Source organism: Pseudonaja textilis, chromosome 10, assembly GCF_049901715.1.
Source record: "Pseudonaja textilis isolate UNSWEBS1 chromosome 10, rPseTex1.2, whole genome shotgun sequence".
Lineage (NCBI taxonomy): Eukaryota > Metazoa > Chordata > Lepidosauria > Squamata > Elapidae > Pseudonaja > Pseudonaja textilis.
This window is the reverse complement of record NC_141999.1, coordinates 25,538,857-25,782,357: the sequence shown is the minus strand read 5'-3', so window position 1 is coordinate 25,782,357 and position 243,501 is coordinate 25,538,857. Positions and strand designations below refer to the sequence as shown.

The window sequence follows — 243,501 nt, the reverse complement described above, 5'->3', positions numbered from 1 at the left end:
GCTTGGCAGAAGGCGGATGTAGGAGATGCCGAGTGTCTTCCCCATGGCTCTATTTGCATCTTTTTCGGGAAAGTCTTTACTCACAGGAAAGCCAGGGTTCCTGGCAGAAGTGGGGCAGGGCGGGGCGGGGCGGGGTGAGGCAATTACCTTGGGACCAGTGGGGTCCTTCCCTTCTCCTTTCTTGGCAGCACTCAAAGCTGTGCCATCTTCCCTCACCTTTGGTGGCTCAGTCTTCCCATTTGTTTGGCACCGGGTGTCAGGCAACACTCATCTTGTGCATATGGCTCCTAAATTGTGTAAATGCACAATCAAAACTTCAATCGTTCCATTTTCAATCATTTGAAGCCTGTTTGTCAGCCAGCCACTCAGAGACCCAAGGGCAAAGTTCACGCAGTGTTGGATGGTAAAGGTGGGGGGGCGGGGTGTTTGTGGTTTTTACTCAGAAATGGATGTTTTCTGTTTAAACCTTGTACTAACATTGGAAATGACTTTGGTCAAAACAAAGGAGCCCGGGTGGAGTTTGACCCCAGGCAGGGAGCCAACGTGCAAAATGCTGGCCAAAGGTGCCGACATCTCCCCCCCCGCCGCCACTTAGAGGAGGGAAGGGGTCCAGAGCAGAAGCCTCAGCCAAGCTGCCCCCCCCCCCACGGCTCACCTTTGGGGATCCCTTGCCTGTCTGTCCCAAAGCAATTAATTGTTGTTAGTCTGGAAGTTGTGACCCCTGGACAACGTTCCTCCAGGCCTTCCTGTCCTCACGCCAACTGTTTCAGGGACTCCCTCCAGCCCCCTCCTTCTCTGCCGTCCCCTTCTTCTCCTTCTCCTTCTCCTTCTTCTTCTTCTTCTATTGCCCTCCACCGTTCCGAGCCTTCAGCTCTTCTCCAGTGAGTCCTTCTTCCTTCTCATGAGGTGGCCAAAGTCTTTGAGTTTCCTCTTCAGGATCTGGCCTTCTCAAGAGCAGCCAGGGCTGATCTCCTCTAGGACTGACCGTTTGGATGGCCTTGCGGTCCAAGGACTCGCCGGTGTCTCCTCCTCCAGCCCCAGAGTTCAAAGGCCTCCATTCTTTGGCGCTCAGCCTTCCTTCTGGTCCAACCTTCACAGCCATACGTTGCCACTGGGAAAACCATCGCCTTGACTCTATGCCCTTTTGTTGGCAGGGGGGTGTCTCTGCTTTTTAGTGTGCTGTCTAGATTTGCCATAGTCTTCCTCCCCAGGAGCAAGCGTCCTCTAATTTCTTGGCTGCAGTCCCCATCTGCGGGGATCTTGGAGCCCAGGAAGATAAATGATGTCACTACCTCCATTTCTTCCCCGTCTGTTTGCCAGGAATTGGGAGGGCCAGACAGCAGGGTCTTAGTTTTCTCCATGTGGAGTTTCAAGCCAACCCTTGCACTCTCCTCCTTCACCCACATCAAGAGGCTCTTTAGTTCCTCTTCACTTTCTGCCATTAGTGGCATCATCTGCATAGCTGAGGTTGTTGATATATTCCAACTTTTAATTCATCCAAGGCACAATGTGCTTTTTCATGATGTGCTCCGCATATAAGTTAAACAGGCAGGGCGACAGGACACAGCCTTGCCGGACTCCTTTCCCAATTTTGAGCCAATCGGCGGTTCCGTGTCCAGCTCTCACTGTTGCTTCTTGACCCGCATATGGGTTTCTCGAGAGACACGTAACATGGTCTGGTACTCCCATCTCTTTAAGGACTTGCCACAATTTGTTGGGATCCACGCAATCAAAGGCTTTAGCATAGCCAATGAAGCAGAAAACAGATTTTTTTCTGGAAGTCCCTAGTTTCCCCCATGATCCAGCGTAGGTTCCTCTGCCTCTTCAAAACCCTGCCTGAACTTCGGGTAGCTCTCGATCCACATCCTGCTGGAGCCCAGCTTGTAGGATTTTGAAGCGTGTGAAATGAGCGCAAGGGTGCAAGAGTTTGAACATTCTCTGGAAGTGGAATGTAAACTGACCTTTTCCAATCCTGTGGCCACAGCTGAGTTTTCCAAATTTGCTGGCAAATTGAGTGTAGCATTTTTACCGAATCGTCTTTTTTGAATAGCTCAGCTGGGACACAGTCGCCTCCGCTAGCTTTGTTATTGCTCAGATTTCCTAAGGCCCATTGGACTTCACATTCTAGGATGTCTCTGCCGCCCTTCGCAGCTCAGCGCTGCCCAGGGAGAAGCGGGTGGCCAAAGGGACCTGCCTTATTTCCAGGGGCCACTGCTGCGGGGAGAGGGAGGCCAGCTGGAGGAGGCCGAGCTGGGCACCTGATCGGGGAAAAGGGTGAGCCGGGCTGCCTTGGGCAGCACCCTCCAGTGACGGGGTGGGAGTTGTGTTCCCCGCGACACTCCAGCCCCAGGCCTGAAAGCAAGGCGGGCGGTCTTCGTCCCCGTGTGGCACTGGGTGGAGAGTGGAGCCGGAGCGGCTGGGGAGCAGGTCTGCCCTCCCCATACCAGAACATGGGAGGGAGGGGGTGGGAGGAGCGCCCCAGTCTGGAGCAGTCCTCCCTTTGGGATGGGGGCTGGGCTGGGGCTGCTGCCCCTACACACGCACACACACCCCGCTGCTTGAGAGGGAGGGGAGTCCCCTGAAACTCTGAGCCCAACCACTAGGAGCCGCCTCCTCCTCCTCCCTCCAGGTGAGCCTGGAGCCCTTTGGGGCCCCGAGCATCTCCAAAGCGAAACTGTTCCCAGGAGGAAGTGTGACCAGCCTCAGGTTGTCTGTGTTGTGGCCACAGGCTGAAAGCTTTCCTCTCACAACGCCTGCCTGCCTGCCTGCCTGCCTGCCTGCCTGCCTGCCAGGTGTGGGCCAGGGGCGTAGGGACAGCCACCTCCTCCCCTCCCGGCTGAGGCCGGAGGATGCAGCCAACTTTCAACACCTGGGAGACCATTGAACCAGCCCACAGCTCCCAGCTCAAGACTTCAAATAAGTCACCAACTTTCTCGGGCACTTTCCAAAGCTCTGCCCTGCTCTAATGGCAGACGGGGCCTTTTTATACCATTCCACTTTTCCTTGCTTGCTTTAGTTCTCCGGAAACTTTTTAAAATGTAGATTTACTGTCGTTGAGCTGCATTTTCTCCTGAGAGTCCAGTAGCCTAAAATCCACGTCTGGACAAGCACAGAAGGTCCTAGTCACCCCCATCCCCTTCCCGAAGCAAGGATCCCCGCCTCCGAAATAACAGAGCTGGAAGGGACCTCAGAGGTCTTCTAGACCAACCCTCTGCTCAAGCAGGAAATCCTGTAGCATTTCAGACAAATGTCCAATCTCTCCTTGAAATCCTGTAGATGTCAAAGACTTTGAACCCCAGAAACTGGTCGGACGTAGCAGTAGAAAATAACCCAGAGGTTCTGCGGGGGGAAATCCAGATAGGCACAAAAGACATCTGGGGGACACAACACTTCTACACCCCTCTCTCTGCTCTTGCCCGTGGCTGAGGCCCCCCATGGCAGGCCCTGAACCTGAGCCTCCCCCCGCCCCCATGGCAGGCTGACCCCTACATCGCACACCCTTCCCTAAATGTGGTTCTCCAGGGGGGTTTCTAGCATCTCTGGCCAGGCTGAAGGGCTGATTCCGGGGTGCCCAAGACTTGCCCCACTCCGAGGTTTTGCTGCCCTGCGGTGGCTGCCCCAGCACCACTTCACCCCATGGCAGCCCCCTGGGACCCACACAGGGCGAAAGACAAAGGCTGAAACGCGTCCAGATTTTTGCTTTTTTTAATTAGCGCCTCTTCTGGCACCGGCAGAGCAGCCCCAGAGTTCATCAGCAGAGAACCAGCTCCTTCAGGGCACAGGTGCCCAGGTGAACAAGCCAGCGCAGTGGCTAGCCGATGGGGCGATGGGGGCGTCTAGACTGTCGCTCCTTTGGGTGGGTCCCCTGCTTCTGCCTGCCTGAACTCTGGAGACGGAGGCTCACGGCTGACGCAAGCAAGGCCCAACACGACGGGAGCTTCCCAAACGCCTTCCCTCCCCTCCGTCTCGCTCCTGGGGGCTCCGGAGAAGCCAGCCCGCCCTGAGACCAAGGACGGATGGCAGGGCAAGGCCAGGCAGGGCCTGGGAGCAGCTGGGAGTTCCTTTGGCGAGAGAGACGCTGGCCTTTGCCCAGGGCCCGATGTGAGCCCGGGGGGCAGCTAAGGCAGAGCCATGGGCAAAGGGGTGTCCAGGCCTGGGGGCTGAGGGGCTAAATTCTGCTGCTGCCCCAAGTGGGTCTCAATGCCGGCCCCCTTACTGGGCAGGCAGGGGGCTGCCGAGTGGCCGGTGGTGCCCTGGAGGCGAGCCCACACCTGCCAGTCGCTGTTCCGGACGGCCTGGCACAGCAGCTGGGCCTCTTCCCGCAGCTGGGCCAGCTCCCGCTGGACCCTGCTGTTCTGCCGGAGCAGCTCCTTTGTCCGGAGCGTGATGCCCAGCAGCCCCGACCTGCGCAGGATCTCCACCGTGTTGTGCAGGCGGCGCTGTCTCACCAGGCTGTGCTCCCCCGGTCTCCTGGCGCCTTTGACAGCCGCCCTGCGCCCAGCGCGGGGCAAGGGGGGGCGAGCGGGGGCCTGTGGGCACACAAGGGCAGCCGTCTGTAGGCTGGTGGGCAACCCTTCGGGCGACTTCTCGACCGAGCTGTCCTTTCCAGTGGGGGCTTCTGGAGGTGCCCAGGCCTCCCCCACGTAGAGCTGCTTGTGCCTGATGGGCTCTGCCGCTGGGCTGGGTGCTTCCTCGGGCTGCCGGCCCGGGTGAGGAGCAATTCTGGGGTAAGCGCCAAGAGTGGGGAAGCGGATCTCCTTGGCAGAGGGCTTCTGGCTGGGGACCATGGGCTTCAGAGAGGCTGTGGGCTCCTGGAAGAGGAGGAGGTGGGCTGCAGAGCTGTAGGCACTCTCCAGGGGGCGCTGGTTGCTCCAGGCCAGGAAGGGGGCCGTGGGGGACACTCCCAGGGTCTGCAAGAGAGCCAGAGGGTCAGAAGCGGGGGGGTCCCTGGGCCGATGCCCGCCTGGCCTCACCCCCCCTCGGCATCCGATTCCTACAGGCAAGGGGAGCCCACACCCTCCAACTGACCGACCAACTGACCGACCGGGCACTCCTTCGGACAGGCAGCCGGGTGCCCTGAAAGGCCGTGGGCAGGAGGCTGATGGTGGGGCCAGGCCAGGGCAGCCACACCGCCGGGGGGGTGAGGGGGGGGAACAGGCTACCTGCTCGAGGATCACATTCTGGATGAAATAGAGAGGCGTGAGACCCCCCTTGGCTTCCTGCCACTTGTCCGGCCCCGGAGGCAAGCGGGGGCTGCCCGGGTCCCCGGTGTCCGTCTGCTCAAGGGCACTCAGGCACTCCGAGCTCCTGTCTGGGCAAAGAGGGGGGGGGGAAGCGAGGGAAGCCAGCGAGAGGACAGGCGGGGCAGCGCCCGGCCAGAGGGGCCCTTCGTGGCCGCCACTCACTCCTGCGGCACAGCCCACACTGCCTGAGGTGGTGGGGAGCAACTGCACCGGGTGGGTCCCCCTCTGCCCCCTTCACCCCCACCCAGGACCCCCACCAATTAATTCCCCACCACTGGGACAGGCAGAGACCCCCCCAGCAAGGGGATTGTTATAGCAAGCCTCCCCCCGCCTGCACCTGAAAATCCAGAGTCCTTTTCTCCTTCACTCCCTGGGCAGCTGGGCTTGGGGGCGCCATGACGGGGGGGCCTTTCCATCTTCTCAGGCTGCCCCACGTGCCCCCCCCCATGTTGGACCTGGCCTGGCCAATGGTCTCCTCTTGTCCTCTGCAGGCCAGGAAGGGGGGGTCGAGGGGTCATTCGAAGGCATGCCCGCACCTCTTGCAGTCCTGTGAGGGGGCAAAAACGGGGGGGGCGAGAGTAAATAGTCAGGGACCCCCCCCCCCCAACATGGCAACCGGCAGCATCTGGAAGGCTCCAGTTCACCCTGTGCCCCTGCTGAACCTGATGCGCCCCACCGGCTGGCACATCAAGCACCCTGCTAAGGGCTGAGCAGAGACAGGCATGCCAACAGGAACGCCCCCCCAATGCCCCCCCCAAGCCGAAAGGGCAGGGCAGAGCAGCTTCAAGGGCACCCCAGTCTCCAGGCACTATGGGGGGGAGAGAAGGGGGAGGAGGGGCTGCGAGAAATGCATCCTACCCACCAAGCCGCGGAAGCGCTAGCCCTGCCGCACCACACCCAGAGGCCACCAGATGGCGCCAGCAGGACCCATGCCCCTCCCAAACTGGGGCGGGGGAGGGGCAGAGCAGGGGGAGCCTCGCCAATCCTGGGGAGGTTGGACCCAGAGCACACGTGCCCTTGGGAACCCACCCACTTCCCCGGGAAAGGCAGAGCCCGACAGAAGGCGCCCTCCCCTCCCCTGCCCTCTCCTCCTGCCTTGTGCTGGAGGCCAGGGAGCCGCCCGGCTGCTTCCTCTTCTCTGGCTGTGGGGGCTTCCAGGCCCCACGGAGGCTGGTGGGCAGCGCAACTAGGAGGCTGTGCAGCCCTCTCTCCCCCAGGCTGGGATGCCAGACACACACACGCCCCCTGGCATCCTTGGCAGTGGGAGAAGCTGCTTTGGGCGATGCAAGTCACCCCGGCCCTTCCTTCCTCCGCCTAACCATCCGGTCCAATGCACCGCCTTCACCAGGCAGGCCGTGCCATTTACAGGAGGCGCCTCTGCAGGCGTCACTCAGCCTCCCAGACTGATGGGTGGTGCAGAGGGCTTGACACGGCTGGGCAGCGCCCTCCTGCCCCAAACGCTGAGATGTGGCTGGTTGTGGGCCACTTTGTTTAAAGCATGCCAAGGGGCAAGCCCCCCCCCATCTGCTCAGCCCTCCTGGCCCCCAGGAATGTCCCCATATTTTATCTGCGCTCCGGACGGGGTCACAGAGAAGTGGCCAGTCCACCCCGCTCAGCCCTGGCTCCAGGGGGCTCAGCTAAGCCCCAACATTGTGAGCTCCCAAGTCCCCCCCCCCCAATCCGCTTGCGGGCCACGTGTCTGCTGAGCCTTTGGGGGGGACAGGAAGGGCCCCAAGCAGAGAGGCTGCACCGCCTTTCCTAGGTCAAGCCAGGTTACGTAACAGCACCACCTGTTCCCAGCATCTCAAGCCCCAGGCTCCCCTGCAGGCCCTGGAGGTGGTGGGCGGAGTGAGATTAGGGGGGGGGGGCAGGAGGAAAAGGCCGGAAACGGGGGGCTTCAGTGGCTGCTCCTGGAGTGGCCAAAGGACGGAGCAGCCACTGCCTGGCTCACATGCTGGGAGGCCTCTCGCATCCAATGAAAGGCAGTGGAGGGGACTGAAGAGATCCCCCTACACACACACACACACACACACACACACAGAGACTTGTTGGGGACCCCCAGAGGAGGGATTTCTAGCCCCTGCGGCTGATGGCTGAGCTGCAAACCACGGCTGATCCCCGGGCAAATAGAGCAGAAGGCCTGGAAGAGAGGCCTCCCTTCGGTCAGCCCTTCCCTTCCTGGGCCCACTCATCACCCCCACCCCGCTCTGAAGCCTCAAAAGCCAGATCCCCATTTGCAGCCGCCTTGCAGGAACCCCCGCCCCACGTATCCATCCACACCCCAGACCCTCCCACCAGCGCCTCCAAGAAACGATCAGTAGAGCTCCAGGCGCCCCTTCCAGGCCGGAGTGACAGGGACCCCCATCGGGCAGGGCTTTGGCTAACCCTACCCCCAGGAAACGAAGGAGAAGAGCAACTGGGAGAAGAGAGACCTGGGCGACTGAAGCGACCCCCCCTCCCCCACCAGCCGATCCCTCCTCCCACTAAACCACCATCAACTATGGGTCGCTTACAGGCCGACTTTGGCTGCCAGCATAAGGACAGGCAGGAAATGGGATTGGGGGGGGGGGGGGCAGTAGCTGCAGACAGAACCAGGGCCCTCCTCAGTTGGCTTCCGGGGTCAGCCTATCCCCCTGCCCTGGGTTAACCTGCCCATCCGCCAGCAGCCTCACCTACCTGCTCAATGGGGCAGAGACCCTCTCTCCCCTCAGCCATCTTTCTTCCCCTCTACCTGAGGAAAGGGGGGGCATTGGCAAGTGAAAGGGAAGCCCCCACCCTCTCATGAACACACCCACGGATCACACCCACCGCGGATTACTCCAGAGACTTCTGAACTCCTGTGTGGAGCGCACACTCCCCACGCTCACCTTGTGCAAGGCAGAGCCGAGGCAAGGGTTGCTACATGACACACACGCGCACACACACAGCTTTCTCTTTCCCTTTTTCCAAGGATCAAAACCTCATGAAGTATTAGTACCACTTATAAAAGCCTCCGTAAGGCCACACTTGGAATCCTGCATCCAGTTTTGGTCGCGGAGACTTTGATAAAAGTGCAAAGAAGAGCAACTAAGACGGTTAAAAGCCTGGAGAGGTGAAAAACGGCTGCAGGATTTGGGTCTGGCCAGTCTAGAGAAAAGAAGAGCCAGGGGTGACATGAGAGCAGTCTTCCATTCTTTGAGGGGGCTGCTGCCCCAAAGAAGCGGGGGGTCAAATTCTTTTCCAAAGCACGAAGGCAGGAGGAGGAGGAACGCGTGGAACCTCAGCAAGGAGAGAAGCAACCTGGATTCCAGGAGAAACTTCCGGACCGGCGGTCTCCTCTTCACGCGCTTCCCCGGGATGCAGCAACCAGGCGGCCACAAGCCCCCCCCCGCCCCACCCCCGTTCCTTTCCCGCGGGTGTCCGGGCTGCTCCCGGGAGGCTTTGGCGGGGGCGCAGGATGGAGGGCCGCCTCCCCCCGGCTCCTTTGCCCCTCCCGCTCCGCCGAGAGACCCCCGCCCCCTCTGCCCCCGAGAGACCCTTGCGGGGTGGGGGGCTGAGGACAGTCCGGGCAGAGCAGGCCCGCCTTGGAGCGCCCCGGGAAGGCGGGCGACGGGCCTGAGCCGGCCGCTCGGAGAAAGCGGGAGGCCGGGGGGGAGGGGATTCCCGCAGCCCGAGTGCGGCTCTAGTCCTCATGGAGGTCTTGGAGGTTCGGGGTCGCGCAGCCCCTACCTGCTCGTTTCGCTTCATGCGGGCACGCCCTCCACTTGATCGCCAGCCGCAGCGACCAATAGGCTACTGTCCCGTCCCGCAGGGGGCGGGCACGGCAGCCACGTGCGGAGTGAGGGGCCCGGTGCGCGGCCACGTGATGGGCGGGTCCAGCGCGGAACACGTGCGGGGAGGAGCCAAAGGCGCCCTCTTGTCGGGCTGCCTCACTTCCCATTGGCCGTTTCACGGGCTCTGGCTTCGTCTCCCGAGGCCGCTCCAGGCCAGGCGGGCTAGGAAGGGGGCGGCGGCGACTTTCGCGCAGCGGAAGCGCCACTTGAGGGTCAGCTCCGGATTCGTGTGAACCGCCAGAGGTGCCGCTTCCCCTCCCCCACGGGAAGGACTAGCGAGGCCCCGCGGCTAGAGCGGCGAAGCAGCAATCTAAGAAGTCCCGGGCCCGGAGTGCTTCCCTCCCATAGCGCAGGCGCCTTTCTGTCCCCATAGAGCTCGGATCGCCAGAGCGTCGCGGCGGAAACCAGGCGCTCCGAACCCGCCTCTCAGTGACCGGACCTAGGTGGCCCCCCACAGAGAGGGGGCGCGCCTGCGCCAGACAGGGCAGGGCCTGATTGGTCCACAGCGGACGCGGGTCGGCGTTGCCTGCGCAAAAGCAGCCGGAAATCTCGCGGGGGGAGCGCGGGGGATCCTGCCTGACCCCGGGACTCCCGTCGCCCCACCGGTGCAGCCCGGCGGCGCGGTTGCTATCCGGCCGGTGCAGAGGCTGCGAGATGGGCGGCAGATGAACGGGAAGAAGGAAGGAAGGAAGGAAAGAAAGACTCCCCGCTGTGCCCGATCCCGGCTCCGATCCCAGCAGGGCCCGCCGGGAAGGGGGGGAGGCGGCGGCGGCTGGGAGCGCCCGCTGACCGCCCGTGCTGAGCCCGGAGCAGCCCCCGACCCGCCATGGAGGCCCGGAAGGCTGCGAGGTTCGCCCTGCAGGCGCAGGAGGAGGAGGTGAGCGCCCGTCCGTCTCCCCCCCTCCCCGGCAGGTAGGCCCAGCCCCGGGAGGAGCCGCCCCTTTCCTGCTCAGCGCCTCTCACCCGGGAGCCCCACCGGGCCGACTGAGGGCGTTCTCGTCGGCCTAAAATCCGCTGCCAGGGAGAGGTGGGGGGAGCGCTCACCGCTGGGCGTCCATGTCCCTTCACGGAGAGCAACAGGCGAGCGTTGCCAGCTGAAGCCCCGGAGCGTCTCTTCCCATTCAAAAGGGACCACGGGGCTCCCCCCTTTTTCGGGGAAGGGGGGAGAAACAGTACCGGAAAGCGTCTGACTCCCGCGAAGCCTCCTGCCGCTTCTTCCTTGGGCCCACTGGGGGCCCATTCCTCGCCTGCCTCTGCCCCCCCCCCTTTGAGTGATCTGCCCCTTTGTGGATTCCCTTCCCTCCAGTCGGGTGATTTGGGTCCTTGTGCCCGGAAAGCCTCTCTGCGGGGCCGCCATCTCTCCGCACCTGAAACGGATTCTTTGCCGCCCCCATTTCCCTCATTCCCAGGTGGAGCCTCTCTTCAAACCGGTTTCAGCAGCCGGAGCCACAACCATCCCTGCGGCCTCAGCAGCGCCCAAGGGGGCATCCTATGCAGAGTACATCGTTGGTCAAGCCGTGGCCGCCACCTCCTCCGCTCAGCAGAAACCCACCTGTGCTGCTCCGGCTGTATCGGCCAGGAGCATCTCGGAAAAAGCCCCTCCTCAGAACCAGGAGAAGAGTGTGGTGCCCCCCAAAAGCACAGCGGAAGACAGAGGCTCCCCCTTGAACCCCACAGGCCCCAAAGCAGGGGCCAAGCACAACACTATTATTGTCAGTCCACGGCAGGTGAGTTGAAGCAGGCAGGCCAGCTGGGATCGTTCCTGGCCAGCCCCCCCATTTTGACAGCCTGGCGATTGTGAGGCCAGCCGTTCAAGGCCCGTGTGGGTCAGTGCTCGGGGAGAGCTGTCCAGGAAGTGGGAAGGGCTACTCTTCACATCCAGCGCAGACCACTTGGATCTCCCTGGGAACTGGTCAGGGGTGTCCTCTCCCAGGGTTCCTCAAACACCATAGGCGCTGCTAGAGTTCTGGCCTTTTTCTCTAGCTGGCCTGGCCTCTCCCCGGCTGCCGCCCCTCCCTGTTCCCTCAGCAGAAGGCCTTTCTCCACCCTGATAAAACACCTCCACGTTCCTCAGGAGTTTCCACGTACTGCTGATGCTTTTGGAGCCCAGTTAGTGTTTCTGTGGCTTCCTCCCCAGTGACAGAGGACTCTCTTCTTCTGCCTGCAGAGGGGGAACCCCATTCTGAAGTTCGTCCGCAACGTGCCTTGGGAATTCGGTGAAGTTCTCCCCGATTATGTACTGGGCCAGAGCACCTGTGCCCTTTTCCTGAGGTAAGGAGGAGGAGCCCAGACTCACTTCCGCCACCAGTGTTCAGGGGAAATTATAAAAACACTTTAAATGTACTTGCATATACAGCAATATCAGTTTTGAATACAATCTTTGCCAGTTGAAACACAGGAGCGCTTTTTGCCAGAAACAGAGGACTATGTCTGTTCACAATTCAAAAGGAATTGGGCTTATTTCTTTTCTAGTAAAAAAAAAATCTCACAGTACTGCAAAGGAAACCATTTGATATTAGTTAAGTCTCCTGCAAATTCTTTTTGTCAGGTCCAAATGCTATTTCCCCCCTCTGGCTCCATTCTCCATTCTTTTCTTTGGAGCTTTTAAGGTTGTTTCTAAACTTCCCACGATGGCAGCTGGTGAAATGCACAACCTGAAAGGCAACAGCCGATTTTAGCCACACAGATGAAGATTTAAGATGCCTGTTGCAGAATCCAATGCAGATCTGAATCTGCCCTTTTTTCAATCATCGTTGCAACATTATTGGGGTTTGGTAAAACCGAATCTTGATATCGGCTGCCCCTTTGAAAAAGACCAACTCCTTTCTGACCCCTTTGCCTTTGAAGCCTCCGGTACCATAACCTGAATCCAAATTACATCCACGAGCGGCTGCGTAACTTGGGGAAGACATACCAGCTGCAGGTGCTCCTGCTTCAGGTTGACGTGGTGAGATGCACCCCCTTCCCCCCCCCATACCATCCTTCCTGCCTCCTTGGGCAGCTGATTGTATGGATTTCCTTGGCCCCACATTCCTTTCCTTTCCCAGCCCAGCGTCCAGTAACCACACCAGGCCCACGCCGCTTCTGTTCATTATCTGTGGCTGCTGAGACTTTGGCAGCTGATGCAGGGCTGGGCCTGTTGCAGGGGGAGATGTTGGAGCTCAGGGCCCTTTGCTGCCTTCCAAGGCTGCCTTCCAAGCAGTTCCTCTCTTTGCCCTTTCAGAAAGACCCCCACCAGGCAGTCAAGGAGCTGGCCAAGATCTGCATCCTTGCCGATTGCACCCTCATCTTGGCTTGGAGGTGAGACCCCAGCACTGGGTGGGTGGCAGAGACCTGGCTAGGGAAGAGCCCTACAAGGGGGAGGCGCCGGAAAGCAAGTTTCTGCTTCACATTTTCCTTGAGGTGAGATGCCCCTGCTTGCGTAGGAAGTCCGTGCCTAGATTTTTTCAGAGACAGACCTGTCTCATAAGCTGCCTGAGACAGAGGGGCAGGTCTCCTGAACTTCCTGCAATGACTTTCTGATCCTGTCCCACCTGTAGTCCAGAAGAAGCCGGACGCTACCTGGAGACGTACAAGGCCTACGAGCAAAAGCCGGCTGATCTGCTGAAGGAGAAAGTAGAGCAGGACTATCTCTCACGGGTGAGACTGTTTTCCGTTGGCTGGGGAGGGAGGACAGCAGAGGCATCTCCCCCCCGGTCCCTCTGCCCCGGGCACAAGCTGCCACTTGCCTTGCACAGTAGCTAAACGTGGCCTGGTGCTGCCTTTGTTCTCCCCCAGGTCACTGACTGTCTGACCAGCGTGAAATCCGTGAACAAATCAGACACCCTGAGCCTGCTCTCCACGTTTGGAGTGAGTGAGCGAGCCAGTTCTCTGTGCTGGGGGTGGGTTGGGGCTTTGAGCACTCCCCGGCAGTGTACAAGCCAGAAGGGGCCGTCTGTGACCCCCTACCCCCCAGGTTGCTGAACTCCACTTCCCATCAGCCCTAGCCAAAGCAGCAAAAGTGGGAGGGATGGGACTTGCAGTTCAGCGATATTTGTGGAAGTGCCTCCTGTCCTTTGCTGCCAAGCCGCCTTCCCCTTGACTGCCAGGTGGGTGTTGGCACCTGGGCTTTCGCTTCTTTCTGGGCTTATGGTAGGCCTGGGATCGTCCCACTGAGTCCCTCTGCGGTTACCTTGCAGTCACTAGCCAACGTTGTGCAGGCGTCCAAGGAGGACCTTTCCCTGTGCCCTGGTGTTGGGCCTCAAAAGGTAAGTGGGGGCGGTTGCCCCAAGCCCTCGAACCCCTCGGCTGGCACAGTGGAAGGGAAGCTTCTCCCCCTTTCCCTAGTCGGGGGCTTCCCCTTTCTAAGGAGAGCCGAGTCAGCGCCTGGGCGAAGGGCAGCCCCTGGTTGCTGCCCTGGACCTCATTGCCGCTGGTCTGTGGAGCCAGAGCAACGCGGCCATTTCAGGGCGGGAAGCCAAACCTGGTAGCCCAGCTGTGATATTGCTGGACGTCCCGCACTTCGAGTCCCAACACATTTGGGAGAGGCCTGGCGGAAGAGGAGTTTGTAGCGTCTGGAAAGGCTTTTGGTGGGGAATACCTGGAATTCCCAAAGCACCTGGACACCTCCCAAGCCAGCTTGCCTTCACTTGCCCCTCCTCTTTCTCTCCAGGCCAAGAGGCTCTTTGACATCCTTCACGAACCGTTTCTGAAGGTGCCCAAGTGAGGAGGGGGCTCACGACCCAGGATGATGCAGTCTCCTTTGAAACTCCCAGAAGACCAACAACACAAACCCCCTCGGGGGAAGCCTTACTTTGCTGTGTGAACATTGCGCAACAGAGCAGACAATAAAACGCCCTCACTAGACGCTCATGGCGGAGCCTTCAGAGCTCCTGAATTTATTCGGAAGGGCAGACGGAGCATGAATAAAACAGGGACACTTGGCCGGAAGAGAGCTGTCCCTCCCCGGCTGTTAAGTTCCAGCTGCAAATAGTCCAGCCTGGTCCTCCCTCTCCCTCCTCCTGCCTTTCTTTTTGGGTCTGGGGGCCGCTCCGTTCCTTTGCCATGGCTCTTCCAGCCCCTCTGCCTCTTGCCAGAGGGGGGCAGCCCAGTCCAGCACGTTGGACTCCAGGCGCTGCTGCGTTTCTGTCCCCTGTTCCCATAGAGGCTCCTTGTCCAGCTTCTCCTTTTTGCAGGCCAGGAGTTCCCCAGCTGGGCCCAGATGCTCTTCCGGAAGGTGCCCCAGACAGAGGGCATCCCCGGCTCCTCCTTGATGGCAGCAGCCAGGCCCCACAGCCCCTCCGCCGCTCTCTCTCGGCTCCTCTTCTTCTTCTTCTTCTTCTTCTTCTTCTTGCAGCTGGGGGGTTCCCCAGCAGGGTCCTCTGGGGTGACCCCCAGACTCTCTTCCGCAAGGCTCCCCAGAGAGGGGACATCCCCCGGCTCCTCCTTAAGAGTCCCAACACCCCCAGCCCCCTTCCCCTTCCCTGGGCTCTGCTTTATGTAGCCAGCGAGTTCTCTACTGGGTTCTTCTCTGGGTGACCCCAGACCCTTTTCCGGGAGGTTCCCAGACAGAGGGCATCCCCGGCTCTTCCTTGATGGCAGCAGCCAGGCCCCACAGCCCCTCCGCCGCTCTCTCTCGGCTCCTCCTCTCCTTCTTCTTCTTCTTCTTGCCGCTGGGGACTTCCCCAGCAGGGTCCTCTCCAGTGCCCCTCGGATTCTCTTCCGGGAGGCTCCCCAGACAGGGGGCATCCCCCGGCTCCTCCTTGGTGGCAGCAGCGCCCCACAGCCCCTCTGCCCTGGCCTCTGGCATCTCCGCCTCCCTCCCTCCCTGCAAGCGGAGTTCCCATTCAGGCTGCCAGTACCTGGAACTGGGATTCGGCAACTCCTCCGTCTCCGGGCGGGTCTTCCGCTTCTTCGCTTTCTTCCTGGCTCTCCTGCCCGCCTCTCCCGACCAGGAAGCCTCCTCTAAGTGGCCACTTGGCCGGGCATCCTGCCACAGCAGCCGGCCCCCAAGCCCTGGGAGCGTGGCTGGCCCAGGTGCCGCTGCCGCCGCCGGCTCCTCCGCCTCCTCCTTCAGGGGGCGCTGCTCGGGACCCTCCGACGGCCAGAGCGCCTGCTTCCAAAGCAGCAGCGGCCGCTTCTTGCCCCTCGCCCGGGCAACCTTCCGGGGCGGCGCTCCCGAGGAAGGGAGCCGGGCCCCGAAGGGGAAGAAACGCTGCTTGAGGCCTGCGGGGACCTTCGGGGGCGGCCTCTCCGGCACGGGGAAGAGCGGCCGGGGGGCGTCGGGCGCGCTGTCTCTCTCCTGGATCTTCAGGGAGCCCCCGAAGGGCTGGGCGCAGACGAGCCGCTCCGGCCGGCCAGCGGCGATCAGCAGGCGGGCGACGCTCTCCTCCCGGGTCGCTCGGAGACCGTAGACTTTCTGGCTGCCGTCCGGCTGCGATGTCCTCAGAAGTGGGGAGCCCAGGAGCGGCAGGCGGTGGCCGGAGAGGCTGCGGGGACAAGAGCCAGCTGGTCAGCCCCGCCGAACCGCCCCCGCCTCCCCCCTCCGGCCCCCGGGCGTCCCCCGCCGGGCAGGGCAGGAGGCGAAGGGCCGGTCGACACCCCCCCCCGCCCGCCCACCCCGCCGCGCACCTCTCCGGGCGGAAGTCGGCCGGGGCGCGGATGAGCAGCAGGCGCTTGCCGGGCGCCCCCAGGCAGATGGCGGCGCCGGGGTCCAAGGGCCGCGCGCAGAAGTCCTCCGGGCAGCGGAAGCGGGCGGGCCCCGCGGGAAGCCCCGAGGCCGCCGCCCCGCCGGGCGCCCCCATCTGCGCCGGGCCACGTGCAGCGCCCGCCGCGCACCTTCCGGGAGGCTCCATCCCGCCGACGGCCGGGGGCGCGGCCTTCGCGCTGCGCCTGCTCGGGCGTGACGTTGCCGCCCTGGCCCCGCCCCCGCTCGTCCCTTAAAGGGACCGGAGACCGTCGGGGAAGTTCGCGCGGGAGGGCTGCTGGTCCCATCGTCCCCGAGCGCGGCTGATGGGCCTGGTAGTCCGGGCCTGGCCTCCCCGCGCAGGTGGGCTGCCTTCACAGCGCGAACCGAAGCAAACTCCGCTCCAATCGGGGGGCAGCTCCCCGTGCTGTGTGAACCCAGCAGTCCCGGCTTCCTGAGCCAAGCGCGGCTTTCCGCGGGAGAGAGCCGGGGTGCTGGATGGGCCACGAAGCAGGCGAAGCGCGTGCTTAGGGCAGCCCAGGCCCAAAGGGGGCACCGCAAAGTGGCCAATATGGCTTCGTTCGTGCAGTATGTCGACAGGTGCGCGGGGCACCCAGATTCGTCGGTGCTCTGGGCTCCAGGAAGCCTTAATCCGCCACTACTGTGGCCGGCTCGGTGGGCTGCGGGGGCGGGGGGGTCCCTGATGGTGGCCCCCAGACTCATAAGCGGTCAGGCTGGGCAGTGCCTGATGGGCCCGACGATCCCACCAGAAGCGAAGCCTGCTCGGCCTTGGCTGGCCCTGTGCAGCGCGCCCTCCTGCCGCTGGGTGTCGCCGTCGCAGCGGAGTTTGGTGCCCCGGGAACCTGGGAGACAGTTGGTGGCGGCCCGCGGGGACGAGCCTTGCAGGCGCTGCGCGGTCTCCGGGCGGGGATTGCCGCGCAGCGGGCCCCGTTCTCCCACCTCCATCGAGCAGCTCGGGGATCGCCTCGCAGCCACGGCCGGGCCCTGCTTTCGCGGGGGAGGAAGCCCTGCCTGGTGAGGGCAGCCCTGGGCGCTGCTTCCCCTGGTGCTGCCCAAGCGGCAGAAGGGCTGCTTCGCTCTACAGCTAATGTGGCACCCACGCAAGAAGAGGCGGTGCCAGCCTGAGTGGCCGGGATGGAGCCGGGAGAAAGGAGCCTGCCTGCCGCGGGGCAACGCTTAGCAAAGAGGACGGATTTAGGGGGCTCCATCAAGCGGGCTCTGGGGGAACTGAGGCAAAGACCAAGCAATGGGTCTCACCCCCTCCCCAAGCCCTTCTCTGCCCAGCCCCTACCAGAAGGCAGAGCCTGCGGAAGGCAGCCTCAGGAAAGGTGGCGCAGCTCCTTGGCTGCAGTGGGTCTGCAAGAGCCCCGCTGGCGGTCATGGCCTGGGGTGCAGAGAGGCCCCTGGCCTCCGGGCCCCACACCCGCCCAGCCGCCCCCATCTGACGTCAGCCGTGGGTTCCTCCGCCGCGTTTCCCTCCAACCCTTTCCCTCTTGGCCAGGAAGGGCTTATTCCTGTCCTCAAGGCCCTCTGCTTGTGCACGGGAAGCCTCTCGCGGCTCCTTCCCAAGAAGGACTCTCCAGCGGCCAGGATGAAAATAGCCTCCCTTCCTCCCTCAGCCCTTGGGGACTGCAGGCAGGGTGAGACCCGCTGGGCCTCCCTCCTCCCTTGTGGATGCTGCAGCTTCACTTCCAACCTCCCAGGAGCTGACCGGGATTATTTGGGGGGGGCAGGGGGGGCGGCTGGTCCAGCTTCCTGTTTTCTTCCCTGGCCAGAATGGATCCTAGGAGGACCCCACTCGAGTTCCCGGCTCGCACTGCTTGCTTGACCCCAGCAGTGTCCAAGGCAGCCGCCTCTCCCAGTCCAGCCGATATAACTCTTTTTCTGCCAAAGGGAGAGCAGGTGAGGGGCAGCCACCTTGAAAGGAAGCCACCAGGTGTGGCCCAGGCCTTCCCTGCATGCCGGAGCTCTGGGGTCCTCCTTGGGGTATTCACATGCGCACCACCTGCAGCCTCTGGTGGCTGAAGGGACCCACTGAAAAAAGACTTTGGGTCAGCTGCAGCCACGACTTGCCCGCTGTAGGTGAGATTTACTGGGAAGCTGCCTTCAGACCCCTGGGACACCCCCCACCCCCCCCAGAGTGGGCTGCATTTTCCAATCTAAAAGCTACCTCCGTCCTCTTAGGGCCCGGCCTGTCTTTGCAAACCCCCCTCATTTAGCATTTCCAGGCAGGGCGGCATTCTCGGAGCCAGAGGCCGTAAGGGAAATGCCAAAGGGGGCTTTACAGTTGGATGTGGTGTAAGGAGAGCAGCAGCTTATTACAAGTGGCCAAAGGCTGTGAGCTTCCCCCCAACCCCTCCCACTTCCCACTGGAGACCTGAGGGGCTTCCTAGAATCGCATCCTGCTCCTGCAAGGACGGGGGCGGGGGGGGGGGCAGGGGGGTTTAATTTGAGCGAGGGCTCTGTGCCAGAAGGCGATCAGGAAGCCAAACATGCCCATCGGCCCAGCCCCACCTCACCTTCAGGCTCCCAGCTCCCCCCCACCCCTCCTCTGGCAGGGCTAGTCATATTTCAGCACTCAGGCAGGCAGGGCTGTTTTGAAGGAAATGCGCTCCAAAGAAGTGGGGGCTTTTTCCTGAGCGTCCCTGAGTGTAAACATCCCCCTGACCCCTCACCCGCCTTCTGGCCCTGTCCTGGGGAAGCCTTCAGGAGGACAGGGAAAGGCGGGGGGCTTCCGCTCCCCAGGTGCCTGGGTCCTGCTCCCACCCCCGTTTCTCTTGCCCAGCGGGAGTTGTCCCCTCGGTCCCCAATGGAGGCGATTGGCGAGTGGGGCTCTTGGGCGGGGAGGCAAGAGGCTTGCAGGAGAAGGGCCAGGTGGGCTCGGGGCATCCCAAGAGCCTCTGCAGAAACCAGCCCCTGCCGGGTTCAGCCCAGGGACGGGCTGGGCCCCAAGAGCCGCCGCGGTGGCTGGATGAAGCAGGGCCCAGTGGGCCCTTTCCCCAACCGCTGCCCTCCCCCCCCCAGGCTGTATCAGTTCTGGGATGTTTCCGGTGTAGGATCCTGGGCTCCCGAAGGGCTCCTGACCTCTTGCACAGCCCATCCTCGGCCAAGGGGGAAGCGTCAGGAAGAAAAACTGTTTTTCTTGGTTCTTTTCTCCAAGGGGAGGGGAGGGGAAGGGAAGGGAGGGGAGGGTTCATTCTGGGAAGCCTTTCACGGCTGCTGCTGCTGCTGCTCTGCCTGCAGAGCCCCGTTGTGTTCCCGGGAGGCTGCCGGGCTGGCCCAGAGGCCGGCTATTCTTCAGCCATCAGGAAAGTTTACATCTTGCAGGATAAATGAGTGGCGTTTCCCGCTCTGTTTACAGCCAGGGGATCAGCCGGACACGTCAGGTCAGGAGCAGGATTGATGGGGACGCGGCGTGACTACACTTTGTCTCCCAGCACGGATCCGGATGGGGGGGGGGGGAGGCTGCCCGCCAGAGGCCAAGAGGCTGGGACAGAGCATGCCGTTCCAAGGTGGCCTGTCCGCCCGACCCTCTGGACGGCCACCAGGACTCCCTGGAGTGGAACACGCGCACCGCACGCCAACAAGCCCACCACACTCCCCAGAATTGGTTGTGTTCCTAAAACAACACCCGGCTGATAGGTAGCTATTTTAGCTCTTTATTTTTAAAATTTATAGGCCACTCATCTAAGCATCTTACAATATATTAGACATACCGGATTTAAAAATTCAAATAAAAATCCAAATACATAACAAAATAAGCACGTTAATACATGCGAGAAAATAACTGAACCAGGCGGCGAAGGAGTTAAGTGTCTTGATGCAGCATTTTACATTTCAAATCAGGATATATTAAAAGGCTTCAGAAAACAGACCAGCCTCTGCCCAAGGCCAAAAAGAAATTTGGAACGTTTCTTTGTCGAGTCCTGGCAGAAATAGAATTGGTGGCACCACAGCTATGCAGGAGAGGAAGGGGCTGGCTGCTCCCTTGGGGTCTCTTCCGAGGGCAGCCCAGGCCCAAACGTTAAAAGGGGGAAACATTGGGGTACCCCGTGCCCAGCATGGTGGCCCGGGATCCACTGAGCTGGTCCGAGGACGGTGGTGGTGGGGTCTCCTGCCTGCAAGCTGCTGGGGAAGGAAGCGGGTGAGGCTTTTGGGGGGCTGGGGGGCTGCTGGTTTCCCTCTCACCTGCCCCCCTTCACAGATAGGATGGAGAGAAATGTGGAGGGGGGAAGATGATGCAGAACCCCAACCAGGACGAGAGGCGACTGGACGGCTGCTGCTCACTCGGGGGGGGGTGTCGGGATCCCGGGATCCGTATGCGGATGTTCCTCTACGGTTTAGGATCTCTCGCTGTGGGCAGGGGGTCCCTTCCAACTCTATGTCGGGTCTCCAGGCTTGGCAACTTTAAGACTTGTGGGCTTCCATTCCCCAGGCAGTGTTGAAATCCACAAGCCTGAAGGCTGCCAAGTCGGCAGACGGCTGTGCTAGGCGCTCAGAGCCTCAGAGCGCCTTAGGAGGCGGCCATGCGCTCCTTTCTTCTGGGCATCCCAGCTCCCTCCCGCCAGCCGGTGCTCCAGCCCCAGACTGGACCAGGGTTGCCTTTGCTGGGTCTCTCTCTGCATTTTCCTCCTTCCCTCGCCCTCCCAGGCTCATGGAGAAGTCCTCCTTGAACCCAGAAAGAGCCCTGGGCTCGAACTGGGCCGAGAGGAGCACCAGCCGTTCAGAGCCACCCACTGGCTATAAGGGTGGGAGTCCCTTCGGGGGGTCTAGGAGTGGTTGGATTTGTCCTCCGGCCCCCTTTCTATCCCCCCAGCAATCGCCCCAAATCCAGCCCACGTGGAGCGGTGCTCTTTCGCCACGGCCACTCCAGGCGGTCAAAGGGGGCTGTCGGCCACTTGCAGGAGGCTGCAGCCCAAGAGCTGAGCCCTCGTGTCCAGCAGGCAGCCGCGCTGCTCCTCCGTAAGGCAGGGCTTCTTGGGAAAGGGCCAAAGGGTCAAGGCCGAGGATGCCCGGTTGGGGTCAAGCAGGGGTCCTCACTGCTCAGCCCCTGCCCCCTTCTCCCTCAGCCCCCTTCCCCTCTGTCGCTGCAGGCGGGGGGGCCTCCGGCGCATCCGGGAGATGCAGGCCAGCCCCAAGTGCGAGAGTCGGTGCAGCTGGACGCGGACACAGAAGACCTCGCGGGTGGCGATCTCGGAGAAGAAGGCCCGGTCCTGGCAGACGTCCAGCTCCAGGCTGTCCAGGGCCGCCAGGATGAGCTGCCGCTGGGCTTGGCTCTGCAGGCCTCGAACATCCAGGAGGGCCGCCAGGTGCTTCTTTCTGGGGAGGGAAGGAGAGGAGGAAGGTGAGGCAGGAGGGACGCCCACCCCCCGGGGCCCCCCGGGGCTGAGGTGCCTGCGGGATGGGGCTTGGGGGGGGCGGTTCCCATACAAAGAATGGAGAAGGAGTATGCGGAGTCCTCGGCTTACAACCACAATGGAGCCCAACGTTTCTGTCCTTGAGTGAGACCCTGTGTGAGCTTTGCACCACTTCATGGCTTTCCTTGCCACCGTTGTTAAGTGAGTCACTGCAGCTCTTAAGTTAGTCACATGGCTGTTAAGGGGACCTGGCTTCCCGAGAAATCCGAAGGCCGCCCAAGGGGATTACTTGGGACACGGCAACGGTCATCAACACCAGTCACGTCTGGAGTGTGGTCATGTGACCAAGGGGAGGCTGCAAAGGCCAGCCACTTTTTTCAGGGCCGTCGTAACTCTGAACAGTCCCTGAACAAGCTGTTGTAAGTCGAGGACTCCCTCCATGGGGCTGAGAACATTGGGCAGCCAAGGCAATGGAGGAAACGGGCCGCAATTGTGGTGAGGGGCTTTCTCCCACCAACCCACCTCAGGCTGAGGCAGCCTGGGCCTCCCCTGCTGGGGGTGCAGAGGAGGGGAGCCGCCCGGCCAGAGAGAGGCCCCTGGCTGTGGGCAGGGTGCTTGGCCGGGTGGAGGGGAATAGCAAACCTCCCTCCTGCCCTGGCACCCTCCCCCAGGGAGCCCCTCCTAGCAGCTGACCCCCAGGACCCCCAAGCGCTGGATGGGGGCCCTTCCTGGGTGTCCAGCCTCTGGGGGGGTGGAGTGGCAGTTTGCAAAGCTCTCGTCTCTGAGGACCAAGTTGGGGGGACACCCCCACCCTCCGCTGTCCTGCAAGAGAGTTGACTGAAAGCCCGGCTGCTTCGGATGCTCATTACCCTCAGGAGGTCGGCAGGGCCCCCCACCCTCAGCCAGGCCCCGAAGTCCGAGGATGGGGCGGCAGAGGGGCCAAGCAGCAGCTGCCTTGGGGCTCCTGGGGGGGGGCTCTTTCCCCGGCACAGGGGAGGGGGGGAGGGGGGCTTGGCCAGGAGGCTGGGGGGGCAGAAGAACATCCAAGCCAGCGCAGCCCTGGAGTGGGGCTGGTAGCATGGCTGCCCCACTGTTGGGAGGGCCCCTCTGCTCCTCCAAGCCACCCAGCTGGGGCAGCTTAAAAGGGTTGCTGCCCCCCCCGCTCCGGCTGGCAGGCACGCTCCCCCCCCTCCGCAGGCCGGGCACCGTTGTGGGATGAATCCCCACTCTCCCAAGGGGTGGCAAGTGGCACGTCTTGGGCACCGAGGAGGCTGGGGGGAGGCCCCGAGCCAGTGCCCTCTGCCAAAAGATTCCCTCCCGAAGATGTGCCCAGAGGCCCTTGGCGCCCCAGGGGAGCTTCCGGGCATCCTGGCAGAGCCAGTGTGGTTCTTGTCCCGCTGCCAGCCCCAAATGGCAGTCTGGCAGGAAATGGCCCCCAAGCTCTGCTTCCTGTCTGCAGCTCAGCCACTAGTTCTGCTCTGATGGACAGCTTCGTCCTCTCTCTCTCTCTCTCTTTCCTTTCAAGAAACAAGAAGTCCAGATAAAACAGGAAACGTCCTTCAGCCACCCTTAAGGGGCGATCTGTCGCCTCGAAACAATTCCTAAGGATGCAATCAGCAGGAAGATGGAAAGAAAAACAAGGGGGGAGGCATGATAAGGCCCGGCTTTGCCCCCTCCACCGTGACGCAGCCGGCTGGTAGCCAGCCGAGCCGTGTGGGCAGAGCGGGGAAGGGAAGGGTATTTATAACTCCCCAGCCGCCTGGTCCTGGGAACTGGAGGGACCGTCCTGCTTCCAAGAAGCGGCTCCTTTGGGGGACACAGACGGCTCCCTGCAGGAAACCTGGGAGCGTCATCTACCTGCCTCAGTTTCCCCTGCAGAGGTCCAAGGGGAGCAGGCAGAGGCTGCCAAGGGGCAAGGTGGCTGCGGCCCCCCAACCCCCTTGGAGCCGAGAGCCGATGGGCAGGGTCTCCTGGGCAGGGAGCTCCGGGTGGTCTCTGGAAGCCCACAGCTGAGGGAGGAGGTGCTGGCCCTGGACGCGTCCCCACGGCCGCCTTCCTTCCTCACAGAGACATGGCCACTCCCCTCTTGCGATGGGGGGCAGGTCTCCGGGGGTCCTAGCAGCAGCCCCCCCCCACACACACTCCTCCTTTGGGAGGGAGGGACACATACTCCCCCAAACACCAATTCCGAGTGGGGCAGCAGCAGCCGCCTCCTCCCCGCCACCAGACGGACGTATCTCGGGCCCGTTCTTTCATCCAGGTGAAGAGCCTGGCTCTCAACGGGACCCGGTGTGGAACGGGCCGGACTCTAGCCTGGGCCAGACCCAGGTCACTGTTGGCCCAAGGCTGGAGTGGAGTGGAGCCTGGGTTGTCCCCTTGGGAGACCGGCTGTTCGGAAGGGGCCAGAGGGCTGGGGCAGGTGGACCGAAGGGTGAAACGTGGAAGGTTTCCCGTGGCTCTGCTTGAATGCCGAGGGGAGAGAGGCCAAAGCGTTGCCTCTTCTGGTGCCAAACTTGGCAAAAGAGCCACGCCAAGAATGAGCAGCCCAACGGCCCCAAACCTAGAAGGGGAGAAGGGGGACGCCAGCCTGGCAGAAGCCGGGCTCAACGGCCCTTTTCTTTATCTCCCTCTTGGGGGTCTCCATGGATTGGCCCAAGCAGCTGCAAGGAACCCATGACTCCCAGGAGGAGGCTGGATTACAAGTCCCATCGTCCCCGTGCATTAGTTCCGTGACTGGGGGTGGTGGGTGTCTTGTTCCACCTCCAGAGGTCCAGCCTGCCAAGGGACCACTAACTGACCAAGCGGGAAAGAGGCTCAGAGTGACCAGAGGGACGAGTGGCCAGAGCTGAGATCCGGTACACTTTAGGATGGGAACCGGCCAGCCCCCGGGGGAGGAGGAGGAGGGGGAGCCTCACATGGCCGAGATACGCAATGGCCCTTCCCCTTCCCCAAAGGGCCTCCGCCCTGGCCAAGAGGGTCTGCTCCAGCCAGGCTCCTGCAGGCCTCTTGAGGTGACGGCCAGAACGCCTGCCCGTGCTCTGGGCGCCCCGGGCCGGTTCCCCTCCCAGCCCCGACTCACTGCACGTCAGGAAAGGCCCTGGCCAGGAAAGCCACTTCCATCTGGATGGCCGGCGTGTCTTCCAGCTCCAGGATTCCCGCCAGGTGGGGCACCACGGAGTCCAGCCAGGAGGAGGAGGATTCCTGCGGGAAGGGAGAGGAGGAGCCTCAAGGGGGAGACCCTCGCTGGCCTGGGGGGGGGGGGGGTGTCTGGCCTGCCACCCTTGCAGACCGAGCCCCTCAGGAAGGGGAGGGGAAAGAGGGGGGCCGGCTCTCTTGGGGGGCTGCCAAAGGAGGCGGCCCGGGTGCGCCCTCACGGAGCCAGAGGCTGAGCAAGGCGGAGGACGTTCCTCTGGCCCTTCCGAGGCCCCAGGAGAGCCCCCCACCCGCTTAGCCACCTTCTCCGGGGGGCCGGATCCCCCCCTTCTTCATTTCCAATCCGGTGGGGAGGCCTGGAGCCCCACTTCTTACCAGCTGAACGAAGAACTCCTGGAGCTGCCTGGCCTCGCCCCGGAGCCTGCTGGCCACCTTGGCCCTCATCTTGGCCGAAGTGCAGATGATCCGCACTCGCATCAGGGGCCGGACGTACTCGATCAGCACCCGCCGGTGCACCTCCCTCACCAGCATCTGGGGGGGGGGAGATCAGAGCTGGCAGAGGGCGGGGCTTCTGGGGCAGGAGAGGGCACTACGGGGGCAGCCCCAGGCCCTGGTCTCTCATTGGCAGGAGGCGGCCTTGGCTGGCCCTCCGCGGCAGTCTGGGGCACGGCCGCTCAGAGGGGAACCGGCCCCTGCAGGGCCCCAACTGCTGGCAGAGGTGGGCACACACACCCCTCCCCCATTTCTGGGGGGTCTCCAGCTCTCACCTGGTAGGGCCCCAACTTCATCCTGCTCAGCTTCTGCACGTGCTCCGCCAGGAGGGCCATGATGGTGGAAAAGGCCTCGTGGTTGCTGAGCCACTTCCGCTTCATCAGCTTGTAGAAGTAGGGCTGTTTGGGGGGGGGGAGTGAGGGGGGGGGCTTCCCTGGCTCCAAGCCAGGCCCACACCCCAAGGGAACCCACCACCCACTGAGCCCGGGGTGGGGTGGGGTTTGTGTCAGCCCACCCGATCGGCCTGTTCTCAAAATGTGGAGGGAACAAACCCTGGTTTATGGGAACCATGATCTAGCCACCTGGTTCGGCTCTCCCTCTGGGGCCTTGGGCAGAAGGGGGGGCAGGGGCACAAGCCTTCCCTATGGACCCCTCCTCCTTGCAGGCCCGGGGAGACCCCGGGGTTACCTTGAGGCTTTGGAAGAGCTGGTCAGCCAGCACTCGGTTGCCCAGCCGGGTCACCCGGTCAAGGGACAAAACTGCCAGCTGCTTTGCGGTCTCGCTGTCCGGGTGGCCAAAGCTGGCCAGGCTCTCCAGGTAGTCCCTAGAAGACCCCAGCCCCGTCAAGCAGCTGCGGGCAAAGCCAGCCGGGGGGAGGGGGCGAACCTCTTTTCCTCCCCATTTATTTGAGGCCCAGTGAGGAGGGCTCCCCGGTTGGCATCAGGCCAGGGCTGGCCACTCACCTGAAGGGCGGGCAGCAGTTGACCAGCATGATGGTCCGGCCCATGTAGCTCTCGGGGCTGAGGCTGCTGACCGCTTGGCCCTCGTGGAACTTTTCGACTTTCTTCTGGAAACTGAAGGGGGGAGGGGCAAAGGGGATGCCGGCATGGGAGCAAAGTAATGGAGCAGCCCCCGTTTTGCCTGGCCGTCCGTGCCCCCCGCCCTGAGGTTGGCCCCTCCAGCACAGGAAACCCCTCCCTCCATTTCTGCAGCAATCCTGGATCGGAACCTGCCAAGTTGAAGAAATGCCCCCGCGCTCACCCCAGAAGGGCCGGTTCACCAGAGACACCCCCTTTGGCCACTTTCGGGATGTGGGAAGATTGCCCCTCCCCACCTAGGGGCCCTGGAGACGAGCCCCCCGGGGAGCCAGGCTCTCAGAAAACCGGCACATCAGGAAGCCGACAGCTAAAAATAGTCCCCGGCCGGGCTCTGGCCGTCCACCCCAGAATCCCTGACCAACAGGCCCCTCGGCTCCACCTCGCTGGCGTTTCCTCCTTATAAATGGGCCGCGGCAGCTATTTGTACCCCAAGGTGAATCCATCCCTGGCGCCCAGTTTGAAGTTTCCCTTTCAGCCCATCGTGTGCCCGCCCAGCGCCCCCCCCCCGGGCTCCTTCTGCCCTGGGAAGCACAGGCAAGCCCGGGGCAGTTAGTCAGGTGCCGGGCACCCCTCAAGGAGAGAGGATGACTGGCAGGCCCCTTGTGGGCCCTTTGGGGGCAAAAGCCAGACGTGCCCTCCGTGGTGCCACCTCTTGGTTTCTCCCCTGCCTTGGACAGAGCTGCCCCAGATGTGATGCCCTGAAGCCAGGGTTGCCCCCCTGACGACTGGCTGCCCACGGAGGGCCTGGCTTCAGGTGCTGCCCATGCCCAGCTCCTCCCAGGGCAATAGTACCTCTGCAACAACTCCACCAGGCTGGCGAGGCAACAGTGGGCCACCCTCCTTCCAAAATCCTCTGTGATTTGCAGGGCTTTGTCGACATGCCCCTTCAGCACCTGCAGGGCGAGAGACGGGCTCAGCAAAACCCACAAGGCCCCCCGGGAGATTCGGGGGGGGGGGGAAGTGGGGCAGCTGCCCCCTTTGCGGCCAGGGTCAGCATGCCACCCTCAGAGGGACCCCTTTTAGGCCTGGCCTCTGATGCCACCTGTGTATTTGTGCTGGACTGTGCTGGCGGTCTCTAGTGCTCTGCCCTTCCCTTCATCCCAGCCAGCAGTGTCAGGCATGTTCCAATGGCCCAGCATGGCGGAGAAGGGACTGGGCCCAGCGGTGGGGACGGAGGGCAGCTCCCATCGCCCCGCGGGAGTCGCTGGGGGGAGGACGGACCTTCTAGGGCTGCCTTCCCACAGAAGGCCAAACCTGGTTGCTTTTAATCCTGGTTTGGGGCAGCAAGCGCTCAGGCCTGGGCTCAGCCCTGGCGGAGGGCAGATTCCCACCGCGGCAAGCAAGGATGCTGGGCCTTGGGTCCGAAGCCAGCCTGAACCTTGGTGCCCCGGCTGGGCTAAGCCCTTGCCCACGTCTCCAGCCAGGCCAATGGACGGAGCGGCTCCTGGCTGCCGCTCCCAAGGGTCAGTCCAGGGCTGGGAAGCGGGGTGGGGGGATCCTCCTTGGGGGCCTGGTGTGGGGCCAAGTGCCCTGGGAGGAAGCCTGCTGCCCAAAGCAGAAAGGGGGCGAGGGTCCAGGGCAGGGTGGGGACCCCGACGTACCAGGATGACCTTGCTGGACAGGCCGAACGGAAAGCTGTTCTCCTTGTCTTCCTGCGCCCACCGCGCTTCCTCCTCCTGCAGCGCTTGGCTCATCTCCCTGGTGATCGTCACCTGCCGATGCCCCGGAGAGTCCAAGGTGAGGGGGGCACCCACGGCTTGCAACTTTGGGGATATGGGGGAGGTGGGGAGACCTCTTGAGGTCACCTGGCTGGCCGTCACCTCCCCGAGGCTGCCCTGAAGGAGGGTTTTGGATGGCTCTGTGCTGTTCTCAGGACTGAGCAGGATTAGGGAGGGTGGGGTCTCTGGGGCCCCCTTGCAAGGAAGGCCACAACCACCTGTGTCCGGGGTCCCGGCCTTCTGCCCTGCAGGGAGTGGGGCCTACGTGCATCGTGGGGGGAAGTAAAGTCACACACAAAGTTGGCCCTGGATAAGCATCTCCTTGGCTGGAGCAGCCTGGCTGAAAACGGTCCCTTTCGGGGCTGGACAGGAGAGGAACTCCCCATGACCGCAAGGGTGTGTGTGTGTGTGTGGGGTTCTTCCCCACCCTGGATGCTATTTGGCCTGTCCAGGGCCTCAATGGCTCCCCCCACCTCACTCCTGGCCCAGCCATTACCTTCACGCCATCGATGCACTGCTCCTCCAGGCTCCGCTGCGTTTCTGGGGACAGGAGGGGGCCGAGCTCCTGTCCCTTGACCTGGGGGGACATTTCCAGCCGGCGGAGGACCTCCCTGGGGGAGAGGGGGGGGCAATTTTCGGCACAATCCAGGCTCCTGCATAGTGCCTGAATGGTGTCACCGGGCCAGCTCTGCGCCCAGGAGCAGCCGGGCATCGCCAGAGGGTTTTGCTGTGTGGGGGGGCTGAGCTCTGCCACTGAAAAGGGGCTTGTGGAGGCTCCGTTTCCCTCCCAGGGAGCCTGCAAGTCCTGCGCCCCGAGTGGGAAGAGGCCCCGGAGAGTCTGTCAGGCAGAAGCTTCTAGCTGGGCTTACTTGTAAGAGAACTCTGCGCCCTCCGGGGCTGCCCCCTCCCCCACCCCCTCCCCATTTGGGTCCCAGGAGGGGCCCCGGCCTCCCCCTCCCCGTACCTACCTTTGGTAGATGTTGCTGTTCCAGTCCAAGACAAAGTAGAGCTCGGAGAGGCTCAGCTGCTTCCGGAGCCCTTCGGCCAGGCAGCGGGCCAGGCCCCGGTGGTAGCTGCCCAGGTAGACACCAAAGGCCTGGTACTCCTTGGGGTAGGCCTGCAGCAGGTGGCCCCTGACGCTGCTCAGGTCCTCCACCGTGCACTTGGCCAGCCGGTCCATCTGGGTGGCCAGGGTGCCCGCCCGGCCCTCCATGCACTGGCCCAGCCTCTGGCCCACCAGCCGGTCCACCGCCTCGGCCCACTGCTGCCTCATCTTCCGGGGCCGGGCCCCTGGGGCCCCCACGGCATCTGCCTGGACCTGGCGCCACCTGCGGTCGGCCTCTTCCTCCTGCTCGATGACCTGCACCAGCTGCTCCAGAGGCGGGTAGGCGCTCTTGGCGGCCAGCGCCTCGGCCAGCACCGCCCAGAGCTCCTTCTGCAGCGCCTGGTAGAGCAGCGCCACGTCCTTGGCCTTCCGGCTGCCGTCCTTCCCGCCGCCCCCCTGGGCGCACTCGGCCTCCAGCTCCACGATGTGCCGGTCGGCCAGGCCGAGGTCCCGCTGATGGATGAGGTGGAAGATCTCCAGGACTGAGCGAGGGACACAGGGAGGAAAGGAGCCTGAGAAAGGGGGGCTCTGGGGCCTGAGACCCCCGACGAAGAAAGGCAGCCCTCAATATGCAGTGAAGGGCCGGAGGAGGCGGGGAGGAGAGCCGCCCAGAGAATCGCCAAGACTCGGACACGACTGGGCGGAGACCATTCTCCCTCCTCCTCCTCCTCCATCCTCCAAGGGATTGGCAGCCAGTGTGAACCTCTGGGCCCCTCCGTCGTTCTGGAGGAAGCAAAGGAAAGGGGTCCCCGGGGCCAACCCCCCCAGACCGCTGCTCTGGCCTCCTGGATCAGGGCACGGCAAGGGCAAGGGAGGGGTAGGCTGCCCGCCCAGGGACAAGGCAACCTGCCCCCCACCCAGCACCCACAGCTGGCATGCTTGAGGTGCCCCTCCTGAGAAGGGCGATCCAACTCACAAGCCCCACCCCCCCGACCTCTCCTATGTGCCAGGGCTGGAGGAAGTGGGGCCAATTGGAGGAGGCCCTGCAACCCGAAGGGGCCTGGCAGCCATGGGGGGTGGGGGGGAAGGGGGGCCTGGCAGCCATGGGGGGTGGGGGGGAAGGGGGGGCCTGGCCTTCGTGCATATCCTCCGCTTGCCAGAAGCCCAGGTCTGGCGTCCGGCCTTGCGAGGGTTTCAAGGCAGCCCCCCTCGTCATCGCAGGAAGGAGCCTTCCTTGCCCGCAGCCCTGGAGGGCCGAGGGTCTGGCTGGGCTGAACGCAGCCGCCTCTTCCGTTTCCCTGCCCTCCGGGGGGTGGGGGGGAAATGCCCCAGACGGGATGACGCAGCCGCCTCCGGCCACCACTATGACCTTATCAGCCGAAGGGCCAAGATCTGCTGGGGGAGGGGAGGGGTCTCGCAGGGGGCACTGGGGGTGGGCTGGCACGGCCCCCTTGGCTCTCGGGTAAGGAGAGCAGCCCCGCTAGCCGGCCCTGGGCCTTTGGGGAGGGGAGGGAGGGTCTTCCCAGCCTCTGGGGGCAGCGGGGTGGCTTCTGCACGGCTGGCCTCCCTGCGCCTCCTCCTTGGCGCCTTCTCTGGGAAGGTCACAGGCCGCTGCTCAGGAGGCCCTCCTGCAATCAGGCGCTGAATCACGGCCGGCCGGGGAACAATGAGCCCGAAATATGCGCACAAAGGGAAGAGACGCTCATTAGGCCTGATAAACAGCCTGGCCAAGGTCACCGACGCCCAGCGCTGGTCCTTCCCGGGGGGCCCTTGGATAGCCAGCCGATGGCCCTGGGAGGCAAGTGGGGCCCCGGGTTCTCCAGTGGCTGAGGGAGGCCCCCAGGATAGGGGGAGGTGACTGGCCAGTTTGGGGGCGTCGGGGGAGGGAGGGGGGTCACCAGGTGATCTTGGCTGGCACCGAAGTCTGCAGCAGCCCCTCCTGCTGGCAAAGCCCCGTCATAGCAAACCCCCCTTGGAAGGAGCGGGGGTGGTGGTGCTTTCTGGGGTATTTAAATTATACAGGCAGCCCTTGACCTATGACCACAAGGGAGCCCAAATTCTATGTTGTTAAACGAGACATTTGTTGAGTGAGTGTTGCCCATTTTACAACCTTTCTTGGCTCAGTTGTTAAGCGGATCACTGCAGTTGATGAGTTACTAGGCCAGTTGTTAAGCGAATCCGGCTTCTCCATTGACTTTGCTTGTTGGAAGTTTGCCAAAGGGGATCACCTGACACACACCCCTGGACACTGCGACTGTCATAAATGCGAGTCAGTGGCCAAGCACCTGAATGTTGACCACGTGGCCGCAGGGAGGCTGCAAAAGGGGCCCCTGGGAGAAATAGCCATCGGTCCCTTTTTTTCAGTGCCGTTGTAACTTTGAACGGTCACGAAATGAATTCTTGTAAGTCGAGGACTCCCTCGTGTACTTAGGAGATCTTATTAACCTGCAGTTGCTGTGAACTGCCCAGAATCTGGGAAGGGGCGACCAACAAGCAAAGAGAGATCCAACGCACCAGCTTGAAACCAATCGGGGCTCCGCATATTTGGGGGCCGTTTCCCCGACCAGCCTCTCTCCTCGGCGCCCAGCGCGCACGTGGGGGTGACATGGGGGGGATTGCTAGGGCCCCCTGGAATTCTCTATGGACACAGCCGGCACGGACAGTGGAAGAAATTCAATCCAAGCAGGTGGTTCATGCTACAGGCAGGCAGCGACTGGACCCCTGAGCCCCAGACGACGGCTGGAGAGGCCGCACTGGCTGGCCCACCTCCGGCTGCCTCCGGGCTGAGCTGCTCGCTTGGGGAAGGGACTCCTCCACTACACAAGCAGGGACAGGGGTGCGCTGGAAGGAAGGGGGAGGTCTTGAGGATCCCCAGACCTAAGCTAGCAATCAGGACCCCCCAGCTGGCCCCTGGGTTAGGCATTCTCTCCAGCCCCCCTCCGAGGGCTCCGCTTGCCAGGGGGCCAAGAGGGGTGCCGGGCTCCCCGTTGGGCCCAGCCAGGCCAGACTCACCCGAGAGCGGCTCCTTGGGCTTGGGGTCCCTCTTCTCGGCCGCCGGGGCCGCCTCGGAGCCCTCCGTCTGGTTGAGCTTCTCCACCAGGGACGCCCGGCGCACCTTCCCGCCCAGCCCGATCTTCAGGAAGGAGCCGCGCTTGGCAGCCTCCCCGCAGCCGTTCTCCTCCGCCAGGCCGCAGTCCGAGCTGTAGAGGCCTTCCTTGCGGCGCCCATTGAACCGCTGCAGCAGGCTGAAGTCCTCCGAGCAGCGGCGCGGCTTCTTCTTCTCGGGCACCCGCTGGCTCAGGCCGCCCTCCATCAGGGGCAGCATGATGCGCTCCAGGAAGGACCGCCGGTCGGAGGCCTGCTCTCCCCCGGGCGACCGCTTCTCCCCGCCCTTGCGGCCCTTGCCCAGGCGGAAGGGGCTCAGCCCCACCAGCTTCTCCAGGGTGGCCCGGCGCCTGAAGTGGTCCTCGGGGCTGCCACTGAAGAGGCCCCGCTCGAGGTCTGCCGTGTCGCTTGGGAGGGACCTCTCTCGGCGGGGGGAGATGCCCCCGAGGAAGGAGTCCTTCTCGCTCTCCTCCAGGTCCTCCTCGAAAGGGTTGGTGCCTGGACTTTCCCTGGCCAGGATCAGCGTCCCGCTGGGGCTGCCACCCTCGCCACTCTCCCTAGGGCCCCTGCCGGCCGCCTTGAGCTGATGGGGGTTCTTGAGCACCGGCATGGCAGCTACCTTCCCTGGGCCCTGCGGAGGAGAAGCGATGCTCAGCCATTGCCACTAGGAAGCGCATGGATGCCCTCAGGGGGCCCCACAAGAGATATGGGGAGGGACATCCCAGCAACCACCCCCCCCCGGCTGTCTTTACCCAACCCAGGGCCCACAGAACGGGCTCCCTCATTGGCAGCGGAGGGCTCCACCCAAAGCAAGGAGGCCTTTGCTTCTCCCCTCAAATCGGGGACTTTGCTGTTGGGTTAAAGGAGAGGGAGGTCTGTCCCCCCCCCATAGCAAAGCTTCTCGGAAACTCCCCATGCGGAGACCTGGCAGCATCGGGAGGAGAGGAGCGAGTGGAAGGCCCGAGGGTGGAGGGGAAACGCAGGGAGGTAGCAGGGGGCCACCCAGGACCCCACCGTGGCCCCCGCAGAGGGGAGACCCAGAAAAGCCATGTCAGAAGAGACGCCATCCCGTGACTCTGGAGCGTCCGTTGTCGGCTGGAATGGACCCACCCAAGTGCTGCTCCCCAGGAAGCCCACGGGGCTCTCCCCGAGCCCCCGCTTGGCTCAGGGGGTTGGCCACCCCCACTTTTTGGGGCAGGGCAGGTGGCAAAGGTGAAGCTCCACCCCCCTCCCGTGGACCCCTGACCCACAGAACCCGCGGTGGAGCCGGCGGCACGCAGAAGGCAGGGTGGCTCAGCAGCTCACTTCCATATTCTCCCATAAGGGAGAAGGGCTCCGCATTGCCGGAAGGAGCCTGGGGCCTCCCTTCCCTGGGCAGCCAGCTTCTCCCTCCCACCAGCAGCCGCCGGGGGGCTCTGAGAATCCGCAGAGCCCCGGCAGCCCCACTTGGGAAGGCGGGGCCCATGAGGGTTGGGTCACGCCTCAATCGCGGCAGTAGAGGAGACCTTGAGCCGGGCTAAGGGGACCCCCAGGAGCGCTGGTCAGCTCAGGCCCCCTCCTGGGCAAGGGTTGAAAAGCCCTTGGAAGGAAAGGTGGAAACAGCGGAGGAGAAGGCTGCCCACCTTGGGAACTTGGGCGGAAATGCCCAGGTGGCAGAACCTCTGCAAAGGGTTGATGGAGCCTCCCCAGTGAAGGGGCTCCAAGCCAGAGTGGGAGGGTCTGGACTCACCCCCTCCCCCAAATGACCACTCTTGAGCCAGGCTCTCCAGACCTGCTGGACTACAACTCCCATCCTTCTCCTCCAGCCCTTTTTGCACTGGGCCCGAGGGGAGGACTGGAGGGTGAGACTCTTGACTCTTGTCCTGCAAGCCAGGAGGAGGAAATGACTCCCGCAGGGAAGTCCCAGCCTTTGCTGTTGAGGTGGGCAGCCTCCAAGGAGCCTCCTCGCCCCACGTCCAGGCTGCCAAGGAGGAGGGTACGAGGGGTTCTGGTCTGGTCTGTCATAGCTTCGGTCACTGTGGCCGGTCATTAAGTGAGGACTACCTGTACGCATTTGTGTATGCAAGGATGCACATTTTGAGGAGGAGGAGGAGGAGGGGGATTACCTGGAGGATGATCCCCTCAATTAAGGCCCCGTCATACCCAGTGCAACTTTAGGCCGCGTAGAAGACAAATCCACATATTGCGCTCCCTCGCCAGTAAATTTCCAGCCGGTTCACCTGTGGTGGCCTTGGCAGGCGGGAGGAAGGGAGGCAGCAAGGGGGCGGTCAGAAAACAGCCAAGAGCAGGAACGAGGGCAGGGCGGGCGGCTCAGGAGAGACCCTCCCTGCTTTCCCCGGCTGCAAGAGAGGCGGGGGGGTGGGATGGGGAGAGATGCACCTCCGGGCTGCCCCGGCCTTCTCACTGGCACTTTCCAACAAAACAGGCTCACCGTCCAGCCCTGTTCCCTGCCTAGTCTACCTTGCAAGGCTGGCAGCAGCCAAAGCTAAGACCAGGAAGCTTTTGCACTTTGGGTCTGTCCCCGGGTCTGAGTTGGAGACCCCCAGTGCCAAAGACGGATGGGTGGGGGGCAGAGGAGGGGCTCCCCGGCCAAGCCTTGGGCTCCTCTCCAGAGAGGCTGGCCAGCTGCACCGGAGGGACGCGAGTGCCCGATTCTGCGCCCAGGTTCTGTCTCTAGACCCAAAAGCTGCTCTCCAGCCCCCCCCCCCCCCCCCGGAGCTCCCCATCACGGGCCACACGAAGCAGTTAAGCAACCCGGAACATGATGCGATAATCGGCAATAATCCCGAAGCGGACGAGGGTCCAAAGCCAAGCTGGGCCCACAGATATGCTGAACCGGTCCGTAGTCAGAGCTATTCTGGTGCCAGCAGCAGGGCACTAGGTGCCCCAGAGGGGGCCTGGGGGCCAAGCCCAAATCAAACCGGCCACTTTCAGGAGGGCCCAGCAGGTAAGACCCCCAATGCCTCTTCAAGGCCCCAGGTGTGGTTGTGAGCGGGTCGAGGGAAGAGACCCCTCGTCCAAGAGCGAGTCCCAAAGCCTGAGGGGTGTCAGAGATCGCCCGGCCCCAGAGACAGCAGGGGACGTTGAAGGAAAGTGATGGGCTTGCATGCAAAGGGGTGGAACTCATTGGGGTCCCTGGAACAGGGGGGGGGGCAGAAATTATCCTTCTGTATGGTCAGTCCTGGATCTGAAAGGACAGAAGACCTGTAAACCCCCCGAAAGGAGCACAAGTGACTCAGCATCCAGGTGAAGCCCCTCCCCAAGAGGAAAGGACTTAGCCCCCCCCACAACAAAAGAAAAAGCCAAGGGGGCAGGGAAGGAGAGAGGGAATGGGAAAGGGGGTCTCCCCTCCAAGAAGCTCTATGGATTTTCAGAGTCCCCCTCCCCACCCCAAGGAGGGGCCCCTAGCCAAGAGAAGTTATGGGTCTCTTGAGACCAGCCACTCGGGAGGGGCCACGGCCAGGCTCGCCCCTTGCCAAGCTTCCTTTCAGCGGAGCCCGGCCCCTGGCCCGGGGGTTCTCGGGGTCCTCTGCCCGCCAGCCCCTCCCGGGATTCATGGCGGGAGTCCAAAACCTTCCTGTCAGGAGGGAAACAGGGACCCCCAACTTCAGTCTGACACCCTCCCCATAATGGTTAGAGGAATCCGGGGGGCTTTCAGCCTGCCTTCCACTGCAGGTGAAGGAGCAACAGAGCAGCTGCCCCCTCCCCGTCCCTCCAGGAGCCCCAACTGAGTGGAGCCCAGCCAGCTGCAAGCCGGGCACAGACCGGGGCCGGGGACAAAGGTGACTTCTTCGGTTGGAACGGCTACCCACCTCACCCAACCAACCCTGGGCAGCTCACAAGGGCACAGGCAGAAGTTTTCCCCCACCCAAGGAGCCCCCCTCAAGACAAAGGGGGCACAAGAGGGCAGCTCCCTCTGGGGAAGGCTTGCCCAAATTACCCTCAAAGTCTGCAGTGGGTAGAAAAGGAGGCCGGGGCTTCCCAGGGTCCGGACTGTAGGATGGCCGAGCCCCCTCAGGGCCTGCTGGAGGGAAGCTGCAGCCCCCACCCCCGAAGGAGAGCGGGGAGAGGGCTGGAAGGCTCCTCTGAGGCCCCCCGTCCAGCAGAGCAGAGTCCCTACCTTGGTGCCTCCCCTGCAGGCTGCCCCTCCTCTCGGGCCCTCTGGCTGCTCTGGGCAGTCGGGCTGGATGGCCAAGGAGGCTTGGAAGGAAGCCCCTCCCAGGCCGGAGGTGATTCGGAGCAGGGCGGCTGTGTGTAGCCTGGGCGATCTTGTGACTCCTCTCCTGTGGGTCTGGGCAGGGAGGGCGGGGGTCAGCCCCAGGCGGAAACCACACCAGGAAGCCTCAGGGTCAACCGGGCGGGAGCCGGGGAAGTTCCAGCTCTGCCAGCCCGGAGGAGGGAGACCCTTGGCAGATGCCCTCCTCCCCCGGCCTCCCAAACAGGCGACTGCAGCCAGGTGCTGGGGGGGGGGGAGTGTCAGATAGAGCCCCCTCCCCCTTCTTCACCCTCCTCCAACCTACAGGCTGGGTTTGCATGCTTTCCTTGTCATGGTTTGGGTTTAGCTTGTTGGGGGGGGGCTCAGCCAGCATCATTTACAAACCAGGATTCAGACATTTCTCGACTTACGACCACAATGGAGCCCCACATTTCTGTTGCTAAGAGAAATTGGTTAAGTGAATTTTGCCCCATTTTATGACATTTCTTGCCGCAGTTGTTAAGTGAACCCAGCTTTCCCACTGCTTGCCAGAAGGTGGCCAAAGGGGATCATGTGACCCCAGGACATTGCAGTGGTCGTAAGTATGAGTCAGCTGCCAAGAATCTGAATGCTGACCTTGTGACCTCAGGGAGACTGCAACCGTCACGCAAAAAATGGAGCCCACATCACTTTTTTCAGCGCCCTTGTAACTCTTACTAAATGAACGGCTGTCCATCCAGGACTCCTTGCCAAGAACCACGTCGGTTCCATTTTGTGCAATAGGCCACGGTTGCCCAAAGCCACGATAGGCTGCATCCCAGAAGCAGGTCTGTGGCCTGGCACTACCAGGGCCTCTGCCAACCTCTGGCCCTCAATGCCTGGGGCGCCCAAACCTCTCCACTATTCATAGGGGGCAAGGAGGAACGGCCTTGCAGCCCCTCCCCCAGAACAATTCTGGGCAGGGGTCTCTCTCATCGGCCGCTTTCATTGCTTCTGCTGGAGAATCTTCCGCTGGCTGACCCCCACCTGGACCAGGGAGCGAAAGGGCCAGGCCGGGCCTGCTCCCAAGCTGTCCTTGGCCAGGCCCAACTTATCCAGGCCCAGGACTCCATGGAGACCGGAAGGCCCAACGGGGGGGTGGGGTGGGTGGGTGGGGGGGCTCCATCCAAGCTGGCTGCCTCCTCCATCTTTGTTTTGGCTGCCTGTCCTCGGCCCGATCCTGCCCCCTGGCGGCCATCGCCTTTTCTCAAAAGGCAGCATCACCTCCTTCAAAGAGTTGGAGCCCAAAGCAGCCTCTTCCCCTCCAAGGAGCTTCTTTGCGGATGGCAACGCTCTGGGCCTGCCCCACTGAGCGCCCCCCCCGCCCCGGGGAGCAGCTAGAGCCCGGCCTCCAGTGCCCGTTTATGCTGTCACAAGTGGCATCCGGGACCCACAGCTCTGTGGTACGGTGGGGCCTTTTTCTGGGTGCTGTGCTTGGAGCTCCCCTTGGAAAGTATTTGGAAGCTGCAACTGTGAGCCAGAGAGAGCCGTTGGAAGAGCCGGGCTCAGCTTTCTAATCAACTCAGTCCTGGTTTCTCCTGCGGCCTTTTGATAGGAATCCCAGGGAGACCAGCCCGTCATGGGGGGCGGGGGGGGGCAGAGATCCTCCTTCTGTGGGGCAGGGGATGCACTTCCTTCCTGGGGAGCTCTTTCCTTCGTCCTCCATCTGGACACTCCCCTGTTCGTTTTCCCTCGGCTTTATTGATTTATTTGGGGCTGCTAGCTGGGCAGGAGGAGGCCTGGCATCGCAGCAGCCGCACCTCTGCAGGTTACTAAAGCCAGCACAGCCCCCCCCCACTGCAAAGCAGCCCAGCCAATCCCGGCTTCTGACAGCAATAAGGGGGAGGGGAGGGGGCTGATAGCCCCCCACCTGCAGCCTTCTGAGCCCCGTTCTCAGCCGGGGCCCCAAGACTGCCCGGCTGCTGAGTTTCAAGGCAGAGCAAGCAGTGCCGAGCAAGAAGCGGGCGCGGGGGGAGGGCAAGCCACAGGGCAGATGCAGATGCGCTCCGGGCACCACGCTGCCCATCACCCCCGGCCAGCCAGCTCGGGGAGCCCCCCTTCTTTCTAGGAGCGGCTTCGTGATGCAGACCCCACTCCAAGGGCGGAGGGCTGCAGAGCCTTTCGGAGAAGCCCCCGTAGATTGCACCGGGTCACCGAGCAACCGGCTCAAGCCCGCGCGGGGAGCGACGGAGCACCGGGGGCCCCCGGGAGGGGGGGAGGGGGGGTTCTCCTCTGCAGAAGCATTCAGCTCTGACGCCGGATCGCGCCTGCGCAGAAGCGCTCCCTCGTACCTCCGGCAGGGCAGGCAAGAGTTAAGGGCGGTGCTCGGCAGACGGCGATTGGCTGCGCATCCTGCCAATAGAAAGCGCGGGTGAAAGCCACTCGCCCTCCTCGGGGGAAAGGGGCGGGCCGGCTGGCCTGGCCTGGCTCCATGCCGCCTTGCAGCCAATCAGCGCCGGCAGGGGCGGTGCCCGTGCTCTGCATGGGCACGGCGGGCAGCCTCCAGCGGAGGGGAGGCCTGGCGGCCCCGGAAACCCCTCCCGGGCCCCGGACTTTGCAGGGGACGCCTAGGGGGTCGTGAACCCGAGATCGGACGCCGCCGGTTCAGTAAAGCGCGCAGTCCGTGGGGATCCCTGCCGGGTTGCGCTTCGCATTGCCAGGGATCCTGCCAAGAAGTCGCTCCCGCCGACTTTCCCCGTGGCAACCGGTTCTCCTTGTGAGCCGCTCGGCTGCAGCCGAAGGGCCCCTTCGCCCTCTTTGCTGACCGGGGGCAAAGGAGAAATGCCAGCCTGGGCGTCCGCGGCCGCCGCTTGCGGGCTGCAGAGGGTCCCGCCTGTGCGAGATGCTCCCTCGGCCCAGCCCGGACAAGCCGGCCCGGTGAGGAGCCGCCCAGGAGCATGGATCCTCGCTGCCTCCGCACGTTTCCCCCGAGGGGGCTGCGGCTTGAGGCGGTGCTGGCCGGGCAGGAGGTCCCCACCTGGCGATGCTGGCTGGGGAATTCTGGGAGTCCGCAGGGAGTCTTGGGTTGCCAGGGAGGGTCCGCTGCTTGGAGGGGCACACCGTTGTTCCAGGGCCTCCTTCCCCTCCGAAGGCCTCCACCCACCGGCTGCCTCCAAGACCCATGAATGCATCCTTATCCCAGCCGAGCCCCAGACAAACAGGACGGGGAGATTGGCCCAAAGCCTGGGGGTGGGCGGAGGGGGGAGCCCGAGCCGGTTGCGCCGCGGCTTCTTAGTTTCCAGCCCGGCCGGAGAAGAGAGCGGGGCCCCCTCCCACGCGGGGCCTCCCACCCCCTCCTGCCATCCGCCCCGCCCGCCCCCCCGTCTCCTGAAGGAAGGAGCCCAGGCCCGGCGGACTTTCTCGGGGCTCCAGGGACACCGCCGGTTCCGCAGCCTTGGCGGGACTCAAGGGGCCTGGAGGATGTTCTCAGGGCAGGTGCCCGAGAAGGGAAGCGCCCCCTCCCCGTAAATCGTGGGTCCTCGGAGGGGTGAGGATTCCTCTTGCAGCCGAACCGGCCTCTTTGCCCGGCAGCCAAAGGGCGGCTCTTCCGCTCCCAGCCAGGCTTTTGTCCCAAAGCCTCTGCGCGCTCCGAGAGCCCTCCTCCTCCTGCGGCATTTCGGGCCAGAAGCCGGCCTGACTTCGGGGAAGACAACCGGGCCGGGGAGCGGCTCTTCCCGCCGCCTGAGCCCCCGGCGGCCCTCAAACCTCTTTCGGGCGGCGGCCCACCTCCCCGGCCCCTCCCGCGCCTGCTGGGGAGCGGAGGGAGCCGCTGCCCTCCGCCGGGTCGGCGGCGGCGGCGCCTTTAAGCAGCTCGGGGGCGCTTCCTGCGCCTGCCGGGTGTCGTCCGGCCCGGCCTCCTCCTCGCCGCCCTTCCTCCTCCCCCCGCGCTCCCCTCCTCCTCCTCCTCCTCCTGCGCGACGCCCGCCTCTCTGGCCGCCCGGAGCAGCCGCTGCCTCGCCCCCCGCCCTCGTCCCCAAGCGGCCGCTGCCGTCGCCCCCGGGCAGCAGCCCCAGCTGAACCGCGCCCCGCCTGGCCGGGAGGAGGGGGGCCTTGGCGGCCGCGACGGGAGGGGGCTTCCCGGGGCTCGGATTGCGTCCGCATCCCTCCTCCTCCCCCTCCCTCCCAGCGCGGGGACGCAGCCATATGGGGGGTGGCAGGAAGCGCCGCTACCCCTTCCTGCCTGCGGGGAGAGTGCGGCGGCCGGGCCGGGCACCGCGGCGGCAGTGAAGGCGAGCGCGAGGCGGCGGCCGAGAGCGGAGCTGACCCGGGCCTGCCTTCGCGCCCCCCCCGCCCCCCATGGCCCCCCGGCCCCACTAGCGCCGCTCCGGCCGCGTCTCCCCTCACAGGTGCCGCCCCGCCGCTCCAGCCGCCTCCCCCCGCCTCTCGCCCTCCGAGCGCGCCGGGGCGCATGAGTGGCCACTCGGGGGAGGCCAGCGGCCCTCGTCGCCCCCGCCGCGTCCGGCCTTGGGCCGCGGGAGAAGATGTCTTTGCGCATCGCGCTGGCGGCGGGCAACGAACGCAATTCCGAGCCGGTGAGTCTTCCCGCGGCGGCGGCGGCGGCGGCGGCGGCCCCTCTTGTTTACCGGGGCCGGACGAAGGCCGGGCTGGGGCGGCGGGCGGGCGTTGCGGGCAGGCCGGAGTTGGCGGCGGCGGTTCGCTGCGCCTCCGCGCCGACTCGGCTCCCCCACTGTGGGGCGATGGCGGGACGGGGCGTCGGCCCCGGGCCCCGCCGAGCGAAACGCGAGCCGGTCTCCGGCGGGACCCAGCCTCGAGGGTCGGGCCGAAGGTCACCCGCTGGGCCGCCCACCGGCGCCCCGCGGCTTCCCAGGCAGGCCCGCGAGGGGCCCGGGGCCCTGGCGGCGGCATTAGCGGCCCGGGCGGTGGGCCTCGCCGGGGGTTAAGCGGCAGAAGGCGAGGGGGAGCCCGCAGCCTCCGCCAGTGACTCTGCTGCTTTTGCCGCGCTGCGTCCGGCCTCGCCCGCTCCCGCCCGGGCGAAGGAAAGCGAGCCGTCCGAGGGGGTCCTTTCCGAGGGGCCGGGGAGCCGGTCTCCGGCTGGGAGATTCGGTCTCCGGCTGGGAGATTCGGACGGCCGCCCCAGCGCCCTCGGCGGCCCCAGGGAGTGTCCCGAAGGTGGGCAGTGGCCTGCAGGCCGAGCCCCCGCTTCTGTGACCCACCCCCCACGATCGCCCCCCTTAGATCCCCCCAGGAACTCCTTGCTGTCCGGGAATAGCCTCCTCCCAGGGGAGGGGACCTCCTGGTGCAGGCCTGCTTGCTGGTTATGTGGTGTCAGCCACCTGGGTCTCTGTGGGAATGAGGAGCATTTCCCCCACCCCAATACCGTTGAGTCTGAAGCAGGTGTCACAGGTGCCCTTCTGCTGTGGGGGAGCCTGCACAAAATGCCATTTTTAGGACTTACTGGAGGCCCTTATAAGTTGGCTCATCCTTGGCGTGTTTTTAACCAAATTGCCTGGGCAGGTTTTGCCAAGAGAGGCTAGAAGCCGCTGTGTCCTTGGCCAGGCAGAATGGCGGGTGGGCACTGGGTGCGAAGGCTTGTGCGTTGTGCTTTGGGTGCTTCCTGGGTCGGCCTACCCGCTTTGCCTCTGGGGAGGTTGAGCAGTTTCTGTCTGTTTAGCTGCACCTGGATTTGCGCCCCCGTCAAGTGGGGGAGACGGTCAGCAAATGGTTTCTGAGGTTTTAAGGGGAAGGTGGGTGCAGGCCCTGGTTTTGCCCCTGAAAATTCCCGAATGCAAAAAGGCCCCCTACCCCATGAATCTCTGGGGCCACCAAGCACAGACTTTCTCCGCTCTTGATTGACACCCCAGCAACACCAGCAGGATATTCTGAAGCCATGTGGGACTCCAGTTGCAGTGGGCGGGTGTATTTATGTCTGTGTCACAAAGGATGTCACCTCCTTTCGGGTTGAAATCCCAGCTTCCTGTCGCATCTCCTTTTGCACGCTGGTGGATGTGCTTGCCCGTAGGGGAGGGGGCCACTTCCAGCGCCCGCACCCCCCTCGTGCTGGGCCTGGCTTGCCCCCGGGCCCACTGCTGCTGTCTGCCAGGCCTTCTGTGGCTCAGGCCCCACCCTCTGCCGCTGACAACCACATCGCCAGGGCTTCCTGAAGAGTGCTGCACCACTGTGTTGCCATGGCAGCGAGGTCCTCACCATGGCAGCCAGCTAGGCATCGCCCTTAGCACCTGGGTCTGTGGCCAGTAGCTGTCAAGTGACCAGGGTGCCTCTGAGCATGTGCCGAGAGTGGCCTGCGAGTGAGTAAGGCAGCCTGCCCCTACCTGCCTGGGCGTTCCTGGGTGTGGTTCCCCAGCAGCTTCACTTGGATCAAGGCGTACAATATGTGCGGATGACGGAGTGAGACAGACGGTGCCATCTTGCTCGAGAGCTCTTTGCCAAACCAGTTCAGGGGCAGCCTGGCATGGGGGATTTCTGCCAACGGGGCCGGGCACCCGCAGCTCCCAGTGAACCCAGAGAAGAACAGCTGGAAGGCTGCAGGCCCCTCCCTGCCTCCTCTAAGCGTTGGAGACCCTGGCCCTTCCATTGCCCTTCCTCCAGCCAGAGCTCCCCAGGAGCCAAGGGAGAACCCAGGGGTTCCTGGGCACGAACGCCCACTCCCCCGAGCTTTGTACGAAGCTGCTGTCCATGGGCCCACCTTACACCCTTGAGCAGAGCTGCGGCACCAGGGCTCTGAGACTGCCGTCTCCTGCTTGGGCGTCCTTCAGATCCTGAGCTCTCTGCCTGGCGATGGCCTCGGCTGGCTGCTTCTGTGGCCAGCTGCTTCCCTGCGTGCTGCACCCTCCTTGTGGAGCTGGGCCTTGAGCAGGCTGGGCTGGAGACCATCCCCCTCCGGCCTGGGCCGAAGGGGGTGCTGCACCCTTGGCGTGTGGGCCTGGAGAGGGAGGGCGTGGATGCACACCTGTGCCAGCCTCTCCTGCCGAGCGGCTGCCTAGGTGTGGCCCAGCCTCCCACCCCGAGTGGGATGCTCACCCAGTTGGGGACTCATCCGCCATTCCGGTTTCCCTTGACTGAGCAGCCGCCGCTGGCTCTGTGGCTCTCGGAGGATGAGGTGTCAGGGCAGGGCTGCTTCCTGGTTCACCTGGGCTCTCCTCCTCCTCCTCCTCTGTTGTGGAGATGATCTTCCTGGATTAAAAGTGAATAAACATTTGGGGCTTCCGGGGAGTGAGCAGCGGAAGCAACTGCTGAGTGACGGTGCTGCCCCGCGTCCCACCTGGGTCCGGCCTCTTCAGAGAGTCTTGCCCGAGGGCCTGGCGCTTGCAGTTCTGCCCCCGGGTTTCTTGGCTTTTGAGCAGCGTGGAGCCCAGGAGAGCCCAGACCTGGCTGGAAATGAGGAGCCCCGCTGGATCTGGAGGGAGAGGCCAGGTGCGCTCCGGGGCCCAGCCTGGGGGTGGGGTGGGTGCTGTGGGTCGCCCTCCTTGGCCCAGCCCACCAGGCCCTGCCAGGGTTGGCGCCTGGAGAAGGAGATGGGCTGGGTGGAGGAGAACTTTCCCCCGCCTCCCATCGTAAGGAAAGGGACGGGACGGAGGGCCCAGAGAGGAGCCTCCAAGGAGGAGAGCGAGAGGGGAAAAGGAAAGACCTTTTCAGCTCTGAATAGGAAGGTTGGCAAGCAAAAGTTCTATAGAAACATAGTCCCGGTTTATTTGTTTGGAATTGGTTAGATTCCTATCCTCTCTTTCCCCCAAGAGCCTCAGGTGCCTTACAACGACCCTGTGAGGTAGGCCGGGAGAACAGGTGGGAGAATCACCCAGTGGTTTGTCACGGCTGAGGGTGGTCGTGGGCCCCAGTGGCAGCCCCCTCCCCTGGCCCCGCCTTCAGCTTCTGCCCCTGCTAAATCTTTGCCTTCCTTTCCCCCACCTGTACTGGGGGGCAAAGGACCCCGGCGAAGGCTTTCTCTTCTCCTTCACTGGGGGCCAAACCTTTGGGGGCTGGGGTGCCCGGGTAGCCGTGACCCACGGGCTGCGGCCTCCACTGGCCTTGGTTCAGGCGACGCCCTTCTGGCCTGCTTAGTGTCGGAAAGACGGCCCTGGCCCTGGAATTCCTTGAGTCGTGGTTGGTTTTACTGCCGCCTAGAAGGGGCCGTGTTCCGAGCCCCCTTTTTCTCTCGATGTGCCCAGGCTTTAGACTTGATCAAATGCGGGAAAGGGGGAGGGGGGGGCAAAGGATGGCAGCGTTCTGCGCACCACCAGCCGGCCTTCCAAAAGGTCTGCCCCTGGAGTGAGGCGCACCCCCGCCCGCCTCTTTGAAGCGTGCAGCGCTGTTTTCCAGTGCATTATTGATGAGTGCTGAAGAGGGGGGAGCTGTAGCCCCCTCCCTCCTCCCCCTGCCCTGCGTACTCACGAGAGGACAGGCATCCCACAATGCACCGAGGCATTCCTGCACGGTGGAAACGCAGGGAGCTTTCCAGAAAGGCCAGCCCAGGCAGCCGGCCTCGGTCCACCACCACCCCCCCCCCCCCACAGCTGCCCAGGCAAGGAGGGTCCTCTTGATTGCTTTTGGTGGGGCAGGTGGGAGCAGCCCTCCCTCCACATCCCCTGCCAAGGAGGCCTGCCAAAGTTTCTGACTTTTGCTCTCCCCCAGACCTCCTTGGCCCCCTTTCCTTGCCCAGCCAGAGGGAGGGAGGGAGGGAGGGAGGGAGGGAGGGAGGGATCAGAGCTGGAAGGGACCTTGAGGGCCTCTAGTCCAGCCTGCTGCTTGAGCAGGAGACCCTGTAGCAGGATGTCCGTCCTGGGGAGTCCCTGCCTTGTGCACTTCAACTCCCAGAATTCACAAGTTCTCAAGGTTGGATCCCCCCCGCCCGCCCCCCTTCCTACCCCATTCCAAACCAAAGTCTGTCCAGTCTCTTCTGGAAAACCTCCCACAACTTCTGGTAGCAACTGGTTCCCCTGGGGAATTGCTCCCTGATTCCATCGCCTGGGCTTCTGTTTCCTCCTCCTCCTTGCCCCCTTGGGGTTTCGGAAGGGGAGCGTGCCAAGATCCCCCCCCCCCGCCCCCGCTTGGCCTTCATGGGGCCGAGGGTCCCATCCTCCGTTGGTGCCCGCGGCTCTCTCAGCCCTCTGAAGTTGTTGGCCTTGGGGCCCCGAGCGGAGCACGAGGCCCATGCTGGCGCGCCTGCCCTGGTCGTGGCCTTTGGGGCAGCCCCTCCGCAAGAGCCTCTCGCAGGCAGTCCTTGACCTACAAGAGTTCAGTTAGCGACCGTTCAAAGTTACAGCATCACTGCAAGAAGAAGGGACATCCGGTATGGCCATTTTCCCCACGGACGGCCGTCGCGGCCTCCCCATGACGCATGTTTGGGGGCTCACCTGATCCCCCTTTTGCGACCTTCAGGCAAGCAAAGTCAACGGGGGAAGCCAGGTTCACTTAACCACTGCAGTCGCAAAATGGGGCAAATTCACCTCAGGAAGGTTTGGACTCCGTTATGGCCATAAGTCGAGGACTCCCTGTGTCCCTGGGGAACAGGCAGTCAGTTGCCCCTCAGGCTCTGGGAAACTGACAGGCGGCTCTGGGTCCCCGGGCTGCCCCCGTGTCCTTGCTGTGTTCCTAGGGCCGATCCGTGTGGGCCATGACCGGAAGCCCCTGGGCCAAAGAGAAGGTTCCCTGGCCGGGGATGGTGGGACTTGGGGTCCTGACCCGCCCCCGCAGGGACCCTTCAGCAGGCAGGATCTGCCTTCAGGTGGGAATCTCCCACCTCTAGAGGGAACCTCTTAGCCCCCCCACCCCCAAACAAGTAGCCACTGTGCTGGGGGCGCTTCCCCCGCCCAAAGCCCAGGGCCAGAGGCCACAAAGGGACGATTGTTCTGACTGGAAACAAGTACCAAGGTCAACCTCGCACCCGGCTCCTTCTGGCTGCCTCTGCCCAGCCTCCCTCCCTGCTGCAGGGAGGGCAGCCTGGCGAGTTCTCCGAGCACTCCCCACCAAGGAAACAAGGCCGCTTCCAAGGGTGGCTCCTGGGCCCCTAAGAGGTCAGCTGGTGGGGCAGGTTGAGTCTTGGGGCAGGCTGTTGCGAATCCAGCAGAAAGGAAAAGGGGCCAAGAGGTCAGGTTTCCCCCTCAAATGTGAATCCTGCAGCAGCAGCCCTGTCTGTAAAGCCCCAGGGGCAGAGTGCACGGAGAACACACACACACACACAGCTGGGCCATGGAGAAGGCCCTGTTCCGCCTTTGGCCTTTCTGTTCTCAGCCCTGGAAAATGCCCTCCGCTCTGAGGAAGTTGCCCAGCCAGACTTCTGGCCCTGGGCATGATACGGGCACATTGTGGCACAGCTGGAAAGCTGCAACTGGGCGCTTTCAGCTGGAGAGGCTGTGGCATCGTCTGAGCTCAGTCCCTGCTAAACGCCCTGCCTGCCAGGGTGAGCAGGGGAGCGGAAGGCGGACCGCCTGCCTGGCCCTCCCCTTCCAGCCCTGCGTGGCTGCGCTCCCCGTGCCCGGCCCACGCAGAAAGCTGTGCCCAGAACAGGGAGGGCAGTGGCCGCCCAGAAGGCACCGGCTGACTGCCTGGCACAGTAGGGCACTGCTGGGTACCCCAAAACCGGATCAACTGCGGCTCCCCTTCCCCTTGGATACCCTTCTGAGTGGGTTGCAGGAGGGGTGCCTCCCTGAACCCCAACTTGGCCCATCCTGGTTTGGGAGGGAGGGCCCGGGGGGGGGGAGTCTCCCCATCCAGGAGTGGTTGCTTTTCACCCACTTTAGAAAAAGTGCAATTTGGGAGAAGCAGAATTTGTGCCCCCAAAGCTTTGGGTTCAAAACTCTGGAAACTTTTTCATGCTTGATTCAGGAGAACTTTGCTGATTGGGGGGGGGGATCCCTTGCCGTCCCCCAAAACAACCCTGGGAGGGAGGACGGGGCCCGTTCAGGAGGCCCCGGGGAGCCCAGAGAGGCCGGGAGCCCCACCTTGAGCAGGTGGGCCAGGCAGAACGCAAGCATGTTCTCCGGGTGGCAAGTGGGGGGCACAGGTTGGCGAAGGCCTTGCCAGGAGATCTAGGGCTGCCAGCAGGCCCGGCTTGTGCCCCCACCCCTTAGTTTGAGCCCGGGTGGGGGACACAGACCCTGCTTTGGCCCAGGGCCCCTTGCCCTCTCCAGCAACCCTCCTTTTGCCCCACAGCACCAGCGCTGCCCGGTGGTGACCCTCGAGCCTGCCCCCCTGCCAGTGACGCCGCCGCTCTCCCCCCAGCCCTCCACCCTGGCCAGCAGCCGCTCCGAAAAGGGCTCGTCATGGTCCAGCCGCTCGCTGGGCGCCCGGTGCCGCAACTCCATCGCCTCCTGCCCTGACGAGCAGCCCCACATCGGCAACTACCGGCTGCTCAAGACCATCGGCAAGGGCAACTTTGCTAAGGTCAAGCTGGCCCGGCACATCCTGACCGGCAGGGAGGTGAGTCCGGAGGTCTGGGGGAGGGGGCCGTGGATTACGGGGGAGGTGGGGGGTGTCCCTCCCGGAAGAGCTGGGCAGAGGGAAGAGGCAGAGCTGGCAAGGGGAGCGGGAGGGTTGCCGGGCCCAGCACGGGCTGGGTGGCATCCGCTGCTCTCCAGTGCCATGTCCACAGGGGGGGCTCCTTCCCAGGGAGTCAGGGCCCCCGATGGGGGCTTCCTCTGGCTGCCCCTGGGGTTGTTCTGAATGGCCTCTGGTTTCCCCTCGCAAAGGCTGGGCCTGGCCGAGACAGGAAAGCTCTGGGCACAATCCCCAAGCCTGCCCCCCCTCCCCGCCCCGCCCTTTGCTCCATGGAGCCCCTGAGGCTTCAGTCACGCCTGGCCACGGTAAGCCCCCCCGCCAGCCCCACTGATTTCCTGCCTTGTATTTTCTCAAGGTGGCCATCAAAATAATCGACAAGACGCAGCTCAATCCAACCAGTCTCCAGAAGGTGAGTGGGTGTTGGGAGGGGCAAGGGGGGGTTTCCGAGCCGCTGCCGCCTGTCCCCCCTTCCAAGGGACTTTGGGGGCGCACGGAGGGAGGAGTGCCATGGCCTCACCTGCTCAGAAAGGTCCCTAAACGGCAGCCCCTTCGCCCCCTGACACCCCCCCTGGCTTGAGCCCTCGGCCTGGGCAGTGCAGGTTGGTGTGTGTGTGTCCCCCCCCCCCACTTCCTTCATGGCTCCCTCCATTTCCTGCCAGCAGTGGGGGAGGGGAGACATTGCTCCCCATTGCCCCCCTCCCTAATTACAGCTCAGAGTCTAAGCTGGTCGCTGTGGAAACCCCGGCTCCTGCCGGCATCCCGGTGGGGAGGGGGAGGGGAGGACCTGCTAATTAGTGGCTGGATTCTGCAGGACAAACGAGCTTCAGGGAAGGGGGCGCGAATTGTAAAGGCCGTCTGCCCCCCCTCGTGGTCTCCATCGGTTCAGCCACGGCCTATTTGGATGCCCCAGGTGTTTTGGGGGGAGGGAAGACCCCATATCAGTGGCCAAGGGTGGTCAGTGATGGCCCTGAAGGGAAAGTGGGGTCTATAAGAGGCTGACTGGGAGTGGGGGGAGGACGGGTCCTTCAGTCGCACAGACCCCCCACCCTTGGAAGTCTCCAAAGGGGCCTTCCCGAGGAGGGAACGGAGAGAAGGAAAGGGCAAGCGGACAGCCAGGCACCCAGTATGGTTTTCATTATAATTTAATTATGCAAAAGCTGCTTGGGGAGATCCTCTGGAAAGAGATGATTGTTAATCATGGTTAATCAATTAAAGGCCATTCAGCCCCCAGCACAGCAAGGCAAGGCAGCCGGGGCCAATTCGGACCTGACAATCCAACAACCCATTATCTGCAGATCAAAGCTAAGGGTCCTTCCCAAAGCTGGTTGCTGTGGACGCTCGGAGCGAAGAGCTCCAGCAAGTGAGCCAAACCGCACACACACCCCCCACACACACATTAAAGAAGCCTTAACGGGGTGCCTGATCCTGCACTTGCAGCAGCCCAGGGCAAGTCCCCAGAGTCTTTCTAATGTATTGTTATCATTTTATTGCTAACGCACACGGAAAAAGAAAGAGAAGAAAGGCCTCTATCAAACACAATGACTCTAGAAAAAAATCCCTCCTCTTAAACAAGGAATTAAATCTTGGCTCCCTGGAGGAATATCGATCGTTCTTCCCCTGCAGCTAAAAGGGGACATTTCAGAGGCTGAGAGTGAGCATTTGGCCCAGCCGCGATGTCCCTTTTGGCTCCTCCATCCTGAGCCTCTTTCTGCACTCGAGGCTCCCAGAGGGTTTGTCAGACTCCAAACTTTGGGTGCCTTTGGGGAAGACTTCCAGCCTCCTTCCAGGGCCAGATCACACCTGCAGCTAGTCCTTGATTTGCAACGTTCATTTAGTGGCAGTTTGAAATTGCAAAAACACGGGGGGGAAACGCGAAAGTCGTACAATAAAGATTTATGGACAGTGGGGGGAAATGAAGGGAAAAGTCCCTTTTGCCAGCAAAACCGAAGGGAAACTTCCTTGCTTGGGGGACTTTCAAACCGGTCTGCCTTTTGGAAGGGGGGCGGGTTGCTGGAGAGAAAAATGTTAGGCTGCCGCCTTTGTGGGGGGTCATCTAACTCCTGTTTGGGACATCTTTGCAGCTCTTCAGAGAAGTCAGGATCATGAAGGGACTGAATCACCCCAATATTGGTAAGAAACAGAAGTCTGGGAGACCCCATGCACGTGCCCCCAAGGAAGTCTCGCTCTTCAGCAGCTGGGGGCATCTTTCAATCCAGCAGGCAGCGGGCTCAGAGGGCAGAAGGTTGCAAAAGCTGGCTAGATACAGGGGGGGGGGGGGTCAGGAAAAGGACACCCCCCCCCATCAAAAAACCAGCAGAATCTGGGATGGAGGCATAGCTTTGGGCAGCAGGCACTGCTCTGGGATGTCCCCCCCACCGCAAGGCTCGGTGCTCCCCCAGGAAGGATCGCTGCAGCATTGCCAGTTGGGGGGGGCGGGGGGGGTGTCGCAGTGCCTGTTTGCCACCTTGCTGCCCAGAATTTTAACTCTCCCAGCTCCGCCCAGTTCGGCCTCCCCCACTGGTGCCCCAGGGGAGGCAGGTGGAGGTGGCGGCAGCATTGAAGCAGCCGCCACCTAAGGCGAAATCTGCCGCCCTTAGAAAGGGACCAGTGAGGATCGGGGGCGTGATGGGGGGCGGGGGGCAAAGGAGCCCCCCGGGAGGGAAGTTCCTTGAGGGGAGGCTGACTGGGCTTCTGGTTCTTTGTGCAGTGAAACTCTTTGAGGTGATTGAGACGGAGAAGACCCTCTACCTGGTGATGGAGTATGCCAGTGCCGGTACGCCTTGCCTGCCCTCCCCAGGTGCCAAGGGCCAGCCCGCTCTGGCTGCCTCCCTCTCCTGTGCTGCCCCCCCCCAGGGCCTTCGGAGCTCTGTCTCTCTGCAAAGCAGCTGCAGGAAGGCCGCGTCTGGGGGCTCGGGCAGCAGCCCCCCAAGGCAAAGGGCAGCACCGCAGTGAAGGACTCACAGGCTGGCATTGTCTGCTACTTAAAGCAAGTTTGATTTCCCTGTAGCTGCTAAAATTAACCCTCCACTCAGTTCAAGGTATCTGCAGCCCCCAGCCCCTCACAGGAGCTGCCTACCTGGCCCCCAGGCCGGTTCTGGGTGGAGCATTCGTTGAAGGGAACATTTGTAGCTCAGGGTTGAGGTGAGGGGTCTTTGGGGGTCTCAGAGCTGCGTTGTTTTCTTGCAGAATTTCATGACCCAACTGGGTAACATCGTCGGGGTCATTGGGGAGTGGGCTTTGCGGAGGAAAAGGGGAGGAAGAGGAGAAAGATTCTAGGGTCCCTGGTGGTTTTCTTGCAGACATTTCATGACCAAACTAGGGAACATCATCAGGGCACTCTGAGGTTGGCTGTTCCCTAGTTTGGTCATGAAATATCTGCAAGAAAGCCCCCAGGTTCAGAGAGCACCAAGGACCCCACAGACAGTGCAACCTGGGGGAGGGGTTCTCTCCCCTTGGGGGGTCAGCATGTCCCCCCCCGGACAGTCTCTCACCTGGACTGCTGTCTACGGGTGACCGAATTCTGCATTTGGAGGCGGCGTAAACACGCTCATCCGACGGGCATTTCCTCCCTGAGCTCCGGCTGTCCCTGCATGATCCCCGTTTGTGCTGACAAGCGGAGGAATTTCCGTGCTCTCTCGGGCCAACTGGCACCTGCCCACCCCCATTACCTGAGCCAGCTCTTCCCAGCAGAGCTCCAGGAACAGCTGCACGGGCACCCTGCCCGTCCCTGGCACCGATAGCCCCGGGTTCAAATGCCCATGCCCCCCACCCCTTCACGGTTTCTTCACTTCACTCTTTGCTGTTTCTAGCCCCGGCATCCAGGCTGGCCTCCCTCACCTGTCCTTCCTCTCTTCGTGCAGGAGAAGTTTTCGATTACCTGGTCTCCCATGGCCGCATGAAGGAGAAAGAAGCCCGGGCCAAGTTCAGACAGGTGGGGCCTCAGGACGTCCCCAAGAAGGCCCGCTCTTTGGGCTCCGGCCAGGGTGCCCGTAGGGCCTGGCTGGATGGGCCAACAAGGGGGGCGCATTTCTGGCTGCCTGGCAGAGTCCGCTTGGGTGCCTTCAACTTGCTGGGCAAATGGGCTCCTCTGGCATGAGGGCGGCGGGCAGGGGGTTAAGAGAGACTCCCTCCTCCACTGGGTCCTAAGCTGGCCGAGGAGTCCCGTCTGCAGGGCACAATAGGGACCGGCTCCTTGGCTTTGCTTGGAGGGGGGCTGGGGAGGGTCTTGCACATGAGCCAGGATCCCCCCTTTCCACCCCTAGATCGTCTCGGCTGTGCATTATTGTCACCAGAAGAACATCGTACACAGAGACCTGAAGGTGAGGCGCCCCCACCCCCAATTCCCGCCCTTGTATGGGAGGCAATGGTCCAGCCTCCCTGGGGCAGCCCCAAAGCTTACACCGGTGGCTGGATTTTGTGAGCCTCAGTGCTTCCACCTATCAAATGGGGAGAGTTGATGCGAGTTCACCAGAAGAGCCAGAAGAATCACAGAAGCTGGATGTTGGGCAGCTCCTCCGTCCGGCATTTCGTTGGTCGTTAGACTTTGGATGCAGATCCCTAAATGTTTGTTGGGCCTGAGGGCTCCCGCAAAACCTTAACCCCCCCTTTCTCTCCCTCAGGCAGAAAACCTGTTGCTGGACGCGGACGCCAACATTAAGATAGCCGACTTTGGCTTCAGCAACGAATTCACGCTGGGCTCCAAGCTGGACACCTTCTGCGGCAGCCCCCCCTATGCCGCCCCGGAGCTCTTCCAGGGCAAGAAGTACGACGGGCCCGAGGTGGACATCTGGAGCCTCGGGGTCATCCTGTACACCCTGGTCAGCGGCTCTCTGCCCTTCGATGGGCAGAACCTCAAGGTGAGGCTGTGGGGCAGAAGGTTTGGGGTGCAGAGGGTGGGCAGGGCGGGGGTCCCGGGTGCAAAGAGGGAAGTGGGAGGTCAGCCTCTGCTGTGGAATCCTCCTTGCAAAGGGGGGGGGTCTGGCTGGGGGGCTTGAGGGGGGGCTGTGCCAGATGGGTTCTTGGCTCTGGATCCACTTGGGATGGGCAGGAAAAGGGCATCCGGGCATTCGGGGTCTCTGCCTTTGCCTTTCTAGGCCTGCGGCCCTTGGCTCTTCATTGCTTTGTGTGATGAATTGACGAGTCTCCTGCCTTTCTGTGCCAAGTGGCTCCCCTCGCCCCCCCCCTCCCCTCCCCCCGTCTGCACAGTTGCCCAGGCCGGAAGGGGCAAAGGCCGGTTCCCACCAGGGGAACGAGTGGGTGGCATCTTCCGGGCACGGGGCCACTGGCACCCTTGGCCAGGCAGTGCTGCTACCAGCAGACCGGCTGCCTGGCAAGGCTGATGGGGGGAGCTGGGCTGCCCTCTGACTGACCGGCCTCTCCCCACCCCCCACCCCGCCCCAGGAGCTGCGGGAGCGTGTGCTGCGTGGCAAGTACCGTGTCCCCTTCTACATGTCCACGGACTGCGAAAACATCCTGCGGCGCTTCCTGGTGCTGAATCCGGCCAAGCGCTGCACCCTGGAGGTGAGGGGGCCCAGTGGCGTGGCAAGCCCCGCGTGGCAATTTGCCAGCCTTGGGCCGCTCCAGAGGCTCCTCCCTCCCTCGTGGTCCCTCTGGGGCTGAAGGAGCACAGCTGGCACTGCCCGTCCCCCATGCCAGTTTCCCGGGCACCCACCAGAAGCCGGGCCTTTAATTAGCAACCGTCTCCGGGGGATCTGGCCCTCCCCACTGCTGAGCCTTCCTGCCCCCCCACCAATGACTGTAATTAGCCTAATTGACTCAAGGATAATTGCATGTGTGTCAGGAGGAGGCAGCTTTGTGCAGCAGCCCACGCCTCCCCTCCTGGCACAGCTCTGGTCTTCCGGCTGAGCCTCTGCAGGCGCCCTGTAGATTATTGGGGGGCTGTTGGTGCCTCCCCTGAAAGGGAGACCGGTGCTGGGGAAAAATGGGGAGCCGCTTGGCCCGGCCTTTGCTCGCCTGGGGTGTCCAGATACCTCAGGTGGGAATGATGAGGGCTTGAGCTCAGGGCACCAGGTGGGGCCGGGGGGCTGCGTTGGCAGGAGGGGGCCCAGTAGTTTGGTCCCCCATTAATGCTTCTCCCTCCCTCCTCCCCCCAGCAAATAATGAAGGACAAGTGGATCAATATCGGCTACGAAGGGGACGAGCTGAAGCCTTACCGAGAACCCGAGGAGGATTTTGCGGATGCCAAGCGCATAGGTAGCCCCCCGTGGACCCCTCCCCTCTGGAGTGCGGCTGGTCTCCCACCTGCACAGGCGCCTGAGACTGGAGGGTCTCCGGCCAATGCCCGGCTGCTCTCCTGGGCTCCGAGGGGCCACCGGGCGGCAGTGGGGCATCTGGGCAGCCCCGTCCCCAAGAGCCCCGGGGTCCTGGAGCCCCTCCTGACTGCTGCCCCTCCCTCTCCAGAGGTCATGGTGGGCATGGGCTACAGCCGGGAGGAGATCGAGGAAGCCCTGGCCAACCAGAAGTACAATGAGGTCACGGCCACCTACCTGCTGCTGGGCCGGAAGAACGAGGTACGGACGCTGGCAAAGGGCCCCCGGGGAGGGGGTGCCCCCCCAGACGCTTCAGTCGTGCTCAGTTTGCCCGGAGGCTGCAAGGGGCGGGTTTTGGATTCCCCGAGGGCCCGCGTGGGGGAGGGTCCCTGGCCTCTGAGGAGCCGGGCTGCAGCTGGCCTAAGGAAGGAGCCATTCACACACACCCCGCCCCGCCCCGAGAGGCCCGCTTGGGCGTGTGAGCAGCCGCTCTGATGGGCCTGGCGTTCCGCTCTGTCCAGCAGGTGGAAGGGGGGGAGTCCCGCACCAGCAGCAGCCTCTCACTGGCCCGAGCACGGCCACCCAGCGAGGCCTCCAACGGCACCAGCAAGTCCTCCTCGCACGCCAAGGGCCAGCGGAGCTCCTCCACGTACCACCGGCAACGGCGGCACAGCGATTTCTGTAAGTGGCCCCGGGGCCCTGCCGTCTCTGGAGCCCTGAGGGCTGCTCCCGGGGTCTGGTGTGACCCCCCACCCCCACGTGCCGCCTGGATGGCCCCCTGCCTAGCAGACCCCAGCCCTCCTCTTAGCTCCGTCCCCCCCAAAGCATAAAACGGCCCAGGAATTCATGGGAGCCCAAAGTTGTGTGAAGCTGAGGCTGGAGGGAGCTTGGAGGCCCCTTGGGGGTTGGTTTGATAGCCTCAAGGAGCCCTCTAAACTCCCGCAGCTGTGGACCCCTCCGGAGGTTGGAGGTGCCTCCAAGATGGTCAGCGGGGGGGATGGGGAACATAATACGGGGAGTCCTTGATTTATGACCACAAGTTTCTTTTGCCGAATGAGGCAGGTACTGAGTTTTGTCCAATTTTATGACCTTTCTTGCCGCAGCTGTTAGGTGAATCCCTGCAGTTCTGAAGTTAGTCCCACGGTCGTTAAGTGAACCCGGCTTCCCTGTTGACTTTGCTTGTCAGATGGTCGCCAAAGGGGACCACGTGACCCCCAGGGGATGCTGCGACCGTCGTAAATATGAAGCAGTTGCCAGGCATTGGAATTTTGATCACATGACCATGAATGGATGCGGTGATGGTCATAAGTGTGAAAAACGGTCATATACCCCTTTTTTTCAGTGCCCTTGTAACTTCCAATGGTCACTAGAAGGACCGTTGTACATTGAAAACGGCCTGTGAAGCCCCTGCTTGGAAAATGCAGGATTTTCTTCCATTTTTTTTCCACCTCGGAGGAAGTTCAGAAGAAGGGAGACCCAGGGGGGTTTGGGTCCTGAGCCCCTTTGGCCCCTGGGGCTGCCCGGACGCTGCCCCCTCTGAAGGTGCCCCCTCCCCCTCCCCAGGTGGCCCTTCCCCCACCCCCCTGCACCCCAAGCGGAGCCCCACCAGCACCGGGGACGGGGAGCTGAAGGAGGAGCGGATGCCCTCGCGCAAGGCCAGCTGCAGCGTGGTGAGCAGCGGCCGGGCGGGCCTCCCGCCCTCCAGCCCCATGGTGAGCAGCGCAAACAACCCCAACAAATCGGAGATCCCCGACCGGCGCAAGGACAGTGCAGTCAACACGGTGAGGGGGGGGGGAGGGAGGGGGGGAGGGGGCCGACGGGCTCCTCTCTGGGCACAATCCCTCATTTGGTGGGGCAGGGGGCATGGCTGCTCCCCCGGGGCCGCGGAGGGGGGGGGAATATCCCTTCCCTGCTGGGACCACAGAGCTTCTCTTAGGCGGGGAACGCAGGGTGGGGTTTTCGGAGTGGTTTCCTCCGGGGCCCAGGCACAAAAGTGGCTCCCCCTTGGCCCCCCGCCCAGTCCAGGAGCTGAGGTTCTGGGGACGCTCCTGGTGTCAGAGCAGAAGCCGAACCTGCCCGGGGGGGGGCTGCATTGGAAGAGGGCCCTAGGGCCCTTCTGTACCCCGACCGGGGGTCCGACCGGGGGACAGAGGGACCGAGCTGGAGGGACCTCGGGGGTCCATCTCAAGCAGGAGCCCCTCTGCCGTTCCAGGCAAAGGGCGGTCCAGTCTCTTCTCCAAAGGCTCCCGTGACGGAGCCCCCACACCCGCTGGGGGCCGGCTGTTCCGCTGACGAATTGCTCTCCCGGTGAGGAAACGTCTCCTTGGGGAGCTTCCCTCCGTGGCTGCTTCTCCTGCCTGCAGGGCCTTCGCCTCTGGGGCAGCCCCTCAAGGACGGGATCCCTGCCGCCGTGTCACACCTGGTCCTTCTTTTCGGCAGACGGGCGATGCCCTCCTTGCGCCTTTTACCCTGCAGCCGCCTGCACTCCTGGCAGAGAGTCCCAACCCATTTTTTGTACATCCTTGTAGCAGCCAAAGCTGGAGGGTTTGTAGGCCCCCTGCGTCACAAAGGCTGCAGCGCCTGGTTCTGTGAAACGAAGGGCCGGGGGTGACAGTCGGCGGGGGCCCAACCTGCCCTGCAAAGCACCAGGAGGCAGGAGAGGGAGCAGCGGGTGGGGGCTCCGCAGGGAGGGGAGCCGCCTGGAACTGAGGAGCAGCAGAACAGCCTCCCCGGGAGCTGTGGGGGCTCCCTCACGGGGGGCTTTTAAGAGGAGGCTGGACAGGCGTTAGTCCAAAATGGGGGAGGGCCTCCTGCGGGAGCAGGTGGGGCTGGACTAGAAGACCCGCAGGGTCCCTTCCGACTCTGCCGTTCACGTCTTGAGCCGCCAAGGGCCTGGAGGCCGGGAATCTCGGGCAGCCGGCCTCTAATCCCCGGCTCTGAGCCGGCCGCCCTCCTTCCGTTGCAGAATAACATCCCGTCCAGTATGATGACCCGGCGGAACACCTACGTCTGCACGGAGAGGCCTGGGGGCGACCGCCCTCCCTGCTCCAGAACGGGAAGGAGAACAGGTGGGCCTTGGCTGGGTGGGGGGTGGGGCAGCCTGGCTGTGGCTCTGGGGCCCTGCTTGAAGCGGGCTGGACTTCCACTCCCAGAATTCCTCAGTGGGCCCTGCGGGGAGTTGAAGTCCACCGTCTTCCAGGAACTGGGAAAGACCCGACCGGCAGAGGAGCAACGGACGCTGTGGCCGGCTCCTCCTCCTCCTCCTCCTCCTCCTCCTCCTTGGGGCTGGCCCCTCCCAGGAGCCCCCTTTCCTTCTCCCCAGAGAGGAATGCGAGGGGGCTCCTGAGTCGTCCTGGGCATCCCACCGAGGGGCAGCAGGGCCGCCTGTCTGGTGTCCGGGGGCGGGAGGATGGGGGTCGCCTCAAGGGCTGCAGGGGACCAGCTGTGGCTCAGGGGTCAAAGGCCAAACCTTTGGGTGGGAGATCTCACATCCTTTGCTCCAAAGTTCTTCCCCCGTTGTTCTCGGGGTGGGGGAAGCACCTGCCTTGCCCTGAGTGGTGCCCTCTCCTTCCTCCCCTCCCTCCCTCCCTCCCTCCCGCAGCTCAGGCGCCAGTCGGTTGCCCCCGGCCTCCCCCTCCAGCCACAGCATCGCCGCTGCCGCCTCCTCCGACCGCACCCGGCTCTCTCGCGGCACCAACATCCGCAGCACCTTCCACGGGGGCCAAGTGCGCGACCGGCGTGGCACCAGCGTGCAGAATGGGCCGCCCCCCTCGCCCCCCCTCTCCCACGAAGCCCCCCCTCTGCCTCAGAGCCGCAGCCGGGCCTCTTCCAACCTGTTCAGCAAACTGACCTCGAAGCTCACGCGGAGGTAAGCGGGGGCCGCTCCTGGCCGGGGGGGGCAGCCGGGGGGGTGGGGGGGGCTGCAGCACCGAATCCTCACCCCTCCCAGATAGTTTGCAGAATTCAGGCCCTTCCTGGACGACAGGCAGCCCCTCCCGCCCCAGGTGACATACAGGCAGTCCACGGCTTACGGCCGCAGGTGAACCCCCCATGCAAGAGAGTTACTAAGTGAGTTTGCCTCCCCCATTGTACGACCTTTCTTGCCCCAGTTGTTAAGTGAATCACTGCGGTTGTTAAGTCACTAACATGGCCATGAAGTTGAATCGGGCTTCCGCATTGACTTGGCTTGTCAGAAAGTCGCTGGGACTTGAGTCCGTCGCCAAGCGACCGGATCCGGAGCACGGGACCAGGGGGATCCTGCAAACGGTGCCGGGTGCCTTTATTCTGTGCCGTCGTAGCTTTGAACGGTCCCTAAACAAATGGCTGTAAGCCGAGGATTGCCTGAAAGGAGGCACAGAGGGGGGTTTAAGGAGGTTCAGCCCCCCCGGCCCCTTCCCCTGGCACTGCCCCACGGGTGCCAGCCTCCCCCTGCAGCCCTTGGAGGGGCAAAGCCCCTTCAGGGCAGCTGTTCCAGGCCCAGCGAGGGAAGCTGCCTCTTGCCCCCCCCCAGGACCCTCCCCACCTGCCCTGTGTCTGCCATCCAGGGGAAACCAGGGGCTCCCCCCAAAGTCCTCGCCCAGCTGCGGCCGCCGTGCTGGCACAATAGGGAGGAAATGGCCTGCCTTTAAAGTGGACAGCGACACCCCCGGGGGTGGGGGGCGGGTACAGGCTTCATAAGGACGATCCGGATGACGCAGAGGCCTCCGTGTTGCCTGGGCACAGCCAGGAGGGGCCCCGGGGGCTGGCCAGAGAGAGGGCGCCTTCTGCAACCCCCCCCCCCCCAGAGTGGGGGCTTTGTCCCAGAGAGCCTGGCAGAGCCTTCGGAGCCCCCCGGGAGGTCAAGCAAGGGCGCATGACTTCTGGGGGGCCATGCATGGCTTCCTTCCTGGGTGGAGCTGCTTCCTCCCGGCGCGGCTTAGCTCTGGCCCAGCCCCTCCCCCCTCCCGGGAGAGGCGGGAGAGGAGGTGGGGGCTCAGATCGAGGCTGGGGGCAGGAAGGCTAGAACAGGAAGCCCCTCGCCCCAACCAGGGGGCATGGAAGCGAGCATGGGCCCCACAAGCCCCTTGGCAGGGCAGTGGGGCAGGAAGGGAGACGGGCGGGGCCTTTGGGGAGGAGCCTCCGGGGGGAGGGGGGGGCTCTAATGTGGCGGAAGGAAGGAGGGCAGCCGCCCAGGACAGGACATTTAGGTGCCAGTGGGCGGGGCAGGATTTGCACTCCTGGCAGCGGGCTTGGCTGCAAGAGGGGAAGGCAAGAGTTAGGGGTTGGATTTGGGGGGCTCAGCTGGAGGAGCCTCGGGGGGGGGGTCTCTGATGCAGTCCGAGCGGAAAGGGGCCCGGCCGGAAGGAGCTGCTCCCTGCACAACCTGGACTCTACCTCCCCCGCCCCCGCCCCCACCTGGAGCGTTTGCAGCCACAGAGGCAGGACTGGCGTCCCTCCCCACTAACCCCCCTTGCTGCCCCCCCGCCCCACCCTCCGCACCCCTTTCACTCTGGCTTCTCTCTGTTTTCAGGGTCACTCTTGACCCCTCTAAGCGGCAGAACTCTAACAGGTGCGTCTCGGGTGCTTCAGTGCCTCAAGGATCTAAAATCAGTAAGTGGCTGCTCCGCCCCCCCCCCCGCTCTGCTGCTGCTGCCTTTCTTGCTGCCTCCCTCCCCCAGCCCCTCTTGCTTGGCCAGGGCCCTTAGCGACCCCCAACGATGGGGATGCCTCTCTCGGCTGCGCCTGGCTGCCCGGAGCCCCCTCCCCGGCCGGCCTCCCCAGCTCCAGGAGCACAGAAAGGGGTTTTGCGCACTCAGGACCCTCTTCCTTGCGTTGCAGGTCGGAGCTAAGCCCGAGGTGCCCCCTGCCCGCCCAGGGCTCTAAGCAAGGCCGGATAAGAGCCGGGCCAGGGGTGTGAGCGCCCCCAGCCCCTCGCCCGGGCAGAGGCAGAGAGGCAGGCCGGCTTCTGCAGAAGGGGGTCCCGGGGGGATTGTGCCCAGGCTGCCCTTGTGGCTGGGGGAAACCCCGCAACAGCCCAGCCTGCTCCCTGTCCTCTGCCAGGCGGTCAGCTGGCGCCTCGGTTGCCCCGCCCTGGCTACAAGGCCCCCAGGCAGAGTCCAAGCCCTCCCCATAGAAAGGTGGCAGGTAAGGGAGGGGTCAGAGCCGTGGCCTGGCAGCCGACTGAGGCTTGGCCCCACAGGGAGCCCCGTGTGCCGTTCCCAGGGGCACGACCCACGCCTGAGCGGCCCCTGCGCTGGTCCCCCGCCTCCCTCGCCCCCCTGGCGGATCTGGAGGCTGACAGGGAGGGGAGGCTGCCCCAGACAACACTCAGGGCCGCTCCCCACCTGCGCTTCGCCTTCACGGCTGTTCCTGTCTTGCCTTTCAGGGTCGCAGACGAACCTGAGAGAATCAGGGGACCTGCGCTCACAAGGTGAGTCCCTGGGGGGCCAGCCCCATCGGTGGGGCAGGCCGGGTCGAAGGCTCGAAAGGCCAAAGGGGGCTGTTGAGAGCGGGGGGCGCACTTGACTTCGTCAGCAGCAGCAGCCGCAGGAAACCTCCGCTGTGCAAGAGCTGCACTGACTGTGCACCCTTCAGTTGCAGAATCCATGGGGGGTGGGGGCACGTGGGGGGTTGGGCGATGTAAAATGGGTGGAGCCCAATCGGGGGGGCTGCCTTTACCTCTGCGAACTAGTCCGCTTTCTCCGGGGTTTGTTTCCCGCACTGTTATCTGGGTTCCTCCACTATCTCGTCCGCTGGCGTTTATGTTTACTTATTAGGCCTTTGTTGTTTCTATGAGTTGCTCGTGGCGGCAAACCCCGAATCCTCCTCCCTCCTCTTCCTCCTCCACAACAACCCTGAGAGGTGGGATGGGTTGGGGGGTGGGGAACAGCATAGAATAATCGTCACCAACCTGGGTTCCCCAAGCCTTGAGCCGTGGTCAGAAACCCAACAAAGCTAAACATGCCCCTTGGCATCTGGGGGCCCCCCCTCGGGCCTTTGGGGCACCTGCTGCTGCTGCCCGCTGAGCAGGCGTTCATCCTCCTCGCCTGCAGTTGCAATCTACCTTGGCATCAAAAGGAAGCAGAACCCCGGCTGCTCCGATTTACCTGGAATGTGAAGCTGACCAGCACCCGCTCGGCCGAGGCCATCCTGGCCGCCCTCTGCCAGGCCACGGACTCTGCCAACTGCTGCCACCGCCAGACGGAGCCCTTCGTCCTCTCCTGCACCCACGGGAAGAGCGCCAGCGAGCACTTCTGCTGCTTCGAGGTGGAGGTCTGCCGGCTGCAGCGGCTGGGGGGGCTGCACGGGGTGCTTTTCCGGCGCCAGGCTGGCACCTCCCTGGCCTTCCGCAGCCTGGTGGCCAAAATCACAGACCAGCTGCAACTCTAGGGTGGCCCGGCCTGCTCCGTGCATTGACTGATCCCCAGGCTGGGGAGCCTGTGGCCCCGGGGCCCTCCAGTTTCCCTCCGGGGCCCAGGCCCACCCTGCTGCCGCGGGACCAGCCACTGCCACCCTGGAAGGTGCCTGCCAGCTTCTCACTGGTGCTAGGAGGGGCAGGGGGGAGGAAGGGGCGCTGGCAGGGCAGGGCGCTGGCCCCTCCCCAGCCTCTCATTGGGGGAAAGGCTGGCCGGCCTTCCCTTTCCCGAGTCACGTGTGGGGAACTGCAGGCGAGGCCCCGGGGCCCTCCTGCTCCACCCGATGTACAAAGGGGGCCACCGGCGGGGCCCTTTCACTCGCCACCTCTCTGCCATCTCACCTCCAGGAGCCAAAGTGCTTTCGTTTCCCCAAATGGGGGGGGGGACCTTGGGGCTCGCCCATTGAGTGTCCTGCCTCCCTTTCCTGGCACCCACAAAGGCTGACACCCCCCCCCATCCCGGCTCCACTCTGGCTGGAGAGCTGGTGGGAAGAGCTGCTACCCCCCTCCCCCCCAAGAATGCAAACATCCTGCAGGTGGTCCGGTCCGTCCAGCTTTCGGTGGCAGCGCCATTCGCACCTGACCAGGTGGGCAGCTGTGCCCTCGGGCACTTTGGGCATCGGAGGCCTTCCCGCCCAAAGGCCTGCAGGCCAGGAGGCCCCGGGGGACCCCCTCACCTCGTGGCCGGACTAAGAACCGAATGGGAAGCCCCCCCTCGGAAGGGGCTGGTCCTCCCGAGTGGGTGGGGGAGGGGCCCTGCTGGGCCTCTCACTGGGGTGGGCAGGTGTTGGCGCTGCTTTGGTGCAGCTGGAGGGCCGTGGTGGGTGGCGGGTCGGCAGCCCTCAACCCCGAGTTTGGGCCCAGCCGTGGGAGGGAGCTGCCGGGCAGCCGGGTCCGGGCTTGCGGGGGGGAGCTGTTTGGCTAGGCGGAGGCAGCCGCTGCTGGGAGAGTTGGCAGCTCCGGTGGGGGAAGCTGCAGGGCCCCCCTCCCTCCCTCCCTCCCCCCTCCGGCTTTCCTTTGTTTCCTGGGTGCCCCCGCTGTGACTGTGCCCCTCCCCTCCAATCTGGCCTCTTGGGTGCCCCCCACTTGTACAGACCCCCTGTAAATAGCGGTCCCTTGGTCCCGTGTCGCTGGGCAGATATATTAAGCGCCACCTTTTCACCTCTGGACGATGTAAGTTATTCCGGCCCCAAATGACGCCCGTGTCCAACCCCAAATAAACGTGGAAACTCTCGTGGCTCCGTTTGGTCCCTGCGTCCCCCGTGCGTCTGGGGGGGGGGGGGGCTGGTTGCTGGCAAGGTCCTGGGTGAGAGTCCTGCCACGGACAGCCTCTGGGTGGGCCTGGGGAAGAGGAGCCCTCAAGGGCAGCCTGCCTTAAGAGTCAGCCAGCCGGCCAGAGCAGCCCCTGCTCTGGGAGACCCCCGACTCGGGCAGAAGCACCCTCTGCTCGTGAAGGTAGACTGTCACTGCGGGCCTAGGCTCCATCGCCACGGCAGGGCCGCTCCAGGGCCCCTCCTAAGAAAGGCCCCTTGCCCAGCTAGGAGCCAGCGTTCCCCTCTGCCTGGCCTCGGGGGACCCTGCAGTAGCTGGCCAGCCGGGGTTCAAGGGCTGGAAGGCGAGACGGGAGGCCCCGCTGCTCTGCCCCCCCCCCCCCCCCGCGGCCACTTCAACCTCCCCTCCCGCGGAGCCGGCGCCAAGGAAAGAAAGGCGGGGCTGGGGAGACAAGGCCCTGGGGCCAATCGGTCGCTTTATTAACTCCGTCCACCGTGGCTCCCGCGAGGGGAGCTTCCCAGCTGGCAACGGGCGGCGGCAGCAGCCCCCGGCCCTGGGGGAGCCGAGCGCCGGGAGCCGCCGCGGCGAGTGGCAGGGTTGGGGTCACCCCGGAGTGGAGGCCCCAGGCCGCCCAGGGCCCGCGGGGCCCCTCACTTCTGGGCGGGGATCATGTCGTCGATGGGCTGGCCTTTCTCCAGGTGCTTCTCCATCTCGACCATCAGCTTCACACCGTCCACCACCAGCTGCACCTGCTCCACCTCGGAGGAGCCCAGCCGGTCTGCGTTGGAGATGTCGAACACGGCGCCCACAGCCTCGGTGTCCACGCCGCCTGCGGGAGGAGGGGCAGCACCGGCGGGCTCAGTCCGCTGAACCCCCGCAGAGGGGCAGACCCTCGGGGACCCCTAAGCGTGGGGCAGGACCACCCAGTGGGGCCGGCCGGCCGTGACAAGGGCCCCGGGAGGGCCCAGCGCCCGGTGCGCAAAGGCCAGCGGCTTCGGCCTTGGCTGGAAAGAGAGGAGGGGCCGGGAGGGGGGGCAGCGGGGCGAGAAGCGAATCCCCCCGAAGAAACGTTGCGGGAGGGGCATCGCAGAACCCCCACCCCCACCCCCTTTGGCGGAGCTCCGGACAGGGAGGGGCAGGCCTGGCGAGCCGGCCCTTTGCCCAAGCGGAACTGGCCCCCCGCCCTGCCCCTCCCCTCCCCCACCTGTGCCGCGTTTCTGCAGGCGGAGGCGGTGCAGGATCTCCTCGAACTTGGGGTGCTTGCTGAGATGGGGCAGCTTGACGTGGACGCCGCCCCGCAGGCCGGTGCCCAGGTTGGAGGGGCAGGTGAGGATGTAGCCCAGGTGCTCGTTCCAGCTGAAGGGGTGGCCGGCCTGCTTGAAGATCTCCTCGATCTTGGGTTGGGGGAAGGGGGCAGCAGAGGTTGGCAGGGGAGTGGCCGGGCAGGCCAGACCCTCGCCTCTTTCCTGGCCCGCCCCTCCCCCCCGCCAGGAGAGTCTTTATTCCAGTGCCAGGGGGCCTGTCCAGTATCCCGCGATGCCCTCCCCTGCCCCCTCCCTCCCCTTGGAGCCAGCCCGGGGCCCCGTTTCCCCCCCAGACCCCGGTCACCTTCTGCAGCCCCACGCAGAAGCGGCGGAAGACCTCCTTCATGTTGCCCCCCTTCTGCATGGAGATGACCCGCAGGTGGTCCTCCTCGTTCACCCACACCAGGAAGGTCTTGTTGTCGTTGTGCCTGGAGGGGAGCAGAGGCCTCAGTGCCCCCCGCCTGCTGCCCCTCAGGCTCCGTCGGCATTGGGCGGGGGGGGCGGCACCCAAGGGCATCGAGGCGGCCCCCTCGGCTGCCCTACCAGCCAGCGGGCCAGGGCGGCCCTCAGCGGCTCTTCCTGGGGGGCTGGGGTGGATTGGGGCGGCTGGGCAGGGGCTGCTCACCAGATGCCCCGGGCGTCGGGCCAGTCGCGGGCCATGCCGGAGGCGAGCAGCAGCGGGGAGACGGGCTTGTCGAAGAGGAAGTGGTCGTCGATCAGCTGCTGCTGCTCCGCCTCACTCATGCTCTTCAGGGGGTAGTACTTGCCCTTGAACTCCCCGGTCAAGCTGTTCAGGGCTGCGGGGGACACACGGGGGGGGGGGTGGCTCAGCAAAGGCGGCCGCCTCCTCCTTCCCCTCCCTCCTTAAGCCTCCCCCCAACAAGGCTCGAGCGGGGAGGGGGCTCCTCAAATCCTGCTTCCCTCCATCCTCAAAGGGAAAGATTCGCCCCTCTGAGCGAGACCCGGGAATCTGTTCCCGGGACCCCTTCCTGAGGGGGGACCTGAAATATTCGGGGCAGCCCCCCCCCCCAGGAGCAGTGGTGCTGGGCAAGGGCTCGGCGAGGCTAGCGCCACCTGGTGGAGCAGCGGAGACGGCCTGGCGCTGGGCGGGGCTCACTCTGGCTGGCGGGCTGCGAACCAGCCAAACGGGCAACTCAGCTCCTCCAAAGTTTGTGTGGAGACCCCCAATTTTGGGCCAAGCGGCTCCTGCCCCCCATTCCTGCCCTCTTACCTTTGATGGAGAGTTTCTCGACGGCCCGGCGCTCGGCCCGGCTGCAGTGGGGAGGCAGCGTGTAGCCCTTGATGCTGCGGCCGGTCCGCACGCGGGAGCTGAGCACGTAGTTGGGGTCCAGATCATCACCGCCCTGCAGGGAAGCAGAGCTGGGTGGGGTCGTCTCGCTGCCCAGGCTGACCCCCACCACCCCGTGCCCTCCCTGGGCCTCCCCACGTACCCGTGGGGGGCACCTGCAGGGACAGCCAGCGGGTCACTCTCTCTCTGTCTCTCTCTCTCCCTCTGGTCTTTGCACACTTAAGGGCTTCCCTGAAGTTCCTCCCCCCCCCCACCAGCAAAGCCCCCCGGCTGCCTCACCTTCAGGTTCTCGTAGTTCAGGTCGGTCTTGTGCTTGTCGGTGGGTTTGTAGCCTCCGTGGCGGTCATGGATGATGATGTCGAAAAGGTCCTTGAAGGTGCAGTAGCACTCTTCGTCACCAGCTACGGTGCCCACCGTCATGATGTAGGGGTGACCTGCAAGGACAGTGGGCTTCAGCAGGGGGGGGCAGGGGGGGCAGAGGACCCAAGTCCCCCTCTGAAAGGCCAGGGCTTGGCACACCTGGGGGTTCCCCCCTCTCACCCCTGCCTGGCACCAGTTCTCTCAGCTGCCCCAAACACGAGGGGAGGGGACGGGGGAGGGGCCTCTGGCAGGGGTCACTGGGAAGCCCAGCCACCTTTCACTCCCGGAGGCCACCAGGTCGAGGCATGCCGGCATTTGGCCCCCTCGGCCCCTGGGGGCCCCTCTCCAGCTAAACGTCCCTCTTAAGAACCTGTTCCCCTTATTTAGCAGCGCTTCTTTCCAGGCCGTGACCAGCCGGCGTCCCCCAAAGCCTTTTCCTTCACCTCCCATTTGTCCCACCCCAAAATGTTTACAAACGTTTCACGAAGTAAGTTAAAACAAAAACAAAAACTCCCAGAATTCCCCAGCCGGCAGAGCGATTCCTAGTTAACATCAAGAGGAAATCAGGCTTGTTTAGTCCACGTGAACAATAAGACGGAAAGAACGGATCGGATTTTTTCCACCTGCTCCCCCTTTAGCTCTTCTCTCCCCACCCACCCACCCCCCCCCCGGCCCAGAAGCCGGCTCTACGCACGATGGGCAGCACCCAAGTCGAACCGATTAGATCGGTGGATTAGATAGAGGATGGGTGGGTGGGTGATAGATGAGACCAATAGATACCGAGACAGAGAGACAGAGAGACAGGGAGGGAGGGAGGGAGGGAGGCAGAGGGAGGTAGTAGGTAGGCAGAGTGTCAGGGTTTCCACAGGTGGCTGAAGGAAGGAGGAGTGATGTTGCCCAAGCAACCAGACCGCCCCTTCGTTGGGCTGGCTATGGGGCCGATGTCTTGGGGAAGGGGGAATAGCTTTCACTTTGAATTAGGGGAAAACCGTGGAAGCCTCTAGGTCTAGGATCAGTTTTCACCAGCCTGTGCCAACGTGATAGATAGAATAAAACTATTCTTTGAGGTACCCGCCTGCCTCGGCCTTTGGTTTGCTATGGGCGCAAGACTCGGAACCCTGACATTAAACCGACTCTCCCTTGTGGCCTCCCTACAGCCTGAAAATGGCCTCAGTCAGCCCAGCTCCAGAGCTGACGGAGAGGGAGGGCGGGAGGGAGGGAGGGAAGCTGAGCTCTGCTTTCTGCCTTCACCCACAGGCAACCGGCTGCCAACTTGCTCAATGTGATGCCCGCCTGTGCCAGAAGGGGGAGTCAACCCCAGGAGAGGAGGGGGCACCAGAAGGCACAGCTTGTGCTTTGCCTGGGGGGCAAGGTCAGTGGCCACCCTCTCCAGGGTTGCTGCCAGTCAAATGCGGACGTCCGACTGCTTGAGCTGTGTCCTGACAGAAAACGGGCCAGGGGCACCGCCGGGTCTAGCCGGGGGAAGGGGGAGGGCCAGCTCACCTGGGTTGTCCACGCCGGTCTGGATGCAGTCGTCCAGGGTGCAGCCGCTGGCCGTCTCCTTGTCCCGCAGCCTCTTGTACATCTCCAGGGTGAGGGCCTTGGCCATGTGGTTGTTGTGCACGGACAGGTCGGGGTACTCGTCCTCCGCAGAGTAGTTCATCTTGAACTTGTTGTGGGTGTTTCCGAAAGGCATGGTGGCGGCTGAGCACGAGTCCTGCCGGGGCAGAGGAGGGTGAGGGGCCTGGAGCTGCCACAGCGCTGGGATTTCCCGGCAGCAGCGAGGCTTGAAGGGGGCTGGGCGCAACGTACCCAGAGATGGGGGAAGGGCGAAGGGGCCTTAGGGTCACTGCCTACCAGATGTAGCAAGTGGATCTTACAGGGGAAGCTTCACCTGGCAGGTGAAGAGCTCAGTGAGGCAGGGCAGACCCGGACTTCACACTGTGCCAAACTCCCCATTTCCACTGCACGACGGACCTGGGTTTGGGCTACTTCCTTGCGTTTGGGGTGTCAGGCGCTGAGTAACAGAAGCATTGGGGGGGCAGTCACTGTGTAAGACTGCGTAAGCCAGAATTGGCCCTCCCCCCAAGGGGGGCAGCAGACGGGACCCCCTCAGTCACTGGGTCCCAGCCCTTTGAAGACCCAAAGCGTTCTCCTTCCTGCCTTCTTCCAAGCAAACCAGCGCCCCCCCCCTTTTAGGATGGAGTCTGGCAGGGCCACCCTCCGAAGCCCCCCCCCCGCCTGCCCTCTTGCTTGAGGGGGGCCATCAACACCGGGGTCCCAGGACTGAGGCCCCCCAGGGACGCAGCGCCTGTGGGCCCAGCTCTGCAGGAGGAAGCGCTCGGCAGGCCAGGTGTTGGAGACCCTTCCCCCTTGCTTGCACCCCAAAAGCTTTCCCAGGGGGGAGAGCCTTAATCCCCAGCGGCACTCAAAGTGAAGGGGGGGGGCTTCCTGAGGGTCACCGTCAAGGTCAACCCCTGGAGATGTCAGCTGACCCAGAAGCAGCGGCTGCGCAGGCCATCTTGGGTCTGGGTGCCAAGAGCGTTGCGGGGGAGGGCACAGGCTCTGCCCCTCCCCTTCAGTTCCACCCACAGGAAGTCAGGATAATTTTAGCCTCTGGGAAGCAAGTTTATTTATAGTGGCAGCTTTTTGTCCACAAAAGGGCCCCGACCACCGCCTCCCGTGGCCTCTGCGCAGGCAGGCATCTTGGCCACAAGCACCGCAGCATTCCAGGGGCGGCTTTTGACCGGGCTCAGCACTTTGTGCAGCCAGCCAGCCAGCCTCTGGGCTGGGGGGAGCCCAGGAAGGGGGAGGGAGAGGAAGTGGGGGCTCTGTCAGGCACCCCCAGCCCCCAACCTCCCTTGGCCCCCACCCCGCAGGGAGAGCACAAGGTCATGGCCAGACCTGTGGTCACCCTCCCCATTCAGGACCCCCCAAATACTCGCCCTGCAAGCGAGTCCCAGCTTGGTTGTGTGGCCAGGGATTTGCCCAAAGGGCAGATTGTCTCCAAAAAAGCCTGTTTAAATCTGCCCCGAACTTGCTGGCAAAAGCACCTCACCTGCCTCTGCCAATCCTCTCCCTCCTTCCCACCCACCCCGCTGCAAACCCAGACCGGGGGTGGGGTGGGGTGGTGGTTACCTGACCAGGAGAAGCGGAGCCTGCAGAGTCCAGGGGCTGCCTTGTCTCACTCCTGCACAATAGGTGACCCGGGAGTCTGGGCTGGGGGCTTCAGCATATAAACCCTGGCCCTCCTCCCCATTGGCTGAGCCCCAACCAGCAGCCCGGCTGTGATTGGACGTAGCTCAACTTGAAATTGGGTGGGAGTCTTCGCTGTGGGCACCGGAAAAGGCATCGCCCGCCTGTCCTTTCTGGACGGGGCAGAGGAAAGAGAAAGGCAGCTCAAAAAAAGCCCCCATTTCTTTGCTGGAGGATTTTCCTTCCTTGGCGGTTCGATGGGATGAGAGCTTGAAGGGCGCCTGACTGACCTCTGCAATCGAGCCGCTCTTCTTCCAGAAAGACCCCCAAGCAATGCCCCCCTCCAAGACTGGCGCTTAGAGACTGACTGCCTGCAACCCAGCAGAATCCCCCAGGCTCTGGGGCTAGTGGGGCCCCTGCCAGGCCTGACCCTCTTCTGGGGGGGCCTCGGGGGGCCTTCCACGCACGTCCCGTGGCCGGAGGGATGCCAGCTAGTGCAGAGGGGCCCTGGCTTCTGCCTCCTTTGGCAAGGGGCTCCAACTGAGAATCCCCCCCCCCCATCCCACAGATGGAGCGGAATGAAGTGAAAGAAGGACCATGGCTTTCGGATTTGCAGGGAAAGCTTTGCTTCCCCAGGACCAACCCCCTTGCCCCCGACAGCTGCTCCAGATACCTCTTGCTCCCTGCAGGGCCTCCAGCAGCTGCCCAAACTGAGCCCCCCCCATCTCAGGGTGGTAACTGGAACCCTGATGCTGCTGGGAGGGAATGTCCCCCCCGACAGGCATTCCAGTTAGGTAAGAAGTATGAGGGCCAGAGCCTATCAGGCACTGCCCTTGCTCTGGCAATGGGGTTTGTAGTCCAACATAGGGGACACCCACAGTCCCTGCCAGCTGCCGGCAGAGACCCGGAGTAGTTTTGCAGCCTTCTGCACAAGCTCAGAGGAGGTTTTTCCTCTACACCTCCTGAAAAAACAGGGGACCCGAATTTAATCTCCCTGGGGACTTTCTCAGTTAGAAGCAGGCTCCCTTCCAGCGGGTCAGGTTGCCTCCTGCAAACTAGGCCTGCCTCACCGCTGCCGCCACGCCACCCACCCCCTCCCTCCGCCCTCCGGCAGCCGGAGTGGGATCAGGTTCCTCATCCCCGGCCCCCTTCGTCGAGGGAGAAGCGTCCGTCCTTCTGTCCTGCTGCCGCAGCAGCAGCAGCTGCCTCTTTGGAAGGATTTGTGGGAATTTGATCTCCCCCTCCCTTCCCTCGCCCTGCCCCCCCCCCTCCATGCCTGCCTCTGGCCCTCCGCCTGGCCAGGTGCAAAGAGCTGCCCCTCCCTCTGGACTGGGGGGCTGGGGAGAGGCAGGGCCTGCAATGTATTTGCAAAGGGGAGGAGAATGAGAAAGGCTGCAGGGAGCCCCCTGTGGGGGTCCCCCCCCCACCCCAGCCAGCAAGGCCCCACGGAGACCGAGGCACCTGGGGCCCGGGGGCCTTTCTGGAGAAGGGGAAGCCGTGTCCCCTTAGGGGATTCCGGAAGGAGCTGCCACCAAAATGCCTTGGCAGGCATGGCCCCCAAAGCCCCCCAAGAGGGCCCTGAGAGAGCCGACTTTCATCCAAGGGTGGGGGTTTGGAAGTTGCTTCTGGGAGCACAGCATCCAGCCCCCCCCCCCCCAAAGGAGACACAATCTTAGGAAGCCCTGCAGAGGGGAAGTTGCTCCACCGGTTCGTTGGCCTCCCTGTCAGAAAGTTCCTCAGTTCCAGTTTGCTTCTCTCCTTGATTAGTTTCCATCCATTGTTTCTTGTCCTCTGGAACTTTCACTCCCCCGCCCCCGCCGTGGCAGCGTCTCAAATACTGGAATACTGCTATCCCTCCCTCCCTCCTTCCTTCCTTCCTCCTTCCTTCCTTCCTTCCTTCCTTCCTTCCTTCCTTCCTTCCTTCCTTGCTTCCTTGCCAGATTTTTCCCTCTCTACCTTCTATTTAATCCTGCTTAGCTCCATCTATGGAGAGTTGCGATTCAGCCGAAGAGCCTGGGCGCCTCTGCGTGCCTCAGTGTCTCCTATCCTGCACATTCCTAACCGAAGTTTCTGGCCTTAATTGATCCCCAGCATTTCTTGTTCCCGCAGGACCTGGAGGCAGGGCGTGTGCGGATGAGTGGCTCAACATGGAGGGACCTGGGCTGACTGAACTAAAGAGGAGGAATTTGCTCTTTCCAAGGAAGCCGTTGCACGATGCCCCTGTCCGAGGGTCTGCGGCTCTTCAGGTTCTGAGGAATAAAGGTTGAGTGGGCAGACGGCTGCACAATTTCCACCCTTGGAGCCCAACACATCCCACGATCCCCAGCTCACGCGGATGGCACCCATAACGCCCACTGCCTGCCCCAGGCAAGTCCCCTCCTTGGCTGTGCTCGGCCTGGCAGAGATGCCTGGGTTTGGACACTCAGCCCATGCTCAGAGGCAGCCTGGGGTCCGTGCCTTCCTGCACTCAGGCTTTGGACCGGCTCAGTCTGGATGCCGGCCACAGGAACGCCTTCCTGGCAGAGGAGACGCCTCGTCTGCACAACCAAATTGGGCTGCTGAGACGGTGGAAATCTAGCCCTGGGGTGTGGGGGGGCGGAGAGACACGTTAGAAGGAAACTTGCCAGCCTGTTGAGCCGTTGGCCTGCAGGTGAAGAGGGGCCCCCACCCCCACCAAGACCATGTGATGCAGTTCCTCTCTGGAACAAGCCCTCCCTCCCTCCCCCCACTGGTGTCTCTCAAGCTTGGCCACTTTAAGCCATGTGGACTTCAAAGCTGGCTGGGGAATTCTGGGAGTTGAAGTCCACATGGCTTAAAGTGGCCCCGGGGTTTCAGAGATCGATGGAGACCAGCCCCAGACGCCAAATGCCGACTTCCACCCTACTCCGAACTCTATGGGGCCCCTCAATCCGCAGCCTGGAGGGCCCCATTCCACCCGCCTTCATCCAGGGCAGGGAACCGGCCCCCGATCTGACGTCAGCAACCCACGGGATCATCTCCCCCCTGGGAATTCTCTCCCAGGCGACGGGGGGGGGGCGCGTGGGGAGGGAGCAGAGCTATTTTTAGAGGCCTCCTCTCCAACCGCAGCAGCGACTGTCTCCGGTTTCACACCAAAGAGAGGAAGGAAAAAGAAGGGCTGCGCACCCCCCTCTCTGCCCCAAAGCTCTTGGGGAACCCCAACTTTGGGGGGCAGCTCCCCACAGCTCCTCCTTGCCTGGTTGTGAAGGAGAAGGGGGGCAGCTGGGGCTGATTTGGGGCTCAAGGCTGGGCATTGCAAGCCCCCTGCCAGTGAGAGGCCTCGATACCCCCCCAGAAAGGCAAAGCGTCGCGCCAGGCCAGCCCCTCCCCTGGCCACGGCAGACCCTGGACTGATCCCACGGATGGGAGGAAGACCAGACTAGGTGTGGCCCCATCTTCTCTTCCGGGGAGGCCAAGAGGCTTCTGGGAAAGCGGCAAGCTGGGCACTGAAGCCATGGACAGAGTCACCAACTGCCCCGCCCTCCTCCTCAGTTGAAGACCAGGTGCCAGCAGCCACGTGGCCTCTGACCATGACGCCATTCTTGTTTGTTTGCTTCACTGCCCATCTCCCATGGGTTGCTTGCTCCTTTCTCTGGGTGGGCTCCGCAGGAGGAGCACCGGCTCAGGAGCCCAAAGGCAGAAGGGGTCCGGCCACAAGGGACAAGTCCCCGGCAGAGGAGTTTCGGGAGTGGCCAGAGATGCCCAATGGGGCTGTGGGTAGGAGCGAAGCCCTCCCATTATGGGAGAGGATGCTTGTAAAAACTACCCACTCCCCCCTCCCTCCCTCCCTCCCTCCCTCCCTCCCTTCCTTCCTTCCTTCCTTCCTTCCTTCCTTCCTTCCTTCCTTCCTTCCTTCTTTCCCTTCAAGTGGGCAGGTTCTGGGGACAGGACCACCTTAGGCCAAGGGCCCCTGTGCCAGTTGCCCATGTGAAAATCCGGCCCTTTTGTACAGCCTGTAGAGCCTGCAAACCGAGGCCTCCTCTCAGCGACCTCTTGCCAAAGCTCTGACATGCCTGGGATCGCACCCAGAAGAGGGGAGGGGGCTGTAGAGGAGAATGGCCTAGCAGGCCGCATGCCCCCCATGCTAGCCAAGGGCACCGAGCAGGACAGCAATGCCTCCCAGGGCTTCTGCAGGCTCCCTTTCTCAAGCCTTTTGGGGGTCTGCAGCAGCTGCCTTGCCCCCCCACCCCCCCACTTCCATTTCTCAGGCTACTTCTCTGCTCCTGCCAGGGCACTCACTGGCTGCCCTCGCCCCGCTCCCTCTGGACCACGCTTGGCAGGTCCACCTGTTGAAGGAGTCTTGCAGGAGAGATCGAGCGTGCCAAGGGGTCCGTGTGGGAGGCTGACCCTCTGGGCAGAGAAGCCACAGCATTCTGGCCAGACTCTTTCCAGGGGTGGTTTTCCCCAAAGCTCAGACTCGCTAGTGGAAGATAGGCAGAGCAATGTCAAGGCACTTTGACCGTGCTCAGAGGCCTGGTCTCAAAGCTTTACCTGCTGAGCCCAGATGTGGAAAATGGATTCTAGAGCAGAGCTGTGTGGCCTTTAGAGAGGAGCCTGTGCTGTTGGAGTCACCCCTGCAATGAAATTCCCAGCTTCCAAGGACAGAAAAGCACTCGTCACGTGCTCTGAGCACACTTGGCAGGCTCTTCCCTTCTGCCAAATAACAGCAACACCACAACTCGCTGTTGTAGAAATGACAGGCAGACACACTGAAAGCACCAACCCCCATGTTGGACTTCCGGCTCATCCCTTGGGGTCTGGAGGTAGCCCACCTTGTGCCAGGCGGGAGAAGAAGGAAAGAGGGTGGACGCGGCCAGGCCCCCAAGAGACGGTTCGGTAACGAATGCCACCCTCTGGTTTAGCCACAGAGAGTCCTCTTTGCCAGCGAGGCTCTGCCCCACTTCCAGGAGGCCTTCTGAAAAGAGGGGCAGGGTGCTGCCAACCCCACCCCCCCGCCCCTTCCTTTGGCTGGAGGTCTCTCACTTCGCCCAAATTCGGTGATGCCTCCTTTAAAAAACAAAACAAAACGAACCCAGCAAACACTTGGCAACATCTGTCACTGGATTCTGTTGGAGGAACTTCTGGGCCTTTCTGCTGTTGAATCCCTTCCCAGGGAAGGGCAGGTGGAGAGCGGCGGCCTCTGCCCCTTATTTGCCACTCCTGGGCAGGTTGCTGAGAAGGGCAAAGCCCTCCTTGGCACACGAGGCACAAGATGGATGGAAACTCATCAGGGAGGAAGCAGGAATTCCCTGGCGGGGGAAGGAGGAATCGACGGAAGGGCCTTCAAACATTGGGGGGGCTCCAGCACTGCAGGGGTCGAAGAAGAAGAGGCTGGACAGCCGGGTGTCCAGAATGCGATGGGACAAGAGCGTCCAACCTTGCCAATATGCAGAAGTGGACAGGTTAACTCCCCAAATTCAAGGAAAAGAAGAACCGGACTACTTCATAACCCGGGAACTATTCTAGAAATGGTTAAATGGCAGATATCGAGGTTAGAGGAATTAGGGGAAATATGGTTGATAGGAGAAAGAAAAACAGATGAGTAAATATTTCTGATGGATAAAATCGATACTATAATGGAAGATAATATATGTTGTAATATGATCGGTGTTATCATATTTGTTTTTATGTATATGATCATTATGACAATGATGATGTTTGTATATTTACATCTTGGACACCACAAATCTTAAAGTTTCCAAATTGGACACCCCCGACGTAGGTTCTCCTGTTGAACAGGGGGTTAGACTAGAAGACCTCCAAGGTCCCTTCCAACTCAGGAGTTCAAAAGGAGGGGAGGCTGCAGGGTCCCGTGCCAGGAAGGCAGAGCAGCAGAGAGAAGCTACTGAACGCATCCAGAGACCCGATTGTCCTCTCTGTTTCTCTTCCCCACCCCCCACCCCCCACCCCCCACCCCCGCTCTCTCTATTCCAGAAGGGACCCTCTACCTGCTCTGCTTGTTTGTCAGGCAGAAGCCTCAAGGTCTAAAAATATATAAGGTATCAAGAGATCAAAATATCTCTGAGCGGCTGAGAACGGCCTTCTGGGCTCTGGGTGCAGGAGAAGGAAGAGCCCCCCCCCCCCCCAACCTATACCCATAATCTGTGCCCCTTCCATGATTGCTCATCCAGTCAGCTGGATTCAGGAATCCTGGCCTTGGTGGGATCCACAGATCACCTCCAGAACTGGGTTTGATGCAGGCAGCCAAGCCAGGTTGCCCCGCCTACTTTGGCCATCGGAGGCTAAGGAATGAACCAATCTGGTCTGCATATTGCCAACCGAGAAGTGGGGGGGGAGGAGGGGGGGCCTGGCTCTGGGCACAGCAGGCTCTGTCTGAAGCCGCTGAGGTCACACAAAGGGCACCTGCTGCCCCCCTGAGCAACGGCAGCCCAGCCCCTTGGCCCGGCAGAAGCAAACCAGACTCCAGACTGCAACTCCCATCATCCCCTAGATCATCAATACGTCTCCACCGGGACAGCTGGAAGCGATGAGGACTTCAACTCCCAGAACTCCAGAGCAGAGCAGGCTGGGGAATTCTGGGAGTTCACACCTCTTCCAGCTGTCAAGGTGGAGAAACATGGTCAAGTAGATGGGTTGGCAGGGGATGATGGGAACTGGGCCCACGCGAAGTTGGGGAGGCAGTGGGGAAATCGGAAGAGGCAAAGAGCGTCCCTGGGGCCAAATGGGTTTCAGCCTCCCGTCGCCTCCAGCCTCGGAACCGGCTCGCCTCTTGACCGAAGCAGCCGTGGGCTGGCAAAGCAACCGGTCGCCCCCTGCCCGCCCCCCCCCCCCGCACGTGGCGCGCCTCCTTGGGCGGCTCCGCACCGGGGGTCCTCCCGTCGACGGGGGGCGCATCTTGGAGGGGTCCCCGCCCTTCTGCTTCAATGGTCTCCAAGGCGGCGCCCCGCACAGGCTAAAGCCGCGCCCGGACCCCTTCCGCCGGGAGGCTTCCCGGGCCCGGATTGGGAGGGGCTGCGGGGGGGGTGCTCTCGTCCCGCAGGATCGCCGCTTGAAAGAACTGCCCAGCCCGTTTCGGCCGCTCGCGGGTCCGGCGTGGAAATGCAGCGCCCTCCGGTGGCTGCTTGCGGAGCCGCCGGGCTTGGCCACAGCGGACCCGGGTGCCAGCCTTCGCCCGGGGATGAAAGGCCACCAGGAAATCCCCGGGAGCGGGAGGGGGGCTCCAGACCTGCGAGGCGAGAGTCGGAGCCGCTGGGCGCGGGGGGGGAGAGGCTCTGCGCCAGGCAGAGGCCCCCCGGGGGACCAAGGGCCTGAGTGGGCCGGTATATCCGGGCGTCCTCCGGCCGGCTGCTTCGAGGAGGTTCCTCCCCGCGCCGATTTCTGAAGCCGGGCTGCTGTTCCTGGGCGAGGCAGCTGACCCGCCGAGAGGCCAGACGCGATGCGGAGAAGCCGAGGGGATTTGCCCAGAATTTACCGGGGGGCGGGGGGCGTTTGGCAGCGTCTCTGCAGCTTTCAGAGTTTGGCAAAGGAACCTCCGCCACTTGCCATCTCCCAACCTGCCGCCCCCCCCGCCCCCGAATAAATGCATGTATTACAAGCGCTGACTGGGCGGCTCTGGCTCCCTGCTTCATTCGGGCCCCGGCATCATCTAGGAACCGTCCTTGTTCGGCCCGCGAGCGGCTGGAGCGAAGGGAAGGCAGCGGGGAGGTCGGGGGTCTTTACGCGAGGGAGCCCTGTGGCGTCCCGCCCGTCCGGCCCGGCCCTCCTGCCCTGCTTCGAAGGACGAAGGCCTCGCTCCACAGGAAGCCGCGCCAGGCCCGCCTTTCCCGGGCTGAGGCTGAACTGGGGCGGGGGCCGCCAACGAACCCCGGATTTAACCAGAGGCCAGGAAACGACCCCAAGAGATTCTCCTTCTTGCAGTTGTGCGGGGCTTTTTTTTTTTTTTTTAAGAATTTTTATTTTTTAAACATACACAAACAAAACAAAACATAAAACCACCTTCCAGTTACATACAGTGTGTCAGTTGGTTACAAGTCTTTTGTGCTTCATCTCCATCGTCCTCACTTATAATTTGTATAAATTCTCATATTAGCCATATATATATATTATCATTGTTCATCATTTATTTGACTATGACTATTATTCCATCATTTTAGGTGAGATATTCAACATTTTAGATTAATTTATATTATATTCATTACCTCATCATAAATCCATCCAATAATCCATCCTTATGTTATATTCTCTATAATTCTATTATCCTTATATTGTAAAATTCTCTAAAATATTTCATTACCATATTTTATTTTCTAACCATTGATAAAATAAATCCCACATCTTATAATATTGTTTGTCTTCTTGTTCTCTAATTTCAAATGTCAATTTGCTCATTTCAGCACATTCCATAATTTTCTTATAACTTCTTCCTGCATTGGTATTTTCTCATTTTTCCAATTCTTAGCAAATACAATTCTAGCAGCTGCTAATAGATTTAAAAATCAAGTATTTCAATTCTCTACTGTATATTTCCGGTAAAATACCCAATAAAAATATCTCTAATTTAAAGTCTATATGTTTTTTTGGTCATTTTTTCCAACCACGTGAGGATTTTAGTCCAGTATCTTTTAGCCTCTGCAGTTGTGCGGGGCTTTGTTGGGCCTCCGATTTGCTGGGTGCTGGCACTTCGCTTTGGGGCCCGGCTCCTCCTTTGCCTTGCCCTCCCCTCCACCATCTCTACTGCCGGCCAGTCTCGAGACTGGCGTTGCCGGCCCTTCCCCCCTCCCCCCCCTCCCCCAGGAAGAGAGCAACTGGACTGGCTTTGGGCCAGCGCAGCTTTTTATGAGCTAAGCAGGGAAGCGAGGCGCATTCCGAGCGCTCTTCTTATACAATATTAAAGGAATTGGAAGAAGCTCCTCCGCTCCCGCCGCCTTCCTTTCCGGCCTCTCCCGACCACGAGCAGCCTGGCAGCACCTGCCTGCCTCCCCTCCACCTGGCTCTGCTGCGAGGCCTCCCCGACGTCCCCCGTCCCCCCGCAACCAGCAGCGTCGGTTTAGCTTAGCCTTGAAAGCAAAGGGCAGAGAGCGAAGGTGAGGGCCGGGAGGGGGTCCTTTATGGGTGGGTGGGTGGGTGGGTGGGGGAAATCTTCTCCTGGAGTCCCCAGGCACAACGAGTAGAGGAAGAAACTTGGCCGATGCTCAGAGGAGCTGCTGTTTCCCTCGGCGGTCAAAGGGAGTTCCCCGGATTTAATTTCTGCAGTTCGAACTTGAAGGGAGAGAAGCAGCCGAAGACACGGGATTGCGTTCACACAATCGCCTGATTGAACCGAGGCATTCCCGGGATCAACTGAACCCATTGACCCGCAAAGGGTCCAAAGGCTGCGTCAGATATCATGCCGAGCCACCTAGAACGAACAGAAGTTTTGCAGAAGTTTATTAAATGTGAGCAGACCCACAATCTTTGCCTTTAGACACGCGATTCCCCGGCCCGGCCTTCTCAGCCTCCGCGATTCTTGGCTTGCTTGCTCCCATCTCTTGGGGACGCCCTGCAAACTTGTTTCCTGAGCGCAGAGATCCAGTTTTGGCCAGAGACTGCGGAGGTTACAGAGCGCAACTCCGGGGGGCGGGGGGGGGGGGTCGCCAGTGCGCCCGACTTCTCCATCTCTTCCAGTCTCGCCCCTTCACTCCAGCCAAGGACCGGCAGGGAGAGACCTCGTGGGGCGGGTCCCAGCCTGCCGGTGGTGGCTTTTCCCTCCCTCGGCCAGAGAGCCGGAGGGCCGCTCGGCACCGCTTTCCCGACGGCACCGGGGCAGGGAGAGGCAACGGATCACGACTGGGGGCTCTGCGGTAACCTCAAGACCAGCAACACCCATCAGCCCATTTCTCCTGAGAAAGGCTGGAGGGGCTGACCGGGTGAGGGAGAAGCGCGGCTCTTTACGGAGTCCCCAGCTCCGACGTCGGGCGCAGGTGAGAGGGAGGCGGCGCAGGTCAGGGGCTAAGCGGGGCGCAAGGCTCCTGCGTATAAAGAAGGCTGCGGCGTGCTTTAAGAGAAAGGCGGGGGGGGCCCTTACGGAAATTGGGGCGAGCTGCTTTTGGGTTTCGATATAGCCTCCCCTTCCCCGCCACCCCCCCGCCCAGCGCGCAGGCGGAGGGGCGGGGCGCCTCTGGGCACGTGCAGAGCGCCTTCCAGTCGCGTCCCAGGTAAGCCGCGGCTCCGCTGGGCGGGGCAGGAGCGCCCCTCCTTCCCAGCGAGGCGCTGAGCGGAGGCTGCCGGGGTGCGGCTGGCGGATTGGGGCGCACGGCGCGGATTCCCTCCTCTGGATAGGCCGGGAGGGAGGCAGGTAAGGCAGCGGCGGGCCAGGCCTTGCCCGGGAGAATCGGGGCGCGTCTTCCTAGCTGCCGGAGCTGCAGCACGCAGACTCCCCGGCTCCGAAGCCTTCCGCGCCGGCTTACCTGGAGGAGCTCTCCGCTGCCCCTAGGCGAAGGTGATGTCCGGGGGGGGGGGGCGGGGCAGAATGCTGGCCGCATGCTTTGGAGAGAGGACGGATCCGCAAGACGGTCGTGCTTAGGGGGGTCCCTCGGGAGCGACCAGACTCCGTCGCGTCTCTTGGCTGAGCTGGTGCTCCGGCACGGCAAGATCGGGCCGGCCTACTTCTCCCCAGCGGCGGAGAGGCTCCACTCGGTGTCTCCCACGGGGAAGCGTGGCGGATCCTGCCGAGGAGAAGGCAGCCGCCGTGGAGAGCGGGAGGGGGGAGGCGCTTGTCTGTGAGGAACGTACAAGGGAGGGAAAGGAGCTTTTCACAGAATATCCAGCTTTGTGCAAAACACTCCCCCCGCCACAGAAGAGGGTTGCGATGACGGTTATCTTTGCACTGCCTCAACAGGGCCCGGGTTAGTGTGAAGGGAATCCACGGGTTGTGGCAGCGGCTAAAGAAGAGAATACGTGCGGCTCCGTGTTGAACTGGGGGTGCTGGGGACTCTCTGAGTTTGGCTGTTTTCTTGAACAAGTTTCCTGATCATATTAGCACTGAAAATGTTCCCTAGTTGGGTCAGGAAATGTCTACAAGAGAACAGCCAAGCTCAGAGAGCCCCCGAAAGAGCACTGCAGCTGTTTCCAGGGCAGGGGTGGCACGGAGGCCCTTCTGGAAAGCTTCCACAAACCAGCATCCTTGCCCTGGTGGCTGCAGACATAAGACTGGCGCCTCAGTTTGATGTAACAGATGTTCAGCTCGACAGATGTGGCACAAGAGAAATGCCCTCTGCCAGCCACAAGTGTTCTCATGGAGTATTATTGTGTAGCGCTCTGGTTGCCAGACCTCCAAATTATGTATACGTTTTTATTTCTAAAAACGTTGCAAGAAGGCAAAAGGAGGGCAAACTGGAAAGAAGATGATGGCAGGATCTAAAAGGACGCTGGGGCCAATTTTGCTTCCCTGTCGCTGGGATAGTGGCTCTGTGAACCGCTTCGAGAGTGCCGTGGAGCGGCATATCCCTCCTGGTGCTCCTCGGACCCAGGTTTTCTAGGGCAGCAGCTGGCGGGAGGGTGAGACGAGGGCAAAGCGGGGCCTTCTCCAAGCAGCAGGCTTGCCCGCTGAAGATGGGCAGCGTTTCTGCACCAGCTGCATTAAGCACAGAGGCGCCCAACGGGGGCCAGGCCCACCGAGAAAGGGAAAGCAGCCAGCAGGGCCAAACGGCGCACCAGCCACATCCCTGTCAGCTGAAGGGGCCGGGCAGCCAGCCTGCGCCCAGCACAGCCTCAGAAAGCCCTGCTGCCTGGTGGCCTGTTGTGGCCCTTCCCATGGGGAGGGCGGGGGAGCCTTGATCCGGGCCGAAGGAGACCCAGCCCAGCTTCTTCAAAGGCGGGGAAGCCGGGCGGGCGAGGAGTCTTCCTTCGTGAGGCAGGTGTGTGGCTGCAGACAGGCTTGGCCAAGAAGCGTGTTGCTGCCTGCTTTCTGGTGGTGACATCCAACTGGAGAGACTGGTTTGGAATCCAGCTGTGTGGATCCAGCAGGCAGCTTTCCCAAAGGGCCAGGGCCAGGGGGGGGGGGCACAGCCTCCCAGACCCACCCGGCCGCAGTCCAAGGGCTCCTGCATTCTGCGGCCGGAAGTTTCAGTTGCCCCCGACCCCATCAACTTCTCTCGCTGATGTTCCTTCTGATTAATAGAGCCTGGGTAAAAGAAGATCAGGTTTGGAGACCCCAAATGCCTCTGAGAATGTGCAGAGGGCTCGGATAACCTTCATGTCTAGGATTAAAACAGGGAACTCCGACTTGACATGGTTAAGACTTGGGGACTGCAACTCCCAGAATTCCTCAGCCAGCGCTGGCTGGGGAATTCTGGGAGTTGAAGTCCACCCGTCTTAAAGTCGCCCAGGTTGGAGGCCCCTGGAGTGGGGGACACGCTCCCAGCCACGAGAGACAACTGCCAGAGGGGCTCCTCCTTTGCCTTCTAGAAGGCGCCTCCCCGCCCCGAGACGCCAGGACCTCGGAGCCCTCCTTCCTTGGGCCAGCGTGGCCCGCCATGTCCATCATGGTGGGCCTGGACGACAGCCGATCGGAGAGGGTGACGGGCGATGACATCATCCTCCAGACGCGCCAGGTGATGAAGGGCCTGGAAGCCCTGCGCAGCGAGAACTGGAGCATCCGCCACCGGCTGCAGGAGGCTCTGCTGAAGGAGCAGCGGCTGATGGGCGAGAGGGAGGGCCCCCTGGCAGCCGCGGATGCCCAGGCCCTGGAGCTCCTGGAGGAGAAGCAGGACCTCGTCGGCCGGAGCCTGGAAGGCATCGAGCTGGGCATTGCTGAAGGCCAGGTACCCCGGGATCCCCGAGGGAGGCCGCCAGGGGCCGCTCGGCTGGCTGTGACCTCATGGAGCCCCGGGAAGCTCCAGGAGCCCTGGGGGAGGGATTTCCCGGGGGGGGAGGGGGCGCTTTGCAGGGGCCACCAGGAAAGGTCAAGGGTGCCCATTTGTCCTGACCGTCCCTGGGTCGTGTCGGGTGCCTTCAAGTGGTTTGTTCGGTTTTCAGCACTTTATTTGTTGAGGAGGGGATGGGGGTGGGCGCTTGGAGGTCTTCTAGTCACCCTCCCTGCTGAAGCAGGAGACCCCCCCCCATTTGGGACAAGCGGCTGTCCAGCGGAGAGCCCACAGCTGCGGGAGGGAAGCCGTTCCACGGGTTGATCGTCCTGGCTCGCTTCTCTCCTTGGTGCGTTTCCGTCCGTTGCTTCTCGTCCTGCCTTCGGGGGCTTTGGAGGAGAGCGCGAGCCAACTCCAATATGTGAGAACTGAATAGAACGCAAACACAAGCAAGAGAACAGTGAACATTTATCGAAATAAAGCTATAAAAATTAGTTGATCAAAACATAAAAATAACGTTACTCTCTTATTCTACTGCGCCCAAAGGAGGAGGAAGCCAAAGCCCTTTTCCTCTTTTCCCATTTTCCTCCTTTTCCCGTCGCTTTCTGAGAGCCGCGTGTTGCGGCTCTGCACCGCCCCCGTCCCCGCTTTGCTCCCCCACGGCCCCTCTGGCGGGTCTCCGGCGGGCCAAGGCCGCCGTGGCTGGAGCTGCCCCTTCCTCCCCGCAGATGTTGATCGCCCTCTCCTCGCACATGGGGGTGCTGGAGGCGGAGAAGCAGAAGCTGCGGGCCCAGGTGAGGCGCCTGGGCCAGGAGAACCTCTGGCTGCGGGAGGAGCTGGCCGGCACCCAGCTGAGGCTCCAGCACAGCGTGGAGGCCGTGGCTCAGCTGGAGGAGGAGAACAAACACCTGCACTTCCTCAACCAGCTCAAGCACTACGAGGCCCCCCGGGAGGAGCAGGTGCGGCCTGGGGCGGGGGGGCTTTCCTCGGGGGGGGGACGTTTGTGGACGAGGCGCCTCCTGAGTTCCTCCAGGTCAGGTGGCTGACGGCTGAAAGAATCCAAGTCAGAAAGAAATTTTGAAGGTTCCCAGGAACCTTTGACCCCGACTCCAATCTATGGTCCGAATTATTTGGGTGCTCAGAGACGGCGGAGGAGGAGGAGGTGGGGAGGGCGAGGGCTGGATCCTGCCTCCCTGGCTCCAAAGCCTACTATTGGGGGGAGCTTCCTATGTCCCCCCCGGCCCCCCCTGACTCTCCCAGGTTCTCCTTGCAGGTGGAGGTGGAGGAAACCTTCCTCAGCACGGAGGACGACCAGAGGCCAGGTGTGTTCCTAGGCAGGCCTTGGCTTTCTCAGCCGCTCCCAAGTGGAGCTCAGCCTGACAAACGGCTGCCTGCCCCGCGGAGGCCGAGGCCCAGCCGCGGGTTGCAAAGCGCCCCTGCCCAAGAGAAGCACATTAACTGCACAAAAGCCGGAGGTGTCCCCGGCCGGGGATGGGCTGGTTCCGGAGGGCCCCCCGCTTCTTCCCAGCCTGCCCACCCAGCGTCCCTCTTGACCACCCGGCTGGCCTTGTGTCCTGCAGAGGGGCAGAGCCCGGGTGCCGCCGCCTTGGCAGCCCAGCAGGGCGGGTACGAGATCCCGGCACGCCTGCGGACGCTGCACAACCTGGTGATCCAGTACGCGTCTCAAGGGCGCTACGAGGTGGCGGTGCCGCTTTGCAAGCAGGCCTTGGAGGACCTGGAGAAGAGCTCTGGGCACAGCCACCCGGACGTGGCCACCATGCTGAATATCCTGGCCCTGGTCTACCGGTAAGATAGGCGAGGGGCCTGGGCCCCCGTCCAGCAGGGAACACACAGAAAGATCGGGAGGCAGTGGGGCTCCGGGGGGCCCTTTTGTCCCGGGGCTGTGTTTCTCTGCCCCCCGTCTCTCCCCCCCCCCGCGGTCCTCGGAGCTGCAGCTGCGTCCTGGGCTGCCCTGGCACCGCCGGCCTCCCTGCTTCTCCGCTTGCAGGGACCAGAACAAGTACAAGGAGGCCACGGAGCTGCTCAACCAGGCCCTGGACATTCGGGAGCAGGCGCTGGGCACGGAGCACCCTTCGGTGAGGGCCCGTGCTGTGCGGGGGGGGGGGGGCACCCGGCTTGGCCCCGTGCCAAAGGCTACCGTTTTATGCTGCTTCTGAGGGTCTTTTGCTCTCGCGAAGCCTCCCTTTGTCCCTGCCAGGTGGCTGCCACCCTGAACAACTTGGCCGTGCTGTATGGCAAGCGAGGGAGGTACCAGGACGCTGAGCCTCTGTGCAAGAGGGCTCTGGAGATCCGAGAGAAGGTACCGACACCCGCACCCAGGCCACTCCCAGTCGGAACGGCTGCATCCTTGGCCTCCGGAGACGGGCTGTTTATTTGCTTATGCATTTTATTTATTTATAATAAAGACAGAAAATTCATTGCCTGCCCACCTTAGAATAACTCCGGGCTCCTTACAATAATACAGGATAAGCATTATCTATGCCAAACGCATAAATAAGTGAATGCAAACCACGGGCCCCGGTCCAATTGAAGAGGGAGAGGGACGGGGCTGCACCTGCAGGCAGAGGTGGAAAGGTTTAGATCTGGAGGGGGAGGAAGAACCAGCAATTGGACTCCCTCCCTCCCCCACAACCCCCCAGTTGGGCAGAAGCATCCTTGGCCCAGGCAGGAGCAGTGAGGGGGAGAAGCCCCGGAGGCCGGAAAGCGGGGAGGGCCCTGAGCTGGTCCTGGCACCTATGGAGGTGGCTGCTATAGACCACTTGTGGACTTCCAACTCCCAGAATTCCTCAGCCAGCTATGCTGAGGACTTCTGGGAGTTGAAGTCCACAAGTAGCCAAGGCGGGTGGAGACCCCTGCTATAAACCAGGGGGAGCCTTCTAGGGGAGCCGCCCTGTTTTCAGACCTCCTGCCATCGGAGGGGGGCAAGGAGCCCCCCCCCCCCGGGTGCTGCCCAGCTGCACCAGCAGCGCATCAGCTGAGCACCGCTGCCCTTCTCCCCACAGGTGCTGGGCAGCAACCATCCGGATGTGGCCAAGCAGCTCAACAACCTGGCCCTCTTGTGCCAAAACCAGGGGAAGTTCGAAGAGGTGGAGCAGTATTACCGGCGGGCCCTTCGCATCTATCAGGCCCAGCTGGGCCCCAGTGACTGCAACGTGGCCAAGACCAAGAATAACCTGGTAATCCGGGGGCGGAGGGTGGGGGGCGGGTTGGAGTTTCTCCCCAGGACTTTGGAGGGTTAGCGCTGCCTCTGCTGGTCTGCCTGGGTGAGTCTCTTCCAGTGAAACAGGTCGAAGGGAGGGCAACATCGGCCCATGGCGAGGCTTTAAAACCGGGCCGGGGTCTCCGGTTCTTCACCCCGGCCTGCAGGCAGAAACATCCCAGCCAAAGCAGCGGGGCGGGGGATTCCTCGCTCGCCCTTTGGGGGGGACTGCGTTTCCTCCTGGGTGGGACCAGCTGCTGCCCACCTGGGGGTCCATGGGGGTGTATTGGAGGGGAGGGGCTCACCACCCCTTCCTCCCTCCCGCCGGCCAGGCTGCCTGTTTCGTGAAGCAGGGCAAGTTCCCGCAGGCTGAGCAGCTGTACAAGGAGATCCTCTCCCTGCAGGACCAGGAGCCGAGCCCCCAGGGCGGTAAGAGCCAGCGCTGGGTGGCCCTTCCCGGGGGAGGCAGGGCGGTGCCCAGGGCCTCAGCATCTGGATGCACCCTTGAAACCCCCCCTCCCCTCCTTCAGATTACAGCTGGACAGGAGCCGGCAACACCTGGGAAGGGCAGGTGAGTCCTTTGGAGATCGACCATCTGCAGGGGGATGGGGTGGGTGGGGTGGGGGCACGGAGAGCAAATCCTTTAAGCTGCTCCTCCCCCCCCCCCAAGCCTTTTGTCAGCTGAGCCAAGCGAGAGGGAGGTGAAGAGGGCGGCGGGGGGGCCGGTGGCTACCTCCAGCTGCCATCTTGGACTGCAGGTGGTTGGGGGGGGTGAGGCCCCCAAGTTTTGATCTGCCCCCCCTTCTCTCCAGGAGGGGATGAGGCGCAGCAGCTCCTTCTCCCGCTTCCGGGACTCCCTCAGACGCAGCAGTGAGAGGCTGGTCACCAAGCTGCGGGGCCAAGCGGTGGGGCAGCCCAAGGTCGCCGCAGGCCGCAGGTGAGTTGGGGCTCCCCGGGCGCCTCCAGGGCAAGCCTGGCCTTGGGAAGAGCTGAAGTGGGCCTCTCTTCCCCAGGATGACGCGGGCCACGTCCCTCGGCACGCTGCATGTGAATGAGGCTGCAGCTGCCCCCGCCCCAAAGGTGAGTCCCCCCCGCTCGGCAGGCGTTGCACCCCAGGGCCGTGGCCCCAAGGATGGCTGGGCTCCCAAGGGAAGGAGCCGCTGGGCCCCTCTGGCCAGGGCCGGGTAACCCTGGGCCAGTCCCTTCCTCAGCCCTGCGGGGAGGCCACGGCCAGCCGCTTCTGGACAGGCAGCCTGGCTGCAAACGACTGGAAGGCCCCGCCAGGTGCTGAGCCCGGGACACCTGGTGAGCAGCTCAGCTCCGTAATCCGGTTCAGCCCAAGAGAAGGAGCCAGAATCGGCGCATTTCTCCAAGCATCCTAAAGAGGCCTGAAAGGGGCCCCTCCTCTCCCCTCCTGCAGCCCACCCGGAACCTGAGCACCAGCACCCAGGACCTGGCGCACCGCTCCACCCACTAGGCCCGCCGGGGTCACCGGTTGGTTCGAGCGCTTAGCCGAGCGCTGCATGCATGGAAAGTCCTGCCAATTCACGAAGGACCCTCTCTCAGGAATGGAGCTGCTGCTGCCGCCGCCGTCCCAAAGCATCACGGGGGACGGGGCGCCCGGAAGCTTCACCCCCCCCCCCGGCTATTGCCTTAAACTCCACGGGGCAGCAGCAGGAGCCTGCGCCCCGCCCCCCCCAACTCCCACGGTGGCTCTTGTGAAGCCAAGCCTTATTTGGTTTATTTATGCACCTTATTTTCCCTTAAATAAAGGCTGCTGGAAATGAAGAACGTCTCTTTATTTTGGAGAGGTCTCTGCAAGCTTTATAGCGCCCCCAGGTGACCTTGGATGAAAAGGGTCACACGCCTCCCCCAGTTCTCTCTCTCTTGCGCACACACACAGAGAAACTCCCTCGAGTAGCAACACACTACTCCCCTTTATTAAAACCTCAGCCCAGAAATCCAGGATTAGTGGGGGGAGGGGGAGGGCTGAGAGGATTGTCCGTCCGTCCCCCGCCCCCCCCGGCCGTTTCTCTTCTCTACCCGGCTCAGCTCCGCAGTCTGGGTGGAGGGATGGCCGGCCAGCCGGGGTCCCTGCCTGCAGAGCGTGACGGCTGGCGTGGCTGGCAGCCTCCACCGCCCCTCAGACCTGGTGGGCGATCTCGCGCACTCTGCGCAGGGTCTCCTCCGACTGCAGCTGCTCCAAGGTGAGCAGGGAAGGCCCAGCTGGTCTTCCTGGAGGGCAGCAAGACAGGGGGGAGAGGTCAAGATGCCCCCTGCCAGGACAACCAAGCCCACCTCGGCCCATTACAGAGTCGCTGCCCACAGCTGTTCCACACGGGGGGCAAATTTAAAATAAAAAACCAAAATAGGCTGCCTGGGGAATTCTGGGAGTCCATCAGCCTGAAAGCTGCCAACTTTGCAGGCCTCTGGGCGACGGATGCCCCTCTTGCCCCTCCCCGGCCCACCTGGCGGAAGGGCTGGGCCATCTGGCGCAGGAAGTGCTTGGCCACCTGCACGGCCTCATCCAGCGTCAGGTTGAGGTTGGCCTCCGTCAAGTGTTCCTGGATCCAGCGAGGCAGCTTCCCCCGCTTGTCTGCCCGGGCGAAGCGCTGCAGGAGAGGCGGGATCAGCCGCTGCCTGGCCCTCCAGCCAAGCGCCCCCCGCCCCCCCACGGGGCACACCTTGTCAGCAAAGATCAAGAGGCCGTGAGTCGGTCTTGCCGCGAATGGCCCGCCCGACGCACTGGGCCGCGTGGCGCATGGCATCAAACGTCAGGAAGTCGTTTTCGCGGATCTGGAACTGGTTCCTCAGGTACTCCAGCCGGGCCTGGGATGGGAGGAGGTGAGGGTCTTCTCCCCTCCACCCCTCCCCCCCAGGAATCAGCAGGGGTGGGCCAACGCTATGCCAGGTGCACCAGAAGCGTCGCCCCCCATCAGCCAAGCCAACAGCGGGTGGGAAAACGTGCCACTTCTGTCCCGAAGGAGCCCACCCCCAATTGAGGCACTGGGGGGGGGGTCCCAGACCCTCCCCCAGAGGAAACGAAGGCTCTGCTGCCCGAGTGAATCGGAGCAGGAATCGGCCGAGGAGCTGCAGACCTGGAGCTCACCTTCAGGATGCGGCTTTGGGTGTAGACATAGGGGACGCCAAACATGACCACGGCCCTCCCATAGTGGTGAACTGGGGAGGGGAGGAAGGGGGGGGGGAGGTCAGCGCTGCACCTAAAGAGGCCTTTTCCCTCCAACTTCAAGGCCTTCGTGAGTTTAAGGCAAGGCGCCCACTCCGCCCCAGGCCAGCTTCCGTGGCCCCGGATGCCCTTCAAAGCTTCTCCAGGGAGGGGGGGCACTCACCAAAGTCAATCCCTTCGGAGACCTTTCCCCTGGCCACCGACAGCAGGATGGCTCCCCGGCCGTTCTCGCAGGCCTGGGGTGCAAACCAACCGTCCTCTTGTCACCCAAAGTCAGAAATGCCGCCAGGGCAGCAAGTCCCGCCTCAGGACCAGACTTGGAGGGGGAAAGGTACGGGGTGGTGGTGGAGAACTTGCTCAACTGAGCCCCCCGCTCCTGCAACAAGGGCCCCCTCTCACCTCCTGGTACTTCTCCAGGGCCACGCTCGTCTCGGCTCCGTCCTGTGTCTCGATGAAGATGAGCTTGTTCCGCTGGATGTTCTCCAGGATCCCCTGGAGGAGCCCGAGAGGAGAGGGGGGGACCCCAGCTTCAGAGAGAGCCCACCCAGCCCGGCTCCTGGGCCTCCCCACAGCCCGGAGGGGCAGCTGGACGGTTGCTGTGAGACCTGCAGGATGCCTGGCTGGCTTTGCGCTCTGTTTCCACACACACACACACACACCCCGCAAAGCCTTTGATCTCCACCCTGCTTAAGGACCACAAAGGCAACCCCTGGATCAGCTGCTGAAAGGAGGTCGGAGGTGAAGGTGGCGCCAAGTGGATTATCGGTTTGGAATCCTTATGCAGCCCCCCAATGAATTCGGCTGACTTTTATCTAGGGCCACTTTGCCCCGACTGGAGGGCCAGGCTCTGGGGCACAGGGAGCGTGGCAGAAGCTCCTGCCAGGAGCACAGGAGGAGCTGGGAGGCCGGAGTCCACCAGGACAGCGGGAGAAGGGAAACCCTCCCCAAATCCAACAGTGGTCAGGCTGGCCTTCTGCAAGACCGGCCGAGCGTCTGACCGAGAGCCAGCCGGCCAGTTTGGTCTTGGATGCAACGCGGCCCCCATTTACAAGCCTTTGAGTGTTCTCCCCCTCGAAATTCTCAGGCCAGGAGCAGAAGGCCCCAAAGCACGCACACACACACACACACGCGCGCACACACACACGCGCACACACGGGGAAAGCAGCCCGGGCCAAGCCGGCCTGGCGTACCTGCTCATACCAGGAGGCCACGATGTTCTCCATGTACTGATAGCTGGTGAAGAAGGCCACGATGCCGTCCGGGACCACGGCCGACATCTCCAGGAGGAGGTTGCCATAGTTGCGGATCACGGCTGCCGGAGAAACACTCCCCCTTCAGGCTCCCAGGCCTTCCCGGCCCCACACCATCCCATGGGGCCCACCCCCTCCCTCCCACTGCCCTCCCCTCTTCCGCTGAGCAGCCTGAAGGGACCAGGGAAGGGCTCTGCTGCCCCCTCCCCATCCAAGACCCTCACCAATGTCCTCGCGGGTTTCGAACTTGGAGCTGATGGTCACCTGGTCATTCCCTCGGCCCACAATCTGGAAGGGAAGCCAACAAGAGGAGCCAGTGGAGTGAGGAGGGGCCTGCCTGGTCCCCCAGAAGGGGAGGGGAGGGGGGGCCTCGGGCACTCACCATGGGGCAGAGGCAGGTCCGGGCAAGGGTCATGGTGAAGGTGGCCATGGTCACCGGCCGGAAGTCCAGGATTTGGGGGTACATGTCAAGGGGGGAAAGGGTCTACATGCAGGGAGGAGAGCAGCCGGTCAGGGTGGCAGCTTCCCCCACCTCCAGCCCCACAGAGGGGGCTCCTGCCGCTGGCCAAGAAGCCCCCCCCCCCCCCCGCACTCACTCCCGAGGTGATGATGACCGTCTGGAACCGCTCAAAGACGGGCTTGATGGCGATGGAGGCGTCCATGCAGCTGGAAGAGAAGGCCCCGGTTTGCCTGGCGTGGGGCAGCTGGGGGCGAGGCAGGCAGCCCCCCCATTTCAGGGAGGGAGGGCAGAGCCAGGCCCTTCCCAGCCCCACCCGCCCAGCCAGAGCCTGCCCCCGGAGCCCCTCACCTGAAGTGCAGGATGGGGTTGAGGATGGTGGGCGTCCTGTCGTCAAAGGGCTCGATGAGGATGGTGAACCCTGGGGCCCAAACGAGAAGAGGCGCTGACGGGGGGGAGGGGCGTGGACCCCCCTCATGGCTTGGCTGGCTGCCCGGTGGGATCGGGAAGGCCGGCCTCGGCCAGCCTGGGGAGCTCAGAGCCTCGTCAAGGGCTTTCTGAAGATCCGAGCATGCCCCCGCCCCCCGCCTTTGAGCCTGTCTCGGGGGCCTCTGGCTGCCCCAAAGGCGCTTTCGCAAAAGGCCGCTGGCCTTTCTTGTCCTCTTCCTTTGAAAACGTTCCCCTTCTCGTCCACGGAGCTCCTTCAGTTCGTATCTCTTCATTTGGAAGCTGCTTCTTCCTCCCCCGGAACAGAACCGAGGCCGGCCCGATGCCCTTTGCGAAAGCGCCTCTGTTTGGGACGTAGCTGTGCTGACTCCCAAAGACTCCCAAAGCCCGTCCAAGCCGGCAGGCGCAGGAGCCGCGGAGGTTTTCCTTCGGCAAAGAGGGCTGCCGCCCTCGGCTGGCCTCCCGAGAGCAGAGCCTGCAAGGCTCTTGGGCGCCTTCCGGCCCCCCCCCCCAGGTCCCACCTGCCAACCCCGAGGGAGGGATGTGGGGGGGGAGGAACCGCAAGGGCTGGGAGGCCCCCGAGAGGCCGGCCGGCTGGCTGAAGAGCCTCCCTACCCTTGGAGTAAGTGCTGACCAAGGTGGCGAAGTTGGAGATGAGGGTGATGGGTGAGAAGTCGGAGATGTCCGCGATCTCCAGCGTGCGCAGGAGGCAGCGCAGCCGCTCGGCACAGAACCTGCCAAAACCCAGGAATCGGGGCTGACACGAGGCCGGCCTGGAACAGGCTCTTCCCCCCACCCTCCAAGCAAGGGAGCCAGGCTTAGCAGGATGGGCCTGGAGGAGGGGAGGGGGAAGGGAGGAGGGGAAGGGCCTCTCCTGCCCGCACTCACCGGAGGGGCTTCCGCTCAATGCAGACCTTCTCAAAGATGTCCTTCAGGAAGGACGGGGGGCTCTCCTGGACCACGTGGTGGATGCGCAGCCGGGACTTCAGGTACTCCAGGAGGCGCTTCAGGAAGGCCACAAAGTGCTCCGCTGTCCGGATGTTGCCCGGCACGGCCTCTGCGTGAGGGGAGGACCAGTCAGGGCAGCGGCTCCAAGGCCACACGGCCACCTCCCTCAGCAGGAGCAGCCGGTGCCGAAGGGCCGGGATGGCGCAGCAGCCACCGGCGTTCCCCCCCTGCCCCACCAGCACCTAAGCATCAGCTCCCCCCCCGCCCGCCCCCCCCTGCTGTCCACAGAGGGGCCGACCTACCCTGCAGGATCTCGTCCGGCAGCACCGGGTTGGCCAAATAGACGTCTGTTTCCCGGGCGACGTTGGCCTCCCGCAACCCCTGCAGCAGCTGCTGATATTCCTCCTTCAGCTTCTGGGCGTCGGTTTCCTTGATCCTGGAAAGGGGGCCGTGGGGACCGTGAGGGGTGGGAGCTCCGACCCTGGAGGCTTTTAAGAGAGCCCGGGCAGCCTCTTTCGGTCCAGGGGGTTGGACTAGAAGACCTCCAGGGTCCCTCCCAACCCCGGGCCCCGCACCCACAGATGCCGTGCGTGCAAGCGGCACAGGACTCCGTCCTCTGGGCAGAGCAGGAGGCCAGGAAGCGGAGGGGGCGGATCCTGCTCACCTGTGAATGGCGGCCTGGAGCGTGGCCACGTTCCCCTGGCAGCGATCCAGGACCTTCCGGGTGATGTTGACCCCCATGGAGTCGATGCAGACGTTGTCTGTGGGCCAAGGGGGGAAGGAAGGGGGGCAACAGGGCTGTCAAAGAGGCCCACGAAAGCGAACCTCCATCGCTTACCTGGAGGAGGCTCAGGGCGACACGCCGACAGGTGTAGGTTTTAACCCGGGGGACTCTACAGTACAGGCAGTCCTCGGCTTACAACAGTTCACTGAGTGACCATTCAAAGTTATAACGTCACTGCAAAGAGTAACTTATGACCGACCATTTTTCACACTTAGCACCGTTGCAGCCTCTCCCTGGCCAGAGGATCAAGATTTGGATGCCTAGCCGATTCATATTTATGACGGTCGTAGGCTCCCGGGGTCACTCGATCTCCTTTTGCATCCTTCTGACAAACAGTCAATGGGGAAGCCAGATTCACTTAATGACCAGGTGACTAAGTCAACGACTGCAGTGATTCACTTCACAATGGGGTGGGGGGAATCAAAAATGGGGCCAAATTCAACTGTCTCACTTAGCACAGAAATTTGGGCTCAATTGTGGTCATAAGTCGAGGACTACCTGTACTTAAAAGGAGAACAAAAATTATCATCAACTAAGGATAAAGTTGCAACTAAAAAAACCCCGAGTCTGGGTTCCTTCCAGGCCGCTTGGCTGAGTTCTCGTCCACCCAAATTAAGCCAAGTTAATCTCTCAAGCAGGGTTTCTGGCAGAGGATTCTGGGACTTGGAGTCCACAAGCCTCACAGTGGGAAAAGTCGAGCGACTCTTCTCTAGAGGGAGAAACTGGACCCCAGCGTAGTTTTCAGGCGGCCCAATTCGAGCCCTGCACCAGACCGCTCACCGGCCCTTCTCACACCTACCGATGTTATGAGCCTCATCGAAAACCACCACCGATTTCTTGGCCAGCTCCTTGGAGACCACGTCCGCAATTTTGGGATCGAGGAGATAGTGGTAACTGTAGACCACGATGTTGGCGTGGAGGATCTGGTGCAGACGGGGAGAGAAAGCGGAGCAGAGCTTGGCCTTGGGCCAGGAGGAACCCCGGAACCCGCAAGGCGAGTCGGAGGGCAGCCAACAGAAAGACTTCTGGGGCCGGTTTCTGTACTGAGGCGTCTCCACTCTCGAGGGAAGGACAAAAGGACCAGCCCCAGTTCTATTCATGAGCTAAGACAGGGGAGTCCTTGACTTGCAACCACAATTCGGCCCAACATTTCTGTTTGCTAAGCGACACAGTTGTGAGTTTTGCCCCATTTTTGCAACCTTTCTTGCCAGAGTTTTTAAGTGAATCACTGCGGTTGCTAAGTAACACAACTGTGAAGTGAATCTGACTTCCCCTTGCTTGTCAGAAAGTCACAAGAGTGGATGACGTGATCCCGGGACACTACAACCGTCCTAAATACGAGTCGCTTACCAATTCTGATCACGTGGCCAGGCGGATGCTGCTACGGTCGTTAAGTGTGAAAATGGGACATAAGTCACTTTTCAGTGCCATTGTAACTTTAGTGACCACTAAACAAATCGCTGTGAGTCAAGGACTACCTATACGCTTAACTACCAAATGGTTTAAAACGCACTTATTTCCCTTCACTGCAAAGCTACCCAGGCAGACTTTCTGATGACGGAGGGAAACTTCAGAATGAAACCGTCGCCTTGGGAGATTGACAGGCGATTTGGGTTCTGGGCTCAAACGCTCAGAGAAAAGCGGGATGAGAAACTGGCGTTCAGGGCGCTGAATCTCCTCCTGACAGAACTGCCGTGGGAGGCTCAAGGCCCCCGTAGGACCAACCTCACTCGGTCGCTGTGCAGCTCTTACCATGCACCCACTAGCTCCACTGCAATGTTTGCAGTAACAAGCAGCAGCCGCCGCAGCCGCCGCAGCCGCTTTCTCCTTTGGCACCTCAGGGTCCTTCCCCACCAGAGCTGATCTAACCAAGAGACCCCTACAAACACACGGAGAGCCAACCCTCCTCCTTACTAGCATGGATGGCGTTACCTGGTTTGTGTAATGAAACGCCTGCAAGGAAACAACCAAGCTCAGAGGGCGCCCAGGACCCTTCAAGGAGACCCCTTTTGCCTTGGAAAGAGGGGAGGGGGCTCGTGTCCTCAAGCCGGCCGGCCACCTCTCTTACCGAGTAGCGGGCAAGGAAGTAGGGGCACCAGCCCTTCTGCTGACCGTAGGCCTTCAGGTCATCCAAGTTATAGACGCCGTAAGGAAGAGGCACCTGGCGACCGTTGGCATCGAATTCCTGCAGGGAATCACAGCAGGACTGAACGGGTCTCCTGGCCCCGGCCTTACGGACAAGCCAAAATGGTTTTCGGCTGCTCAATTTCTCAAAAGGCATTTCTCCCACCAAACATACTTTGAGGGGGGAAATGCCTCTGGACATTTGTGTAACTTTCATGCAGAGTTTCCTGCAATTTCCCCCCCTGAATGACAGAGATCAATGGGGAAAAGAGAGGGGCAGCATTGGTCCACCTCACTTTTCAATCTGGCCTCTTGCGCCCCAGGGGAGAAGGTCCACGGCCCCACCCGGCCCTCCTCCCCGGGACCTTCCACTGCCTGCCCCCCCACCAGTGGGTGGATTCAATTTTTTTTTTTACTACCAGTTCTGTGGGCGTGGCAGGGGATGGATACTGCAAAAATCTCCAGTCAAAAGGTGGTATTTACCAGATCTCCGAACCACTCAAAATTTCTACTGCCGGTTCTCCAGAACAGGCCAGACCCTGCTGAATCCCGCCTTTGTCCCTGTGCCCTTCGGCCTTACCTCAAAGAAGCGGCAAGAGGGAAGACTGCCATCCTGCTGGTGCTGAGCCCGGATGTACGAGGCGGTCAGGCTGAAGCACTTGCTGTCCACCTCCTTCCCGAAGCGCAGGCTGCTCACCTAGGACAAGAAGGGAGGGGTCTGAGAAGGGGGGGCACGGGGCCCACATCGCCCGGCTTCCCTGCCTCCCAGGGAATTCAGGGGCCGGGGCCCCAAGTGGCCCGGGAACTCTTAGCAGGTAAGAGAGCGGGCCAGGCTTGCTCCTGCCGCACAGGGTGGCTGGCTGAAGGACGGGTGGCCGAGGGCCTCCCCCCCCGAACAGCCCTCCCCGCCCTTCCGCCAGCAGGGGCACCTCGGGGTGGATGCACAGGTTCTTCCTGGAGCTGAGGGCCAAGCCCAAGAAGGGCAGCTTCTGCCCCGTCTGCTTCTCGTGGAAGTGCACCAGCTTCCGCAGCTCCTCAATCACCTGGAGGGGGGAGAAGCCCAGCGGCTGGCAATGGAGGGGCTCCCAGACGCCCCTCCCCCGTCCAAGGGCCTCTCTCCGGGGCCGTCTCCCCCATGCCCCCCCCCCCCCGTACCTTCTCAATCTCCGGGACGGTCCTGGAGCAGTAGATGAGCTTGGTCACCTCCAGCGGGTAAGCCTGGGGGAGAGGGCGGGCTTAGAGGGCTACGCTTGGGGGGGGGGCGAGGGGCTCCTGGAGGAAAAGCAGGCAGAGTCGGGAAAGGGGCTGCGGGGGGTGGGGTGGGGGCTCGGCCCCCGGATACTCACGCGCTGGTAGGCCAGGATGAGCGCCAGGAGGGAGATGGTCTTCCCGGTGCCCGAGGGCATCTCCAGCACCCCGTGGCCCTGCGGGGGCGAGGGGGCCGTCAGGGGCCGGCGGGGGCCCGGGGCGCGGAGGCGGGACCTGAGTTCCAGTCCTGCCCCAACCCCCCGCCCTCCCCGGCCCACCTTGGCGTCCAGCGTCCGCTTCAGCTCCAGCATGTAGGAGAACTGCTCGGGGTAGATGTAGTCGTGCGGGAAGAGCACCAGCAGCCCGTCGATGTTCAGCCTGCGCAGAGGGAGCGAGTGGCCGAGCGTCCCCGGGCCCAGCGCCCCGGCGCCCCGGCCGGCCCCTCCCCGCCTCCCGTCCTCCCCGGCCCGCAGAGCGCAAACTCCCGGCAGACCCTCCGGCGACCCCCGCGCGAGTGGTGTCTCCCAGACGCCCTCCTCCTCCCCCACGCGCCGCTCACTTCATGGTTTCGTCCGCGGCGCGGGCCGCTGCTGCGAAGTTCTCACTCCGGTCCTCTCAAAGGAACACTGTTCCTTCGGTCGCCTCTCCGCTCTTTCTATCGCTCGATCCCATTGGCTCACCACACCCCCGGCGGCGGCCTCAGTGGCTGATCTGAAAAGAGCCCGCCTCCGCCCGCTATCAGACTTCCTGCCCCGCGTTCGGCTGCGCAGCGCGCGCAGGCATCACGAGCCGCTCAAGAGATGACCGTACGGCGTGCCTGGCATTTAGGCTGAAGAAGCCGAACTCAGAGGTCGTGGATTCATCAGCTTGCCCTACTAGGCTGGAATCTTGCTTTGCGCTCCTGGGACCGAGAGGCTGCGGGAGGAAAGTGGTTGCAGTTCCTCCTGCGTTCTTCACCTGTTGAATTGCCTTCCTTAATTACATCATCATTTAGATGCAACCCCCAAAGCTCCCCCACCCCCACCCCAGTTCCTTAGCCAGCAACCCAACCCGAGGTTTCCTGTAGAAGTGATCCATTTGCTGTAAATCATCTAGGACTGTTCCTAGGTTTATTCCAAATCAAATGCAGTTTTATTACAAGGGAAAAAAATGATCCAAGGAGAAAACAAGGCTACAGTTGCTGTAAACTTTGGCTAACAGAAGCAGCGTGTAACTGCTGTCTGACGTTTCTGCCGTTGAATCCCAAACTGACCAGCCAGCTCACGAAGTGACCTCATTGAGACCCCTTGGTCCAGCAGGCCTTTCCACACCCTGCTGGGGGCATTTTGCTCTTTGCAAGGGAAGGCAGGGAGATGCCAAGGGCTGAGGCTGCTGTGGGGGGACGGGACTCCTGGCATCCCGTTCCCAGAGAAGCCCAGCATTATTGGGGCAGGGCCGTTTTGAATCAAAGTCACCCAGATCATCATGGAATCTGCATAATGTCAGCCTGGCCTTTCAAATCAAAAGTGATTTTTACCCCATCAAGAGGTGCAGTTGCATGTTTTGGGCAACCTCTTGTGCTCACATACAGCAAGGATGCTCCCCAGTCAGTTGCGACCGACTCTTGGCGATTCTGTGGTCCAGGTCTCTCCACACCTTCCGATCTCTGCTCTGGCTCGTGCCAGCTTTGACGGTCTCCAACCACCGTCTTCCTTGGCAGCCACACTTCCTTTTGTTGCTAACTCTTCCCAACACAAATGCTTTCTCCATTGAATTCCTCTGCAAGACGTGGCCAAAGCAAGTGGGATGTGATTTCGCCTGCTTAGTGACATGTCTGGCGTCATGTGCTCCGGTGCTTGCCTGTTGGGCACCTTTGCGGTCCAAGAAAGGCCACCTCTGAAGTCCTTACGCAGATTGTCCGGTGGGTGGGTGGCATTCCAGCCCACATCCAGATGTTTCCTCCTTGCACAGAGCCCCCCGCATTGAACACAGCTACCACTTTTGTCCAGTTAGACCATTTTATTATGGAATGCTACATTTTCCAGCCAGGGCTACCAACAATCCCAGGAAGGGCTCCCCAGCGACTGCTCCTCCCTCCCTGGATCTAGGACTAGCCAAGCCTCAACTGAAGCAGCCTTCAGATGTGGGGCCTGCAGGCCACAGACCCCCAACCTGCATAGAGCTATTCCTGAAAGGCCCCACCCCCCTTAAAGGCACAAAATCGCCTCCCTGGCGCCAACCAAAGGCACCCCAGAAGCTTCGGGAGGCGTCGTGGCATCCCGGCCCAAATTAAGGCGCAGCGTGAAAGGAAGAGGCCCCTTGGCCAGGCAAAGCTCTCACGGAGGCCCCACGCTGCCTTGGCAGAGGCAGGCACAGAATCCAAGCTTTGGCACGCAGGTTGCAGCTTCTGCCCAGGTGGGCAAAAGAAGGCGCTGGGCAGGGGCAGCGTGCTCCCTCCCTCCCTCCCACCCACCCACCCCAATGATCATTCCAGCTTCAGAGTGCGCACAAGGACCACCCACATCATGTGAAGCTTGCTTGCCGCAGCTGGAACATCAGCCTGTGGGCAGGAGCAGCAAGGAAGGAGCCCAGCTGCTGCCCAGCTGCATGGCCTCTCTTGGCTCTCAGCAGGGCAGACACTCTGGGTCCCCCCCCACTGGCAGGGGGCACCTCCCCGCCTTCTTCCCTCTCAGCTTTGAGCTACTCAAGTTAAGCAGCGAAGGACATTCTCTTCTCCCTGGCAGAACATCAGCTGTGACTGCAGGGAATCAAGTCCACAAGGGGGTTCAACTTTAGGCATGATTTGTCAAAACGGAAGGTGTGTGTGTGTGTGTGTGGAGGGGTGTGTGTGCTTCTCTGAGAGGGAAGAGCTGGCTGTTCTGTATTCAGGGGGCCCCTGCACTGCAGTCTTAACTCTGAATCAAGATGCATTGGGGAGCAGTCCCAGCCTTGGCATCCCTTGAGCTGTGCAGGGAGGTGACAATTTGGGATCACTTACTTCGTTCCAAAAGGACGGGGTACTTGTCACCCCTGCAAGTCTTGGGAATTTCTGGGAAGGAACTTCTGGAGTCGAGCCTCGCCCATAGAAAGCAAACGCTTTCCTCCGTCCAGACCACAGGGCCCATGACTCTGCTGTTCAGCTCCTGGGCGGCTGTGGCTGCCACCACTGGAGAGCCCCCACCCGCCCTTCTGCACTCTGTCCTTGCACAGAGGCAGCTCACGCTTTCTCCAGATGCAAAAAGAGTCCAGGGGTGCCCCATCTGGAAAGGGGCAGGTTGGTGAAGGTAAAAAAAGAAGTCCCACCGACTGCGAGTGTGGCGGCGGCTGCACTGCAGTGGCCCCAAGGATGAAGTCTGGGAGGCAGGAGCTTCCCGAAGGCAAACCGTGCTGGCAGCTCCAGAGGAAAGTCAGCAAAACTGGGGCAGAGGAGAACTGGAGGCCGAGCCCCCCAGTGCAGCCAAGCCCCAGATGCACTGCGCCAATTTCCCTGGCCAGCCTTTGTCTGGGAAGGGGCGCATGGCTGCCTTGGCACCAAAGCTCTTCTTGGGTTGCGGGGGGGGGGGGATTCACACAGAGAAGCAAGAAAGGCGGTGGGAGGAGGGGATCGTGTGGAAGGGCTGAGTGCCGCCCTTCCCTCTTCGTTTCGCTCTTCTGAAAGCAGAGGGTGGCCCGCCGAGCGCGGAAAGCCCCACCCCCGGTCTCTCCGATGGACGCTTACGTCTTCTGCTGCTGCGGCTGCGGCTGCTGCGGCCTCACTCTGGGGAAGAGCTGGAAAAGGAGGGAGAGACCAAGGCTGAGCAGCTCAGGGGAGAAAGCCGGCAGCCCCCCAGGGCTGGAAAGCAGGACACCCCGGCTGCTCGGCCCCCCGGCCTGTGCCCCCCCGGGCTCCCTCAGGGCAAACCTCCCGGTCCCCGAGACTCACCCCAAAGTAATTCTTGGGCACGTAGCCCTCCTGGCCGTAGAGAGAGGCCCACCACCAGTCCAGCTCCTCCTGGCCATCCCGGCGCAGCACAGTGACCGGCTCGCCCTCGCGGAAGGAGAGCTCGTCGCTGAATTCGGCACTGTAGTCCCAGAGGGCGTAGATCACCCCGTTATTCATCAGCCCCATGTTCTGCTCCACGTCTGCAGCAAGAGAAACCCCCCCAATGAGAAAGCAGCACCCCCCCACACACACACACTTCACTGCCCCAGAAACGTCGGTGCCGCCCGAGAAATGAGGGAGGCTGGCCAAGCGGGGCCCTCTGGGTGCCCCTGGGGCAGAATCGAAGGGCTGCCAGGGCTTTCCTGCCTTTCTGGGGCCCCAGCCAGCCGGCCCTCCTCCCCCTCACCTGCCAGGTAGCTGAAGCACTCGTTGTAGCCTTCTCGATATGGGTCGCACTTCTCGATGGCCAGGCTCCCGTCGCTGAAGGTGGTGGCGAAGATGGCGGCCCCGTGCTTCACCAGCGCGATGCAGATGGCCGTGTCATTGCAAGAAGCTGCGCAGTGCAGGGGGGTCCTGGAAGGAAGGCAGGCCGGCTCAGGGAAGCCCCCCCCCCCTCGTGTTTGGGCAACGGGCACGCAGGGCACCCTCTCCCCACGGGCAGAAAGCACCGCAGCGGCCGCTGTCCTTCCTGCTGCCCATCCCGGAGACTCACCAACCGTGGCTGTCAGGAGAATTGACGTTGGCCCCAATGTTGATCAGGAAGTCCACAATGCTGTAGTTGGCGCCGCAGATGGCATTGTGCAGGGCGGTGATGCCCTCGTCATTCGGCTGGCTGGGATCGTTCAGCTGTGGCAAGAAAAGGCGGGGAGCTCTCCCACTCAAACCGATTTACCCAGAGACCCAGCAGTCTGGTTGTACCTGTCCCCCCCGCCCCCAGTTCATTTAGCCCCCCCGCCCCTCCATTGCAGAGGTCTTGGTGCCCTTTGAGTGTGGCGGACTGCTTGCCAGTGGGGAGGTGACCTCCTCGGCTAGTGAAAGGAGCCTGCAAGGCAACCTCCAAGCTCAGAGAACCCCCAGGGCCCCCCTCCCCCTTTAGTCTTCTTTTCCTTTCCCCCCCTCTTCCCTTCCCTTCCCTTCCTCTCTGCAAACCCCACTCCCTTCTGGCACTGATGATGTTGCCTAGTTTGGGTGCGAGGAAGCCGCCAGCTCAGGGAGCCCTGAGGGCCCCACCGGTCAGTCCAGCTCTGCAACTTCCCTCCCAGGAGCCCCCTTTTCTTCCAGTGCTGGAGCCTCAACGCTGCAGGGAGTTGCAGTTCCTGCGACCGGCCTGCCTTGGACAGCTGCCCTTCGCCTTGAGAGGAGACCAAGAGCCGCTCGGCCTAACAGCCGCAGCCGCAGCACGTTCGGTCAAGGGAAGGTGCCCCACCCGAGGGCTGCCAGCCGCCCGCTCACCTCCTTCACCGCCTCCTTGACCACCTCCAGCTCGCCGGTTAGGGCGGCATCCAGCAGCAGCACCAGGGGGTTGAGCCGCGCTTTCTTGGTCGTCCGTTTCCGGGGGGAAGAGACCTTGCGCAGCACCGAGCGCTTCTCCTGCAGAGCAGCCCAGGGTGCCATCAAGGCCAGCCCCCCTCCGCACAAAGGCCCCTTCCCCGCTACCGGCTCCTGGGAGCCCCTTCCGCAGCCCGGAGGAGGGAGGAACGATCCGGATCAGAGGCCCCCTCCTCGGCCCAAGTGAGCAGCCCTCCTGCCAGGGGCTCCTGGGTCCTTCCAGGGGGAGGGGCCGCAGAGCTGCACAGAATCACCAGGGGGCAACCCAAGGGGGAGCATTTTGAGGCCCCCAGTCCAGCCAGCCAGAAGGTGGAGCCACTGCCCCCCAGTCGGGCACCAGAGTCCCAAGCGAGGAGGAGGAGGAGGAGGAGGAGCCTCCAGGGTTGCAAAGGGGCTTCCGGCTGGTCCCTCCTTTTGGGGGGGGGGAGGGGAAACTGGGCAAAACAGCTGCCAAACTCTCCACTTACCGGGCTGGGCATGGGAGAGGGAGTGGCCGGACTCTCTGGGGCTGGCGGAGGGGTCCTCGCAGGGCTGGCGGTTGGGATGGCCGGGGCCCCCTTTTGCTCCGTGGCCTCGGTGATGGGCGAGAGGTCCGGCTGGGAGGGGGGGTCCCCCACGGGCGCAGCTGCCTCCTTGCGGGGCTGCTGGTGGTGGAACAGGCGGCTGATGATCTGCTGGTACTGCTTCTTGTGCGGGGGCAGCAGGGCCGGACGGGGGTTCTGCTCCATGGAGCCGCGGCGCTTCAGGGGCCGAGGCATCTCTGCCAGCACCCGGGCCACTTCCTCGAACTCGGGCACCTTCTGGGCCTCCGGTGGCAGGACCGGCTGCAGCCGGGTGGGGCTGAGGGGCCGGGCCAGGTCTTCCACCTCGGCCGGCTCGCTGCCTGGCAAGAGGCTCTCTAGCTCGGGCTCCACTTCGCTCGGCGTCTGGACGATGGGCACGATGCGCTCGGCTGGCACTGCTGCGGCTCTGGGGCTGGCATTGCCTGGAGGGGGCGGAAGCCAGAAGTGGGGAGGTGCCAAGCCCCTGAGCTGGATCACAGGGAGGCCGCAATGGCCGTAGGCGTCAACGCTGGTCCTAAGCCCCTTTTTCAGGGCCACTGGGACTTGGAACAGCCACTACATGAACTGTTGTACGTCGAGGACCGCTTGCGCTGACCGCGGGGCTACCGGCTGGCCTGCATTCACCCGGGGGTGGGGGGCCCTCCCTCTGCCCCTCCCCCCAGCACCGCTCACCTTCGCTGCCGGGCTGCACTGTCCGGAGGGGGGGCTGCTGCAGGAGCAGCTTCTGCAAGGAGCGCAGGGCCAACGGCGACCCCACCGGCCCCGGGGGCAGCCCGAGTTTGCCGCCTGCCACGCCCGACTCCCAGAAGGCGTTCTGAAGCCGGAAGATCATGGAGAGGGGCAGCGGCTTGTGGCGCCGGGGGAGGCTGCCGCCCTGCGGGGCGGGGGGGCGGGATGGGAATGCGGGAGATGGGCTGCCAGTTGCGGGGCAGGGTGCCAGCCTGGTTGGCAGCCAGGGAGCGGCGGAAGGAGCTGTCCGGGCGCCTCTCTCCGGCCAGGGCCGAGACCTTGTAATTCCTGGGCAGGGTGGCGCTGTTCATGCCATAAGGCTCCTCCTGAAGGGGGAAGCCAAGAGAGACGGTCAGCGGCCACCCGTCACCCCTCCTCCTCCTCCTCCGTGCCAGCCTCCATGGTCTCTGAAGCCGCAGCGCCTCTGGCAGCCCAAGGGCCTCCGGGCAGGAACACTGACCTTGCCTGGCCAGCCCCCATCCAGGCTGGACTCCTTCCAGGGAGCCAGAGGCAGCCCAGCTGTGTTCTGCCAAAGGTTTGCGTGCGTGTCCAGACCTGGGAGGGGGAGAGACCATCATCAGTGGGACCGAGCCCCCCACCCGCCTGGCCCCTCCCTCTGCCGGGGGTCTCTCCTGTGCCCAGCCCTGGCCCTCAGAAGGAGGGTCCCTCGCTCAGCAGAAGGTGCCAGGGACCCCCCCGGCACACAAGGCGCCAACCCCCTTGGGCTGGGATCTGCCAGTGGGCAGAGTGGCACCCGATGGACCTCACTGGGGAGGCCTCCGCTGGGGCAGCCGCCCTCTGGCAGGTGCCCCCCATGAGTGCCAGGGAGTGTTCAGGGAATTGCCCCCCCTTCGGCAGACTCACGCTCGTAGCCGACAGGGTGAGGCGCCTTCTTCTCATATGCCACGTCCAGATCCGATTCGTTCCAGCTTTTGGGCGCCCTCCTGCGCATCACCAGGTCGTCTGCGGAAGAGAAACCACATCAGAAGGGCTCCCGCAGGCGCCTCCGTCCCGGGTGAGGGGAACCGCCGTGGGAAAAGCCACTCCAGCCCCGGGGCGACTCCTGGCCAGACGTTGCCTGAACAGCTTCCTGGAGGAAGAGTGGCCTCCTCCACTCTGCCACCTCTGCTCGCCCCCTTTTCTCCGGCACCTTCCAGGCGTTGCAGGACTGCAACTCCCGGCACCAAGAAGCCCCCGCTGCTTAGAAGGGGGGGGGTGCACCCAGTCCAGCTAGAGATCCCCAGGTGGGAAGGGCCATTTTGCACCAGCTCTCGACTTAAATTCTGCTGCGGCTATTTAAAGGCTTTTATCTTTTGAAACGCCCACATTAAAGACAGGAATGTGGGTGTGGTGTGGGGGCAGTTAAAACGATGCTAAGAGAGAGAGGCGTATTTGCTACTAAAACCCAGGAAGGTTCTGAACTCCACAAGGGAAATTCTGCAGGTTTTCACCTCATTTGGACCTCTCCTCCTCCTCCTCCAGTTTCCCCGGCTATTCCGGCTATTCCGTTCCTCCTTCGGCCACACAAAGAGGGGGACACAAAAGGAACCCTGGCTCCCCCCTCCCCCACCAGGAGCCTGGCTGAGCCAAGCTGGTTCCCAGCATCCATCCGTCCAGTCCTGCCCAAACACGCAGCCTCCTCGGAGCTGGGAACCGGATATTCGCTTCTTCGGAGAGAGGGCACATTCCAGGCCCCGCTTCCAGCTGCTCTCTGCGCCCTGAACGCAGCCCAGAATTAGGCTCTGCAGCTGCAGGGGAGCCAAACACCCAGGAAGGACCAAACGGGTCGGGCCCGCACTCACCCTGTGCCCAGAAGGAGCCTGGCGCCGAAGGATACAGGCTGTGGTTCTCGTAGGGAGGCGGGAGAGGGGGGCGCGGAGAGGGTCCTCGCTCTGGGAAGAAGGCCTGCGGCAGGGCGCTTTCTCCAGGCAGCCGCGGAGAGCCGGCCCGGCCCCCCCACCCGCTGGTGGCAGCAAAAGGCCGGTAGTCAAACTGGCGGTCAGGAAGGCCGGCAGGCCGGAGGGAGCGAGGGGACCCACCGTGGGCCACGGGGCCAGACAGGCCCTCGTAAGGGATGGCCATGACTTTGGGCCTGGAGGGTCCTGGGGGGCTCCAGTCCATATCCGACTGCAGGAAGAAGGAGGGCCGTGGGGAGGAGGGGCGCCCCAGGGTGGGCTTGGGGGCCAGAAGCTGGCTGGGCGAGGAGCTGTAGGGGGACAAGCTGGGGGGCCACTGGGCTCTGCGAGATCCCAGGTGGGGCTCTTCCGCAGCGGCAGCTGGTGCAGGGGAGAGGCAGCCCGGGCGTCCATCCTCAGCAGGTCCGGGGCGGAGATGGAGCTGTACCGGTCGGCCACCTGCCAAGCGAAGTGGGGGGGGAGGATCAGCCCTCTTCCCTCCCAGGCAGCCTCCGCCTGAAGTGGGGGCTTTGCCAAGGACCGCTGCCATCTCCCTGGCAGGAGGGAAGGAGGGAGGGCCCAGTCCCCGAATCCCCGTCTTCCGACATGAAAGGACATGTCTGTTTATCCAAAGGTTGAAAGGAGGGATCGGGACACCTCCGGGGGGGCAGGGAGCATCCTGGCCCCACGCCAGAGAAAAGCTAAGCCCCTCCCCCCAACTTGCTTGGCACAGAGGACCCAGGTGCCCGGGAGGCCGAGTGGCAAAGCTGCAGTTTCCCCTGAACAACACCCCCAGTTCGCCCCCCAGCAGTGCCCAGTTAACCTGGAACCGCTTGCAGAGCCCGGCAGGCCCTGCCCCGCCCCACACAACCACAGGGGGGCCCTGGCCTCTCCTCCTCTGCCTCACCAGGGATGGCACGACGGGCGGCCCGGGGTGGTCTGTCCAGAGCGACTCCAGCTGCTTGGAGAGCTCGTCCACTTTGGCCGCGGCCGTGTCCAGCTCCAGCTGCTTGAGGTCCATGTGCTTGCAGGCCAAGGCTGTGGGGAAGAAGGGCCGGTGAGGAGGGGCCGGCCTCCCCCCCCCCCACCCCGAGACCTTTAGGGAGAACTGCTGAGCATGGTGGACCTCAACACCCATTTTCCCTGGCCAGTATAAGATGATGGGTATCAAAGTCCAAGGCAAGAGGCGGGGGATGGAGGAGGTTAGCCAAAGGCCCCCCCTTTAGCAAGATGCTCCAACCAAGGGGGTCCTTTTCCACCTGCTTTCTGGACCTAAAAAGGATTCCTCTGGCCCAGGGTGCCCAACCTTGGCCTCATTCTTGAGGACTTGTGGACTCCAACTCCCAGAATCCCCCAGCTAGCAGAATGGCAGGAGCCAAGGGAATGAGATGGCTGGTGACTGTGGAGGTGGAACTCTTCACCTCGGTTTGCCTCTTTGTGACAGCAGACCTCAAGAAGGGGCATCTCCTTGACCCCTGAAAGAAGATGGACAGCGGCCAGCCAGTGGCCTGGTGCTACAGCTGGACCCTTCCGAGGTCCTGGCTCCTAACAGGATTTGCCCTTTAAGGAAGCAAGCTAGTCAGGGGTAAATACCCTGCATGTCTGCCTATATTTTTGCTATGCTGTATCTGCATTTAAATTCCTGGAGATCGGGACATGAGCCAGTTGGCTACTTCCTGGGCCCACCATGTCCACCTGCCCTCTGCCAACTCCAGCTTTATAGGTAAACCTGTAGAAGAGGCAGGCACCATCCATGGGAATCTACACAGCTCGGGATAAGGGTTTCCAGCCAAGAAGCTGGAAGCACAGTCCCCCTCATCCCAGTAGGCAGAGCCAAACAACAGGGATCTCTGCAAATCCAGTTTTGTTCACCACATTACAAAAACGGTTTTGAGACTCTAGAAAAAGTATAGAGAAGAGCAACCGGGATGATGAGGGGACCGGAGACTAAAACCTATCAAGAACGGTTGCAGGAACTGGGCCTGGCTAGTCTGGGGAGGAGAAGGACCAGGGGAGACAGGAGAGCAGCCTTCCAATATTTGAGGGGCTGCCACAGAGAGGAGGAGGGGAAGTCAAGCTATTCTCCAAGGCCAGACAAGGAATAATGGATGGAAACTGAACAAGGAGAGATTCAACCTGGAAACAAGGAGAAACTTTCTGACAGGGAGAACAACCAACCCATGGAACAGAAGTTGCCATCGGAAGTTGTGGGAGCACCATCACTTGAGACCTTCAAGAAGAGACTGGACTGCCCCCTGTCAGAAATGGTGTAGGGTCTCCCACTTGGGCGGGGGGGGGTTGAACTAGATGACCTCCAGGGTCCCTTCCAACTCTGATTATCTGTTATCTATTATAACCAAGCAATGGATCAGGGTCCCTCTGGAAGGGGGCAGGAGGAGCCCTGTGGGGATGAGGCCATCAGCCCCGGAGACGTTCAGAGCAACTGGGGCCATTTAACCAACAATTGTAACGGTCGCCCACATATCTGCATGTACACAATACAGGCTGTTTGCGTCCCCATTTCTCACTGCAGTTGCAAACTGTTGCTCGAGCCTGCTGGAAAAACTTCTCTTTTGCACAGCAGTCCACCGATGGCAACACCCATTGGCAGGGATCCTTTCCTCCCAGTTCTGCCTGCTGTGACGAAGGCGTGATCTGAGCCAGGGCACTAATATCGGCTCCTGCCTCCCTTCCCCTCCGAGGCATTTTCTTCCCCTTCGCTGGAATTCCCAAGGATCCCAAGGCCGAGGAGCTGCTCCTGGCACCCGCAAAGCCTGTTGCGCATCAGCAGGGCTTCGGCTGAGGATTTCAATGCTCCAGGCCAGCGAGAGGCGGCTAGACAATCCCAGAGGTGCTTCTCCCAAAGGCAACTGGACTTTCTTGGTTTTTTAACCGAGGAAGAGAGTCGGAAGGGGCCTTGGAGGTCTTCTAGCCCAACCTTTCTCCCAGGCAGGAAACCCTGTACAGTTTCTGACAAATGGCTGCCTGTGATGGAGCCCCCACAACTCCTGGCGAAGTTCCACTGGTTGACTCTTCTCCTCCTCAATTCCGGGTTGCTTCCCTTCTTGTCCAGTTTCCATCAGTTGCCCTCGGAGGCTTTGGAGAATAGCTTGACCCCACACCCCACACACCCCTTTTCTTTGGGGCAGCCCCTCCAATACTGGAATGCTGCTATCCTGTCACTTCTGACCCTTTTCTGCATCAGACTAGCCAGGCCCAGTTGCTGCCACCACCGTCCTTCACAGGCTTCAGCCTCCAGTCCCCCAATCGTCTTCCTTGCTCTTCTCTGCACTCTTTCCAGAGTCTCAACATTGGTTTTATATTATGGCGACCAAAACTGGATGCGGAATTCCAAGTGCGGCCTTCCCGAGGGAAGAACTGAAGAAGCTGAGAAGCAAAACGTTCTCAAGGAAAACGAAACAAGGAAGTCCAGCTGCCTTTTGGCAAAGCACCTCTGGGCTGAGAATCCCCCTCTGCGGCATCTCTTTGGGGAAGAAAGCCCGCTTCAGGTGCAGGTCTCCCTCTGCCCAGAGGCGACCCCTCAAGTGAGGGGCTCAGGGTGCCCCTCTTTTACCGGCTGATCAATGTTATCCGAGTCCATTGGTCCGGAGAGGAGCACTCAGCCGCCACTTAGACGCGGCTGCTTTGGCTGAGCCGGCTGAACAGCAAACGAAGGCGAGGCGCTCCTTCCCCTCTTCCGACCGATTGTGCTTGGCCCTCGTTCCGCAGCCCCCTCCCCAGTCAGAGAGGAACGCAAAGGCCTTTGGGTCCAGCCACGGCATTCTGACCACTGAATGACCTGGTGGCGCAGTGGTGAGAGTGCGGCATTGCAGGCTGACCCTGCTCACTGCCAGGAGTTCGATCCTGACCGGCTCAAGGCTGACTCAGTCTTCTGTCCTTCCGAGGTTGTGAAATGAGGACCCAGATTGTTGGGGGCAAGAGGCTGACTCTCTGTTATGTTTGGAGAGGGCTGGGCAGCACTGGGCAGCGGTACACCAGCCTAAAGGGCTACTGCTCTTCAGGGCCCCGTGCCCTTAGTGGCCATCTCAGGCATAAACACCCAGCCTTCCGGGGGGCTGGAAGGAAGCAGATGTGCGCCCTTCTGCAGCTGCAGCCCGCCATCTTGGTGAGGGGGCCGAGGGACGCCTGCTCTAGGATACAGGGATCAGTGGGCCTCAACCTAGCCGGCTGGGGAATTCTGGGAGTCGAAGTCCACCCATCTCCAAGTCACAAGGTTGGCACGGGCTGATTATGGACCTGCTGCTGTCAAGACTGGGTCTCCACGTGGAGATCGAACGCGGCTTTCCTGGAGGGAGGGGGGCCCAAGCCAAGCTGCCCCATTGGCCCCTTCCAAGGCTCTCCCCCTCTCAGCCCGTGCCGGTTCCTCCTCCTGCCTCCCCAGCGTGCCCCCCACCCCCCGACTCACATTGGAAGGTGAGGTCCAGGAGTTCCTGGGCGCTGGCGAGGTCTTGGCTGGCCATGGCGAGAGACGTGGGCTTCCACACCTAGCAGCTGGCAGCGCTCTGAGGGCACCTGGCAAGAGGAAGCGCCTCCGTCAATGGCATCCAGCCAGTCTCCTTGCCGCCCTGCCCCAGGGTGGCACCTCCATGCCTACTCCTGGCACCCGTGCCCTGCCCAGGACAGCTCTGCAGCTGCCAAGCCATCGGCCTTGCCCGGCTCTTGCTTGCAAGCTGGCACTGGCGTAGCTTTTCCAGGGAGGGGCTAAGAGCTCTTGATCCAGGCTCATGGGCAAGGCTGGCGGGAGCTGGAAGGGCTGCGCCATCACAACACGCCTAGCCGAGTGCCAGAGGGTGGGTGGGGCCAAAAGTGGAGAGGGCGGAGAAGCCCCAGGATCCCCCCCCCCCCCCCAGGGTGGCTTCTTCCTGGGCCGGGTGCCAGGCTAGCTGGGAAGAAAACAGCTCCCCAAAACAAGCCTGGTTCTGGCTCCCAGGATCATTCTGGGGCCTGGATTCAGGCTTGCACGGGGTTCCTAGTCCTCATGAAGGGTCCAAAGCCATGACAAGCAAAGAGGCAGGAGATCTGGTGAGCTCCCTTGTCTGGTCAAAGCAGCCTTTGAGAGCCCGCTTGGAAAGAAATGGCACCAGGAATCCAATTAAGGAAGGAGAAACATGCGCCTGACGTCCCACGAAAGCCCCTTCCCCCATCAAGGGAGCCCAGCAGAGCCCGTTTCGTCGCCCACTGCCCTCTACGCCTGCTTGACTTCCCGTGGGGTGTGTGTGTGTGTGTGTGTGTGTGTGTGTGTGTGTGTACTGATCCTCACCCCAGCCCTGAGCCTGCAAGGACACCCTGCCCCTCCTGGATGCCTCTGCCTTCCCAAGATGGGGTGACGGTTGCAATGGAATTGCAAGCTTCCCACGCCTCTTTCTCAAGTCCAGTTTCTTTCCAACTCAGCAGGGAAAGAGAGAAGCGGGACTGCATCCTCCCGAGGGGCTTGGGTCCCCTTGCCCCCCCCAAGACCCCTGTACGCATCTGTAGGCAGAGCTGCTTTTCAGGAAGCGCCCGGATGGAGGAAGCCGCTTCCTTCTAACGCCTAATCCTCTGGGCTGGGCTGCCAAGAAACCATTTTAAGGTGCCCTGGAAGCACCGGGCTCCCTTGAGTTGCCTGAGCTGGGAAACATTGATTAGGCATCAGATGGGAGGCCGCGCAGGACCCCAACTCTCCCAGCAAGACTGGGAAGCGAAACCAGACGCGGGGAAGCCAACAAAGCCCACGTGGCCAATCAGGAAATTCCCGGAGGGATTGCAAGTCAACGGGCATCAAGTTGACTCCCCAGTGACTTCACCCCATGGAATTCTTGCAACAGGTCGATTTCACAAGCCAAATGACCAGGTAAGGGCACTGAAGGCCAGGTCACCCACTGGCCAAGCTGCCAATTACCTCCTTGGGAACGAGAGCAAAGACTAAAAATATTTGCCCCGATTTGCATGCAGGATGCAATCCGCCCTCACAAGGCACAGAGGGTGGTGTGCTGTCACCCTGCCAACCCAGCCCTGCCAGCCTCAACCCAGCCCTGCGGGGCAGGCGCCAACCCTTTGCCCTTGCCAGAAATACACTCTCGAAAGGGTCCGGATCCCCAGCGGGGATGCAGCGCACGAGGCTGAGGGGCAGGCGGGGGCCCCTGCGCTCCCTCCTCCACCGCAGCTCCCCAAGGGGTCCACCTTGGCAGGCCTGGAGGGGTCTTTCCTCCGGGTCCCAAGCCTGGGATCCCCAAGCGGGCAGGCGAAAGCTTTCTGCTCTTGCTCAGAGGCTCTCCTCTCTCTCTTTGGAGGGGGGCTGCTGCTGCTGAGACAGAGGGAGCCCCAAAGTTCAGAGTTCAGATCACATAAGGTGCCCTATCCAACTGCAGGCCAGGCCGGGATTCTTTCCCACGTTTTACTCTCAACAACCGAACACAAAGCGAGGAATTTCTAAGCCAGGAGTGTCCACCCTTGGCAACTTTTAAGACTTATGGACTCGCAGAATTCCCTAGCCAGCTTTCATGGCTGGGGAATTCTGGGACTTGGAAGTCCAGAGTTGGACAGCCCTTCTCAAAGCTTTTAATCAAGGGCTGCAATGTAAAACAACACACACACACACACACACACACCCCAAAATGCATTTTAAACAGCCAGTGGCTTAGCAGGCATTCTTCCAGGCCCGGGGAGCAGAAGGCGGCCAAGGAAAGGCAAAGATAAATCCGAGTCCAAAGGAGGAATGGGACCCAGAAGGGACCCCCCATTCTCTGGAGGGCGGACGCTCCCGGGCTTGCAAAGACCCAGGCCGGATGCTTGAGCTGGTCCAGGCAGGAAACCAAAACCCTGACGGCTAGCGCTGCTTTTATGGTAAGAATCTTGCAGGTCCGGAGTGATTGCCCTGGAGGCCGGAACCCACAGGAAGAGTCAACAAGAAGGAATCTCTGAGCATGAGCAGAGTTCACCCGGTTTGCGGAACCGACCAGAAGCGCCTTTCTCAGCCTCTGCAGCCCCTTCCAGCCGAGCGGTTAGGGCACCAGGCTAGAAAGTGGGAGGCCATGAGTTCGAGTCCTGCCTTAGCCATGAAAGCCAGACAGGTGACTTTGGGCCAGTTCCTTCCTCTCAGCCTAGCCCACCTTGTAGGGTTGTTGTTGTGGGGAAAATAGGAGGAGGAAGGTGTCCTGGCTGTGTTTGCTGCCTTTTAAAAAATCACGAAGGAAGGATACAGATTAAAAACAAATATCTCCGCCTTCAGTGCAAGCCCTCCGGAGTCCTGCCAGAGTCCTGCAGCAGGCTGGGACCTCGGCCTCTCAGAGGGGACCCCGTCCCGTCCTCAGCCACCTGGGCTGATGGGAGGAGTGGCCCGAGGTCGGGGAGGGCCAGTCTGCCCACTTCTGCCTGGTCTTCCTCACAAGGCGGCCCAGAAGGCTGCGAGCAGGAAAATCCACGCAGGTTAATGGGCAGCCCAGAATTTCTGCTGCTAAGCAAGACGGTTGTGAGATGAGTTTGGCCCCACTTTATAACCCTTCCCACCCCCGTTGGTAAGTGAATAACTGCCATTGTTAAGTTAGTCACACGGTCGTTAAGTGAATCCGGCTTCCCCATTGGCTTGTCAAAGGTCGCAAAAGGGGGATCACCCCGGGACACGGCAACCACCATAAGGACATGCCAGTTGCCAAGCAATCTTGAATGATCTTGAAGTTGCTCTGGCTAAAATGAATCGGCCTGGAAGAAGCTAAAACGAGTCCCTTTTAATCCCAACTTCTCAGACTGAGCAAGGGGGAAAAATGAGGTTTTTCTCCCACGTCGTAGGTTGTCTCTGCATGTTCACCTGTAGGATGGGATGGTTGCAGGGCCCATCCCAGTTTTTTCCCAACCAGGCCCAGCACAACTGGTTAGACCAGTGTTTCTCAACCTCAGTCACTTTAAGACAGGTGGACTTCAACTCCCAGAATTCCCCAGCCTCCTGGCTGAGGAATTCTGGGAGTTGAAGTCCCCCCCCCTTTTCATGTGGCTGAGGTTGAGTTAGATCAATACCCTCCCCCCAGCCCAAACAGCTCCACTTGTGTGGAAAGGAAACGGCAGCTCATCTGGACGGCAACAACTTGACAAAACAGCAGAACAGCCCAGATCTCCGACCCCGTTGATTCTGAGTGGGAAGCAGCGTGTAATGTTGCGACAGCAATTTCTCATATTTTGCAGGGGTGGGGGGAACAGCATTTAGCTACCCAACCACACTTTTCCCTAATCCATTATTGACTTTACGTGATAATACAATATCTTCCCTTTTTTTTCTTCTTCTTGCAGATCAAGAAATAACACAAGATCAGTTCAGGGTACCCAGCTTTTGTGAGCGATCATACAGAGTTTTTTCACTTAAATCCATTTTAAAAATGCTAAATGGATCTTTGTCCCAATTTCCGAAGTCCATCTTCAAGTCTCAGATGGAGACTATTTCTTTTTAAAGGGGCAAAAATCCATCAGGGCTGGCCCCGCTGCTCAGGATTGGAAGCAGAAAAGTCCTCTTTTCTGTTTCAAATCTGCCAGCATTAACCACCCACGTCAGCCACTGATGCCACGTTTATTACAAAGCAGGAGGTAAAAAGCAATGAATAAATAGCCACATCCCTGCACTTGGTGCTGGTTTTCTCCACGTGAAAATTGCATGGGAAGAGAGCAAAACCCATCACGGGACCGGTTTTATCCAAAAGATTCATAGGTTTCATTTCATTCTACCTGGGCAGCTCTTTGGCTCAACGGCTGGCACAGAAGATTGCTGCAGGAGCCCAACAGTGCCAGGAGCAATGGCCTGGGATCCTGGGATCTGCCGTTCAGGAATGTTCAGGACCTACAGGTAACATACACCTGATCTTAGCAGGTTCCGGCTGAAAGAGCAAAAGAGACCCCTGGAGCCTGAGAGATTTGGGGCGACCAGAAACGGACTGGCACATGGCATCAGCGGGGCACTCCAGACCCTGGGTCAGGGCCTTTTCCCCAACAGCTGTCTGACTGCCCCAGAGGTGCCCGGAATGCCGATTGTCTCAGCCAGCGGCCACCAACGCAGGAAGCAGCCAGGCCCCACCCCAGAGACTTCCCACCCAGGGACAGGCAGGCAGCCAGCCATGCAAAGAGCCTGGAATAGCTGGAGGCTGATGTGTTGAGGGTTCGCCTGGAAAGGTCACCTGATAAAGCAGGGCTGGTTTAGCAGAGCTGCATTCTCACTTGTCTGGCTCACACTCTCCCCCCCCCCCAGAGAAGATCTGGGGCGTCCACACCCCAGAGGCTCCTAGAGAGCCGGAAAGGCTGGGCCAGCTGTGGAGGGGCCAGCAGCCCCGGCCAGGAGAGCAGTGGAACCTCCCTGAACGGGAGCAGCCAGCAGGGAAGACCTGCTGGAATCAGGGGCCCCTCGGGAGCCGAGGTGGAGGAGGCAGCTGCCCCAGCCCAGGTCCTGCCAGGAGGGAGATGCGCGGGGGGGAGGCCTGGCGCCCACCTGGAAGGGACGGGGGACCAGCGCCAGCCAGGCCCAGGTGAGCCCGAGGCGCAGAGAGGCTCGCAGGGGGCCAAAGGGCCGCCCGGGCAGCCTCCCTCTCGGCTCTGCCTCCCAGGCGGCCTCCAACTCCCACAACCCTCAGCCGGGGAGGGGCTGGCGCTGCCCTGGGCGCTTTCCCACAGGCCGAGTCCTCGGAAAGGCGGCGAGGCCACGACCCCCCCAATTCCAAGCAGACCCCGGAGACGGAGCTGCCCGGAGGCTTTGGCCGGGCTTCCCTCGCAGTTTCTGGCCGCGGGCGCCGGAAAGAGAGCGCGGGGCCAGCCGGCCGAGGGGGCGGCCGCCGCCGCCTCCTCCCTCAAGCGGGGCTTCCCCGGAGGAAGCGCTCGGCGGCGGCGGCTGCGATCGCCTCGGGCAGCCCGAGCAGCGCGGCGCTACTTTCTCTGCCGGAGTCCGGCCGCGCCTCCTCCTGCTCCCCGCCGCCGCCCCCTCGCCCCCGCGGGCTCCTCGGCCGGACAGCGAAGCCCCGGCGAAGCCCCCGCGGGCCCAGGAGCCCCCGCCTGCCGCCGCCCCTCGCCCCGCCCGGCACCCACCTGCGGCGGGAGGTGAGCTCCGCCCGCGCTTGCCGGGACCCTCCGCCGCTCCTCTTCCTCCCGCGGGGCGCTCGGGCTCCGCTCGACTCGCCGCCGCCGCGCTCTGCCCTCCGCCCGCCGGAGAGGCCCCGCCCCGCCCGCAGGTAGGCGCGCTGCACCCTGGGAGCTGCAGTCCGCGCCGCCTGGCCAGGTGAGCGGGCGGCGCTCGGCTGCCTCTGCCGCTCGGGCTGCTGCGGGGGCTCGGCCGCCCCTCCGGCGCTCGGAAGCCGCCCCGCGGGCACCGTCTCGGCTTTTGCCCGGGCGAACGGTCGGCCGGGGTCCGCCGCGGCCTCGGAGCCGACACGATGCGGAGGCCGGCTGGGGATGGGGCGCGGGGAGAAAGGGGCGCGCCCCTGGAGCCGCCCCGGCGCCGCGCTCCCACTCCCGGCGGCCTCCGCGCTCCCCGCGTGACGCACGTCTCTGGAATGGCCCCGCCTCGCCCCCCGGTCTCGCCCTGCCCCAGAGCGGAGGGGGCCTCTGAGCCGGTGCAGAGTGCGCTGACTGAGCGGCTCCTCCCCCTCCCGGTGTCCCCCCCCCGCCGCCCCGCCGGCGCAGAAGGCCGGGCTGCCTCTGTACGTGGGGCAGGGCCTGGAGGCGCCACGCGGGGGCAGCACTCGAGGATCCGCCGGGGGCAAACGGAGTTTCAGCCTCACGGGCTCCGCCCAATCGGCGCCTTGATGGCTGGGTTGCCAAGGAAACGGAGCAAGGCCCGGGGCTTCGGCCTCTCTGGCTGTAGGGGCCCCCCTGGGCTGGGCTGGCTGGAGGTGGGAGCGGCCTGCTCTGTCCGGAGGGCGACAGCCCCGACTGCCCGCAACCTCCGGAAGCCTCAGAGAGTCCTCGACTTACAGCGGTTCATTTAGAGGCCGTTACGACCGTTCTTTGAAGCATCCCCATGATCACGTGATCGAACTTCAGAGGCTTGGCAGCCGGCTCACACTTAGGATCGTGGCTGCGGTCCCCTTTGGCCACTTTCTGGAAGTCAGACTCACTTAACGACCAGTTTTCTAACTTATCAACTGCACTGATTCACTTAACTGCAGCAAGGAAGATCATAAGATGGGACAAAATTCACTTAAGTGTCTCACTTAACAGAAATGCTGGGCTCCATTGCGGTCATAAGTTGAGGACTACCAGCACAATGTTCAAGGGGGGGCTGGCTGGCTGGCTTTCAAGGACAGGCAGGGCTTCCAGAGCCTGCGGGTCTCCTCAGAGGGAGGCCCAGGGCGGCCACTCGCACGGTTGCTCCTCTTCCGGGAACGAGCTGCCCCTTTTCCAGGCTGCCGAGCGCACCGTCCCTCCCATGGCTGCCAGGAGGGCAGACCCTGAGCTGGGGGGAGGGCTGCCCTCCACGCCTGCCAATTCTGGGACAAAGAATTCTCACCCAGGCGGGGGGTCCCGGCGGGTGGAGTTTGGCCTCCCCAAGGGCCCTCAGTGAAACTGAGCTGAGGTTTTGCCGTCACAGCCCCAAGCCGGGATCGCGAACTACCTCCTAAGAACTCAAACTCAGGTCTGGGTTCAAGTCTTGCAGGACACGGAGGTTGCTTCGAAACTAGCAGTCCTTACAGAACAGCGCCACCTATCGTACACCGAAAGCAAAGCAAGGAAGCCGCATGCAGTTTATACGTTTTTATTCCAAGGCTCTTTAACAATCCTGCAGATCCAGGGCTAAAAGGCACAATTCCACATTCTTTAAAAGAAACTGGACGTTTTCCCCTCATGAGGGGCTGGGAGAGATCAAAGTCTAATTTTAAAAATTGAGCATTACCAGGACAATTGTATTGAAAGCCATTCTAGCTGACGGAGAATGGCAAAAGGCTGGTCAAGCTTGGCTTTCAGAGGTAAGAAAAATAAATTCAAGCTCTGTTGCTGGGTTTTGGAAAAGGGAGCCTCACGGGGTGGTCTTCAGTTCTGGCCTTGCTTGCTGGGAGTGATGTGCTTTGTAGTTCAGCAAACGTGGGGGAGACACATGGACACGCAGCAACTTCTCCAGAGGTTGGTGATGCTCCCCCCTTCCCCCCCCACCCAGGGCCACCCCAGCCGGCCTCTGCAGACCAGAGCCTCCCCCCCCCCCCTCCATGGAGTGGGCAGCCTGGAAGGGCTGCTGGAGTCAGAGGCTGCTCAGACAAAGGGAAGCCTGGCTCTCGGCTGCCCTTTTCCTTGGCTCCTCCTGCAAGGGGGCGGGGGGGGGGGGAGAGGAATTCAGCTCAAACAGCCGTCTTGGGGAAGCAGTTCTGAGACAGCTCCCGCCCCCCTGCCCCACCCTCCGCGCCTGGCCTGGGCCAACCTGAGCCAGGGGTTGGGACTAGAAGACCTCCAAGGTCCCTTACAACTCCATTAACCCCCAGCCCCACCCCGGGTACCTCTTGCACTTCCCGCTCTTTGCCTTGTTTACGTTCTGAGGCCTGGAAAAAAGGAGAGTGGTTCTGCATGGCCAGCAGCAGGCACCGAACCCGACCCAGGTCTGGGGTCTCCAGGTGGAGGAGGAAGAAAAGGAGGCACCCCCCACAACCTGCACAGGCCTGGGCCCTCCCACACCCTCCCGCTGCTCCGAGGCCTCTGCAGCAGCCTCCCTTGCGCAGGGTGGGAAAAGATGGGAGAAGCAAGCAAGCAGGGGAGGGCGGGGGGTGAGGACTGTGAGCCACGAACTGCTTGTCCTCTTCCACCTCCAGCAATTCTCCCCACCCGTCCCCTGACTAGCCATCCGGGGGGTGGGGCTGTCGTTTGGCCCCTCCCTCACCTGCATTCACACGTCACATGCTCCGTGAAGTCCTCCTTTTCCAGCTGCGAGGTCTGTGTGCTGGAGCTCACCCGCATGATCTACCCGAGGAGAGGAGCAGCTGTTAGGTGCGCTCCAGCAGCAGACCCAGGCCGGGCTCTGCTCCTCCCGGCCCCCAAGAGCATCCTGACCCCCCCTCCCCCAGAGGCAGGATTGGCCCCTCACCTGCAGACTGACGGTGCGCTTCTGCCCAGCGGAACACTGCACGGCCTCGTCACTGCAGCAGCCGGCGCATCGCTGCAGAGCCACACAGGAGGGCTTGAAGAAGTGGCCTGAGCCCTGTGGGGGCTCCTTGTGGACGTTGACCAGCACCTCCCTGGGCTGGCAGGTGCCTCTGGGGAAGGGAGAAAGAGGGTCAGGTGCGCCCTGGCCTTCGGGGCCCCTCCTTGCCTCTTGCCTTGACCCCAAAGGGCAACCGCCTTCCTTCCCCGGGTTGGGAAAAAGCCAGGAGGGGGCCAGGTAGACCCTCCTCCCACTGGGCCACATCTCCCCTCCAACCCCCACCCCATGAGAAAAACGCTGCTGCGTGGTGCAACCGGGGCCAGGAGGACTCCGCCCTGCCCAGGGAGCCCTTTACCACATGCTCCGAACATGCAGGTGGCAGAGCAGCATTTCTGCCAGAGATCTCGCCCAGAGACTCTGGCAGAGGGGTGGGGGCAGAGCTGGGGGTCCCTTGCCTGCCCCCTGCTCTTTTCGAGGGCAGGAATGATGCTCTGGGTACCCCCCGCCCCTCATTTACCAGATGAGATCTTAGAAGGGGAACGGGATACTTGCCCTCCTTCCTGCCCTGACAACCAGCCCTGCCGGGGAAGAAAGGCCCAGTTAGCAAAGGGCCCGGCCCAGGTGCATCACAGATGGGGAGGAAAACGAGAGACCCAGGAAGTGCCAAAGGGAAGGACGCGTCCAAGCCGCCCTTAGAGTCCTCCGTCTGCGTGGCGGGGTCAGTGTTCTTCAAACTTAGGCACTTCAATGCAGACTTTCTCAGAATTCCCCAGTCAGCACGGACTGGAAGTCCACATGTTCCAAAGTGGCCGAGTTTGAAAACTGTTGGCGTAGAACGGTTTAAACCTGGGCCCATTGCCTTCTCCTTGGTGGTCACAATGCAACCGCTAACTTTTGAAACCTCCATACCACCAGTGACCACTAGAGGGAGATGCAGCCAGGCACCTGGGTCCCCTGCTGGGGCAAGTGGCTTTTCGCGCCAGGGGCTGCTCTGTGCATCCTCCTGCCAATCAAGCCAGGTGGCAACAACATAGGTGAGTGGAGAGGCTGCCGCCACTGCCCGCATGGTCCACCCCAGTAGGCCTGGCCGTTCACAGGGAGCTGTGCCATCAGAAGAGGAACTTGGGATCTAGACCACTAAGGACCGGGCATCGTGCCTTGGGAAAGCTCCAGTGGCTGAGGGTCAGCCCTCAGAAGACCCAGACCCATCCTGAGCACCCCTCTGCCCCGAGGTCAGAGCTGCCACCCCTTTGCAGCCTGCAAGGCGAGATGTCCAGGCACCCGGGAAGAATGGATGGAAACTGACCAAGGAGAGATTCAACCTGGAAATAAGGAGAAACTTTCCGACAGTGAGAACCATCAACCCGTGGAACAGAAGTCGTGGGAGCTTCATCCCTGGAAGCTTTCAAGAAGAGACTGGACTCCCATCGGTCAGGAATGGTGTAGGGTCTCCTGCTTGGGCAGGGCTGGGTGGGGTTGGACTTGATGATCTGCAAGGTCCCTTCCAACTCAGATTATCTGTTACCTAAAGCCTTTTCCATGCCCCTGGCAGATTGACCTCCATCTGTGTCAGGAGTGCTTGGTTCTGCCCTGCCTGCAGTGCCCTTGTCCTCCTTGCCCACCTCCCGCTTCCAGCACCAGGGGCCCGATTCTCTGCCCCTCCCTTCACGGGGAGCAGCAGCAGCAGCAGCACCTGGGACAACTTCTGAAGGAAAGCTCCTGGCTGAAGCCAGCAGAGCCGCCTCTCCTCCCAGGGAGCCAAGCCGCCCAGCTGTGAAGGGCAGAAGAAATTCCCGTCTCCTGAAACTGTGTAGGACTCTTATCCAGAGCAGAGGGTCGCACATTCTGCGGCTGTGGTTGTTTTCCTTGTTTGGAAGAAAACTGCCTGGGAGGAGTGGGTCCCAGGCAAGACCCCCCCTCACCAGGGAACCCCCCAGTTTCTCACCTGGATGCAGACGAGGATGGCAAGTGCCAGCAGGTACCCAGCCATGGCCTGTCTCCTCCTGGCTTCCCAGCTGCTCAGAGAAGGGCTGGGGGTGAGATCGGAGCTGGACAAACGTCAGGTGGGGAGTTCAGCTTTAATGGGGCAAGGGAGAGGCAGGAGCGGGCAGACAGCAGCAGGCCCAGAATGGGCAAAGCTGAGAAGCTGCCCTCTCCGTCCCCCTTGGACCTGCTTTCGGAGCATGGAAAGCAAAGAGCATCTAGGGAAGGGACGGAGAGGGGCCAGCCCAAAGGGGGCAGAGAGGAGAAGCAATGGGGCACAGCCGATTGGAAAGAAACACCCCCAGCCAGCCCCCAAAGTGGGTGTGGGGGGGGGAGACAGCCAAGCCCCTGCACCCCAGGCTCCTGCCCGGGCCAGTAGGGGAAGGGCAGGAGTCCTCGTGGCACGAGGGTGGCAGTGGGGTGGCACCCATCTCCCGTTTGGTCCTGCGTGGCAAGGCCCCATTATGCTTAACCGGGATTCCCTGCATTTTTATGGCTGCACATGAAACCTTGACTGTGAACACAGGATGGGGAGCATGAGGTGGCCCCCCCACACACACACACATCCCCCCCACCACTATGGAAGGAGCCCTGCAGGTGGACAGCTCCTCTCTGCTGTCCCCCCCAATAACCCCTGGGGAGGGGGGGGGCAGTCGGCCTTCTGCCTTTTGGTGGGGGACCCACTGACCTCAGGAGGACGAGGCAAAAGCTACACGGACCTGCCGTTTTTGCTCCTTTCCAACTGAAAAGTTTTCTTCTAGGAAACTTTGCTGACCTCGCCTAGTATTAAGAATTTAGTCTAGGTTTTTATCCATTATAGCACTGCTGTTTTTAACCTATTGGTTTAAGAGGTACAATACAACTGTTTCCAACAAATATAGAAATACTGCATATTTCAGTAGAAACTGTGGAAACAATTGCAACAGTGGCCGAGACTTAGCCAGGACTTTAGGATCTATGTAGTTGCAGCGCAGGCTCAGCGCGCAGCCACGCCTCTCCCCCCCCCCCATGGGGGCAAATGCTCAGGGGCCTCGGATGGTGAGCTTTTAAGGGCCCCTCCTGTCAGCCCTCAAGGGCAACTGGAAGGGTCCCGACAGGCCAGGCGGGGGTCTGCGGGTGTTACACGGCAGCCTCTCGGGCCCTGGGTGCACCTCGTGGGGAGCGCAACGGTGGGAAACGCGGTCGCCTCGGGCGGGACTCAGAGCAGGCGGACGACAGAGCTGCAGGTTGCTTTGAGCCACGAAGGGGGCGGAGACCCTTCCCCTCCTCCTCCCCCTCCCGGCTCCCCCGCGGAAAAGCTGCCTTCCTCGCCGCGGTGTTCGCGGGCGTCGGGAAGTTGCTACTTGCCTTCAGTCTGGACAGACTTCAGCCGCCGCTCAGCTCCCTCGGTTCAGCCGGCCGTATTTGGGAGGCTCCTGGGCCGGGAGGGGCGCCTCGGGTCCCTTTGACGCCACCTGTGGTCGTTTAACGCCACGCGGGGCTTTAAAGCAAACGCCGCGCGCGTGGGGAAGAGCGCCGCGAGGAAAGGCGCCTGTAGCCCGCTGGTTCCTTCCCTTCGCGCACCGGAGCCCACCTCACCACCGCGCCCGGTGCCCTTCCCCTCACGGAGCCCTCGGGGGAGAAGCAGCTAAGCCCGCCGGCCCACGCCAGTAAGCGACGCTGGTGGTAGCTCCCCCGTAAACCTGTGGATTCAACCGAGTGGGGCCTTCCTGGTGGCCGGGTGGGATGAGGCTGGGATGGGGGGCGGAACCAAACGACCCCAAAGGCTGCGTATCCTGCTCTTTCTCCACCAGCGGGAATCCTGCCTGGGCTTCCTGCGTCTAATCAGTGCATCTACTGCTTACGGCCACGAGTTTTGCAACGCGCTGCGCCCTTTTTGAGAGGCAGCGCTGGATGCAACGAGGGGCCCGGGCTGCAAATGGGAGAAGGAGCCGGGGGGGGGGTTCTGTGAGGAAGGGAACGCAGGGAGTCTTTTGGCCCCTTTCCACTGTTTTTCATACTTGGCAGCTTGTGTGGACTTCCACTCCCAGAATTCCCCAGCCGTCTGTCCCTCCTATAACAAGAAGAAGCGACTGGGGGAATGTCTGTTGGGGTGCCCGGTGCCCTTGGAGGAAGTCTGTGTGGTCGCTAAGCGTTGACCCTGACTCGGTGACCCATAATCCCGGGGTGGGGGGGTGGGGATGTGGACGGGAAGGCTAGCAAGGCTGCCCGGTGGTGAGCAGCCTTCTCCTCGCCGACATCTCCTTCGACCCTCACGGTAGCTTCAGGTCCCAGCCCTGGCACAGATGGTGGCTGGCAAAGGGTCCCGAGGCTTAAGTACCACCTGAAGGAGCATTAAAAAGGTCTTTTTGAAACACCCTCGCGAGTTTCCCTCGCTCTCCGGCCGCCTGACAAGGAAACGTGGCCGCCCGATGGGAAAGGGTGCAAAGCGAGGCCCGGCCCTGCCACGGCCTGCCCTCCAGGTAGACTGCCCCTACCCAAGGAGGCTCTGTGCGGCATGACGCGGCTGACGTTCCTCGCGCTGCTTTTTTAGCTTCCCGGACCAGCTGGGCGACGGGCACCGACGCCATCAGCCCCTCCTCGGCTGAGGCCGGCTTTTACCTCACCGGTGACTCATCCGAGACCAGGAGGCGGTTCTCCGCGTCACTTGTGAATGTACCCGACGGGGCGGGGGGCGGAGAGACGTGCGCGCCTCCACGCTGAGATGCGCGTGAAGCCGGTGCGCGGCTGGGCGGCGCAAGGCGGGCGGGGCGGCGGAATGCCGTCAGCCGCAGCAGCGGCGGCAGGCTCGGTCCGGCGGGCCGCGGCTTCACGGGCGAGCGCGCGCGCGAGGCGCAGGGCTATGAATAGCGCGGCTGACGCGCAGCGCGCAAGAGGGAGCCGCGCCGGCCCCCGCGCTATTTTTAGAGCCGCCGCACCAGAAATAGCATCCTCTGGAGCTGCGGCCCAGCCGGGATGACGCGGGCGCCGGCGCAGCGTCTGAATCAGAGGCCGGCGGGGCCCAGGCGGCCCGAAACGGCCTCGGCAGCCTCTGCCCCCCAAGGGGCGCGCCCCGGTCGCGGATCGAGACTATGGAGGGCGCCGCAGCTGGAGCGGAGCGTCGGGATCCTGGACCTGAAGATCCGCGTTCTTCGCCCGCCGCGATCCCGAGGAGGACTTGGCTCTTTCCCCGCCCAGCCCTCCGCAACCGCGCGGCGGGAGGGAAGACAGGCTTGCGCTCTCTGTCCGGGGGCTCCAGGTTGGGGCTGCTCGGGGTCCTTCCGGGGGACCCGTCGCCCTCTGCGAGCCGCTCCGACGGGGCGCAGCGTCCACCTCGAATGACCGGAGGGGCTTCTCCGCCAGAGGACGCCCGAGGGCCGCGCTCCTCCGACCCAGCTGAACGTCCAAAGGGATGCGGAGGACACGGCGCCTTCCGGGAATTCGCCGCGGGCCAGTCACATAGATCGCTGCGGCCTCGTCTGCGGGACTCTCTTGCAGCTCCTCCGAGAAGGCTCCTGCGGGGGCTCTCAGCCCCTCAGCCCGGTCCCCGTTGCCTGCCTTGGCTTGGCCCCTTCGGTCCTCCAACTGCGGCCATCCCACCACCTGTGAGCTTTGCCTGCTGACCGTCCGGAAAGAACAGCCAGACGGAGTGACCGACTCTTCCTACAGCCCACAGGACTCAGCATCAGGACACTCCCCCCGCCCCCCCCCCCGCCCCCTACGGGCGGCCTGCACAGAGAAGAGCACCCGTAGGAAGGGCAGCTTTTGAAACACACACACACACACATACATACTACACACGATATGGTGGAAACCTCTCTGCCGGCTCCCAAGCAGCCTCAGCCAGAAGCACCTTTGGGACCTGAACAGGAAGGGTTTTTTTTGGGGGGGGGGTTGATTGGGGGAAGCTCTGAGACCCAGAGAGACTGAACCAGGTGGCCCCTTTGCAGGCAGCACCCCCACCTCAGTTTGCTGCTAGGTAATTCAATCACTGGCCTGGGTAGTCTGGATCTCCAACCAGCCCCATCGCTGCCTTTGCAGGTCTGGCTGAAGACAAAGCTGCTGGGCCCCGTTGGCGGCTTTTCTGAGCCTGCCAGCACCCCTGAGCAGCACATGCAGAGCTGCAGGTCCAGTCGTCCCTCCCAGGGCCACCCTGCAGGAAGATGAAGCTGCTCGTTGGTCCCACTGGCAGTTGCTTGCTCTTTTCCAGCCGATGTGCTTCCCTGGGGAACTCGGGCAGAAATTCAGCCAAGGGAATAAGCCCTTAGAAATAGCCCTTAGACTTATATACCGCTTTATAGTGCTTTCCAGCCCTCTCTAAGCACTTTACAGAGTCAGCATATTTCCCCACAACAATCTGGGTCCTCCTTTTACCCACCTCGGAAGTCAACCTTGAGCCTGGTGAGATTTGAACAGTTGATAGTCAGCAGAAGCGGCCTGCAGCACCGCACTCTAACCATTGCACCACCAAGGCTGAATGGAAGCCGGTGCCTGGTTGGGGAGGGATGAAAGAGCCATTCACACGTGTAGCACATTGCAGGTCTCGGAAAATTCCCCCATTCCTGCAGCCAATCCAGAGACACCCTTCCATAGATGCAGCACTCCGGGGCTGTGCTAGGCTGAGGCCAGGAATTCATTCCTGGTGCCCAGGTGGGTCTCCACGGCATGTCCTTTCCTAGGTTGGAGCTTTGCAATTATAACATGCAGCAAGTCCAACACTCCAGGGAGGTTGCTCATCTCCGCTTCCTGGCCAAGGAAGCCAGCATTGTCCGAAGACACCTCCCATGGTCATGTGGCCAGCATGACTGTACACTGAGGCACATGGCTCCCATTTATCCACTCAAACTGCTGGGTGGGCAGGAGCTGGAACAAGGAATGGGGGTTCATTCCATCGCATGGCACTCAGTCTCAAACCTGGGCTGTCAACTCTCCATCTGACAAGTCTTTAACCACGGAGGCATCGCACTCCCCAGAGATGTAGGTCTGGTGTACATAAATGGCCTTGGTACCACGCAGGCACCCCAGAGGGCACAGGAGACAGAAAGGCAGAGAGAGGGGAAGCTGTAGGACAGGCATGGAAATAGGCAGGGTGTGTACTAAGCTGCGTTTTGACCCTGGGCAGGAAAAGAACCAGCGGCGGGGAGAAAACAGCCGTAAGGCCCACTGAGGCAGGAAAGGCAGAACGGGGTGCTAAGTTGTGGCGAGAGTACCAGCTGTGCAACCATTTATTATTTTGATTTATTTTTTTATTTAATTAACACAATTTTTAAATTGCCCAATAGCAGCAACTGTCTGTCTGGGTGCTTTACTCTAAACGCACCAAGAGAAGAAAGGAGGCACACAGCCCTGGGCAATTGGTAGTGCGGCCCTTAAGATAATAAAAAGTATTAAAAAATAAAGGAAGCTAGTGATTTATATACACTCTATAGAATACCTTTTATCTGTGGCCCAAGATAATTCCTCTTCCCTCAGTGCTGCTTAGGCAAGCCAAAAGGTTGGTCAACCACAACCTAAAGCAATACCACAAGAATGAATGGAAAAAGACTTGGAGGGGGGGGGGGGAGGGGGGGATTGGAACTTTGATGTTATGCCTGTTGATGGCAGCAAGACGACTTTATGCGCAGAAGTGGAAGGACGCCTTGATTCCCACCAGAGACGAAGGGCTGCAAAGGCTGGTGGAGTTAGCGGAGACGCCGAAACAGACAGCTTTGATTAAAGAAAAAAAAATCATAACTACTTTTGTTTCTATTGGGAAACCGCTTCTGGACTTTATGCTTGAGGTGGGAAAAAAATGAAACTCTGATTTTGGGCTATACCGATTAGATAGATCTGTTGTTATAGGAATGGCTAGTTTACACCATGCAAAAGTAAAAAAAGTGGAGGTTTGATGTTCTCTTATCCTATTGCACCCAAAGGGAGTTGGAAGCCAAGGCCTTTTCCTTCTTTTCCCCCCCTTTTCCATACATTTTTTCCTCCCTTATTTTTCCTGTTATTTCCTTTTGTATGTTTGTATTTTATATCATCAACTAATAAAACTAAATAAATAAGGCAATACCACTAGAATGCAACTTAAAAGGTTTTCCCTGGTGCCAGAACGATGCGGTTTCGGCTCTAGTGGAGCCTGTTTGGAGAGGGGATTTCAGCAGCCCCCCCCCCCTCCTGAGACCTACTCACCTCCCCTTTGCTTTCTCCCTCCGCCCCCCCCCACCCCATTCTCAGCCCCTCCCAGCCCGGAGGCCCCATTTTCTCAGGAGTAAAACATCCGTCTCTTAGCAACATGTTTCAGCTTCCAATTCTGGCTGTTGTTGTTTACGGAGGCCAGAGGCCAAATGTTTCTGGACCGGGGCCAGAACCCACAGCCCGGTGGGGAAAGGCTGGGCTGCTGCTGCCAGCAGTTCCTGGCACGCGAGGCAGGCAGGCGGAGAATGTAGGAATGCGCAGCGCCTGCAGTCACCTTTCACACACACAAAACTCAGCTGCGTCCCTTCCCTGACACACTTACCCAGATAAGGAGTCCTGTTCCTGCCCTAGGCTGCACATCCCCTCCTCCCCCCACACGCACTCACAGAGGGGATGCAGCTTGCTCCCCACCCGCAATGCCATTCCTGGAGGCTGAGTGTTTTCAGAAACCCTGCGCGCATCGTTTACGTACCAGCTGTTGCAATGAGATTGTTTATAGGGGTGCAGTCATACATGTTCCAAGTGTGACACATCTGGAAGGCTTTGTGTGGTGGAGTGAGCTGAAATCAGAAGGTTGCGTGAAGAACCCATTCAATTCAGGGGCCAATTTGGGTTTCAGTTGAGAGATCCCCGCTGCCAGATCAAACTCCAAACCCTGAACCTGGGGAGGCACAATTTGAGCTGGTCTTAATTCAGCACGGCTGCCCTGAATCTGCTGGCCAGAAGGTCTGCCTCCTCAAGCTGCCAAGGTTGAGAAATGCTGTTCTGGGTTCCAGTCATCCTCAGCCATGGAAGCCCAGAGGTAGCCTTGGGCCAGAGCCACCCACCCCGCACAGATGTGAACGAAGTACCCGCCCTTGAGCTCCAGAAGGAAAAGCAAGCTAGACAGCTAACAAGGGGTTGCATATTTAGGGCATATTTTCATTTTTAAAGAAACAGTAATGGAAAGTCATTAAAACCACAGGGTGCAAACACACTATGAAATGCAATCAGGGTAGCCTTTTTGTCCTGACCCCCAAAACGGTGGGCGCTTAAGAAACACAGCCCTTGGCCAGCATGGCAGAGGACCTGGGTGAGTCCTGCTGCCCCCTCCTCCTTTTGGGTTCTGGAAAAGGGGGGGGCAGAGTTCACTGCTGAAGGTCTTCCATCAAGCGAGTATCGCCCCTCCTCCCGTTTTTCCTGGGGATTTTTGGGGCTAGGAAGATAAAGCTGCCCCTTTTCTCCCTTGGCATTAGGTTGGCATTGCCTGTTGACAGGTCCTCCTCCTCCAAAACAATCAAGCTGCAAACCAGCTTTAAAACTCTTTTTTTTTTAACCTTCAAGAAAATTACAGGTAGCCCTCCATTTATGACCACAACTGAGCCCAAGATTTATGCTGCTAAGTGAGACATTTGCTAAGTTGAGTTTTGCCCCATATTACGACCTTTCTTGCCATAGTTGTTAAGTGAATCACCGCAGTTCTTAAGTTAGTAACAAGGTGGTTCAGTGAATCTGCTTCCCTGTTGACTTGGCTTGGCAGAAGGTTGCCAAAGGGGATCAGGTGACCCCCAGGGGAAGCTGCCGTAACTATGAAGCAGGCATCCGAATTTTGAGGACTCCCATGGAGAGGCTGCAGCGGTCGCGAGAGGGAGGGAGGGAGCAATGGAAAGGGACGTCCTTGCATTCCTAAGCAGGCCAGTCATTCTCTCCTGCCTGGCTCTCTTCTGTGTCCCCTGCGGCTCCTCTCTTCCAGCTGCCGAGACTACAATTCCCAGGATGCTCAGCTGCTGCAGCCCCGATTCGGGGGGCGGAGGCGGGGGGCAAAGCAGAGGCCCCGGAGCACCCAGAGCAGCTGCCCCTTCACCCCCCCACCCCCACCCCCAGGCAACGGGCTGGATCAGCGCGAGGCACAACCGCCGAAGGAAACGCGCAGCGATGCGACCTCCGCCGGCAGCCGCTTCTCCTCGCCGGGCGCTGCTGGCCTTCTCCGCCCGGCCCACCTGCGGGGGGGCTCCCGCATCAGGCCGCCCCTCGGAGCGTCCCAGGGCCGCGAAGGGGGAGGCTTAGAAACGCCCTTCCGCCACGGGGAGCACCATGGGCCTTGGAGTAGCCACGGCAGCCCGCACAGGACCGCCCGGCCGACGCCGGACCTTCCTCCGCAACTGCCCCAAGGCAAGCGAGGCCACCAACAGGCCTTGGGCGCGGCAGAGCCCGAACGGCCCCGGGTGCCTGGAGAGGTCCCCGCGGAAGGCAGGCCGAGGGGCCGGCGGGGCCTTTCCCGGGCGGGCTTCGTCCTCCCTTCGGGGCACCGGCGAAGGGCGCCCGCGGAGCCCCCCCTCCCTCCGCGCTCTTCTGGCCACAGGGAACGGGGCGAAGCGGAGCGACCGCCCCAAGCACCGCCCGCTGGCTGGCCCCGCCCCTCAGGAGGCTGGCCAGGCCGGGGTGGCCCGCCCCCTTCAGCCGGTTGTCCCGGCAGCGGCGCCGTTGCCTGGAAACGTCAACAAACGAAGGGTGACGTCATCGGAGAATGGAACGCTGTTGCCGGGCAACGGCGGATTGTTTGTTCTCTCCCCGGCGAGCCGCGTGGTCGGCGGAGATGCGCTGGAGACCCTTCCGCGGACCACGAGGCCCCTCGCGCGCCCCACGCGCCGGACTACAAAGCCCATGGCACGCTCACTGCTCCTCCCGGGAATTCTGCCCCCCGGTGGAGGCTCGATCCGCCTGGCGGGCCTCCCCCGGCTCCGTTGCCTCTTCCCCTGCTCGTTCCCGGAGAGCTGAGCTGCCCCCGCTGGCCTGCCGTACGACGGAGCGGCAGGAAAGACGAGCCTCGTTTCAGGAACCGAAGGAAGATCCCGGGAGAGCATCCACGGGCGGCGGAGACTTGAGCCCAGGCACGACGCCCCCTCCCCAGCCTCCCTCCCTGCCTGCGGGGCACTCGGTCCGGCCACAGGCGGCCCCTAACCTGCCCCCGGCCTCTCTGGCTGGCGGCCCCAACGGACGCCCCCCGCCCGTCCGCCCCTCTCTCTTTGGTCTCTCTTCCGTGACTGCCAAGCCCACCTGCCAGGCCCCGGTCAGCCCCTGCCTGGAAGCCCTGTGGGTGGGCTGAGGGCCTCCAAGATCCATCGGTGGATCTTCCGATCTATTTATACCTATCGATCATCTATCTCTCTATCATCTCTATCTATTAATATCTATCGTCTCTGTCTCTGTCTTTAATTTTTAAAACCGCCCATCCCCGTCACAGAGGGACTGAGAGTGGTGTACAAATAAAATACATTATTTGGAAGGCTCACCTCTACCCCGGCCCGCACCCACCTATGGTGGGCATTTTCCAATGGGGCCAGCAGGGATGGGATCCCAGTGGGTTTCTCTGAAGCCCCCCTTCCTAAGGCATCCTATGGCACCCGGCTTTCCCAGAGCCCCCGCCCCTCCCACCCCAGCCAGGTTAAACTGGTATGGGGCAGGGGCAGGCTGATGTGCGGATTGTTTCCAAGGGCCAAGCCAATTCCGCCCTATCCCACACCACAGGCCCCACACTCATTCACACACTCACACACACACACACACACACACACACACGTTATTGCCTGCTGCCGAAGTTTTCCTTCCAGCTCATCTGACAGGCAGAAGCCAGAGAAACATGTGTGTTTTTATTTCAGCTGGAAAGGAAGGAAGGGCATTCTGAGACACAGTGTGCAGCCAAAAATGGAGTGGTTGAATGCTTGCACATCTCTCACAGCACGGGGGGGTCCTGTGCAGCCGAAGCACATGCCACAAGTGAGGGGGAAAGAGAGAGAGAGAGAGAGAGAGAAGGCATCAGTCTGACCAGCGAACACATATGGTATGTGTGTGTGTGGGGGGGAGAATGGGAGTTCCTCTTTAGATTCCCAAAAGGGCTTGAACTCCTTCCAAAGGCTGGCAGGCTAACTTAAAGTTTAAAGGGCCCACAAGGCATCACTAATATTTAGAATGAAACAACAGAGTTGGAAGTGACCTTGGAGGCCTTCTAGTCCAACCCCCTGCCTAGGCAGGAAACCCCACACCACTTCAGACAAATGGTTGTCCAATCTCGTCTTAAAACCCTCCACTGTTGGAGCATTTACAGCTTCTGGAGGCGAGCAGTTCCACTGGCGAATTGTCCTCCCTGTCATGAAATTCCTCCTTAGTTCTGGGTTGCTTCTCTCCCTGGTTAGTTTCCATCCGTTGCTTTCGGTCCTGCCTTCCGGTGCTTTGGAGGACAGGGTGGGTGAGCGCTCACCTCTTCTTTGGGGCAGCCCCTCAGATATTGGAAGGCTGCTATCATGTCTCCTCTGGTCCTTCCTTTCACTAAACTAGACATGCCCATTTCCTGCAACTGTTCTTCGTACGTTTTAGCCTCCAGCCCCCTATTTCCCGTCGGCCCTGCTATCTGAGAGGACAGGACAACTCACACTGGATTCAGTTGAATGTTTTCCTTAGGAATCCTGCAAAACAAAAACACACTTTTCATTTTTGCTTTGAAAGACTGTGCGGATTTTAAATTGGAAGCAGGCAGGCAGGAACTTGCCTTCCTGAAAAACAACAAGACCTTTAAAATACTTGATTAAAAATTAAGGATGAAAGCAAAGTTCGCCTGGCATTCCCTCTTGGTTTAGCCTCAGGGCAGGCAGGCTCATGGCAGTGTAAGAAGCTCGGCACCCATGGGTGAGTGGGACGGGTCTATTCCCCACCCACCCACCCCTATCATCCTGAGGGGCTCAGGAGTTGCTCTGAGGCCTTCAATATCTGCTCCTCCAGGAACCAGAAGGCCTCTCCGAGAGGGGGATGTTGACTTCAGCCACTGGGTGACCTCGGCCCAACCCCCTTCACGGGGTCGGTGTGGTGGAGAAAATAGGAGCAGGAAGGGGTGCTGGGTATGTTTGCTGCCTTATTTGTAAAACCAATAAAGGTGGGATAGAAATAAATAAAGGAACTGCAAGCTCCATGCTGCTAGGCGAGGGGACGGAGAACCTCACCTCTCGCCTCACCTAACCCAGGTGTCTCAACCTGGGCAACACGCAGAGGTATGGACGTCAACTCCCAGAATCGTCCCAACACTTCAGTGTCATTCTCCGAGTTGAGGTTCCCACGGCTGAGTTGCCAGATGGAGAAATGCTGCTGCAACCCCCGGACTGACTTCTGTCTCCAGAGCGTGGAGGGGAGAGCTAGCCTTGCTTCCGGCCTTTGGCCTACCCTGCGTCCTCCAACATCCAGGAGGAGCATTGAAAAAACACAGGATCTCTGCCTTTAATCCTTTCAAAGCCAGAGTAACCCCACTTCTGTTCCTCAGGGGTTGGTTGTACCCCGTTCCCTTCTCAGAAAACCTGCCCTCCCCTCCCTCCCTCCTTGCTTTAACCACTAGCCCCCCTGGTCTTTCGTGGACAATTAACCGGTGGAACTGCTGGCCTTCAGAAGTTGAGGGTGCTCCATCACTAGAGATTTTTAAGAAGATGCTGGACAGCCACTTGGCAGGAATGGTATAGGGTCTTCTGCTTGGGGAACGGGGTGGACTAGAAGACCTCCAAGGCCCCTCCCAACTCTGGTATTCTGTTCTGTTCTAGGAGCCGTGGCTCCCGAATTAAACCTGCTTGCCAAAGTAGGGGCTCCAGCACGCACCAAAAGCCCCCTCAGGGTGGAGGAGGGCAGGCGAGGGGGGGCACTCGAGTCAGCCCTGCCTGTCCCTCTGCAGAGCTAGGCTCAGGCCAAAGCATGACTCAGCCCCCTGACATGCCTGCCACATTCCTGGCCAGTGACATCAAAGTGCTGTGTCAGACCCCGGGTTGGGGTTCCACCCCCTCCCTCCTCCCCAGCCAGCCAGAGCAGCCAAGAGGCAGCAGCATCGCTCACTGCTGACTTTCCCAGGAAACAGCCAGTCCCTGGACTTGAGGCTCTTGGAGCGGAAACCTCAAAGATCCACCCCTCCCCACAGGGGGTCTCCACTGCCGGCACAGTGAAAGGGCACCCCCCACTCTCCCTTCTGCCCTGCGGTCAGTGGTCTGGAGCAGGGCGCTTGTGACAAGCAGATGCACCCCAAAGAAAGGGGCGGGGGGGGGCAGCTTGGTCTGAATCACGTTGGGGAGGAGGGAGAGGAGTTGTAGAGCGTATGCGCAATTAAGGAAGGCCCCGTGTCACTGCGAGAACCCTGCAGGTTAAGGAGCCAAACTCCACTTCCTGCCAGCAGTGACACCCCAGACAAGGAGTTTTGAAAACAGGCTGTTTCTGTCCTTTGAGTCCACAGTGGGGTCTCCTCAGCCGCCTCCTCAGTGGCCATTACTCATCCGAGGACATGCTGAGGTCACTGAGCATCCTTGCCAGCTGATGAATCAAGATGCCCAGAGCAGCATTGGACCCAGTTCTGGTGTCTGGAGGCTCTGGTTGTACAGGTGGAATGGGGGGTTGTGGTACCCACCTGGTGCAGGAGGGGGGGCGGCTACACACACTTCACAGAGCGAGGAAGTGACAAGGAGAGGTGATAAAGCAGTGGCTGAGCAGAGGGGTGGTCTGCATCAGGAGCCGGCAGCCAGGACCGTAAACCCCAGTCTTTCCCCACAGGCATTAATGCCTGGGGGTGGGTGCTGTGGCTGCCATTTTGAACTGCTTTAAATAGACGTCTGCCCCAGCAAGCCCCTGCGGCCGGCCTTGGTTGACCAAGACCCAAAGGGTCAGGTCTGGTTAGTTGTGGGATGGTTGCAAAGGATACTGCAGGGGTGTCCATCCGGGGCAACCTTAAGAGCTGTAGACTTTAATTTCAGCATATAGCTGGCTGGGGAATTTGGTGAATCGAAGTCCACAGGTCTTAAAGTTGCCCTGGTTGGAGACCCCTGCTGTGGGTGGTAGGCTTGAAAATATTAGGAAGGCACCCCTTTTATAATGGGACATCCAACGATGCCGCTTCTACAACTCCCAGGTGCCCAGCTGTGATGGCTAAATTGGAACTCTACCCAGGTAGAAAAAGCTGGCCCACCTGACGTGGCTGCCCCCCTTTCAAGGCACTGGGTGCCGTGATCTGCCAGACTTACCTGGAGTACCTGAGAGCACTTCCTGCACACCTGGTGCTCCGCTTTGCAAAGTAGGGGTAACCATTTGGGTGTCTCAGGCTTTCCATCCAGTGGGATCCTTTGGTCAGACAGCAGACGGGGCGGCAGGCGGGGCAAGAACCAGAATAGCCCAGCCTGGCCTGTCTGATGGCTGGTGGGGCAGGGGCTATATTTGGTCAGCAGGCAAAACGTCCAGATCCCACTCGGTCATTATTTGTGTCTGGCCCGCTGCTGGCCGGGCCTTGTGTGATCTGCCAGAAGCTCTTGTGCTTTATTCCTTCTGTGGTTATGAGCCAGGCCGGGTGGAATGCAAACAACTAACCAAGTTAGAAAGTTTCTTGCCGCTGGGAACAAACACCGCTCACACCCAGCCCAGCCGAAACCGGAACAAGCTGTATACCAGAGTCTAACGATGCCTTATTTTTAAAATGCCAACCGCCCTGAAAAATAAACTCGGTCCATGTTTGATAATAGTTGTGTCCCAAATGAGCTGTTCCTTCTGACCCACTTTTCTACCCACCTCACAAATTTTGGGCACATTCTTCCCCAAGGCCCCAAAGCCCATGCTTGAAGGTACCCGGATGGGGAAAGTGGCGAAGGGGGGCACTCTGTGTATGCCTAGAAGAACCTGCCGTTCTTTAATCTTTCCTCCAGGACCCCAAGAGATGCCTCCTTGAAGGAAGACTGTCAGAGGTCCAAAATCTGCCTGTGTGAACCCCCAGAGGAGACCTTCAATGCAGCTTTCCAGATTTACCCAGGAGTAAGTCCCCCTTCCCGGCCCCCAAGCTTCTCCCTCTTAACTTCTGGGATTATACATTAACCAGCCGCTCAGAGGAAACTGTTCTTGATCTAAACAGCCACCAGGCTACAAGGGCGAAGGTGAAGAGTTTACGTGTAAACCCATTTGGTTCCTGCTACTCTCCCCTTCCCGCCCCTGGGAAGCCAGCCTGGAGCCCCCACTCCTCCTGCCACATGCTCCGTGGGCTGCGTGGGGCTCGGCAAATCCACCCAGCTCTTCCTTAGCACGACGACAGTGTCCTCAGGGCGCATTTGCGAGGCTTGTTCTGAGAAGGACGGATTATTGGCTTGCTGCTAAATTTATACGTGGCTGCTCTACTTACAGAAATGCCTCCATTCATGGCTGGCATTCAGCTTCCAGCGCCCCCCGCTCTTTCTCCTCCCCAAAGCACTTCGCAGCCAATGCAGCAGGAATTTTATCTCGGATCATGACCCACATTTCTGGAAGCCTGCAGTGTTTTCACTTGCTCTGCCCAGCGCATTGAACATGTTCTCTGCAAGAGGAGCCTGGATTTCCTGTTTCCTACTGAATTGGGGACAAACACCTTGCTGGAACAGAGCGGCACGGATCGTTCCTCCCTGCTCACATTCCTGAACCCATCAGCCAAGGACCTCACTTGCATTCATTTAGCCCTGCAGAAAATGGAGTCAAACCTTAGAGGTTCTGCCCTGCGTAGGGCACCGGAGTGCGATTATTACAGTCAGCGCAAGGCAGTGAATTCACACATTCAGCTGTTGGAGGTCCAGAAGTGGGTCAATCCCACACTCGTGCACACCCTGCAGCCTCAGTGATCTGCGCTCAGCAGCCCCAGTGCCATTCTGCACAGATGAGAGCATCCATTGGGCGGGGGGGGCGGGGGTGAGGAGCAGAGCCCTGGTTTCTCCAAAGGTCCCAAAGCAGAAACTGCCCCTTCCGGGAAGGTTTTGGGGGTCCCCAAAAGCAGGTGCCCTGTCACCAGGCCAGGCCTGGCCATTCTGTCTCCCTGATTTAAACATGGATATAAACTCAGTGCATTTCCTGGAGTTTCTCCTGCTTGCTGATTGGCGGTAGAATTCAAATACTCATTCAAAGCCAAAGAAAACCAGATGATCCCTGCTCAGCAAATCTTCTGCAGGCAGGCCAGTAAGCAGATGTTCTCCAAAGCACATCTGGAATAGATCAGGCGGCTACAGCTGAAGGGGAAAGGCTTAGCTGGCCCACGCCACAGATTACAGAGAGGCCACCAGGCTAGCATGGAAACACACCGCATCCATCATCCTGCCTATCAGCATGCGATATATTGCTGTGGGGGGAACCTCCAGGCCTTTCACCCAGAAGGAAGATGGATGTCTGAGCCTTTCCCAGGCCAAGGGTGGGGCCTTCCTCAGGCGATCCCTCCCTCTGTGCAGGGACTCCCTGCCCAGTCAAGGTGGTTTCCCTTTTATTCAGCTCTTGGAGTCAGAGTCTGCCCTTCTGTGGCTGAGTTCACATGATGCTCGGGGGCAAAAGAAGTAGGCTGCGGTCAGCGAGTTCTGCAAATCCAAGCACTGGAGTGAGCTGCGATTCAGCTAAACGTGTTGCATGCACCCCTTTCAACGTAGCTTCTCCCCTCGTATTTCACGGTAATAAAATGTTGGTAAGCAGCCCAGAGTCGCCTTGTAGTGAAATGGGCAGCAAATACGTTTAATAAAGAAACAAGCAAGCCAGCCCTGTTTAGCAGGGAGAAAATGAATCTCTTCCCCTGAGATTCACAGGTCTCTCCGTGGCTCCATTCTGCCTGACTCCAGACCCCGTAACACCCCAGCTCCAGGCAAGACCAGGCTGGCTCTCCTGGAAGTGGAGGAGGGTGTGAAGGTCTTATCGGAGCTCCAGAAAGGTCAGGTAAAGGAGGGGTTGTGCAGAGATGCAAAGCGAAATCAAGTTCCTGCCTTTGAGTCTAACCGCTCCCTCGTCAAACAGGCTTCACCAAACTGGAAAATCTTCAAGGCCACGCGGGTGGGGGTCCGGGGGGCAGGGGTGTTCCAGCCCCTCCTTGAAGCATTAACTCTTCTTGGCTTGCAGGCCAGGAAGCTGCTGGGGTTGTGGGGGTTGAGTTCCAGGGGGGAAGGGCATGACTTTGGAAGGCATCCATCTTCTTGGGGAGTTAATCATGTCTTGTTCAATTAACCCAGTTTATATGAGCTTGGATAACACAGACCCAGAACCCCCACAAGCAAGATTCAAACACAGACCCAGCTAAAGGGTATTTGGTTGGCCTGGTTGACCCAGCCAAGTAGCAGTTTCAGATGGCAGATCCTTTAGAACCATCTCTGTAAAGTGGCAAAGGGGTTCTCTGGGTAGAAATGGGAACGAACCCGCTTACAGAGGAAATCGCAACTGGGTGCCGGATGGTCTCCCGAGGGGCTTTGGGACCTACACAAAGCTGAATGCAGACCACTCCTCTGGTTGAAGAAGAAGATATCGCACATTTTCGTGCTAGACCTCCTTGCTGTGGCTGCGGGAATGTGGGTCATAAACCGAGTCGCACCTCACGGCCATGGGGCTCTGAAAGCTTTGACACCCCAACCGTGGGCTGGGCGTGGAGAGGGAAGCTGCTGTCCCCAAATCCTTCCAGGCTGTCTTGGGCGGAAAGGCCGCCCTCCTCCTTTCATCCCGGGGCTCCCTACATTTAGGACCCTGCGGGGCTACAATCGTCACTCCTCCTCCTGGCTGGGCAGGGGGGCGTCGGGGCGCAGAAGGGCGCCCGCTTGGTGCCCAGCCGAGAGAATCGCCTCTCGGGCCGTGCGGCGCTTGTCCGCGGCGGCCAGAGGCAGCTTCCCCTCGGCGCTCTTTCCCTGCCCGCCGCGGAGCTTTCATGCCGTTTCTAGAATATAGTAAAAGTTTCTATTAATACCCAACAAAAGCCGCGCGCGCTCAGGGGGCGGCTCAGCGCGGCTGGCGAGGCCGCCGCGGCTCCGCAGAAAGGGATTCCCTCTGACGTATTGCTAAGGATACCAAACAAACACAGCACAAGACCAAATATGGTTAATTGCGTCACACAGGAACACCCGTAGGGCGGAGCCAGGGATCCCCTGCTTTAGCGCTTGAAAAAGACGCCCTTGCCGGGGCCGCCGAGAGACCCTCCCGGGCTGGAGTAGCGGCAGGGACCGGAGATCGCTACCGCTCGAGTTTGGGGCGCGGAGACGGCCCCGGAGCCCGGTTTCGGCGACCCCAAAGGGTCTCCTCTGGGTGACGTAGCAGGGCCCCGCCCCCTTCCTTGTATAAATAAGCCACACTGCCGACCGCGCTTCATTCATAAGATTTGGACCCGCGACGGAGACGGAGCTGCGAGGGACCCCCGCGGTGGACTCCCCTTTTCGCCCGATCTGAGCCGAGGCGCCGGGCTTTGCAGGCGCTGCAGGAATCCGAGGCAGGAGCGCTCCTCCCGGGAACCAGCGGATTTGAGCGGACGCTTCCACCGGCGGTGCCCAGCCGCCGCCACACGTGGATCTAGGACCGGGCGAGCCCCCCCGCCGCTCAGGGCGCCGTCTCCCCCCCAGGCACTGACAGCCGGAGGGGGAGGAAGAAGGGGCGGCCAGCCGGCAAGTTCGGAGGCAACTTCGCCAGCCCGACCTCGCGGCGGCGGCGGCGGCGGCGGCGGCACTCTCGGCCGGCCGCTCGCTGGCTGGCCGCGCTCGCCCCTCATCTTGGCTTCCAGGCGACCTCCGCGCGGCCGCGGCTTCCTGCCTGCGCCCCCGAGGGAGATGTATCAGGGCTTTCCCGGAGACTACGACTCCACCTCCCGGTGCAGCTCGTCCCCCTCGGCCGAGTCCCAGTACCTCTCCTCGGTGGACTCCTTCGGGAGCCCGACCGCCGCCGCCGCCGCCGCCGCCGCCTCCTCGCAGGTAAGGGACGGGGAGCCCGGCTGCGGGCTTTGGGCTTCCTGGAGGGCGGGAGCAGCGCGGGAGGTCCGATCCCGGGGGGTCTATGGGACCCCGTCTTTCCTTCGCTCGCGCCCCCACGACCCCGCTCCTTTCGCGGCTAGATTTGGAGCGTCCGCTCTCTTCCTCGCCACTCATTGCCCATCGCGGGCGGTCGTTCGGTGCGGACGAAGCGTCTTTCTCGGGGCATCCGGTCGCCGTTCGAGGGGCTGCAAAGGGGGCCGCCACGCTCCCCCGCAAGTCTTCCCCATCGTCCGAATACAACTCTTTTCTCCTTCCCTCTACGCACGCGCGCTGGAGGAGAAGCGAGAATGCGAGCGAGAAAGGGAGGCGGGGTTGTGCGTAACGCATGACGTACTGGAACGCTCCGTGCTGACGTGAGGCACGTAGGGCGCGTTTTCCTCCGTCCTCCTCCTCCCCGAGGCGCGCGGGTTATTTTGGAAAGCTGGCCCGCCCCCGTTGCTAAGGGGAGGGGCAAGACCGAGGGCCGCGCGGATTGGTTGAGCGGCTTCCCAGCCGCGCCCCCTCGCACCTGCCCCTCTGCCAGCTGAGTTAGCCGCGGCTGCCCGGCGTGGTCCCTTCGCGGGCGGGAGGCTCTTGCGGGGCTGCCCGGACGGGCGTCTGCCATGCCGGCCCTGCTCCGGGGCGCCCGAGTGGGGGCTCTTTGGCTCGCCCCCCCCGCGGCGCCGGACCACCTGCTCGCTGGGGATGATGGGTCTCGAGGGGCAGCCCTGCGCTCCCGTCCCTGCCCGGCTCGGGGGACCCCGGGGACCCCCCGGGTCTGGGAGACGGAGGGTGCCCCCCTCCCGGTCCAGGCGCGGCCCCGCGGGCTGCTCTTGGCTGCCCCAAGTGAAGCGCTCGGGGTGCGAGTGAGCCCCCGTTCCCGGCCATGGCTTGATGGAGCCGGCTTTGGGCTTCCAGGGCCAGCCCTGAGCTCCGGTCCGCGGGGCGCCCTGGCTGATGGGGCGGCTGTGGAGCGGGTGTGCCTAGGACGAGATGGCTGGTGCCCACCTCCCGGCTTTGGGGTCCTGCATGCCGGACACAGGAGCAGTGCAAGTGGGAGCGGCTTTGCGCCAGTGGAAGTGCGGCCAGGGAAGTGCTCCCTGTTCTCCAAAGCAGACCCCCACAATGAGCCCCTGACCCTTTGCTTCCCTCCAGGAGTGCAGCGGCCTTGGGGAAATGCCCGGATCTTTTGTGCCAACAGTGACTGCCATATCCACAAGCCAAGACCTCCAGTGGCTGGTGCAGCCTACCTTGATTTCCTCAATGGCCCAGTCTCAGCAGCAGCAGCAGCAGCAGCAGCAGCAGCAGCAGCAGCAGCAGCAGCCGCCTCCGCCTTCGGGGCCGCCCCCACCCACAGTGGACCCCTATGACCTGCCTGGCCCCAGTTACGCTACCCCAGGAATGGGGGTTTATGGGGCTGGCCCTTCGACTGCCCCTGTGGCTGCAGCCACCCCGTCTCGCTCCAGCAGGGCCCGGCCCCGAAGAACACGGGAAGAAACGGTGAGCGGCTTTTCCTTCCTTGGCCAGGAGGTCACTAACTTATTTCCCTTTGCTTGCTAAAATGTTGAGATCTCCCAGCATGTTGGAGTCTCCCAAAAGAGATTCCCAGTTTCTGAATTGTCTCCTTGGAAGTTAGGATGCCTTGGGGGGGGGGGAGGCCATAATGTAGCTAGAAGGGGGGCTTCCCGAGGACTTCCCTCCCCTACTTCAACGTTCACCATTGAGAATCCATTGTGAGTGTTCTTACAAAATGGGAATTGGGCGGAGCGCCCCTGGTCACCAAAACACACCTGAGGTTCACCTCAAGAAGAATAGAGCAGCTTGACAGGCAGCCCCCCTCCCCAATTCTGTTCTCTAAGAAGGTCTTGGGAGGAAAACGGGTTAGGACAGCAGTGGGTGTTCTGCAGGTTGCTAAGCTCCCGTTCATTTTTTGAAAAATTAAAACAATCTGGAAAACGGATCTTCCTGGCGCAGTGAGTTTGATGGGTCCCCAAAATCATCTTGATGATCTTTTATGGCTTCAAATGCTACTTTGGGAGACCAGGAAATCCAGAAGACAAGTTCTGCTGGCTCCAGATTTGAGGCCCAACAGAAGTTCTGGTGACACTGAACCAAATGCTGCAGAAACCAACATTGGTTGAGTTACTTGTGGCTGTATTATTTTGATTCGACATAGCCTGGAGGAAGAGATGTGTGTGATAAGGCAGGGGTCTCCAACCTTGGCAACTTTAAGACTTGTGGACTTCAATTCCCAGCATGCACTGGCTAGGGAATTCTGGGCGTTGAAGTCCACAAGTCTCAAAGTTGCCAAGGTTGGAGACCCCTGTTGTAAGGCACACAGATGCTCTTGAATTTCATGGGAAAAAAAACATTTTATGTTACCATCTTTCCTGCCCCAATTTAGAGCCTTATCAGTTTAGAAATACACTCTACCAATTTATTTAATATACAGGTTTTATAGCCCACCTTACCTAAAAGATTCTGGGTGGGTTGCAAGGCATTAAGGTTAGGAAAAGCAAGCCTAGGAATAAAGCAATGTGATAAAAACCAGACCATCATAAAACAACCCATGAAAACTGAACTGGGGTTGAAATGAAATTTGTTTTCAAAAACCAAAGTGTTCCAATAGGCCGACTGGCCGGCTGTTGGGTCTGTTCCTTGCTCGGACATTTCTGTCTCCCCTCCCTGCCTCCCCCTCCCCATCTATCCATCATAAAGGATGATGGCGCAGTTCCGTCTTCCCATCCACGTTTCAGGGGGAGCCTTTAACTTGCCCCCCTGTTGCAAATATGTGCCAGGCGCCCCGGGAAGCCTCTGGCCTTGCAATGGCAGCCGAAGCCTGATCTGCCCCTCCTCTCTGCTTGCACAGCTGACTCCTGAGGAGGAAGAAAAGCGCCGGGTGCGCAGGGAGAGGAACAAGCTGGCGGCCGCCAAGTGCCGGAATCGACGCCGAGAACTGACCGACCGGCTTCAAGCGGTGAGTTTTCGTGCAAACGGGGGCGGGTGGGGGTGAGTTAGTGTTATCCTTGTTCTGGCCTCCTAAAGCCCCCAGGAGGGAATCTGGGGCCTTGTCCCTGCACAGAGCTCGCCCCATGGGGCGCATGTTGCGAACCCTCCCATTTCACGAGGGCTCTGTGGGAGCCCCATCCAGGCTGATCGTGTCCCTCAAATGTGGCCATTCGGACCGTCCCTCAAGTAAGGAAGCAGCTGTCAGGACAGATCCCTGGCCTTGGGTTACTTCACCTTGAGTGGGCTTATTCTGATCTATCGTGGGCCTCGTCTTTAGGTGGAGAGAGATTTCATGTGGAATTAGAATCGTTCACTTTTTTATTGCAAGGGGTCGGGGGTGTCTGCAGGGTGCAGTCAAGAAGTCAAGGAGGGAGCCGCAAAGCTGCCATTTCAGCTCCTAGAATGCTGGCAGAGCTGCTTCCATGGTGCTGATGGCGATGCCGCCTTGACTTTTCTGACCACACTTTGCAAAACGTTCCCTGAAAGTTTGGGGGGGATGCTGCTCCACCAGTCCTCGGAAGTGGGGATGCTTCAGCGGGGAGATGCTGTGGGGGCCCCGCTCGGGCCCTTCCAGCCACCCACCTGGGGTTGCCGAGGAAGGGGCCTCCTTGGACCTTCCCCTTCTTCTGCGCTCATGGGGCCCTTTGGGAAAAGCAGGCGTTTCCTCTGCCTCCCCCACCAAGATTCGGTGGGTGGGTGGGGGGTGGGGGGTCTGCTCCGACTAACCACGGTCCAAGCCGAATCCACAAATAAGGACCTCCGAAGCCCCCCGCCCTTCCCCTTGGAAAGACCCCAGTCCCTGCAACTTAAAGCAGGGGGGAACCCGGAAGGTGGGGGTCGGGAGGGAGGCAGGCAGGATCCCACCCATTAACGCTTCCCTTGAGCTGCGTCTCCCGATGGGCCCGGAAGGAGGAGACGAGACGATCAAGAAGGAGGCGCTGCTTGGGGGCCCCTTGGCGCCCCCGGTTCCCAGCTGCTCCAGCCCCAGCCTGACCTGGTGCTGCCTCTTCCCCAGGAGACGGACCAGCTGGAGGAAGAGAAAGCCGAGCTGGAGTCGGAGATTGCGGAGCTGCAGAAGGAACGGGAGCGGCTGGAATTTGTCCTCGTGGCTCACAAGGGCAGCTGCAAAATCCCCTACCAGGACATCACAGAACTGAGTGGGCAGCCCGGCCCCTCGGCAGAGGTCAGCGCCCTGGCCATGCCGGTCAAGGAGGACCCCTTTGGGCCCTCGGCCCCCTACTCCTCGGTGCCCCTGCATTACCAGCAGGCCCTGGGCGGACTCCCGGCCGCAGCCCCGGCCCCGGCGGAGGTAGCGTTTTCTAGTTCTTACTTTAGCCATGGTGAAGAGCTGACCGACCCGTACCCGGTTAACCCTTCCTATACGTCTTCGTTTGTGTTCACCTACCCAGAGGGAGCCACCTGTGGAGCCATCCACCAGCGGAACGGCAGCAGCGACCACTCCCCGGACTCTCTGAACTCTCCCTCGCTCCTTGCTTTGTGACACTCAAACCCCAACTTGCGCCTTTGGGTCTAGCCTGCCAGCCCATCCGCCCCTGCCAACGCCGGGCTGGGTGAAGGGGGCCGGAGCCCCAATGCGCCTGGGTGCACCGCTATCGCCTGGGAGCCTCTAACCCGCTCTGCTGCAGCTGCAGCCACCGCCTCTAGCCCTTGCGATGCGTTCTCATTCCCTCCTTGGGGGTGCAGCACACGGTGGAGGAGCCGATGTTTGTCCTTTGGCCAATTCCCACATCGAGAGGAGAAAGGGGGGTGTTTCTGGGCTGTGAGTTGGTTCCCCCTCCTCGGAGAAACAGGACTTGCCTTCTACTGAACTGGGACGCTTGCTGGGACTGGACGATGCCTTTTCTCTCCAGACTTCACCACTGTTTCTGTCAGTGGGGGCTGTGCCAAGGGCTGCCCCGAAGAGAGGAAGCTGAAGGGGGAAGAGACCCTCCCTATGCTGCCCCCACCCAGCTCGTGTCTTGTGGTGGCTTTATGAACTGTGTTAGCTGCATGGTTTTAAAACAGGCACTTTACCCGCTCGCTAGTCAGCTTGGCCTCCCGTGCGTTGGATCTCTCGGGCTACACTTCTACAGGATCTGCTTCTCCTAGGATGGAAAAGCCACATTAAGTGGCCAACCAGGGCGGACTTTTTGTGAACTATCTGGCCACATTCCTGCTGAAAGCTTTTGTCATATTAAAGTGGGCCAAAACGTTGCAGCCTTGCTTCTCAGTTGCTCGTGGACTCCTGCAAATTGTAAGGCTGCTGTTGGGCATTGGATTCTTTGAGGTCCGGGATGATATTTCTTTGGTGGGCATTCAACTCTCCCCGAAACCTTCAGCCAAGCAAATTAATTGTGCCATCAAGTCAGTGTTGATTTTTAAAGATCTGTTTTGGTTTCCAGTTTGGGAAATGGGAATGATGGGTGGTATAAAAAGTAGTTTATCTGGAAGGAAATGGTAAAATCTGAAACTGTTAAGAAGCCAAAGGAAAGTGGGACCTGCAAAAAAACCCCAAAGCAGCTGAGATTTTTCTTGCACTGCTGTTTTGGATGGGTTGGCCACTCCCTGCCAGACCCAGGTGGTGCTTCTAGTGAGTCCACCTGTCCAACAGGCTTGACCAGTGGACTTTCTGCATTCCCTGGAAGAGATTCACTTCCCTTTGGCCCCGCCCGCTCAACTGGCTTCTTTGAGGGAGGGTCCTGGCTTCTGGGAGAGGGGTGGGGGGGGTGGGGGGGGTCTGGGTGACAAATACTGTGAAGGGACCTCTGCAAGCGACCGCTTTCCCTGCAGTTGGGAACTAGGTATCTGCTTCCCGACCTTGGCCAGCTGGACCTCAAACTCATTGCATTCTCCCAGCTGCTTCCCCTCTGCTCTCAGGCCAGGCCTCCGGGCTGCCCAGGAGTCCACGGGGGCTCCGTCTCTGCTGCTGGTAGTGTGGAGTGTGACCCCTTGAATTGCTCCCTGCCTCCCCCTCCCCAGCTTTGCTCTGACCACACCGCTGCTCTTCCAGGCCTGTGGCATGTAGGCTGCTCCTCCTGGCTAGGGGGCTCTTCCCGCCCCCCCCCCCCGAAGGCCTCTTGGGCCCCCCAGACCCTGGCCCATGCCAAGTGCGCCTTCTTTGAGAGCACCCGCCCCTCTGAGCCTCCCACCCCGGGGCCCTTTCCCTTTTGTGCTGGGGGTCCCCAGCCGCTCTGCGTTGGTGGGGTGTTTTGTGCAGCCTGCTCTGTTCTGTGCCTCTGGCTAACCTCCCCTCGAGTGCGTTTCTGGACTGAGAAAGCTGCTGTGCTGCTTCTTGGCTCCCTAGAGCTCACCACGATGCTATTCAGAATGTTTCCAAAACTTTTTCTTGTGACCAAGCTTTGGATGTTGTGTTGTTTTTTTAATTATTTTATTTTTTTAACCTATGGACTTTTATTTAACCAGCTTTTTTAAAAAAAGAAAAACAAAACAGATTCTTGCTGGGGTTGGGGGAATATGTTTATTTTTAATTATTGTTATTTACCCCCTGTGCTGTAATATTTTTTGTGATGTATTTGATGAAGCAATCTGAGAGCCAGTAGAGGAAAGGCGAAGTTTGGCCCCTGCTTTGGCCCTCCTGTCCTGCACTTAACTTAATTGGTCAGCAAAATAGCAAATAAAGACAGCTTTGAAAAAAATGTACTTTTTATGATGGATATATGATCTATTTTTTCGAATTCATGTACAGAAAAAAAAATGAGGTGCAATAAAAGATCTCAAGCCATAGATCTGCCTGGCTTTCTCCACATTGCTCCCCGATTGCCCGCTGCCGTCACCCTCGGTGTCCGGGTGGTGGGCTTGGGTGATGAGAGGCCTTTGCAGGGGACTCTCTGTATCACCCCAAGACCCACAGTCTTTGTCACTCCTCTTTTAAAACAAGCATCTTTATTATCTGGTGCTGTCAGAAGACTTGATCTTCTGGGATTGTTGAGGTAGAGTCTTGTTGCATATGGAAGCTCCACTCAGCGGTGAAAACCTACAGTGAATAAGCCATCCTTGCATAGGGAAGGAAAGAAAGCATCCGCTTCCCTTGAGAAGTGGCTGCCTGCCTCCTGCTGGGACTCCTGCCTCCTGCCCAGTCCAGCCTGTGGCTCTGGAGAGCCCTGCAGGCCTCCCACCCCAGAGTCATGCAGTGCTGACCCCTGCTCACTTTAGCTCCTGAGCCTGGATGATGGGGGCCACCACCCCTGCCGTGATGCAGCCTGGTCGGTCTGGATATATTCCCTTGCAGCCTTTTACAAGCTCTAATACAGGTAGACCTCAACTTACAACCGTTCATTTAGTGATTGCTTGAAGTTACCAAAGTACTGAAAAAAGTGACACGATCATTGCAGCATCCCCATGATCGTGTGATCAAAATCCAGACACTTGGCAACTGGCATGTACTTAGGACAGTTGCAGTGTCCTGCCTTCTGACAAGCAAAGTCAATGGAGGAGCCAGATTCACTTAACAACCATGTTATTAGCTTAACTGCAATGATTCACCTAACAACTGTGTCAAGGACGGTCATAAAATGGGGCAAAAACTCATAACCACTGTCTCTCTGAGCAACAGAAATTCTGGGCTCAGTTGTGGTCACAAGTGGAGGACTGCCTGTAGTTTCCAGCTGTGGTTGAGATGTTGTGGTCCTGGGGCTCCCTCTGCTGGAGGCTGGATGGAGGCTGACCAATAGGCCAAGTTAGTGACCACGTACCAAGAACCTCTCTCTCCCTAACCTTCCCTCTTCGGGTCTTCCAACCGTGTCCCAATCGCCCTCAAAACCGGGTCCCTCCACTTGGCAGCCGGTCACTGGCCTCTCTTTCCTTCCACCCTTCCCAGCATCAGGGAGTTTGGTCCTCATGATGCAACTCGGCAAAGACGGATTGTTGCGGGATTGTTCCATTAATCTTGCTTTTCCTCCAGGACAAGGGCCCCCAAACTTGGCAACTTTTAAGACTTGTGGACTTCAACTATGCTAGCTGAGGAATTCTGGGAGTTGAAGTCCACAAGTCTTTAAAGTTGCCAAGTTTGGAGACCTCTGCTCCAGGAGATCCTAGTGGCACATATTATATTTCCCCCTCCTGTATTTTCCCAACCACCACAATGAGAAATAGGTACACTGAGTGAGGGGCTGTCCCAGAATCTCCCCAGGATCGAGGGGTTTTTGCACCAGGGTCTTCCCACTCTTTGTCCAACCCATGCTTCAAAGTCCTGGGGTGAACCAAGGAAGGCTGGTGGGCACAGGTGGCACATGGTTTCCATCACCCACTGGTGACTGTTCTAGGCCAGGAGACTCCAAAACTGGCAACTGTAAGACTTGTGGACTTCCAGAATTTCCAGAATTCCTCAGCTGGCTTAGCTGGAGTTGGAAGGGACCTTGGAGGTCTTCTAGTCCACCCCCTGCTCAGGCAGGAAACCTTATATCATTTCAGACAAATGGTTGTCCAGTCTGTTCTCGAAAACCTCCACTGATGGAGCACCCACAACTTCTGAAGACAAGCCATTCCATTGGTTGATTGTCCTTATCGTCAGGAAGTTTCTTCTTAGTTCCAGGTTGCTTCTCTCCTTGTTCAGTTTCCATCTGTTGCTTCATGTTCTGCCTTCGGGTGCTTTGGAGGATAGATGGACTCTGTCAGAGAACTACACGGTCGGTGTCCAATGGAATCCAAGACGCTGACACGAACTTGTAGTTTTAAATAAATATAGTTTACACTATATACGGTATATATATGTGTGTGTATATATATATAGTTAACTTAGAAAGTCAGACAAACAGGAGTGTAATTCTGGAAGTCCACAAATCATAAAGTGGGCATCCATCCCTCCCCTGAGGTAAATCAACACAGCAGGAATACCATGAGGTAAATTCTACACACCCAGGACAAAGGCGGGAAAGAAGGAAACGCCCCCTTTACACTCCGAGCAACCAATCACAGCTCAGATTGCCTCACGCAGTGGGCAATCAATCATTTAGCTACTATGGTGTATCCTTACTCATTGTCAACCCTTCACTGCTCCAGCTGTTTAACTGAATATCTTAACAGGCGCTGCCTTCTTTATGGCAACCCCTCAGATATTGGAACACAAGTCTTAAAAGTTGCCAAGTTTTCTGGCCCCCATTTTAGGCAAATCCCCACCCACCAATCGCCGGTGTGGAAACTCAACCACTTGCAAGAATGAAACCAGGACGAGATTTACTCCTCGCCTTGCACAATTTCAGCAACATGGATTGGCAAAGGGCGTTCTGGCCCCGGCTTTTGTGGCTTGGACATTAAGCCCCTGCAGCTTCCAACTAGACTTTATGACTTGGTGTGGAGGAGGAGCAAAAAAAGGAACTTTGGCAAGGAGACACATTCACACACCCACACAGTGCACCACAACCACAAGTGAAGACTCGGGAGACCAAGTGGTCATGCGTACCCATTTTTTTCTCACAACTGTTTTTATTAAAGTGTAAATATCCAGGCAAAAAGAATCGGCTGCACCCAACCCGCCAGCTGATCAGCCAAGCCGCAGCCCGGCCCGTGATGACAGGCAGGGGGGGAACAGCTACAACATCCCACAGAAAGGGGGCAGAGGTGGTCCTGGCCAACCTCGAACAGCTCCTCTTCCGCAAGAGGGAAGGATGCTCCAGGTTGGCCGGCCTCAACTCAGGACCCCGGACAAATACTGCAGGCAGGAGGAGGAGGAGGAGGAGGAGGAGGAAGTCGCCAGGACATGGAAGGGGAAAGGAGCGTGGGATACTAGCCCCTCAGCTCTTGGTTGACAAATCCTTGGCTGTGGGCTGGGGAGGGGGCTTCTCTCGGCCCCCGCCCCCCCCCCAGGAGGAAAAGAGGCAGCCCTTCGCAGCTTCCCTGAGCCTCTGCAACTGCAGGGCTGAGATGCCAAGGGATGCTGGTCCTCCCCCCCCCTTGAAAGGGTTCCGCAATTTCTCAAGAGTGGGGGAGCCTGAAGGAAAACCAGCAACTGCCCAGCCCCTCCAGGCCAGGGAGAGTGGGAGAGGAAGGGTCACTACTGCAATGGCTGGGGAGGGGAAGTGAGGAAGAAGAAGAAGAAGAAGAAGAAGCAGGGGGTGCGTTGTCGTTGGCATCTGTGTGCGCAGGGAAGAGAACCACCACTGTGACCCCTCATTCTGCCTTCGCTTTTGCTGTCGGCAATATGGCCAGCACCCTGGGGAGAAAAAGAGAAACTCAGCCAGCCAGCCAGCCAGAGGAGGTGTTTTGCCCAGTCTATCTTCAGTTAGTAGAGTTGGAAGGGACCTTGGAGGTCTTCTAGTCCACCCCCCTGCTCAAGCGGGAGACCCTGTGCCTGAAGTGCCCAACCTTGGCAACTCCCAGAATTCTCCCGCCAGCACAGCTATGCCATTCCAGGCAAATGGCTGCCCAACCCCTTCTTAAAAGCCTGTTAAAGCTGTAAAAACTTCCATTTAAGCTGGAGAGAGAAGCACAGACCACCCCGAGCACCCCATCAACATGACTTCCTTAGACCCTTTGGGGTCCATTGCTGCTATTTTTAAAATGTTTTCGTTCATTCCAGTTTCTTTCACCCAAGAAATAAGGCAGAAATAACTATCCTTTGAGAAGTATTTTGTAGGCTCACATATTGGATCCAAAGTAAAAATAAATTAAGGAAATTAAGCCCAGAGATGGGCAGTGAAATAAATAAATATTATATCACCGATACACAAAGAATGGAGCCCAAGAAGGTCTTCGAATGGCCTATTCCCCACCCGCCCTGCCCCGTTCGGTTCTGTGGGAATATTTTGAACTTACTTTGCTCTGAGATTACTCAACTGGTTCCTCACCAGTTCTACATATTGGTCAATCTGCGCCTGGGGGGAGGAGAAACAGGGATGAGCCCCTCCGAAAATAAGAACACGGAACTAGCTGTTGCTCTGGCCCGTCCTCTTCCTTCTGAAAACCAGCTACTCAGAGTCCGGCCATGGCTGCCTCTTACGGTCACCTGATCCAAATTCAGAAGCTTGGCAACTGACTCATATTTATGACCGTTGCAGTGTCCCTGGGGGTCACGCAATCCCCTTTTGCAGCCTCCTGACAAGCAAGTCAATGGGGATACTGGATTCACTTAACCCCCATGTGACTAACACAACAACTGCAGTGATTCACTTAACATCTGTGGCAAGAAAAGTTGTAAAATGGGACATTTAACATACGTCTCACATAGCAACAGAAATTTTGTGCTCACTTGTGGTTTTAAGTCCAGGACTATTTACTCCACTTTTATACAGGATTCTATTGTCTCATGTTTTATTCTGTATATGACCTGGGGCTTAAATAAGCAACAATAATTATTTAGCGAAGCAAACACGGCAGCAGGAATGAATTCTGCTCCGGTCCTTTTTTAACGCTAGCTGTGAGTTTCAGCATCTTCCTCCTCCCTCAGAGCTAGCTACTCACCTGATGCTGCCTGTAGAGTAGAGGGAAGGTAAATGCACTTATCACACCTGTGGAAGGAAAGGAGGGGATGAGTCTCTTATTGCTGCAATGTACCCCCCCCGCCCCCCAAAGGCACTGTCCGCCCAGACCCTCCCCTTACCGAGTATAAGCAACGTCAGACCATTGAAAACAGCTCCCACGTAGGTGAGGGCATAGAACAAGAAAGCAAACTGGAAAAGACAAAAGGCAGAGCAGGCTGAGACCCCAGGAAGGAAGGAAAGGCAGAGGGTCCCCTCTTGCCAGGTGCCCAGCCTGTGCCCACCCCATCAGGAGGAAGCAAACGGGCGCAAAAGTGAGGCACACGACACAGCTGGCTTTGTGACACGTCCGCGCTGACTCCGGGCCCAACAAAGTCTATGCGGCAAAAGGGATGAATGTTGCCCGCATCTCTGTGACTGTTTATTGCATCTTTAAGACGTGTGGACTCCAACTCCCAGAATTCCCCTCCCCAGGCTCACCTTGAGGGACTCCACCATGTCATCCACCAAGAAAAGGCGCTGCAGAGTCTTTGTGCCCCAGGTGACATGATGTACCACCCGCTCGGTCAGCCGCTCCAGCTGTTCTTTGGACAGCCCAAAGTCTGCATCCAGCTGGGCCCTGGCAGGTGGGAAGGGAAGGACACTCAGCCAAACCCATACCTGGCTGCCTTGCCTTCCCCCTCCAAACTGGGATCCCCGGAAGCCCAAGGATCAGGGGGACCAGCCTTGGCTGGATCTTCTGGGGCTACCTCAGCAGCCCCCTTGCAGGGAAAGGCAAGGGACCCGCACTCACCCACTTCAAACGGGGAGAGGGCAACATCCCTGGTGCCTGGGGGGCTGTCCTGCTCGAGCCCCTCCAGCAGGAGCCCCCCCTCCCCCCGAGGTCAGCCAAGCCGCATGAGCTGAGCACGAAGACACCCCACTGGCAGACTCTTCTCTCAGGGCCCCCGGCCTTTCCCCACACCCTGCAAGCATCCCGGGCGTCCCGTCTTACTCACTGGAAGGGGTGGTGCCCGTCTCCCCGGCGGACCAGCTGCAGCACCTTGCTGTATCCCCTGAGCGAGATGGTGATGGCGAGGGCGGCCAGGGAGAGGTAGGAGGCCACGCTGATGATGCTGAAGTGCATCAGGCAGAGCAGGGCCACCATCAGCGCCGTGAACGCCAAGGCCGATTTGCGGGTGTCCCGCCAGTACACCAAGTCGGCCACTGCAGGCGAAGCAGAATAACAGGAACAGAGTTGGAGGGACCTTGGAGGGTCTCCCAGCGGATCGGGGGTATCCAGCCTGGGAACTCTTTAAGATTTGTGGATTCAACTCCCAGAAGTTTGGCTCCAGACAAGAAAAGGAGAAAAAGTCAGCCTGGACCCCAAACTGTGTATATCCCAGAAATGGGTGGGCAGCAGGGGGGCTGAATAAGAAGCCTATGAACGTTTGCCCCTCCTGCACCCATGTTTAATGTCCGGCAGAGTACGCTCCATCCTCAAACCAAGAGCAGAGGGGCTGCGATTAAACAGGACACAGCTGCCGTTTCCGGTTAGATTTCCTGTCCTCTAAATATTTGCTCTCTTGTGGTCCAAGGCTCCCCCGACAGATGCCAGCTGAACCACCGGCCTGGTCTGGTTGGTTACCCGCTTCCCATTCCAGGATGCAGGAGGGGGCAACCTCAACCCCCAGCAGCGTCTCCCCAACCCACACTGGTGCCGCTACCTGGCTGCAAAAGGGCAGTTGGGGGGCCTCTCCCACCCCCCACCAAGCTCTAAGCTCCTCTGCCATGTTCCTAAAAAGAAGGTGCCAATCACCCCCCCCCCCCCAGCCTTGGCAAGTACTCTGCACGGGTTCCTTGCTGGGGCTTCCACACTGGACACGACTACTTGCCGATGCAGCCCCAGGGGAGGGGGGACGGGGGGGGCTAAGTAGCGAGAGACGGGCGTTCGGCTGGCATTTCCACTTTCCCTTCCCTGAGAGAGAAGCTGCCACCCCTCCGAAGCTGCTCCCAGGCTTTCCTGCTCTGCAAAGATGGCGCCAAGGGACCCCACCCACGGGGGGGCGGGGAGAACGAGGCGCCCAGGGCCCTGGCAGCTGTTTCAGACTCTCTCCCCTCTTAACTGACAGGCCCAGATGCAGCCCAGTCGCTGAAGGAATCTGCGGAGGCGCGGACGGTCCTGGGGGAAGAACAGGCCCAGGGTGGCAGATTGGGGGCACCTGCACCCTACAAGACTTAGGTCCTGCTCCCCAATTTACAGGGTGCCCCTCTCACTTCTCTTCCCCTAAAGGCTCCCTCCCTTCAGACAGAGTCCCCACTCCATTAAGCCCCCCACCACCCCAAAAAACAAGCTGGCTCCGTGGCTCATCCAGGATCCTCCCCCCCCCCCCGATCCCGATTCCCCTGCCCGGCAAGGCTTGCAGGGCACAATCCTAATGGGGGGACGACCCACCTGTGCTTGCCATGGCGATCCCCTTTTCCCGCAGCTCAGAGGCTCCTCGCTGCTCTGTGGAAACTTCCCGGGCACCAGTTCTGGGCTGGAAGGGCGGGGGGCTGCTCAAGGGATGGGGCTGAGGAAGCGCAGGTGGGAGGGGGTTGCTATTTTTAGCTGACGAATCCCAGCTGCCTCGTCCCCTCCAGAGCCCCTGCCTGCTTCCCTTGGTCCTGCTGGACGGAGGCAGTTTTACAGGCTCCAGCCTTAAAGGGAGGGGCTGGCCACCCGCAGCAGGCGGAGGAGCTGGCAGCTTCGAAATGGGGTGCCGGATCCCCAGCAAAGAAGCAGGAAGGGGAGCAACCAGGGGCCGGGCACGCTGGGGGGGGTGTCGAGGTGCTCAAAGTGAGCGGAGGAAGTGGGAACCCCCCCTTTAAACCGTCTGCACCGGCCACTAACTCAGGGCCAGGTGTGTGATTGGGGCCCACATTCCGGCTGGCAAGGCTGCCTCGGTGACTGTTCCCATATACGCCCTGAGGTGGGTGAGCATGTCTTTCGTTATCTCTGGTGTTCTGAGTTCGGGTGCTGTTATGCATGAAGCACAGCCTTGAGGACTTGAAGCTTGGAAAACCAAAGGCGGCTCTTTTCCAGCCGCTAGTGAGGTGGACTCACGATCTCAACAGCGAGTCAGAAGGTGCTCTGTCTACCGAATTGCTTTTCAGCAAACCCCTTACCCTAATCTGGGAGGCAGGATAATACCGGTGGTGGGGCTACATCCTTTTAACTCAAAGAGTCTCCAAGCTTGGCAACTTTATGATATGTGGACCTCAACTCCCAGAATTCCTCAGCCAGACGTTCTGGGAGTTGAAGTCCACAGGTCGTAACGTTGCAAAGCTCGGAGACCCCTGCGTTAACTGAAGCAGAACTGCCTTTATGCAGCATGTCGGTCGACCCCGCGTAAGGCCACCTCTTCTCTGGCTGGGAAATGCTAGTCCTCTGATGCGCCTGAAGCAAAGCCAAGAGGAAGCCTTGGACTACAACTACAATCACGCCCAGCCAGTGTGGCCACCCTTGCAATTCATAGTAGTAGCTAGGACTGCATTAAAACCACAGCGCTAGCAATAAAGATGTGGATCTCTGCACTTTGAGGCTTGGGGGGTATTGTGCGCTCCCAGGCGCGAGGGTGTTGGGGGCCAGGCCCAGCTGCCTTCAAGAGAAGCCCAGGCCCCTCGTCCTTGCTCGGGGGGGGGGCGGGGGGGGCAGAGCGGCAGAGGCTCCATGGCTCCAATTCTGCTTGCTTCAGCACGGAGGTTATTTATACCCACCGACTTGACGGGACTGCAATCCCGATCCGGGCTCCCTGCCAGGGGCCGTGAATCAGGACCTTTCCTGGGAGAAGACCAGGCCGCCCCCACCCACCCCCGTCCCTGCGGCTTCGGTGGGGCAACGACGGCCCGGAACCCTCAATGACAGGGAAGTACAGGCAGTCCTTGACTGATGACCACAACTGAGCAGAGAACCTCTGTTGCTAAATGAGACAGTTGCTAAGTGAGTTTTGCCCCAACTTTTCTTGCCACAGTTGTTAAGTGAATCACTGCAAGTTGTTAAGTTTGCAAGACGGCTGTTGAGTGAATCCGGCCTCCCCCGTCGACTTTGCTTGTCAGACGGTCGCCAAAGGGGATCCTGTGGCCCCAAGGGGACACGCTGCGACTGCGACCGTCACAAAACAGTTGCCAAGCACCCGAATCTTGATCACGTGACCAGGAGGATGCTGCAGCAGCAGTCATAAGTGTGAAAAATGGTCACTTTCGTCAGTGCCATTGTCAGTGCTTCAAATGGTCACTAAACGAAAGGTTGTAAGTCGAGGACTGCCTGCAAACAGCAGACTTCTACGTAGCTGTGCCCTGGGCCCCACCCTTGGAGGAGAAGCCCCAGCTGCGCTCACCCACCCTGTGCAAAAGACCCCCGACCCAATCTCCAGCGCCTGCAAGGGTTGGGAGGGGGAGCCGCAGAGATGCACAGCCCCCTTCCTGGGTGTTGGGGAGCCTGGTCAAGCGAGCTGCCTTCCCCATCCTCGCCCTGCCCCTTCTCCCATCATTGCCACCTGACATGCTTGTCCGGGGAGGGGCACCGGGATCCCCCCTGCTCCTGGCCCCCATGAACGCAGCTGCCAACACAGCTCCTGAACCCCTGAGCAGAGCGACTGGCACGCCACAGACACCTGGGGTGGGGGGGGGGGCGCTGCAGACCTGCCGCCTCCCCTTGGCACCTCATAGCAAAGCTCTTTGGGGGAGACCGGCCAGCCTGGCAAACGCTCAGTGCCCCATTTCTCACGCCGGCTGCCTCACCCAGGAAGTTCTGGACGTTCTCGGACTGGTCTGGTTCAGTAGGCAGCTGCTCCAGATGGGCTTCCTGGCCAGGCCCCTCTTCCTCAGGGCGGGGGGGTTGGCAGGACTCTGCTGAGGTCAGTGCTCGGTCTTGGGGGGTGTCAGCACCGCAGGAGGCGCCTGCTTCGGAGGGGGAGAGTAAGGCAGCAGCAGGCAGAGAGAGGGTCTCCCCGGGGTCGTCATCTGCAGCAGAGTTGAAAACCAGGAAAACAAAGTCAGGGCTTTTCTTTTGTTCCGGGCCTTGAGATCTGCAATGGTGCCCGGATCCCCACTTGCCCTTCCCAGCCCGGCTGCGTTTCCTGGTTCCCTTCCTGCTGGCGCTTTGATCTCACTCTTAGGACAGCTGCCCTGAGCACCCGAACATGACTTCGCAGGGAGCTGTTCGTTCTTCAAAATGAGAAATTTCTTTGCGTTTCTGTGGCTCATAGGTTAGGCTCCGCTTCTCTGGATTTCCAGCATCTGCAGTTTGAAGGTTGACCTCTCGCTTTATCCAGCCTACAGATGTGGATTGGCTCCCTAAAGCATCTGGTGCCCCCGCAGACTGCATGGAAAGAGCAGTGGAGCCATCCAAGGGGGGCAGGGGGTGAGGGAGAGGGGGAACTGTGCCAGGCCTTCTCCTTAATTTCATCAGAATAAAAAGCAGGAAAGATTCTCTGTGGCTCTTTCAGGGCCTCCCTTCACATCAGCTAAGACAAAAAGCACCATTTGCTTTTCGTGTTGAAAAACTAAACACGAACAGATCAACTCTCCGTGTACTGAATAATTTTCTTATTTTTTCCCTTAAAAAACAAAGCAAGGCAAATATTGCCATGGATGGATATGAGTCTGACTCCCACCATGATATTTTGACTGAAGAAATCCCACCCGGATTCCACCCTTTAGAAAATCCCTCCCCTCCTGGGCAAATTGGGAGGTGCCAGCCTCACTTTCTGTAGGACTGAACTGTAAGTCTTTGGTGGTCTCTGAACTGGGTGGTTTTCTTCCAGACGTTTCATGACCCAACTAGGGATTATCTTCAGTGCTAGAGGCAAACCCCCCTCCTTCCTAGCATTGATGAAGTTACCTAGTTGGGCCATGAGAAGCCTGTAAGAAAACCACCAGGTTCAGAGAGCACCACGGATGCCACAGACCTCCTCCTCTTTCTCCTCCTCTTCCATGCCACAACCCCCCACTTCCTCCTAGCTCTGATAATGTTACTTAGGTGGGTCCTGAAATGCCTGTCAGAAGACAACCGACCTCAGAAAGCACCCAGGACCCACAATTCAGCCCTGAGCTACGAGTCTTCTTCTAGGCCCTCCCGCTTCCGGCCGAACCAGGGATGGCTGGTAAGGCAGAATTCAGCCCCCGCTGCCCTTCAGAGGTGTCCCTTCCCTACCTGTTCCTGAGCAAGCCGTGCTGCTGCCTCCTTCCGTTGCCACCGCTGGCGAGGGGGGCGCGGGAGACGGAGACGCCTGTTCCTCCCCTTCAGAGGCATCCAGGTCGCTGCCACAGCCCGCCTGGGAAGTCCAATCCATTAGAAAGTCATCCAGTCCTTGGCCGCTGCCCGAGAGTCGGGCCCCCTCTGCCTCTGGAGATGGGCAGAGGCTGGGAATGTTCTCCAAACTGTCCCCCAGGGTGGGCACAAAAGTTTCACAAGTCTCTGTGCGGGGCAGCGGAGCCCTCGTCCGGCGGGTCTGGGAGTCACGTCTGCCCCGATGCTCTGCTGCACTGGGGCTGCTGCCGGAGGGGCTGGCAATGGTGATGTAGGAAAAAGTCAGCTCCCGGGGGGTCCCCCATTCCAAAGAGCCATCCTCCTCTTCCTCCTCCTCCTCTGAAAACTCCCGTGCTGTCTGCAGTTCAGGGAAGTCAGACTCCTCGTTGGCTCCTGCAGAAGGAAAGGACACCTTTGGCACCTGGGAGACGTCTGGGAAGGCGGCCCGGTCCCTCAGGATGCAGGGAGCAGGCTGGGCCTGCAAATCCAGCCCCCAGAGCAGCCCGCTCAGCTGGCTCTTCCGAACCTGTGACCCGGTGCCACCTGCTCCGCACACTGGGTGACATGGCTACAAACGCCGGGACCTGATTTGGGCAGCCACTTTGCACACTCACCATCTGTCGAATCCGGAGTGGTAGAGGCAGTCGAAGGAGACTCTTCTGCAGGAAAGGAAGGGAAGCCAAGTATCGATTTATTTTATAGACCGCCTTTATTGTTTTTTATAAACATGGCGGTGAACGTCTCTAATGCTCTTTCCTCCTCCTGCTTTCCCCGCAACCGCCACCCGGGGAGGCGGCTTGGGCTGAGCGTGTCTGGCCCAAGGACACCCAACTGCTTTCAGGCCTAAGGCGGGACTAGAACGCCTAACCTTCCAGCTTGGTGCCTTCGCTCAGTAGGCCAACCTGGGACGGAGCCTGGCGGCCTTCCGAGAGGCCAGAGGAGCAGGAAGGCCGTCACTGTAATTCTGACACCCCCGATTGTCTAGGTGATACGGCTTCACAATTCAGTGCTTGATTGCTGCATGGCAGGTTGGGTCAGTGGCATCTCCTGGCTGTGTTAGGACACAACAGCCACAATACTCGGTGCCTCATTGTGCAGGCCATCCCAATGTTATCAAGCAGAAGGCTCATCAACAGCTACTCCCTGGATGGTCAGGCTTCCCTGCCTCCCCCTTCTTCCTTCTGCTTCCGTCCGTGCTGGCAGGAGAAATGGCCGGGAATGGCCGGCCCACCACCCAATGCTTGGAAGCTGGCAGGGTCAAGGGTCAAGGGGGGAGGGGGAGACCAGGCTTACTTAGCTCTCACCAGGAGTCACTTTGAAAGCAGAGATCCAATTTCCCAAAGGATCTGGGATGAAACGCACATTTCAACCTTCGCTGGGTTACCTGTCCACCACCCTCCTTTGCACCTAACCTGGCCGGGAGGTTTGAGCTTCAGGCTGGACAAGGCCACCTGCAGACTGGGCTACGGGCATTTGTGGCTGTGACCTACTCCATCCTGGCTTTTGGGCACAACAGGCCCTGACCTCGTCTCTGTCCAAGGGGGAGCCGCTCCAAATACACAAATGGCTCAAAAAAGGAGCAACTATCCAGGGCCCCAGTGGCTCCACCCACCCCCCCCACTGCAGAAGGCCGGGCAGGAGACAGCCACACAGAGGCAGAGATCCACCTGGGGGGGGGGCGGGAAAAGGGGGCAGAAACCTCCCTCGGGCGCCAGCCTTCCTGCCCCCGCTTGCCCCCCGCTGCCCATCCCGCGCCCCATTCAGCCAAAGCACAAGCCGGGCTCTGCCGCCCCCCCAAAGGGCCCTTAACCAACCCCCCCTCCCCCGCGCAGATGGCAGCCTGCCGGAGGACGCCGCAGCGCTCCAGCCGCCTCGCTCTGCCGGCCGCGCGGAGAACAGCCGCCGTCCCCACCCAGAGCCCGGCAGGCGCGCCGGAGGGCAGCCCGGCTCCACAGCCCGTGGGAGGGGGCGCAGCGGAGGCTCGGGGGCGCCGGGTTGCAGAGGGAGGAGCGGAAGCGGCTGGAAACCTCCGGCTGCTCGGCCGAGGGCGAAGGGGGCGTTGGGCGGGGGCCGCTCGGCGGGGCCTACCCGGCGGGCCTCGGGTTGTATCCCACCGGAGGGGGGGCGCTTCCGCGATGGGCAGCGGGGAGGGGGGGCCCAGCCCTTCGCCCCCGCTCGGCCCGGCGCGGGCGACACCTACTGCAGTGGGCGAATCCCAGCACCTGCCCCATCGCCCTGGCAGCCGGCCGCCTCCAGGTCCATGCGGAACGCCGCGGCGGTGAGCTCCGACCGCGCCGCCGCCCCCCGCTCATCTCCCCGGCAGCCCCATCCTGCCCGAGGCGCCAGCGGGACGGTCCCCGCGTGCCGGGCGCCGAGGGTCCAGCGGGGCCGGCCGCACAGAAGGCGAGGCGGCGGCGGCGGCGGGGACAAAGGAGAGGCGCCGCAGCGGGGATGCGGACGAGGCTGCGGGGATGGAGCGCAGAGGCGGCAGCGCGGGAGAGCGCCTGGGGCCGCCAGCCGGCCGGGCCGTGAAGGGTCGCCGCGCCTCGGAGCCGCCGGGCAGCACCTCAGACGGCCCTCGCCTCGGCCTGCCGCCCCGCGCCCGCCTGCCACTCAGCGGCTCGGCCCGCCCCCCTCGCTGCGTCTCGCGCACGCGCGGCCCCTGGCCGACCCCCCCCCGCCCCGCCCCGCCCTGCGCATCTGCGCATCCCCCGACCGGCGGCCCCGGGGGGGGCCTCCCTCCTCTGCACCTGCTCGGCCCCCCTTGGTCGCCCAGCGGTCCCGGCCGCTCCCCGCGGGCTTCGAGGATTGCGCGCAGAGGGCACCGCCCGCCGAGGGGGCGCCCCGAGGGCCGGGAGTGTGTGTTGGGGGGTCCTCGTCGCTGGCGCCTTGCCTTCGCCGACCGCAGAGAGAGAGAGAGAGAGAGAGAAACGCGGGGGGGGGCTTGGGGCGCTCCTGCCTTTCCCCGTGGGACGGGGGCGCTCGGGACGGGCAGCGGAGGCCGGATCGCTCTGGGCGACAAAGTGCACCCCGGGAGGCGCAGTTGGCCGTGCAGGACGCCGGAGGATTCAGCAAGGCGGGCCCGAGGGGAGGCTGGCTTGGTTGGGGGCTGCAAAGACGGCCCGGAACTGGAACGGGGGTCCCTCCACCGGCTGCCTCCAGAGAAATGCCCCGATCCTGGGCTAGCAGCAAGAGAGCAGCAGCTTTGCTGGCCAAACCAAGGTTTTTACACTGAGGGGCTTCCCCCGGGACCCTCCAAAGGGGGCGGTCGGGGTGAACAGAGAAACCCCCCACTCAGTGGGAACAAGTTTAGCAGGAGCCCATTCAGGCGACATGGGCTAAGCGGCCCTGAGCTGCCATTTAACCAGCTGGGCTTCTGGCGAGTGGTGTGCTTGTGTGGAAGTCTTGTGTGGATCTCGGGGTGACTAAACCCTCCTGGAAGGTCTGAAGCTGAGTGCTGTTTTTGCCTGAAAGTGGGGGAAACCCCTCCACATGGCGTTTGTTTAGCCAGAGTGAGTTTTGTGTTGTCCTGTTTGTGGAAAGGGAGAAGCCACAGGGTCACTTTTGCAGAGTCATCCTGGATTACCTGCAACTTCCCTTGGTTTGATTTCGGTTTAGTATTTGTATTATTTCAGGGCTGTCCCGTTGATTTAGTGCTAGGAAACAACTAGAAAAAAACTATATGGAATGAAATTTATCTCACAATAAAAAAAAAAGGCAAAAGAAGAAAGTCTTTTAAAAGCCAGTACCTCGTAAACCATCATTGCAGCACTCATCCAATCATGATTTATTTCGCACGTCCCCTTTAATTATAATTGTATTGTTAATATTTCCCATGGCTTTATTGTTTTTAAGGTTGCAAGCCACCCAGAGTCTCTGTGGTGAGATGGGAGGCCCAAATAAATTTGATAAACAAATAAGTAAGTGGGTGCATCTTGTTTCACAACTGCCTTGCTTGGCACTGGAAATTCTGCTCCCAGTTACGGTTGTAAGTCGAGGACTGCCTACGGTCTTCCATAGGCTGGGGGCCTGGGTGGTTTTTGTCTGAGATCAGAGAAGCAGCCGCAGGATGTCTTGGCTGTCCAAATATTGTCAAAGGGCTGCTAATGGCTCCTCAAGGCCTGTCCATCTCCCCCCCCAGCCCTGCCCCCCCCCGCCCCCCGTGCAAGAGGTTGGGGTGGGAAGAGGGGCGGAGGCACCAGAAAGAGTCCCTGCCCTGCAGACCCCTCTTCCCGCCCCCTCCAGACTTCTGCAGGTGGAGGAGAGCCAGGCAGAAGGCGAGGTAAGGAAGGGCAGGGGCTGCGGGGGGGACGGGGGGACGGGAGGGGGGACAGAAACCCCCGGCCATTTTCTTTTGCGTTATTTCTACCCTGGGAAGGGAGAGGCGGGAGAGGGGGCAGAAGAGCTGGAAAATCTTCCAGTGGCCACTTGTGACCTGGCTGTTCTCAGAATCGATGCAGCTGCTTCTGGCTGGCATCCCTTGTGGCACAATGGTTCTTCCCTGGAGAGGCGATAGTCACCTTTTCCGGTGCTCAGAATGTGATCCAGGTGACTTTTGCCACTCTCCTGCTTAGAGGGGGCACTGGGATGCATTCGAATATTCTGGAACTCATTAACAGAATAATAGGGTTGGAAGGGACCTTGGAGGTCCTCCAGCCCAACCCGCTGTCAAGCAAGAGACCTTGAAACATTGCAGGCAAATGGCTGTCCAGTCTCTCCTTAAAATGTTGGAGACCCACCAGTTCTGGAGGGAAGCCCTTCCTCGGGTTAAGTGTCCTCCCTGTCAGGAAATTTCTCCAGTTCTAGGTTGCTTCTCTCCTGGAAAAGTAACCCCCCCCCCCGTTGCTTCAGGGGCTTTGGAGAATAGGGTGCCCCCCCCCTTCTTTGTCGCAGCTCCTCTCCAGTCACCCCTGGTCCTCTGAGTCCCTCCTTTGTGAGGGGGGGGGGTGTGAGACAGCTTCTCCGGGGTGTATTTCAGCAGCAAGCGACTAGTCCAGAAGGATGTGGCCCATCGGCCCACAGAGCTGAGGATTCCCCGGCTCAAAAGAGGGAGAAGGGGGCAGAAGGCATTTTGCACTCGGAGCCTTCCCCGCTTCAGCAGCTGGAGGAGAGAAGAGAGAGGTTTTGTTTTCTAAAAAGGGTCTTAAAATCACAAGGCTGCCCAGCTGCATTTATACATTTATCTATATATCAATCTTTTTATTTAAGTATCAAACGGCTGTCGCTGCTGGGGTGTGAATTTCCTTTGAGGACGGGGAACGGAGCCGAGACCCGGGCCGAGCCTTGGCTGGGGACGCCCTTCGCCCAGGCCCAGCCACAAAATGCTGGCCGCTGTCACAGTCGCAAACAAACACGTCTGAGCCAGAATGTGGGGCTTTCCACAGGGACGAACTCTGAAACCTCCTTATCTCCCAGCCGCCGCTCTTGTGCAAGGTTGTCCAGCTCTCCTGCCTCCAGAAATACCTGAGCAATGTGTCACTTTCCTGCAGCCTTTTGGCCTGGCAGCTGAAGGTGGGGGGGTCTCCCCAAAACAGCTGGTGATGGGGGGGGCTGACTCCCTGCTTGCACAATCGGGCAGCACACAAGCATTGCTGCTGCTGGCTGAAAACGGGTCCAGAGTCGTCATCGGGAAGCACATTCTGGGGGCCAGGCTGTCTCCGGTCTCTGCGTAAAAGCCTCTCCCCAGCCAGACAGCAGTGAGCCAGCCGTGTGCGGCAGCAGCCAAAAAAGCTAATACCATCCTTGGTTGTATAAACAGAAGCATAGAATCAAAATCAGGTGAAGTATTAGTACCACGTTGTAAAACCTTAGTAAGGCCACACCTGGAATCCTGCACCCAGTTTTGGCCACCACATTACAAAGAGGAAGTTGAGACTTTGGGAAAAGTTCAGAGGAGCAACTGAGATGATGAGGGAACATACGAAGAAGAACGGTTGCAGGACCTGGGTTTGGCCAGCCTAGAAGGGCCAGAGGAGACATAAGAGTCTTCCGGTCTTTGAGGGGCTGCCCCAAAGAAGGGGAGGGGCTCAACTTAGTCTCCGAGGCACCAGAAGGCAGGACAAGCAGCCACGGATGGAAACCGTCGCGGAGAGAGGAAAGCTGGAACTAGGGAGAAACTTCCTGACAGGGAGAACAATGAATCCGTGGAACAGCCTGCCTCAGAAGTTGTGGCTGCTCCATCAGTGGAGGCTTTCCAGAAGAGATTGGACAGTCCCTTGTCTGGAATGGCCCAGGTCTCCTGCCTGAGCAGGGGGTTGGACTAGAAGACCTCCAAGGTCCCTTTCAGCTCTATGCTGATCGATGGTTTGAGAGACATGTTTGTCTGCTGATGCTTTGGGTAGCACAGGAGGGATTGGGAGCCCCACGGCTGGGCGGGGCAGCCAATAAGTTACTTCTGCTGTTGCTTTGAAGAGCAAGGGAGACCAGTGGGGGAAGGGATCTTTGAAGCAATGGGGGCAACCTGGTCACATCCTCCCCCGAAGGACAACAGCCCTCTTCGTTGCTGTCGAAGCAACCCTCCATTGGGAGCAGCAGGAGGGGAGAATCCCACATTAGCTGACCCAAAATGTAGCCCCCTTTATTGGACTAGCAGCCAAATGGGGGGCCCAGCCTGCTGAAGACACAGTGTGCCTAACCCCACCAACCTCTAGCTGGCTTGAGCTCACCCCTCCCCATTTCCATGCGGCTCCAGCCGTGGGACTTCCCACTGGGTGGTACTTCGGAGGGTCCCTGCATTTCAGCATGATTTGTCTCTGGGCTTCACGCTCCGTCTGCTTCTTCCTTCTCTCTCCCACCCTCAACAGCTTCGTGCCCCAAGGAGCGAAGAAGGATGGGCAAGCTGGAAGACGGCGCCACCCTTGTGCCCAGTGAGCACCTGCCCTTGCTGGCCAAAGCGGCCCCCAGCGCCACCCACCTGAGCCAGCAGGAGGTGGCCGAGCAGGGCAGCACTGCCCCCTGGCCCAGACTCCGCAAAGCCCTGATCAGCCTGCTGGGCGGCCTCTTCGCCTGCATGCTGCTTCTGGCTGTGGCCCTGCTCCTTTCCCTGCCCCGCCCCCACCCGCCCCTGGACTGGTGGCAAAAGGCCGCCTTCTACCACCTGCCCCCCTCCTCCTTCCCGGACTCCGACGGCGATGGGTGGGGAGACCTGGCAGGTAAGGACAGGAGGACACGACTGCCGGGCGAACTGGATCCAGGCTGTTGGTGCCCGCTCAGTGCCCCCTTCCCTCCCTGCAGGGGTCAGGCAGCAGCTGGACCAGCTGGCAACCCTGCCCATCCAGGCCTTGGTGTTGGGCCCTATCCTTGAAGGCGGAGGGGCCAACCTGACCCAGATCGTCCCTGCCCACGGATCGCTGGCACAGCTGCAAGCTCTGGGGACTGACGGGCACAAGAGAGGTACTGGGCAGAACTGCTGGGTGGGACCGGACACCCCTGCAGCTTTGCTTCCAGTTGCCCCAGATCCAAGGTGCTTTGAGAGGGCTGGTCAATTGCTGTGGAAGCCCAGTGCCCTGAAAGAGGGGCTGGATTGGTCACTAGCCAGAAGGGGACCTTGTGAGCCCTGCTGTGTGTCTGGCCTGGCCAGCTCGCTGGTAAAAACAATGGACAGTCCTGGAGAAACAGCAGCTGTGGACCAATTGGACCCAGGCCAGACACGGATTCTGTGGTGGCTCTGCTTCCCCAAAGGGCTGGCAAAGTTCCTCAGGAAAGCCCCCCAGCCCCGCCAGTGAGAGGAAAAAGTCCTTTCCACTCTCCCGTCCTCCTCCTCCTCTCTTGAGGTAGACTGCCTCTGACCTTGGAGGCTCCCTTCAGCTGTTGTCTTCATCCATGTATTTCCATTGATATGGCTCCCCAGCTCAACATGCTGACTTTGGCAGTGAACAGAGGTTAAAAACAAAAGAGCGACAATGACACTCCATTTTTTGGCTAAAAGCTGTGAATAAACCTACCCTTTACTTTGCCTGACACAGTTTTACAATCGGTGATGCAACTATTAACAGAATAACCGAACTGCAAAGGACCTTGGAGGTCCTCTAGTCCAACCCCCTTCTCAGGTAGGAGAAATGGTTGCCCAGTCTTTCCCTGAAAGCCTCCAGCGTTGGAGCCCCCACAGCTTCTGGAGAGAAGTCAGATTAATGGTTTGTCGCTGTCAGGCAATTCCTTCCTAGTTCCAGGGTGCTCCTCTCCTTGGTTAAGTTTCCATCCGTTGCGCCTTCTCCTGCCTTCGGGGGCTTTGGAGGGTAGGGTGACTCCCCCCTCTTCTCTGGGGCAGCCCCTCAGAGATTGGAAGACGGCTATCACCCCTGTTACCCCTAGTCCTTCTCTGCACCGGGTTAGCCCTGCCCGTTGCCTGCAACCGTTCTTTCCCATGCCTCCAGCCTCCTAAGCATCTTTGCTGCAACCTAGGATGGCACTGGCTTTTTGGGCTGCTGCCACAGACTGCTGGCTTATATACTAGCACATCTTTTAGGAGTGAAGGCCTCCAAAAATTAACCTTGGGTCAATGGCTGAGGTTTTTTGTTTTTTGTTTGCCACCTGTATTTCTCCCTCCCCGACCCCCCAGGAATCCGAATCCTGCTTGAACTTCCACCTTGGGAAGCAGAGGGTGACGCCCCCGCCGAGAGCAATCAAACAGTGCGACTCCTCAAGGTATCCCCGGCATCCGCAGCTTAAGGCTCCCCCAGGTTCAGAGGTGGGCCCGGGGGTCGGGGGTGGCCTCCGTTCTCCATGCCAGTCCATCCTGGCTTGGAATCAGACTGAAGGGCAGGATACCCTGACTGCGGAGGGGCAAGGCCGCCATCCGGTTGGCTGGCCCAGTCCTGCATTTTCCCAAGCTTCAAGTTATCTTCTCTGCTGAGGAACGCCAGGAGCCTTGGCCAGAAGTCAGAGGCTCCCAGGCTGGGCTTCAGCCTCCATTCCCTCCTTTTTTCGGCCGTGTCCTGCAGGAGGCCCTGCAGTTTTGGCAGTCCAAAGGCGTGCATGGTTTTTTGGTGGCCAAGGACCCTGCCTGGTGCCTCCTCGCGGTGAGTTTCACCAATGCAAGTTATTTGCAGCAATAACCTGAGTGGGCTGGGAATGGAAGAGCACCCTGTGATCACCCTAAATCATACGGCGGCCTGCTTTGCTTGGGCATAACATCCTCCAGGAAGTCCCTGAGGCTTGTAACCCCCAATTTAGGGTTAATGGGATGCCAACCTACTGTGGCTTATTCAATGAATGCTGAACAAAAATGGGTGTAGCACGGTGTGTAAGCTTAACTTCTTGTATATATATATTTGTATTGTATATGTATGTGTTTGTTTGTATTTGTGTTGCATATGTATGTGTAGGTTGCAGTGCATAAACCTAACCTTCCTGGAATAAGATGTCATCTAAGCGGCAATTCAATTTCTGTACACCGCAGGCACAACGCCTTTGTTGTTACACCTCCTTTTCTCTCTCTCTCTGGCATTTGGGTGCTTCTGAACACGCTTTTATAGTACATAACCTTTTTTTAAAATCCAAGATACATCAACTCGCTTGTTTTTATGCTACTCCCGACTGTTTTTTCTTCCTTCCTCCAGTTTATCAGTAAAGGAGAAAAAACATGGAATTAACCGCATGGGTATCTCATGGGAATTCCTGGCTATAAGTATTCCTTCTTGCAGTGACAGCAAACAAAACGTAAAACTTTTGTTTTTCAAACTGTTTACATTTCATTTTATTGCTGAAACGATTGGGGGAAGAGAAAAGCTGCTTCCAGACAGGCAGTTTGTGGTGTGAGGATCTCATGCCTTTTGCTGACTTTCTGTGCGTTGCTCTTGCTGCACGTATGGACAGACAGAAAAACAGGCAGGAAGACACCCCCACCCCCCCACCCACCCCCAGGGCATCCCTCCAGATCTGGGCCCTTTGATGTGGGGCTTGGGAGAGAAGGGGTAAGCCTTCCCAATTGAATTAATGCAGCACGTCCCACCTCTCAGGCTTCCTTACCCACAGCTGATCATGACATGTAAAGGAAAGAGGGCTTCGGTTTTGTCTCAGTCAAAATTATAGATCGGAAAGACTTAAGAAGCCCTACTGCTAAAATGGCAACCTGGAAGCTTTCCTTGTTTTTTAATTACTGTACTGTATCATTAAAGTACTCTGCAGTACTTTCATGTCAGCAGTTTTTTAAAAGATATTTTAATACCTAGCTGAGAGTGCACTTTAAGGGGAATGATGTATCGTTGTTTAATGGAGTTACAAAATGTGAATTGCTGCATACATTAAGGGTGGAAATGGGACCAGTTTGCTGTCTGTTTTGCTGCTGCGATTAAAATCTGGAAGACTCGAACTGTAACCCCAAAGACAATGGACCTTCCAACAAAAGACACGCTGACGCGCAGGAGGCCTGTTAGGAGAGGAAGCCCGGAGTCCCCAGCCCAGGATTCCTTCCTTATTCCACCTTAAGCAGCCCGGGATGCGGGAATGACGGATGCCTGTGAAATGTGATTGCAGGTACTCAAGGCCTGGGGCGCCCTCCATGACCACAGGCGGAGCGATCCACGGGATCAAGGGTGAGCGAGCTGGCGGCATTCCCCCCCCCTTTCATTCCAGCAGGGCGGGCACCCCCTGGTGGCGGCACTGGGGAGCGCAGGCATGGGGTGCCAGGAGAGATTTGAGTTTCCGCCGCCTTCTCCCTGGCAGGGCCCTCATCGTATGGGACCGGAGTGAGACCTGCAGCGCTTCTGAGGGGATGCCCAGCAGGGTCATCCTCACCTGCCACCTGCCGGGAACCCAGAGAAATCTCTCTGCTCAGGCACTGCTGCAACTGGGACAGGGATCCCCGCAACTTCCTGGCACCCCGTGGCCCAGCTGGGCAGTAAGGAAGGGGTTTCTGGGCACACCCTGGGCTTTTGGCCAGTTCTACCCCAAGCACACTGGAAGCCAAAGCTGTTTATAGGAAGGGGGCTGGAATCCAGTCTGGGTCACCCATGTGGTGCCCTGGCTGGGAAGCCAAAATGATCCCGACAGGATGAGATACGCCGGCAAGACAGGCCTGGGCAGCTGGAAAGAGGCGAGGCAGCCGAAGGGCATCCAGGCAGCTGGGTCCAGAGCAGGGGGCAACCAAAGGACAAAGAAACGCTCCTTTTGTGCTTTCTTCCAGGTGCCCAGTGGACTCTCGCCCTTCGGTGGCTGGGGGAAAATCCTTGGGGTGCTGCTCTTCACCCTCCCAGGAGTGCCCCTGGTGCAAGGGGGGCCGAGGTCTCCGCTCCCGCTGGAGTTTGAGCAGATGGTGAGACAATCCCTCTGCTTCCCCCCAGGCCTGGCCGACCCTCAGCAACCTTTGCAACGGTGCTCAAGAAGAGACTCTCCTTATTGGGAGAAGGGAGAGGTCGGCCTTGAGCCCCCCAAAATCAGGGTTGGAAGGCACCTTGGAAGGCTTCTAGTCCAGGGGTCTCCCACCTCGGCGACTTTGCTGTTCTAGTTTCACCTTAATCCAACTTCCTGAAAAGGCCCGGAGTCACTGGGTGGTAAAATCTTGTATCGTGGTTCAGGACCTTGAATTAGGGTCAGCTTCAGCAATAAAAAGAAAAGCCGCTTCGCACCAGGTGAAAACTAGCCTGTCCTTCGCTCGTGCCTTCAAATGAATCTAGCCAAGTTTTAAACCCTAGTTAAGCAAATTGCATACGGGACACCTTTTTCCTGAAAGAGCCATTATATTATTTAAGCCTCGGAAGCTCAACTTCAGGAGAACTTGCCGCTCTATTACTGGTTTTAAAAGTTCCTTTTTAATGGGACGTATGTCACGCCAGGAATGTTTTCCTAGTTGGCTCAGAGTTTTGATTAACCAGAGTGGAATTCAAAGCGTCACACATGGCTGTGGACACACAAGCCTCCCACGCAGGTAGATGAGACAGGCCAGGGTGGCATTTTGCAAACCACGACATCCCTGGGCATGTGGCGTCCCCCGATCACCCCACGGGCATCGCACCAGGGAAGCCCACGGGCACCGATCCAGGTTCCAGAGCAGAGATCAGCCATTCAGGCTGCTGGCCAAGGACAGGCCTACTCAGTGGCACCCGGGGGAAGAATGGGCCTTTATTCCCATCAAAGGGCACGTGGCCGGCCGGCGTTGGGACGTTCCCAGCACAAATGGCGTAAACCATCTCTAGGGAGGCTGGAGAGCCGCAGGCCGCGTCCTTCAGCATCTGGGAGTTGAGTTCTGTTTTGTGAGAGGGGGCAACCCAGCCGTCCTCTGCTTCAGAGCGCTTCCCAGCAGGGCTTCCCAACCTCTGGGCCACGGACCGGTTCCGATCCGTGGCCTGCTGGGCCCCCGGCCGTGCAAGCAGTGGACGGGTGAGCAAAGCCCTATCTGGCATGCGTGGGGATGTAGGTTGCCCGTGAAACCACCCCCTTGCCCCCCACCCACCCAAGGTGGAAAACTTGTCTTCCACAAAACCTGTCCCTGGTGCCAGGCCGGTTGGGGGCCGCAGCTGCCCAGTGGCTTCCTCCAGGCGGTTTACAGAGTCAGCGTATTTTCCCCAACCATCTGGCTCCTCATTTTCCCGACCTTGGAAAAAGCCGGTCAGGATCGGACTCCTGGCTGTGGGCAGAGCTGGCCGGCCATCCTGCATTCTAACCACCGTGCCACCGTGGAAGGGGGACCGAAGGGAGGCTGCGGTTCCGGATTAGCTCCCCCTGGGCTTTCTGGGGCTGGGGAAAGCCGCCTCAGCTGGTCTCTCTCTCTCTCCCCCACCCCTCCTCCTCCCACAGGAAGGCTGGCCCAGCAGAGCCCCGCTGGCAGCCCTGTACCAGTCCCTCCTGGAGTTGCACGCCAAGTCCTTCTCCTTGCAGGACACGGACTTCACCCCGCTGCCCCTCCCCAGCCACGCTGAGGACCTCGTGGCTTTCCTCCGGCCGGGTGCCTGCTCCAGCCTCCTGGTGATCCTCAACCTGGGGCTGCAACCCACCCAGCTCCACCTGAAGGAGCTCAGCTTCCCCGGGCAGGCCAAGGTGGTGCTCAGCACCCACGCCAAGCCCCGGAAAGAAGCCAGCGTGGAGGTGGTGAGGCTGGTGCCCCAGCAGGCCGTCCTGCTCCGGGTGCCTCGAGGATACCAGCCGTGAGGGGCGGCCCTCAGGATCTGACCCCCAAACACACCCAGATGTGGGCTTTGGGCCAATGCTCTGGTGCTCCTGCCCGACTGGCTGCTGTAGTCACCTTCTGCAAACTAGTAAAGCTGCTTGACCTCATTGATTTCGAGTTATCTGTTGGTTCCAGGGAGGATGCGCAACGTGTGTGAACCCACAAATGTGGGTACAGACGTGTGTTCTGCAAGTACGTGGGAATCCGCGGTGCCCAAGGACTGGGCCCTGGGCCGGCACCAAAAGGCCACCGAGCACTTGCTGCGCTGGGATGCCAACGCCCTGGGCAGGCCTGGCTTCCCTCCCACAAACCAAACAGAAGGCAGGAGGAAGCAGGTGCCCCCGCCCCCCCGCCTGGGGTTGCTGGTCTCTGGGCCTGGCAGCAGCTGAGGAGGAGCAGGAGAGGACCTTCTGGGCACACGGATGAAGACCACTCAGCCCCTCCCCCCGTCCCCCTCATTTAAGGGGGCCTTCTCCTGCCCCCCCCAAAGTGCTGCACTTGCACAGGCAGAAAACCTGAGGGAGAGAGCCCGGCAGGGGTCCGACTGGGGGCACCAGCCCTTGAGGGGCAGGCAGCTGCTGAGCCAGCCGAAGGGGGTGGGTGGGAGAGGGGACCAGGTGGCTGCCCCCCCGCAGGACCAAGCAGCTGCTGCCTGGCCAACCCCGAAAGGGGGCGGGGGGGCTCTAAGAGGGCCCCGTCTCCCCCTTGCCTCTCGGATCCCGGGCTCGCCCCACTCAGCTCCACCGGGCAGCCGGTCAGGAGGGCGAAAGAGGTTCCGGGCGGGGGGGCGGCTGCCTTGGTTCTCGGCCACGGCGGCTCCAGGCGCGTCTCCCGGCCCGCGGCTGAGCCTTCCCCAAGGGGCCCCACCGGAGAGAGCCCTTCTCCCCCCCGGCCCCCCAGCGCCGGCCCTCGCGGTGCCCTTTTAAGCGCGCCGGCCTCGCCCCCTTTAAGAGGCGCCGCTGCAGAGCCTGCTGGAAAGCGGCGGCGGCGGGCGGGGGCAGCGCAGCGCACGGGCACCGCCGCCGGATCAAAGCGGGCGGAGGCGGAGCGGGCGCGCGCCTGCCTGGCTGCCGTCCCCGCCCGGCCTGGCTCCGGGATCGCGGCCATGAACCCCGGGGGCGCCCGACCGGAGCGCCGCCGCCGCCGCCGCGGGCGAAGGGGCGGAAGGAAGTGGCCGGCGGGCGCGGTCGGAGGGCTTCCCGGCGGGGGCTGCCGCCGCCTGAGCGCAGCCCGCGGCCACGGAGCGCGGAGGCCGCCCGGCCGAGGTGGGGAGCAGCCCGGGCCGGCCCCACCCACGTCCCCACCCAGCCAGGTCTGGGAAGCGGAAGCGGCGGCGGCGGCGGGCGAGGAGCAGCAGCAGCAGCGGCGGCGGCAGCAGAGGCAGCAGAGCAGCGCCAGCCGAGGCTGCAGCGCCGCGCACAAAGCAGCAGACATGAGGTCAGTACCTGCCGGGCGGCCGCCTTTGTTGTCTGGGCCCGCGCCCGGCCCGGCCCGGCCCGGCCCCCGCGCTGCCCGGCAGGCGGCCGGGCGGGCTGGCGGGCGCGGCGGCGGGGCTTCCGGCTCGTCTCCGCCCCGAAGGAGCCGCAAGTTTGGCGCTGCGGCGGAGCCGTCCGGCCGTGCCTGGGGTGGGGCGGGGGTCGGCGGGGCAGAGGCAGGGTCGCCCCCTCCGCCTGGAAGGCAGCTCCGACGTGGCTTCGGCGGCCGAAGTTGGGCAAAGGCTGCCGGGAAGAGAGGCTCCTTCTCCGGAAATGGGGCGACTTCCCCGCGTGGGCAAGGGGCTTCTCCGGGCCGAGAGGGGCGCCCACCCCGGAAAAGATCCCGCCCGCTTTCCGGAGCGGAGTGTGGGCTCTGCACGCCCTTCCTCCGGAAGCGCGAAGTTGGGTAGCCCCTTCCCGCAGAGGCGCGGGGGAAGCGAGGGCTGCCCGCGTGCAATGCCGCCCCCCCCTCCCCACCCCGAGGCACCTGGGAGCCGCGGATGACCGGCCGAGTGGAGCCCCCGCCGCCGGCTGATGGGCGCCTTCCCTTTCGCCGCGCTTCTCCCCCGCCCGCCGGGCCGAGACTTTCTGGGGCTTGGGGGCACCGCCGCTGCGACCTGGCCGGGCACCTCGGAAGGAGGGGGGCGCCCGGGGGGAGGGACGGCTCCTCGGCCGGGCTCTTGCGAAGGGGGCGCGCGGGAGATGCCAGGCTCCCGGTTCCCTTCCCGGGCCACCTGCCCCCTCGGCAGCTCCCCACCTGCTCTCTGCGAGCGGGGGCGGCGTCGCACGCCCCCCGGGCTGGCCTTCCGGGACGGGCCCTTTCCGCCGCGGGGCCTGAGCCGGAGGGGACCTGAGGGCGGGCAGAGCGCTTTTGTGGCGAGCGCAGCCCGGGCAGCCCCTGGCCGAAGCGGGAAGGCCCTGCCAGCCCTTGGCGAGCGGGAGACCCGGGCGGCAGGCCCGCCGCTGCTTCCTGCCTGCCTGCCGCCTTAGTCATCGCGGGCTCCCCGGCAGCCCCCCCCCCGCCCCACCTCAGCCCTTCTGCCGGGCGCTCCGAGGCCGCAACCCCCGGGAAGAGGGGTCCCCGGCCGGTTCTCCGGAACGCGGCTCAGCAGCTCGCGCCCGTCGGAAGTTCAGCCGAGGCCGAGAAAGCGCCGCCTCGGTGGCCGGCCAGGTGGGCCTCGGAGGCGGGGGTGGCGCCGGGACTCACCTGGCCCGAAGAGCCGCCCCCTCCCCCTGGTTTGTCCTGTCCGCTACCCGCCCCATTCAAGGGCGAGCCGGGATCTTGGTCAGCAGCGGGGGTGGGGGGTGGGGGGTGGCCGACGGTTGGCTGAGTTGGGCCCCAAGGTTCTCGTTTATTAGGGGAAGGGGCTTTGGTGGCGGGCTTGGCTGCTCCCTGTTTGGCAGGGTGTCCCAGACGCAGCTTTTCTGTTAAAGGGAACCACACAATCCTATCAAATGGATCTCCAGCAGCTTTGGATTCCGGTCCCCATGATTCCCAGTAAGAAAGCGCACCGACATTCTTGTAGCCAGGGGATTTTGCAATTCAAGGGCCACTTGGAGGGTCCAGCTTTGGGAAGGCTGACCTGCCCAACGTCCTGGGCCAACACACTTTTAGGCAGCCCCTAAACCAAGCATGAGAGATAAATCGGCCCTTGCTGGTACTTTTGCTGTTAGTTTGAAAGGTATACAATACCTGTACATGGAGGCTCTTATCAGCAATTGCTAAAACTGGACAGAAACCATTCCTGAATTTGTCGGCTCCTGTTCTTATTTGAGTGTTTCTCAGAAGCTTGTAATAAATTTTGATTTCGTTCTGTTTGTGTGTTTGTGCGTGAAAGGAAAATGCATGCCTTAGTAGCCCTTGTAGTTAGTCCACAATGATTAAGTTTGTTGGGTAGTTTAGTAGGTTTGATTCAAAGTTTTGGGGGAAGCCAGCTGGATCATTTCTCCTTCCCTATCATGAGGATTCCCTTGGTAGGAGCAGTGTGGACTTAAACTTGCTACTACTTTTTCTTCTGGCTGCTAAATAATTTTATTTTTAATCGTGTTTTCATCCAAATGCGCGTACAGGGTTTCCTTCATATAAAGGAAGCTGACTTCAGTGAAGAAAAATGTTTTTATGAAAGGTGTTGCAGCGTCACATTTTGTGTTCGTTCTCTAAACCAGGGACGTCCAACCCTGGCCGCTTTAAGACCTGTGGATTTCAACTCCCAGAATTGCCCTGACTTGAGAATGGCTTGGGAATTCTGGGCGTTGAAGTCCACAGGTCTTAAAGCGGCCAAGGTTGGACGTCCCTGCTCCGTTTCCTAAGTTGTTCCTGACTATGGATAGACCCCCACCTTCCGCATTCCCGTGAGGGGGGCTTTAGGTGGGCAGGAAGGTTCATGTGCAGGGGACCCGAAAGAGCCAACAAGCAGGAACTGCGAATTAAGGCCGGGCTGGAGTTTCAGGAAAGGCAGAGAGATTGGCCCTGCACCCGAGACTTAGTCCTCCTCGGAGCAGCCAGCTCAGGGCATACATAAAACAATTAAAATACTTTTCTGCAAACCCCTATCGGGTGAGGAGGGCAGTCCAGCTTCGAGGCCTCCAGAAACACCGAAGGGGCTTTTGAAGCAGGGTCAGCATTATGACAGAGACTCCCCAGGCCTTGCAGCCAGGTGAGAGAGGGAAAGCTTTAGTCTTTTCTACAGCTGCAGTCCTGAGGCCGAGGCAATAAGCCGGAAGCCTTTAGAACACAAAGGCTTTTTGAACTTGGCACCTACTTGATGATGGATGGACTTCAACTCCCAGAATTCCCCAGGCAGCAGGGAGGCTGGAAACAGAAGGGAGGCAAGTCTTATGGTCACCTCCTTTGTTTCCGCTGACTTTCTGCCTTTCCAGAATGAAAAGTTCCCTCAAAATGTGCTTGGCAAAGAGTCAAATAGAAAAGTCGACCCTTATCAAACCCACTTCTCCTTTCCCCCCTCCTCACCGGCCCCCCAACCCAGCCGGCTGCTCAAGAACTATGGGAATTCTGGGCGTTGAAGTCCACAGGTGGTAAAGGGGCCACGGCTGCCCATCCTGCCCGGGAGCCAGAGGCTCGTCCAGCAGCCCTAGAGAGCAAGGAAAACGGCCGAAGTCTGTAGAGAAAGAAAGAAAGAAAGAAAAACCAGCAGGGGCGGGGGGACGACACACGACCACAAGTAACAGAGAATTATGGCTGCTTTGTGGTGTGCATCAGAAGAGAAGTTGCGGCTGTGAGCAATTCCCCCGGTGGCGTTTGGGTCTTGCAGCAGCCCCTCCCAGTGAGACTTTTGGGGAAGAAGGTCACTTCTCTTCCCCCCACCCTCCCCACCCCGTCAAGTGACCCTTTGGTGTTTCTCAACAGGTTGCCCCCCCGTCTGCACTGCATGGGTTAGGGTACATGGGATTCTGTCCCCCGGTTGTTTCCCACACAACAACCCTGTGAGGAGGGTTGGGCTGAGAGAGAACGCGTGTGGGGCCTCAGGTGGGGCCAGGACTCACTACTCCTCAGTCTCTGACCAGATTTCCTACCCCCGCCAGCTCTCTAGAGGGCAAGAAATAGGAGAGATTTCCCGGCGCATTTGGTAAGCCCAGTTTGGGGGATTTGGGGGTTCAGAAATGGGTCCAAACGGAATTGTACTTGTACTTAATGCTCTCTGAGCCGGGTTGTTTTCTCACAGGCGTTTCATGACCCAACTGGATGACATCATCAGTGCTACTGAGTTTTACGTACTTTAAACCCTTCCTCTGCCAGGACACGCCCAGCCTGGTTGCCAGTTTGGATTTTCCCTAGGTTTTCTGTTGGTAAAACCCCTGCCAGGCCTGGCGGCTCCCCCATTTCCCCTTTTCTCTCTGGCTCTGTGTGTGCGTGTGCGTGCGTGCGTGCAGGCATGTTCATCTTAACCTTTGGGGCTCCAGGGAGGCGGACTATCCGGCCCAGAACTAAGCAGCCCATGTTGCTCTCCTTTAAAGCAAAGGGCAGGGGGTGCAAGCCAGGCCCTTCAATTAAAAGGTTGGACACTTCCACGTTTCTTGGTTGCTGAAATTCATCGCTTCTCACTTAAAACGGCAGGGCCTCAAACCCAAAGGAAGGTCGGATCTCAGAGCAGGGGGGTCCAACCTGGGCCACTTTGAGACCTGTGGACCTTTCTTGGGAAGGGTTGACCAGGGCAAGCACCTCACAGGGTCCTATCAAAGCGGTACAGAGACTATCAGAGACTCCTCAATGGGGCCCTGTTGGGAGGTCACCTCCCCAAAAGGGCCAGAGCTTCCCCCCCAAGCAGAAGCCGGAGAAGCTGCGTGGGAGGGAAGAGGGTTGCTGCGAGGGGCCCAGTTGCATTACGGGAGAAATGGGGATCCAGCTCGGAGGGACTTTGGCCTGCTCTGAATGCAGGAACTGGGGAGGGGGCAGCAGGGGGCGCTTCAGCCAGGCCTCCCTGACCTCCCCTCCTCTGGACCCTCCGGCTGCCCCTCACCTGCCAGTTCTCCACTTCCCTCCATTTCCCACCTTTGGAAGAGCCGGCAGCCCTGGAAAAAGGGACATTCCTTGCCCTTACGGCCGTGGCCGCCTGGTCAGTACTTGCCCACGGGTTTGCATTTATGACAGTCGCAGCCGTCCCAGGGGGCCATGCGATCCCCTTTTGTGACCTTCTCCCAGGCAAAGTCCACGGGAAAACCAGATTCACTTAATGACCGTATGGCTAACTAAACAACTGCAGGGATCGACTTAACAACTGTGGCAAGAAAGGTTTTGCTTAGCAACAGAAAAGTCCAGCTCAATTGTGGCCGTAAGTCGAGGACCACCTGCGAGGGACAAGGGAGGAGCAGGTCAGGGAAAAGGGCCCAGGGCTCCGAGGCCCTGCAGGGGAGGGAGCCCCTCCCCACCCACCCATTGTGACCTCCCCTCCCTCCGCCTTCCGTGGAGGAGGAGGAGGGGGGCTCCCTCCACCTGGGCAGCCAGCAGGGAGGCCGTGGCTGCTGGCCCTGCCCACCCACGGTTGCCCCCCAAATGGGTCCCCCCCAAAGGTTGTAAGGGGGAGGGCCGCTCCCTCCAGAGCTAAGGGGGGGTCTTTTCCCCACACCTTCCTCCTCTCCCTCTTGGGAGCCTGACCAGCGGCCCTTTCCCTGGACGGTGCCCCCCCGCCCCTCCCCGAGCCCAGGATTTGTCTCCCTCCAGCCATTTTCCCAACTAGATTCAGAGGCTCTCCGGAGCTGCCGTCCAATAAAAGCCCTCAGGGACCCCTCAAGACACCCCCATTTCTTTCCTGGCTCCTCGTCCAGTTCTCCCCCCTCCCCCCGCAGAGTGGCTCTGGCTTGTCCCCCCACTTTCCTAAAACGTCCCAAGCTGAAGACGCCGGAAAGGCCTCTCGACAGGAAGTGACTCAGCTGCAGCGGCTCAGCGGCTCAGCTGGCCCAGACGGGGCCCCCTTCGTGGGGGGCTGCTTGCTGGCCCATCAGAGCTCCTTGCCCCCTTTTGCTACCACGGGGGCCCCCCAGGTGTCCCTTTGGGCTGCCCCCCTTGGCCTCTTGGCTGCCTTCCCTCTCTGCCCCACACGGGGGCCTTGGGGGCCTGCTCTGGGGAAGGGGCGGGGGGGCTGGCCCTGACCCTGGGACCCCCCCGGGAAGTCCGGGGCCCTGAACTGCCTCTTTCCACAGAACAGCCCCAGCTCCTCCGAAGGAGAAGGAGAAGCACTCCACCCAGTTCAGGTGGGCTTGGGGGTGGGAGGGAAGAGGCCCCCCGCTCTGCACCCCCAGCCGACCTGGGCCCCTCTGGGGGGGGCGGCCTCCTCCTGCAACCCCAGCTGAGCCCCTGGCAACCTGGGGTGGACACGTCCGCTTCCCTTGGCAGGATCACGCTGGGCAAGCCAAAGGCCCCTTTGCCTGACCCCCCGAAGACCCAGGCCCAGCAGCCGGAGAAGCCCCCGGGCAGGTGAATGGGGCATGGAGGGAGGAGCGGACGGTGGGCATCCCGGTGCCCAGCTGGGGAAAGGGCCGCGCTGGGGGGGGGGGGGGCACGTCTGCTGGCTCCTGCAGGGACCCTGCTCTGCCCCCTTCCTTGTGCCCCGCCCCCCTGCCGGTAACTCAGAGCCCCGCTTAAGGCTGATTTGGGGGGCAGAGAGGCCGGCGGGCTCCATGCCCTTCCCAGCCCCCCCTCACATTCCCACATCCTCCACGGACCCGGCCAGGCCCTGCAACATCCCCTTATAAGGCAGGGCTGCTGTGCGGCTGCTGTTTTCCTTGCCTCCGCCCGCTTCCCTTCCCTCTTCCTGTGCCTTGGGCTGCCTCTGCTCCCTCCCCCCGCTCCCCAGGTGCCCCAGCCGTGTGCCTCCTTCCCCTCCTGGTAAGATTGGACCCCCCACACACACACCAAGTTTCTGGGGTGGGGGGAGACCCATCATGGTTGCTGCTGCTTCCCTTCCAGCTGTCTGGCTGTGTTGGGAGGGGCTCCCAGACAGACCACATGCTTGGGGGGGGGCGCATGGTCCTGTGATAGGCCCCAGCCTCCCGGGGCAGTGTGGGGTGTGTGTGTGTGAGGGTCCTGCAGAGGCCTGGCATTCTGCTCCCTCCCCAAGGCAAGGGGCCAGTCTGGGGGGCTTTTAGCAGGGGAGGCGAGGGAGCCCCCCAAGCGGCCAGGATTCCAGTGGGCCCTCCCCTTCCTTCGCAGGGCTCATGGCCAGAAGGCAGCTGGGTGTTTGTGTGGTCATCTCTGGGCAGCCGCTCTTGGTTAAACATTTCTAGGTGGACACATTCCCCCCCCCACTTGGGGGGTTGGGCTTGCAGGAGAGCGAGCCCCTCCCTGCCTCCCTGACCTTTGATCCCCTCTGCCCGGTGCTCCTCCCTGGCCCAAAGGCGGGCAAGGCTTTTGCACAGGGGAGGGGAGATATTGAGACAGCAGCAGCAGCAACTCTGGGGCTTCCTCCCCCAGTGGGGGCTGGACGTCCAGCGGGGGGGGGGAGTATTTCTCCAGGCTGGGGCCTCCCTGCAGGTTTTGGCTGGGTGCAAAGAAGTGAGCGCTGGGTGCAATCGGGAGGTTGCCTCCATATTGAGAGGGGGCGGGGCGGTGCCTGCCTTAGACCCGCCTGCCCTTCAGGCTGCAGAAGCGGGTGGGGGCCGCCTGGTTCATCTTCACATGCCCGGCTCAGGAGGTGGAGGTTGGCACTCTCCCCCTTGTGCAACGACAACATCCTGGAAGGAAGGAAGGAGGTTTGCTTGACCCAACCTTTGGTTTCCTTCCTTGCATCACTGCACTTGTGGTTAGGTTGCGTTTGGACCAGGCAGCACAAGAACCGAGCATGGGGCTGATTTTTTTTGGGGGCTGAGAGGGGGAGGCATTGCTGAACTGCCATCCATAGTCAAACCCTCGCCCTTTTCCTGCCTGTGATGCATTCACACATTTTCTGAGCTGGGCTTAGCCGGGTGGGTGGCAGCAGCCCAAAAGGCTAATACAATCCTTGGTTGCATAAACAAAGGCAGAGGCTGCTATAGAAACGCTCAGGATGGCCACACCTGGAATGCGGCATCCAGTTTTGGCCACCACATTTCAGACAAGACGTTAAAGCTTTGGAAAAAGTGACACTCAGGTGATGAAAGGCCTGGGGACAAAACCTAGGAAGAACGGCGGCAGGATCTGGGTTTGGTTAGCCCAGAGAAAAGGAGGACCAGCGGTGACCTGGGAGCAGCCTTCCAGTGTCTGAGGGGCTGCCCCAGAGAGGAGGGAGGGCGGGAGGGGCTCCACCTCTAGTCTAGACCCTGGACTCTAGGGTGGCCTGTGTGAGCTGGACTAGAAGACCTCCGAGGTCCCTTCCAGCTCTGTTCTGAATGTCGTCAGTCAGTCCTAACTTGTGGGGGACCAAACCGTGACTTAGCCCAATAGGTGAAGGCAGCGATTCTGTGGATTCCATCCAGGGTTGTCCAGCTTCAGACAGGTAGAACTACCTGCCAGGATGAAGCAAGCCGGGGGCCTCTGGGCTGCCTCGTTCATGCAACGCGTGTGCCGTGTGGGATGGGGCAGAAGGCCCTGGCTTTGGGAGTGGGAAAGCAAGCAGTTGTGTGGGAGCCACAGCCTTACCTCCGGCTGCCAGAAACCTCCTCGCTCACCTGCCCTGCTTCCCCTCCAGGTGTGCCAGCCCTGCGTTCTTTCCCGGGGCACAGAAACTTACTCAACCTTCCCTTGTAATGAAAAGCGGCTGCTGTTTTTCAGGAAGCTGATTTTTCTCAGTACCTCATTTTGCACGGCTGCAATTACGGATATTTTTCAACCTTTGTGGAGCCCTGTGATAGTTTTGGGCAAATTGTTCCCTGCACCTGGTTCTTCTTCCGAGCAGGGGTCTCCAACCTCAGCCACTTTAAGGCTGGGGGATTCTGGAGTTGAAGTCCAGCCGTCTTCAAGTGGCCGAGGTGGGAGAGGCCTGCTTTAGAGGAGTCCTCAGCTGGGCTGCTGCCCTCTTGCCGGATTCGGAGGCTCCCCTGGGCTTTTATGCCAGCCCAGGGGCCCCAGAAGTCTGCCCCCCTCCTCCAGTGAGCAGCTGTCGGCAGCTGGGCTGGGCTCTGCCCCAACCTGCCTGGAGGTCTGGCTCTCCCAGTTCAAGGGGGGGCGGGGCTGGGCCTGGCAGGGGAGGAGCTCACTGGGTGGGGGGAGGGAGGGGGTCCTGCTTTTGTTTTGGCTGGGGCTGCTTTCCCTGGAGGCAGATGTGCCATGGCCCCACACAGCTGGAATCCTCCTCCCCCTCCCCCCTCCCCAGGCAGCTACGGCTGTAACTGGCAGATTAGAGTTCATCTGTGGGCATTTCTTTCTGTGCCACCCCCAGCGAGGCTTCCTCCAAGCCGCAGCCCCCCTTGCCTTCCTGGGCCTTCCGTTTTTCCTGTTTTGCAAGTTACAAGACAATTCCTCCAGCTCCTTTGAGGAGGACTCACTGGGCTTCCCTTCCCTTCCTCTCCCCTTCCCTTCCTCTCCCCTTCCCCATAACTTCCAGAGAAGGAAGAAACTGGCAGAATAATTAGCCCTTTTCTTTATCCAAATTTCAGACTGGGGGGGACAAGGGAGGCAGAGCTGCGAACAATAGAAATCCTTTGACAAAATGCAAATACTTTTGCATACTTCGCCCTTAATCCTTTTTTGCACTGGCCACAAAGGGCCCCTCCCTCTTTGACAATGGAAGTGCAGCCCAGAGGAATTTGTGGGCACTTTTCCTACCCGTGAATTGTTCTTCACTGAGCAATGCTGCGTCTTTCTGACCTGAAGGGTTTGGATGGTTTAGAAATATGAAACGCAAATCAATAAATACATTTAACCCGTCTGGAACTGAGGAGAATTGGGTGGGGCGGTGCACAAGCCCCCAAGCCCCAGCTCTTCCGCTTCCGATAGGTGTATCAGGAAGTGTTGCACCCTGGCTTAGAAGGGTCGGGGGCCCCTCTGTGGCTCACCAGATGAGGTTAACTGGGGGGGGGGGGCGTTATTGGACAGTGGGGTCCAGGGTGCCAGGGGTGCGACCCCCTCCAGGAGGCGGGCCCTCCCATTCAGGCGTCCTGTGCCTTCACCAAGGGGGCAGAATCCCTTTCCCCCTCTGGGACATTCATCCCGGATCTTAAGCGGAGAGGAAGCCCCTTTGCACCTGACCGGTTCCTCCCCCGTCCCCTCCTGTCCCTTCCTGCTGGTCAGTCTTGGCAGCTTTAAGTCTTGCGGACTTCAATCCCCAGGAGTCCCGGGACCCCAGAATTCAATCCCCACTTGAATTTCTGGGAGTTGAGATCCACGAGCCTTAAAGTTGCACGGCTGGACGCCCCTGCTCCACACCAAAGGCAAGGTGAGAATCTGTAGGTGAACACGTCTAACACAAACGTCGCCTCCTGTCTCACCTGGGACAGGTGTTTTGAGACAGACCGGCCCTGTTGATGGCAGCCGTGGGGCGAACTCAGTGGGGGTAAAGACTGCTGGGGAGGGGGCTGTGTGACCCAGTTTGCGCCCCGTTCCTGCTGTGTCTGACCCTCCCCTCGGTGGGGCTTCTGTCTCTTCCTCCAGCGAGTCGGTGGTCTGCAGCACCCGGGCCACGGTGATGCTTTATGACGATGCCAATAAAAAGTGGGTCCCGGCAGGAAGTGGAGCCCAGGCCTTCAGCCGCATCCAGATCTACCACAGTCCGGCCAACAACAGCTTCCGGGTGGTGGGCCGCAAGATGCAGCCAGATCAGCAGGTAACTCCACGCCCCCCCTCCCCCCCAGTGGTTTTAAACAACAGCCCTCCCAGCCGCCCCTGGGGGTCATCTGGAGGCCCAAACATCCCAGGGCCGGCCGATAAAGCTTCCCACGCTCCCCAGTCTGAGCTGGTGCCCACATTGTGGGGGGAGGCCCCTTCCTCTTTGGGGGGGGGGGTATGGGTGCCCCCCTCCATGTTTGCCTCTGTCCACCCCTTAGTCTCCTGCACAAGTTGAGGGAAGAATTCCAAGCTTACTTCCTCATCCTCTGCTCTGCTTTAAAATCCCCTTCCATTGAAAAGTAGCGACCTTGCAGGCAATCCTCGACTTACGGCCACAGTGGAGCTCCAAATTTCTGTTGCTAACCGAGATAGTTGCTAAGGGAGTTTTGCCCCCTTTTTATGACCTTTCTGGATGCAGGTAGCTGTTAAGTGAATCACTGCAGTTATTTAGTATCCTGGCTCCATCCCACCCCCCACCCCCCGGCATTTGCTTGTGCAGGGGATCATGTGACCCCGGGACACTGCGACCGTCGTGACTACGGGTCAGTTGACAAGCGCTTGGATTTTGGCCACGTGTCCCTGGGGAGGCAGCAACGGTTGTCAGGGGAAAAGGGCCATAAGTCCCTTTCTACAAAGCTGCTCTAACTTTGAACGGTCCCTAAAGAAATGTTTGCAAGTGGAGGGCGGCCTGTATTGTTTTTATTATTATTATTATTATTATTATTATTATTATTATTATTATTATTATTATTATTATTATTATTATTATATATTTATTATTTATGAATAAAACTACCAATTCCCCAAGTGGAGCCAAAGGCTGCGTGGATGCAGTCCTGGCCCCAAGGGAGCGTTTCCTCCGGCTCTGGAGCCCCCAGAACCTCTGCTGGGCCGTGGAAGGGGCCGGGCCGGGGGTGCCCGCTGCGGGGGGACAGGGCTGTGCCCTGGGGCAGCACCCCGAGGTCCACGGGGCCTCCTCAGCCGGCTCTACCCACGTCTCTGTCTCTGCAGGTGGTCATCAACAGTCCGATCGTGAAGGGGCTGAAGTACAACCAGGCCACGCCCAACTTCCACCAGTGGCGCGATGCTCGCCAGGTCTGGGGGCTCAACTTCAGCAGCAAAGAGGACGCCAGCCAGTTTGCCAATGGCATGATGTATGCCCTGGAGGCCCTGGACACTGGTGAGGCGGAGTAGGGGGGGCACCGTGGTTGGGGACCGGGGACGGGGGGGGGGCTGAGCCAGGAGATACGGCTCAGGTCCCCCAAGTGGCCCCACCCAGGCTCCCCAAGAGGAAGCAACCTCCCAAGCCCCCCCCGCCTCTCCCCCAAAGGGAGGGGGCTCTCTGGGGGGCAGAAGGGGGGCTCCTGGGTCTGGAGAAGGGCTGATCTACTGGTTGGCCTCTGGGGTACCAACCTGTTGTTTGGGTTGCGTCCCCCCAGGAAACTTGGCACCCCCCCTGCGCCCCACCCAGAATGGACCCACTGCAGACGAACTGGCAGAGCAGCCGAAAAGGTACCGGAAGCCCCGCCAGGTGGAGGAGCTGCGGGGGGAGGGAGGGGCCGGCCCCTTGCAGAAGGAGGAAGTTTCTCCGACTTCGTCAAATGTTTTCGGACAGGAGCGAAGGGGAAGAAAAGAAAAGAGCGATTGTTCTCACTTTACTCGGCCTTTTGTTTGAACAAGCCACACACTCGAGGAGAAACGGAAAAAAAAACCCCTTTCCTTGCCCAGAGTGGAGGGTGCCAGGCTTCCCCTTTGCAAGGGACGGGGGTGGGGGCCGCAGGAGACCCCCCCCCAGGTCCGGCTCCAAGCCAAACTGCCCCCGGAGGGTCTCCTTTGGTGCCTGCCGTGCCTCCTTAGATGCCAGAGGAATTGCCCAGAGCAGAAAGCAAGGGTGTGTGTGTGTGTGTGTGTGTGTGTGTGTGTGTGTGTGTGAAAAGGCCCTCCTTGATCAGATTAGCGGCTAATCGGCTTGCGGGGCTCCTGCTGGGGCAAACGCCCGCTGGGTCGGCTGGGCTCCACCTCGTCCCCCCTGGCGATGTGTGGCGTCCCCCTTTCCAGCCTCTTGCCCGAGCCGCCTGCCCCGCTGCCAACGTGAGTGTGCTGCTGTGGTGGGCCGAGGGGGGGGGCTGGGGGCTCGGGAGCAGGAGGCCTGCGGGGGCTGCCAGCGGGCACTGAGGCCTCTTCCGCCCTCTTCATCCCAGGCACCAGCAGCCGCTGGAGAAGGAGCAGCCGGAGCAGGCAGAGCGGGAGCGACGGGGGCCCCTTGGAGGTGGGTGCCAGGGCGGGTGGGGGCGCCACCCCCTTGCTCGTCCCTCCCCGGGTCAGCTTTGCATTGGGGGACTTAGGTGGGGTCCCTGGCCCCTTTTAAGACTTGGGGACTTCAACTCCCAGAGTTCCTCGGCCGGCCTGGCAAAGGAAAGAGGAATTCTGGGAACCGAAGTCTGTGAATCTTAGAGAGGCTGAGGTTGGGGGTCCCTACCTTAGGGGACCTCCCCCTGGCTGGCCAAGGGCCCCATTCTTCAGGGTGGGGGAGAGGATCTGGTAGCTGCTCGGAGGGCCCAAAGGAGGAACCGGCTGTGCCCCTCCCCCCCCCCCGCCCCCCAGGCGTTGGCCGAAGCAGGCACTGCTTGGGGAAGAGGGTCCTGGGGGCGGGGGGGGGATTTCCTCTTTGCCTTCAGTGGTTGGGGAGGGGGCAGGGCTGCCACGGCTGGGGGCTCCCATCTCTCTCTCTCTCTCTCTCTTGCTGCAGCCCCTCAGGTCACCCCTCCAGCAGGTGGCCCTCCGCCACCCCCGGGACCACCTCCAGCCCCCCCTGGGCCACCGCCAGGACCTCCTGGCCCACCGCTGGGAGCCCACAGCGGCCCTCCCCCTCCTCCTGGGCCCCCCCCTCCGCCGGGACCACCACCTGGCCCTCCGCCCTCAGGAGGGGGGCCGCCCCCAGCCCCTCCCCTCCCTGCTTCCCTGGGCCCAGGGGAAGGGGCCGGACCACCCACCGGCTTGGCCGCAGCACTGGCAGGAGCCAGGCTGAAGAAGACGGGGAAGGTGAGTCCGGGGGCAGGAAGGGGCTCCCGGCCCTGAATATTGTGGCAAGGAGGAGGGGCTGTGGGTTGGGGGGGGGCATTGGTTTGGGGGAGACCACCTCACTCCCCCCATCTTCCCTCTCCTGCAGGAGGAAGGAGCAAAGCCCCCCCCTGGCGCAGGAGCCCCCCCCAGCGCTCCCGGGGGAGGGGGGCTGATGGAAGAAATGAGTGCCAAGTTAGCCAGGCGGTGAGTGGGCACAGCTGTGGGGGAGGGGTTGCCCGTTGGGGGGGTAGCCTGGCTGTGGGGGCTTCTCCAGTTGTAGGATTTCCCCCCACCCAGCCCCCCCCCCCACCCAGCACCAAAAGGCTCTGTAGGAGGTGGGGGGAGGCCAGAAACGCCCGGTTTGGCCCTCCCAGGGCTGAGAAATGTTTTTTTTGGGGGGGGGGCAGTGACTCAGGGACACTACGTGTGTGTGTGTGTGTGTGTGTGTGTGCGTGCTGGCGGGACCCCCTGGCTGCTCCGGTATTCAGAAGGGCAGCCTTTGTGGGGTGGGGTGGGATGACTTTTGCAGCTGGGGGGTGTGTGCAGTCATTGGGAAAGCCGTTGGCTGGCAGGCCGGGTGGGGAGGGGTCTTGGAGGGGAAGGTCGTGGCTTCAAGAGCCAGAAGAGAAGTAGCGTCTCTCGCACCCACAAGTCCCTGAAAGTCCCTGAAAGTCCCTGAAAGCCCCGGGGGCCCAGAGGGGCCGGGTCTCCCACCCAGCCGATGGCCTGCAGCGTCTGCTTGGACAGGGCCACCTGCTTTGGGCCCGAGGGGCATCCTGGCGCTGCCCCCCTCCCCACAGGCTCCTAAACACAAGTGTGTGTGTGTGTGTGTGGGGTCTTATCTGCCCGGGGGCGTGCAGAGCGGGGGGAAAGGAGGTTTAGCGTCTTCTGTCTCCTCCGCCCCCAGAAGGCGAGTGGCGGAGCAAAGCGAGAAGGTGGTTCCAAAGAAGGACGAGGGCCCTTTGCAGGTGAGTCTGGGTGGGGCCCCCAAGGGACTTTCCCATCCCGGTCCGTTGGGGGGGGGCGCATGGCCTGCCAGCTGCACTTTAGTGGGGTGGAAACGGGGGAGGCAGAATGCAGACCCCTCCCCCCCTCCGTGGCTGAGTGGCCGTGGGAGGCCAGGTGCCAATCAATCTCAAGTCGGACCAGCCGCCCCCAGTTGTGGTGCTCCTGCCAAAGGGGTCTTCGTGGGAATGAGGAAGTCGTGAGGGGCACTGAGGGCAAGTTGGGAGCCCCCTGACCTTTGACCCTCTCTTTTGCCCCCAGCAAGAGGACGCCGATGCCACTGGTGCCAAGCCCACAGGTGGGTCAGAGGGGGCTGCTGCCGGAGGCCCCCAGGGCAACCCCTGGTCCTTGGGCTGCCCGAGAGGCTCCCTGCCGCCCCCTCCCGATCAGCACAGGCTGACCGCTGCATTCACACCGCTTGCTGAGCCTGGTCACTGATCCTGCCCACTTCCTGGCCTTGCCCAACCCGCTGAAACACAAACACAGCCCTGGAAAGGGCCTGGAAAGAGCCCGGATCAAAGCCAGGTTAATTGGCAGGTTGTGGGAACGGAGGCACCCGTTTGCGACTGCTTCAGCGCTGCCCCCCCGCCTGGGAGCAAATGGCCAGGTCTCCAACGTGGGACCTTCTGTCTGGGTGGGGGGGTCTCTGTGTAAGTTTGATCCCCCACCCGCCCCAGGAAAAGAGCCGTGGAATGTTTTCCACGCTTTCCTCCCTTGAACGGCACAGAGTTATGGAGTCTCTCTGCCTTCGTTCCTTCAAAAAACATTCTAGTCCTCATGATTGAGGGGGATTCTTGAAAGTAACAGGTTGTGAAAGGAAACTCCCCCGTGTAACCCCATCACGCTTTGATCTGTGTCACGTATGAGAAGACGAGAGCAGGTCCCTAGTAAGAAATGGCTGAAGGCAGCTCAGCAAGTGAGCCCAGCTGCATGGAGGGTTTAAGTGCTGGAATCCTATAAGCGGGGAAAGAGCGAAAAGGACATTGGGACGGGGGGTGTGGGGGGGGGGGTGGGCTGGGCTGCCTCCCACAGGTGGGGAAGACCTCACACCCAGAACACGCTCCCCACAACCGTCCCTCGCTTGATCGTTGCAGATGCCTTCCGGAGACCGTGGGAGAAGTCCGGTACGACATTGCCCAGGTGAGGGGCACCTTCCTCCTCCCCCACCGGGTTCCTGACCCCCCCACAGTGGGAGGGGTTCTCCCGCCCCCGCCCAAGTTCCTTGCAGGCAGCCCCGAGAGAGAGAGCAGGGACGAGCTGAGCCGCCTTGTGCACACGCAAGGCCCCCCCGATCCTCCCCCGCTTCCCAGCCTGCAACTGAGTCTCTCTCTTCCCCCATCAGGACAGCTGTGAGCCAGAAGACCACTGCGGCCCCCGCCACAGGTCGGCCACAGGTCGGCCACTTTAGGTATCAGGCAGGAGGGGCTGGGAAGCCAGAGACATACAGCAGGGGAGGGCAGCGCGACCCGTGGACTTCAAGCCCCAGAATTCCTCAGCCAGCATGGCTGACTCAGGACTCCTGGGAGTTGAAGTCCGCCGGTTGGTCCCCGGGGCCCAAGGCCTGCTCTCCAGGGGGCTTTGGCAGACGTTGGGGGCAGCAGCTTCTCCACTTGAGCCCTGACCGCATCACCCAGGCTGGTTGGATGCCAGGGGATGGCTGACTGGAGGGGCTGCAGCTGAGAAGGTGGGGGGGTCGCCCTTTGACTTGCCTGCCTCTGAGGCCCCGTCTCGGGGAGAACAGGGCCCCTTCCTGCCCCTGCTGGCATCAGGCCGAGCCACCCCCGGGGCAGGGGGCAGGGAAGGGGCCGTGAGCGTCTCCAGCAAGCCAGAAAAAAAGGAACCAGCCCCTCCTCCAGGGTGAAAATGGTGCCAGGAAGAGGGTCCCGGCCCCTTCTGCCCCTTCTGCCCCCGCTGGGCTCCTCGGGTTTGGGGGCTGCTGGTGCTTTCTGGCTGCTTTGGCTTCCGGCTCCCCAAGGCTTTGCTCCTCTCCAGCTGTTCCCAAGGCCCCCCCCCCCCCCCCCCACCCTCCTGCCTCCAGGATGAGGGCCCTCCCTCTCGGCTTCGTGGCCTTCAGCATGGGGGTTCTTGCTGCTTTGGAGTCCCCCTTCCTGGTCTCCCGCCCTCCCCAAGGGGCCCCGGGCCCGTCTCCTGCGAGGGGGAGGGTGGACTGTGCCCCAATGCGTCCTCTGCCAGTGAAGGAGAGGATTTGTAGCTCAGGGTTGACATGGGTGTGGGTGTGTGTGTGTGTGTGAGAGAGAGTGTTTGGGTGTTTTCGTGCAGACGTTTCATGAACCAACTAGCTAACCGCATCAGGGCCAGTGATGTCGCCTGGTTTGGGTAACGGAGCACCTGCCAGAAGAGCCCAAGGACCCCTCGCTCACCTCTGGGCAAGCCAGCCATTTGTTGCCCCCTGCCAACCCTGAGCCCCCGCCTGGCCTGGAAGGGCCCTGCTGGGGGGCTCTCAGGAACGGGGGCACCAGGGAAGACGGCTGTGGCCCTGACCCTCCCCCTTTCCTCCCCCTCCCAGGATGAAATCTGCGGGAGCCATGACGGCCGGGGAGCCCGCGGGGGGCGCAGGGGATGAATCTGAGCTGGAGCGGGTGAAACAGGTGAGCCCAGGCCCGGCCCCGGCCCCGGCCCCTCTGGGGAGCACTGGGCAGCCTGGTTCACCCCGGCCCCTCCTGGCGCTCCGAGGCCTTGGCGCCACGCGTGCTTCAGGCCTGGGGCGGGGGCAGGGGGGTGTCAAGTGGCACTCATGCCAGCCTGCTGGGTTCAGAAGGGCCTGGGTTGGGCGCTGCAGGAGTCCAGCCTTGCCCTTTCTGCCCCCCACCCAAGATCCAGGCTCTTTTCCCTAAAGGCGTGTCCTCCCCCCAGGAACTTCTGCAGGAGGTTCGGCGTGAAGCTACAGAAGGTCAAAGAGGAGATAATCCAAGGTGGGTTGGCAGGCAGCCAGAAGGCCAGGGGCCCCCCACCCTCATTCTGGACGAGGGGGGGGCAGCTGCTGTGCCCGTGGCCTAGATGGAGCGGGACCTGAACGGCCGCGTGCTCTTCCCATGGGAAAGCCCCACGGGGGGGGGGGGTAGGGCACCCCAGAGACTGCATCAGGGGAGAAGCATTGACGGGTAAACCCACCCCCCCAGCTCTGCCTGGGGACGGTTTGGGGGGTCCCGGAGTAGAGAAGGCTGTGCATAATTGCCCGAAACTGACCCCCAATTGTTTCGCCCCCTCTACAGCGTTCATCGCGGAGCTTCGGAAGAGGGGGTCCCCTTAGCCCCCAGACCCAGCCGGTGGCACCCGGAGTCCACAGCCTAATTCTCCCTCAGGCGCAGAGAGAATAAAATGGAGAATCACAAGGCCCCCTCCTCACTTTTCTGCCCCCCCATGCACCAGACCAGCCCCACACACCCCCTTCCCTCGTTGGCTCCCACTGTGCAATTTTGGGGTGGGGGAAAGGGACAACCTGTGCTGGCCCCCACCCCAGGAAGGGCAGGACCCCACCTGTGCCTTACCCAGAGCAATAGCAGGAAACCCCCTCCCGGAAGGAAGCGGGCTCTTTCCCTGGCGGAAGGGGCTCCCTCTCCCCAGCCCAGGAAGGGCCAGTCCCTCTGCCCCCTCCCATTTTTGGCTCTCGGCCAAGAACTGTGCTTGGTTCCCTCCCCCCAGGAGGCCCTCCCTCCTGGCAGCTTACAAGGGCCCGGATGGGCAGTTCTGGGGGGTTCCCATATCCTCCCCCTCCTGGGAGCATTTCTGAGCCCCCTCCCTCTTCCTCCTGCAGAAGAGGCGGCATAAGTGATGGGCAGAGCGATGGAGAGGCGGGTCCCAGCGCCCCCCGTTGCAGCTGGCAGGGAAGCCTCGGCTGGGAGCCCCCCGTCAGCCCCTCCAGCCGGGAACGCTGCTGCTCCTGGGGGACCTGCCCCTCTCCAAAGATGGGGCTCCTCTGGGCCAGGGAAGGGCCCTGTCAGTCCCCCCCCAAAGACCCTTCCGCATTCCACGTCTTCGGCTGGTTTCACTTGGTTTTGTACCTTTTTGGTTCCGTGCAAGGGGAGGGGGCCCCTTTCAGGATGTTTTTCTTCTCGAAGGCCCCACCCTCTGGGTCGTTTTTTTTAAACAAGAGGGTTTTCCCCCCTCCTCCCTCCTTCAGGCCACGGAGGGAAACGGGGCAGGGTCTTGGCTTTTCTACTGAGCTGTAATTTTTTGACTTTGTTTTTGTCAAGCTGGATAGAATATTATATTTTGATTTTATTATTATTGTTATTGTTATTACTGATCTGCTGGGCACCTCTGCCCGACCTCTTTCCACCCTTCCGCCACACCGCACACATCGCCTGCAGACGGGCACTAGGATCTCGGGCACGTCCACCAGACTCTCTTACGAATAAACCTTTTCCTTTTTTGTAAAGTTACGAAGCTTTCGGCGTCTGCCCGTTTCCTTCCGTTGAGCTCTGGGGAGCAGGGGGCACGAGGCCGAGGGCAGGATCCCTCCGGGTTTGAACACCCTGCCAGGAAGGCCTGGGAAAAGCCTGCACCCACCAGGGCAGGAGGGAAGGCTGGGGGGGCTGGGGGGGGGGTGGAGGCCGGTGGCTTTGTTCACAATATACAGGCAGGCCCAACCGAGCGACCATAAGGGAGCCTGGAATTCCCACTGCAAAATCATGACGGCCGCAGGGCAAGGCGCCCACATGCCTGGACCTGATTTTACAACTTATTTTGTAGCGGCCGTTAAGCAAACCTCAGAATCTCTATAGGTTCTTATTTCTGCCCCTTAAACCAAACCTGGCCCCTTTTATTGTGGGCTTCAGCTCCCAGAATTCCCCAGCCAGCATAGCTGCTTGAACTCCACAAGCCTTAAAAGGGGCCAGGTTTGGAGATCCCCCCCCCCCAAAAAAATCCCCAAAGCAGTCCCTAGAACTGCTATTAGCGATGTTATTTTAGAGCGCTTAATCAGAACATTCTTGCAGCTCCCCTAATCGAATCCTTAAACTGGTGAGGATGGCAAATACGGAGCCCGGGGAGACATCTGGGTTTGCTGGGAACTGTCCAGACTTGGTTATAAAGCAATTTCAATGTTTTAAATAAATACACCCAGCCGCAAACTGTATAAACCGGGGAATTCTGGAGGTTGAAGTCCACAAGCCTTAAAAGTTGCCAGGGTTGGGGCCCCTTGCTGGAAACTGAATGTACCACAACCCCCAGCAGGCCCAGCCAGCACGGTTAATGGTGAGGGACGCGGAAGCTGTGGACCTCCAAATGCTACAGAAACGTCTCTGCCACCTGAACTGAAGAACAAGGAACAACCACCGACTATCTGGTGGACTCAAGTTATAGTGGCGATACTGGGCATCCTCCACTTGCCACTTTAGTGACCGTTGCAAGTTAAAACGGCCCAGAAAGGAGTGACTTATGCCTAGTCCTCACCCTTATGACTGGTAGCATCACGATGGTCATGTGATCAAAATCCAAGAGTTTGGCAACTGGCATGGACGTATTGCAGAATCCAGGGATTCAAATGATTAAAATCTGCAACCTTCCCACAACCAAAATCATTGGAGGAAGCCAGATTTGCTTAACGGCCACATGTAACACCTACAGCAAAAACAAAAGAGGCGATTCAGATGCAACCCACTTAGGAAGCTTTGCGGAGGGATGGAAATCCCAGTCCCAATTGGTGGTTGTCATTGAGGACTGAGAGGCCCCGGAAGGACATCTGTGCAAGGAGCCCATCTATGGCCTGCACTCCTTGTGCTTTCTAGGGAATTCTGGGAGTTGGAGTCCAGGCTTCTTAAAAGTTGTCCTGGTTGAGAAAACCTGATCTATGGGGTGGCTAATGTGGAGGCCGCGTCCTCAGCAGCCTCCCTTGCTTTCCAAATCTCCAGCCTGCTTCCGGATGAATCCACCTCCCTGCCCAGCTCCAGCAGCAGGAGAGCTGGGGTGCTGCCTAGGCAGGGCAGCTCCTTCCGGGGGTTACAGCCGGTCGCCTCTTGGAGGGAAAACGAGGAGGGGCCAGAGCCCTGGCAGATGCTCCCTGGCGCTGACCGAAGGAAGGGAGCCTGGTCTTTCTCTGGCTTTTTTAATTGATCCAATATTTACATTCTAGGAAAACGCCTAACCACTTGGTTGGGGTGCGCAGCTCAGCACCCCAAATCCTGGTGTGAAGAAGGACTGCCGACCGCTCCCCCTACCCCGGGCCGGCCTGGATCCGGATCCTGGAGGTGGCCCAAGGAGCGCCCCACCCGGGCTGTCCTGAAGGGTGGCGGGCGGCTACTTCTTGGGGGCGGTGGAGACCTCCACCAGCACCCGGTTCATCTCCCGCAGCTGGGCGTCCAAGGTCTCCAGAGTCAAGCTGAGCTCCGTCACCTGCTCCTGCAGGCCCAGCAAGGTGCTGCTCAGCTCCTCCTCCTTCTTCTTGGTGTTGCTGCTCTGGCGGGAGTATTCCAGGAAGATGCACAGGCCCCCCACCCCAAAGACGATGGCCTCGCCCAGCAGTTCGGCCCCCAGTTCCGCAGCTGCCTCCTCGTTCAGCGGCTTGATGGCAGAGCCCCGGAAGCCCATGATCCGCATCTTGGCCCGCATCTCCACCCAGTGGTAGACTGCAAGAGGGCAGAGAGAGAGAGAGAGAGAGAGCGGGCGGGCGGTGGGCGTTGATCTGCAGAGGTCGCCGGCCCAGCCAGCACGGAAGGCCCCGAAACGCCTCCTTCCCGTCAGTGGGGTGGGGGGTGAAGGTGTCGGGGGAGCCCTGCCGCCAGCCCGAGAGCAGCAGCAGAGCAGCCGGCCGGGGCACCGGGAGGCTGGCGGGGAGCAGGGCCGAGTCCGCAGGGCCAGGGTCCCGGGTGGGCAGCGGCCTCCTCTGCAAGGCCGTCTCTCCTCCGCCGGCCCCCCGCGCAGGCTGCGCGAGCCGAAGGGTGCAGCTGGGAGGGGACCGCAGACGCCCAGGCACCCCCGAGACGCCCGCGTGGGGGGTCGGTCCTAACGGGGGAGCGCCGAGCGAACCGCGGCCACTTCCTTCTGCCTGGCCAAACCCGGGCCAGGCAACCTGGGGAGGACCCTCTTCGGACGTGCCAAACGTCCCTGAGCCAGAAGGCCGGGGCCCATCTCTGGCCTCCGCCCTTCCAGGTAGACTGCTCCAGGCACCGGAGGCTCGACGGCCGCAACCACGTGCCGCCGCAAAGTCACCTTCCTCGCTCGGCGCCTGCGCGCCCCAGCCCGCGCTGCCCCATTGGTCGTCCCCGCCGCGAGCCCCGCCCCCTCCCGCTTCCCATTGGCTGCCCGCGCGCGGCGAGCTGCTCCCGAGCCGCTTACTCACGCTGTGCGGGGGGACCACAGATATACTGGCGGAAGAAGGGGCTGGCGCGCGCTCCGTCCTTGATGCGCGCCGCCAGGGGCTTCGAGAGCTGCCGGACGCCCAGGTAGAGCAACTTGGCGATGGGGAAGGCGCCGGCCACCATCCTCGCGCTCCCAGCGGCCCCCGCGCGGAGCGGCCCGCCAACGACGAGCGCGCTGACTCCGGCACGCTCTGCGCGCCCCGCCCTTTGCGTAGGCCTCTGGCGTCACCCGCGTATGCAAATGCACCTCATGAATATGCAAATGCACCCCTTCTCACGGTCTCTCCGGCCGCGTCAGGGGTGGGGCCTGTGCTCAGGGACTCATGAATGCCTAAAAGGCGGCGGTCTCCTTTCCAGCGCCGAGGCAGGTAGCGGCGGGCCGGGCTCCCTTTTGCTTCCCTCTCAAGTCCCATCCCTGAGGGGAAGGTGTGCTAGCCCGCCTCCGGTGTAAGCTCGTCATAGAGACGGCGGGGCGGGTTGCCCTTGGCTTGTGGACCATAGAGATACGGAGCGGAGCGGCCCGCCCGCGGGTGCCCTCCTGTTTTTTCTGCCTCCGGGAGGACCCCGAAAAGCCTCCCCTCCCCCCGTGAAGGTTTGGGTTTTGAGTGGAGGGCCGGAGAAGAGCCTGCTGCAGGAGGCGGGACTCCAAGGCCCATCGTCCTGGGCCAGGAGCCGCGGTGAATCCTTGCTCTCTGCACCACCCCCACTGGCGGCCTGCAAATGGGCTGCTGGGGCGGGGTCCTCGGTGGGTCTTCTTGCAGACGTTTCGTGACCCAACTAGGCAACGGCATGAGTGCCCAGGCAACCAACCTCGCAGTGCCCTGCTGACGTTGCCTCGTTGGGTCACCAAACGTCTGCAAGAAACCCCACTGAGCTCAATCCTGAGCTACCAAGGCTCGCTGAAATGGGCTGGTCTTGGGTTCAGGTTCTGTTCATGAAATGAGGCTATCCCGCATTACCTGGCAGGAAGTTTAACTTCCGGCTGAGTAAGTCAGCCTGCTCAGGAAAGCAATGAAGCGAGAATAAAGGCAGGGCAGGGAGAGTAATGAGGCGAGGAGATGGGTGATGCCTGGACTTTGCAGCTTTGGATCCTTGGTAGAGCCCTGCACCCTCCCCGGGAGGCCTCTGCCGGCTTTTTCTGGCCAGGGGATTGACCACACGCTCGTCCCTCCCCACGGGGTCACCCAAGACCCTGGGAATGCAGATTGCAGGACGGTGGTTAGGGGAGAAAGGAGAGTCAGGGCACCCTGACATGAAATCCCTTTTCTCCCTGCCTTTTTAGGGGCTGCCACCTTCTGTGCCAGAAGAACTAATTGACCCCCTTGGAGGGAGCAGCTGCCAAGCGAAATCACCGAGCAGAGAAAGAAACCCTCCAGCAGCTTAGTTCCAAGATCATCAGACACCCAGGACTTCAACACGACTCGGTTTGTTGGGAAAGTCTGGGGAATTTATGACCTCCGATGTGCACCGCAGCCCTTCGGGCGTAAAATGTCCAGGGCGATTTTCAGTCATCCAGGTCATGGTTGTCCCAAAGGGGCTTTTCCAAAAGGACTTTCTTGTTTTTTTTCTCCCTTGAAAACGTTTCACTTCTGAAGAACTGAAGAAACCTCTCGGATGAGAAGCAAAATGTTTTCAAGAAACCCCCCCCAAAAGAAAGTCCAGTTGCCTTTTGGAAAAGCACCTTTGGGACACGCCCGAGTTAGAGTTGGACTGAGGCGGTTCAGGTCCCAACCCTGGGAAAGTCGGAGGAGCCGACCCCCCTTTGCTCTGCCCTTCATGCGGGTGACGGTGTCCTCTTATCGGCATTCCAGCAGCAGCCGGAGGATCCAACTGAGAGAGAGAGGGCTGAAGAAACAGCACCAGGAAAAGCCTCCCTCCTGCCATTCGCCCTCAGAACATCTGGGCAGCTGCAAGAGGGGAGGTTTCAGGGAGGGGGGTAAGGCCTCCTTCACCAGGAGGGATAGCGCTCCTCCCTCCTTGTCCCTGTGGAAGTGGGCGTGCTTCCTCCTCCTCCTCCTCCTCCTCCTGTTTATTCCCAGGAGGCCTCCCCGTCCAGGGCTCCTCCTCGGTGAGGCTAAGATTAGGCCGTTCTCGTCTCGGAAGGTGGCTGATGATGGCTATCTTTCTTGGTCAGGCGTTCCTGGAACAGAGAGTCATCTGGGGGGCAACTGGGCAGAAGTCCCCATTGATTTTGGGTTGAGGGAATTTTTGGAAGCAGCTGACACGCCTTGTCGCAGACAGATTGTAACACGACATATATGTGGTAAATTTAGCTGTTCTGGGGGAAGAAATACTATTCTGACATTGTTTCTGATGACCTAGATTAATACCCGTCCCACGCTCATTCATAAACATGCCCTGAAGGAATAATTCAAGTCCACCCTTCCGTGAGTTCTGAGACAATCCGGCTGTGAACGGGAGAGGGAGCCACGAAAGCAGGTCAGCTGACTTCTCATTCCCTTCTGGAACGGAGGGTCCCACCCAGACAGAGCAGCCGACAGAGGCAAACAGGCGCGGGTCCCTTTCTGCAAAACGGGAGGCAGTCCCAGATTCTCCTGTTCTAGCCCCTTAGTGCCCACGGAGGGCTGCCCTCTTCCGGGAGGAGGACCGATTCCTCCCGCTCTCCCCTTTGGGGGATGGATCAGGCCAGGCCGAGGCTTCAGTATGTGGCAGCCAATCATGGCCTCCGGCAATGTCCCGTTAATTACCCTTCCAGAAACTCCCCGTGTTTGGCTTCCTGTCCTGACTAGGAGGTGGGAAACCATAAGAGGCTAAGGAGAAACAGACGCAGGGGGTTGTTTTCATCTTCTGGGGTCCGAAGGGGCCCTGGGGAAGCATCTGGGCACGGAGTACTGCTCGCCCAGGTTGGATCCGTGCACTTCTTTCAGGCAACCAGGCCCGGCTACTCTGGTTTAAAGAAGCATAAATTGGACAAGGGGAGAAACCGGGAAGTCGCCAGCCTCTTTTGTGGCACAGGAACCAGTGCGTACGGCAACTTAGGGCTCAAACCTGATTGCTGCTGCTTCTCTGGATGAGAGAATCTATCCGCTACCTTCAGAGACCTTTACCTGATGCTGTCCAGAGGCCAGAGGTGATGGCAGCTTCCGGAGTCATAAGCAGCCCTTTGACCCAGCTGCCTGGAAATCGAGTGGAGGAAGAGGAAGGCTGCTCCAAGGGGAGTGGCTGGTTTGGAGCCATGCAAAAACCGGGAAGGGGAAGGCCCAGAGCGAGCCCTGTGCCGGGACCCGCGTGCCGCTTTCTCATAGGAGGGGAACGCGCAGAAGGGATGGAGAATAGGGTCAGGGTGGTTTTCATACCCTTAAATGGTAAGTGGTGTCACATGGCGTCACACAGCTCACGTGGGAGGCCCAAGGGAATGAGCGTGGGTTCACTGTTTGTCTTAGTAAGTTATGGGAACTTACAGGGAACGCCTGGCTGGCCTCCCCACGTGAAATCTGGCCGTATCCCCGGGTCCTGTCTTTAAGTGATACAACATGGCCTCCGTGATGAGGAGCTGCTATGCCTGACAGTATGAGGGGGAAATGGCGTCCCTTGCTGTAGCGTGGAGGAGAAAGAAATGCCTGGGAGGCAGTTTGTTTGCCTGGAAGTGCTCGGCGCAGGCCGGGTGTGGTTCTAGGTGGAACGGGACAGAAACCTGCTCGGACACACAGGGCTGTTTTTAAAGGGTTGTAATATGATTACTGGCTCTTAAGGAATCCTCGGGACGCTGCGTGGCAGAGGCGGGCGGCTCCCCCGGGGACAGTCACCGGTTAAAAGTCAGGACCTTCAGGTGGAGGTCCTCGCCCCGCACCCCCAGCCCGCCGGCCTGCGAGGAGGGGGGCAGCGGGAAGGCCAGGGGCTGCCGGCAGAAGAGGCTCCTCTTGGTGGACAGGGGGGTGTCGAGGGTGAGCGAGGCGCTGGCCATCTCCTGGGGCTTGGAGCTGGTGAGGAAGCGCACCGAGGTGGAGAGGGCCTTGGCCACGTCGCTGCGGGCGCCCTCGTTGGCGAAGCAGTAGAGGATGGGGTCGGCCACGCAGTTCAAGCTGGTGAAGGCCAGGGAGGTGTGGTAGGCCACGAAGACCTTCTCCTCGAAGCCGCAGTCTCCCGGCTTGGCCAGGTAGACGGTGCTGCGGGAGAGCAGGATGAGGTGGTAGGGGGCGAAGCAGAAGAGCAGGATGGCGATCAGGCTGAGCGAGAGGCGCTTGATCTTGGCCTTCTCCTGCTTCTCGGTGGAGACGTTGCCGCGCACGGCCCGCAGGATGCCCTGGTAGGAGAAGAGCATCAGCACCCAGGGGAAGAGGAAGCCCAGGAAGACCCGGTAGAGGTTCATCCAGGCCACCCACTCCTCCATGGGGTACTTCTCAAAGCAGAAGGTGTGGTTGTAGCGGTCGTGGAAGAGCTCGTCGTGGAAGAGCGGGGCGGAATTGGCCCCGATCTCGATGGCCCACACCACCGCGCTGACGGCCACCGCCGTCTTGACCCTCCGGAACCTGGCGAAGCGCAGCGGGTGGGCCACGGCCAGGTAGCGGTCCACCGAGATGCAGCAGAGGAAGGCGATGCTGACGTAGATGTTGGTGTAGAAGATGAACCCGAAGAGCTTGCAGGATTCCTGCCCGTGGATCCAGTTGTCGTAGTGGAGGAAGTAGTCGATCCAGAGGGGCAGCGTGGCGATGTAGAGCAGGTCCGCGATGGACAGGTTCATCAGGTAGACGCCCAGCTCGTTCTTCTGCCTGACCTGCAGGTAGGCCGCCCAGAGCGCCATGCAGTTGGTGGGCAGCCCCACCGTGATGACGATGATGTACAAGGTGGGTGGGAAGAGGTGGTCTATCTTGGAGTCCACGGGGCAGCTCCAGCTGGCTTGGCTCGTGTTGCACATCCTGCGCGGGATCCGAGCTCACAGCAGGAGTTTGCGTGGCTGGCTGTGGGGCCTCCACAGAACCACGCAGGCCGCTGAAAGGAGGATCCTGGAGCTGCCGTGGGGAAAGGTCTCCATCCTGGCCCGGCGTTCGCTGCCGTCGCTCTGGTCTCCGGGCTGGCCTATCGCCCCCTGGCCTCTCCCGGCTTTCCAGACCTGGGGGAGAGAAAGAGACGGGTTGACCCTTGCTGTCTTTTGTGGCAAAGCCGCACGGCGTGGCTCAGTTCGGAGCCTCAGCCGCAGAGAAACTCCGTGGGCCAGGGAGCAGAGAAGGGCGGGAAGCATGCCGGGGGATGGGCTGGTACAAGGAAAACCTAGGGGCGCCGTTGAGCCTTAAAGTAATAATGATAATAATGATAATAATATTTTATTGCGAGGAGCACCAAGTCCAGCCCTCGCTTGTTCAGTGCGGGAACTAAAACTGAAACTTTTCTGGCAAATGGCTGCTCAGCATCTGCCCGAACACAACCTGCACCCCCCTCAGAGGAGACCCTGACACACACACACACACACCCCTCGCCTTGGTTGTTTGGGTCCACCATCAAATTGGTCACACTCTGAGGGAACCTGTCCATGTTTATTTGGGATGGTAAAGAAAAGGTCTGTTCTTACTCAATAGTATCCTGTCCCTCTCTTTTTTCAAGGCTGAACGTCTGGGGTCCTCGGTGCTCTCTGAGCTTGGGGGTTCCTTTGCAGACATTTCATTGCCCAACTAGGTAACATCATCGGTGCTAGTAACTACGGAGTTTGTTCCCTAGCTTGCCCTGTCTTTGTTGTTTGGGGTGTGATGGTAATGAAACATCTGCAAGCAAAGCCTCCAGCTCAGAGAGCACCAAGGACCCCACAGTTCTCCTCCTCCTCCTCCTCCTCCTCCTCCTCCTCCTCCTCCTCCTCCTCCCTTTTAGCAGTTGGGTAATGAAACGTCTGCATGAAAGGCGGAGGGAGCACAAGGACCCCACCCTTCCACCTGGAGCTACACCTGCTGTCTCTCCGGAAGGCCAGGCACATCCTCCGGGTCTCCTGGCAGGACCCGGATTCCAGGCCGGACGTTCCACACACACACACACGGGCCTTTGAACATGGTTGCGCAGCTTCTGAGGAGAGCTGGGAAGCCGAGACGTCCTGTTTCTCAGGGCCGGGAAAAGAGGCCTCTGAGAACAGGGGGGTCATTGTCCTGAAGTGTCTCAAGGCACAAACAGCCCCCCCCCCTTCGTCCACCCAGACCTTCCGCCGTTGTTAAGCCGTTTCTCAAGGAAGGGCAGGTTGGCTCTGCAGAAAAGACTCCTGAAAAATTCATGTTGACCTTTTGGGGACACTTCCTCCTCCTGGCTGGAGCTGGAGGTCACGAGGACCCCCTTCCCTGCCCAGAAGGTTCCCGGATGCCCCCCTGCCGGGCTCCAAAGGGCAGAGAAGGAAGCAGGCGGGCTGGTGCGGCAGCAGTGGGGCTCCTGCCAGCCCAGCCAGGATGTGGGAAGGAGAAGCGACGCTCTCCACGGTCCCCAAATTAAGAGTTACGCCATTCCAAGCCACGCCTGCCGGGGTCCCTGGGCTCCAGCCCCTCTTGCCCTTCCACCGTGTTTCTTTCCCCAGGGAGGTTTTTGGACGTGGACAAATAGAGCTTCATCCTGTTGACAGCAACCTGGGAACAGGACGGCCGTGTGCATGCAAGTCGCTCGGATGGGGTGCAGGTACTTGAATGCACTTCGAGGAGACTCCAGCAGAGAAGTTAATGGTCCTGAAACCTCTGCCCAAGTGAGGAGGGGGTCGGGGGTCCCTGGAAAAAGGACAGATGCCACGAGAAGCGGCGGAGGGAAACTGACCAGGGAGAGAAGCAGCCGAGAATTAGGAGGAATGGATCCGTGGAATAGCTTCCTCCCAGACGCTTTGGGGGCTGCAACACTGGAGGCTTCCAAGAAGACATCGGACCTCATTTGGTCTGGAGTAGTACGGGGTCTCCTGCTTGAGCAGGGGGTCAGACTAGAAGACCTCCAAAGTCCCTTCCAACTCTGTCATTCTGTTACTCTGTCCATGTGATCTCCCTCAGCTTCCGTGACCCTTAGCCATCCCAGCCCCTCCCTGTTCCGCAAGGCCCCTGGGCATTGAGAAGGGAGCAGGCCGGGGCTCCGAATCCCAGCAGGCATCCTGGGAACGGGGGGGGGGGGCTCGTGCAAGCAAGGATGGCGATACGAGGGAGGAGGAGACGAAGGATTTGCCCCTCTCCTTTTCCAGACCCCCGAAGGTCTTTCTCTTCTGAAGAAGGGGGGAGGGGGTGACTTCCGCCAGCAGTTCAGCTGCTCCCCATTGGGGTCCTCCTGGAAAGTCAGCGGGGAAGCCAGATCCGCTTAACAACTGGGTGGCTGACTAAACAGCTGCAGTGATTCGCTGAACAACTCTGGCAAGAAAGGTCATAAAACGGGACAGGACAAGTGTCTTCTTTCGCATGAAAGTTTGGTCGTAAGTGGAGAAAGAGCTGCCTGTGGAGCGTCTTCTGGAAGGACCGTCCTTATTCGGAAAGTGGAGCCAGGGAGCCACCGTCGTGGGGTCCACACCACCCGCCCCGTTGGAAAAAAAGAACTCGGTCAAGCAGTTGGTTAACTCTGAGTTTCATCCCAGGCCAGCCCGCCTGCCTGGGGCCCCACATGGCTGCCTCAGAGGAGGGCAGGAAGGGAAGGGGGGAGAGGAGCCCCCTCCCTCCCCAGGGACACTGTCTCCTCCTGCTATGGCCCAGATGAGATTAGGGCGCCAATTCTGGACCACGGCTCCCACCTGCTACGGAACAGGCTGAGCAGCTGGCGAGCGGCCTCTGATGCCCGGAAGGAATGGTGGCCAGCCTTACAAATGTCCTGGATAAATTCATTGGTCACCGCTCATCGTAGGCAGGCAAGGCAGAAATTCAGGCTAGGAAATGAGAATACAGAAGACCTCCCTCCCTCCCTCCCGCGCCCCCCCCTCTCTTTCTGGAAAAGGCAGCCGGCTCAGAAGGAGGGAAGGCTTAACAGTCCAGAGGCTGGCCATGGGAGACCTCCTCGTGATGGCCGTCCGGGGGGAGGAAAAGGATGCACGGAGAATGTCCTCGCTTCTGCAGAATATTTACATCGGGGTTTTCCAACCGGGGCAACTTTTAAGACTTGTGGATTTCTGGCTGGGGATTTCTGGGAGTCAAAGTCCGCAAAGTGGCCCCGGTTGGCGCCTCCTGCGTGCGCAGAACGAAGCCGCCTGCTTTCCTTGAATGCCTGGTGGCTTCTCTGGAGGGACACACAGGCTGCCGTGGTTGCGTGACACACTTCACCTGGTGACCCAGCCGCTTCCTTAATTGCTCAGCTTCTCCAGGGAGGCTCAACGCCACCCGTGAACCATCTGTTTACTCTGTGGTTCTGTGTGTTTTGCAAATTCAACAAGAAATTAAAGAAACACAAACTTCGAGCTGTCTTGTCAAAGTGCAATTTGGATTTTATGAATTCATTCCCGTTGGAGATCTGCCCCCTCTTTCCTGTCCAGGAAGACAAACTGGACTGAGAAGGCCACCTTGGTCCCTGGAGGGTCAGGGATAAAATGCACCCCAGCCAGGGGCTTCCTCTGACCCCAGGTGCCCACCTGGTAACCCTGAGCATTTTCTGCCCTGTCAAACGTGCCGGGTTCCTCCCAGGCAGCTTCTTCCAGCCAGTGGATATTTGGGGAAGTGAGTGGGAAACCCTGGCGGATGAGAAGGGGGAATCGGTGCGTGCAGAGATGCTGAGACTCTGGAAAGAGTGCAGAGAAGAGCCACAAAAAAGGATAAAGGGTCTGGAGGCTAAAACGGGTGAAGAACGGTTCCAGGAACTGGGCCTGGCTGGTCTAGTGAGAAGAAGGGCCGGGGGGGGACAGGAGAGCAGCACCCCAATATCTGAGGGGCTGCCCCAGAGAGCAGGAAGGGGTCACTGTATTCTCCAAAGCGATGGAAGGCAGGACGAGAAGCAACGGATGGAAACTAGAAGAACTAAGGAGAACTTTCTAGCAGCCGGGACGATTCGCGTGTGGAAGAGCTTGCCTTCAGAAATGGTGGCTGCTCCAACCCTGGAGGTTTTCAAGAAGAGATTAGACAGCAGCCATCTCCTGCTTGAGCAGGGGGGTGGACTAGAAGACCTCCAAGGTCCCTTCTGACTCTGTTATTCTGTTAATCAGTGGGAGGGCTTGCCTCCCAAGTCGTGGGTGCTCCACCCCTGGCGGTTTTCAGGAAGAGATTGGGCAGCCGTGTGCCTGGAGTGGCCTAGGGTCTCCTTTTGAGCAGGGGATTGGACTACCCTCTTGTAGAGGAGAGCCCACCTGGATGGTGGTGGCCTCTGTGCATTATCTCTGGACAGGGAGAGAGGGGTGACTTTCCTTTGGGGGAGAGAGACCCCCGAGCTCATGGCTGCTGCTTTGCAAAGCTGGAAGGCCTGGGAGCGCCCTCCTCCCCACCAGCCCCCCGGGGGCCTCTCTGCCCTCCACCTGCCAGTTAGTGCTCGGCCCTCAAGGCAGCCATTCTGCCGCTTTCCTATTTCTATCCCAGAAGTGCAGGTGTTTCTGAAGCGGCTGCTGCGTGGACAGACGGAAGAACCCAAATGTCCCCGTGGGACCTCAGCAGTGGGCCCAGGATTTGGGGGGGGGGGGAGTGCTGTGGGGCTTTGCTGCTGCTGCACCGTCAGATAGGTGACCCCCATCGTGGGTTGGAGGGCACCCACTGCATCTGGGGAGCCTTTCCTGGAGGCCGGCCTACTTTCCTCCATTTCTCCCCTCGGTCCAGGTGGGAGAAAATGTTTGGCGGAGAACTTCGGGGTCTGTAATAACCAGGTGGAAAGGCAGAGATGCGTGAAAAGCCCTGACAGAAGGGAGAGGGCCATTTCCTGGGCAGCTCTGAAGAGGCTCTTGGGGAAGGGAAGAACGGCTATTTTCGGTTTCGATGTGAGGCGGGTAAGGAGCTCACATTTGCACAAGTCTGGACAGCCAGTTCCCAGTCGGTTTGATTGGTGCCTTTGGTCTTGAGCGGAGCAGCCGTGCCGGGCCCACAGGGAGAGCGGCCCTCGGCCGGAGGGAGCCTTGGGAAGGTGGCTGCTCTCCGTTGCCCAGACCCCACCAAATCCCCAGTTCCCTGCGTCAGGGCTTTTCCTCCCCGGGAGGCCTCTGGGTGGGTCTGAGGAGCAGCTCCCTGCTAATCTACGGTCTGGCTAAATAACCACGTCTGGGCGTCTCTGCAGGCCTGAGCTTGACCCATGCGCCCAGGCCGGGCGGTGCTCCTCTTCTGGAGCGCATGGGGGGAGGGGGCTCGATGGGCTAATGGTTCCTGGCTGCTCGGCTGGCTTCTGACGGGGTGGGAGGCAGGAGGAGCTCTAGCAAGAAGGGGGAAAGGAGAGACGATACAAGATGGACCCCTTTGAATCTCTCTCTCTCTGTGCAAAATAGTTTTGTTGAACTTCGTCAACTCAAATAAGATCATCTTTGGAGATTCAGACCACCTGAGAGGTGGCCAAGCGTCGCTACAGGTCAGCGGGGGAGCTGAGGCGGATGCTCAGCCCCCGAGCACAGCTCTTCCTCCAGCTGAACCCAAGGGCTCGAAGTGGGCCTGTGCTTGAGGTCTCGTTTGGCCTTCATGCCTGGCGGCAGCTCAGCCTTGTCCGGGCCTGGATCCTTCCGCAGACCTTCGTGCCAGAGGTTTACCCACGTCCGTGCAAGCGGAGTGACGTGTCTTTGTGCAAAACGCTGGCCTTCCTTAGCCTCAATCACGGTCAGGTGTTTGTGCGCTGCTACTGGAGTCTCTGAGCCGCTTAGTCCAGGATTCGCTTACAGGGCATGTCCAGCAAGTGGGCTAATACAGTAGCCAAGTTAACCGCAAAGGAGAACATCTGTAGCTCAGGGCTGGACTGCGGGGTCCTTGGGGCTCTCTGAGCCTGGTGGCTTTCTTGCAGGCGTCTCATGACCCAACTAGGGAACCTCATCGGGGCTGGTCCTGCACTAGATCCCTCGAGTTATCTGTGTTGTGTGAACACTAAGAGTCCAGGCAGGAACTCCGGCCATTGCTGGCTCCGTGGAGTTTTCATCGAGTTCACCTAAAATACGAGCAGCCTGGAAACCTCAGGCTGCCCCTTCCCTGGGGACGGTGTGGGCAAGGCAGTCGGAGGAGAGAGATCCAGCCGGGAGCCACGCCAGGAGATCAATCAGAGAAACCCACAAATAGCCCTCATTGGGGCGAGGAGCTTTAATCCGGCGCCCGGGTCACTCGGACAGCTAATCTGCCCTCTGCAACTAAAGGGATTAGGCGGCAGCCCTGTGGCCTTCCAGTGGCGTCTCTGCCATGTTTTGGAAGCCTTGGCATCTCTTGCTAGATCTCCTAACTGCTCCCTTATTATTACTATCAAAAAGGATTTTTAGCATGAAATCCTTGCCGAGCCTGTTTCTCCAGATAAAAGCCTCCTCCAGTAGGTTATATCATATTTTGGAAAGGTCAAGTATAAACACAATACGAAATATGTCAGTAAGTCCAAATGGTAAATAAAAGAGCAGCAAGGAAGGACTGGTGGGTAAAACCTTCGCTAGAAAGAGAATAAAAGCCCAACGCTGCTTGGAGTACAGAAGGCCCACAAAGAGAGGCAAAGGGGACACCAGACTTGGCGACTAAGACTTGTGGACCTCTACTCCCAGAATCCCCTAGCCAGCATGTCCTGCCTGGGGAATTCTGGGAGTTGAAGTCCACAAAGCTTGAAGTGGCCAAGCTCGGAGACCCCGGTCTTAAAGGAACTTCGCAGACATGGATCCACTCCCGAAAAGGCTCTGACATTTGGCATTAAAAGCCCCCAAAGAGCCAGCGAGCCTCCTCTGCCCCCGCTCCCCCCTTCGCCCCAAGTCCAGGCTGGAACAGAGGTGGAGGGTGGTCCAGGTGTCCGTCCCCGGCAGGCATATGGCAGGGGAGACGGCACAGCTTGAACCAGGCAGGAGGAAGCGGCTGCTTGGCTCCCACCCGCCATGTGCTCTGTGGTTTCGAAATTGCATTTGGACTGATTTCATTATCGCCAGAAACTCCATTATTTGTTGAGGTTATCAGCACAATTTTGTTATCTGCGCAGCAAGTCAGTAAAGATGAAAATAGAAATACATTTCAGGCGGGTCAGAGGGACAGAGGAGGATGGGGTGGGGGTGGGGGGGCTTCCTGCTCCTCCTGCTGGAAACATCCCGTTTCCCCTCCCGGCGTTTTCCCCGGGATGCCGCGGGAGACGGGTGGAAGTCTCGCTTGAGGCGTGGCCAGCGTGGGGGGCCAGAGCCCCAAGGAAAAGCCGACCCCTTGGGGGCGGCCTGTGGGCTGGAAAGCCCCCCATTCCCTGACCTGGGAGGGAGCTTCCGGACCGGAGCTGGGGTGCCAGTCGGGTGCCCAAGCTGGAGCCCCTGGGGCCGGTCAGCCTGGGTGCTGGAGAGGCCCCGGGAACCAGAATGGGACTGGATTCAGCTTCCGCCTTGGTGGTCAGCGGGGGACCGAACTCCCTCTCTCCCTCCTGCCCTTCCCTTGTGGGGCTCCCCAGAGACCCCAGCGCAGAGCCTGGGCTGCCCACACAAAAGACGCCCTGCCCAGTTGCCGCTTTTCTCCTGCCTGGCAAGGATCAGCTAGCGGGCGTCTCCAGCCTCGGCCACTTCAGATCAGCTCTGCTGGTGGGGAATTCTGGGAGGCAAAGTCCTGAAGTGGCCAAAGTTGGCGACCCTTGAGCTGTATCAACTAGGACGGTCTTCCCTCTGCCTAGGGAGGTCTTGTGTGCCCCCCACCCTTGCCAATCTGCCCCCACCCCAACTGCCTGAAAAAGATGGCCTGGTGCGTCTGGACTCCTTTGCCGCCGGCCTCTGGGAATATGCAGAGTGTCTTTCCTCTGTGCCAAGCAAGCAGGCTGCCAGGCTGGAGTTGTTAACCTGGCAGAGGGCAAAACGTTGCCTGGTGGGCTGGGCTCCAGAAACTCCCCCGTATTTATTCAGGCAGGCAGCCCTGCAGTGCCTTTCAAGGAGGAGGGGAATGCTCCCTCCCCCGGCCCCCTCCCTCCCTCCGCTGGGCTTATGGGGCAACAGCCGCGCCTACATCCCAGCACTGTTGTGTCAGTCAGATCACGAGTGGGTGGAGAAGCGCCCCCCATGCCTTGGTCTCCAACCACCTGCCAACTTTCACGCGGTGAAGGCAAAGCACTTGGTACATGCTCAGAGACCCTCTTTAGCCTCTCTTGGGACGGCTGCGCTCGGCTCAGACCCCGGAAGGGCTTGCCTTAACTCCAGGGAGGCGCCCCCGTCGCCCCCGCCCTCCGCCAAGCAACGGACCCCATTCCCCTCCGCCCCGACCGGGTCCCGGGCAGCGGATGCTCACGGTTGAGACTTTCTCGGAAGGTCGCCGCCGCCGCCGAGGTCGGGGGCTCCTCCGGGGCGGCGGCGCTCCGAAGGGGACGCGGGGGAGCCGCTCACACCGCCGGCGGGGCATCTTGCCCGGCTTCCATCGGGACGTCCGCTCGCCGCCTGGCTCAGCCCGAAGTGAGCGGCGGCGGCTGCCCGGAGACTTTCTCGGCGCGGCGCCTTCTCCGGAGCCAGCCTCTCGGGGCGGGGAGCCGCTTAACCCGCTCGCTGCCGGCTCCCCCGAGGGGCCGCCGGAGAGGCGGGGGCTCCCAGGTGGGGAGGGGCAGCTCAGCCAGAGGCGACGGGCCCGCTTGGGCTGGCGGCGGAGGCGGAGGGGAAGCCGGAGGGGATCCGGCCGAGGTCGGGGGACCCTCCTGGCAGGACCTCCGCGTCCCGACGCTCTCGGGAGCCCGGCAAAGCTCAGCTCCCTCCCAGCTCAGTCCCGCCAGCGACCCGGGGCGGAGGGGGCCAAAACTGCCCTCCGAGCATCAGAAAGAGACCCCCCACCCCATGATTTGCTCTTTGGGCCCAAGGGATTCCGCCAAGAAGAGCCCCCCGCCCCCGGAGCTCCCTCCCAAAGAAGGAAGGGAGCCTCCTGCCTCCCAACTGCCTTTCTGGCCCTGGAGCTGAGGGGCCCGGAGGGGCTGTGGCCCCACCTCGGGGTGGCAGAGCGCACGGGGGGCTCGCCCACCTTTCCAGTGCCTGGAAAGCAGCTGCTTCTCTGGGAAGCCGCTCAAGGGCTCCCTCGCTTGTGCCTGGGGGCTCCTGGCTAATGAGCAAGCCCCCCAGCAGTTGTCCGGTGAGCCTGTGGGGGCTTCTCCCCCCTAGGAGCCACCAAACCAGAGTGCTGAGGCTGCCAAGGCCTGGAGGGTCAGCCAGCGTTTTGCAGGAAGGGGCATCCCGCTGCCTGCAGACCCTTGGACGGCTCAGCCCCACCACCCCACCGGCAGAGGGCGGGAAGGCCTCTGTCCTGGAGGAGCCACTTCCTGCCTCGTCTTCCTCCTCCCTCCCTTTCCAGCGTCCTGCCCCAATTCCCACCTCTCTCCCTTGCATGGAGACCCTCCCCCCTTAGCTCCCAAACCCCCAAGAGACTCACGCCCCCTCCCCGTGTTGCAGTCCTGAAAAAGCCCCCCCCCCCACAACTCACAGGAGGCAGACAGGCAGGGTCCGGAAAGGTAAAAGGGGCCAGGTGGTGAAGCAGCAGGTAATCTGTCATATTTTAATAGCGGAGCGGCCTGGAAGACTTACCTGCGCCTATTTAAAGATGCTCAGTGATTCAGCCGGCTAAGCCCTGGAAGTGCAGCGGAATGAAAATCCCAGGAGAGATCAACCAAACAAGCACACCTTTCTCCTGCCTTTTACACACACACACACACACACACACACACACACACACACACACACAGAGAGAGAGAGAGAGAGAGAGCTGCATTTAAACCCCAGACTTCATCATTTGCATTCCAGAGTTTGGCTTCCCATCCATATCAAGGAAGACCCCCTGCCCACCCCCAGTTTAAGAGCCCCTTGAGCCTGTCAAAGTGAGGGAAGTTCCAGCCCAGGTTTCCTTGCCCTGCCACCTGAGGGGCTGTCTGGCCACCAGGGACTTGGGGTTCCTTTAGCCACAGCTTGCAGGCGGATCCAAAGTTTTTCACTTGCACAACCCACCAGACCGGAAGCAGCCACAGAGCCGGAGCCCCACAACAGGCAAGGTTCCCCCCCCCCCCCAGGATGGTCTGCTGAGCTTTGGGCTGCAGACAACGGCCTTTGGCCTCGTCCGGGTCCGGGGGGGGAATCCTGATACTTTCCCGGCAGGTCCTCCCAGGTGCAGCCACTTGCAAAAGGAGCTGAATGAGGGGAGACTCCCAGGAGGGGGACCAGTCCCAGTTTCCTTCTGGAGGTGGCCAATAACGCCCCTCCCCCAGGTTAGGAGCACTTGCAATGAGCCTCTCGGGTGGGAACCCACCTGAGCCCCGAGTCTGCTTGGGGTGTAGTCGCAGGAGGTCTTCCTCCGCTGGAGGCCGGCCGATTGTGCAGGGACTCCGTGCAGCGGAACGGCCAGAGCTCAGCCGACCCCCCGGAGGGATTCTGCTTGAGACCGTGGAGGCCCTTCCTCGGAGGGGTGAGGAGCTCTGAGCATACTCAGAGAGCAGCTACAAGACCCTCCCATCGGCTGGGGCCAAAGGCACGCGTCCCACCCCAAACCCTTCCCGGCATGGCTCCGCTCCAGCCAAGGATCGTCCTGGCAGCCGGCGACGCTAAACCGGGATTTGGGGCCGACCTGTGTTTTCCTTCCTCCAGGCCAGCCGCAGGAGCAGGAGCGGAGCCAGCTCAGCCCAGAGGCTGCCTTGCTCAGCAGCTGCTCATGAATAAGTCAGAGGAAAGCAGGCAGCAGGCAGCAGGGTGGCCTGCAAGGGTCCCCGAGGAACCGGAGAGCGCCTTTGGCACCTTCAACCACAGCAAAGGAAGCGGGGGGGGCTGGGGGGGAGGGGAGGAGACGGTGGGACCCTCTGCCCAGAAGGCTCCCAGCAGAGCCAGCAGATAGGAAGCCTAAGTTTTGGGGGGGGGGGTCCAAGCAGCCAGGACCCCCCTTCCCCAGAATGAAGGCAAAGGCTTTGGGGCGGACGAGTGGGAGAGCCGGCCTCTGGGGAGGAAGTCCCACAGGTGGGGGCCTCCGTCCCTGCGGCCCTTTGCCCACCCTTACGGGAGGCCCCCCGGGCTAGTCAAAGGTGTGTGGGGGGGTCTTGGCTGAGCCGCTGTGGCCTCCTAAAGCGCATCATGGCCTCTTCCGTCCTTGAGCATCAAAGCAGCCCTGGAGACTTCAGGCCGGGACCCTTCGAGAGCTTTCGGATTTGGGGCTGGGGGTGCAGGGACCGATCAATCACAGGGCCCTCCGGTCCATGACCCCACAGCGAAGCTCCTTCGGGGCGGGAAGAGCCTGCTTGCCTCGCAAATGCCCCCCTTGCAGGAAATGCAGACACGCCCCCCAATTTGATTTTCAAGGTCAGGATACCCAACGGGGCTTTTTCCAAAAGGCAACTGGACTTTTCTTGGGTTTTTTTCTTTGAAAACGTTTTGCCTTTCATCCAAGAAGCTTCTTCTCTGCCATTAAGTGGGTCTTCAGAACTGAAGAAGCTTCTTGGAGGAGAAGCGAAACGTTTTCCAGGGAAAAAGAGTCAAGAAAGTCCCATTGCCTTTTGGAAAACGCACCTTTGTGTGGGGCAGCCCAGACCTGGAGGACTGAGAATCTCCACAGACCCAGGGGAGACAATTGAGCCGGTTACCGATGGTGGAATCAGGTCTCCCATTGTCAACCCCCTCCGGCTCTGGGGTTTCAACGCTGACATCCGGTGGAAGTGCCATGCTGCTGGGCAAGGCTGCCCAGGGATGGTGGGACCTGTAGTTCAAGGGCCTGGAAGCCCGGGAAAGACACACCTGGGTTAAGGGCAGGTTGGCACATTTCTGGCCGGAAACAGTTCTGCAAGATCTCGGTCAGAGGGGAGATATTTTTTTTCTTCTGCCACTTGAAATCTTCACCCAGGAGTTGCAGGTCTTCTGCTGAGCTTTGGCCCCAGTAAAGTTGTATATAACTCTGCCAAGGGCCCCCATAAACCCCCAAGGGCCCCTGGCTCGGGGGGGGGGGAGGTCAATGAGCTTCCAAGCAGCCTGCAGCCCCACCTCTGCCTTAAGGAGTAACTCCCCCTGCCTGCTTTGCTCTGAAGAAGCCCAGGATGAGCTGGAGAGGAAGCCAGGCTACCTTTTGGGTCCAGGTAAAGAGGAAAAAAGGTGCGGGCTTTTCTCTTTGTGAGGTGATTCTAGGAAAGTTGAAATGTCAGCGGGGAGGAATGCCAAAGGGACAAATCTGGTTTGGTCTTACTGCGGTGTTTTTCCATCTCAGCAACTTTTAAGACGTGTGGACTTCAAATCCCAGAGTTCCCCAGCCAGCTTTGCTTTGCTTTGCTTTGCTGGCAAGGGAATTCTGGGAGTTGCAGTCCACCCGTCTTACAGTTGCCAAGGTTGGAGACCTCTGGCTTAAGAGCGTGGCAACCGAAGCTGAGCCTGGAATTCTGTTTAAAAGCCGCTTCTTCTTCTTCAGTTTGCGACTTCCTTCCAGACACGCTGCCCTTTAACGGCCGGTCCTCCCTCTGCACAACTGCATTACCAGGAGGGGAGCCAAAGACGAATTTGCTCTACTTTACTTATTTTGAATGGCGATTAAATCGGTCAGCTGGTCCCCCGTCACAGTTGCTTGAGAAAACACAAGGCCAGCGGCCACCTGGGAGGGGCAGCAATCCCTTTCCAGTACAAAGTTTTCAAAACTTTCTCCTCCCCCACCCCCACCCCCACCAAGCTGCTTAGCGCCCAGCAAACCCAGAAGGCACTTCCGTGGTGCCAGTTATGGGCCTGGGTAATTCTAGGCTACCGCTGGACTTCCCCCCCCCGCCTCCCCACCAAAGAGCTGGAGGGGTTTCCAGCTCGCCGCTGGTTGGAAGGAACCGGATCCAGTGTTTGGGTGAGATCCAGTTCCCTGCAGCTGATTTAGGCCGCGACCTTTGTCTCTCCTCCGAGAGAGTTTCTGCCTTTAATAAGAAACCAGCAGAAAGGACACCCCTGAGTGCGCAGGAGAGTCGTGGCAGTGGCACCAACTGCCAAAGGGAGAGCGTGGCCCTGCCAGGCAGGCGGCTTCAGTGCGACACGCTGGTCTGTTGGAGGAAGGGCGGACTTAGGGCCGTGTTTTTCAGCTGCGAGGTGTGCAGACTTCAACTCCCAGAATCCCCCAAGCACACTAACTGTGGAATGCTGCACCTCTCAGGCACTGGCACATTCCTGCCTTTCTAAAACCTTCCCCTTTGCTTTCTTTCCGTCTGGAGCCTCTGAAATGCCTCCTTACCAATTTCAAACAATAATGGAAGGGGCCTTGGAGGTCTTCTAGTCCACCCCAACCCCACCCTCTTGGGCTCCAGCAGAGCAGAAGCATCGGCCCCACCCAGGCAGCAACACGGAGCAGGGCACGTCACTGGCACAGGCTGCCCATCTGTTCCCGTTGCTCTCCAGGCCTGGCAGTGGGCGGAGAGCCGCAATCACAGAGCAGCCTGCCCAGATGTCGGATTGCAACCTTCGGCCCGGAGGAGCCCAGATGAGCCTTTGTGTGCCTGTCGGCGCCGGCGAAGCTTGCTCACGGTTCAAAAGTTGCCCCCAGCAATGACATTTATGCACCGGAGACGATGTGTGTTCTTCTACCTCTCTTTATTGGATTGTGTTCTTATTAAACAATTCCTGGTCCCCCTCCCCCCAGTGCTTTTTCTTTGGAAAATACAGAAGACAGTCATGCTGTGGTCACTCCAAGTCCCCCTCCCCCCCCGCCCCACAACCGGTGTGGCCCCTGCAAGCCCCCTCAGCCGCCTGGCCCAAAGCAGGAGGATGCCCCAAGACCCTCGAAGACCCTGGGCTGAAACTGTGACTCTACTGACCCGCCACCTCAGCTTTCCCCACAGCCCTGAATGCTCTCGACTTCTCTGGACAGACAAGGTGCCCCCCCTTTACAAACGGAGCCCCCCCCCCGCCCAGCCCCCTCCCCTGCCCAAGGGGAGGGAAGGGTCTCCGGTCCCCCTTTGGCATCAGGAGCAGATCAACTCCTGGCTGCTGCCCCCCTCGCCTCCCAGGGGATCCCGTGACCATCAGGATGATGAGCCAGCTGCCTGAATTTGGATCCCGCCACCATGGGGATGTGGCAATGGTTACGTGTGAAAACTCGCCATAAGTCCCTTTTTTCAGTGCCGTTGTAACTGTCACTAAACGAAAGGTTGTAAGTCGAGGACCACTCGTATCTTCCCTTGGATTGGGCAAGCCGGGGTGGCCTGGCCAAGCGGGGAGGGGGCTGGGCAGGCAGCCTGGAGGAAAGAAAGGGGAGGGGAATGCCCGGGAGGGGGGGCTCCTTTCCTGACCAAGATCAGACCCCGCCAAGAGCACCCAGGGCACTCACCAGTGTGCGTGCGCGTGCATGCGTGTGCGTGTATTCACAATGCTGCCATCGCAAAAAGAGTGAATTAAGTCGTCTGAGGCCGCAAGGGAAGTCGGGGCTGGGCCTGGCTGTCTCTGCTCCTGCCTGGGTTGCTGCCCCCTCCCCCTCCCAGATGAACTTGGCTGGGGGCAAAGCAAGTCCCAGGACAGGGCACTCCAACCTTGGTGGACTTCATCTCCCAGAATTCCTCAGCCAGCTCTGCAGGAATTCTGGGGGTTGAAGTCCACAAAGGTCGGAGAGCCCTGTGCCAGAAAACACCTCAGGGCTTCTACCTGGCCTGGGATCTTCCCCTCTGCCCCGCAGCCTCGTTTTCCCCTGGGAGGAAGCCGGGTGGGGGGGGGAGAGGGGCTTCTGCCCACCCTCTGAGGGCTGGATTCTGACCGGGCAGCTGAGGAGGGAGGCAACTGCGCCAGGCCCAAAGGGGAGCAAGCCCAGGGTCCTGCCCCCCCGCCCCGCTCCATCTCCCCTCTCAGGGAAGGTGTGCACGGGCAGCCTCCCCGCTGGGACCCTCAGGATGGCGGCCACCCCCTTTCCGCAGATTGCAGGGGAAACAAACCGAATTCCAACAAGGAGCCCAGCTGGCTTCCATTCATAGTGCAAACGTGCCCCAAAGCACCCGAGGAGTCGGAAAGAACCCGGAGGGCTCCAGCTCTCCCTGCCGGGGGCTCTTGAACCCGAGGCCGAGAGAGCGGTTTGCGCCCCCCCCCCCGCCCTTCCTCAACTCCCTCACATTCTCAGCCTGTGCAACCTTCTGCCTTTAAATATAGATATATATATAGAGATCGATCTAGATATATATTATCGCTATTCATATAGGGATTATTTCTGTAAATATAGCTGCCCACAATCTCTCCAAGGGCCTCTTTCCGTCTCAGCCCCCAGCACCCCCCGTCCCCTTCCCTGAGTATTAAACCCTCCCCAAAGCGTTTAACAGGATGCAACCCCCCACCCCTCCCCTCCCCCACCTTTGCACCCCCAGCCCCACCACCGCTGGCCGCCTCCCCCTCCCTCCCTCCCTCCCTACACGAGGCGCCACTGGAGGACACTGGTGTCCACCCCACCGGTGGAAAGCAGCAGGCTGTCATCGTGGAGGAAGGCGATGTTGGTGACGTGGCTGCTGTGGCCGCTGTAAGTGTAGCTGGGGGCCTGGGGAAGGAGAGGGGGGGGTCAGAGGGGAGGGGCCTAGAGCCTTGTGCCACCCCCCACTCCCCCGGGGCTGATGTCCTGACAGCCCAGCCTGGTCCCCAAAGCGCACAAACTCTGCCCTTCACTCCGGAGGGGCTTTGGGGGCCTTACACCCCCCCCCACCCGCTGGCTGAGGAGGGTTTCAAATCCCAGCGAACCTCAGGCGCTTCTGTCTGGCGCTTCGGATGACGATGATTGACCAGATTTTTATCCTGCCTTTGTTATTTTTGTAAGTATCCTCTTTTCCCAACAATCACCCTGTGAGGTGGGCTGGGCTGAGAGGGAGGGACTGGCCCAAAGAGACCCAGCCTGCTTTGGGGCCTAAAGTGGGACCTGAACTCCCGGCCTCCTGGTGTTTGGCCCAAAGCCACCCTGATGGCTGTCATGTCTAAGGTGGGACTATAATTCACTCTCACCTGGTGGACCAGCTCAAAGCCGCCCAGCTGCCTTTCACGGCTAAGACAGAACTAGAACTCCTGGTTTCTAGGCCAGCGCCTGCAGCACCTGAACCTCCACTCCAAACTGGGTCCTCCTCCCCCGAGAGGGAAACCCGGAGAGTCTGGGTGGTTCTGCCGTGCCAGTGGACCCTGCCCCGCCCCCAAGCCCTTTCATGGCCTTATTCTTGGCGGAGAGGCACCGTTTCAGCCTCTGGGGGACCCTCTGGCCCACACCTGGGGCACCAGGCAGCCAGGGGACTGTCCCAAGAGCGGAGGAGGAGGAGGAGGAGGAAGAGGCCCCGGCAGAGGTCCGGGGGGGTCCCGCCGTAGCTGCTTACCCGTGGCTGGCAACAAGGGTAGGAGAACAAGTGCACTTTGCCAAAGTCATCGGCTGACGCCAGGAGCTTCCCCTCGTGGGAACGGCACACTGCGTTGATGTCGGTGCCATCCGCCCCCTCAGGCCAGATCCCTTCGGGGGCAGGAGAAACGGTCAGCAAGAGGCCGAATTTCTGAGGTTCAAGTCCCTCAAAGAACCGCCCCTCCCCCCCCCTCAAAAGATGCTGGAGGTGAGAGGATCCCAGTGGAGTTAGGCCTGTGCGGCTCCCTGCTGGCCCAGGCGCAGACACCCTCCTGGCGCAGACACCCTCCTGGCGCCCACACTGCCCCATGGCACTCACCAAACACCCCAAAGCCCAGCACGCAGGTGGCGGTAGCCCACTCCTGGTTGCGCACAGCCTCGGCGCTGGTGATTTGCCGGCAGGTGGAGGGGTCCCCTGGGATGGGGAGGAAGGCGGGTTCAGAGCGCTGCGTGTGCCCTGAGGCGGGGCTCTGTCTTGGCCAAGGAATTCTGGGAGTTGAAGCCCACAAGTCCTGAAGTTGCCCATGGGGGAGACGCCGCCCGAAGGGACAACGGCACCTCCCAGGAGAAGGGAGCCTGAGAGACCCGAGCGGGTGGGGCCCAGAGTGGCCCTTCCGGAGGCTGGTGCCAGTCGGCTCCGGTGGGCAGGAAGAGGCCGCTAAGGGAGGGGGCTCCGTGCCCTCCCCTTCCCTGAAGCCAACAAGGGCGGAAGGGGGAGCCTGGCTCGGCTGTCCTCGGGCTGGGCGTCCCTCCTGGGCCAGGAAAGAGCCAAAGGCCACCCTCCTCGCCCAGCGGGTTCAAACTGAAGGGGGGGACACCCCACCCCCAGGCAAGGACAGGGCAGTGGAGGCCGGTCCCTCTGTGGGGGCGACGGGCGGTTTGAACAAGGTGGAGTGAATGTCCAGCCCTCAGAAGACTCACAGTACAGAATCTCATAATCCCCCGAATTGGTGACCAAGCAGCTGCTGTCGGAGGCCCAGTCCAGGTGGGTGATGAAGCTGGAGTGGCCCTGAGGCAGGGAGGACACCCGAGTCAGCCCTCGGAAGATTCTCGCTCAGCGCCCTCCTTTTCTCTCGGCCTTCCAGGAGACTCTGGAACTCGCGGCTGCTGCGGGAGCCCCCAAGACTCCGCAGGAGAAGCTGGCAGTCCTGGGCCATCCAGCTGAGCCCCGGGCGCTCCGCTCAAATGAGCCCTAGCCCACCCTGGGGCCCCCCTGAAGACCCCGCTCGGGAAGGGCCTCCCTCCTCCACTCACTGAGCATCTGCCAACCCGGCCGTATTTCCTGCCACCCTCGGAAACCAGGTAGATGTAAACGAAGTTGTCGTGGGACCCCAAAGCCAGGTACTTCCCGTCTGGAAAGCAGAAAAAAAGCGGGTGGGGGGGGAGTCAGAGAGGGGGCAACAGGGCGGATAAAATGTATTTCATTCATTCATCCTCTACTTCTCTATTTCTAAACCGCCCACCTCTCTCTCAAAATCCCCCGGGAGCATCGAGGGCTCAGACGCCAAGAAATCTCCTCCGAATGTGTCTCTGTGTCCTTTTTCCCGAAGGCCATGGAGGGCCCCGGACTGCCTCCCCCTGGGCAAAGCCCCACCTGGAGTTCTTGCAACCCCTGCCCGTCCGTAGCAAACCCCCCCCCCTTTCCAACCTGGGGAAAAGCTGACCACGGAGATGGGCTCTCCTCCGTCCGTGTGAATGGCCACCAGATCCCGGGTCTCCGTGTCCAGCACTAGCCACCTGGTTGAAAGCAGAGCGGGGCAGATGTCACGGCAGGCCAGAGCCCCGCAAGGACTGCAGATGCGCACTGCTTCCGCCTGCCCCCTGCATCCTCCCCGTGTCGAGGCAGAGCAAGCGCACCAGGGCAGGGGGATGGGAACTGCGCCGAGAGGGAGAGAGGAGCTGGCCTGTCCCACGCCAGGAGCTCCAGTTTGAGGCCAGCAGCCGCGGGGGGTCCTGGGACCCCTCCCCACTCCTCCTTTGGGCAGCCATTCAGGCCAACCTCTCCCAGAGGGGCAGCAGGGCAGGGCAGAAAGCCCCCGAGATCCTCCCCCTCCTGCCCCCAGGGCCTCCGGAGTCCATCACCTGCCCGTGACTGTGCCCACCACCAGGACCGAGCCGTTGGGGTGGAAGCCGGCCGAGCGAGCCGCATCCTGGAAGAGAGGAAAGCATTCAGGCCCTTCCAAGCCGGGGAGGGTTCTTCCCTGCCCCAGCCGCCCCCCTGCAGCCGGAGACCGGGCTCACCTCAACCCCTTGCTCCACAGCGGCTGGTGGGAGGCCACGCTCCACAGGTGCACCTGCTTGTCCTGCCCGCAGGTCAGGAACTGGTCCAGGAGGGGTGGGTGGCCAGGCCCCAAAGCTCTTCCGTGTGTCCCTGGCGGGGGAGAGGGCGGGGGTCAGCCGGCCCGGACCCTGAGGGCCTGGCCTTCCCCTGGGGCAGCCATCTGGGGCCACCACCACCCCCGCACAGGCCGGTACCTGCACCAGCAGAGAGAAGCCGGTCAGCAGGGAGCCCTGCAGCACAGAGTTGCGTGTGGTGCCCACAAAGAGCGAGTCGCCCTTCCCTTCCGCAATGGTGCGCACTGGCCCGAAGCCATCCGGGACCTGCAGGGAAAAGCAGAGGTCTTCTAGTCCAACCCCCTGATCCATCAGGACTTCTAGGATCGATCCCTATTCCTCGGAGCACCCAGAGGGACAGACAGGCGGAAACAGCCCCTCAGCCAGTCCTGGAGAAGCCCAGAACGTGTTACCCCCCTCTCCCGCCCCCCCCCCAGACCTCTCCTGGCTTGGAAAGATGCCACCGCAGAGAGCGAGCGCTTTCCCCTCTCCCCGGAGACCCAAAGCCGAGACCCTCTCTGGCTCTTTGGCCCCGGTTCTCACCTCGTTCTCCTGCAGCTTCTGGTAATCCCGTCCCCAAAGCACCACCCGCCGATCTCGGCCGCCCCGTGAGGATGGTCCCATTCCGCAGCACACAGAGGCCGAAGATGCCCCCTCATGGGCGCCTGGCACCGCGTGGCAGATCCGGTTCCCCCCTGCCAGTGAAGGGCATCAGTGGAACACAGCAGCTGGCTCTTAGGCAGAGCCCCTCCCCAAGACCCAGGGGTGGGACTCTGCCTCCTGCCCCACAAGCGGGGGGCGCTCTTGGTCTCATAGCAGGGGTCCCCAACCTTGGGAGCTCTAAGATGCGTGGAATCCAACTCCCAGAATCCCCCTCCCCGTCAAGCCCAGAAGTCTGGGGGTCTCGGAGTCCCCGCCCCAGACCAATAGGGCTCAGGGCTCAGCTCCCATCATCTTGGCCTGGGGAGACCATGAAGCCAGCAGCCCAGATGGGCTTGCAGAAGCCAACAGGGATTTGATCAACAAACCCTGGTTTACGCCAAGCCAAGACCTTGCCTGGCCAGGGGCGTCCAGGGAGCCTTTGGGGAGGAAGGAGGACCAACCGACCTTTGCCCCAGATGTAGAGGTTGCCCCCCGAGTCTCCGGTCACCGTGTCCCCGTTCTCCGTAAAGGCCACGCAGAGAACGTACTTGGGCTTCTCGTGTTTCTGCAGGGAAAAGGAAAGCCTCAGAGCCCCCCCTTCCCCCCCCCCCCGATATCTGCCCCAGGCCTTGGGGTGGGGGGGCGCTCGGCTGCAGAAAAGCCTCAGGAGGCCTCGACTTGTGACGACCACGGAGCCCAAAGTTTCTGGGGCTAAGCCAGGCGGTTGTTTAGTGAATTTTGCCTCATTTTATGACCTTGCTTGCCACCGTTACTAAGTGAATCACTGCAGTTGTTAAGCTAGTAAGACGGTTGTTAAGTGAGCCTGGCTTCCCCGTTGGCTCTGCCTGTCCGAAGGTCACAAAAGGGGATCGCGTGACCCCCCAGGGGACGTTGTCATAAGTAGGAGTCGGTTGCCAAGCGCCTGGATGTGGATCACGTGACCACGGGGACTGCTCTGCAATGCTCGTTAAGTGAGAAAACCACCATGAGGGCCTTTTTTCAGGGCAGTGGTAACTTCGGACAGTTCCTAGGCGAACCGTTGTAAGTTGGGGACTTGCAGGTCCTCCATTTGAAACAAAACGTGCGGAGCCTAAATTGCAGTGGCTTCTCCTTCTGAGGGGAGGGAGGCAGGTGGCCCGAGAGGAGCCCCCCAAGGGGGCCGGGGAGGCCGATGGGGGGGCCTGCATTTCCCAGAATTCTCTGCTCCCGCGGAACCTCTGACCTGCCGTTGCGGAAGCTGAGAGGCTGCTGGTTTCAGGGCCGTGGTGGACGCAGGGAGTGGCGGGGGGGGCCCCTCAAGCTGCCCCTCCCCCTCCCCCCCCCTCTCACCTCAAAGATGCCCTGCCGCTTGCTGAGGCTGCTGCCTTCCAGGGTCCAGAAGTGGAGGTGGGATTTCCCGCAGGTGATGAGGAGGGAGGGCTCCGTGGGGTGGAAGGTGGCGGCCAGGACGGATTCGTTGGAGCACTTGGGAGGGAGGGAGGGAGGGAGAGCGTCAGACGTGAAACACGCGTGCTGGATTTGGGTGCAAGGAAGCGAGGCGAGCGAGGCGGCTACCTTCACGTCGGCCAGTTTCTGCTCCTTCTGCCAGTCCCAGACGGAGAGGACGTGGTCGTTGGAGTCGTCCACGGCGCACAGGAGGCCGCCCCCGTTCTGGGCAGAGGGGAGAGAGGGGCAGGTGGGCAGGGGCTCTCAGCTGGGGGGAGGGGTCACTCCACACGTGGCAGCTTTGAGACTTGGAGACTTCAACTCCCAGAAGCCCCCAGGCAGCCCTGCTGACAGCTTGTCTGGCTGGGGAATTCTGGGCACTGAAGTCCTCCCACCTCAAAGGGCCTGAGGTTGCTCCCATCCAAGGATGGGCCATCTTCTAATCTGGCTACAACTTGGGGGGTCCCCAGAAGGAGGGGGCGGCAGGAGGGAGCCTCACGCACAGATTTGGAGAATCCCACGCAGGTCACTGCTCGGTCAAACGGTCCGGGCCCCAGGACGTGGAGGGTGTTGAGGCTCACGGAGTCCCAGATGCGCACTTGGGGCGGCAACACCTGTGGGAGACACGGGGAGCACCTTGAGGCCCAGAGCATTTCTTCCGGGAAGGCCGACGCGGCTTGTGCAGCTCGTTGCCCATGGATGCCGCGTTAGCCACAGGGGGAAAGGGAAGGCGAGTGGAGCGCGTCCCCCAAGAGCTCCGCTGACTGGCACATCCAGAGCAAACCCGGGCGGCTCAGGGCTCTGCAACCTGCAGGCTGAAACACCCTGACACACCGGCGGGGGAGGGGGGAGAATTGCCGGGCAATGCCCGCTTTTAAATGCTCCCAAGCAGCCGGTGCAACTGGGCAGCCAGTGTTTGCAGGTGGCATTAATGCAGCTCTAACTGGGGGCAGTTTTCTCCGGCCAATCTCTCTCTCTCTCTCTCTCTCTAACCGCAGCCCCCTCCCCAAATGGACAGCCTGCCCTTTGGTCTCTCCTGGCCAGCCTTCCTGTAGGCCCCGTCCCTCACCTTGCCGTCCTTTGACGCCCCGGCCACCTGTCCGGTCGCCACAGTCACCATGTCTGGATGCACGGTCAAACTAAGGGGGGGAGCAAAAGGCCCAGGTTGCAGGGGTGCAGGACACCCCAAAGGGCTCCTCCCGCCTCCCCAGCCCTTCCCCGCGTCCTTCGCCAACCACCCTCTCCCCGGGGCAATCCCCACTTCTGGCGAGGGCCGGTGCCCTCCCCTAAACCGGCGGTGCTTCTTTTCCTGCCCCTCCCTTCCTACCACTTGATATCGTCGGTGTGGCCCAGGTAGTGGCGCTGCCTCTGCTCCTCCACGCTGTAAAGGACGGCCACGGCAGCCACGAAATAGACAATCTCTCCCGTGGGCAGCAGGAAAAGGTTGGACCGGCAGTCACGGCCCCGATACCCGTATCTGCAGCAGGGGGGCCGCCCGGGTCAAGGGGAAACACTTTGCCAGGGCGCCCGGAGCCGACTTGGGGGGCCCAGCCACCCTCCGCCTGGGGGACCCGGCCGTGAGCAGGATACACCCAGTCCAGCTTCAGCTTCTTGTGGGGCAGGTCCAGCTTGGTGTCCAGGCTGTAGGTGGCCACCACGGCATCGGGGACGAACATGGGGATGGGGCGTCCCCGGAGGAACATTTTCACGTAACCATCCTCTGCAGGGCAGAAGGGGAGGGAGGCCAGGCCAGGTAGGGCAGCTGGCTAGACCCCCGTCTGCCCCCCTCTGCCCCACCCCACAGGTGGCCTGCAGGGAAGGGCAAGCAGGAGCCCACAGGGAGGAGGGGCAATGCCATCTTTAGGATCTCTTTAGGATTGCTCTGCACCCCACTCTTTGGAAAACCTCCGACCACGGGGGAGAATGCAGACACACCCTCCTGGGGGTTTCCTCCTCAGGCGCCCCCACTTAAATCAGCGGGGGGAACAACACACACACACACACACACACACACACACACACACACACACACACACACACCAGGGCTGCATCCACTCACCCGCATTGAAGGTGGCTTCCTTTGGTTTGCTATGGAGAGAGAGAGAAACTTGATTGGGAAGAAATAGGAAAGTGGGGGGAGAACGTGGGGAGGGAAATAAGCCCCCATATCTATTGCAGAGTCAGCTGACCCTGGATGACCCCCCAGCCTCCCCAAAGGGAGACACAGACCCCCTTTCCCCCCACCCCCAAAGTTACCCAGATACTTGCCTGGCGGAGGAGGGTCCTGCTCGCCCCTCGGGGCTCCTCCCCTCCCCGCCCCCTTCGCTCCCGTCTTCTTCCTGCCCCGCTTATCCCCAAGGCCCGGACCCCCCCCTCTTCCCTGCCGCGCCCCACCCCCCGCCCCCAGCGGCCCACCAGAAGAGCCGGCCGAGCCCTCTTCCAGGAGGGGCCCGCGGGAGCCCCAGGCGGCGTGGCCAAGCCCGGGGAGAGAAGCAGCTCCGGCCCTTCGGCCACTGCTGGGGCTGCAACAGACCGGCCCCCGCCTCCCCCCGCCGAGGCCGCTCGGCCATGCGGGAAAAGGAGCAACGCTTACCCGCCGCCCAAGCGGCCCTGGCGGCTTAGGTGGGAGGTGGGCAGGTTGTGCCCCCGATAAAAAGCCGCAAACGTCCCACAGGACCCCAAGGGAAGAAGCACCGGAGCCCCCAAGAAGTCCCAGCCTTCTTCCCCCTCCCGTCCCGTTAAGCCACCCGGAAGAAAAATCCCGCAGGCCGAAGCGGTCCGGCCACCAAGCCCCGAAGTCCGGCGAGGCAGGGCACCCGCGCCCGGCCCCCTGCCCGCCCGCCCGCCCGCCTTTTGCAGGAAGTTTCGCGGCCGAAACTCCATCCTTCCCCCCGCCCGGCACAGGGGTGCGGGGGCACCTCCGTTCCGCGGGGGTGGCGGCGCGGCCCTTGCATCGCTCAACCGCGGCCCCTCCTGCTCCGCGCCTGCACGGCCGCCCCGGGAAGCCGCGATCGAGGCGCCGAGTGCGGATCCTCCCGCCGCCAACCCGGAAGGCCCGCGCCAAGCCGCCTCCGGCTCTCCAGGGCCGGGCGGGCAGCGCCGAGCCGGGCTGCGGGGCTCTGCGGGGCGGCAGCGCAGGGCGAAGCGTGGCCGGAGCCGCTTCCCTTCCCGCGGAGGCTGCAGCCGCCCTACCCGGGGCTCTTGGGCCGGGCCGCCTTCCGCATGCTGGCGCTCCGCTCTGGCTCCGGCGGGCAGGCAGCGCTTCTTCTAGGCGAGGCGAGGCGTGCGCGGGGCGGCTCCGCCCGGGAAAGGAGCGCCGCTGCCGGGAAAGGAGCGTCCCGGCGGGGCCCGGGAGCCGCCCTCGCCCGGCTGGGTCCTCGGGGAGCCGCGGCTGCGAGCCCCAAGGTGAGCTCCGCGTTGCCCGAAGGGCCCCGACGAAGCCCGGCCGAGCCCTCGGGGGCCGTCCCCGTCTCTCCGCCGCTCTCCTGGAAGCCTTTGCCGGACCCGAGGTGCAGGGAGGCGGGAGGGGGGAGAAGGGGGTGGCCAGGGGCCTAGAAGTCACCCGCAGGACCGTCCCAGGCCCATCCGGGCCCCAGGCTGCCCGGCTCCATGAAATGAGGGTTAATGAGGGGGGTCCCCGACATAGGCCGGACGCAGAGCATGGGGGGCTGAAGTGGGCTGCCGCTGGGTGGGGGCTTGTACCTCTGGCCTGGAGACAGTCAAGGGGCGAGAGGAACCACTCAGAGCAGCTTCTCTCCGTCTGCTTCTCTCACCTTCTGCCCACTTTCCTGGCCTGCATTGGTGCCAGGTGTCATGGCTGCAGGTAACTCTCTTTGAGCTCAGCTGGCTAAAGATGTCGGCTGCTGTGCTGCCGGGCAGAGTGGTTGGGGCAAGCCTTGCCAAGTCTGAGCTGCCCAGCGCCCGGGCAGACTAAACGGACTAGGAAAGGAGAATGTTTGTCGTTCAGGGCTGAACTGAGGAGGAGGGGTCTTGGTTGTTTCTTGCAGACGTTTCATGACCCAACTAGGTCACCTCATCAGTGCTGGAAGGGAGGGGGGTTTAATTTAGCACTGATGATTTTCCTAGTTTGGGTTGTGAAACGTCTGCAAGAAAACCGCCACGGACCCCTCAGATCAAAGGGACTTGGCAGAATCCAGAGGGACCAATCCTGACTGGCTTCATCGCTCAGAGTGCTCTTCTCGGCATGGCAGCATTGCTTCCACCTTGGTTTGGCAGCAGGCTGGGTGGGTGGGTGATGGTGAGGGTGAGGGTGGCAGGCACGCAGTGGGGGCATCTGCCCGAGCGGTCAGTTCAGACGTACCCTTCGCGTTTGCCGCTGCAGGAGCTGCTGGAGGAAGTGGGGTGGCTCCTCTGGTCCTTGAAGCTCTCGCGCTTGAGCTCCGGCGAGGGGCAGCTACTGTGCCCGCTGTAGGAGAGAGAGCCTGAGCGAGAGAGCCAGACAAGGCGGGGGGGCGGGAGGGGGCAGCGGGGGGAGTGAGCCAGCTGGGGGACGGCCGATGGAGGAGGAGGAGGAGGAGGAGGAGGAAGCCAGGCAGAAGCAGATGCAGGCAGAGAGGATGGAAGGCGAAAGCCCCACGCTCCTTCCGAATCCAAGGCTGCCGGATGTGCCGGAGAGGCCCTGGAAGTTTCACAGCCGCCACCGCCAAAGCAGCCAAAGGCAGAAGCAGCCAGGCAGGCAGGCAGGGGAGAGGGTGGGGCCCTTCGCTTGGGGGCTGCCTGGCCCTCCTGCCCTTGGAGGGCTGGGAGGGGAAGGCTTTGCGGAGCTCTTTGGGGTTGCAAGGGCTCAAGAGGCCCCGGGCCGCCCCGCTTCCTCCCCCAGGCCAGGGAGACCATGGCAGAAGAAGAGGGCTGCAGATCCCCCCCCTTTCTCTTTGGGGGCTAGAAGCAGGGGCTCGGGCGGGCTGATCAGTCTCCCTGCCCCCCAACTTAAAGAGTGCCTTCGGGGTTCACCCGCTGCCCCTCTGGGGACTCAGCCTCACGTAGGCCCGGGCCCCTAGCAGAGACGAGGGGAGGTTCCCCGGCTACGGGGCCTCTCTGTGGCCCCCTGGAGAAGTTAGCATCACAGCAGAAGCAGGTGGGAGAGCGGCACAGGAAGCAGAGAAGAGCGGCGGGGGGTGAAATGGGGGTCAGGAGCCATGTCACGATCCCATGGAGAATCAAGAGGCACCCCCTGAGCCACTAACCACCCTGGAGGGGTGATTTCCTGTCTCCCCCCACTCTGCCACGTGCAGTATGAAGAGGTAAAGGTATGATTTGCTACCCCCTCCCATCCTGGAATAAATGGTTTATCCCAAGATCTAACCAGAGCCACTGGAGGTGGCCAATATAAAAGGTTATTTTTTAAAAATCACTCCTTTTCTTGTGTCTCTTAGTGCAGAGTTTCTCAACCTTGGGCCCTTTAAGATGGGGTGGACTTCAACTCCCAGAATTCAAAGCTAGCTGGGGAATTCTGGGAGTTGAAGTCCACCTATCTTAAAGGGGCCAAGGTTGGAAATTGCTTTGTCCTTCCAGGAATCACAGCATCTCCTTCCTCTAGCCTAGAACCGAACCAGACATCCTTCATAACCGTAACAAGCCTCAATTACTTTTCTTCAATTAAGAAAAGTATTTGAAACAAGGCCCCTTCTGGAGAATCCCCTGCCTCTGAATTCCAACTCTTGAGACCAGACTTGGGGGGCCTTTTGAGGCGACCGTCTGGCTGAGCCCCCCTTCCCACCATCTGGAAAAACTGCAAGGGGAAGAGGCTCCTTCCCTGACCAAATGCAAGCGGTTTCATTCAGAGGGACTTGAGGTCTAGCAACTTGAGTGGTTTGCTCTGTAGTTTGCACCCTTCCCTCAGTTCTGCCTCTCTCCATCGATTCCAGGTTTTCAAGAAAAGTAACGCCTACGTTTTCTCACCCACTGCGGGTGAAAATGCCAGGCTTTAGGGAGGGCTCCTGGGCAGGAATGCTTGTTTGTGCTCTGCGCATCCCCAGAGTCAGAGTCAGAGGAGTCGCTGCTGCTGGAGCCAGAGATGGAAACGCATCAGGCTGTCTCTAAGATACAGCCAGGTCGGGCGAGGCGCCTGCATGACTCGCACAAAAGTTTCTGGCTTCCTCTGACTTTGTGCAAGACTGAAGCACGAACCCTCTTCCAAGGGGAAACAGGATTTCCCTTAACTTTGCTCGCCTGCCTGCGAAACCTAAACTCCGTTTCTCTTTCTTGAACCCTTTTCTTAAAAAAAGAACAGAGGTGACCCCCAACAGTTCATTTAGTGACCTTAGAAGTTACAATGGCCGTGAAAAAAACGACCCATGGCCCTTTTCTACAGGGATGACCAGTGCGACGTCCCTGTGGTCACCTGAACAAAATTCAGACGCTTGGCAACTGACTCGTATTTACGACGGTCGCAGCATCCCTGGGGGTCACGTGGTCCCCTTTTGCGACCTTCTGACAGGCAAAGTCAACGGAGGAAGCCTGGTTCATTTAACGACCATGGGACTAACTTAAAAAAAACTGCAGTGGCAAGAAGGGTGCTTAAATGGGGCAAAAGTTCACTTAACCACTGTCTCGCTTAGCAACAGAAATTTTGGCCTCACTCGTGGTCGTAAGTTGAAGACTACGTGTACTGTCCGTGGTGGGGACTCTGGAGGAATTTGAGCTTATTGAAGGCAGCAGTGTTGCACCTGGCAACTTGCAACTCCGCTGCGGTGCCTTAATTTTCATCAGGAAGAAATGCAGGAAGTCCCGATTCCGCATGGATCGTGTTTCGGTGCATTTCGGTCCTGGGGGGAAATTTCCACCCTTCAGAACGTTTTTCAAAACGGAAAAACGATATTGAAAGCCTTTGATCCGTCCCGCCCTTCGGGAGGGAGCCCTGAGGAGAGCCGGGCACAGATTCTCCGTTCCTGCTGGGTGCTAGAATTCCCCTTTGGATTCAAGGCGCCTAGAAGGCGGCAGCAGCAGCAGCAGCAACCCTGGAACCTGCGGGTGGGGTTCCCTCCACACGCCCTCCCCCGCCCTTCCTAAAAGGGGCAGCGCCCCCTGGTGGACCAGCGCATCACCTTTTTCCAGTAAGGACTTCCCTCTTGGGGGACGAGGGGGAGGTGGCGTAGCCTCTCCTGTGCGGGACGGGCCCATTGCTCAGGGGGGGCCTGGAGGAGAGCCCCCGCAGCAGCTGGTAAACTGCAGGAGAGACAGGACAGGGCTGGGGGTCAGGGAGGGCTGGGCTCCACGCGACCCCCCCCCCCCCCCCCCAAGCCCGCCTGCCGTGCACTCCATGGCGGCCGGACCTCCGGGGCCCGCCCCCCTGCCCTTCCCCCGCCTGGATACCTTTGTCGGGTCTGCGCTTGGCGAGGTTGAGCCCGTTCTCCTCGCAGGCGCTCAGGCGCCGCAGGACGTCGGCCAGGGCTGCCTTCAGCACCTGGATCTCGTCCCCCTGCAGCTGCAGGCGCTGCTCCAGGTAGGAGATGCGGTCGTCCACCTCCATGCCGCTGAGGCCGGACAGGTTGTCATCTGGGGAGGCAAAGGCCGGAAGGAGCAAGGAGCCCCACGAGAGACTCCCCTCCCTCCTCAGCGTCTCCCGGCGGCCCTTTCGCTTCTTCCCCTCCAGGCCCCCCTCAAGGTCCCCCTGCCCAGCTGTGCCCCCAAGGACTGGCAAGAGGCTTTCTCCTCGGGGAAGGTTGAAGCCAGGCGCTCCGGGCTGAGGCCTCCCTCCTAAAGGATGACACCCCCCCCCCCCAGTTTTTGTGTCCAGCCAGCCATGTACAAGTCCAGCAGGGGTCATTCATTCACGGATGGAGGGCCCAGTCTCTCTCTCTCTCTCTCACACACACACACACACGCTGAGCATGGCCTTCTTGGCAACGGGAAGGGGACCATGGGCTCCCTCGTGGGAAGAAGGGCCCGGGGGTGGGAAGGGGGTTTCCCTGCTGCACACGTGGCTTTCAGGTCAGAAGCAGCCTGGACTGGCGCGTGGCCCACCTGCCACCTCCTTCGCTCACTAGCGCTTCCGCGGCAGGGAGGAGAGCCAGTCAGAGCTGCCTGGGAGTGGCTTGTGCCTACCTGCCCACCCCCAGGTGTGTGGCCAACTCCACTTCCGGAGGGCAACACAAATCCGTGGCAGGACCTTCAGCCGGGGCTCCTCCCGTCCTCCACCTCTTCTGCAGTGGTGGGCCCGGTGCCCGTCCCGCCTGCCCGTTGCTGCCACTCGCCTGGCACTGCCGGCCCCTCCCTCTGCCTGCTTGCAGCATCCCTTCCCTGCTGCCGCCTCCGCATCCAATCAGAGGCCGGCCTTGCAGCCAGGCAGAGTACCAGCCATGGGATGGACAGGCGGAAGAGGCAGCTGTTGGCCAGAGATGCCCCTGGGGGTGGGGGGAGCTGGATGGAGGGGGCTCCAAGTGATGGCAGGAGGGCAGCTCTCCTGGGTTAGGATTATCCCTGCCTCCGCGCCCCCCCCCCGCCCCCCCTCTGGGCCTGCCCCCTTTGCTGGCTGGCCTACCTCCCAGGGCTGTGAGGAGATGGCTGGATTTGTCCCCAAGTGCCCCTCACTAATCCCGGGAGGCTGACGCCATCCTAAGCCTGCTTGGCAGGTGGGGGGAGCGCAAAGGCCCTGGGAGCAGGCAGGGAAAGCAGGTGGTCGCGGGGTGTCAGCTCGCGCTTCCTGCCCCTCCCGGCCCGCGACTCGGCATTCTCTGCACGGCCCATGCGGCCGCTCTGATGGGTCGACCCCCGCCCCGCCTCGGGCCTTTCCGAAAACCTGGGAGGGGCTCGGAAGGAGGGGCGGCAGGGCGCGGCTCGGACGGCTCCTTCGGGCGCGGAGCTCGGCCAGGGGGCAGGCGGACGCTCCCCACCTGCCTGGGCGAGACGGGCGATCGCGCCTATCCGGCCCCCGGGCAGCCTTTGCCCCTGATCTCCCCCCCCCACCCCGGCTCCACCCAGTCCACCTCCCCGCGCTTTGCCCTCCTCGGCCAGGCTGCGGAGACCCCCGGCCGCCCGATGCGCGCGGCCCGTGATGGGGGCCCCTCCCCAGGGAACCCGGGCGGGGGCGGTCGGGCGGCTGACTGCGGAACCGGGGGCTGCAGCGGCAGAAGCCGCGGGCGGCGGAGGCGCTTCCACTCACCGTCGCAGAACTGCAGCAGCGAGGAGGTGTCGTAGAGGAGCCCGCAGGCGGGGATCCCCTCGGCCATGCCGGCCCGCGCCCCGTCCACCCCGGGCTGCTCTCCCGGCGCCCGTCCGTCCTCCGCGGTCCCCTGCCCGCCCGCCCGCCCGCCGTTGCTATGGCAACCCACCTCTCTCCTGCATCCTGCTGGCCGGGGATGCCGGAGCGCTGGCCAAGACCCCCACCCGGCTGGGCTCCTCCTGGCGCGTCCCCGTCCAACCAGCCGAGCGCCCACCCGCCGGCCCGCAGGCACAGGGCGGCCCTACCTTCGGCTCCTTCCGAGCCCCACCCACCAGCCGCGGAGCTCCTCCTGCTTCCCTTCCCCATCTTCAGCCCTCGAGCCTCTCGCCGCTCCCCTGCACTCAAGGGCCCCCTCCCCGCCGAAGTCTGCAGAGCGCTCGCCCCGCCAAGCCCCACCTCGACCGCGGGAGACTGACTGGCAACTTCGGCCCTTCCACGCTCCGGCTCGGCTCTCTGGGTGGCAGCCTTCGCCCTCCCTTCAAGCCCTCCCCTTCCCTCCAAGTTTCATTCCAGCCTCTGCTGGCCAGGCTCCTCGTCCCTACCCGCCCTTCTCACCCAAACCTCCTTCCTTCCCTCCTTCCTTCCTTCCTCTCCTTCCTTCCCAGTCTCTTCCAATTCTCTCTCCGCTCCCCAGCCTGATTTCCCCGCACTGCTGCCTAAACCCCGTGAGGCAAAATTCAGACGCCCGCCCAGGGCTGCTCGATGGGCAGAGGGTCCGCCACTGAGAACCGTTTTGCTTTACTCCAGGCAGGTGTCTGTTTGCTCCTCCTGGTTTGGTCCCTGGATGCACTTCGGACGCTATATTGGTCTGCTGCACAAAATGCAGGACCTCCAACCCTAAAACCAGAACGGTCCCTCCGCCCGCCAACCGACCAAGCGGAAGGGCAACGCTGCCCTCACAATCAGAGCAGAGCCTCCTAAGTAGGTGAGCCGAATCCCGTCGGGGGATTTACAGGAATGACATAACAGGGAACTGTAGGCAAGGCGGCGAATCAATCGGGCAGCTTCGCCCTTTCTCAAGCCAGGGACGCACTTCTATTTTTATTTCGCTGTCATCTTGCAACAGTGAGGCGTGGTTGGCATGACCGCTTCCTCCTTTTCTCTCTGCCCGCCGAAACAGGGGATGGCTGCTATCATGGCCTTCCCAGGCCAGGGCTCTTCACTTGAGCAGTGGCAGTTCAGTGGACCCCGCCCCCACCCCCCAGCTGCAGCAACCCAGATTCCCCCCGCCACCTCCAAGGCAGGCAGCTTAAGACCCAGCTGAGCCAGGATTGGCTTCTCTGTTCCCGGAGCCTCTCCTGCCGGCTGGCTCTCCAGGGGCCTGGAGGTGCTTTGATCCGCCAGGTTGGGGTGGCTGCCTTTGTGATCCTGCCTGCCCTTGGAATGGAAGGCGGCTCCAAGTCCCCAGTGGGTCCCTTGGGAGGCCTGGAGTTGGGCCAGCCGTGCAGGCTCCCTTCTAGGGCAGGAAAAGGAGCGCGGGGGGTGGGTGGGGGGAGGCCACGAGGATTTTTTAATAGTTCAATACTAAAGGCGTTCACTTGAAAATAGCTCTGGGGGTGGGGACGGGGGGTCTTCGGCTTCTATAGCTGCCCACCGGTTGAGGGTCTCCGTGGTGCCAGGTCCGGAGGAGGAGGAGGAGGCGGCGGCGGCTGCTCCTTTCCCTTCTTCTCCAAGGAAAGCTGGGGGCCTGCTATGCCCACGGCCGCCAGGCTTGCTGTGGTCTCTTGCATGAGGGCCCTCAGCTGGGCTATGGGCACCTTCAGGGTCACACACTTGAGCACCCTGCGCACAATCGTTCCTTGGCTGGTGAGGTTCTCGGAGTGCTGGGTCCAGGCGGCTTCGCCGGGTTGCCAGTGGTAAATGGCGTCGTGGGTTCTGGATGTGCAGACGCCGCCAATGACGTAAACCCTCCCTTGAAAGGAAGTGGCCCCGGCAAAGGCCAGGGGCACGGGCAGGGAAGGGATGGCCACCTCTCGGCTTATGATGCCATCTTCCTGCATGAAGAAACATTTTGAGACGCAAGGAAGAAGCTGGCTGAACCTCCGGTTGGGGTACGGTTGGGTGACCTTCCTGGAAAAGAAGCCCCCGATGACACAGATCCCGGTCTCCATGGTGACAGCGGCCGCCCCGTGGAGGCTAAACTCGAACGGCACCTGCGCCCAAGTATCCAGGTGGGTGTCGTAGATAAGGAGGCCCTTGTAGACCACTTCATCGGAGTCGGCGTCGCCGCCTATTAAGTAGAGCTTGTTTTTGTACGGCACGGAGGCGGAGAAGCGCAGGATGATGGGCAGGCTGGCGATGGAGGCCCACAGCTGCTGCGCCACATCAAAGCTCTCGGCCGAGGCCAGGGGGCCAGCATCGTTCCAGCCGCTCAAGGCGAAAAGCTTCTGCTTGCAGGTCAAGAACATGTGGACGGAGCGGGGTGTTGACATGGCGGGGAGCTGGGTCCAGCGGTCGGCCAGAGAGTTGTACTCATGCAGCGCACAGGAATAGGAACCATCGGCGTGTTTCCCTCCGGAGATGTAGAGCCTGTGCTCCAGCACGGAGCAGCCGGGGAGAGCCACCAGTTCCAAGGCTGGCAGCTTCATCCTGGATCCGGTGGCCGGATTCAGGCACTCCATGTAGCAGTCCATGTCTTGGCTGACCGAGAGGATGTCCCTCAAACGGGGCACTTTGATGCAGACAATCGTCTCCTGGTACATGCCCTGGCGGAGCCCCCCGCTTGCCTGCAGCCTCCCTGCTCCATCCAGGTCCTGCCACCGGACCTCCAGCTGCTGACCCAGCAGCTCAGTCTCCGCCTGCACCTGGGCAACTTCCTCCTGGGACAGGAGTGGGAAACGGACACACCCCAGCAGCATCTTCAGCAGCGGGAGGCGCCCGCTGGGCTCGGCCCTCACCCACCGCTGCACAGCCCGGAATACCTCCATCTCTGAGGCCACCGCCAGGTGGTCCGAGGAGAGGAGGCAGGTCAGGGCCCTCAGGTCGAGCTGCAGGAAATCCTGGTGTTCAAAGAGGAGGCCAAAATGGAGGCCCAGGTAGCGCAGCGCCCCCTGCAGCAAGGCGGGGTGGTTGTGATCATGGCCCAGCGTGTAAAGGCGAAGGCAGTTATCCGGGGAAATCCTCTCCGTCAGGAATCTGTTGGGGCGGAGGGGGAGAAAGATCCCTGGAGAAGTTGGCAGGAGAACCCCCCTCCCTGAAAACAGAAGCCGGGGGAGAAGTCCAGGAGGGTCTGGGCTACCTGCTGATGAGCGTCAGCGCTGGGCTGAGCTGGAGCCGGCTGGCCGCGATGAAGAGGTCCTCAGCGCCGGCGGGACTGAAAGCCAGCTCCCCCGAGTAGAGGTAGCCCAGGAGATTCTGGAGGACCGCGGGGTCCATGTCCTCCAGAAGGACCTCCCCATCCCGGGACTCCTTGAAGCCGCTCGAGAAGACGGCCTGGAAGTAGGGGCTGATGGCGGCCAGGAGGGCCCTGCATGGGGTGACAGAGACGGTGCGGTTAGCCGTGGGCATCCTGCCCCAAGCCCTGCCCAGCTGCGGGGTGCCAAGACCCACCTGTTGCAAGGGAACCTCTTCCCTCCAGCAATCAAGGTGGCATCGCAGAGCTCCGGCCGGTGATGCAGGTGCTTCAGACCTGGGGAGGGGAAGAGAGGGGGGCGAGAGGATCTGCCTTCTTCCATGGCGGAGGAAAGAGGAGCTCGGGACAAAACCGGTGCCCCCCCTCCCGGCTGCTCTACCCCCAGAGCTGGGATCGGCAACCCAAGACCCACCTTGGCTGAAGCAAGCTTTGAGTGACACGGCCGCCTCTGGCTGTTCATCGTTGGCCCCGTCGTCGTCTTCTGAGGGCTCCATTGGGCGCAAGTGCTGGCGCACCGAGGCTGCCCTCTCTCTGGGCCCGTTGGTTTGGGTTGCCCCAGAGGGTCCTCCCAACCCACCTCCTCCTGCCGCCTCAAGATCTCCTGAGAGGTCCCTGCAGAAAAGCTGGTGGGGTCTCCAGGGCAGCCCCCACCTCACAATGGGGGCCAAAACACCCTGAACCTCACCCTCAACCCCTGGGCCCAATGCCTGCTGGCCTCCTGGTATCCAGAGCAGGTCAGCATCCTGATGGGGCCCAGGAGGGTCGAGGCTCCCTCTGACGCCTGTTCGGGAAACTGGACGCTTCCCTCCACCAACGGAGGCTCTGGACTCCCCAGATGGGCCTTCAGCTTTGTCCTCTGGGAAGGGGCAGCCCCTATGATGCCCCCCATCCCAAGGCTGAGTGTTTTTTCTTCCACTCTAGGGACATGAAGGGCAGAGCTAACTAGAGCTTACAATTCTTCCTGCAATTCCTTGCACAACTGTGTGAGGGGGGCGATTTGGTCAGTTAGAAAAGACAGACTCTCAGACCTGTTGTTAACAAAAGTTCACTTTACTAAAGCCAAGTGGTTACACAGAAGGAAAGCCGGATCTGAAGTTTCGCGCCCAAAGCTTCTGGTTAGCTTTTCCCTTCTCCCCACCGTTGCCCCAGTTACCTTATACTGCCCGGTTACCTCCAAACACGGGCGTGGCGGGCTTCATGGTCTCACATCCCCTTCCAGGATCTTGGAACGGCCAGCGGCTCCCACAGGTGGGCACCGAGAGCAGTTTCGATTCCCCTTACCCCAGCCTCCCCTCCCCCCTTCCTTACGGCAGACTGGCATCTGGCGAAGCGCAGCTGGCATAGCGGGGGGGGGCAGTCCTGACTCAGGGTGCCGCCTATGCGTGCCTGCAGGAATCCACCGGAGCTTTCAAAGGCTATTAAGGAGGTCAGCCCTCTTCTCGACGTTATTTGTTAAATAGTGCATAGACCGTTCATAGTTGCAGTGAAGACCAGCCCACCAGCTGAACCCTCCAAAATCAAAATACGGTTTAAAAAATGCACCACCTTCGGATAAGCTGACCCTTAAAATATTCGTATTTAATTTTCACAACTGGCTTATCCATAGGTAATTCAGGGATTATCCATTTTTCATGCTATTTTGATTAAAAATTCAAGGGTCAACTTATCCACAAGTATATGTAGGATACACAAGTATTTTAAAAAATACGGCCGTCTAGACGCATGGACAAAGCAAAGCAATTTGGGAGGTGTATTCAGGCACTTAAAATTCTCCACTTATTCACAAGTATATACGTACCATTTTTCAGAATACAAGTTTTCTCAAGAATATATTTAATCCTGGACAGGGTAAGGGGGCACAATTTTCCCCTGCTTGAAGCAAAAACAAAACAAAACATTAATATCTTTTGCTCTGATAAGTATGGACAACCACCACTGAGAGGAAGTAGAAACAGGGGTGTCCAACCTTGGCAACTTTTAAGCCTTGAGGATTTCAACTCCCAGAATTCCACAGCCAGCTGTGTGCAATTCTAGGAGTTGAAGTCCACAAGTCTTAAAGTTCCCAGGGTGGCATACTCCTTGGAGTAAACTGATGCTGCTCCCAAGCAACGTTGCAAAATGTGCAAGACAGAAGGGAACCCCCCCTACCCAGAGGGCATAAGGGGCCCGGAAGTGGAACTCTGATCCTGCAGCCACCCTTGCCCGTCAGCTTCACCCCTGGCTTTCAAAGCAGCAAGTTACGTCCTTCCTCCTTCTTGAAGCTCCTAAACTCCACTGCGTTCCTGACAGAATGACTGACAACTTTCCAAGAATGGTATAAAGGTAGTCCTCCACTTACGACTACAATTCAGCCAAAAATTTATGCTGCTAAGTGAGAAATGCGTTAAGTGGGCTTTGCCCCATTTCACAACTTTTCTTGCCATGTTTATGAAGTGAATCACTCCCCTTTTAAATTAGTAACACCGCTGTTCAGTGAACCTGTCTTTCCTATTCACTCTGTTGGGCAGAAGGTCACAAAAGGTGGTCACAAAAGGTGAGGCAGAACCGGGCTGGGATATCAGGAGGAAGAGAGCCCAGGCTCCAGGGATTCTGCAGACTCTGAGGAAAACTGGATTACGACGGAAGAGTTGGTCACCCGGGCACCGTAGTGTCCTGCCCAGAACTGCGTGTCCTTCCCTCGCTGCCTAAAAAGTACGTAGCGAACTCCGGGGCCGTATCTTCTGAATGTGTGGGTCACCTGGAGGGAGAAAGCAACAGAAGCTCAGCCAGGAAAAGCGTTTTAGGGGACAGAAGCTTCTTTATTTAGGACTGATTGCTGTTATTTAGAAAATTTAATTAGAATCGGCAGAGTGCCCAGAATGGAGTACTGCAGGCAAACTGCCCACTGCCAGAGGTTCGATCCTGACAGGGTGCACGGTTGACTCAGCCTCCCATCCTTCAGAGGCTGGTAAAACGAGGACCCAGATTGTTGGGGGCAAAATGCTGAAACCGTTTAGAGAGGGCTATAAAGCGCTATGAAGCGGTATATAACTCTAAGGGCTATGGCTATAAGGTTATTGCCGTTGTTTAGAAAAGGGTCTTTAACATGACCTCACCCAGCTACTTCGGGGGGTCGGATCCTCCCAGCAGAACAGCCGGTTCGGGAGTGTGTGCGTGCACGCTATTTACAAATCACCAGCTCCGGCAAGCACCCACCTCCTCCTGCTGACGAGCAACACTCAGCTGTGCTGCGCAAAGCAGCCGAGGAGGAAAAATCGGGGAATGAAGGACAGCCTAGAGCACGGGCGGGCAGGTGGGCCACACAGAAGACCGGAAGATCGTTGCAGCGGACCGGTTTGGAGTCAGCTGCTCCTCAGAGCTACCAGGTCTACAGAACCAGGCCGAGCCGGTAGAATCCCCCCCCACCACCCCCCTAACTACTTGCACTTTGGGGTGCTGCCTTTCTGCAAACAGGGGTTGCCTGTGACCTCGTTGCCAGATCTTCTTAAAGCACTGTTGGCCCCCATCCCCAAACAGGGAGTTTCTGATTCTGCACAGCTTTCAGGTAGAGTTTAGTCCTCTACATGACAACTGAGCCCAAAGTTTTTGTTTCCAAGGGAGGCAGTTCTTAAGTGAGTCATGCAGTCATTAAGCAGATGTGAGTTTCCCCACTGACTTGGCTTGTTACCTCGTAACCCTGGAACAGGGCAACTGTCAAAATTGCACCCTGGTTACCAGATGCCTGAATCTGGATTACATGACCGTGAGGATGCTGCGACTGTCGTAAGTGTGAAAAACGACCATACGTCATTTTCAGTGCCACTGTAACTTCCATTATTATACAAATGGTTGTATGTCAAGGACTACCTGTAGTGTGATGCCTACATACATTTTTATTGTTTTAATGTTGCTAGTTCTTTCTTTTTTGAAAAAGAAAAACCACCCTATTTGCAGAACCCCTAGATACAAAATCTGTGTTCTTCTTTTCTGGTTATTTTATTATTAAGGCATTTTAATTCTCAGAATTTAGTGAAATGTGTGTAGGAGGGAGAGAAAGAGAAAGAGAAAAGGGGGAAGAGGAACAGAGAAAATGCGGGCCATCACCCCAAGGGCAGTGAAACCTGGCAACCGAGCAAGTTGGGGCTGTTGGAGCAAGCAGCACCTTTTGGTAGGAGGCATCGTTCCACTGAGGGAGGGGATCTGGTTTCGCTTCAAAAACATCAATCTTGGTTTTTTTATTAGCTGCCAAGAGGGCAACGAAGAGCTCGTATCTGCAGCCACAGTCCTGACGGCCACCCCACCTGCAAGGGTCAAAGGGCAGAGATTAAGTCACAAGAGGAAGCTGAAAAGGAGAACTGAAACCCTCCTGGGGGTGTTCAGTGTCCAGAAAAGTGGCTGCCTTGTCCAGGCTGTGGACAGTCCCTCCCTCTGACATCCTGATGGTCCTCCTTGCTCTGAAACGGACAAGGCAATTTAGCCCTTTGCTTTCTACCTCTGGGTAGCCCAGGAGGGGGGAGGCGGCCACACTCACCAGTCAGAGACCACGATATCAGGCTGGTAAGCGTCCAGCAGTTCCGGCCACAAGCCCTCCTTCAGCAAATCGATCACCTGCTCCTTCTGACACCACCTTGGAAGAAACAGGCCGAGGTGAAGAAAGGGCCATGTTGACCTGGAGCAGAGCTCACTCCACAAGGCAAAGCCCCCCACTACAGGCAGTCCTCGGCTTATAGCAGTTCGTTTGGTGGCCACTGCAGCAGCGTCTCTGTGGTCACATGGCCAGAATTAAGACACTTGGCAACTTGAGTCCTAGTTCTGAGGCTTGCCTGTCCTGGGGTCAACGCGATCCCCTTCTCTGACCTGAGAAGCAAAATTAACAGGGAGGCCAGATTTACCCCAGTAATTCATTTAACGGCCGTGGCAAAGGTCATACAATGGGGCAAAACCCCCTCAACTGTCTGTCTTAGCAACCTAAATTTGGGGCTCAATTGTGGCCGTAAGTCGAGGACTCCCTGTAGCAGAGGACCATGTTCCTACCAACGGGGGGAACCCCAAGGCCTCTTCCCAGGCGGCCCAGGGAAAGAGAAAGGCGGGACTCACTCACTCATAGGAGGTGACAAAGCAGGTCTGGGCCTCGGCGCCTTCCACGGGGCTCCGGTTCTCTTCCACCTTCCACCCGTCCTTCCATCCCTCGCAGTGGAGAGCCCAGTGTCGGAACTCCTCTGCAGGCAGAGAGCCCGGCTCTTAGTGCCGCTCGCTTCCCGCCCGGCTACAGTGACTTAGGAGCGGGGCTTCCTCGGCCTTTCGGCTACGCGCCCTGCCCGAGCGGGGGAGACCCCAACGGGAGGGACCCTGCCCGGCACCGACCACCCCGAAGCGGCGAGCAAAGCGAAGCGTCCCGGGGGTCCCCCTCGGAGCGCGGGGGCGGCCGGGCTGCCTACCTCTCCCGCAGGGGTTCCGGACGAGGTTCCTGCCCAGCGGGCGCAGGACGCCCAGGCGGCTCCAGCGCAGGCGGGGACAGCGGGCGGCGGCCTCGAGAGCGGCGCGCATCCCGGGCTCCCTCCGCCACTGCAGCTTCCACACGGCGGGCCCGTCCAGCAGGTCCCGCCAGCGGCGGCAGACCAGCCGGCAGCGCGTGGCCAGCGTCTCGGGCGGCAGCCAGCTCAGCACCAGCGCCAGCACTTCGTTGGGCAGCCGCGGCCAGTCCGGCGGGGGCGCCCCGGGGAGGCCTCCATCGGCACCGCCCGCCTCCTCGCCCGCCTGCCCGGCCTTGGCCGTCGCGGCGCCCATCGCCGTCCTGGGTGCAGCTCCGGGTGGGGCGCCAGCGCGGCTACAGAGCCTCCTTCCCCTCCTGCCCCGTCGGGTCACTGCCGGACGCGCAATCGCAACGGCGTCTCCTCTTTGCTCCGTCCGCGGCGCCTTCATTGGTTGGGGGACTCTCCGGCTTTGCGATTGGACAGCTTCTGGCCAATGGCCCGGCTGATGTTTTCCGGCCTCTCCTTTGATGACGGGCGGGGCTTTTTTTCGGATCCCGCCGGGTCCCTGTGCCCGCCTCTCCCAGGATTCCGCTGCTGCGGGATGTCCGCGTTCTGCGACCGCTGCGCTGCTCTTAGTGACGTCACTCGCGAGAAAGCCCCGCTTCCCTTTTGCAATATTTTGCAGGGGCGACCCCAGCCCTCCCCGCCCCCGGGTAACTGAGGTCCTCCCCGGACGGGGATGCGGCTGCTGGACGAGGATACCGAGCCCGGGACGGCCCGCTTCTCTCCCGGAGACGCTCCGGCTTCTGCCTCCCGCTTCTGGACTCAGTTTCTCAAACTTGGCAACTTCCCGCTGGTTGGACTTCAACTCCCAGAATCCCCCAGTGGCTTTTTCCACTCGCCTCCCCCCGCCCCCGCCCGGCAGCTGCTGTTCGGCCGCCCGCTTTGCAGCCTCCCGGCCGACTCGGGCTTCGCAGGAAAGGACGGGCGCGGCTCCCGGAAAGGGCCGGCGAGGCTGGGCTGCTCTGAGCCCCTCCGCGTCCCCGCCGGCTTCTGGGCGCTTCCAGTCCGGCCAGGCTGGGCGGCGTGACTGGCCGCGGGGGCTCGTTCGCGTCCCGAATCTCGGGCTGGGCGCTGGACGAGGAGGGAGAGCCGCGCCCCGCTGGGGGCCCTGCGAACCGGCCCTTCCCGGAAACTGGAGTCGGCGGCGGCGGCGGCCGGATTGCAACATCCCGCCTTGTGACTTGCAGGGCGGCCGGGCCTGGCGTGACTCGGGCTGCGCGTCCCCACTGGCGCTGCGGGGCTTGGGCGGCGGACGAGGAGCAGCGGGCGGAAGGATGAGCCGAGCGGCGAGGCTGGTGGGCTTCCTCTGCCTGTGGCTGCCCCAACTGCGCTGCCAGGCCCCCCCGGCCGTCCAGCCGGAGCAGGTGCACCTGTCCTACCCAGGTGAGCCTTGGGGGAAGGGCCCTCCCTGCCTCCCTGCCTCCCTTCGCCAGCTCTGCCCCTGCAGGGGTCGAAGGGCAGGTGGGGGAGGGGCTGCCAGCCTGGATGCCCAGCAGCCATTGACTTGTTTGGAGGGGTCTTTGGCACTCGGCGACCCACTTCCTGTTTGGGAAAGGAAGAGCTTTGCTTTGCTTGTGTCTCCACCGCATTTGCCCGCCTTTCCCCCTTTGCCACTTTCTGTAGGGAGGGGGCGATTCCCCCCCCCCCCATGAATGATCCTTTCTCTTGGTGCTGTTGCTGCAGGAGACCCCACCTCCATGGTGGTCACCTGGACGACCTTTGACCCAGCCGAATCCCTCGTAGTCTTTGGCGAGGCTCCGGGGAAGGCCCTTCCCCACAAGGCCAGCGGGAATGCCACACGCTTCGTGGACGGTGGCAGCCTGGGCCGGGCCATGTTCATCCACCGAGTGACCCTCCGCGGCCTCCTTCCGGGACAGAGTTACGGTGAGGGCTGGGGGCATCTAGTTCTTCGCAGGGCACTGCAAAAACCGCACCCTCATGGCTGCCTGGAACATACACACGGCCCCGAAGAGAAGCCACAGAGACCTCAGGGGACAGAGGAAGCCCTGGTCTTACACTGGTTCATTTAGTGACCCTTCCAAGTGACGAGGGCACTGAAAAAAGGGACTTACGACCGTTTTCACACTTATGACTGTTGCAGCATCCTGTGGTCATGTGACCAAAATTCAGGCTTGTCAACTAACTCACATTTATGACGGTTGCTGTATCTGGGGCGGGGGGGGTGCGTGATCATTTTTTGCAACTCTGCTTCTCTCTCCTTGCAGTCTATCGCTGTGGGAGCGCATGGGGCTGGAGCCAACTCTATGGCTTCCGGGCGTTGCGGAAGGGCAGCAGCTGGAGTCCCCGGTTCGCCCTGTTTGGAGACCTGGGCCTGGAGAACCCCCAGTCCTTGTCCCGGTTGCAGTGGGAGACTCGGCAGGGCTGGTACGACACAGTGCTCCACATAGGTAGGCCGAACGGCTCTCCAGCTCTTCCCCAGCACCCTTCCTCTGACCCACCCTCTGATGGTGACCCTCTTCTCCCCCCAGGAGATTTTGCCTACGACATGGACTCGGTAAGACCCCCCAGAGCCCGAAGGAAGACGCAAGGCTTGAAAACTCAGTCCTAAGGCTGGACCCCGTGAGGCTGTTCCAAGAGGGCTGCGTGGGCGTGCCCGTGCTGGGCAGGGGTGGGAGAACTTTGCTCCTGGGCGTTGGCCCGATTCCAGCCTCCGCCTGTTCTGCCCCTGCAGGATAACGCCCTCGTTGGAGACGCCTTCATGCGGAAAGTCGAGGCAGTGGCTGCCTTTGTGCCATATATGACTTGCCCGGGAAACCACGAGGAGAAGTAGTGAGTGGGGCTGAGCCAGATTTAAGAGGTGCCGGGCTCTGCCAGTCTGTCTGCAGGCTGGTTCTGGTGACCCAGCCGTAACTCCCAGCTGGCACTCTCTCTCCGGGTGGGTGGGGAATACAGCCTTGGCATCCAGGTTTTTCTGGGTGGCATAACCAAGGGAAAGGGCACCCCCTTTGCGCCCTCCCACCTTCAGCCTCCTCCTTCCCTTCCTCCTGCAGCAATTTCTCCAACTACCGGTCCCGCTTCAGCATGCCCGGAGACACCGAGAGCCTCTGGTACAGGTGCGTCCCAGGGGGGCTGCAAGGGGCTCAAGGCCAAGACAGCCAAGGCCCTTCCCAGCCTTGGCAGTTGCTTTTGGGGGTGGGTGGGGGAGGGGGTCTGGAGGAGCTCCTGCCTCGTATGGCTCAGGCACAAAAGACAGGTTGCTTTATTGTTAAAAGCCTTTGCACAGGAATCTTCTCAACTAATGGTCAGCCCCTGCTTGGAGTGGGATACGGGTGCACGGAATTCAAGGGAGGTTGGGCTTAGTTTGCTTGTGGCTCCACAGGGATTCTAGGCTGGTGCCTCTTTCAACTCTGCCCTTAAGTTTTTCTGTTCCTTGTCCCACCTACAACTGCGATTCTGGCTCCCCTTTCCTCAGTCCACCCCCTCCCCTGCTCCACCAGATTCACTCTCTGGTTCTTGGGGCAAATCCGAGGGGGGCCTCCCTGGAGACGTCTCCCCATCTTCTGGGGAGGGGGCTCCTTTTGTCCCCCTGCTCTTAGTGGCTGCCTGTCCTGCTTCCTTCCCAGCTGGGATGTAGGCCCTGCTCACCTCATTGCCTTCTCCACGGAGGTGTATTTCTTCCTGGACTACGGGGAGCAGCTGGTCGCCAAGCAGTTCCGGTGGCTGGAGAGGGACCTCCAGGTAGGCTGGGTCTGGGTTTGGGTGGGCGGGGCCAGTTCGTGCCAGGTAAACATGAGCCTCTGGCTCTCTTCCTCTTGGGGGCAGGAGGCGAACCAGCCTGCGCGGCGTGGGGAGCGCCCCTGGATCATCACCATGGGGCATCGGCCCATGTATTGCTCCAACAACGACAAGGATGACTGCACCCTGTTCGAGAGCATCGTAAGGAGCCCATGGAGAAGGCAGTTTGGGCCCCTGGCTTCACTGGGAAAATAGGGAGTGGCCGGAACGTTTATTTTATTGAACCTATTTGTATGGCTACCCAACTCACGTCTGGGTGTCTTCCGGCAGCTTACAAACTTTGGCGAGTCTGTCTGTGGTGGCCAACGCCCTCACCTGGGCGTTGACCCTGACCCTTTCAGGCAGAGGTTTGTAGCCAGCAGGATGAGGTAGAAGTGTGGTGACGCTTAATTGTAAAATAAAAATACATATAATACGTTAAGGTAGAATAGAAACTCATTGAGGAGAGACCCAGTCTAGAGCTAAGAAGGAGCAGCTGGCCTTCGGGGGGTGGGGGTGGGGGGCGGGGGCTTTTCAGAAGAGTTTGGACAGCCGCTTGCCTGAGACGGTTGTAGGTTCTGGGTGTCCAACTTGGGAACTTTAAGGCTTCTGGACTTCAACTCTATAGCTGGCCTGGGAATTCTGGGAGTTGAAGTCCACAAATCTTAAGGTTCCAAGGTTGATCTAGGGTCTCCTGCTTCAGCAGGGGGTTGGACTAGAAGACCTCTGAGGTCCTTTCCAACTCAGTTATTCTGAAGCTGCTTGTTTCAGTGAGACCTGAAATTTGGAAGGGGTCCGAATCCCATGCCTGGCACAGCCATGAAGGGGGTGCAGATTTAGGCAGCCTTGAGCAGGATTGGCAGGAGGAAGAGGAGGAGGAGGCGGCACTCAGGGTGGTTTGTGGGCCTTTCCAGGTGCGCAAAGGACTGAAGCCGAACCGTTACGGCCTGGAGGATCTTTTCTTCAAACACGGTAAGAAGGCTCCCAGGCAGCCCCCGCACTCTCCTGCTGAATGCCCAGGGAATGCCTCCAAGAGAACGCACCTGCAGGCAGTCCTTGACTTACAACGGTTGTGTCTGTTGGGCTCCGTTGTGGTCCTGAGTCAAGGACTACTGGTGACGTGTGTAAAAAAGGGGGGAGGCTTTGTGCCGTCTTGACAATGAGAGCCCCGTCCTTCCGTGCACAATTCGCTGAGGACGGACGGCTTCAGTGGCCCCTCGGCAGGCAGTGGGACCTGCCTTGAAAGGAAACCGGCAGGAAGAGGGGCTGCACCCCAAGGCAACTCGCCCCGCCCACTTGGGCCCCCCTCCCTGCCCTCACCTCCTCTTCCTCCAGGGGTAGATCTGATGCTGTGGGCTCATGAGCATTCCTATGAACGGCTGTGGCCTGTCTACGACTACAAGGTGAGTCCACTTTGGGGGCTGGGAGGGAGGTCAGAACGGGCTGCCTTCCCCCTTCCTAGGGTCGGGCGAGGGGGCTCCCTTGATTATTAAAACCCGCAGCGCCCGCCTCTCTGCCTGCCCCTTTTGCGGGGATGGAGAGTTGCAAAGTGGCAAGACTGACCACACGGCCTCCGTCTGCAGGTTGCCCAAAGCAGAGAAGCTGCCCCAGCGTCTCTGGGCAGAGCAGGGGAGCAGGCTGACCTCCAGCATCCGTTTTTTCCTCTCGCCCCTCTTTCAGGTTTACAATGGGAGCACCGCAGCCCCTTATGCCAATCCCAGCGCCCCCGTCCACATTATCACTGGATCAGCTGTAAGTTTGCAGATAGGCAGCATTCAGTGAGAACTAACAATGGCCCGTCTCTGAGCATATGCAGAATTCTTTTCCTAGGAAGCTGCCTATTGTGGTCATAAGTCAAGGACTGCATGTACCTGGAAGTACAGGGTGGAGAGAGCGCAGGGTGGGGAGGCGGGGGCAGACTTAAGGCTCAGCACCCTTGGCCACTGGTCCTTCAGAGGCTGAGCCACAGGCCCTTTGATCTCCCCCTCCCCAGGGTTGCAAGGAGCGGATGGACCCCTTCATCCCAGACCCGCGAGAGTGGAGTGCTGTGCGGATTGAGGATTATGGGTACGCCCGTATGCAGATCGTCAACAAGACCCACCTCTGGTTGGAGCAGGTCTCGGATGACCAGGTAGGGGCTTGCTCGGCAAACAGCAGCCCTGAGCCTCGGATTCTCCCCATGGCTCCGCTGGGCTTCGGCTGCCACCCATGTCGGGAACAGCTCGGCCCCTGGGTGCTGGGAGGTGAATTTCCCCAGCTTGGTACCCGTCTGGCTCCACCCAAGCTGGTCCTGAGCTCCAGCCCCAAGCCTCGTGGGGGAGGTGCTTCAAGCCCTGCTCCTCATCCCTTCCTTCCTCCACGCTAGCCAGACTTGGCCTGTGGTCAGACCACACCTGTTTCCCCAGGTTTGACCCTTTGCTTTTGGTTTTCAGAACGGGAAGGTCGTGGATAGGATTTGGCTGATCCAAGAGCAGCACGGCCCCAGGGCCTGGCACTGACTGGCCCTCCAGGCTGGAAGGTCTGAGAAGGCACCGCCAGCCCCGCTCTGGTCCGGACAGCTGGCCAGGATTCCACCTTCTGAGGCCCAGCAGCTTCAATTGCACTGGGATCTCTGGCCCGAACAGGAGGCGGTTTCCGTGACCCCAGACGTGACCCCAGCTGCAGAGGGGGTCCAAGAGTCAAGATGGAGCCCTTGACCTATGGAGAAAAAGGAGGAGGAGCTTCAGTGAAATGGCTGCCCCTGTCCTTGCCTGCCTGCCCAGTCTGAAGTTAGGGTCAGCTTGAGAGAGAAAGAAGGTTTTCACCTCCTTAGTGCAAACTGTCCCTACTTAACACCGAGAGGAATGGGCTTTTTGCCTGCAAGGCTCACATCTTCTGCTGCAAAGCATACAAATCTCTCTCGTTCTTTTCATCCACTTCTTTCTGTCTTTTCCTCTCAGACAGCCGTTTTAACATCGTCAGAACTGAGGACTTGACTCTGCTCTGTGATGTGTAATGAGGAGCTAAAAGGATCTTGTTTGCAGAACTGCGTTTGGGTGCACTGACTCGCTATGAGTTTTTCGGAAGGACTTTAAAAGATAAATACACTGCTCCCCAGGGACTTTTGGGGTGTGACTCCCATCATTATCGGACAGCTGATGGCGAATTATGGATTGTAGCCCAAAACTCTGGAGGATGGCAGGCCGGCCAAGGGCAAGAAGACTTATGGGCACCCAAAAAATCATGGGATGTTGATCTTCACTGTAGTGTTAAAGACAAGCAGCACAGCGTGATTTTTAAGCAAATAATTATTTGAAATAAAAGTCAGAAATAAAGGGAGACAAGAAAACAAGCATTTATTTTTAAACCAGACTTCTTAGACGGTTATTTTTATAAATATCTGCCCAGATTAACGTAGGATGAAATTTGCAATTTAGAAGATGATTGGTTACGCTTCTTAATGGAACTGGGTTATTGGGGGAAGGGCACAACCTCAGTGAAATACACAAAGGGGCATTTCTTGCAAAACCTTGCAAACGTTCTTGGCTTGCAGTGAGGGGGAAGAAGGGCAGAATTACGTGGCGAGGGAACTGGGAAAACTTTTCCCCCGCGGGAGAAGGGGGGCTGCTCCCTGCATGGCCTGTTCCGAGGGTTCTTCCAAAGGGTGCAAGCAGGGAGGAACCCTGAAGCTAGAGGTGGTGGTAATTTTCTACTTGGTGATCGGATGGGAGACCATGTGGAGATCCGGAGGCTGGGAAGAGCAGGAAGGAGCCAGGCTAAACTTTCTCCGTTGCTGCCCAGCAGACTGGGTGAGCTGGGCATGAAATCCTGTTTTACTTCCAGGAATTGCCAGGTGAGGCTCCTTTGTTCTTCGTACCCAGGATGTTCTGCGGGTTCGGGCTGCACAGAGGGTGAGGAGCAGCAGCTCAAGGACGGCTTGGCTCAGCAACGGCTGCCGGCCAAGTGATTGAGCCTCCCCTCAGGGATCTCCACAAGACCCCCCTGGGCAGAGGGAAGACCCTCCTAGCCTACAGCTCTGGGCTCTCTACATTTGGCCACTTTGAGACTTGCGGACTTCAACTCCCAGAATCCCCCAGCAGCCGCGACCGCGGAAAAGAGGCGAAAACGCCCCGAAGCGCTGCCTCTCCCCACGCCCAATCTAGGAGGCACGCGGGAACGCCTCCCGTCCATCAATGCACGCCGCCCAGCCATTCGCCCTCTCCTGTCCCTCCCCCCTTCCTTTCGGCCAATAGCAGGTGAGTGCTAGACCGCTCCGGCCCGGCATTGCCTAATCGGGAGCGAACCCTCCTCTTTCCGGTTTCCTGGCGGGGCGGGGCACTCTGTCGCCAGGCGACGGGGAGGCGCTTGTCCCCGGATGTGGCCTGGCCACGGCTTGGCCGGTTCCCAAAATGGCGTCGTCGTAGTCCTCGTCCTGCTGCTGCTCCTGAACCGCACCGGGACCGGCCCTGCGCGGTGGCGGCGGCGGCGGCAGAAGCTGTTGAAGACCGACCGGCGGCGCCACCACCGAGGGGGAGGCGGGCTAGCAGACGGGTGAGTGAGCGCAGCGGGTAGTGGCCGGGGGTCCTCCTGTGGGGCAGCCCCTGGCCTGAGGGGCCTCCCCGAGTCTGGGCCGAAGCAGGAGCCCATTTGGGAGGGCGGAGGGCCTCTTTCGCCGGCCCCCTCGCCTTTGGCCTGCGTTGAAGATCAGGAGGTGGATGGGGGACCACGTAGAGATGCCCCAGCGGTGCAAACCGCCCGGGAAGCCTCGTCTGCGTTATTATCCTTGGTGGGGCTTTGAGGGTGAAGCCTCAAGGGAGTTTGGGAGAATTTGGGGCTGGGGGAGAAGCTGCTTTGTGGTACAGGTGGCCCTCGGCTTACAGCCATTCGTTTAGTGACCGTTCTAAGTTACAACGGCCCTGACAAAAGTGACTTGTGACCGTCTTTCACAGCCTCCATTCATGGTCCCTTAATCAAAATTCAGACACTTGGTCACTGACTCATACTTACGACGGTTGTGGCGTCCCGGGGTCAGGTGATCCCCCTTTGCAAACTTCTGACAAGCAAAGTTGATGGAGGAGATTCACTTAACCGTTTGGAAAGGAAGGTCATAAAATGGGGCAAAATTCACTTAGCAGCAGAAATTTTGGGCTCAGTTGTGATCGTATGTCAAGGACTACCTCTATATTGTCTTTAACCAGGTGTGGCATGTCTGGAGGAGATCAGGGCAGGTGGTTGCGCCTTTTTTCTCAGGTGGATTCCTGTGGAGCCAGCTTTTCTCAGCCGCGAGCCTCAGGCGGGGTTTGCTTTAATTGCTCTCTAGGCCTTGAGCAAAGGCGGTTGGTTAAAACCCCCAAAGTTTCCACTTTCTTGTGACATTTCTGCCATTTTCTTTTTCTTTTTGGTTCCCTTATTTTTTTATAACAAATTTACAGTTTGTAAATTGCCCAGAGTTACTGGGAGTAAGATGGCATATAATATAAATTTACATTATTTAAATTTAAATGATTACAGTTGAAGGAATTGGGTATGTCCAGTCTGATGAAGAGAAGGACTAGGGGCGACATGAGAGCAGTCTTCC

At 60.8% G+C, this 243,501-nt stretch overlaps 19 protein-coding genes and 1 long non-coding RNA gene across 31 annotated transcripts; 8 read left to right on the top strand and 12 right to left on the bottom strand.

The window, feature by feature from the left end:
- Positions 1-3,689: 3,689 nt before the first annotated feature.
- On the bottom strand, positions 3,690-9,181 carry CIPC (CLOCK interacting pacemaker). 4 transcript variants are annotated; one of them, XM_087939352.1, is made up of 5 exons: positions 8,952-9,008; positions 8,052-8,501; positions 5,581-5,790; positions 5,163-5,311; positions 3,690-4,910 (listed from the first exon to the last, which is right to left on the bottom strand). In XM_087939352.1, the coding sequence occupies exons 3-5, from the start codon at positions 5,759-5,761 to the stop codon at positions 4,119-4,121; spliced, it is 1,122 nt and encodes a 373-aa protein (XP_087795478.1). In that variant the 5' UTR covers positions 5,762-5,790; positions 8,052-8,501; positions 8,952-9,008; the 3' UTR covers positions 3,690-4,118. The 4 variants fall into 4 exon arrangements, with proteins under 4 accessions (XP_087795478.1, XP_026577218.2, XP_087795479.1 ...); XM_026721433.2 differs by lacking the exon at positions 8,052-8,501 and having other exon boundaries at positions 8,952-9,181; XM_087939353.1 differs by lacking the exons at positions 8,052-8,501; positions 8,952-9,008 and adding an exon at positions 8,502-8,607.
- Positions 9,182-9,738: 557 nt separating this feature from the next.
- ERCC1 (ERCC excision repair 1, endonuclease non-catalytic subunit) lies at positions 9,739-13,900 on the top strand. Of its 2 annotated transcripts, XM_026721435.2 has the most exons (9): positions 9,739-9,932; positions 10,465-10,782; positions 11,223-11,326; positions 11,903-12,002; positions 12,279-12,355; positions 12,595-12,694; positions 12,833-12,904; positions 13,234-13,302; positions 13,707-13,900. In XM_026721435.2, exons 1-9 carry the CDS (start codon positions 9,882-9,884, stop codon positions 13,758-13,760), a joined length of 945 nt encoding a protein of 314 aa, XP_026577220.1. In that variant the 5' UTR covers positions 9,739-9,881; the 3' UTR covers positions 13,761-13,900. The 2 variants fall into 2 exon arrangements, with proteins under 2 accessions (XP_026577220.1, XP_087795481.1); XM_087939355.1 differs by lacking the exon at positions 12,833-12,904.
- Positions 13,897-15,924, bottom strand: POLR1G (RNA polymerase I subunit G). 2 transcript variants are annotated; one of them, XM_087939350.1, is made up of 3 exons: positions 15,665-15,924; positions 14,726-15,522; positions 13,897-14,544 (listed from the first exon to the last, which is right to left on the bottom strand). In XM_087939350.1, the coding sequence occupies exons 1-3, from the start codon at positions 15,886-15,888 to the stop codon at positions 13,904-13,906; spliced, it is 1,662 nt and encodes a 553-aa protein (XP_087795476.1). In that variant the 5' UTR covers positions 15,889-15,924; the 3' UTR covers positions 13,897-13,903. The 2 variants fall into 2 exon arrangements, with proteins under 2 accessions (XP_087795476.1, XP_087795477.1); XM_087939351.1 differs by having other exon boundaries at positions 15,872-15,901.
- Positions 15,925-19,385: 3,461 nt separating this feature from the next.
- EXOC3L2 (exocyst complex component 3 like 2) lies at positions 19,386-36,064 on the bottom strand. The gene is made up of 12 exons (XM_026721429.2): positions 35,828-36,064; positions 31,615-32,338; positions 28,526-29,144; positions 28,054-28,168; positions 27,441-27,551; positions 26,632-26,732; positions 25,705-25,815; positions 25,430-25,565; positions 25,018-25,140; positions 24,626-24,781; positions 24,177-24,298; positions 19,386-21,059 (listed from the first exon to the last, which is right to left on the bottom strand). Exons 2-12 carry the CDS (start codon positions 32,315-32,317, stop codon positions 20,777-20,779), a joined length of 2,580 nt encoding a protein of 859 aa, XP_026577214.2. The 5' UTR covers positions 32,318-32,338; positions 35,828-36,064; the 3' UTR covers positions 19,386-20,776.
- A 3,787-nt stretch (positions 36,065-39,851) lies between these two features.
- MARK4 (microtubule affinity regulating kinase 4) lies at positions 39,852-62,309 on the top strand. Its single transcript, XM_026721497.2, is given in 18 exon segments — positions 39,852-40,473; positions 47,069-47,335; positions 47,769-47,822; positions 49,495-49,543; positions 50,121-50,186; positions 51,274-51,344; positions 51,676-51,732; positions 52,033-52,269; positions 52,814-52,933; positions 53,527-53,626; positions 53,834-53,943; positions 54,207-54,363; positions 55,246-55,463; positions 56,648-56,717; positions 56,720-56,750; positions 57,284-57,550; positions 60,047-60,091; positions 60,714-62,309. Coding segments are annotated over 18 exon segments (2,307 nt in total). The 5' UTR covers positions 39,852-40,422; the 3' UTR covers positions 61,051-62,309.
- Positions 62,310-62,792: 483 nt separating this feature from the next.
- Positions 62,793-68,528, bottom strand: CKM (creatine kinase, M-type). Its single transcript, XM_026721499.2, has 8 exons — positions 68,459-68,528; positions 66,824-67,037; positions 65,240-65,394; positions 64,883-65,015; positions 64,277-64,448; positions 63,956-64,079; positions 63,552-63,741; positions 62,793-63,176 (listed from the first exon to the last, which is right to left on the bottom strand). Exons 2-8 carry the CDS (start codon positions 67,014-67,016, stop codon positions 62,998-63,000), a joined length of 1,146 nt encoding a protein of 381 aa, XP_026577284.1. The 5' UTR covers positions 67,017-67,037; positions 68,459-68,528; the 3' UTR covers positions 62,793-62,997.
- A 10,157-nt stretch (positions 68,529-78,685) lies between these two features.
- On the top strand, positions 78,686-86,361 carry KLC3 (kinesin light chain 3). Its single transcript, XM_087939349.1, has 13 exons — positions 78,686-78,827; positions 80,939-81,294; positions 82,065-82,295; positions 82,610-82,658; positions 82,917-83,142; positions 83,345-83,432; positions 83,555-83,656; positions 84,360-84,533; positions 84,889-84,985; positions 85,087-85,127; positions 85,369-85,493; positions 85,570-85,636; positions 85,977-86,361. The coding sequence occupies exons 2-13, from the start codon at positions 81,007-81,009 to the stop codon at positions 86,031-86,033; spliced, it is 1,545 nt and encodes a 514-aa protein (XP_087795475.1). The 5' UTR covers positions 78,686-78,827; positions 80,939-81,006; the 3' UTR covers positions 86,034-86,361.
- A 113-nt stretch (positions 86,362-86,474) lies between these two features.
- On the bottom strand, positions 86,475-95,761 carry ERCC2 (ERCC excision repair 2, TFIIH core complex helicase subunit). The gene is given in 25 exon segments (XM_087939348.1): positions 86,475-86,776; positions 86,779-86,791; positions 87,025-87,168; positions 87,241-87,267; positions 87,269-87,385; positions 87,666-87,736; positions 87,907-87,979; positions 88,143-88,235; positions 88,934-89,055; positions 89,218-89,281; positions 89,376-89,477; positions 89,590-89,659; positions 89,802-89,871; positions 90,513-90,631; positions 90,786-90,954; positions 91,148-91,281; positions 91,510-91,606; positions 92,429-92,552; positions 93,698-93,814; positions 94,334-94,450; positions 94,683-94,796; positions 94,909-94,971; positions 95,100-95,177; positions 95,280-95,379; positions 95,561-95,761. Coding segments are annotated over 25 exon segments (2,280 nt in total). The 5' UTR covers positions 95,566-95,761; the 3' UTR covers positions 86,475-86,699.
- A 1,218-nt stretch (positions 95,762-96,979) lies between these two features.
- PPP1R13L (protein phosphatase 1 regulatory subunit 13 like) lies at positions 96,980-113,829 on the bottom strand. Its single transcript, XM_026721448.2, is given in 15 exon segments — positions 96,980-98,748; positions 98,903-99,102; positions 99,309-99,475; positions 99,615-99,748; positions 100,355-100,492; positions 100,918-101,435; positions 101,686-101,893; positions 101,895-102,068; positions 102,203-102,297; positions 102,607-102,705; positions 103,545-103,973; positions 103,976-104,096; positions 104,545-104,675; positions 108,064-108,170; positions 113,691-113,829. Coding segments are annotated over 14 exon segments (2,523 nt in total). The 5' UTR covers positions 108,119-108,170; positions 113,691-113,829; the 3' UTR covers positions 96,980-98,694.
- A 21,964-nt stretch (positions 113,830-135,793) lies between these two features.
- Positions 135,794-143,357, top strand: FOSB (FosB proto-oncogene, AP-1 transcription factor subunit). 3 transcript variants are annotated; one of them, XM_087939345.1, is made up of 5 exons: positions 135,794-136,565; positions 137,760-138,104; positions 139,474-139,581; positions 140,629-140,922; positions 141,023-143,357. In XM_087939345.1, exons 1-5 carry the CDS (start codon positions 136,425-136,427, stop codon positions 141,086-141,088), a joined length of 954 nt encoding a protein of 317 aa, XP_087795471.1. In that variant the 5' UTR covers positions 135,794-136,424; the 3' UTR covers positions 141,089-143,357. The 3 variants fall into 3 exon arrangements, with proteins under 3 accessions (XP_087795471.1, XP_026577240.2, XP_087795472.1); XM_026721455.2 differs by having other exon boundaries at positions 140,629-143,357; XM_087939346.1 differs by lacking the exon at positions 135,794-136,565 and adding an exon at positions 136,665-136,983 and having other exon boundaries at positions 140,629-143,357.
- Positions 143,358-146,021: 2,664 nt separating this feature from the next.
- Positions 146,022-156,953, bottom strand: RTN2 (reticulon 2). 4 transcript variants are annotated; one of them, XM_087939342.1, is made up of 10 exons: positions 156,517-156,953; positions 154,931-154,975; positions 154,221-154,709; positions 152,807-153,028; positions 149,044-149,251; positions 148,526-148,664; positions 148,168-148,237; positions 148,029-148,075; positions 147,384-147,442; positions 146,022-146,781 (listed from the first exon to the last, which is right to left on the bottom strand). In XM_087939342.1, exons 1-10 carry the CDS (start codon positions 156,626-156,628, stop codon positions 146,739-146,741), a joined length of 1,434 nt encoding a protein of 477 aa, XP_087795468.1. In that variant the 5' UTR covers positions 156,629-156,953; the 3' UTR covers positions 146,022-146,738. The 4 variants fall into 4 exon arrangements, with proteins under 4 accessions (XP_087795468.1, XP_087795469.1, XP_087795470.1 ...); XM_087939343.1 differs by having other exon boundaries at positions 156,405-156,906; XM_087939344.1 differs by lacking the exon at positions 156,517-156,953 and adding an exon at positions 155,185-155,280.
- A 4,164-nt stretch (positions 156,954-161,117) lies between these two features.
- Positions 161,118-167,525, top strand: LOC113450314 (amino acid transporter heavy chain SLC3A2-like). Its single transcript, XM_026721489.2, has 8 exons — positions 161,118-161,467; positions 161,550-161,708; positions 162,874-162,959; positions 163,256-163,333; positions 164,790-164,848; positions 164,979-165,153; positions 165,439-165,567; positions 167,049-167,525. Exons 1-8 carry the CDS (start codon positions 161,146-161,148, stop codon positions 167,397-167,399), a joined length of 1,359 nt encoding a protein of 452 aa, XP_026577274.2. The 5' UTR covers positions 161,118-161,145; the 3' UTR covers positions 167,400-167,525.
- Positions 167,526-168,415: 890 nt separating this feature from the next.
- On the top strand, positions 168,416-186,509 carry VASP (vasodilator stimulated phosphoprotein). Its single transcript, XM_087939338.1, is given in 14 exon segments — positions 168,416-168,855; positions 178,915-179,086; positions 180,100-180,268; positions 180,528-180,600; positions 181,290-181,357; positions 181,838-182,130; positions 182,258-182,355; positions 183,059-183,119; positions 183,418-183,454; positions 184,251-184,296; positions 185,684-185,765; positions 186,031-186,057; positions 186,059-186,089; positions 186,390-186,509. Coding segments are annotated over 14 exon segments (1,527 nt in total). The 5' UTR covers positions 168,416-168,523; the 3' UTR covers positions 186,428-186,509.
- A 2,699-nt stretch (positions 186,510-189,208) lies between these two features.
- On the bottom strand, positions 189,209-190,892 carry OPA3 (outer mitochondrial membrane lipid metabolism regulator OPA3). Its single transcript, XM_026721438.2, has 2 exons — positions 190,457-190,892; positions 189,209-189,743 (listed from the first exon to the last, which is right to left on the bottom strand). The coding sequence occupies exons 1-2, from the start codon at positions 190,596-190,598 to the stop codon at positions 189,415-189,417; spliced, it is 471 nt and encodes a 156-aa protein (XP_026577223.2). The 5' UTR covers positions 190,599-190,892; the 3' UTR covers positions 189,209-189,414.
- Positions 190,428-192,845, top strand: LOC113450275 (uncharacterized). Its single transcript, XR_003375929.2, has 2 exons — positions 190,428-190,559; positions 191,758-192,845. It is a non-coding gene; the product is annotated as an uncharacterized LOC113450275 (long non-coding RNA).
- Positions 192,846-194,149: 1,304 nt separating this feature from the next.
- On the bottom strand, positions 194,150-204,240 carry GPR4 (G protein-coupled receptor 4). The gene is made up of 2 exons (XM_026721437.2): positions 203,738-204,240; positions 194,150-195,546 (listed from the first exon to the last, which is right to left on the bottom strand). Exon 2 carries the CDS (start codon positions 195,349-195,351, stop codon positions 194,239-194,241), a length of 1,113 nt encoding a protein of 370 aa, XP_026577222.1. The 5' UTR covers positions 195,352-195,546; positions 203,738-204,240; the 3' UTR covers positions 194,150-194,238.
- Positions 204,241-210,567: 6,327 nt separating this feature from the next.
- Positions 210,568-225,381, bottom strand: EML2 (EMAP like 2). The gene is given in 25 exon segments (XM_087939341.1): positions 210,568-210,925; positions 211,740-211,870; positions 212,079-212,174; positions 212,681-212,768; positions 213,014-213,111; positions 213,408-213,496; positions 213,842-213,909; positions 213,997-214,091; positions 214,094-214,130; positions 214,235-214,360; positions 214,637-214,700; positions 214,702-214,750; positions 214,753-214,788; positions 215,201-215,300; positions 216,065-216,199; positions 216,290-216,385; positions 216,664-216,774; positions 217,230-217,299; positions 217,488-217,637; positions 217,751-217,880; positions 218,220-218,248; positions 220,482-220,586; positions 223,225-223,345; positions 223,493-223,675; positions 225,282-225,381. Coding segments are annotated over 25 exon segments (2,400 nt in total). The 5' UTR covers positions 225,349-225,381; the 3' UTR covers positions 210,568-210,799.
- A 1,445-nt stretch (positions 225,382-226,826) lies between these two features.
- On the bottom strand, positions 226,827-229,603 carry LOC148124994 (kelch-like protein 41). Its single transcript, XM_087939337.1, has 4 exons — positions 229,106-229,603; positions 228,891-228,969; positions 228,580-228,807; positions 226,827-228,476 (listed from the first exon to the last, which is right to left on the bottom strand). Exons 1-4 carry the CDS (start codon positions 229,185-229,187, stop codon positions 226,922-226,924), a joined length of 1,944 nt encoding a protein of 647 aa, XP_087795463.1. The 5' UTR covers positions 229,188-229,603; the 3' UTR covers positions 226,827-226,921.
- A 121-nt stretch (positions 229,604-229,724) lies between these two features.
- LOC113450299 (uncharacterized) lies at positions 229,725-234,594 on the bottom strand. The gene is made up of 5 exons (XM_087939447.1): positions 234,589-234,594; positions 234,111-234,499; positions 233,204-233,299; positions 232,835-232,973; positions 229,725-231,430 (listed from the first exon to the last, which is right to left on the bottom strand). The coding sequence occupies exons 1-5, from the start codon at positions 234,592-234,594 to the stop codon at positions 231,251-231,253; spliced, it is 810 nt and encodes a 269-aa protein (XP_087795573.1). The 3' UTR covers positions 229,725-231,250.
- Positions 234,549-241,272, top strand: ACP7 (acid phosphatase 7, tartrate resistant (putative)). 2 transcript variants are annotated; one of them, XR_015744711.1, is made up of 13 exons: positions 234,549-235,592; positions 235,893-236,093; positions 236,435-236,617; positions 236,699-236,724; positions 236,902-236,999; positions 237,221-237,283; positions 237,794-237,908; positions 237,993-238,093; positions 238,859-238,916; positions 239,280-239,347; positions 239,625-239,696; positions 239,938-240,075; positions 240,377-241,272. XR_015744711.1 is itself a non-coding variant. In XM_026721459.2 (13 exons), the coding sequence occupies exons 1-13, from the start codon at positions 234,674-234,676 to the stop codon at positions 240,440-240,442; spliced, it is 2,121 nt and encodes a 706-aa protein (XP_026577244.2). In that variant the 5' UTR covers positions 234,565-234,673; the 3' UTR covers positions 240,443-241,272. The 2 variants fall into 2 exon arrangements, 1 of the variants encoding a protein (XP_026577244.2); XM_026721459.2 differs by having other exon boundaries at positions 234,565-235,592; positions 237,993-238,106.
- The last annotated feature ends 2,229 nt before the right edge of the window (positions 241,273-243,501 follow it).

Bases quoted from the DNA above. Each gene is read 5' to 3' on its own strand.
- OPA3 (XM_026721438.2), bottom strand. From the start codon at position 190,598: ATGGTGGCCGGCGCCTTCCCCATCGCCAAGTTGCTCTACCTGGGCGTC. The intron at 189,744-190,456 runs GTGAGTAAGCGG...GCCCTCTTGCAG, and splicing joins CTGTGGTCCCCCCGCACAGC to TCTACCACTGGGTGGAGATG.
- FOSB (XM_026721455.2), top strand. From the start codon at position 136,425: ATGTATCAGGGCTTTCCCGGAGACTACGACTCCACCTCCCGGTGCAGC. The intron at 136,566-137,759 runs GTAAGGGACGGG...GCTTCCCTCCAG, and splicing joins CCGCCGCCGCCTCCTCGCAG to GAGTGCAGCGGCCTTGGGGA. The intron at 138,105-139,473 runs GTGAGCGGCTTT...CTGCTTGCACAG, and splicing joins GAAGAACACGGGAAGAAACG to CTGACTCCTGAGGAGGAAGA.
- EXOC3L2 (XM_026721429.2), bottom strand. From the start codon at position 32,317: ATGCCGGTGCTCAAGAACCCCCATCAGCTCAAGGCGGCCGGCAGGGGC. The intron at 25,816-26,631 runs GTACTATTGCCC...TCCCCCCTTCAG, and splicing joins CTGGTGGAGTTGTTGCAGAG to TTTCCAGAAGAAAGTCGAAA. The intron at 25,566-25,704 runs GTGAGTGGCCAG...GGGGTCTTCTAG, and splicing joins AACTGCTGCCCGCCCTTCAG to GGACTACCTGGAGAGCCTGG.
- GPR4 (XM_026721437.2), bottom strand. From the start codon at position 195,351: ATGTGCAACACGAGCCAAGCCAGCTGGAGCTGCCCCGTGGACTCCAAG.
- LOC113450299 (XM_087939447.1), bottom strand. The intron at 233,300-234,110 runs GTAGGCAGCCCG...GTTTCTTCCAAG, and splicing joins CCGGAACCCCTGCGGGAGAG to GTGGTGTCAGAAGGAGCAGG. The intron at 232,974-233,203 runs GTGAGTGTGGCC...TGACCCTTGCAG, and splicing joins GATATCGTGGTCTCTGACTG to GTGGGGTGGCCGTCAGGACT.
- POLR1G (XM_087939350.1), bottom strand. From the start codon at position 15,888: ATGGAGCCTCCCGGAAGGTGCGCGGCGGGCGCTGCACGTGGCCCGGCG. The intron at 15,523-15,664 runs GTGCGCGGCGGG...TTGTCCCCGCAG, and splicing joins GCCGACTTCCGCCCGGAGAG to CCTCTCCGGCCACCGCCTGC. The intron at 14,545-14,725 runs CTGCTGGGGAAG...CCAGTAGAGAAC, and splicing joins GAGGGGCACTGGAGAGGACC to TCGCTGGCTACATAAAGCAG.
- KLC3 (XM_087939349.1), top strand. From the start codon at position 81,007: ATGTCCATCATGGTGGGCCTGGACGACAGCCGATCGGAGAGGGTGACG. The intron at 83,433-83,554 runs GTGAGGGCCCGT...TGTCCCTGCCAG, and splicing joins TGGGCACGGAGCACCCTTCG to GTGGCTGCCACCCTGAACAA. The intron at 83,657-84,359 runs GTACCGACACCC...TTCTCCCCACAG, and splicing joins CTCTGGAGATCCGAGAGAAG to GTGCTGGGCAGCAACCATCC.
- LOC113450314 (XM_026721489.2), top strand. From the start codon at position 161,146: ATGGGCAAGCTGGAAGACGGCGCCACCCTTGTGCCCAGTGAGCACCTG. The intron at 163,334-164,789 runs GTGAGTTTCACC...ATGTGATTGCAG, and splicing joins CTGCCTGGTGCCTCCTCGCG to GTACTCAAGGCCTGGGGCGC. The intron at 165,154-165,438 runs GTAAGGAAGGGG...GCTTTCTTCCAG, and splicing joins CCCCGTGGCCCAGCTGGGCA to GTGCCCAGTGGACTCTCGCC.
- CKM (XM_026721499.2), bottom strand. From the start codon at position 67,016: ATGCCTTTCGGAAACACCCACAACAAGTTCAAGATGAACTACTCTGCG. The intron at 64,449-64,882 runs GTAAGAGGGCAG...TGTCCCCCGCAG, and splicing joins CGAGAAACTCTCCATCAAAG to CCCTGAACAGCTTGACCGGG. The intron at 63,177-63,551 runs GTGGGGGAGGGG...CTCCTCCCGCAG, and splicing joins CCTGCAGAAACGCGGCACAG to GCGGCGTGGACACCGAGGCT.
- RTN2 (XM_087939342.1), bottom strand. From the start codon at position 156,628: ATGAGCGGGGGGCGGCGGCGCGGTCGGAGCTCACCGCCGCGGCGTTCC. The intron at 154,976-156,516 runs GTAGGTGTCGCC...CCTTTCCTGCAG, and splicing joins GCTGGGATTCGCCCACTGCA to AAGAGTCTCCTTCGACTGCC. The intron at 149,252-152,806 runs GTGAGGCAGCCG...CTTCGCCTGCAG, and splicing joins GAACGTCCAGAACTTCCTGG to TGGCCGACTTGGTGTACTGG.
- ACP7 (XM_026721459.2), top strand. From the start codon at position 234,674: ATGACGGGCGGGGCTTTTTTTCGGATCCCGCCGGGTCCCTGTGCCCGC. The intron at 238,917-239,279 runs GTAAGAAGGCTC...CTCTTCCTCCAG, and splicing joins GGATCTTTTCTTCAAACACG to GGGTAGATCTGATGCTGTGG. The intron at 239,348-239,624 runs GTGAGTCCACTT...CCCCTCTTTCAG, and splicing joins GGCCTGTCTACGACTACAAG to GTTTACAATGGGAGCACCGC.
- CIPC (XM_026721433.2), bottom strand. From the start codon at position 9,162: ATGGGAAGTGAGGCAGCCCGACAAGAGGGCGCCTTTGGCTCCTCCCCG. The intron at 5,791-8,951 runs GTAGGGGCTGCG...GCCCCCTCACAG, and splicing joins GCATGAAGCGAAACGAGCAG to GACTGCAAGAGGTGCGGGCA. The intron at 5,312-5,580 runs GTGCAGGCGGGG...CTCTTTGCCCAG, and splicing joins AAAGGACTCTGGATTTTCAG to ACAGGAGCTCGGAGTGCCTG.
- LOC148124994 (XM_087939337.1), bottom strand. From the start codon at position 229,187: ATGGAGCCCTCAGAAGACGACGACGGGGCCAACGATGAACAGCCAGAG. The intron at 228,970-229,105 runs GTGGGTCTTGGG...TCCCCTCCCCAG, and splicing joins CAAAGCTTGCTTCAGCCAAG to GTCTGAAGCACCTGCATCAC. The intron at 228,808-228,890 runs GTGGGTCTTGGC...CACCCCATGCAG, and splicing joins AAGAGGTTCCCTTGCAACAG to GGCCCTCCTGGCCGCCATCA.
- ERCC1 (XM_026721435.2), top strand. From the start codon at position 9,882: ATGGAGGCCCGGAAGGCTGCGAGGTTCGCCCTGCAGGCGCAGGAGGAG. The intron at 9,933-10,464 runs GTGAGCGCCCGT...CCTCATTCCCAG, and splicing joins TGCAGGCGCAGGAGGAGGAG to GTGGAGCCTCTCTTCAAACC. The intron at 11,327-11,902 runs GTAAGGAGGAGG...TTGCCTTTGAAG, and splicing joins ACCTGTGCCCTTTTCCTGAG to CCTCCGGTACCATAACCTGA.